At 44.4% G+C, this 251,947-nt stretch overlaps 1 protein-coding gene and 1 pseudogene across 1 annotated transcript in view; both read left to right on the top strand.

Annotated features, from left to right (window-relative positions):
* Positions 1-4,999, top strand: part of LOC124044244 (tensin-1-like) — a 329,213-nt gene extending 324,214 nt beyond the window's left edge. Inside the window, 4 exon segments of the mRNA XM_046363851.1 lie at positions 675-843; positions 2,278-2,346; positions 2,658-2,687; positions 4,337-4,999. Coding sequence (XP_046219807.1) covers positions 675-843; positions 2,278-2,346; positions 2,658-2,687; positions 4,337-4,478 — 410 coding nt within the window. The 3' untranslated portion in view covers positions 4,479-4,999.
* A 22,652-nt stretch (positions 5,000-27,651) lies between these two features.
* LOC124044469 lies at positions 27,652-211,088 on the top strand (annotated as a pseudogene).
* Positions 211,089-251,947: the final 40,859 nt, after the last annotated feature.

Raw genomic sequence — 251,947 nt, 5'->3', positions numbered from 1 at the left:
TCCAGGGGAAAGCTATGATCCACTTCAATCAGTGTAGAATGTTAAATAATTATTTTTGAGCTTTCAGACAATTGAGACATGGATTGTGTATGTGTGCCATTCAGAGGGTGACGATTTAAGTGCCTCCGAACGGGGTTTGGTAGTAGGTGCCAGGCGCACCGGTTTGAGTGTGTCAAGAACTGCAATGTTGCTGGGGTTTTCACGCTCAACAGTTTCCAGTGTGTATCAAGAATGCTCCACCACCCAAAGGACATCTAGCCAATTTGACACAACTGTAGGAAACATTGGAGTCAATATGGGCCAATATCTCTGTGGAACGCTTTCGACACCTTGTAGTGTCCATGCGCCCCGGCGAATTGAGGCTGTTCTGAGGGGCAAAAGGGGTTGCAGCTCAATATTAGGAAGGTGTTCTTAATGTTTTGTCCACTCAGTGTGCGACAAATAGCATTTTGTAATAGATTACTCCATGTTACTCTGATCTTAAGCATACATAATACATCCTATAAATTAAACGAAAGTAAACTGTTGGTCACAACAGAAAGCACTACAACCAAACCAATACATGTTGTAGCATTGAAAAGCCCATGACATCATCTCTCTCCTTTTTGACCTCTCACCTCTTTCCAGTGGGAAATGCACTGTGCTGATTAGCTACACCTCACTTTTTTCCCCAGCATGCAATGTGCTGTACATCAACTCGGTGGACATGGAGTCTCTGACAGGACCTCAGGCCATCGCCAAGGCGATCTCGGAGACGATGGCCGCCGCGTCCCCGCCCACCGCCACCGTTGTGCACTTCAAGGTGTCGCCCCAAGGCATCACCCTGACGGATAACCAGAGGAAGTGAGTAGGGAGTAGGGAATAGGACAAACAAGCGATTATAATGGAGTAGCGGTGTAGTGGAGTAGTGGAGTCGGGGTGTAGTGGTGGAGTAGGGGTGTAGTGGTGGATTATGTGTGCAGTTGAGTAGTGGAGTAGGAGAGTAGCGGTGGAGTAATGGAGTAGGGGTGTTGTGGTGGAGTAGTGGTGGAGAAGTGAAGTAGGGATGTAGTGGAGTAGTGGGATAAGGGTCTGGTAGAGTAGGGATGGAGTGGTGGAGTAGTGGAGTAGGGGTGTAGTGGTGGAGTAGTGAAGTAGGGGTGGAGTAGTGGAATAGTGAAGTAGGGGTGTAGTGGTGTGGGGTGTAGTGGTGGAATAGTGAAGTAGGGGTGTAGTAGTGGAGTAGTTGTGAAGTAGGGTGTAATGGTGGAGTAGTGAAGTAGGGGTGTAGTGGTGGAGTAGTGGAGTAGGGGTGTGGGGTGTAGTGGTGGAGTAGTGACATAGTGGAGTAGGGGTGTGGGGTGTAGTGGTGGAGTAGTGACATAGTGGAGTATGGGTTAAGTAGTGGTGTAGTAGGGGTGGAATGGTGGAGTAGGGATGCAGTAGGGGTGTAGGGGGTAGTGAATGAGTACTGGAGTAGGGGTGGAGTAGAGGTGTAGTTGTGGAGTAGAGATGTAGTAGTGGAGTAGTGGTATAGTATTGGAGTAGGGGTGTAGAGTGTAGGGTTATAGTGGAGTAGGGGTGGAGTAGGGGTGTAGAGTATATGGTTATAGTGGAGTATGGGTGTAGAGTGTAGAGTTGTAGTTTAGGGGAGACACAAGTAAATACATTCACCCACCTTTTTAAGGGACAGTTTACTCTCCTTTTTAAGGGACAGTTTACTCACCTTGTTTCAAGGGACAGTTTACTCACCTTTTTTCAATGGACAGTTTACTCACCTTTTTTCAAGGGACAGTTTACTCACCTTGTTTCAAGGGAAAGTTTACTCACCTTTTTTCAAGGGACAGTTTACTCACCTTTTTTCAAGGAACAGTTTACCCACCACCTTTTTTTAAGGGACAGTTTACTCACCTTTTTTCAAGGGACAGTTTACTCACCTTTTGCGGAAAAATGCATGAAAAGTATAGGTAGTGTTACTTTTTTCATCGCGATGAGAGTTCACTCTACAAGACTCTATATTGCATTTTTTTTAACTGATCAACAATATTTGAACCATAATGACAATATTTCAAATGGCTCACTCTGACTGAGGGCTCTTAATATAATAATAATAATATATGCCATTTAGCAGACGCTTTTATCCAAAGCGACTTACAGTCATGTGTGCATACATTCTACGTATGGGTTGTCCCGGGAATCGAACCCACTACCCTGGCGTTACAAGCGCCATGCTCTACCAACTGAGCTACAGAAGCAATTGCTATAGGCAGTGTGTTAAACCTTGTTTTTACATAACAGGCGTTTCTTCCGGCGCCACTACCCTATCAACACTGTCACGTTTTGTGATGTCGACCCTCAGGAGAGAAAGTGAGTGTCCACACTGAGCTACAACACACACACACACACACACACACACACACACACACACACACACACACACACACACACACACACACACACACACACACACACACACACACACACACACACACACACACACACACACACACACACACACACACACACACACACACACACACACACACACACACACACACTTTCGGGGACAGTAAACGAAAGGCAGTAATCTCTGCTGTTTGAAATGAATGGGGCCTATGACCTGAATGTATCATACATAATGTTACATGAAATAATACTGTTTATTTATCTCTCTATAGGTGGAATAAACCTGATGGGGACACAGCCAAGTAAGTATACAGTATATGCATTTGAGTACCAAATCTAATTATATTTGTCACATGCGCCGATTACAACAGGTGTAGTAGACCTTACAGTGAAATGCTTACTTACAAGCCCTTAACCAACAGTGCATTTTTAAGAAAATACATTTTAAAAAGTCAAAGTAACAAATAATTCAAGAGCAGCAGTAAAATAACAATAGCGAGGCTATATACAGGGGGTACCGGTACAGATTCAATGTGAGGGGGAACCGGTGTCGAGGTAATTGAGGTAAGATGTACATATAGGTAGAGTTATTAAAGTGACTATGCATAGATAATAACAGAGATTAGCTGAAGCGTAGAAGAGAGGGGTTAGTCCTCGTGTATTTTTGTCTGTACTGTTTATAGATTGCCCAACCTTACTTTGACTGACAGTTGCAGAACCACTGAAGAAAGTGAAGCAACTTAGCTTGATACTTTCAGCAACTGGTCCAAGGATGGTTTTGATGTTAAACACCTAACGACACCGGTTAGAACTAAGGTTAGTTAGATCTGATTTCAAATCAGTTGTTTAGCTTGACCACAATGGTTCTTTGGGGGGGGGACTATTCACTTAGACAGACTTATCATCAGTTCCTGACCTGCCTCTAATACATTGGCCAATGTGATTTCAATTAGTACTCTCCTCCATCCTAAATCAAATAAAAGGCGATATTTAGTAGCTCAGACATCAAACCAGGGGAGAGAAGAAGGGATGAAAGCTCCCCACCAATGATTCAGAGAGGAAGAATAGATGGATGGAGAGATGACTGGGCTGAAGATAAAAGAGTGTCCCTTTAGCCAACAAAACCCAGTGTTGGCAGTCACGAGTTTAGAATTTACAGCATGTCATGGTTTGGGGTTTTAAACTCAGGGATCAAAGTGCCTATGAATTTACCGTTATGAGACTTAGGGCTCAATTATATAAACTCATATGGTCTAACAGGCAAAAGAGTAAATCAAGTAGACAAAATATCATTATAATTACTGTGAAATATTTATCATTAGAGCCAGGGCAAATTTTTTAAAATTTTAAATGCTCCAACCGAATGCTAATAAATAGTGTGAACGTTTTCCCCAAAGTTAGTTTCAGGCACTGGTTACAGAATGAAAAAAAGGCTTCTATTAAATCCATATCCTTAATGTTCAGTGATATAGCGCGATTGAAATCTAAATTCAATATTCACCTGTTCTCGGAAATTGCATTCTCTGTAAACGCTGCAGTCAGAGATGTAGCCGAACTTCGCCGATTTGAATTGAATTGAACCTTAAATATTTCCAAATGTTAACAGTGGCATGGAGCGCCCCCTAGAGACTAAACATGGAACTACAGAGATGGAACACAAACAGTTTAGCAGAACAATATCTCTTAATGGATACAGTAAAGCATCAATGATAATGGATGTGTTTGGGTGAACCAGCTCAAGTGATGAGTAACCTTGCCTAAGACCTGAAGTAATATGCTTTAGCTCAGCGGGCTAAAACAGTCTTGAAGCATGAAAACAACCATGGTTCAAACCTCCCATTTGGTCACACGCACACTTTTCATCTCTGATTCATATGATTTCCTACAGATGAATTTGACCAGTTAGAACAAGCCTACAAGCGACATTGACAGCATCCCTTCCCTTTTCCAGGTTTTTTGGGTTTGTGGCTCGGAAGCAAGGAAGCACAACTGACAACGTCAGTCACCTCTTTGCCGAGATGGACCCCGATCAGCCCGCCAGCGCCATCGTCAACTTTGTCTCCAAGGTGATGAGCGGCTCGCAGAAACGATGAGCTGACCTTTTGGCGACCCTTGGCTGTTGGTTTTTTGGGGTTGTTGTTCTTTTAACTACGGAGGGAATATATTTCCTTTTTTTTGTTTGTATTCTAAGTTTAATCTTAGGTTTCACCTCTTTCCTTCTGATCTCGTCTTTTACGTGTGTGTGTGTGTGTGTGTGTGTGTGTGTGTGTGTGTGTGTGTGTGTGTGTGTGTGTGTGTGTGTGTGTGTGTGTGTGTGTGTGTGTGTGTGTGTGTGTGTGTGTGTGTGTGTGTGTGTGTGTGTGTGTGTGTGTGTGTGTGTGTGTGTGTGTGTGTGTGTGTGTGTGTGTGTGTGTTTCTTCTTGGAAGGACTCCTTCGTGGCGTGAAGTAGGGGGGATAGAGGAAGTGCAGTTTGTGGGGTGTGGCTGTGTAAGCTGTTGAATGTTGGCTATGGGAGGCCATTGTGATCTCTCTAGCAGGGCAGCACAAGAACAGGAAGAGGAAATCATGTCAGTGATGATGTCAGTGAGGTGTGATGCATGAAAAAGAGAAGAAGTAGTAAAGTTGTGTGATGTAAAGAAGGATGTGAAGCTGTCTGGTTTTGGACTGTTCAACCAAAGATTTTAAAAAAGGAGCAATGTCACTGAAGGTATGTTTGAGACAATATTTGGTTAAAAAAAAAAATGGCTACTTTATCAAAACATTTACATTTTATGTTCTTTCTATATACAAGTAAATACTGTATTTATTTTATTCCTAAAAAGTTTGCATCTTTGCTTTCTTCGCAAACCGTATTCAAGTACGTTTTTGCATGCTGGCGAGTTTAATCAATGTAAATATCACAGAGTGCTCTCTTGGTAGGGCGTGGGTGACTTGGATGACTTGGGGCCTAAAAATGTTGTTGGAAAAAAAAAATTGAGCTTACTGTAGAAAAATAAAATAAAGAAAAAAGCACAGTTGTTCTCTTCAGAACAACAGAAAACATCTGACTTCAGAACATCTGTATTGGTCTCCTCCGACATCCACTGTTCCCTTCAGAACAACAGCACACATCTGACTTCCACTGTTCCCTTCAGAACAACAGCACACATCTGACTTCCACTGTTCTCTTCAGAACAACAGAACACATCTGACTTCCACTGTTCTCTTCAGAACAACAGAACACATCTGACTTCCACTGTTCTCTTCAGAACAACAGAACACATCTGACTTCCACTGTTCTCTTCAGAACAACAGAACACATCTGACTTCCACTGTTCTCTTCAGAACAACAGAACACATCTGACTTCCACTGTTCAGAACAACAGAACACATCAGCTGTTCTCTTCAGAACAACATAACACATCAGCTGTTCTCTTCAGAACAACAGAACACATCTGACTTCCACTGTTCTCTTCAGAACAACAGAACACATCTGACTTCCACTGTTCTCTTCAGAACCACAGAACACATCTGACTTCCACTGTTTTCTTCAGAACAACATAACACATCAGCTGTTCTCTTCAGATCAACAGAACACATCAGCTGTTCTCTTCAGAACAACAGAACACATCAGCTGTTCTCTTCAGAACAACATAACACATCAGCTGTTCTCTTCAGAACAACAGAACACATCAGCTGTTCTCTTCAGATCAACAGAACACATCAGCTGTTCTCTTCAGAACAACAGAACACATCAGCTGTTCTCTTCAGAACAACATAACACATCAGCTGTTCTCTTCAGATCAACAGAACACATCAGCTGTTCTCTTCAGAACAACAGAACACATCAGCTGTTCTCTTCAGATCAACATAACACATCAGCTGTTCTCTTCAGAACAACAGAACACATCAGTTGTTCTCTTCAGATCAACAGAACACATCAGCTGTTCTCTTCAGATCAACAGAACACATCAGCTGTTCTCTTCAGAACAACAGAACACATCAGCTGTTCTCTTCAGAACAACATAACACATCAGCTGTTCTCTTCAGATCAACAGAACACATCAGCTGTTCTCTTCAGAACAACATAACACATCAGCTGTTCTCTTCAGATCAACATAACACATCAGCTGTTCTCTTCAGATCAACAGAACACATCAGCTGTTCTCTTCAGATCAACATAACACATCAGCTGTTCTCTTCAGAACAACAGAACACATCTGTATTGGTCTCCTCTTCTTTTGAATGGTTGAAGGATGGAGGATAGATAGAAGCTTGTCCAGTTTGGTCCAACTATTCACCTACACAGGGGTATTAGAACCCTGTAATGACGCTGGGAGCTGGCGTCTGCTGTTATCCTTCTAGACCAGCCTGCAATGCACCCCTCTATGGATACATTTGGTTTTGGCTGATTGGTTCCCCTTTGTGTGTCTACCATTGTCTATCACATGTGCCACTCCTCTCCGCTGTGCATGTATAAGCATCATGGAAGGTCAGAGTTCACTGCTGATTTTTGAAGAGCAGACGGGCAACGAGAGTCCAGGTTGCTACGACTAAAGCATCAAGCTCTCTCTCTTCTCCTTCGGCACATTAAAATGATTCTACCCCTGCAACCGTTCCAGTAAAGATTGATAGAGGCCACTATCTTTACAGATCAGTCTGTCAAACGTGTAACACCCACATCATACCCATAAGTAAGCTATATACATATACATATACATATATAGATATATATATATATAAAAAACATGTTTATTTTTTTGCTCTGTCACTCTTTTAATTAACTCATATAATAAATTGACATATATAGTCCAACCATAAAGATTACTGAGTGGAGAAAAAAACAAATTCTGTACTTTGGCTAAGATTTATAAATCATGAGACTGAACTACATCAAAATAAATGGTGTGAAGTGTATGTATTTTACAGCTTTACTTTAAAACAATTCACTGCATTACTTTGTTTATGTTATGAGTCTTTGTATAAAGCATCCTTTGGTATGGGGGAGAAAGAGCGTCTAGCAAAGTTCTTTGTTGCAAAATTGTGCCAACATTTTTTTTAAATGTCAAAATAAACCTGCCTAAAATGGAATGGCCAGAGTTAAGTACTTACACATCATATGAAATATCAATGAACCTATGTGTAGCTGTGTGTTCACTGCATGTTTGGAGGCCAGATATTCTTTCCCTGATTACTTCCTCTATCTAACATCGCAGGTTTAGTGAAGCACCACTGTATTACAATCTAAAGCAATTATTCATGTTGTTATGTAGGGCCTACTGCCCTCATGTGGTGAACCAACGTATGACCACCCATTGTGTTTTTACTCCAGCGTTTTAACTGTGATTTCAATAATGACCTTCAATGGACCAGCGAAACTCAAATGGCTCAGTATATTATTTTCAGAATATGGAAGACAAGTATTATGTCACTTTTTTGGCCATTATAATTTTGTGAATGTCCTCCTTCTTCTTCTTCTTCTTCTCCTCCTTCTCCACCTCCTCTTCCTCTCCTCCACCACCAACACACCCTTCTCCACCTCCTCTTCCTCTCCTCCCCCACCAACACCCCCTCCTCCTTCTCCACCTCCTCTTCCTCCTCCTCCTCCTCCTCCTCCTCCTCCTCCTCCTCCTCCACCACCACCACCAACACCTTCTACTCCTCCTTCTTCTCCTCTTAATAACTCAATTGGATTCTGTTTGGAGCAGATTAGTCATACCTCGATGGTCCAATCTACTCCAGTGAAAAAAGAACAAGCATTTACATATGGCATTCTGTCATGTCAAAATGCACACTAAATATTTGCTTGTCCACTTCTGTTACCGCTTAATGTTTGGTTTTTAAGCTCCACTGGGTCTTCTTCCATGACGTCTGTACTCGTTCCATTCTGTTCCAACCGTTCATTCCTCTTCAATGAGAATCCCTCCATTTTAAATGAATTGTATTTATTATTTTGAAGAGTCTCCACTACTGTATAACTATATGTGTCGAAAGCATGGTTGATTCTGCATTTTTCTATGAGAAACGTGTGAGAAATGCTTGTCGGGTCAATCCCCCTCTACCACAAATTGAATGTCAGTCTCACGTTATTTGGCGTGTAAGAAGTCTCTTCCGATGTACATGTGGCCACTTTGAGGAAATAGCCTTAGAATGTGTGCATGAATGCGGTGCGATGCCTGTACAGAAGTGTATGTATTTTCATGTGCTTTATTGTATGGCTTTTGTTTCTGAGAAGAAAAAAAACATATTAAAAGTAATTTGTGTTTTTTGTTGTTGGAAAACTTTGTTTATTCAGTTTTTACATACAATCACAAACACAATATTTACAATATAAATAATGTACTCAACAACAACAAAAACGAACAAAAATAACACAACTATAAAGATACCATACTTTAGACAAGTTAAACCACACTGGGCAGAAGGTTAGGTGGCGGTTAGGTGGCGGTTAAAGGAGCAATCTGTAGTTAATACAGGACAAAGTGGACACACCGCCATTGTTCCTGTAAACAGCCAAGGGATGAGGGTGGAGAAATGCAATGACTGTCTGTGCACATTCACAGACAGTCATGGCCACAAAGACCATCCACTGGACCAAAGTACAAGTTTACTATGTTGTTTATTACATTTACTTTGTTAACAAACAGAGAAAAACACATTTCTGATTTGGCAAGAGGCATAAGGCATACATTCTTATTTATTTTAAGTACAGTGCATTTGGGAATTACCCAGACCCCTCTCCACGTTCTGTTACGTTACAGCCTTATTCTAAAATGTATTGCATATTTTTTTCCGCTCTCCAATCTACATACAATACCTCATAATGAAAAGCAAAAACAGATGTAAAAAATGTTGGCAAATTTATTTAATAAAAACAACAACTTTGAGACTCGAAATTGAGCTGAGGTGCATCCTGTTTCCGTTGATCATCCTTGAGATGTTTGTACAACTTTATTGGAGTCCACCTGGGTTAAATTCAATTGATTGGACATTATTTGGAAAGGCACACACCTGTCTACATAAGGTAGAGTGGCCAGACAGAAGTCCTCTCCTGGGAAAATAGGCAGATGACAGCCCGTTTTGGAGTTTGCCATATGGCACCTAAAGGACTTTTAGGCCATGATAACAACATTCTCTGCTCTGATGAAACTGAGATTGAATGCCAAGGTCAATGCAGGAGTGAAAGACAATGCAGGAGAGTCTGGACTTGAACCCGATCGAACATCTCTGGAGAGTCCTGAAAATAGCTGTGCTGCGACACTCACCATCCAACCTGACAGAGGTTGAGAGCATCTGTAGAGAAGAATGAGAGAAACTCCCCAAATGTAGGAGTGCCAAGCTTGTAGCGTCATACCCAAGAAGACTCAAGACAGTAATGACTGCCAAAGGTGCGTCAACAAAGTGCTTACTAAAGGGTCTGAATACTTATGTAAATGTGATATTTCAGTTTGTTTTTAATACATTTGCAAACATTTCTAAAAACTTGTTTTTGCTTTGTTATTATGGGATATTATGTGTAGATTGATGAGGGGAAAAAACTAATGAATCCATTTTAGAAAAAGGCTGTGACATAACAAAATGTGGAATAGTCATGGGGTCTGAATAATTTCCGAATGCACTGTGTACAATACATTTTGCCTGTCTGATGTCTGTTCATATTGAATATGTTTGTTCACATGAAAGATGAAAGTGCAAAATCGAATTATGACCTTTGTTCGCACACGCACACACACACACACACACACACACACACACACACACACACACACACACACACACACACACACACACACACACACACACACACACACACACACACACACACACACACACACACACACACACACAGTTTGTTTCAAGATTTGTCAGTCGTATGTACTGGATACACATGGTATACACCGCCCAAACATTCAAGCACCGAGATTGGGAAACACTGTCTTAATAGGAACATGGTACTGTACACATGCCACTTACTCATACCAGCTGATTCCTGGATGGTAGTGACCATCTCATTCCTGGATGGTAGTTACAATCTGATTCCTGGATGGTAGTTACAATCTGATTCCTGGATGGTAGTGACCATCTCATTCCTGGATGGTAGTATCCATCTGATTCCTGGATGGTAGTGACCATCTCATTCCAGGATGGTAGTGACCATCTGTTTCCTGGATGGTAGTACCATCTGATTCCTGGATGGTAGTATCCATCTGATTCCTGAATGGCAGTTAACCACTGAATCCAGGATGGTAGATACATTCTGATTCCTGGATGGTAGTTACAATCTGATTCCTGGATGCTAGTTACCATCTGATTCCTGGATGCTAGTTACTATCTGATTCCTGGATGGTGGTTACGCACTGATTCCTGGATGCTAGTTACCATCTGATTCCTGGATGCTAGTTACCATCTGATTCCTGGATGCTAGTTACCATCTGATTCCTGGATGCTAGTTACCATCTGATTCCTGGATTGTAATTACCGGCTGATTCAATGGATGGTAGTTACCATCTGATTCCTGGATTGTAATTACCGGCTGATTCAATGGATGCTAGTTACCATCTGATTCCTGGATGCTAGTTACTATCTGATTCCTGGATGGTGGTTACGCACTGATTCCTGGATGCTAGTTACCATCTGATTCCTGGATGCTAGTTACCATCTGATTCCTGGATGCTAGTTACCATCTGATTCCTGGATTGTAATTACCGGCTGATTCAATGGATGGTAGTTACCATCTGATTCCTGGATTGTAGTTACCAGCTGATTCAATGGATGGTAGTTACCATCTGATTCCTGGATTGTAATTACCGGCTGATTCAATGGATGCTAGTTACCATCTGATTCCTGGATGCTAGTTACTATCTGATTCCTGGATGGTGGTTACGCACTGATTCCTGGATGCTAGTTACCATCTGATTCCTGGATGCTAGTTACCATCTGATTCCTGGATGCTAGTTACCATCTGATTCCTGGATTGTAATTACCGGCTGATTCAATGGATGGTAGTTACCATCTGATTCCTGGATTGTAGTTACCAGCTGATTACTGGATGGAAGTTACCAGCTGATTTCTGGATGGCAGTTACCCTCTCTGGGGTAGGCGGGACGCTTGCATCCCACATGGCCATTAGTCAGGGAAAATGCAGAGTGCCAAATTCAAATACATTTCTGTAAAAATCAAACTTTCATTAAATTACACATGCAACATAACAAATTAAAGCTACACTCGTTGTGAATCCAGCCATGATGTCAGATTTCAAAAAGGATTTTTGGCGAAAGCATAAGATGCTATTATCTGATGATAGCACAATAGTAAACAATGAGAGTAGCATAATATTTCAACTCTGCAGGTGCGACACAAAACGCAGGAATAAAATATAAATCATGCCTTACCTTTGACGAGCTTCTTTTGTTGGCACTCCTATATGTCCCATAAACATCACAAATGGTTCTTTTGTTTGATTAATTCCGTCGATATATATATCCAAAATGTCCATTTATTTGGCGCATTTGATCCAGAAAAACACTGCCTCCAACTTACGCAACGTCGCTACAAAATATCTCAAAAGTTACCTGTAAACTTTGCCAAAACATTTCAAACTACTTTTGCAATACAACTTTAGGTACTTCTAAACGTATATAATCGATCAAATTAAAGAAGGGATGATCTGTGTTCAATATAGGAGCAAAACAAACAGACGCTACTTTTCTGGTTACGCGCCTCTATCAAAAGGTACACATGAAGTGACGTTCGTTCTGAGCTAGTTCATTACACAAAGGAAAAACCTCAACCAATTTCTACAAACTGGTGACATCCAGTGGAAGCGGTAGGAACTGCAGGAAAGTTGATTAGAATTCTGGATTCCGCATGAAAACATATTGAAAAGACAGTGACTTAAAAAAAAGACATCTGAATGGTTTGTCCTCAGGGTTTCACCTGCTAAATAAGTTCTGTTATACTGACAGATATGATTCAAACAGTTTTAAAAACTTCAGAGTGTTTTCTATCCAATAATAATAATAATATGCATTTATTGGGATCTGGGACAGAGTAGGAGGCAGTTCAATTTGGGCACGCTATTTATCCAAAAGTGAAAATGCTGCCCCCTACCCCAAACAGGTTAACCAGATGATTCCTGGATGGTAGCTACCATCTGATTCCTGGATGGTAGTTACCATATGATTCCTTGATGGTAGATACCGGCTGATTCCTGGATAGTAGTGACCATCTCATTCCTGGATGGTAGTTACAATCTGATTCCTGGATGGTAGTTACCAGCTGATTACTGGATGGCAGTTAAGCAATGATTCCTCGATTGCACTTACCATTTGATTCCTGAATGGTAGGGTTATGTAAGCCTCTAGGAAGAGGGAACACAACACCCAACACAACTCAACTCCCCGTGGAGTGAAAGATACATGGTTTTGTAGGTGTGGGTAAGGATGACAAAGGCAGGAAATGTACCATTTATTGGGAATTTATTTATTCCTTCACACGGTAATTTGGGGGAAAAGGGGCTGGACGGAACCAAAGCAAAGAAAGTAAAGGTTAAAGAGCCCTCTCTCCTACCTTACCTGCCTACCCACTACTTACCTAATCATTTAGCACCACCTGGTGCGCCAGCGTAGCCTAGTGGTTAGAGCGTTGGACTAGCAACCAGAAGGTTGTGAGTTCAAACCCCCGAGCTGACAAGGTACAAATCTGTCGTTCTGCCCCTGAACAGGCAGTTAACCCACTGTTCCCAGGCTGTCATTGAAAATAAGAATGTGTTCTTAACTGACTTGCCTGGTTAAATAAAGGTAAAAAATAAAAAAATAAAAAATAACAAAAATACAGGGGGTGGTCCGCCCAGGTCTTACCTAGTGTGCATAGACAGTAAATACTATGGATATTGTTTGAGCACTCCCTAGGTGCCTTCCTCTCCCCCCTGGGAACAAATGAAAGAAAATAATCCAAACATAAGTAAACAATTTCAAGATTCAAAAACACTGCATCATATTGGCACACACATACTTCAGATCAACAACTACAACAATACTTAACAAAAACCTGCCTCTGAGCAACAACCAACACAGGACATCACCATCAACTCTCTCTGAGCAACAACCAACACAGGACATATCAATCAGCCTTCTTCTCCTACAAAGGAACACTGACTTTTAAAGCTGGAGAAGGAGTCTGTAATTACAGACAGCTGTATCCTTTGACGAGAGGGCAGGGTCAACTCCAATCTGCCATGGGCCGACCAATCAGCTGCTTGGGGGAATCCAGGAAGCAATTTCCTGAAATACATACACACAAATCCACAACACAGAAACTGGGGAATGTAACACACCCACCCAAAAACATGCAAACTTACAGTTTGGAATAACAAAACCCAACACGTATCCCCAGTTACCAAATCCATGATAGAGAGTCGGCAACCACATTCGTCGAACCCTTCACATAGTTTATCTTTAGATTGTATCCTTGTACAATCAGAGCTCACGGCATAAGGCGGCGGTTTTTGCTACAAAAGCCCCAAATAATTATGGTCCCTGAAGACCAGTATAGGCAAGGCACTGGAGCCCACATATACCTCAAAAAACTTTAGCAATGAAGTCAGCGTCTCTTGTTCAATGGTGGAGTACCTTGCCTGACATGAGTTGAACTTACGGGAGAAGAAACTGACGGGCCGATCCACTCCATCTTCATCTTCCTGCAAGAGAACCCCCACTATACTAGAATCTACCTGATATTTAAAGGGTTTGTCAAAGTTGGAGGCGGCAAGCACTGGGGCACCACCAAAGTAGCGCTTTGGCGGACTCTAAAGCATAGTTGCAATTCTGGGACCACTTATATGGTACTTTGGGACTAAGTGGAGGTGTTAGGGGAGCTACTACGGTCAAAAAAATGTTCAGACTTTGTAACTGCATTTATGCAACGATACTTAGGAACAAGAATACACGGAGAACTCCAGGAGCTGTTACTGGGTTTTGCCATGTCATTCTGTAATAATAAGCTACCTCACTTCTCATTACTTCCCTTCTCTTAGCATTAACCCGGTACGGATGCTGACGTATAGGAGCAGCGTTCCCCACATCCACATCATGTTCTAAGATGGACGTGCGACTTGGAACGTCCTGAAACACATTGAGAAAACTATCAATAGGATAAAATCATTAGTTTGATCGTTATCCAAATGTTCCATTTGAGAGGGTAACTTTTCCAGCATCTCCGAATTGCATAAGTGTTTACACTGCTGTAACGTATGGCGTAACTCCAACCAATCCTCCTTATCCTCTTCTAGGTCCCAGCCAGGCTTCAGCACCAACGCAACCACACTAGAGATGGCAGGCTGGACCTGCTTACATGAGGAGCTGTCTGGAGAGTCACGTATATATACATTACATGACAAACATGGGAAGAACACCTACGATCTGGGGTCTTTACCACATAATTGGTGTCACTGAGTTTATTGTCCACAAAATATGTCTCAGAAAAACGTGCCAACAGAGATTAGCCAGGGATTGGCAACAAAACTAAAACTTGATCCCTGGTGTTTTTGAGATGAGGAGAGACTTTTGGGCTCACGCACATGCAGCGTGCAGTCTCTCCTGCATCTTACTGACATAATCCAACACATTTTTAAGGGCGCTACTGGGTGTAGGAGATAGGATAAGCGCCTTCAAAATCTTTAACGGACCCCGTTGGGTGTGTCCAAACACAAGATCAGCAGGCCTGAATCCTAAGGACTCTTGTATTGTTTCCCTGATAGCAAATAGGACAAAGGGCACCACCTCATCCCAATGCAATACTTGCGTAGCATCACTTTTAGTGTCTGATGCCAGCCCCTTGACTCTCCGGATGATACAGACTGGAGACATGATGGGAAATACACAGCATCTTTAACACATTTGAGAACAGTTTTGACATAAAGTTGGTTCCCTGATCAGTTTGGATTACTTTAGGGAGTCCAAACGTAGAGAAGAACTTCACTAGTGCCTTCACCACAGTCTTAGCCGTTATAGTCCAGAGAGGAATAGCCTCTGGGTACCGAGTCTCACTGCACATTATTGTTAGTAAGAACTGGTTACCTGACCTGGTTTTGGGCAACAGACCTACACAATCGATTATCACTCGTTCAAACGGTTCCCGCACCACAGGAATCAGGCATAGCGGTGCACGAGGAACTGTTTGATTCAATTTCCCAGTGAGTTGACATACATTACATGTTTTACAAAATTGGACAACGTCAGACTTGAAACCTGTCCAGAAAAAATGATGAAGGACACGGTTATAAGTCTTTGTGATCCCAAAATGTCCGGACCACGCCTGGTCATGGGCGAGTGACAGCACCTGCTGTCGGAACGGTGTAGGAACAACCACTTGACACACTTTACTCCAGTCATTAATTGTGTCATGAGATCCCCATTTCCACATCAAAACTCCTGCTTCCATAAAGTAAGCGGTCTCCTTAGTTTTAGCTTCCTCAGTGGAAATTACCGAAGCAAAACAATTGTGAAGACTGGTGTCTCCTTTTTGATATTCAATCACCTTCTCAGGAGTGACAGACAAAATAATGTAATTGGGGCGTGATTTCGCTTTCCCCTGCCTTAGTTTTTATGGGGGTAAAAACTGTCGGCCTTGCAGAAGGAACACTCAGTGCATTGTCTCCTACCTCAACATTCTCAAAAATTGAACTAGCCAAGTCCACCACATCTCCCAGCTTGCGAGATTGTGCCCTCGTTAAAACACAAGCAGGAAAAACATGGGGAAATGCTTGAACCAATTTATCATCTGCAGTTTTGATTTCTGGATTGTCTACTACTTCTGACGGTACCACCAGCGGTATTGTTCCCTGATAGCAATGTGACTCCTTTTACTGGCAGGGTAGATACTACACCAACACGGAAATGTCCTGATACCAAGTCTGACACTAAGTGGACCCAGTGTAATGGTAAAGGTACGGTTTTTGTCTCTATACCCTGTAATATGACATGCAAGCCACAATACGTTTCAGGAGACCAGGGTAAAGCATCAGTAACGATTACTGACTGCGCCGCCCCGGTGTCTCATAAGATTTGTATGGGCTTTTGATCAGCTTGTTCTCCAGTTAAGGAAACACAACCGGCAGAGATAAATGGAGCACAGACAGGATCCATTTTCCCAAATGCTGAACCAATAACTTGGTCCAACGGATGAGCCAAAGACTGGACTAAACCCACACATTTTAATTTAGGGGATGGTGGCAGGGACTGTTTCGGTTTATTTTTCAATACCGGGCAGTCCGCAATCACGTGATCCTTTTGGTGACAGTAAAAACATTCACGGATCTCGTGCGAAGGCTTAGGGTCGTTAGAGGAAAAGCGACCCGAACAAGGCACTGATGACGTAATCGTTCGACCTTCAATACAAGGAGCACCAAAGACAGTCTTGTGTGTCAAAGCTTTCTCATCTGCCAACACTGCTGCCTGGACTAAAGTCACCACTTTTTGTTTATTTAAATGAACTACAATTCTATCAGGGAGGTTCTGTCTCCTAGAGATGAACGTACTATGGTGCGGAAAGTGCAAATCAATCTCAGAACAAAAGCAAAAAGACCTTGTGAAGATGCTGGAGGAAACAGGCACAGTAAAACGAGTCCTATATCGACATAACCTGAAAGGCCGCTCAGCAAGGAAGAAGTCACTGCTCCAAAATCGGTTGCTTTCAAAATCCTCCAACAGCATTAACTCCCGAATATCAGCAAAGGTGTTAACTTTGCTGACTGAACACCAGCGAACAAACAGAGACTCCTTGTCCCTTGCAAACTCAACACAAGTACAGTGAGAGGGTTTTTTGTGGTTCCTGAAGCACTGCCTATAAGCTTCAGGCACCAACTAATAAGCCCGCAATACAGTTTTAACTATATTGTACCGCAAACTGTCTTCCAGGGAGAGAGCACTTCCTGGCCTTTCCCAGACAATTTACATTGTAACAGGAGTGGCCAAACCTCGAGTGGCCAATGCAGCAAAGCGGCCACACACTCAAACGCTGAGAAATAGGAATCAACTTCCGACTCCCGGAATGGAGAGACTAAAGCAATATTTTTACTCACGTCAAAGTAGGCTTGCTGACGGGCAGGTTGTGGCATCGCACTGGAGCCAGCGTCTAGCTCCAGTTGTCGGATCTTCACCTTGTCTATTTCCATTTTCCTAATTTCTAAATTAAACTTCATCTGTCTATCTCTCACTTTATATTTTTGCTCCAGTTCCAAATGGGCCAGCCTCACATTTAGCCTTGCGATCCCGTCTGAATGACCTGAAGCAGAAGATAAAGGGTCATATCGGGGTAATGTAAAGGGTGTACGAGCAACCCCTTCCTCTGCATCGTCCTCCGACTTGGCATCAGAAGGTCTACCCGTCTCCCTCTCATATTTCAATGAGAAAATGTGTTTTCTCATTAAACCCTCACTGACTAGCACCAAAAGCTCAGCCTTTAGGGCTTTCTCAGGGACGAAGAGTCCCTAATGGGCAGCTATAGCGCAAAGGTCTATTTTACGCAACCCCATCAAACGTTCAACAGAGGGCGCTTCAATAAACTTGGAGATGGCTGAGGCTGCCATTTTGTACACGGCAGCCTAATGAACACACGAAAACTAAACAAGTCATCCAAACTCACAACCTACCACCACACCTCAATCACCAATCACAGGGAGCTCAGAGCAGCAGGGTCCGGTGGGTTTAATGGATCCCGGATGAGCCCCCGTTATATTAGTAAGCCTCTAGGAAGAGAGAATGCAACACCCTGCTACAACTCAACTCCCCATGGAATGAAAGATGAAAGGGACTGTAGGTGCGGGTAAGGATGACAAAGGCAGAAAATATACTGTTTACGGGGAAATGATTTGCTCCTTCACACGGGAAAAGGTTCTTGACAGAACCAAAGCAAATGAAAGTAAAAGTTAAAAAGCCCCCTCTCCTACCTTACCTGCCTACCCACTACTTACTTCATCTTTTAGCACCACCTGGTGCCCTAACCAAAATACAGGGGGTGTTCCGCCCAGGTCTTATCTAGTGTGCATAGACAGTAAATACTACGGATGTTGTATGCCCGTAGGCCTCTTGCTTGAGCACTCCCTAGGTGCCTTCCCCTTCCCCCCTGGGAACACATGAAACAGAATAATACAAACGTAAGTAAACAACTTCAAGATTCAAAAACACTACGTCATATTGGCACACACATACCTCAGAGCAGCAGCTACAAGAATACTTAATGCTCATAACCATTTTTGAACTTGTAACACACTCTCCTAGCCTCTTGATGTCAGTATTTCTCTTCTAGACAGAGATAGAGAGAGAGAGCTGATGGGTAGTAAGGCTGTGCATCCATGCTTAGAGCCAGTAGTCATCACGTGTATGTGTGTAAGTGCGTGTGTGTGCGTGCACGTGCATCCACGTCCATGCACTTGTAGGTATACGCACACACACATATATTATACGCTTGAGGGGTGGGAATGAGTTTTTCGTGTAAGGGACAAAGCTTATTTTCCCCCATCCTCCGGGTGCAAGATCAAGCTCAAGTCCCTCCGGGTGCATAAGTTCCCCCGGGTGCAAAAGTGTGCGTGTGCATGTGTTCATTTCTGAATTAATTAATTTCTAAGCTCTTGAGAATAACAACACTCAAGCACCACCCTATGTTTGGATGGGAAAACTACAAGAACACCATTTAGCACAAGGTTACGCATGTGGTTTCCCGCCTCACGTATAAAAAAATAAAATTGCCTCTGGATATCATTGTGACTGGAGGAAAATGGCAATTTGCTGAAAAGAAAATTACAACCAAGGAGTATTTGGAGGCCTGTATGGTGGCATGGGCAGGGGTGGGAGATAGCCCCATGTAATCTAAGTGGGCTTTGTGGATCAAGGACGAAAATCGGAAAATCAATATTTTGTCTGGTTGCTGAGCGCAGTAATCTGGGTTTGGGGGGGGGGGGGGGGGTACGGCAACAGGTGTCCAGTTTCCTGGTAAAGTAATGCCTTTTTTGTCGGTCTCCACACATGAAAACATGACACGTGTCGAAGCAGAGGAGTATCTGCTTCTGAAACCAGTGTTGTGGAACAACACAGACTAAATGGAGCTTGAGAAGTGCTACAAAAATAAAGGACACTATGTAACTCACAGTGTAGGTGTCATTAAAGCAAAACTCCACCCCCCCAAAACAAGCTTTTGGTATTTGTTTCTTTAGTCCATTGTTGAAAATTGACCCAAAATGTTTTGCATGTCAGCTATCAAGTTTTCAAGATATATAACATTCTACATACAGAATACAGCCGGTATGATGCATTTAACCCTCAAACTTGATACAGTCATCTCACCAGACTCCTTCAAAAACATAAACTGAGCTGCTATCTGATCAATGTACCTGCTGGTTACTAAGTATGCTGTGTTCCCAACCCACTGGGAATATTTTTTATAGTTGTATATTTACTTCCTCTGTATCGTGTGCTTTATTTATTTTTAGTGGTATTGTGTGTTGTCCTGTTTGTTCACTGTTTTAATGTTATGCCTCTTGGCCAGGTCATTATTGTAAATTAGAAAAAAAATTCTCAATTGACTTATCTGGTAAAAATAAAGGTGAAATAAATCAGTTAAATAATGCAGAATCATACCGGTGTTATATTTAAGCAATAAGGCAGGAGGAAGTGGGGTATATGGACAATTATACCTTGGCTAAGGACTGTTCATAACCACGATGCAACGCAGAGTGCCTGGACACAGCCATTAACGGTGGTATATTGGCAAAATACCACCAACACAGAGGTTCCTTATTGCTATTATGTACTGGTTACCAACGTAATTAGAGAAGTAAAAATACATGTTTTCTCATACCCACGATATACGGTCTCATATACCACTGCTGTCAGCCAATCAGCATTCAGGGCTCGGACCACCCAGTTTATAATTAAAGTTATATATCTTTAAAACTTGATTGCTGACATGCAAAACATGTTGGGGCTATATCAACAATGGAATAATGAAACAAATACCAGCTGATAATTTTGTATGAAGTCTGTGTATGGTGTGTGTCACCTGCTGCCGCTTTCCCCCCCCAGGTTGCCCTGCACCATGCACTCCTGCCATCTATTACGCACACCTGCCTTCCCTCGTCACACACATCACTGATATTAGAGTCACCTGGACTCAGTCACCACCTGTTTATTTCCTCCCCTATATTTGTCAGTTCCCCAGTTCTGTTCACTGCTTCTGCATTCATTGTTTTTTGTTTGTGTTACTCGTTTGCTGACGCTGTTCCTGTATCGTTCCATGTCCGTTCCTTATTAAATGTTTGACTACCCGTACCTGCTTCGTCTCTCCAGCGTCTATGTGACAGGGTGGAGTTTTTCTTTAAGGTCAAGTGATAGCTGCAAGTTAAGACATTGAACGTGCATACAAGTCATGCCACATTATTACATAATGCGTGGGTGGCTAGGAGCATGTGTGTGTGTGTGTGTGTGCGTGCATGTGTGTGTGTGTATTCTTCTGAAGGTGTGCATGTGCACTCTCCTCCCAGCAGTGTGTGTGTTCCGGAGGTGTGAGTGTGACACTGTTCCCCTCACTGTCCATCCTAAGAGACTGGCATGTCTGAGTCACTCCATGTCCAAACTTTCCATCCAACGCTCCCAAAACCGTTGGTCCGGACAGCAAGGCCCTCCCGAGTGGGCTCTAGTGCTTCCTGAATAAAAATACATCCTTCAGGATGTTATTGAAAAGCCTCACATGCGTGTCTGGCTTGCATCTCTCTGCCTTTGGGATGTTTATTTTTTCTACCTTCCTTCCATAAATAAGAGAGGTGGAATTACTGAGAAACACAACATTGTCATAGTTTAATAGTGCTACCCAATGAGCTTCCTGCAATTGATGTCAGTTCCCGGTAAGGAACGTTTGGGATTTGTGGGCTGTTTGATTTGCTTGAAATACTTGGTCGCCTTTGATCTGTGGAAATGTGCAAGAGTGTTAGATAATATTGGATAGTTTCTTTGTTGTTGTCCCATCATTATTATGTAAAGAAAGTATTGCTGATTTCCAGTCCAAGTAATTTCAACACACCTGATTTAAATACAGTGTGTATGGGTTTTTGTTCCAGCCAAGCGTTAACTCAACACACCTGATTTAAATACAGTTGACCATTGATAGCTATACCAGTTTTTCAATCCCAATTCAACATATTATTTTTTACTCTGGATTTCTATTAGCAAGCTTCAGTTTATAACACGCATAGCAGTGCCAGTTCTAAACCATTGCAATTATCTGAATCGGGTGTGTTTGAATCAGAGCTGGCCTAGGACGAAAGCCTGCATAAACTGTGGTGGCTCTCCACTGACTCTGTCCTCCCTTCTGACCTTCTCCCCCAACAGGCAGGTCCAATACTCCAGGCCCATATAAATATCCCCGGAATGAGAGTTCAAAGGTGAGGGTGAATTGAATGGGGAATGGGGAATGAGAGTGGAGTGTACTCCCACCACCACTCGAGAGGACAGAGAGGACACTGGATCCGTCAAGTCACACACACTCAACACCCTAAATGCATTTGACACACACCATACACAGACTTCACACACCATACACAGACTTCACACACCAAACACAGACTTCACACACCAAACACAGACTTCACACACCATACACATACTTCACACACCATACACAGACTTCACACAACATACACAGACTTCACAGACCATACACAGACTTCACACACCATACACAGACTTCACACACCATACACAGACTTCACACACCATACAGACTTCACACACCATACACAGACTTCACACACCATACAGACTTCACACACCATACAGACTTCACACACCATACACAGACTTCACACACCATACACAGACTTCACACACCATACACAGACTTCACACACCATACAGACTTCACACACCATACACAGACTTCACACACCATACACAGACTTCACACACCATACACAGACTTCACACACCATACACAGACTTCACACACCATACACAGACTTCACACACCATACAGACTTCACACACCATACAGACTTCACACACCATACAGACTTCACACACCATACAGACTTCACACACCATACACAGACTTCACACACCATACACAGACTTCACACACCATACAGACTTCACACACCATACAGACTTCACACACCATACAGACTTCACACACCATACAGACTTCACACACCATACACAGACTTCACACACCATACAGACTTCACACACCATACAGACTTCACTTCACACACCATACAGACTTCACACACCATACAGACTTCACACACCATACAGACTTCACACACCATACACAGACTTCACACACCATACAGACTTCACACACCATACACAGACTTCACACACCATACAGACTTCACACACCATACAGACTTCACACACCATACACAGACTTCACACACCATACACAGACTTCACACACCATACACAGACTTCACACACCATACACAGACTTCACACACCATACACAGACTTCACACACCATACACAGACTTCACACACCATACACAGACTTCACACACCATACAGACTTCACACACCATACACAGACTTCACACACCATACACAGACTTCACACACCATACACAGACTTCACACACCATACAGACTTCACACACCATACACAGACTTCACACACCATACACAGACTTCACACACCATACAGACTTCACACACCATACAGACTTCACACACCATACAGATACACAGACTTACACAGACTTCACACACCATACAGACTTCACACACCACACACCACAGACTTCACACACCATACACACACACCATACAGACTTCACACACCATACACAGACTTCACACACCATACACAGACTTCACACACCATACAGACTTCACACACCATACAGACACACCATACAGACTTTCAGACTTCACACACCATACAGACTTCACACACCATACAGACTTCACACACCATACACAGACTTCACACACCATACACAGACTTTACACAGACTTCACACACCATACACAGACTTCACACACCATACAGACTTCACACACCATACAGACTTCACACACCATACAGACTTCACACACCATACACAGACTTCACACACCATACACAGACTTCACACACCATACAGACTTCACACACCATACACAGACTTCACACACCACCAGATACAGACTTCAGACACACCATACAGACTTCACACACCATACACAGACTTCACACACCATACAGACTTCACACACCATCACAGACTTCACACCATACACAGACTTCACACACCATACAGACTTCACACACCATACAGACTTCACACACCATACACAGACTTCACACACCATACACAGACTTCACACACCATACACAGACTTCACACACCATACACAGACTTCACACACCACAGACTTCACACACCATCACACACCATACAGACTTCACACACCATACACAGACTTCACACACCATACACAGACTTCACACACCATACAGACTTCACACACCATCACACACCACACAGACTTCACACACCATCAGACTTCACACACCATACACAGACTTCACACACCATACACAGACTTCACACACCATACAGACTTCACACACCATACACAGACTTCACACACCATACACAGACTTCACACCATACACAGACTTCACACACCATACAGACTTTCACAGACTTCACACCATACACAGACTTCACACACCATACACAGACTTCACACACCATACACAGACTTCACACACCATACAGACTTTACACAGACTTCACACACCATACAGACTTCACACACCATACACAGACTTCACACACCATACAGACTTCACACACCATACACAGACTTCACACATACACACTTCACACACCACAGACTTCAGACACACCATACAGACTTCACACACCATACAGACTTCACACACCATACAGACTTCACACACCATACACAGACTTCACACACCATACACAGACTTCACACACCATACAGACTTCACACACCATACAGATACAGACTTCACACACCATACAGACTTCAGACACACCATACAGACTTCACACACCATACACAGACTTCACACACCATACAGACTTCACACACCATACACAGACTTCACACCACCAGATACAGACTACAGACTTCACACACCATACAGACTTCACACACCATACACAGACTTCACACACCATACACAGACTTCACACACCATACACAGACTTCACACACCCAGACTTCACACACCACAGACTTCACACACCATACACAGACTTCACACACCATACACAGACTTCACACACCATACACAGACTTCACACACCATACACAGACTTCACACACCATACAGACACACACCATACAGACACACCATACACAGACTTCACACACCATACACAGACTTCACACACCATACACAGACTTCACACACACACCAGACTTCACACACCATACACAGACTTCACACACCAGATACACAGACTTCACACACCATACACAGACTTCACACACCATACACAGACTTCACACACCATACAGACTTCACACACCATACAGACTTCACACACCATACACAGACTTCACACACCATACACAGACTTCACACACCATACACAGACTTCACACACCATACACAGACTTCACACACCATACAGACTTCACACACCATACAGACTTCACACACCATACAGACTTCACACACCATACAGACTTCACACACCATACACAGACTTCACACACCATACACAGACTTACACAGACACACACCATACACAGACTTCACACACCATACACAGACTTCACACACCATACAGACTTTCAGACTTCACACACCATACAGACTTCAGACACACCATACAGACTTCACACACCATACAGACTTCACACACCATCACACACCACAGACTTCACACACCATACAGACTTCACACACCATACAGACTTCACACACCATACAGACTTCACACACCATACAGACTTCACACACCACTTACACAGACTTCACACACCATACAGACTTCACACACCATACACAGACTTCACACACCATACAGACTTCAGACTTCACACCATACAGACTTCACACACCATACACAGACTTCACTTCACCATACACAGACTTCACACACCAACACAGACTTCACACACCATACACAGACTTCACACACCATACACAGACTTCACACACCATACACAGACTTACACAGACTTCACACACCATACACAGACTTCACACACCATACAGACTTCACACACCACCAGACTTCACACACACAGACTTCACACACCATACACAGACTTCACACACCATACACAGACTTCACACACCATACAGACTTCACACACCATACACAGACTTCACACACCATACACAGACTTCACACACCATACACACTTCACACACCATACAGACTTCACACACCATACAGATTTCACACACCATACACAGACTTCACACACCATACACAGACTTCACACACCATACAGACTTCACACACCATACAGACTTCACACACATCATACAGACTTCACACACCATACAGACTTCACACACCATACACAGACTTCACACACCATACAGACTTCACACACCATACAGACTTCACACACCATACACAGACTTCACACACCATACACAGACTTCACACACCAGACTTCACACACCACAGACTTCACACACCAGACTTCACACACATACAGACTTCACACACCATACACAGACTTCACACACCATACACAGACTTCACACACCATACAGACTTCACACACCATACACAGACTTCACACACCATACACAGACTTCACACACCATACACAGACTTCACACACCATACAGACTTCACACACCATACAGACTTCACACATCATACAGACTTCACACACCATACACAGACTTCTCTCAAAAAAGAGAGATCCATATCCATATCATTTTTTAAATTAATTCAAATAGAGAAAGTTCAGTTGGTGAATTATCTGCCTCCTGGCTTTTGCACTATTCCCCTAGTAGTGCAAGAACTGCAATCCCCATCCATAACCACACCCATCTCACACCACTCCACCTCACCCAATCAAAACAGTCCCCCAACCCCCCCACGTAACAGATGGCCAGATGGCCATAGGGGTCGCATAGGGTTTAGTGGGGTCTCGAAGGGGGTCGTAAGGGGTTAGGCTGAGTCAGGGTGTTTGTAATTGTTGTGACATGGCTGGTGCCTGTCAGCGTGCAGGTGGAGGGCTAGCATGTTACCTTCAAGGCCCTCTATTGCCACTCCAATCACTCAAATGGTCAGGCTTTGGACAATGTTGGGGGCTGTCAGCTGGCCATCTCCAACGAGCCCCCAACAAGTGGATTACAGATTTTCTTTACTCAGCATTCACACACACCTGTTTGAGAAAGCCCTGTTGAGAGCTTGCGACTATACGGTTCTAACTGCAAAAATATGATTCTGAGATCATTGGCTCTAAAGTTCTGAACCCTCATTGGTTTGAATGGTGACAGCTATTTTTTAGCTTCTATTCTTTTGAACTTAACAATCAACATCCTCACCCTCCTCAACCCCTCACTCCTCACCCGATCACCCTCCTCAAACCCCTCACACCTAACCCCATCACCCTCCTTACCTCCTCACCCCCACCCCTCCCTCACCCAACTTACCCCTCAACATCCTCACCCTTCTCACCCCCTCACCAAACTATCCCTCCTCAACCCCTCTCTCCCCTCTCTCTTCACTCCCTCTCCTTCCTCACCTTCTCCCCAACCTCACCCCGTCTCCCTCCTCACCCACCTTTTATAAAACTGGCCAAACTTTTGCTATTTTGGCCATGGTTCAAGACTGTATACACCCAGCAACAGGGGGCAGTCAACAGTCCCACGTGCTTTGGAAATACCAGGAGCTCCCTCCTCTCAGTCATCCCATCCCAGTGACACCGTGTCGGGTAGCAGGTTGGCCTCCTCCTGGCCAATCAACTGTGCCGGCTGGGAATTTCGAATGTCTGTCTAAGGTGTTGAAAGCGCTTGGATGGGAGACCGGCACATACTGCTACGGACAACAGAAACTGATCAGGCCATGACAGACTATAGGATAGCTTATACTGCCATGTGTGGAGTGCTGTAACGGGTACTCAGGCTAAGACATTGAAGGTTGTTGTGTCTGCTGCTCTTTCATCTCCCCTCCCACCCCTCGATCCCTAATGGATTTATTCATATTTTTCATTAATTTGGGCTTGCCCATATTTAGCTGGATCTACTAAAACCAATGGCCTGGGATGTGGATTCATCTTGACTTCCTGAAATTAAATATGGAAGTGACCCTGACCCGAGTGTCAGTTTCCTACCGTATTACCTGCATTGGTCAGGTCAGGGAGCACGGACAGACTGTTCCTTCTGTTACCGGTGCTGTACTGCACCGCTGTAGCTCTGACGAAGCGGACTTCGGAGGTTAGGCCGTTTTAACGTATCAGAGTTCTCTGCATGCAAAAGAAAAGACAAAACATTTGTTGAGCACATATATGTTCTGCCAATTGTCAGCTCTCTCTACAACATAGACTCTCACTACACAGGACTTGGATCTGTGGAGGATCTAGCCATCATTCACACATACAGAACCTTAGCTAGCTAGTAGCCACATGTTGAATTCAGAACGTTAATATCATTACAGTACACACTCCCCTATTCCCCAGGATGCAGGGCAGTACACACTCCCCTATCTCCCAGGACGCAGGGCAGTACACACTCCCCTATCTCCCAGGACGCAGGCCAGTACACACTCCCCTATTCCCCAGGATGCAGGGCAGTACACACTCCCCTATCTCCCAGGACGCAGGCCAGTACACACTCCCCTATTCCCCAGGATGCAGGGCAGTACACACTCCCCTATTCCCCAGGATGAAGGGCAGTACCCACTCCCCTATTCGCCAGGATGCATGGCAGTACCCACTCCCCTATTCCCCAGGATGCATGGCAGTACACACTCCCATATTCCCCAGGATGCAGGACAGTAAACATTCCCCTATTCCCCAGGATGCAGGGCAGTACACACTCCTCCATTCCCCAGGTTGCAGGGCAGTGCAAGCTCCCCTATTCCCCAGGATGCAGGGCAGTACACACTCCCCTGTTTCATAGGTTGCAGGGCAGGGGGGTGTGGTATATAGCCAATATACCACCGCTAAGGGCGGTTCTCAAGCAAGACGCAGAGTTCTGGGATGCAGCCCTTAATGGTATATTGGCCATGTACCACAGACGCCCGAGGTGCCTTATTGCTATTATAAACTGCTTACCAATTTAATTAGAGCAGTAAAAATCAATGTTTTGTCATACCCTTGGCATACGGTCTGATATACTATGGCTTTCAGCCAATCAGCATTCAGGGCTTGAACCATCCAGTTTATGATTCATTTATGAACCTGGTGAAATTCACAAAGTATTTTAACAACTGTTACACTTCCCTGATGCTGATACAACCCCGCTGGCATATGTCCTTGTCTGTAGGGTAAGGAAGAAGGTTGCCAGCACCGAATAGCTGGGCAGATGAAGGCACAGGGCAGCTGGTTGCCACTGTAGAGGTACTCCACCTGGCGATGCCTGTCAGGCCGGGTGACACTCTCATACTTGGGGTTTACGGTACATTCTAGCACCGCCACCCTAACCATGGCTTCATCACCACCATAACCAGGTCTTCCTCTCTCCGCCACCCTAACTTTGGCTTCCTCTTTCTGCCACCCTAACTTTGGCATCCTCTCTCTGCTAACCTAACCAGGTCTTCCTCTCTCTGCCACCCTAAACATGTCTTCCTCTCTGCCACCCTAACCATGTATTCCTCTCTCTGCCACCCTAAACATGTCTTCCTCTCTGCCACCCTAACCATGTCTTCCTCTCTCTGCCAACCTAACCATGTCTTCCTCTCTGCCACCCTAACCATGTCTTCCTCTCTCTGCCAACCTAACCATGTCTTCTTCTCTCTGCCACCCTAACCATGTCTTCCTCTCTCTGTGAACCTTCCTCTCTCTGCCACCCTAACCATGTCTTCCTCTCTCTGCCACCCTAACCATGTCTTCCTCTCTCTGTGAACCTTCCTCTCTCTGCCACCCTAACCATGTCTTCCTCTCTCTGCCAACCTTCCTCTCTCTGCCACCCTAACCAGGTCTTCCTCTCTCTGCCAACCTAAGCATGTCTTCCTCACCTCCATAACCTTGTCTTCCTCTCTCTGTCAACCTAAGCATGTCTTCCTCACCTCCATAACCATGTCTTCCTCTCTACTATGTCAAATATGAAATATCCTGTTTCCACAGTATTAGCTTTCCCCTGTCCCATCTCTGTGCCCCTCTGGGCCATCTCTGGGCCCCTCTGGGCTTTTCACAATCAACTGTGTGACGAAGATAAGTATCCCACCTCCTCCTCCTCCTCCACCTCCTCTTCCTCCCTCTCCTCCACCACCTCTTCTTCCCTCTCCTCCACCTCCTCCTCTTCCTCCCTCTCCTCCACCACCTCCTCTTCTTCCCTCTCCTCCACCTCATCCTCTTCCTCCCTCTCCTCCACCTCATCCTCTTCCTCCCTCTCCTCCACCACCTCCTCTTCCTCCCTCTCCTCCACCACCTCCTCTTCTTCCCTCTCCTCCACCACCTCCTCTTCCTCCCTCTCCTCCACCACCTCCTCCTCTTCCCTCTCCTCCACCACCTCCTCTTCCTCCCTCTCCTCCACCACCTCCTCCTCTTCCCTCTCCTCCACCTCCTCCTCCTCTTCCCTCTCTCCCACCATCTCCTCTTCTTCCCTCTCCTCCACCACCTCCTCTTCCTCCCTCTCCTCCACCTCCTCCTCCTCCTCCACCTCCTCTTCTTCCCTCTCCTCCACCACCTCCTCTTCTTCCCTCTCCTCCACCACCTCCTCTTCCTCCCTCTCCTCCACCACCTCCTCCTATTCCCTCTCCTCCACCACCTCCTCTTCCTCCCTCTCCTCCACCACCTCCTCCTCTTCCCTCTCCTCCACCACCTCCTCTTCCTCCCTCTCCTCCACCACCACCTCCTCTTCCCTCTCCTCCACCTCCTCCTCCTCTTCCCTCTCCTCCACCATCTCATCTTCTTCCCTCTCCTCCACCACCTCCTCTTCCTCCCTCTCCTCCAACTCCTCCTCCTCCTCCACCTCCTCTTCTTCCCTCTCCTCCACCACCTCCTCTTCTTCCCTCTCCTCCACCACTTCCTCTTCCTCCCTCTCCTCCACCACCTCCTCTTCTTCCTCCTCCACCACCTCCTCTTCTTCCCTCTCCTCCACCACCTCCTCCTCTTCCCTGTCCTCCTCCTCCTCCATCTCCTCTTCCTCCCTCTCCTCCACCACCCTCTCTTCTTCCCTGTCCTCCACCACCTCCTCTTCTTCCCTGTCCTCCTCCTCCTCCTCCACCTCCTCTTCTTCCCTCTCCTCCACCACCGCCTCTTCCTCCCTCTCCTCCTCCACCTCCTCTTCCTCCCTCTCCTCCACCACCTCCTCTTCCTCCCTCTCCTCCACCACCTCCTCTTCTTCCCTCTCCTCCTCCTCCTCCTCCCTCTCCTCCACCACCTCCTCTTCCTCCCTCTCCTCCACCTACTCCTCCTCTTCCATGGTTTGTTTTTATTGGGACAGGTTGGAAAAATTCACAAGTCAGCACATTTGGGAAAGTCATTAGCTTAAAGGCTGGCCTCAACCTTGACAGTTCTCTCCACAGCCTTGGATTGTGAAACACAGCCACTGTAGCGCAGGATCTTGGTGTCACTCAATACCCCATGTTGGGGGATTTGTTTGGTCTTGGAAGCACTCTGGCTTTTGGTTGAGGGGAGGGAGAGAGAGAGAAAGAGAGAGAGAGAGAGGGCTTGTTAAGTTAATGAAACACTTGGTGATCAGCTGGGTTTTATTGCAATGGGAGCTGGAGGAGTCCGGCCTGTTCCAATCAGGTTGGGGTCAGAGACAGGGTTTTCCCCAACGGTTACCACTGGCCTAGGTGCAAATGTGACAATGACGCCCACTTCTACCAGGGGTCATTGCCATTTGAGCCTCTTGGCATAAAGCTGACTTTATGCTGCCATAAGAATGGCAAGTGATAAGAGGCCTTGTGCAGGACTGGTGCAGGAATGGTGCAGGAATGGTGCAGGAATGGTGCAGGACTGGTGCAGGAATGGTGCAGGAATGGTGCAGGAATGGTGCAGGAATGGTGCAGGACTGGTGCAGGAATGGTGCAGGAATGGTGCAGGAATGGTGCAGGACTGGTGCAGGAATGGTGCAGGAATGGTGCAGGAATGGTGCAGGACTGGTGCAGGAATGGTGCAGGAATGGTGCAGGAATGGTGCAGGACACAACAGAAAATAATTAATATCAAATCAAAATCAAATCAAATCAAATGTATTTATATAGCCCTTCGTACATCAGCTGATATCTTAAAGTGCTGTACAGAAACTCAGCCTAAAACCCCAAACAGCAAGCAATGCAGGTGTAGAAGCACGGTGGCTAGGAAAAACTCCCTAGAAAGGCCAAAACCTAGGAAGAAACCTAGAGAGGAACCAGGCTATGTACACATAGAGGGAGACACAAACAGAAAAACTGATGGGAAAGGTACACTCACACGCACACACACACACACACACACACACACACACACACACACACACACACACACACACACACACACACACACACACACACACACACACACACACACACACACACACACACACACACACACACACACACACACACACACACACACACACACACACAGGCATTCACACTTCCACAGGCGCGTACACAGGCGCCTGTGACGTGCACAGGGCCCTGACAGGCCAGGAAATACACTGCCGGAGCGAAGAACGCTTTCCCAGAGATATCAGTGACCCACACAAACACACACACACACACACTTCATCCCTCACGCACCATCAGTCACTACCATTTATTGCTGTGTTTCTGTTTATTTTGTAAATGAGTTTAGGGGATAGTTTTAGCAGAACCAGAAGACAGGGGCCCTGGTCATATTATATTATATCCTACCACACAGCATTTACATCCTACCACACAGCATTTACATCCTACCACACAGCATTTACATCATACCACACAGTATTTACATCCTACCACACAGCATTTACATCCTACCACACAGCATGTACATCATACCACACAGCATTTACATCATACCACACAGCATTTACATCCTACCACACAGCATGTGCATCCTACCACACAGCATTTACATCCTAACACATATCATTTACATCCTACCACACAGCATGTGCATCCTACCACACAGCATTTACATCCTACCACACAGCATTTACATCCTACCACACAGCATGTGCATCCTACCACACATCATTTACATCCTACCACACAGCATTTACATCCTACCACACATCATTTACATCCTACCACACAGCATTTACATCCTACCACACAGTATTTACATCCTACCACACAGCATGTGCATCCTACCACATAGCATTTACATCATACCACACATCATGTGCATCCCACCACACAGCATGTGCATCCTACCACACAGCATTTACACCCTACCACACAACATTTACATCTTAACACACAGCATTACATCCTACCACCCAGCATTTACACCTTACCACACAGCATTTACATCCTACCACACAGCATTTACATCCTAACACATAGCATTTACATCCTACCACACAGCATTTACATCCTACCACACAGCATGTGCATCCTACCACACAGCATTTACATCATACCACACATCATGTGCATCCTACCACACAGCATGTGCATCCTACCACACAGCATTTACACCCTACCACACAACATTTACATCCTACCACACAGCATTTACATCCTACCACCCAGCATTTACACCTTACCACACAGCATTTACATCCTACCACACAGCATTTACATCCTAACACATAGCATTTACATCCTACCACACAGCATTTACATCCTACCACACAGCATGTGCATCCTACCACACAGCATTTACATCATACCACACATCATGTGCATCCTACCACACAGCATTTACATCCTACCACACAGCATTTATATCCTACCACACAGCATGTACACCCTACCACACAACATTTACATCCTACCACACAGCATTTACATCATACCACACATCATGTGCATCCTACCACACAGCATTTACATCCTACCACACAGCATTTATATCTTACCACACAAAACACTGGTCATCCACCTATCATGTATTATGGTTACATGATTAGAGAAATCACTTTGTTCGACACTCTGGAGTCTGGTTGTATAAGCAAGACTGTACCACATGTGTGTGCATGAATGTGTGAGTGTTCATGTGCTCTATAGGGGATCGTGGGCCTGGACACACACTGCAGAGATCTGATCTGGTTCTGGTGTCAGGGAGTTCCCTGCTCCGGCTAAGAGACTTGAGGCAGGTCTCAGACTGCAGCAGTAATAGTATCACCCATCTCATTCCTGGCATTGCAAATGCTGGAAAGAATGTAGCGATGAAAGTTGTGATTGGCGTAAGCGCCGTGAGTGGCATTCTGGGTTTGGTGGTGGTGGGGAGCACAGCACCCAAGGGGTGATGGGCGTTCCAGCGATCTGGGCGGAGACATGCACAGGCGATGATTTCCGTCTATATGCTTCGTAGGCAGGATAGTCAGGGTACAACATGTGCTTTCCAAATCCCCAAATATATTTGTCCTGGCTCTCATTTACACACTTTTTCACCTCAATAGTTTTTTGTTTTTGTTTTTTTACGATCACGGTCCAGTGTAATCGAGGAACAGGCATTATAGCCTGCTAAATATGGGCCCGGAGAGAACACTGAGTTCTTACATCTAGTTTTATGTTCGACTCGTGTTACCATGCAGGCTGGTAGCTGCTCTAAAAGAAGACTGGTACAGTTATATAGTGTTGGCAGATGGAGGCAGGTGCGTTATGAAAACACAAACACAAGCCAATAGATTTCCATTGGGAAAGGCTATACTGCTGTACCGTTTATAGCATGACCTGAATCTATAGTCCATAGAAAACTACATACGAGAGAGGGTTGTGTTTGTTTAGAAACTTTATCAGACACTTTTATGGACACAGAAGCCTATAGTCCTGAAGCACGTTCAATGGAGATTCAAAGGCACAATCAAAGTCCTTTTTAGTAGAGGACTAGGCTATACATGTCAGCTGTGCATTGTTTGCATGGGTTAACAAGGAAGTTGATTGCTTTTCAATATTCCATCTGAAATGTCTCCCCATCTGTCTGACTGATAGCCTTAAGATAAAGGAGAGATAATGTCTCCCCATCTGTCTAACTGATAGCCTTAAGATAAAGGAGAGATAATGTCTCCCCATCTGTCTGACTGATAGCCTTAAGATGGAGGAGAGATAATGTCTCCCCATCTGTCAAACTGATAGGCTTAAGATAGAGGAGAGATAATGTCTCCCCATCTGTCTAACTGATAGGCTTAAGATAGAGGAGAGATAATGTCTCCCCATCTGTCTAACTGATAGCATAAGATAGAGCAGAGATATGTAACTGACTGTGTAACTGACTGGGGAGGAGGAAGAGGACAAGGTGGAAGAGAGGTGGAGGAAGAGGAGGGTGAAGAGGTGCAGGAGGAGGTGGATGAGGAAGATGAGTAAGGGAGGTGGAGGAAGAGGTGGACGAGGAGGAGAGAAGGAAGAGGTGGAGGAGGGTGATGGGCGGTGGAGGAAGAAGTTAGAGGAGGGTGAGGGGAGGGGGAGGAAGAAGTGGACGAGGAGGAGGAGGAGAAGGTGGAAGATGAGGGGAGGTGGAGGAAGAGGAGGATGAAGAGGAGGATGAAGATGTGGAGGAGGTTGAGTTGTAACAGGAGGAGGACGAGAAGAGTTAGTTACAATGAACTCTGAAATGATAGACTAAGATTATACCTGTATGTATAATACCACAAGCAGTCCTCTTCTTATCTCTCCCATGCAAATGTTACATTGGCCAATGACATCCTGTGTATTTGCGTTAAAGAACCTGTAGGAGTGCTGAATGACCAATATTTCAACAGCAATGCAGCTATCCCCCACCCTCCACCTCCCATTCCCCACCCCCACGGGGCTCAATGGGACACCCAGGGAAGGGGGTTGTGGAGGTGGTATGGATGGTTGACCCCTTGGCCTTCTCCATTCCTGTTGACTCAGTGTCATGGGGCCAGCAGGTGGATCAATTCGATGATGAATGCAATGGGGACAGGTGATGTTTTCCTCAGGCAAAACTATGTGTGTGTTTGTGATTCAACATGTATTTAACTAGGCAAGTCAATTAAGACCAAATTCTTATTTACATTGACAACCTACTGGGGACCGGTGGGTTAACTACCTTGCAGTTACTGTCCCAATGCTCTAACCACTAAGCTACCTCACAGCTGTGTGTTAAAAGACTAAAGTTAATTGAAGTTGCGATTTCTCTGTGTCTAATTCCAAAACAATTTAAAATCTCGCTTCAGTGAAATTGAGCCAGTGAGTTTGAACACTCCCATAAATGACAGCACACACAACACAGAGCTCTCATGGTGAACAGGCCCAATTGGTTCAACCGGACATGTATAAATACAATTATATTGGAAAACTAAACAAAGTGAGATAAAAAGTTATAGATTTTGCACTCTCCGGGAATTGAAATTGGGTTGTGCCTTGGCGGAGATCTTTGTGGGCTATACTCAGCCTTGTCTCAGGATGGTAAGTTGGTGGTTGAAGATATCCCTCTAGTGGTGTGGGGGCTGTGCTTTGGCAAAGTTGGTGGGGTTATATCCTTCCTTTTTGGCCCTGTCCGGGGGTGTCCTCGGATGGGCCACAGTGTCTCCTGACCCCTTCTGTCTCAGCCTCCAGTATTTATGCTGCAGTAGTTTATGTGTCGGGGGGCTTGGGTCAGTTTGTTATATCTGGAGTACTTCTCCTGTCCTATTTGGTGTCCTGTGTGAATTTAAGTGTGCTCTCTCTAATTCTCTCTTTCTCTCTTTCTTTCTCTCTCGGAGGACCTGATCCCTAGGACCATGCCTCAGGACTACCTGACATGATGACTCTTTGCTGTCCCCAGTCCACCTGGCAGTGCTGCTGCTCCAGTTTCAACTGTTCTGCCTTATTATTATTGGACCATGCTGGTCATTTATGAACAATTGAACATCTTGGCCGTGTTCTGTTATAATCTCCACCCGGCACAGCCAGAAGAGGACTGGCCACTCCACATAGCCTGGTTCCTCTCTAGGTTTCTTCCTAGGTTTTGGCCTTTCTAGGGAGTTTTTCCTAGCCACCGTGCTTCTACACCTGCATTGCTTGCTGTTTGGGGTTTTAGGCTGGGTTTCTGTACAGCACTTTGAGATATCAGCTCATGTACGAAGGGCTATATAAATACATTTTATTTTATTTTATTTTGATTTGATTTAAACATATTTGGCTTCTCACTGTGAGAATTACCCGGCACCTGGAGCCCAGGAAAGAATCTAGCATCAGATACAGTCATTAAAAATATTACTCACATTGATGCACTGGAGCATTCACTGTGAATACTCTGTTGGTAATCACACACTAGCCTGCTCTGGCTGCCATGTGGGAGCTGAAGTGTGTGTGTGTGAGTCTGCACTTATGTCTCCCTTTGAATGTGGAGCTACAGTTCTTCATCTGTGTGTGAGCATGTGCTTTGCTCTGAATTCACCATCCTGCTTGTCTGTTGCGTGGTAACAGACAGACAAATAGACAGATAGACAGACAGACAGACAGACAGACAGACAGACAGACAGACAGACAGACAGACAGACAGACAGACAGACAGACAGACAGACAGACAGACAGACAGACAGACAGACAGACAGACAGACAGACAGACAGACAGACAGACAGACAGACAGACAGACAGACAGACAGACAGACAGACAGACAGACAGACAGACAGACAGGCAGCAGGCAGATGGGTATTATGTGTGTGTGCCAGGTCTTGCGGGGTGGCCAGAGGCATGGCACTGAGGCAGAACTAGCTCTTGGCTGACCCCGAGTCCACCAGGGCTTGTTCACTCACTCACCTCATTAGTTTGACAGGAGCTACCAAACAAATGGAGGGCATCATTGGTTTAAAAAAAAGAAGCTAATTTTGAGCCCTCCCTGTCAAGCACACTCTGTACACAAACACAAACCCACACATAAACATTCACACACACACAGAAACACGCACAGAGGCACAGAGGCCTGTTGATTGTCAAACACACTCTGAACACAAACACAAACCCACACATAAACATTCACACACACAGAGAGACAGATACACAGAAACACGCACAGAGGCACAGAGGCCTGTTGATTGTCAAACACACTCTGTACACAAACACAAATCCACACATAAACATTCACACACACAGAGAGACAGAGACACAGAAAACACGCACAGAGGCCTGTTGATTGTCAAACACACTCTGTACACAAACACAAATCCACACATAAACATTCACACATACAGAGAGACAGAGACACAGAAACACGCACAGAGGCACAGAGGCCTGTTGATTGTCAAACACACTCTGTACACAAACCCACACATAAACATTCACACAGGGAGACAGAGACACAGAAACACACACAGAGCCATGCATGAGTACACAGACAAACACACAGACACAGACAAACAAACATGGTGATCCAATGCTTCGCTCACATTACTGGACTGACAGTCTAGGGTCAGAGGTGACATCATCACACTGTAGGTTTAAACTTCCTCAAAGCGCTTCATTTCATGATACACTTGCATTTTACAGAGTCGAAGCAGACATTTTACATGACATCAACCTTTCACGCAGTACATGGTTTATTTAGCTTGAGCACACTGCTAATTTCAATGAACGCATAGCTGCCACTGAAATATTTATATGGAAGTGAACTAACCCAATAAATGAATGATGAGGAGTTGGTTCTTTTCCCTCTCTTTACTTTCTGTGTTTCTGTCTGGTCATGCTTTCTACCTAATGGAAAAATAGATTCTTCCTTAAACAAGATCTTATTGTGACTACGTGCTATACCCTAACTGTAAACGTGGAGTTACCATGGTATGGACTCTAGCAGATTTGGGTTAAAATAGTATTTTAAATCTTTCTAGTTTGATTAAGACTGCCTGAAGTGCAAGATGGCAGTTTTGAGACTATTCTATTGGTTTCATTATGCCAGGCAAGCTCAATCAAGCCCAGATAAAGCCCAGATAAGTATAAATGATTTCCATGATGACTTGAATTCAGCGCTGTTGTGTGTATTCTCATTAAACTGATTGAACTGTTCATGTCTGTAGGGGCAGAAAAAAACACGGTGGTGATTAATTTGGTGCAACACCCTGTTTGTAATTCTTGGTGGATTGTGAACCTATTGTGTAATGCAAGTCAAGTTAAAAAGCAATTGTTTGAGAACATGTTATCATTCCAATGTTCCCATCCAAACATGTCTTTAATATATCAAGTGATATTAATCATCTAATCAATCAAATACCAAGATGGCGTAGCAGTCAGACGTCTTTCTCTTTGTCTTGTCTCGTCCCATGTATATATCTTTTTATATATTTTTCTACGCACTCTTTTTAATATTTTTCCTAAACCTCAACTTCTAAATACTCTCCTGCAACCCGGCTCACCCAATGTGGTGTGGATCTTTTTTTTTTCCTAAAGTATTTCTATTTACCTCCAAACTGGAATACCTCAACTGAAGCTAGCTAGCTACCAGCTATCAGTCAGCTAGTGGTCATCAGCTAACCTTTAGGTCGGAAAGCTCTCGCCAGTTTGTACAACGTGTTTCAAACCAGAGCATACCGGACCTATTTTTCTCTCCATATCGCCGGATTCCTACCTCAAACTCTGAACCATTTCATCTGGATCATGGGAGCTAGCTAACCGCAACCCGGGATGACTACTCCTGGCTAACGTTTCGGTCCAGGAGCAAGCACCCACTAGCCTGGGGATAGCCCAACGTCCCCATCGTGACGTCCCTCTAAGGCCCTTATGCTAGCTTGCTAGCCCCGGCCAGCTAACTGCTAGCTTGCTAGCCCCGGCCTGCTAACTGTCTGAATCGCCATGTCCACAGCCAGCCCAACCACTCACTGGACCCATACGATCACTTGGCTATGCATGCCTCTCCCTAATATCAATATGCCTTGTTCATTACTGTCCTGGTTAGTGATTACTGTCTTATTTCACTGTAGAGCCTCTAGCCCTGCTCAATATGCCTTAACCAACCATGTTGTTCCACCTCCCACATATGTGATGACATCACCTGGTTTAAACATCTCTAGAGACTATATCTCTCTCATTATTACTCAATGCCTAGGTTTGCCTCCAATGTACTCTCTTCCTACCATACCTTTGTCTGTACATTATGCCTTGAAACTATGCTATCATGCCCAGAAACCTGCTCCCTTTGCTCTCTGTTCCCAACGTGCTAGACGGCCAGTTTTTATAGCCTTTAGCCGTACCCTTATCCTACTTCTCCTCTGTTCCTCTGGTGATGTAGAGGTTAATCCAGGACCTGCAGTGCCTAGCTCCACATCTTACTCCCCAGGTGCTCTCATTTGTTGACTTCTGTAACCGTAAAAACCTTGGTTTCATGCATGTTAACATTAGAAGCCTACTTTATTCACTGCTTTAGCACATTCTGCCAACCGTCTTAGCCGTGTCTGAATCCTGGCTTAGGAAAATCCTGAAATTTCCATCCCTAACTATAACATGTTCCGCCAAGATAGAACTGCCAAAGGGGGGGGGGGGGGTTGCAATCTACTGCAGAGATAGCCTGCAGAGTTCTATCTTACTATCTAAGTCTGTACCAAAACAATTCAAGCTTCTACTAAAAATTCACCTTTCCAGAAACAAGTATCTCACCTTTGCTATAGACCACCCTGTGCCCCCAGCTGTGCCCTGGACACCATATGTGAATTGATTGTCCCCCATCTATCTTCTGAGCTTGTGTTGCTAGGTTACCTAAACACCCCGGACATCCTACAATCTAAGCTTGATGTTCTCAATCTCACACAAATTATCAGTGAACCTACCAGATACAACCACAAATCCGTAAACACGGGCACCCTCATAGATATCCTCCGAACTAACTCACCCTCCAAATACACCTCTGCTGTTTTCAACCAAGATCTCAGCGATCACTGCCTCATTGCCTGCATCCGTAATTGGTCTGCGGTCAAACGACCACACCTCATCACTGTCAAATGCTCCCTAAAACACTTCTGCGAACAGGCCTTTCCAATTGACCTTGTCAGGGTATCCTGGAATGACATTGACTTTATCCCATCAGTAGAGGATGTCTGGTTACTCTTTAAAAGTACCTTCCTCACCATCTTAAATAAGTATGCTCCATTTAAAAAATGTAGAACTAGGAATAGATGTAGCCCTTGGTTCACTCCAGACCTGTCTGCCCTTGACCAGCACAAAAACATCCTGTGGCGTTTTGCATTAGCATCGAATAGCTCCCCTGATATGGAACTTTTCAGGGTAGTTAGGAACCAATATACACAGGCAGTTAGGAAAGCTAAGGCTAGCTTTTTCAAACAGAAATGTGCATCCTGTAGTACAAATTTGAAAAAGTTCTGTGACACTGTAAAGTCCATAGAGAATAAGAGCACCTCCTTTCAGCTGCCCACTGCACTGAGGCTAGGAAACATTGTCACTACCGATAAATCCACAATAATTGATCATTTCAATTAGCATTTTTCTATCGCTGGCCATGAAATCCACCTGGCTACCCCTACCCCGGTCAACAGCCCTGCGCTCGCCACAGCAACTCGCCCAAACCTCCCCAACTTCTCCTTCACCCAAATCCAAATAGCTGATGTTCTGAAAGAGCTGCTAAATCTGGACCCCTACAAATCAGCCGGGCTAGACTATCTGGACCCTCTCTTTCTAAAATGATCTGCCGAAATTATTGCAACCTATTACTAGCCTATTCAACCTGTATTTCGTATAGTCTGAGATTCCCATAGATTGGAAAGTTGCCGTGGTCATCCCCTCTTCAAAGGGGGAGGCACTCTAGACCCAAACTGCTACAGACCTACGTATATCTATTCTACCCTGCCTTTCGAAGGTCTTTGACAGCCAAGTTAACAAACAGATTACTGACATTTTCGAATCTCGCTGTACCTTATCCGCTATGCAATCTGGTTTCAGAGCTGGGTGCACCTCAGCCACGCTCAAGGTCCTAAACGATATCATAACCGGCATCGATAAGAGACATTACTATGCAGCCGTATTCATCGACCTGGCTAAGGCTTTCGACTCAGTCAATCACAACATTCTTATTGGCAGACTCAACAGCCTTGGTTTCTCAAATGATTGCCTCGCTTGGTTCACCAACTATTTCTCCGATAGAGTTCAGTATGTCAAATCGGAGGGCCTGTTGTCTGGATCTCTGGCAGTCTCTATGGGGGTACCACAGGGTTCAATTCTCGGGATGACTCTCTTCTCTGTAAACAACAATGATGTCGCTCTCACTGCTGGGGATTCTTTGATCCACCTCTACGCAGACAACACCGTTCTGTATACCTCTGGCCCTTCGTTGGACACTGTGTTAACTAACCTCCAGATGATCTTCAATGCCATACAACTCTCCTTCCGTGGCCTCCAATTGCTCTTAAAAGCAAGTAAAACTAAATGCATGCTCTTCAACCGATCGCTGCCTGCCCCTGCCCGCCCGTCCAGCATCACTACTCTGGACGGTTCTGACCTAGAATATGTGGACAACTACAAATACCTAGGTGTCTGGTTAGACTGTAAAATCTCCTTCCAGACTCACATTAAACATCTCCAATACAAAATTGAATCTAGAATCGGCTTCCTATTTCACAACAAAGCATCCTTCACTCATGCTGTCAAACGTACCCTCATTAAACTGACCATCCTACCGATCCACGACTTCGGCGATGTCATTTACAAAATAGCCTTCAACACTCTACTCAGCAAATTGGATGCAGTCTATCACAGTGCCATCCGTTTTGTCACCAAAGCCTCATATACTACCCTCCACTACGACCTGTATGCTCTCTTTGGCTGACACTCACTTCATACTCGGCACCAAACCCACTGGCTCCAGGTCAAATCAAATCAAATCAAATTTATTTATATAGCCCTTCGTACATCAGCTGATATCTCAAAGTGCTGTACAGAAACCCAGCCTAAAACCCCAAACAGCAAACAATGCAGGTGTAAAAGCACGGTGGCTAGGAAAAACTCCCTAGAAAGGCCAAAAAACCTAGGAAGAAACCTAGAGAGGAACCGGGCTATGTGGGGTGGCCAGTCCTCTTCTGGCTGTGCCGGGTAGAGATTATAACAGAACATGACCAAGATGTTCAAATGTTCATAAATGACCAGCATGGTCAAATAATAATAAGGCAGAACAGTTGAAACTGGAGCAGCAGCACAGTCAGGTGGACTGGGGACAGCAAGGAGCCATCATGTCAGGTAGTCCTGGGGCACGGTCCTAGGGCTCAGGTCCTCCGAGAGAGAAAGAAAGAAAGAGAGAATTAGAGAGAGCATATGTGGGGTGGCCAGTCCTCTTCTGGCTGTGCCGGGTGGAGATTATAACAGAACGTGGCCAAGATGTTCAAATGTAAATGTTCATAAATGACCAGCATGGTTGAATAATAGTAATAAGGTAATAATAGTAAGGTCATCTACAAGTCTCTGCTAGGTAAAGCCCCACCTTATCTCAGCTCACTGGTCACCATAGCAGCACCCACCCGTAGCATGTGCTCCAGAAGGTATATCTCACTGGCCATCCCAAAGCTAGTTCTTCCTTTGGCCGCCTCTCCTTCCAGTTCTCTGCTGCAAATGACTGGAACAAACTACAAAAAACTCTGAAGCTGGAGACTCTTACCTCCCTCACTAGCTTTAAGAGCAGCTCACAGGTCACTGCACCTGTACATAGCTCATCTGTAAATAGCCCATCCAATCTACCTCATCCCCATACTGTATTTAAAAAAAAATCTTGTTCCTTTGCACACCAGTGTCTCAACTTGCACATTCATCTTCTGCACATCCTACCATTCCAGTGTTTAATTGCTATTTTAGCAGTTTTCTTCCGTCAATGGAGAGGAGGACCAAAATGCAGCGTGGTTAGAGTTCATGGTTTTTAATATGAGACACTAAACATGAACACAATTACAAAACGTTGCAAAACCCGAAACAGTCCTATCTGGTGCAGCGAACACAAAGACAGGAAACAACCACCCACATTCCCCAACACAAAACAAGCTACCTAAATATGGTTCCCAATCAGAGACAATGACTAACACCTGCCTCTGATTGAGAACCATATCAGGCCATACATAGAAACGGACAAACTAGACACACAACATAGAATGCCCACCCAGCTCACGTCCTGACCAACACTAAAACAAGGAAAACACAAAAGAACTATGGTCAGAACGTGACAGCTATATTGTAATTACTTTCCCACCATGGCCTATTTATTGCCTTACCTCCCTTATCCTACCTCATTTACAGATGCTGTATTTCGATGTTCTACTGTATTATTGACTGTATGTTTGTTTATTCCATGTGTAACTGTGTTGTTGTTGTATGTGTCTTGCTTTATCTTGGCCAGGTAGCAGTTGCAAATGAGAACTTTTTCACAACTAGCCTACTTGGTTAAATAAAGGTTAAATATATATATTTTTCTCTAACATCCTGACAATGTATTACTCATTGAAGAAATATCCATTGGAACAGCCCCTTAGAAAATTCCATGTTTCCACATAGAAAAACACAAACAGTGATTTATCTTCTTTCTTACTTGGGGCTTTTTGTTGGTTCTTCATCTGTAAAAACCTGGACTTTTCATGCAATAAGAGTGTAAATGTTTATACCTTTTGAGAACTGAATCCCATTATTGTCTCAATACAAACAGACTTACATACGAACAATGGAATATGTCAATCATTCACTTTGAAGAGTCTCTGGTCTGGAGTATATTTTGGTTTGTTTGGTACTTATTTGGTTTCTGCATGATTCCATATGTGTTGTTTCGTGGTTTTGATGTCTTCGCTGTTATTCTACAGTGTGGAAGGTAGTGGAAGTGAAGGGAAACCCTGGAATGAATGGGCGTGTCCAAGCCTTTGACAAGTGCTGTATGTATGTCAAAAGCTTGGACACACAAATTTCTATCAGCATGGTAAATGTGTAACCAGAGGGAAAATAACTCTGGACCACCTATACTCCACACACAGAGACACATCAAAGCTCTCCCTCACCCTCTATTTGGCAAATCTGACCATAATTCCATCCTCCTGATTCCTTCTTACAAGCTCAAATTAAAACAGAAAGCACCAGTGACTAGATAAACAAAAACGTGGTCAGATGAAGCTGTTGCTAAGCTACAAGACTGTTTTTCTAGCACAGACTGAAATATGTTCTGGGATTCCTCCGATGGCATTGAGCAGTACACCACTGTCTTTGGCTTCAAAATAAGTGCACCGAGGACGTCATCCCCACAGTGACAGTATGTACATATCCCAACCAGAAGCCACAGCAGCATTACAGGCAGCACCCGCACTGAGCTAAAGGCTAGAGCTGCCACTTTCAAGGAGTGGGACTCGAACCCGGAAGCTTATAAGAAATCCCGCTATAACCTCCAACGAACCATCAAACAGGTAAAGCATCAATACAGGACTTAGATTGAGTTGTTGTACACTGGCTCTGATATTCGTCGGATGTGTCAGGACTTGCAAACTATTACAGGCTACAAAGGGAAGCACAGCCGAGAGCTGCCCAGTGACACGCGACTACCAGACGAGCTAAACTTCTTCTTTGCTCGCTTCAAGGCAAATAACACTGAAACATGCACGAGAGCTCCAGCTGTACTGGAAGATTTTGTGATCACGCTCTACACAGTCGATGTGAGTAAGACCTTAAGACAGATCAACATTCACAAAGCCGCAGGGCCAGATGGAGTACCAGGACGTGTACTGGGCGCATGCGCTGACAAACTGGCAAGTGTCTTCAATGACACTTTCAACCTCTCCCTGTCAGAGTCTGTAATATCAACATGTTTTAAGCAGACCACCATAGTGCCTGTTCCCAAGAGCACTAAGGTAACCTGACAAATGACTACCGACCCGTAGCACTCATGTCTGTAGCCATGAAGTGCTTTGAAAGGCTGGTCATGGCTCACATCCATACCATCACTCCAGAAACCCTAGACCCACTCCAAGTTGCATACCGCCCCAACAGATCCACAGATGATGCAATCTCTATTGCACTCCACACTGCCCTTTCCCAACTGGAGAAAAGGAACACCTATGTGAGAATGCTATTCATTGACTACAGCTCAGCATACCATAGTACCGTCAAAGCTCATCAATAAGCTAAGGACCCTGGGAATAAACACCTAACTCTGCAACTGGATCCTGGACTTCCTGATGGGCCGCCACCAGGTGGTAAGGGTAGGTGGCAACACATCCGCCGCGTTGATCCTCAACACAGGGGGCCCTCAGGGGTGCGTGCTCAGCCGCCTCCTGTACTCCCTGTTCACTCAGGACTGCATGGCCAGGCAAGACTCCAACACCAGCATTAAACAATGTGCCTGATCACCGACAACAACTAGACAGCCTATATAGAGGTGGTCAGAGACCTGGTCGTAAGGTGCCAGGACAACAACCTCTTCCTCAACGTGATCAAGACAAAGGAGTGGACTACATGAAAAAGAGGACCGAGCACACCCCCATTCTTATCCACGGTGCTGCAGTGGAGCAGGTTGAGAGCTTTTGGGGTCCACATCACCAACAAACTAGAATGGTCCAAGCACACCTAAAGACTGTTATGAAGCGGGCACGACAAAACCTATACCCCCTCAGGAGACTGAAAAGATTTGGCATGAGTCCTGAGATCCTCAAAAGGTTTTACAGCTTCACCATCAAGAGCATCTGGTTGCATCACTGCCTGGTTTGGCAACTGCTCGGACTCTGACCACAAGGCACTACAGAGTGTAGATGCGAACGGCCCAGTGCATCACTGGTGCCAAGCTTCCTGCCATCTAGGACCTCTATTCCAAGCGGTGTAAGAGCACCAGCATGAGAGCACTAGCTGTTCCGGAAGACTGTGTGATCACGATCTCCGCAGCCGATCAACATTCACAAGGCCGTGGATTACCTGGAAGTGTACTGCGGTGTCAGAGGAAGGGCCCTAGAAATTGTCAAAGACTCCATCCACCCTAGTCATAGACTGTTCTCTCTGCTACCGCAGGGCAAGTGGTACCGGCATGCCAAGTCTAGGTCCAAGAGGCTTCTAAACAGCTTCTACCCCCAAGCCATAAGACTCCTGAACATCTCATCAAATGGCTACCCGGACTATTTGCATTACCACCCCACCCTCACCACACCACTGCCACTCTCTGTTGTCATCTATGCATAGTCACTTTAATAACTCTACCTACATGTACATACTACCTCAACTAACCGGTGCCCCTGCACATTGATTCTTTACTGACACCCCCCTGTATATAGCTGCACATTGACTCTGTACCGGCACCCCCCTGTATATATCCTCCACATTGACTCTGTACCGGCACCCCCCTGTATATAGCCTGCACATCGACTCTGTACCTGTCATGTTTTGTCATTAATTATCATGTCTTGTCCCTGTGCTTCCCCTTCTATTCGTTTCCCTCTGCTGGTCTTATTAGGTTCTTTCCCTCTTTCTATCCCTCTCTCTCCCCCTCCCTCTCTCACTCTCTCGCTCTCTCTTCTCTCTATCGTTCCGTTCCTGCTCCCAGCTGTTCCTATTCCCCTAATCATCATTTAGTCTTCCCACACCTGTTCCCGATCCTTTTCCCTGATTAGAGTCCCTATTTCTCTCCTTGTTTTCCGTACCTGCCCTGTCGGATCCTCATCTATAATTCACCGTGCTGTGTCTATGTTTTGCCCTGTCGTGTCGTGTTTCCCTCAGATGCTGCGTGGTGAGCAGGTGTCTGAGTCTGCTAGGTTCAAGTGCCTTCCCGAGGCAACCTGCAGTTCTCGATCAAGTCTCCAGTCTGTTCTCGTCTTTACGAGTAGTATTATGCTTTTTGTTTTGTAAAGTTTATTACTGGATTAAATACTCTGTTTTCGCCAAGTCGCTTTTGGGTCCTCATTCACCTGCATGACAGAAGGATCCGACCGAGGAATGGACCCAGCGACTACAGACGCTCGTAACACTGCCATCGAGATCCAAGGAGCCATGCTCGGCAGACACGAGCAGGAATTGTCTGCTGCTCGCCATGCCGTGGAGAACCTGGCCGCTCAGGTTTCCGACCTCTCTGGACAGTTCCAGAGTCTTCGTCTCGTGCCACCTGTTACTTCCTGGCCTGCCGAGCCTCCAGAACCTAGGGTTAATAACCCACCTTGCTACTCCGGGCAGCCCACTGAGTGCCGCTCCTTTCTCACCCAGTGTGATATAGTGTTCTCTCTCCAACCCAACACATACTCTAGAGAGAGAGCTCGGGTTCTACGTCATTTCCTCCTTACTGGCCAGGCCCGAGAGTGGGGCACAGCTATCTGGGAGGCAAGGGCTGATTGTTCTAACAATTACCAGAACTTTAAAGAGGAGATGATTCGGGTTTTTGACCGTTCAGTTTTTGGTGGGGAGGCTTCTAGGGTCCTGGCTTCCCTATGCCAAGGTGATCGATCCATAACGGATTACTCTATAGAGTTTCGTACTCTTGCTGCCTCTAGTGACTGGAACGAGCCGGCGCTGCTCGCTCGTTTTCTGGAGGGACTCCACACAGTGGTCAAAGATGAGATTCTCTCTCGGGAGGTTCCTTCCAGTGTGGACTCTTTGATTGCTCTCGCCATCCGCATAGAACGACGGGTAGATCTTCGTCACCAGGCTCGTGGAAGAGAGCTCGCATCAACGGTGTTTCCCTGCTCCGCATCGCAACCATCTCCCTCCTCTGGCTCTGAGACTGAGCCCATGCAGCTGGGAGGGATTCGCATCTCGACTAAGGAGAGGGAACGGAGGATCACCAACCGCCTGTGCCTCTATTGCGGATTTGATGGACATTTTGTTAATTCATGTCCAGTAAGAGGCCAGAGCCCATCAGTAAGCGGAGGGCTACTGGTGAGCGCTACTACTCAGGTCTCTTCATCTAGATCCTGTACTACTATGTCGGTCCATCTACGCTGGACCGGTTCGGGTGCTACATGCAGTGCCTTGATTGACTCTGGGGCTGAGGGTTGTTTCATGGACGAAGCATGGGTTCGGAAACATAACATTCCTTTCAGACAGTTAGACAAGCCTACGCCCATGTTTGCCTTAGATGGTAGTCATCTTCCCAGTATCAGATTTGAGACACTACCTTTAACTCTCACAGTATCTGGTAACCACAGTGAGACTATTTATTTTTTGATTTTTCGTTCACCTTTCACACCTGTTGTTTTGGGTCATCCCTGGCTAGTATGTCATAATCCTTCTATTAATTGGTCTAGTAATTCTATCCTATCCTGGAAAGTATCTTGTCATGTGAAGTGCTTAATGTCTGCCATCCCTCCCATTTCTTCTGTCCCCACTTCTCAGGAGGAACCTGGCGATTTGACAGGAGTGCCGGAGGAATATCATGATCTGCGCACGGTCTTCAGTCGGTCCCAGCCAACTCCCTTCCTCCTCACCGGTCGTATGATTGTAGTATTGATCTCCTTCCGGGGACCACTCCTCCTCGGGGTAGACTATACTCTCTGTCGGCTCCCGAACGTAAGGCTCTCGAGGATTATTTATCTGTGTCTCTTGACGCCGGTACCATAGTGCCTTCTTCCTCTCCGGCCGGGCGGGGTTCTTTTTTGTTAAGAAGAAGGACGGTATATCGAGGGCTGAATGACATAACGGTTAAGAATCGTTATCCGCTTCCCCTTATGTCATCAGCCTTCGAGATTCTGCAGGGAGCCAGGTGCTTTACTAAGTTGGACCTTACGCTTACCATCTCGTGCGCATCAGAGAGGGGGACAGTGGAAAATGGCGTTTAACACTCCGTTAGGGCATTTTGAGTACCGGGTTCTGCCGTTTGGTCTCGCCAATGCGCCAGCTGTTTTTCAGGCATTAGTTAATGATGTTCTGAGAGACATGCTGAACATCTTTGTTTTTGTCTATCTTGACGATATCCTGATTTTTTCACCGTCACTCGAGATTCATGTTCAGCACCGTGTTCTACAGCGCCTTTTAGAGAATTGTCTCTACGTAAAGGCTGAGAAGTGCTCTTTTCATGTCTCCTCCGTTACTTTTCTCGGTTCCGTTATTTCCGCTGAAGGCATTCAGATGGATTCCGCTAAGGTCCAAGCTGTCAGTGATTGGCCCGTTCCAAGGTCACGTGTCGAGTTGCAGCGCAGGTTTCGCTAATTTCTATCGGCGTTTCATTCGTAATTTCGGTCAAGTTGCTGCCCCTCTCACAGCTCTTACTTCTGTCAAGACGTGTGTTAAGTGGTCCGGTTCCAGCTTTTGATCTTCTAAAGAACGTTTTCGTCCGCTCCTATCCTCGTTACTCCACGTCACTAGACAATTCATTGTCGAGGTTGACGCTTCAGATAGGCGTGGGAGCCATTCTATCCCAGCGCTTCCAGTCTGACGATAAGGTTCATCCTTGCGCTTATTTTTCTCATCGCCTGTCGCCATCTGAGCGCAACTATGATGTGGGTAACCGTGAACTGCTCGCCATCCGCTTAGCCCTAGGCGAATGGCGACAGTGGTTGGAGGGCGACCGTTCCTTTTGTCGTTTGGACAGACCATAAGAACCTTGAGTACATCCGTTCTGCCAAACGACTTAATGCCCGTCAAGCTCGTTGGGCGTTGTTTTTCGCTCGTTTCGAGTTTGTGATTTCTTACCGTCCGGGTAGCAAGAACACCAAGCCTGATGCCTTATCCCGTCTGTTTAGTTCTTCTGTGGCTTCTACTGATCCCGAGGGGATTCTTCCTTATGGGCGTGTTGTCGGGTTGACAGTCTGGGGAATTGAAAGACATCACTGCGTCCGCGCTTGTCCTAGTAACCTCCTTTTCGTTCCTGTTTCCACTCGTCTGGCTGTTCTTCAGTGGGCTCACTCTGCCAAGTTAGCTGGTCATCCCGGTGTTCGAGGCACTCTTGCGTCTATTCGCCAGCGCTTTTGGTGGCCGACTCAGGAGCGTGACACGCGCCGTTTCGTGGCTGCTTGTTCGGACTGCGCGCAGACTAAGTCGGGTAACTCTCCTCCTGCCGGTCGTCTCAGACCGCTCCCCATTCCTTCTCGACCATGGTCTCACATCGCCCTAGACTTCATTACCGGTCTGCCTTTGTCTGCGGGGAAGACTGTGATTCTTACGGTTGTCGATAGGTTCTCTAAGGCGGCACATTTCATTCCCCTCGCTAAACTTCCTTCCGCTATCCAAATCATTATCGAGAATGTGTTCAGAATTCATGGCCTCCCGTTAGACGCCGTTTCAGACAGAGGCCCGCAATTCACGTCACAGTTTTGGAGGGAGTTCTGTCGTTTGATTGGTGCGTCCGTCAGTCTCTCTTCCGGGTTTCATCCCCAGTCTAACGGTCAAGCAGAGGGCCAATCAGACGATTGGTCGCATACTGCCTTTCTTTCAGAAACCCTGCGTCTTGGGCAGAACAGCTCCCCTGGGCAGAATACGCTCACAACTCGCTTCCTTCGTCTGCTACCGGGTTATCTCCGTTTCAGAGTAGTCTGGGTTACCAGCCTCCTCTATTCTCTTCCCAGCTTGCCGAGTCCAGCGTTCCCTCCGCTCAAGCGTTTGTCCAACGTTGTGAGCGCACCTGGAGGAGGGTGAGGTCTGCACTTTGCCGCTACAGGGCACAGACTGTGAGAGCCGCCAATAAACGCAGGATTAAGAGTCCAAGGTATTGTTGCGGCCAGAGAGTGTGGCTTTCCACTCGCAACCTTCCTCTTACGACAGCTTCTCGTAAGTTGACTCCGCAGTTCATTGGTCCGTTCCGTGTCTCCCAGGTCGTCAATCCTGTCGCTATATTCGACATCTTCGTCGCGTCCATCCTGTCTTCCATGTCTCCTGTGTCAAGCCCTTTCTTCGCACCCCCGTTCGTCTTCCCTCCCCCCCTCCCATCCTTGTCGAGAGCGCACCTATTTACAAGGTACATAAGATCATGGACATGCGTTCTCGGGGACGGGGTCACCAATACTTAGTGGATTGGGAGGGTTACGGTCCTGAGGAGAGGAGTTGGGTTCCGTCTCGGGACGTGCTGGACCGTTCACTCATTGATGATTTCCTCCGTTGCCGCCAGGATTCCTCCTCGAGTGCGCCAGGAGGCGCTCGGTGAGTGGGGGGGTACTGTCATGTTTTGTCATTAATTATCATGTCTTGTCCCTGTGCTTCCCCTTCTATTCGTTTCCCTCTGCTGGTCTTATTAGGTTCTTTCCCTCTTTCTATCCCTCTCTCTCCCCCTCCCTCTCTCACTCTCTCGCTCTCTCTTCTCTCTATCGTTCCGTTCCTGCTCCCAGCTGTTCCTATTCCCCTAATCATCATTTAGTCTTCCCACACCTGTTCCCGATCCTTTTCCCTGATTAGAGTCCCTATTTCTCTCCTTGTTTTCCGTACCTGCCCTGTCGGATCCTCATCTATAATTCACCGTGCTGTGTCTATGTTTTGCCCTGTCGTGTCGTGTTTCCCTCAGATGCTGCGTGGTGAGCAGGTGTCTGAGTCTGCTAGGTTCAAGTGCCTTCCCGAGGCAACCTGCAGTTCTCGATCAAGTCTCCAGTCTGTTCTCGTCTTTACGAGTAGTATTATGCTTTTTGTTTTGTAAAGTTTATTACTGGATTAAATACTCTGTTTTCGCCAAGTCGCTTTTGGGTCCTCATTCACCTGCATGACAGTACCGGCACCCCCTGTATATATCCTCCACATTGACTCTGTACCGGCACCCCCCTGTATATAGCCTGCACATTGACTCTGTACCGGCACCCCCCTGTATATATCCTCCACATTGACTCTGTACCGGCACCCCCCTGTATATATCCTCCACATTGACACTGTACCGGCACCCCCTGTATATATCCTCCACATTGACTCTGTACCGGCACCCCCTGTATATATCCTCCACATTGACTCTGTACCGGCACCCCCCTGTATATATCCTCCACATTGACTCTGTACCGGCACCCCCTGTATATATCCTCCACATTGACTCTGTACCGGCACCCCCTGTATATATCCTCCACATTGACTCTGTACCGGCACCCCTGTATATATCCTCCACATTGACTCTGTACCGGCACCCCTGTATATATCCTCCACATTGACTCTGTACCGGCACTGTATATATCCTCCACATTGACTCTGCACCGGCACCCCTGTATATATCCTCCACATTGACTCTGTACCGGCACCTGTATATATCCTCCACATTGACTCTGTACCGGCACCCCCTGTATATATCCTCCACATTGACTCTGTACCGGCACCCCCTGTATATATCCTCCACATTGACTCTGTACCGGCACCCCCTGTATATATCCTCCACACCCCCTGTATATATCCTCCACATTGACTCTGTACCGGCACCCCCTGTATATATCCTCCACATTGACTCTGTACCGGCACCCCCTGTATATATCCTCCACATTGACTCTGTACCGGCACCCCCTGTATATATTGTTATTTTTTTTACTGCTGCTGTGCTTGTTACTTTCATCTCTTATTCGTATCCGTATATATATTTTTTAAAACTGCACTGTTGGTTAGGGGCTCCTAAATCAGCATTTCACTGTAAGGTCTACACCTGTTTTATCCGGTGCATGTGACTAGTAAAATTTGATTTGATTCTCCAGATCCTTAACTAGTCTAAATCAGAACAACAATTTTCAGCTGTGCTAACATAATTGCAAAAGGATTTTCTAATGATCAATTAGGCTTTTAAAATGATAAACTTGGATTAGCTAACACAACGTGCCATTGGAACACAGGAGTGATGGTTGCTGATAATGGGCCTCTGTAAGCCTATGTAGATATTCCATAAAAAATCTGCCGTTTCCAGCTACAATAGTCATTTACAACATTAACAATGTCTACAAAGTATTATTTTAATGGACAAAAATGTGCTTTTCTTTCAAAAACAAGGAAAGCTCTAAGTGACCACAAACATTTGAACGTTAGAATATACATATATATATATATATATATATACACTACCGTTCAAATGTTTGCCGAAGAATATATGGGGGATTGGAAGTGATGCAAAAATGACATTGATGGAAGCTACAATCTACCTGCAATATTAATATTGATCTACCCCCTAAAAAATGGAAAATAAATCAAATAAAAAATCATTCAACACGTTGACAGATTATCACAGGTGTCACGCCTTGGTCATTGTATTTTGTGTTTTTGGTATATGTTTGGGTAGGCCAGGGTGTGACATGGGTTTATATGTTGTGTTTCGTATTGGGGTTTGTATTAATTGGGATTGTGTATGATTAGGGATGTGTCTAGTTAGGCTTGGCTGCCTGAGGCGATTCTCAATTGGAGTCAGGTCATTCTCGTTGTCTCGGATTGGGAACCGTATTTAGGTAGCCTGAGTTCGCGTTGTATTTTGTGGGTGTTTGTTCCTGTCTCTGTGTTGTTGTCACCAGATAGGCTGTAATTAGTTCACGTTTCGTTTGTTGTTTTCGTAATTCAGTTATTTCATGTACCGTTGTCATTCATTAAAGTCATGAGTAACCTACACACTGCATTTCGGTCTGACTCTCTTCATTCAACAGACGAACGACGTTACAGAAACACCCACCACTCACAGACCGAGCAGTGTGTAAACTGGCAGGAGCTAAAGGAGGACGTTATGGACAGCAGAAGCATGGATTATACGACGTGGGAAGAAATCAACAGGTGGGCGGCCGACCCAGAGAGAGTGCAGGCGCCCGCCTGGGATTCGCTTCAGCAGTGCGAAGAGGGCTACAGGCGAATCGAGTCAAAGAAAAAGACACGCCGGGAAAAACGGAGAGGCGTTGGTTTAAACAGGCAGCGACAGCTGGAGCAGCAAAGGGAGGATGAATTATTTGGAGAATGGACATGGGAAGACGTGTTGGATGGTAAAGGTTGTTACACTTGGGAGGAGATATTGGCCGGAAGAGATCGCCTCCCATGGAAACAGGTGGAGACACTAAGGAGAGCAGAGGCAGCGGGAGATAGGAGCCGACGATACGAGGGAACACGGTTGGCAAGGAAACCGGAAAAGCAGCCCCAAAAAATTATTGGGGGGGGGCTAGAAGGGAGAATAGTTATGCCAGGTAGGAGACCTGCGCATACTCCCTGTGCTCACCGTTGGGCTAGAGAGACCGGGCAGGCACCGTGTTATGCTATGGAGCGCACAGTGTTTTCAGTGCGGGAGCATAGCCCGGTGCGGCACATACCAGCTCTTCCTATTGGCCGGGCTAGAGTGGGCATCGAGCCAGGTAAGCTTGGGCAGGCTCGGTGCTCAAGAGCTCCAGTGCGCCTGCACGGTCCTGTCTATCCAGAGCCACCTCTACACACCAGTCCTCCGGTAGCAGCTCCCCGCACCAGGCTTCCTGTGCGTGTCCTCGAGCCAGTACCACCAGTTCCAGCTCCACGCACCAGGCCTCCAGTGCGCCTCGCCTGTTCAGCGCAGCCAGCGCTTTTCTCCTCTCCTGCGCTATCGGAGTCTCCCGCCTGTTTAGCGCAGCCAGAGCCTTTCTCCTCTCCTGTGCTGCCGGAGTCTCCAGTCTTCCCAGCGCCGCCAGTGCTCCCAGTCGGCCCAGCGCGGCCAGTGCTCCCAGTCTGCCCAACGCGGCCAGTGCTCCCAGTCTGCCCAGCGCGGCCAGTGCTCCCAGTCTGCCCAGTGCTCCCAGTCTGCCCAGCGCGGCCAGTGCTCCCAGTCTGCCCAGCGCCGCCAGTCTGCCCAGCTCCGCCAGTGCCGCCAGTCTGCCCAGCGCCGCCAGTGCCGCCAGTCAGCCCAGCGCTGCCCGACAACCAGTCTCTTCCAGATCTGCCCGACAACCAGTCTCTTCCAGATCTGCCCGACAACCAGTCTCTTCTAGATCTGCCAGCCAGCCAGGATTTACCGGAGCCTACTACCTGCCTGAGCTTCATCTCAGTACTGGGCTTCCTCTCAGTATTGGGCTTCCTCTCAGTATTGGGCTTCCCCTCAGTCCCGGGCTGCTTCGGTCCCGAGCTGCCCCTCTGTCCCGAGCTGCCCCTCTGTCCCGAGCTGCCCCTCTGTCCCGAGCTGCCCCTCAGTCCCGGGCTGCCCCTCTGTCCCGGGCTGCCCCTCTGTCCCGAGATGCCCCTCTGTCCCGAGATGCCCCTCTGTCCCGAGCTGCCCCTCTGTCCCGAGCTGCCCCTCAGTTATGTGGGGATCTGGGTGAGGACTATTAGGCCGTGGTCGGCGGAGAAGGTGAATGATCCCAGGACGAGAAGGGGAGGAACTAGGACATTTATGGAGTGGGGTCCACGTCCCGAGCCAGAACCGCCACCATGGACAGATGCCCACCCGGACCCTCCCTATGCTCTTGAGGTGCGTCCGGGAGTCCGCACCTTAGGGGGGAGGTTCTGTCACGCCTTGGTCATTGTATTTTGTGTTTTTGGTATATGTTTGGGTAGGCCAGGGTGTGACATGGGTTTATATGTTGTATTTCGTATTGGGGTTTGTATTAATTGGGAGTGTGTATTATTAGGGGTGTGTCTAGTTAGGCTTGGCTGCCTGAGGCGATTCTCAATTGGAGTCAGGTGATTCTCGTTGTCTCGAATTGGGAACCGTATTTAGGTAGCCTGAGTTCGCGTTGTATTTTGTGGGTGTTTGTTTCTGTCTCTGTGTTGTTGTCACCAGATAGGCTGTAATTAGTTCACGTTTCGTTTGTTGTTTTCGTAATTAAGTTATTTCATGTACCGTTGTCATTCATTAAAGTCATAAGTAACCTACACGCTGCATTTCGGTCTGACTCTCTTCATTCAACAGACGAACGGCGTTACAACAGGAGCTACAGTGGGGTGTTGAGAGAACAGCTGTTTTTTTACCTGCTATACTGGGGTGTTGAGAGAACAGCTGTTTTTTTACCTGCTATAATGGGGTGTTGGGAGAACAGCTGTTTTTCACCTGCTATATTGGGGTGTTGGGAGAACAACTGTTTTTCACCTGCTATATTGGGGTGTTGGGAGAACAGCTGTTTTTCACCGGCTATATTGGGGTGTTGGGAGAACAGCTGTTTTTTACCTGCTATACTGGGGTGTTGGGAGTACAGCTGTTTTTCACCTGCTATATTGGGGTGTTGGGAGAACAGCTGTTCCTTGTTCATCACTAACCTTAGCTACGGATCCACGTCCTGGTTCATCCCTGATCCTAGCTACGGATCCACGTCCTGGTTCATCCCTGATCCTAGCTACGGATCCACGTCCTGGTTCATCCCTGATCCTAGCTACGGATCCACGTCCTGGTTCATCCCTGATCCTAGCCTCACACCACCAGCAGATGTTCTGTGTTATTGTACGGCACAGGTTAGCCAGCTAGCTGAGGTGTTTTGGGCAGAGATGGTACTATATTTCTGGCCTGTTTCAGGCCTTTGCAGTGGGTTATGAAATGTGCCAGAAGGGCTGTTAAAGAGGTGCCAGCCAGGCAGGAGAGTAGGAGGGCAGGGGTAGAGTGGGAGGTGGTGATGGTGGTTTGTTGTGTGTGTGTGTGTGTGTGTGTGTGTGTGTGTGTGTGTGTGTGTGTGTGTGTGTGTGTGTGTGTGTGTGTGTGTGTGTGTGTGTGTGTGTGTGTGTGTGTGTGTGTGTGTGTGTGTGTGTGTGTGTGTGTGTGTGTGTGTGTGTGTGTGAGAGGTGGTTTAGGGGTTGGACTAGGGGTGTTAAAGAGGTGCCAGCCAGGCAGGGGAGTAGGAGGGCAGGGGTAGAGTGGGAGGTGGTGATGGTGGTTTGTGTGTGTGTGTGTGTGTGTGTGTGTGTGTGTGTGTGTGTGTGTGTGTGTGTGTGTGTGTGTGTGTGTGTGTGTGTGTGTGTGTGTGTGTGTGTGTGTGTGTGTGTGTGTGTGTGTGTGTGTGTGTGAGAGAGAGAGAGAGAGAGAGAGAGAGAGAGAGAGAGAGAGAGAGAGGTGGTGTAGGGGTTGGACTAGGGGTGTGGTGAAGTGCAGGTTTGAAATGTTTTTCAGGGGCTTGGCCCGAGGCTGCATGTCTGGCGGATTTGGCCAGGTGAGCATCTAGAATGTGTGGGCGGGCGTGCTGGGAGCCAGAGGGTCGATGGAGCGCGGAGGAAAACAAACGGTGTCATGGAACAGGCAGAGGGCTCTTGAAAGGCTGGTGAGAGAGATGGGGGGGAGAGAGAAAGAGAGAGAGAGACACAGAGAGAGAGATATATAGAGAGAGATTCAGAGAGAGAGAGAACATTAGCCAGATGCAGTCCTGCAGGCCCCTTGCAGTCGAAGACTTTAAACATGTTCTCTCTGTGTGTAAATGAGCCAGCTTAAAGTAATAATGTGAATGTGAGATAGGTCATCTTGACAGAATTTAATCATTTCATAATTAAAAAATGTCATATAGTTTGGAGGAAGTTGGGCTCTCCCCCAAGTGTAACAGTTATCAGATAACCAGATGCTGATAAAACACAAGCCCAAACAGTCCGCAACACACACACACACACACACACACACACACACACACACACACACACACACACACACACACACACACACACACACACACACACACACACACACACACACACACACACACACACACACACACACACACACACACACACACACACACACACACACACACACACACACAACTGTCATTTCCATTCTCCCTGCCCCAGATATACCGCACATGCTTCCAGTGTTGACCGGCTACACGGTAGGGTTATTTAACACATGGCCATGTCAAGAAACTCTTATTTTTTCAGCTGATGACGTTGATCCATGCTAAATCATTTCAAAGCATGCAATGGGCGTACCGCGGTCTCGACTGGTGCATATTAATGTATTTTTAGCTTGTGGGAGCCTGCGGTTAAAAAAAACTGAGGCGGCTCCGGCCATCCTCTTGATATAAATACATGAAATATGATGTGTCCCTAATGCAAAACATACAGGCTGTCCCTCTGTACACTCTCTTCCAGGGGAGAGAGAGTAAAAAAATATCTTCAGTCTTTAAAACACAAACCCCTATTGATGCCTTCAACTTGGATCTCCAGTGAACTGCATTGAATATAACCTGGGGTTCAATCTGCAGGCCACAGAGTATTTATTGAGTCACATCTGCAATTGTCATCAATGCTGAGTCGGCCCGGCGGAGCGAGAGAGGGAGACGGAATGGGAAAATTACTTGTGGATGTGTAATGAGGGTTCAAATCAAATCAAATCAAATCAAATTTATTTATATAGCCCTTCGTACATCAGCTGATATCTCAAAGTGCTGTACAGAAACCCAGCCTAAAACCCCAAACAGCAAACAATGCAGGTGTAAAAGCACGGTGGCTAGGAAAAACTCCCTAGAAAGGCCAAAACCTAGGAAGAAACCTAGAGAGGAACCGGGCTATGTGGGGTGGCCAGTCCTCTTCTGGCTGTGCCGGGTAGAGATTATAACAGAAAATGACCAAGATGTTCAAATGTTCATAAATGACCAGCATGGTCAAATAATAATAAGGCAGAACAGTTGAAACTGGAGCAGCAGCACAGTCAGGTGGACTGGGGACAGCAAGGAGCCATCATGTCAGGTAGTCCTGGGGCACGGTCCTAGGGCTCAGGTCCTCCGAGAGAGAGAAAGAAAGAGAGAATTAGAGAGAGCATATGTGGGGTGGCCAGTCCTCTTCTGGCTGTGCCGGGTGGAGATTATAACAGAACGTGGCCAAGATGTTCAAATGTTCATAAATGACCAGCATGGTTGAATAATAGTAAGGCAGAACAGTTGAAACTGGAGCAGGAGCATGGCCAGGTGGACTGGGGACAGCAAGGAGTCCTCATGTCAGGTAGTCCTGGGACATGGTCCTAGGGCCCAGGCCAGTTGAAACTGGAGCAGCAGCATGGCCAGGTGGACTGGGGACAGCAAGGAGTCATCATGTCAGGTAGTCCTGGGGCATGGTTCTAGGGCTCAGGTCCTCCGAGAGAGAGAAAGAAGGAGAGAAGGAGAGAATTAGAGAACGCACACTTAGATTTACACAGGACACCGAATAGGACAGGAGAAGTACTCCAGATAAACAAACTGACCCTAGCCCCCGACACATAAACTACTGCAGCATAAATACTGGAGGCTGAGACAGGAGGGGTCAGGAGACACTGTGGCCCCATCCGAGGACACCCCGGACAGGGCCAAACAGGAAGGATATAACCCCACCCACTTTGCCAAAGCACAGCCCCCACACCACTAGAGGGAAATCTACAACCACCAACTTACCATCCTGAGACAAGGCCGAGTATAGCCCACAAAGATCTCCGACACGGTACAACCCAAAGGGGGGGGGGAACCCAGACAGGCCGACCACAACAGTGAATCAACCCACCCAGGTGACGCACCCCCCCCAGGGACGGCACGAGAGAGCCCCAGCAAGCCAGTGACTCAGCCCCGTAACAGGGTTAGAGGCAGAGAATCCCAGTGGAAAAAGGGGAACCGGCCAGGCAGAGACAGCAAGGGCGGTTCGTTGCTCCAGAGCCTTTCCGTTCACCTTCCCACTCCTGGGCCAGACTACACTCAATCATATGACCCACTGAAGAGATGAGTCTTCAGTAAAGACTTAAAGGTTGAGACCGAGTTTGCGTCTCTGACATGGGTAGGCAGACCGTTCCATAAAAATGGAGCTCTATAGGAGAAAGCCCTGCCTCCAGCTGTTTGCTTAGAAATTCTAGGGACAATTAGGAGGCCTGCGTCTTGTGACCGTAGCGTACGTATAGGTATGTACGGCAGGACCAAATCAGAGAGGTAGGTAGGAGCAAGCCCATGTAATGCTTTGTAGGTTAGCAGTAAAACCTTGAAATCAGCCCTTGCTTTGACAGGAAGCCAGTGTAGAGAGGCTAGCACTGGAGTAATATGATCAAATTTTTTGGTTCTAGTCAGGATTCTAGCAGCCGTATTTAGCACTAACTGAAGTTTATTTAGTGCTTTATCCGGGTAGCCGGAAAATAGAGCATTGCAGTAGTCTAACCTAGAAGTGACAAAAGCATGGATTAATTTTTCTGCATCATTTTTGGACAGAAAGTTTCTGATTTTTGCAATGTTACGTAGATGGAAAAAAGCTGTCCTCGAAATGGTCTTGATATGTTCTTCAAAAGAGAGATCAGGGTCCAGAGTAACGCCGAGGTCCTTCACAGTTTTATTTGAGACGACTGTACAACCATTAAGATTAATTGTCAGATTCAACAGAAGATCTCTTTGTTTCTTGGGACCTAGAACAAGCATCTCTGTTTTGTCCGAGTTTAATAGTAGAAAGTTTGCAGCCATCCACTTCCTTATGTCTGAAACACATGCTTCTAGCGAGGGCAATTTTGGTGCTTCACCGTGTTTCATTGAAATGTACAGCTGTGTGTCATCCGCATAGCAGTGAAAGTTTACATTATGTTTTCGAATAACATCCCCAAGAGGTAAAATATATAGTGAAAACAATAGTGGTCCTAAAACAGAACCTTGAGGAACACCGAAATGTACAGTTGATTTGTCAGAGGACAAACCATTCACAGAGACAAACTGATATCTTTCCGACAGATAAGACCTAAACCAGGCCAGAACATGTCCGTGTAGACCAATTTGGGTTTCCAATCTCTCCAAAAGAATGTGGTGATCGATGGTATCAAAAGCAGCACTAAGGTCTAGGAGCACGAGGACAGATGCAGAGCCTCGGTCCGATGCCATCAAAATGTCATTTACCACCTTCACAAGTGCCGTCTCAGTGCTATGATGGGGTCTAAAACCAGACTGAAGCATTTCGTATACATTGTTTGTCTTCAGGAAGGCAGTGAGTTGCTGCGCAACAGCCTTCTCTAAAATCTTTAAGAGGAAGAGTGGAGTTCGGGGACTGGGGATAGGAAAGATGGATCTGTCTAGGTCAGACCTTTGCAGTACTGCCATGTGACAGAGAAACAGAGAGGACCCATCTGAATTCAGCGCTCTTATAAGGCACAATTTGATGATACTTTACTCAGAAGGTACAAATTGTTGTTGATTTGTTCCCATATTAACACACCTGGTTAAACTAATCAGCTAATTAACCTGGCCCCATAATAACACACCTAGTTCAACTAATCATCTAATTAACCTGGCCCCATAATAACACACCTAGTTCAACTAATCATCTAATTAACCTGGCCCCATAATAACACACCTGGTTCAACTAATCATCTAATTAACCTGGCCCCATAATAACACACCTAGTTCAACTAATCATCTAATTAACCTGGCCCCATAATAACACACCTAGTTCAACTAATCAGCTAATTAACCTGGCCCCATAATAACACACCTAGTTCAACTAATCATCTAATTAACCTGGCCCCATAATAACACACCTGGTTCAACTAATCATCTAATTAACCTGGCCCCAACATAACACACCTAGTTCAACTAATCATCTAATTAACCTGGCCCCATAATAACACACCTGGTTCAACTAATCATCTAATTAACCTGGCCCCATAATAACACACCTGGTTCAAGATAAAGCAAAGCAGTTCGACAGATACAACGACACAGAGTTACACATGGAGTAAAACAAACATACAGTCAATAATACAGTATAAACAAGTCTATATACAATGTGAGCAAATGAGGTGAGAAGGGAGGTAAAGGCAAAAAAGGCCATGGTGGCAAAGTAAATACAATATAGCAAGTAAAACACTGGAATGGTAGTTTTGCAATGGAAGAATGTGCAAAGTAGACATAAAAATAATGGGGTGCAAAGGAGCAAAATAAATAAATAAATAAAATACAGTTGGGAAAGAGGTAGTTGTTTGGGCTAAATTATAGGTGGGCTATGTACAGGTGCAGTAATCTGTAAGATGCTCTGACAGTTGGTGCTTAAAGCTAGTGAGGGAGATAAGTGTTTCCAGTTTCAGAGATTTTTGTAGTTCGTTCCAGTCACTGGCAGCAGAGAACTGGAAGGAGAGGCGGCCAAAGAAATAATTGGTTTTGGGGGTGACCAGAGAGATATACCTGCTGGAGCGTGTGCTACAGGTGGGAGATGCTATGGTGACCAGCGAGCTGAGATAATGGGGGACTTTACCTAGCAGGGTCTTGTAGATGACATGGAGCCAGTGGGTTTGGCGACGAGTATGAAGCGAGGGCCAGCCAACGAGAGCGTACAGGTCGCAATGGTGGGTAGTATATGGGGCTTTGGTGACAAAACGGATTGCACTGTGATAGACTGCATCCAATTTGTTGAGTAGGGTATTGGAGGCTATTTTGTAAATGACATCGCCAAAGTCGAGGATTGGTAGGATGGTCAGTTTTACAAGGGTATGTTTGGCAGCATGAATGAAGGATGCTTTGTTGCGAAATAGGAAGCCAATTCTAGATTTAACTTTGGATTGGAGATGTTTGATATGGGTCTGGAAGGAGAGTTTACAGTCTAACCAGACACCTAAGTATTTGTAGTTGTCCACGTATTCTAAGTCAGAGCCGTCCAGAGTAGTGATGTTGGACAGGCGGGTAGGTGCAGGTAGCGATCGGTTGAAGAGCATGGATTTAGTTTTACTTGTATTTAAGAGCAATTGAAGGCCACGGAATGAGAGTTGTATGGCATTGAAGCTTGCCTGGAGGGTTGTTAACACAGTGTCCAAAGAAGGGCCGGAAGTATACAGAATGGTGTCGTCTGCGTAGAGGTGGATCAGGGACTCACCAACAGCAAGAGCGACCTCATTGATGTATACAGAGAAGAGAGTCGGTCCAAGAATTGAACCCTGTGGAACCCCCATAGAGACTGCCAGAGGTCCGGACAGCAGACCCTCCGATTTGACACACTGAACTCTATCAGAGAAGTAGTTGGTGAACCAGGCGAGGCAATCATTTGAGAAACCAAGGCTGTCGAGTCTGCCGATGAGGATGTGGTGGTTGACAAAATCGAAAGCCTTGGCCAGATCAATGAATACGGCTGCACAGTAATGTTTCTTATCGATGGCGGTTAAGATATCGTTTAGGACCTTGAGCGTGGCTGAGGTGCACCCATGACCAGCTCTGAAACCAGATTGCATAGCAGAGAAGGTATGGTTAGATTCGAAATGGTCGGTAATCTGTTTGTTGATCTAATTAACCTGGCCCCATTATAACACACCTGGTTCAACTAATCATCTAATTAACCTGGCCCCATAATAACACACCTGGTTCAACTAATCATATAATTAACCTGGCCGCATAATAACACACCTGGTTCAACTAATCATCTAATTAACCTGGCCCCATAATAACACACCTGGTTCAACTAATCATCTAATTAACCTGGCCCCATAATAACACACCTGGTTCAACTAATCATCTAATTAACCTGGCCCCATAATAACACACCTGGTTCAACTAATCATATAATTAACCTGGTTCAACTAATCATATAATTAACCTGGCCGCATAATAACACACCTGGTTCAACTAATCATCTAATTAACCTGGCCCCATAATAACACACCTGGTTCAACTAATCAGCTAATAACATGGCCCCATAATAACACACCTGGCTCAACTAATCATCTAATTAACCTGGCCCCATAATAACACAACTAGTTCAACTAATCATCTAATTAACCCTGGTTCAACTAATCATCTAATTAACCTGGCCCCATAATAACACACCTGGTTCAACTAATCATAATAACACACCTGGCTCAACTAATCATCTAATTAACCTGGCCCCATAATAACACAACTAGTTCAACTAATCATCTAATTAACCTGGCCCCATAATAACACACCTGGTTCAACTAATCATCTAATTAACCTGGCCCCATAATAACACACCTAGTTCAACTAATCATCTAATTAACCTGGCCCCATAATAACACACCTGGCTCAACTAATCATCTAATTAACCTGGCCCCATAATAACACACCTAGTTCAACTAATCATCTAATTAACCTGGCCCCATAATAACACACCTGGTTCAACTAAGCATCTAATTAACCTGGCCCCATAATAACACACCTAGTTCAACTAATCATCTAATTAACCTGGCCCCATAATAACACACCTAGTTCAACTAATCAGCTAATTAACCTGGCCCCATAAAAACACACCTGGTTCAACTAATCATCTAATTAACCTGGCCCCATAATAACACACCTGGTTCAACTAATCATCTAATTAACCTGGCCCCATAATAACACACCTAGTTCAACTAATCATCTAATTAACCTGGCCCCATAATAACACACCTGGTTCAACTAATCATATAATTAACCTGGCCGCATAATAACACACCTGGTTCAACTAATCATCTAATTAACCTGGCCCCATAATAACACACCTGGTTCAACTAATCATCTAATTAACCTGGCCCCATAATAACACACCTGGTTCAACTAATCATCTAATTAACCTGGCCCCATAATAACACACCTGGTTCAACTAATCATATAATTAACCTGGCCGCATAATAACACACCTGGTTCAACTAATCATCTAATTAACCTGGCCCCATAATAACACACCTGGTTCAACTAATCATCTAATTAACCTGGCCCCATAATAACACACCTGGTTCAACTAATCATCTAATTAACCTGGCCCCATAATAACACACCTGGTTCAACTAATCATCTAATTAACCTGGCCCCATAATAACACACCTGGTTCAACTAATCATATAATTAACCTGGCCGCATAATAACACACCTGGTTCAACTAATCATCTAATTAACCTGGCCCCATAATAACACACCTGGTTCAACTAATCATCTAATTAACCTGGCCCCAACATAACACACCTGGGTCAACTAATCATCTAATTAACCTGGCCCCAACATAACACACCTAGTTCAACTAATCATCTAATTAACCTGGCCCCATAATAACACACCTGCTTCAACTAATCAGCTAATAACATGGCCCCATAATAACACACCTGGCTCAACTAATCATCTAATTAACCTGGCCCCATAATAACACACCTGGTGCAACTAATCATCTAATTAACCTGGCCCCATAATAACACACCTGGTTCAAGTAATAATCTAATTAACCTGGCCCCATAATAACACACCTGGTTCAACTAATCATCTAATTAACCTGGCCCCATAATAACACACCTAGTTCAACTAATCATCTAATTAACCTGGCCCCATAATAACACACCTGGTTAAACTAATCATCTAAATAACCTGGCCCCATAATAACACACCTGGTTCATCTAATCATCTAATTAACCTGGCCCCATAATAACACACCTAGTTCAACTAATCATCTAATTAACCTGGCCCCATAATAACACACCTAGTTCAACTAATCATCTAATTAACCTGGCCCCATAATAACACACCTAGTTCAACTAATCATCTAATTAACCTGGCCCCATAATAACACACCTGGTTCATCTAATCATCTAATTAACCTGGCCCCATAATAACACACCTAGTTCAACTAATCATCTAATTAACCTGGCCCCATAATAACACACCTAGTTCAACTAATCAGCTAATTAACCTGGCCCCATAAAAACACACCTGGTTCAACTAATCATCTAATTAACCTGGCCCCATAATAACACACCTGGTTCAACTAATCATCTAATTAACCTGGCCCCATAATAACACACCTAGTTCAACTAATCATCTAATTAACCTGGCCCCATAATAACACACCTGGTCCAACTAATCATCTAATTAACCTGGCCCCATAATAACACACCTGGCTCAACTAATCAGCTAATTAACCTGGCCCCATAATAACACACCTGGTTCAACTAATCATATAATTAACCTGGCCGCATAATAACACACCTGGTTCAACTAATCATCTAATTAACCTGGCCCCATAGTAACACACCTGGTTCAACTAATCATCTAAGTAACCTGGCCCCATAATAACACACCTGGTTCAACTAATCATCTAGTTAACCTGGCCCCATAATAACACACCTGGTTCAACTAATCATATAATTAACCTGGCCGCATAATAACACACCTGGTTCAACTAATCATCTAATTAACCTGGCCCTATAATAACACACCTGGTTCAACTAATCATCTAATTAACCTGGCCCCAACATAACACACCTGGGTCAACTAATCATCTAATTAACCTGGCCCCAACATAACACACCTAGTTCAACTAATCATCTAATTAACCTGGCCCCATAATAACACACCTGCTTCAACTAATCAGCTAATAACATGGCCCCATAATAACACACCTAGTTCAACTAATCAGCTAATTAACCTGGCCCCATAAAAACACACCTGGTTCAACTAATCATCTAATTAACCTGGCCCCATAATAACACACCTAGTTCAACTAATCATCTAATTAACCTGGCCCCATAATAACACACCTGGTTCAACTAATCATCTAATTAACCTGGCCCCATAATAACACACCTGGCTCAACTAATCAGCTAATTAACCTGGCCCCATAATAACACACCTGGTTCAACGAATCATATAATTAACCTGGCCCCAAAATAACACACCTGCTTCAACTAATCAGCTAATTAACCTGGCCCCATAATAACACACCTGGCTCAACTAATCATCTAATTAATGTGGCCCCATAATAACACACCTGGCTCAACTAATCATCTAATTAACCTGAACCCATAATAACACACCTGGTTCAACTAATCATCTAATTAACCTGGCCCCAACATAACACACCTGGGTCAACTAATCATCTAATTAACCTGGCCCCAACATAACACACCTAGTTCAACTAATCATCTAATTAACCTGGCCCCAACATAACACACCTGGGTCAACTAATCATCTAATTAACCTGGCCCCAACATAACACACCTGGGTCAACTAATCATCTAATTAACCTGGCCCCATAATAACACACCTGGTTCAACTAATCATCTAATTAACCTGGCCCCATAATAACACACCTGGTTCCACTAATCATCTAATTAACCTGGCCCCATAATAACACACCTGGTTCAACTAATCATCTAATTAACCTGGCCCCATAATAACACACCTGGTTCAACTAATCATCTAATTAACCTGGCCCCATAATAACACACCTGGTTCCACTAATCATCTAAATAACCTGGCCCCATAATAACACACCTGGTTCAACTAATCATCTAATTAACCTGGCCCCATAATAACACACCTGGTTCAACTAATCATCTAATTAACCTGGCCCCATAATAACACACCTGGTTCCACTAATCATCTAAATAACCTGGCCCCATAATAACACACCTGGTTCAACTAATCATCTAATTAACCTGGCCCCATAATAACACACCTGGTTCAACTAATCATCTAATTAACCTGGCCGCATAATAACACACCTGGTTCAACTAATCATCTAATTAACCTGGCCCCATAATAACACACCAGGTTCAACTAATCATCTAATTAACCTGGTCCCAACATAACACACCTGGGTCAACTAATCATCTAATTAACCTGGCCCCAACATAACACACCTAGTTCAACTAATAATCTAATTAACCTGGCCCCATAATAACACACCTGGTTCAACTAATAATCTAATTAACCTGGCCCCATAATAACACACCTGGTTAAACTAATCATCTAATTAACCTGGCCCCATAATAACACACCTAGTTCAACTAATCATCTAATTAACCTGGCCCCATAATAACACACCTGGTTCAACTAATCATCTAATTAACCTGAACCCATAATAACACACCTGGTTAAACTAATCATCTAATTAACCTGGCCCCATAATAACACACCTGGTTAAACTAATCATCTAATTAACCTGAACCCATAATAACACACCTGGTTAAACTAATCATCTAATTAACCTGAACCCATAATAACACACCTGGTTAAACTAATCATCTAATTAACCTGGCCCCATAATAACACACCTGGTTCAACTAATCATCTAATTAATCTGAACCCATAATAACACACCTGGTTAAACTAATCATCTAATTAACCTGGCCCCATAATAACACACCTGGTTAAACTAATCATCTAATTAACCTGGCCCCATAATAACACACCTGGTTAAACTAATCATCTAATTAACCTGGCCCCATAATAACACACCTGGTTCAACTAATCATCTAATTAACCTGGCCCCATAATAACATACCTAGTTCAACTAATCATCTAATTAACCTGGCCCCATAATAACACACCTAGTTCAACTAATCATCTAATTAACCTGGCCCCATAATAACACACCTTGTTCAACTAATCATCTAATTAACCTGGCCCCATAATAACACACCTGGCTCAACTAATCAGCTAATTAACCTGGCCCCATAATAACACACCTGGTTCAACTAATCATCTAATTAACCTGGCCCCATAATAACACACCTGGTTCAACTAATCAGCTAATAACATGGCCCCATAATAACACACCTGGCTCAACTAATCATCTAATTAACCTGGCCCCATAATAACACACCTAGTTCAACTAATCATCTAATTAACCTGGCCCCATAATAACACACCTGGTTCAACTAATCATCTAATTAACCTGGCCCCATAATAACACACCTGGTTCAACTAATCATATAATTAACCTGGCCGCATAATAACACACCTGGTTCAACTAATCATCTAATTAACCTGGCCCCATAATAACACACCTGGTTCAACTAATCATCTAATTAACCTGGCCCCATAATAACACACCTGGTTCAACTAATCATCTAATTAACCTGGCCCCATAATAACACACCTGGTTCAACTAATCATATAATTAACCTGGCCGCATAATAACACACCTGGTTCAACTAATCATCTAATTAACCTGGCCCCATAATAACACACCTGGTTCAATTAATCATCTAATTAACCTGGCCCCAACATAACACACCTGGGTCAACTAATCATCTAATTAACCTGGCCCCAACATAACACACCTAGTTCAACTAATCATCTAATTAACCTGGCCCCATAATAACACACCTGCTTCAACTAATCAGCTAATAACATGGCCCCATAATAACACACCTGGCTCAACTAATCATCTAATTAACCTGGCCCCATAATAACACACCTGGTGCAACTAATCATCTAATTAACCTGGCCCCATAATAACACACCTGGTTCAAGTAATAATCTAATTAACCTGGCCCCATAATAACACACCTGGTTCAACTAATCATCTAATTAACCTGGCCCCATAATAACACACCTAGTTCAACTAATCATCTAATTAACCTGGCCCCATAATAACACACCTGGTTAAACTAATCATCTAATTAACCTGGCCCCATAATAACACACCTGGTTCATCTAATCATCTAATTAACCTGGCCCCATAATAACACACCTAGTTCAACTAATCATCTAATTAACCTGGCCCCATAATAACACACCTAGTTCAACTAATCATCTAATTAACCTGGCCCCATAATAACACACCTGGTTCATCTAATCATCTAATTAACCTGGCCCCATAATAACACACCTGGTTAAACTAATCATCTAATTAACCTGGCCCCATAATAACACACCTAGTTCAAATAATCATCTAATTAACCTGGCCCCATAATAACACACCTAGTTCAACTAATCAGCTAATTAACCTGGCCCCATAAAAACACACCTGGTTCAACTAATCATCTAATTAACCTGGCCCCATAATAACACACCTGGTTCAACTAATCATCTAATTAACCTGGCCCCATAATAACACACCTGGCTCAACTAATCAGCTAATTAACCTGGCCCCATAATAACACACCTGGTTCAACGAATCATTTAATTAACCTATTTAAAAAATAACACACCTGCTTCAACTAATCATCTAAATAACCTGGCCCCATAATAACACACCTGGTTCAACTAATCATCTAATTAACCTGGCCCCATAATAACACACCTGGTTCAACTAATCATCTAATTAACCTGGCCGCATAATAACACACCTGGTTAAACTAATCATCTAATTAACCTGGCCCCATAATAACACACCTGGTTCAACTAATCATCTAATTAACCTGGTCCCAACATAACACACCTGGGTCAACTAATCATCTAATTAACCTGGCCCCAACATAACACACCTAGTTCAACTAATAATCTAATTAACCTGGCCCCATAATAACACACCTGGTTCAACTAATAATCTAATTAACCTGGCCCCATAATAACACACCTGGTTAAACTAATCATCTAATTAACCTGGCCCCATAATAACACACCTAGTTCAACTAATCATCTAATTAACCTGGCCCCATAATAACACACCTGGTTCAACTAATCATCTAATTAACCTGAACCCATAATAACACACCTGGTTAAACTAATCATCTAATTAACCTGGCCCCATAATAACACACCTGGTTAAACTAATCATCTAATTAACCTGAACCCATAATAACACACCTGGTTAAACTAATCATCTAATTAACCTGAACCCATAATAACACACCTGGTTAAACTAATCATCTAATTAACCTGGCCCCATAATAACACACCTGGTTCAACTAATCATCTAATTAACCTGAACCCATAATAACACACCTGGTTAAACTAATCATCTAATTAACCTGGCCCCATAATAACACACCTGGTTAAACTAATCATCTAATTAACCTGGCCCCATAATAACACACCTGGTTAAACTAATCATCTAATTAACCTGGCCCCATAATAACACACCTGGTTCAACTAATCATCTAATTAACCTGGCCCCATAATAACATACCTAGTTCAACTAATCATCTAATTAACCTGGCCCCATAATAACACACCTAGTTCAACTAATCATCTAATTAACCTGGCCCCATAATAACACACCTTGTTCAACTAATCATCTAATTAACCTGGCCCCATAATAACACACCTGGCTCAACTAATCAGCTAATTAACCTGGCCCCATAATAACACACCTGGTTCAACTAATCATCTAATTAACCTGGCCCCAAAATAACACACCTGCTTCAACTAATCAGCTAATAAACCTGGCCCCATAATAACACACCTGGCTCAACTAATCATCTAATTAACCTGAACCCATAATAACACACCTGGTTCAACTAATCATCTAATTAACCTGGCCCCATAATAACACACCTGGTTCAACTAATCATCTAATTAACCTGAACCCATAATAACACACCTGGTTAAACTAATCATCTAATTAACCTGGCACCATAATAACACACCTGGTTAAACTAATCATCTAATTAACCTGAACCCATAATAACACACCTGGTTCAACTAATCATCTAATTAACCTGGCCCCATAATAACACACCTGGTTCAACTAATCATCTAATTAACCTGAACCCATAATAACACACCTGGTTAAACTAATCATCTAATTAACCTGGCCCCATAATAACACACCTTTTTAAACTAATCATCTAATTAACCTGGCCCCATAATAACACACCTGGTTCAACTAATCATCTAATTAACCTGGCCCCATAATAACACACCTGGTTCAACTAATCATCTAATTAACCTGGCCCCATAATAACATACCTAGTTCAACTAATCATCTAATTAACCTGGCCCCATAATAACACACCTAGTTCAACTAATCATCTAATTAACCTGGCCCCATAATAACACACCTTGTTCAACTAATCATCTAATTAACCTGGCCCCATAATAACACACCTGGCTCAACTAATCAGCTAATTAACCTGGCCCCATAATAACACACCTGGTTCAACGAATCATATAATTAACCTGGCCCCAAAATAACACACCTGCTTCAACTAATCAGCTAATTAACCTGGCCCCATAATAACACACCTGGCTCAACTAATCATATAATTAACCTGGCCGCATAATAACACACCTGGTTCAACTAATCATCTAATTAACCTGGCCCCATAATAACACACCTGGTTCAACTAATCATCTAATTAACCTGGCCCCATAATAACACACCTGGTTCAACTAATCATCTAATTAACCTGGCCCCATAATAACACACCTGGTTCAACTAATCATATAATTAACCTGGCCGCATAATAACACACCTGGTTCAACTAATCATCTAATTAACCTGGCCCCATAATAACACACCTGGTTCAACTAATCATCTAATTAACCTGGCCCCAACATAACACACCTGGGTCAACTAATCATCTAATTAACCTGGCCCCAACATAACACACCTAGTTCAACTAATCATCTAATTAACCTGGCCCCATAATAACACACCTGCTTCAACTAATCAGCTAATAACATGGCCCCATAATAACACACCTGGCTCAACTAATCATCTAATTAACCTGGCCCCATAATAACACACCTGGTGCAACTAATCATCTAATTAACCTGGCCCCATAATAACACACCTGGTTCAAGTAATAATCTAATTAACCTGGCCCCATAATAACACACCTGGTTCAACTAATCATCTAATTAACCTGGCCCCATAATAACACACCTAGTTCAACTAATCATCTAATTAACCTGGCCCCATAATAACACACCTGGTTAAACTAATCATCTAATTAACCTGGCCCCATAATAACACACCTGGTTCATCTAATCATCTAATTAACCTGGCCCCATAATAACACACCTAGTTCAACTAATCATCTAATTAACCTGGCCCCATAATAACACACCTAGTTCAACTAATCATCTAATTAACCTGGCCCCATAATAACACACCTGGTTCATCTAATCATCTAATTAACCTGGCCCCATAATAACACACCTGGTTAAACTAATCATCTAATTAACCTGGCCCCATAATAACACACCTAGTTCAACTAATCATCTAATTAACCTGGCCCCATAATAACACACCTAGTTCAACTAATCAGCTAATTAACCTGGCCCCATAAAAACACACCTGGTTCAACTAATCATCTAATTAACCTGGCCCCATAATAACACACCTGGTTCAACTAATCATCTAATTAACCTGGCCCCATAATAACACACCTGGCTCAACTAATCAGCTAATTAACCTGGCCCCATAATAACACACCTGGTTCAACGAATCATATAATTAACCTGGCCCCAAAATAACACACCTGCTTCAACTAATCATCTAAATAACCTGGCCCCATAATAACACACCTGGTTCAACTAATCATCTAATTAACCTGGCCCCATAATAACACACCTGGTTCAACTAATCATCTAATTAACCTGGCCGCATAATAACACACCTGGTTAAACTAATCATCTAATTAACCTGGCCCCATAATAACACACCTGGTTCAACTAATCATCTAATTAACCTGGTCCCAACATAACACACCTGGGTCAACTAATCATCTAATTAACCTGGCCCCAACATAACACACCTAGTTCAACTAATAATCTAATTAACCTGGCCCCATAATAACACACCTGGTTCAACTAATAATCTAATTAACCTGGCCCCATAATAACACACCTGGTTAAACTAATCATCTAATTAACCTGGCCCCATAATAACACACCTGGTTCAACTAATCATCTAATTAACCTGGCCCCATAATAACATACCTAGTTCAACTAATCATCTAATTAACCTGGCCCCATAATAACACACCTAGTTCAACTAATCATCTAATTAACCTGGCCCCATAATAACACACCTTGTTCAACTAATCATCTAATTAACCTGGCCCCATAATAACACACCTGGCTCAACTAATCAGCTAATTAACCTGGCCCCATAATAACACACCTGGTTCAACTAATCATCTAATTAACCTGGCCCCAAAATAACACACCTGCTTCAACTAATCAGCTAATTAACCTGGCCCCATAATAACACACCTGGTTCAACTAATCATCTAATTAACCTGGCCCCATAATAACACACCTGGTTAAACTAATCATCTAATTAACCTGGCCCCATAATAACACACCTAGTTCAACTAATCATCTAATTAACCTGGCCCCATAATAACACACCTAGTTCAACTAATCATCTAATTAACCTGTCCCCATAATAACACACCTAGTTCAACTAATCATCTAATTAACCTGGCCCCATAATAACACACCTGGCTCAACTAATCATCTAATTAACCTGAACCCATAATAACACACCTAGTTCAACTAATCATCTAATTAACCTGGCACCATAATAACACACCTAGTTCAACTAATCGTCTAATTAACCTGAACCCATAATAACACACCTAGTTCAACTAATCATCTAATTAACCTGGCCCCATAATAACACACCTAGTTCAACTAATCATCTAATTAACCTGGCCCCATAATAACACACCTGGTTAAACTAATCATCTAATTAACCTGGCACTATAATAACACACCTAGTTCAACTAATCATCTAATTAACCTGAACCCATAATAACACACCTAGTTCAACTAATCATCTAATTAACCTGGCCCCATAATAACACACCTGGTTCAACTAATCATCTAATTAACCTGAACCCATAATAACACACCTAGTTCAACTAATCATCTAATTAACCTGGCCCCATAATAACACACCTAGTTCAACCAATCATCTAATTAACCTGGCCCCATAATAACACACCTGGTTCAACTAATAATCTAATTAACCTGGCCCCATAATAACACACCTAGTTCAACTAATCATCTAATTAACCTGTCCCCATAATAACACACCTGGTTCATCTAATCATCTAATTAACCTGGCCCCATAATAACACACCTAGTTCAACTAATCATCTAATTAACCTGGCCCCATAATAACACACCAAGTTCAACTAATCATCTAATTAACCTGGCCCCATAATAACACACCTGGTTCAACTAATCATCTAATTAACCTGGCCCGATAATAACACACCTGGTTCAACTAATCATCTAATTAACCTGGCCCCATAATAACACACCTAGTTCAACTAATCATCTAATTAACCTGGCCCCATAATAACACACCTGGTTAAACTAATCATCTAATTAACCTGGCCCCATAATAACACACCTAGTTCAACTAATCATCTAATTAACCTGGCCCCATAATAACACACCTAGTTCAACTAATCAGCTAATTAACCTGGCCCCATAAAAACACACCTGGTTCAACTAATCATCTAATTAACCTGGCCCCATAATAACACACCTGGTTCAACTAATCATCTAATTAACCTGGCCCCATAATAACACACCTGGCTCAACTAATCAGCTAATTAACCTGGCCCCATAATAACACACCTGGTTCAACGAATCATATAATTAACCTGGCCCCAAAATAACACACCTGCTTCAACTAATCAGCTAATTAACCTGGCCCCATAATAACACACCTGGCTCAACTAATCATCGAATTAACGTGGCCCCATAATAACACACCTGGCTCAACTAATCATCTAATTAACCTGAACCCATAATAACACACCTGGTTCAACTAATCATCTAATTAACCTGTCCCCATAATAACACACCTGGTTCATCTAATCATCTAATTAACCTGGCCCCATAATAACACACCTAGTTCAACTAATCATCTAATTAACCTGGCCCCATAATAACACACCAAGTTCAACTAATCATCTAATTAACCTGGCCCCATAATAACACACCTGGTTCAACTAATCATCTAATTAACCTGGCCCGATAATAACACACCTGGTTCAACTAATCATCTAATTAACCTGGCCCCATAATAACACACCTAGTTCAACTAATCATCTAATTAACCTGGCCCCATAATAACACACCTGGTTAAACTAATCATCTAATTAACCTGGCCCCATAATAACACACCTAGTTCAACTAATCATCTAATTAACCTGGCCCCATAATAACACACCTAGTTCAACTAATCAGCTAATTAACCTGGCCCCATAAAAACACACCTGGTTCAACTAATCATCTAATTAACCTGGCCCCATAATAACACACCTGGTTCAACTAATCATCTAATTAACCTGGCCCCATAATAACACACCTGGCTCAACTAATCAGCTAATTAACCTGGCCCCATAATAACACACCTGGTTCAACGAATCATATAATTAACCTGGCCCCAAAATAACACACCTGCTTCAACTAATCAGCTAATTAACCTGGCCCCATAATAACACACCTGGCTCAACTAATCATCGAATTAACGTGGCCCCATAATAACACACCTGGCTCAACTAATCATCTAATTAACCTGAACCCATAATAACACACCTGGTTCAACTAATCATCTAATTAACCTGGCCCCAACATAACACACCTGGGTCAACTAATCATCTAATTAACCTGGCCCCATAATAACACACCTAGTTCAACTAATCATCTAATTAACCTGGCCCCATAATAACACACCTGGTTCAACTAATCATCTAATTAACCTGGCCCCATAATAACACACCTGGTTCAACTAATCATATAATTAACCTGGCCGCATAATAACACACCTGGTTCAACTAATCATCTAATTAACCTGGCCCCATAATAACACACCTGGTTCAACTAATCATCTAATTAACCTGGCCCCATAATAACTCACCTGGTTCAACTAATCATCTAATTAACCTGGCCCCATAATAACACACCTGGTTCAACTAATCATATAATTAACCTGGCCGCATAATAACACACCTGGTTCAACTAATCATCTAATTAACCTGGCCCCATAATAACACACCTGGTTCAACTAATCATCTAATTAACCTGGCCCCAACATAACACACCTGGGTCAACTAATCATCTAATTAACCTGGCCCCAACATAACACACCTAGTTCAACTAATCATCTAATTAACCTGGCCCCATAATAACACACCTGCTTCAACTAATCAGCTAATAACATGGCCCCATAATAACACACCTGGCTCAACTAATCATCTAATTAACCTGGCCCCATAATAACACACCTGGTGCAACTAATCATCTAATTAACCTGGCCCCATAATAACACACCTGGTTCAAGTAATAATCTAATTAACCTGGCCCCATAATAACACACCTGGTTCAACTAATCATCTAATTAACCTGGCCCCATAATAACACACCTAGTTCAACTAATCATCTAATTAACCTGGCCCCATAATAACACACCTGGTTAAACTAATCATCTAATTAACCTGGCCCCATAATAACACACCTGGTTCATCTAATCATCTAATTAACCTGGCCCCATAATAACACACCTAGTTCAACTAATCATCTAATTAACCTGGCCCCATAATAACACACCTAGTTCAACTAATCATCTAATTAACCTGGCCCCATAATAACACACCTGGTTCATCTAATCATCTAATTAACCTGGCCCCATAATAACACACCTGGTTAAACTAATCATCTAATTAACCTGGCCCCATAATAACACACCTAGTTCAACTAATCATCTAATTAACCTGGCCCCATAATAACACACCTAGTTCAACTAATCAGCTAATTAACCTGGCCCCATAAAAACACACCTGGTTCAACTAATCATCTAATTAACCTGGCCCCATAATAACACACCTGGTTCAACTAATCATCTAATTAACCTGGCCCCATAATAACACACCTGGCTCAACTAATCAGCTAATTAACCTGGCCCCATAATAACACACCTGGTTCAACGAATCATATAATTAACCTGGCCCTAAAATAACACACCTGCTTCAACTAATCATCTAAATAACCTGGCCCCATAATAACACACCTGGTTCAACTAATCATCTAATTAACCTGGCCCCATAATAACACACCTGGTTCAACTAATCATCTAATTAACCTGGCCGCATAATAACACACCTGGTTAAACTAATCATCTAATTAACCTGGCCCCATAATAACACACCTGGTTCAACTAATCATCTAATTAACCTGGTCCCAACATAACACACCTGGGTCAACTAATCATCTAATTAACCTGGCCCCAACATAACACACCTAGTTCAACTAATCATCTAATTAACCTGGCCCCATAATAACACACCTGGTTAAACTAATCATCTAATTAACCTGAACCCATAATAACACACCTGGTTAAACTAATCATCTAATTAACCTGAACCCATAATAACACACCTGGTTAAACTAATCATCTAATTAACCTGGCCCCATAATAACACACCTGGTTCAACTAATCATCTAATTAACCTGAACCCATAATAACACACCTGGTTAAACTAATCATCTAATTAACCTGGCCCCATAATAACACACCTGGTTAAACTAATCATCTAATTAACCTGGCCCCATAATAACACACCTGGTTAAACTAATCATCTAATTAACCTGGCCCCATAATAACACACCTGGTTCAACTAATCATCTAATTAACCTGGCCCCATAATAACATACCTAGTTCAACTAATCATCTAATTAACCTGGCCCCATAATAACACACCTAGTTCAACTAATCATCTAATTAACCTGGCCCCATAATAACACACCTTGTTCAACTAATCATCTAATTAACCTGGCCCCATAATAACACACCTGGCTCAACTAATCAGCTAATTAACCTGGCCCCATAATAACACACCTGGTTCAACTAATCATCTAATTAACCTGGCCCCAAAATAACACACCTGCTTCAACTAATCAGCTAATAAACCTGGCCCCATAATAACACACCTGGCTCAACTAATCATCTAATTAACCTGAACCCATAATAACACACCTGGTTCAACTAATCATCTAATTAACCTGGCCCCATAATAACACACCTGGTTCAACTAATCATCTAATTAACCTGAACCCATAATAACACACCTGGTTAAACTAATCATCTAATTAACCTGGCACCATAATAACACACCTGGTTAAACTAATCATCTAATTAACCTGAACCCATAATAACACACCTGGTTCAACTAATCATCTAATTAACCTGGCCCCATAATAACACACCTGGTTCAACTAATCATCTAATTAACCTGAACCCATAATAACACACCTGGTTAAACTAATCATCTAATTAACCTGGCCCCATAATAACACACCTTTTTAAACTAATCATCTAATTAACCTGGCCCCATAATAACACACCTGGTTCAACTAATCATCTAATTAACCTGGCCCCATAATAACACACCTGGTTCAACTAATCATCTAATTAACCTGGCCCCATAATAACATACCTAGTTCAACTAATCATCTAATTAACCTGGCCCCATAATAACACACCTAGTTCAACTAATCATCTAATTAACCTGGCCCCATAATAACACACCTTGTTCAACTAATCATCTAATTAACCTGGCCCCATAATAACACACCTGGCTCAACTAATCAGCTAATTAACCTGGCCCCATAATAACACACCTGGTTCAACGAATCATATAATTAACCTGGCCCCAAAATAACACACCTGCTTCAACTAATCAGCTAATTAACCTGGCCCCATAATAACACACCTGGCTCAACTAATCATCTAATTAACCTGGCCCCATAATAACACACCTGGTTCAACTAATCATCTAATTAACCTGGCCCCATAATAACACACCTGGTTCAACTAATCATCTAATTAACCTGGCCGCATAATAACACACCTGGTTAAACTAATCATCTAATTAACCTGGCCCCATAATAACACACCTGGTTCAACTAATCATCTAATTAACCTGGTCCCAACATAACACACCTGGGTCAACTAATCATCTAATTAACCTGGCCCCAACATAACACACCTAGTTCAACTAATAATCTAATTAACCTGGCCCCATAATAACACACCTGGTTCAACTAATAATCTAATTAACCTGGCCCCATAATAACACACCTGGTTAAACTAATCATCTAATTAACCTGGCCCCATAATAACACACCTAGTTCAACTAATCATCTAATTAACCTGGCCCCATAATAACACACCTGGTTCAACTAATCATCTAATTAACCTGAACCCATAATAACACACCTGGTTAAACTAATCATCTAATTAACCTGGCCCCATAATAACACACCTGGTTAAACTAATCATCTAATTAACCTGAACCCATAATAACACACCTGGTTAAACTAATCATCTAATTAACCTGAACCCATAATAACACACCTGGTTAAACTAATCATCTAATTAACCTGGCCCCATAATAACACACCTGGTTCAACTAATCATCTAATTAACCTGAACCCATAATAACACACCTGGTTAAACTAATCATCTAATTAACCTGGCCCCATAATAACACACCTGGTTAAACTAATCATCTAATTAACCTGGCCCCATAATAACACACCTGGTTAAACTAATCATCTAATTAACCTGGCCCCAAAATAACACACCTGCTTCAACTAATCATCTAAATAACCTGGCCCCATAATAACACACCTGGTTCAACTAATCATCTAATTAACCTGGCCCCATAATAACACACCTGGTTAAACTAATCATCTAATTAACCTGGCCCCATAATAACACACCTGGTTCAACTAATCATCTAATTAACCTGGTCCCAACATAACACACCTGGGTCAACTAATCATCTAATTAACCTGGCCCCAACATAACACACCTAGTTCAACTAATCATCTAATTAACCTGGCCCCATAATAACACACCTGGTTAAACTAATCATCTAATTAACCTGAACCCATAATAACACACCTGGTTAAACTAATCATCTAATTAACCTGAACCCATAATAACACACCTGGTTAAACTAATCATCTAATTAACCTGGCCCCATAATAACACACCTGGTTCAACTAATCATCTAATTAACCTGAACCCATAATAACACACCTGGTTAAACTAATCATCTAATTAACCTGAACCCATAATAACACACCTGGTTAAACTAATCATCTAATTAACCTGGCCCCATAATAACACACCTGGTTCAACTAATCATCTAATTAACCTGGCCGCATAATAACACACCTGGTTCAACTAATCATCTAATTAACCTGGCCCCATAATAACACACCTGGTTCAACTAATCATCTAATTAACCTGGCCCCAACATAACACACCTGGGTCAACTAATCATCTAATTAACCTGGCCCCAACATAACACACCTAGTTCAACTAATCATCTAATTAACCTGGCCCCATAATAACACACCTGGTTCAACTAATAATCTAATTAACCTGGCCCCATAATAACACACCTGGTTAAACTAATCATCTAATTAACCTGGCCGCATAATAACACACCTGCTTCAACTAATCAGCTAATAACATGGCCCCATAATAACACACCTGGTTCAACTAATCATCTAATTAACCTGGCCCCATAATAACACACCTGGCTCAACTAATCAGCTAATTAACCTGGCCCCATAATAACACACCTGGTTCAACGAATCATATAATTAACCTGGCCCCAAAATAACACACCTGCTTCAACTAATCAGCTAATTAACCTGGCCCCATAATAACACACCTGGCTCAACTAATCATCGAATTAACGTGGCCCCATAATAACACACCTGGCTCAACTAATCATCTAATTAACCTGAACCCATAATAACACACCTGGTTCAACTAATCATCTAATTAACCTGGCCCCAACATAACACACCTGGGTCAACTAATCATCTAATTAACCTGGCCCCAACATAACACACCTAGTTCAACTAATCATCTAATTAACCTGGCCCCAACATAACACACCTGGGTCAACTAATCATCTAATTAACCTGGCCCCAACATAACACACCTGGGTCAACTAATCATCTAATTAACCTGGCCCCATAATAACACACCTGGTTCAACTAATCATCTAATTAACCTGGCCCCATAATAACACACCTGGTTCAACTAATCATCTAATTAACCTGGCCCCATAATAACACACCTGGTTCAACTAATCATCTAATTAACCTGGCCCCATAATAACACACCTGGTTCAACTAATCATCTAATTAACCTGGCCGCATAATAACACACCTGGTTCAACTAATCATCTAATTAACCTGGCCCCATAATAACACACCTGGTTCAACTAATCATCTAATTAACCTGGCCCCAACATAACACACCTGGGTCAACTAATCATCTAATTAACCTGGCCCCAACATAACACACCTAGTTCAACTAATCATCTAATTAACCTGGCCCCATAATAACACACCTGGTTCAACTAATAATCTAATTAACCTGGCCCCATAATAACACACCTGGTTAAACTAATCATCTAATTAACCTGGCCCCATAATAACACACCTGGTTCAACTAATCATCTAATTAACCTGGCCCCATAATAACACACCTGGTTCAACTAATCATATAATTAACCTGGCCGCATAATAACACACCTGGTTCAACTAATCATCTAATTAACCTGGCCCCATAATAACACACCTGGTTCAACTAATCATCTAATTAACCTGGCCCCAACATAACACACCTGGGTCAACTAATCATCTAATTAACCTGGCCCCAACATAACACACCTAGTTCAACTAATCTTCTAATTAACCTGGCCCCATAATAACACACCTGCTTCAACTAATCAGCTAATAACATGGCCCCATAATAACACACCTGGCTCAACTAATCATCTAATTAACCTGGCCCCATAATAACACACCTGGTGCAACTAATCATCTAATTAACCTGGCCCCATAATAACACACCTGGTTCAAGTAATCATCTAATTAACCTGGCCCCATAATAACACACCTGGTTAAACTAATCATCTAATTAACCTGGCCCCATAATAACACACCTGGTTCAACTAATCATCTAATTAACCTGAACCCATAATAACACACCTGGTTAAACTAATCATCTAATTAACCTGGCCCCATAATAACACACCTGGTTCAACTAATCATCTAATTAACCTGGCCCCATAATAACACACCTGGTTCAACTAATCATCTAATTAACCTGGCCCCATAATAACACACCTGGTTCAACTAATCATCTAATTAACCTGGCCGCATAATAACACACCTGGTTCAACTAATCATCTAACTAACCTGGCCCCATAATAACACACCTGGTTCAACTAATCATCTAATTAACCTGGCCCCAACATAACACACCTGGGTCAACTAATCATCTAATTAACCTGGCCCCAACATAACACACCTAGTTCATCTAATCATCTAATTAACCTGGCCCCATAATAACACACCTGGTTCAACTAATAATCTAATTAACCTGGCCCCATAATAACACACCTGGTTAAACTAATCATCTAATTAACCTGGCCCCATAATAACACACCTGGTTCAACTAATCATCTAATTAACCTGGTCCCATAATAACATACCTAGTTCAACTAATCATCTAATTAACCTGGCCCCATAATAACACACCTAGTTCAACTAATCATCTAATTAACCTGGCCCCATAATAACACACCTTGTTCAACTAATCATCTAATTAACCTGAACCCATAATAACACACCTAGTTCAACTAATCATCTAATTAACCTGGCCCCATAATAGCACACCTTGTTCAACTAATCATCTAATAATCCTGGCCCCATAATAACACACCTGGCTCAACTAATCAGCTAATTAACCTGGCCCCATAATAACACACCTGGTTCAACTAATCATCTAATTAACCTGGCCCCATAATAACACACCTAGTTCAACTAATCATCTAATTAACCTGGCCCCATAATAACACACCTGGTTCAACTAATCATCTAATTAACCTGAACCCATAATAACACACCTGGTTCAACTAATCATCTAATTAACCTGAACCCATAATAACATACCTAGTTCAACTAATCATCTAATTAACCTGAACCCATAATAACACACCTAGTTCAACTAATCATCTAATTAACCTGGCCCCATAATAGCACACCTTGTTCAACTAATCATCTAATTAACCTGGCCCCATAATAACACACCTGGCTCAACTAATCAGCTAATTAACCTGGCCCCATAATAACACACCTGGTTCAACTAATCATCTAATTAACCTGGCCCCATAATAACACACCTAGTTCAACTAATCATCTAATTAACCTGAACCCATAATAACACACCTAGTTCAACTAATCATCTAATTAACCTGGCCCCATAATAACACACCTAGTTCAACTAATCATCTAATTAACCTGGCCCCATAATAACACACCTTGTTCAACTAATCATCTAATTAACCTGGCCCCATAATAACACACCTGGTTCAACTAATCATCTAATTAACCTGAACCCATAATAACATACCTAGTTCAACTAATCATCTAATTAACCTGAACCCATAATAACACACCTAGTTCAACTAATCATCTAATTAACCTGGCCCCATAATAACACACCTGGTTCAACTAATCATCTAATTAACCTGGCCCCATAATAACACACCTGGTTCAACTAATCATCTAATTAACCTGGCCCCATAATAACACACCTGGCTCAACTAATCAGCTAATTAACCTGGCCCCATAATAACACACCTGGTTCAACTAATCATCTAATTAACCTGGCCCCATAATAACACACCTGGTTCAACTAATCATCTAATTAACCTGAACCCATAATAACACACCTAGTTCAACTAATCATCTAATTAACCTGGCCCCATAATAACACACCTAGTTCAACTAATCATCTAATTAACCTGGCCCCATAATAACACACCTTGTTCAACTAATCATCTAATTAACCTGGCCCCATAATAACACACCTGGTTCAACTAATCATCTAATTAACCTGAACCCATAATAACATACCTAGTTCAACTAATCATCTAATTAACCTGAACCCATAATAACACACCTAGTTCAACTAATCATCTACTTAACCTGGCCCCATAATAACACACCTTGTTCAACTAAACAACCAAATAACCTGGCCCCATAATAACACACCTGGTTCAACTAATCATCTAATTAACCTGGCCCCATAATAACACACCTGGTTCAACTAATCATCTAATTAACCTGGCCCCATAATAACACACCTGGTTCAACTAATCATCTAATTAACCTGAACCCATAATAACACACCTAGTTCAACTAATCATCTAATTAACCTGGCCCCATAATAACACACCTAGTTCAACTAATCATCTAATTTACCTGGCCCCATAATAACACACCTGGTTCAACTAATAATCTAATTAACCTGGCCCCATAATAACACACCTAGTTCAACTAATCATCTAATTAACCTGGCCCCATAATAACACACCTGGTTCATCTAATCATCTAATTAACCTGGCCCCATAATAACACACCTAGTTCAACTAATCATCTAATTAACCTGGCCCCATAATAACACACCTAGTTCAACTAATCATCTAATTAACCTGGCCCCATAATAACACACCTGGTTCAACTAATCATCTAATTAACCTGGCCCCATAATAACACACCTGGTTCAACTAATCATCTAATTAACCTGGCCCCATAATAACACACCTGGTTAAACTAATCATCTAATTAACCTGGCCCCATAATAACACACCTCGTTCAACTAATCAGCTAATTAACCTGGCCCCATAAAAACACACCTGGTTCAACTAATCATCTAATTAACCTGGCCGCATAATAACACACCTGGTTCAACTAATCATCTAATTAACCTGGCCCCATAATAACACACCTGGTTCAACTAATCATCTAATTAACCTGGCCCCATAATAACACACCTGGTTCAACTAATCATCTAATTAACCTGGCCCCATAATAACATACCTAGTTCAACTAATCATCTAATTAACCTGGCCCCATAATAACACACCTGGTTCAACTAATCATCTAATTAACCTGAACCCATAATAACACACCTGGTTCAACTAATCATCTAATTAACCTGAACCCATAATAACATACCTAGTTCAACTAATCATCTAATTAACCTGAACCCATAATAACACACCTAGTTCAACTAATCATCTAATTAACCTGGCCCCATAATAGCACACCTTGTTCAACTAATCATCTAATTAACCTGGCCCCATAATAACACACCTGGCTCAACTAATCAGCTAATTAACCTGGCCCCATAATAACACACCTGGTTCAACTAATCATCTAATTAACCTGGCCCCATAATAACACACCTAGTTCAACTAATCATCTAATTAACCTGGCCCCATAATAACACACCTGGTTCAACTAATCATCTAATTAACCTGAACCCATAATAACACACCTGGTTCAACTAATCATCTAATTAACCTGAACCCATAATAACATACCTAGTTCAACTAATCATCTAATTAACCTGAACCCATAATAACACACCTAGTTCAACTAATCATCTAATTAACCTGGCCCCATAATAGCACACCTTGTTCAACTAATCATCTAATTAACCTGGCCCCATAATAACACACCTGGCTCAACTAATCAGCTAATTAACCTGGCCCCATAATAACACACCTGGTTCAACTAATCATCTAATTAACCTGGCCCCATAATAACACACCTAGTTCAACTAATCATCTAATTAACCTGAACCCATAATAACACACCTAGTTCAACTAATCATCTAATTAACCTGGCCCCATAATAACACACCTAGTTCAACTAATCATCTAATTAACCTGGCCCCATAATAACACACCTTGTTCAACTAATCATCTAATTAACCTGGCCCCATAATAACACACCTGGTTCAACTAATCATCTAATTAACCTGAACCCATAATAACATACCTAGTTCAACTAATCATCTAATTAACCTGAACCCATAATAACACACCTAGTTCAACTAATCATCTAATTAACCTGGCCCCATAATAACACACCTGGTTCAACTAATCATCTAATTAACCTGGCCCCATAATAACACACCTGGTTCAACTAATCATCTAATTAACCTGGCCCCATAATAACACACCTGGCTCAACTAATCAGCTAATTAACCTGGCCCCATAATAACACACCTGGTTCAACTAATCATCTAATTAACCTGGCCCCATAATAACACACCTAGTTCAACTAATCATCTAATTAACCTGGCCCCATAATAACACACCTAGTTCAACTAATCATCTAATTAACCTGGCCCCATAATAACACACCTAGTTCAACTAATCATCTAATTAACCTGGCCCCATAATAACACACCTTGTTCAACTAATCATCTAATTAACCTGGCCCCATAATAACACACCTGGTTCATCTAATCATCTAATTAACCTGGCCCCATAATAACACACCTAGTTCAACTAATCATCTAATTAACCTGGCCCCATAATAACACACCTAGTTCAACTAATCATCTAATTAACCTGGCCCCATAATAACACACCTAGTTCAACTAATCATCTAATTAACCTGGCCCCATAATAACACACCTGGTTCATCTAATCATCTAATTAACCTGGCCCCATAATAACACACCTGGTTCATCTAATCATCTAATTAACCTGGCCCCATAATAACACACCTAGTTCAACTAATCATCTAATTAACCTGGCCCCATAATAACACACCTGGTTCAACTAATCATCTAATTAACCTGGCCCCATAATAACACACCTGGCTCAACTAATCAGCTATTTAACCTGGCCCCATAATAACATACCTGGCTCAACTAATCAGCTATTTAACCTGGCCCCATACCAATACACCTGCTTCAACTAATCAGCTAATTAACAAGCCGTTAATCAGTTTATTCAGGTGTATTGGTGCGTGTCAATAAAAATGTGCAGTCTTATCCCACAGTGAACGATGTCTTTAAGTCTTAGTAATATATTTGCTTTTTCCTCTGTGGTTCCCTTCCTGAAACATCCCAGGTCCTAGGAGTTGGCCCAAATCTGGAAGCGTCTCTCATGTCCACTGGTCATGTGATTCCAGGCTACAGAGAATAAACAGGGTACACAAACATGCTGAAAGTGGCTCAGAGTACAAACCTCTTTGTTTATATTTGCCGGGTACATTGTCAGACATTTCCGATTGTTATTAACATTATTTTATTTATTTTTTATTTATTTGATCATGAACTTGTGATTGGAATTTCCCAAAGAAGAGCATCGAAAAGCAAGATTATGAAGTAGTAGAGGGAAGGAAGATCATGCTGTTACACAACCAGATCACACCACTGGAATGAATAGACATAATGACGGTCCTTGTTAAACATATTTGTCATTTCACTGAAGACATCCATAAGTAACCGTTGTCCAGAACTGTATGACTGCTTTCAGGACTCAGGAGACAAACTAGAAGCCAGGCAAACAGAGCTTAACCGCACTCCAATATCAGTTTGACAGCAAGCCTGAGGGAATCCCCTCCTGGATCTTCGGATGGGACAGACGAGCTACAGTAGCTTTCTAAACAAGCAGGCAGGCGTGGCCCTGGCTGGTTTTGACCTTGTTAACGACAGCCCTGGACTCTTCGGAGATGTGTCACGTCGAGCTCCAGCAGAGGCTCCAGCCTTACTGGGCCAACTTTCTGTCAGCAGGAGCCAGGTTATGAGGACTGAGTCCGGAACCCTCTGGTCACCTCTCTGAGCCTCGCCTGGGACTCCCGGGACCTCCCTGGACAGTCAAGTGTGTGTGTTTGTGTGTGTGTGTGTGTGTGTGTGTGTGTGTGTGTGTGTGTGTGTGTGTGTGTGTGTGTGTGTGTGTGTGTGTGTGTGTGTGTGTGTGTGTGTGTGTGTGTGTGTGTGTGTGTGTGTGTGTGTGTGTGTGTGTGTAGGTAGGTAGGTAGGTAGGTAGGTAGGTAGGTAGGTAGGTAGGTAGGTAGGTAGGTAGGTAGGTAGGTAGGTAGGTAGGTAAGTAGTCCAAGCAGAAACACACGTATATTGGTTTATCACACGCTATACAGTATTGCGTTCATGTGCTGTTGATGAACCATATGTGTCATGTTGTACATTGGGTTTCCCTGACTGTGAAGGGGATCAGTGGTTAACTGTGAGGGGAAGATAGACAACTCTTGGGTGTTATCAACTCAGGGAATGTTTCCATCATTCTGTCAGATGCTTCTCAGCCAAGTCCACTGCTATTCCTTCCAACGTAATAATCCTTTAAGCATGAAAAAGAGAAAACTTGCGCTCTCATTACAGAAAGTGTTATGGTTCCAATTACGTAAAACAGCAACATTGAATCATCTGCGGCGGTGGCGTCAGCAGCATTGGAGTCTCTGGAGACATTAGATTTCCTCGTGCCTTTGGGGTTAGGTCTTAACGTCCAATCCACGAGAGACAGATTTGGCCAGCCTGGCTGTGGTGGATGTTACAGCGGTGTCCTGTTGTTCTTTCTTCTTCGCTCTCTTTGCGTCACGGGGGTGAGCCAGGGGTATCGCTTATCAGCAGCCCGCTGCAAAGTGCCCGCTGCCAGTGGAGATTGTCGTTCGGGATGTGTCCGTCATCCACGCCACAGACATGACCCAGCCAGTGGAGAAGTCGCTGCCTCAGGACACAATACATACTGGGTAGCTGTGCTCTCTATATTTGCCTAAGCCAACACATCTTAACAAACATCTACGATTAAATTGTTCATTATGAAATGTTGCTCTCACATAGTTGGAATGAAGACAGTTGGAACCAGAACATATGTATTCTAAAACAGTTGACAGACAACAAATGCAAAAAGATCACAGTCAAGCTCCTTCTGTCAATGTCTGTTGGACGTTTGTTCATGTTCAGGATGCATGTATACATGTGCCTCCTCTCAAATGTATATATGTGTCTTTGCGAGGATGACAAGAAGTATGTTTCTCCTCAAGCATCGCATGGTTCAGTACATACCACTGTATTAGGTTTCTATACAGTAGTGGGTTTTGGTTTTTGCTCCGCGGCCATGTTCGTATGATCATATACTAAAATATCAAAAGTAAATGTAATTGCTCAAATATACTTAAAGTATCAAAAGTAACAGTAAAATAATAAATAATTTATAATTACGTATATTAAGCAAACAAGACAGCATGTATATATATTTATATATATTTCTACATTTACAGATAGCCAACACTCAGACATAATTTACAAATGAAGCATGTGTGTTTATTGAGTCTGTCAGATCAGAGGCAGTAGCGATGACCAGGGATGTTCGCTTGATAACTGCGGGAATTGGACGATTTTCCTGTCATGCTAAGCATTCAAAATGTAACAAGTACTTCACCGTATCAGGGAAAATATATGGAGTAAAACATACATTATTTTCTTTACTAATGTAGTGAAGTAAAAGTTGTCAAAAATATAAATAGCCAAGTAAAGTACAGATACCCAAAGACCACTGGGTGTAATGCAATTTTCATGCATCTGTCAATCTAGTTACCAAGTTATCAAAGAATGCAATGAAGGGAGCTTGGGGAAGGGACACATTTACTACAGCCAATGAAGGGAACTTGGGGAAGGGACACATTTACTATAGCCAATGAAGGGAACTTGGGGAAGGGACACATTTACTACAGCCAATGAAGGGAACTTGGGGAAGGGACACATTTACTACAGCCAATGAAGGGAACTTGGGGAAGGGACACATTTACTACAGCCAATGAAGGGAACTTGGGGAAGGGACACATTTACTACAGCCAATGAAGGGAACTTGGGGAAGGGACACATTTACTACAGCCAATGAAGGGAACTTGGGGAAGGGACACATTTACTACAGCCAATGAAGGGAACTTGGGGAAGGGACACATTTACTACAGCCAATGAAGGGAACTTGGGGAAGGGACACATTTACTACAGCCAATGAAGGGAACTTGGGGAAGGGACACATTTACTACAGCCAATGAAGGGAACTTGGGGAAGGGACACATTTACTACAGCCAATGAAGGGAACTTGGGGAAGGGACACATTTACTACAGCCAATGAAGGGAACTTGGGGAAGGGACACATTTACTACAGCCAATGAAGGGAACTTGGGGAAGGGACACATTTACTACAGCCAATGAAGGGAACTTGGGGAAGGGACACATTTACTACAGCCAATGAAGGGAACTTGGGGAAGGGACACATTTACTACAGCCAATGAAGGGAACTTGGGGAAGGGACACATTTACTACAACCAATGAAGGGAACTTGGGGAAGGGACACATTTACTTCAGCCAATGAAGGGAACTTGGGGAAGGGACACATTTACTACAGCCAATGAAGGGAACTTGGGGAAGGGACACATTTACTACAGCCAATGAAGGGAACTTGGGGAAGGGACACATTTACTACAGCCAATGAAGGGAACTTGGGGAAGGGACACATTTACTACAGCCAATGAAGGGAACTTGAAGGGAAGGGACACATTTACTACAGCCAATGAAGGGAACTTGGGGAAGGGACACATTTACTACAGCCAATGAAGGGAACTTGGGGACACATTTACTACAACCAATGGGAACACATTTACTTCAGCCAATGAAGGGAACTTGGGGAAGGGACACATTTACTACAACCAATGAAGGGAACTTGGGGAAGGGACACATTTACTTCAGCCAATGAAGGGAACTTGGGGAAGGGACACATTTACTTCAGCCAATGAAGGGAACTTGGGGAAGGGACACATTTACTACAGCCAATGAAGGGAACTTGGGGAAGGGACACATTTACTACAGCCAATGAGTAATGTTCTGAATTGAATGAAGGGAACTTGGGGAAGGGACACATTTACTACAGCCAATGAGTAATGTGCTGAATTGTAAAAGCACATCGCTCTTATGATTTTTATTATTACCATGTATCTGCACTTAATTTTAACCACATAAAATGGTTATTTATGTACAGCCAAACCCCACAAAAATGCACATTTTAATATATTACATGTGTTTTCATAGAAAAGTTGAGAGAATGATTTTGGAAGGTGTTCATCTTTTCGTGAGGTGTCAAAGTGCCTTACATTGTTGCTCATTGAACTCATTTTATTCAACACCAATGTAACACCCACCAGAGTTTCTTCAAAACCCTTTCTGGCAGCAACTAGATACTCTGAGGGGGCCAACTTCCCATCTGGCCCAATACTGCTTTATTTCAGACAAAACCTAGCAGATAAATGGAAGGTGGTGAGACTTCTGGCAGAAGAGAGAAACTTTTCAAATTTGAGTTTAGAGGAATAGATACCGACTGGAATGAGGTTTTAATCAATCAGCTTTCTGGATAAGACCCACCCGTTGTATAATATATGATAAACTATTATCACTGGAAACATCAACCATTTACATCATGTTTCCATTGCTTGTACTGAGCAGATTCCATCTGTTGCGACATACTTTGATCAGTGAAATACTTTACTGAGGTGAGATGAAATAAATATTTTCATCAAGCTTCAATGAAATTGAATGTGGAAATAAAATATGAATGTAGGGATATACAGTTGAAGTCAGAAGTTTGCATACACTTAGGTTGGAATCATTAAAACTCATTTTTCAAACACTCCACAAATTTCTTGTTAACAAACTATAGTTTTGGCAAGTCGGTTAGAACATCTACTTTGTACATGACACAAGTAATTTATCCAATAATTGTTTAGACAGATTATTTCACTGTATCACAATTCCAGTGGGTCAGAAGTTTACATACACTAAGTTGACTGTGCCTTTAAACAGCTTGGAAAATTCCAGAAAATGATGTCATGGCTTTAGAAGATTCTAATTGGCTTATGGACATCATTTGAGTCAATTGGAGGTGTACCTGTAGATGTATTTCAAGGCCTACCTTCAAACTCAGTGCCTCTTTGCTTGACATCATGGGAAAATCAAAAGAAATTGAAAAATTTGTAGACCTCCACCTCCAAGTCTGGTTCATCCTTGTGAGCAAATTCCAAACACCTGAAGGTACCAAGTTCATCTGTACAAGCAATAGTACGCAAGTATAAACACCGTGGGACCACACAGCCGTGATACCGCTCAGGAAGGAGATGCATTCTGTCTCCTAGAGATTAACGTATTTTGGTGCGAAAAGTGCAAATCAATCCCAGAACAACTGCAAAGGACCTTGTAAAGATGTTGGAGGAAACAGGTATAAAAGAATCCATATCCACAGTAAAACGAGTCCTATATCGACATAACCTGAAAGGCCGCTCAGCAAGGAATAAGCTACTGCTCCAAAACCACCATAAAAAAGCCAGACTACACTTTGTAACTGCACATAGGGACAAAGATCATACTTTTTGGATAAATGTCTACTGGTCTGATGAAATAAAAATAGAACTGTTCGTCCATAATGACCATTGTTATGTTTAGAGGAAAAAGGTGGAGGCTTGCAAGCTGAAGAACACCATCCCAACCATGAAGAACGGGGGTGGAAGCATCATGTTCTGGGGGTGCTTTGCTGGAGGAGGGACTGGTGCACTTCACAAAATAGATGGCATCATGAGGGGGGAAAATGCTGTGGATGTATTGAAGCAGTTAGGAAAATAAAGTTTGGTCGCACATGGGTCTTCCAAATGGACAATGACCCCAAGCATACTTCCAGAGTTGTGGCAAAATGGCTTAAGGACAACAAAGTCAAGGTATTGGAGTGGCCATCACAAAGCCCTGACCTCAATCCAATCGAAAATGTGTGGGCAGAACTGAAAAAGCGTGTGCAATCAAGGAGGCCTACAAACCCGACTCAGTTACACTAGCTCTGTCAGGAAGAATGGGCCACAATTCACGGAACTTATTGTGGGAAGCTTGTGGAACGTTTGACCCAAGTTAAATAATTTTAAGGCAAAGCTACCAAATACTTATTGAGTGTATGTAAACTTCTGACACACTGGAATTGTGATGAAAGAAAAAAAACTGAAATAAATAATTATCTCTACTATTATTCTGACATTTCACATTCTTAAAATAAACTGGTGATCCTAACTGACCTAAGACAGGGAATGTTTACTAGGATTAAATGTCAGGAATTGTGAATGTATGACTAAGGTGTATGTAAACTTCCAACTTCAACTTTAAACACAGCATCCCATTGAATATTATGTAAACAGGAGAGTTTGAACATTCTGTAAACTGGAGAGTTTGAACATTCTGTAAACTGGAGAGTTTGAACATTCTGTAAACTGGAGAGTTTGAACATTCTGTAAACTGGAGAGTTTGAACATTCTGTAAACTGGAGAGTTTGAACATTCTGTAAACTGGAGAGAGTGCGGTCACCATTATTATATTTTTTGAGGACAGTTTTGTGTGAGCTGTGTTTTGTGTGAGCTGATTCCCACATGGTTTGCCATTCCATGGCAGCCCACGGGATCTGGTCTACGACCGGAGGGAACCTTTCCATGGCAGCCCACGGGTTCTGGTCTATGACTGGAGGGAACCTTTCCATGGCAGCCCACGGGTTCTGGTCTACAACTGGAGGGAACCGTTCTCATGGCAGCCCACGGGTTCTGGTCTACGACTGGAGGGAACCTTTCCATGGCAGCCCACGGGTTCTGGTCTACAACTGGAGGGAACCGTTCTCATGGCAGCCCACGGGTTCTGGTCTACGACTGGAGGGAACCTTTCCATGGCAGCCACGGGTTCTGGTCTACAACTGGAGGGAACCTTTCTCATGGCAGCCCACGGGTTCTGTTCATGACAGGAGGGATCCTGTGCTTTAGCCCCCCGTACGGTGTGAAATATGTGTGGCCTATGCTTCAGCTCTACTCCATCTCCAGTTCAAATTCACTGCTATCGCATATGCATTGTACACACAATAGACAGACGCACCTTATCTACAGCACCTGTAACCTGCTAGTTTTACCTCTACCTCCCCATCTCCTCCTCTCTCCCCTTTCGCTCCACTTCATGCCATCCTGGATCCAAAATAGGGGCTTTGCTCTGCTCCAAAAATAACTCATTCAAATTTATAGGCATTGTTTATTGCATACGTTCTGTTCTATATGAGCTGAGTTCAACATAGTGAGTTGTTTTAGAAAGTTGGCTACCCAGGAGCCAAGGTGAAATTTGCTAATTCTTTACAACTCAGTACATATCCATGGATGCACTTAAATTCACCCCAAAACACATTTGTTTTTATATAAATTCATCGTCTTCCCAAATCCCCAAATTGGGGAAGCTATTAACAAGGTGAGAAAACTGGACGCGGAGCTGACTCAACACATATCTCAGAATGAATAAAGACAGCCTTCTCTTTTTAATAACTTGTTAACATTTATATGAAGGACGGGGACAACGGGAGCAGTAAAAGGAAATTGAAAGATTTTTTGGCTTGGCAATTTTGGAGGTATTTGGCACAAACTATTACATGGAGGCAAGGGCATAAACACACTGGAAGCGCTACAAAAATAAAACTCCAACTTTCTCCTTGCCCTGATATAATGAGAAATTGATTAGATTTTGAAATCTGTCTGTCTGTTGCCATGGTACCATATCTGAAAACCACAAAAAATAAAGACTTTGAAACCTTATGAACAGTTTTACAACGTTCTATACCTGAGCTCCATTCACACCTGTCTTAATCCAAAACAAAGACTGCATTTCTACAAAACATAGGATCAGACAAAAACTCCTAACTTCTTTTTTTCAGAAAACAATAAAGGGGATAGGAGGACCTGCCTCCAATGGAGAAGGTCCCGGACATGCAGCCATTGATGATGCCAGCAGCACTGTAGTCAATGGAGCCAGAGCTGTCCCCACACATTCCTGTCACCTCTGCATTCGGACCTGCCCTTGGACCTTAAAAGTGAAGCCTCTTCCCTAGTCATTGGAACCCTGTGCTGCAACTTGTACTCAACACTTTTACTTGTATTATACATAATTGTATTGCTGTTTTAGCCTAGTGGTTAGAGCATTGGGTCAGAAAACAAAAGGTTGCTAGATCAAATCGGCGAGCTGAAAAGGTAAAAATCTGTCATTCTGCCCCTGAACAAGGCAGTTAACCCACTGTTCCTAGGCCGTCATTGTAAATAAGAATTTGTTCTGAACGGACTTTCCTAGTTAAAAAAAGGTTAAATAAATAAATATTATTAGGCTATTCAGATTTTAACACAGTTAGTTGCCAAATGATGAAGGGAATAGTTGACTGCAACCTTAGGGCTTGATTCAATCCGTAGTGCTGAAGATCCGCTGTAAAGCACAATTGAAATTTAAAGCAAAGTTCCACCATTCGCGGACACTGCATTTACGGTAAACGGTTCATATGTTGGCTCAATTACTTTTACATTTCAATTGTGTTGATCTTCAGCTCTATGGGTTGAACCGAGCCCTTAGATTAAAGTCGGGCAGGATTGAATCCTGGTCATACCCTCCTCACAGACTTCAGACTGTGGTATGTTTTGCACCGCTGACCCTGACTCTCCTGGTTCTCTCACAAGCAGTGCTTATTTACATTTCAGTCCAACCCACAACGGTACTGGCACTGTGCACTTCTTGTGCCCCTGTTGTTCCTCCCTCCCTCCCCTCCTCTTCCTTCCCTCTCCTCTTCCTCGATCCCCCATCCGCTGTCCTCGCTCTGCCTTGCCAGCAGTGTCTATCTTCATTAGCTATGTCCTGGGAACCTGTAACACACAGTTGGCTTTGGCCCTCCAACGTCCCATGTCTAGACCCAGAACACCCCTCTCTCCCTCTTCCCCTGCCCACCTTTACCCTACCCTGGCTGGGACCCCGGCGGCGACTGTCTCCCTACGAGTCTGAAAGGCTGGTAGGGAGGAACCACGCCCGAACCGTGATTTACGGCTCTTTCTCTGCACTCCTGACAAGCCATCAGAGGGATCTCGGCTAGGGCTGAGCTGAGGCCACCGGGCCCATTTGGTTTTGGTTTCCTCCCGCTGCCACACGGGCCACACCTATAGCATGTTGGAGTCAATGAGAACAGTGTGGCTCTGGGGCTTGGGAAAAGGCAGACACGCAATGCAGGCAGGCAAGCAGACACACAGGCAAGCAGGAGGCCCTAGTCCCACTTTCTGTCTGTCAATTTGACTTTTAACCAGTCCTACACCCTTTCCTTTCCACCTTCTTTATAATAAGTGGTTCTAAAACCTTTATTGTTACATGATACATAGGCAGGTACCCCCATCCAAAACATGTTTAAGGCTACTTCGTCTAAAGCCTTCCCTCTTCGTCTTCGGCTTGCCTCCTCGGAGCACGCTATCCTATCTCATTTCACTCATTTCACTCATTTCACTCGGATTAACAAGCCATTGCCCAGGTTGTCGCTCAGTGACCTTTGACCTCTTTGTGAAGATGGGGGTCACCCTGCATGTGCACTCCAATGCGGGTTGATCTGTGTGCAAATCCACATTCCACGGTAGATCTCTACCCTACCCTACGCTCTCCTCTTTAACCCTTAACTTATCACATGCACAGGAAGTAGCCTTGAACTCTGCTTAGATCTCCTTCCCAACTGCTGTCTGTGCTTGACACCACACCACCCCCTCACTCCAAACAACATTAGCATCAACAACAATCACTCTCTCTCTCAAAGTAATTTTTGCTTGTAAGCAGGAATCAGGAGGATAGAGTTGTGGTCGGATTTACCAAATGGAGGGCGAGGGAGAGCTTTGTACGCGTCTCTGTGTGGAGTGTACAGGTGAGCTATATATTTTTTTCCATCTGGTTGCACATTTAACATGTTGATAGAAATTTGGGAGAACTGATTTACGTTTCCCTGCATTAAACTCTCCAGCCACTAGGAGTGCCGCCTTTCGGTGAGTGGTTTCCTGTTTGCTTATTTCCTTATACAGCTGACTGAGTGCGGTCTTAGTGCCAGCATCTGTCTGTGGTGGTAAATAAACATCCACGAAAAGTAAGGCTGAAAACTCTCTAGGCAAGTAGTGTGGCCTGCAATTTATCACAATATTCTCTACTTCAGGCGAGCAAAATCTAGAGACTTCCTTAGATTTCATGCACCAGCTGATGTTTACAAATAAGCACAGACTGACCCCTCTCGACTTGCCGGAATGTGCTGTTCTATCTTGCCGGTGCAGCGTATATCCTGCTAGCTGAATATCCATGTTGTCATTCAGCCACTATTCTGTGAAACATTGGATATTAAAGTTTTGAATGTCCCGTTGGTAGGATATTCATGATCGTACCTCGTCTAATTCATTGTCCAATGATTACACGTTGTCGAGTAATATTGACGGTAATGGAAGCTTTCCCACTCGCCTTCTGCGGGTCCTCATGAGGCATCCGGCTCTGTGTCCTCTGTATCTGCGCCTCTTCCTCTTGAAAATAATGGGAATTCGGCCCTGTCGGGTGTTTGGAGAATGTCTTGTTTGTCCTGCTTGTTGTAGAAAATAATCTTTGTCTAATCCCAGTTGAGTGATCTTTGTCCTTATACCCAGAAGCTCTTTTTTTGCCGTAAGATACGGTTGCGGACACATTCCGTTTAAAAAAATGCGAGAAAACCCCCCCCACACAATTGGTTGGGCGCCCGTAAAACTGCTGCCATTTCTTCCCTTTGCCATTTTCACTAACAACTCATGCCAGTTGTGTTTGGGCAGGAGCATCCTCCTTGTCTGATTAGCTCAACACACATCAACACTCCACTGGAGATGGTCAGGCTCATATTATGTCTCACCTGGGGCTCACAGAAAACATTATCAGTATTTTTATCTCCTTCATGTTCTTTCAGTTGCCCCTCAGGCTTCGTAATTCTGCAGAAACTGCTGATTTCCCCTTGAAATGTTGTATGCAAATACAATGTGTATGTGCGTGCATGTATGTGTGTGGCTTCCGCCACTGGCTGTCGGCATGGATTTGCTTGACAGAAGGTAAAACTTGACCCTGCCCCTCCGACATACAGTATGTATACAAAAGCAAGTGGACACCCCTTCAAATTAGTGGATTCGGCTATTTCAGCCACACCCGTTGCTGACAGGTGTATACAATGAAGCACACAGTCATTTGATGTCCATAGACAAACATTTTTTTGGAAAAGAACTTGACTGGCCTGCACCGAGTCCTGACCTCAACCCAATCGATCATCTTTGGGATGAACTGGAACGCCGACTGCGAGCCAGGCCTAATCAGCCAATATCAGTGCCCAACCTCACTAATGCTCTTGTGACTGAATGGAAGTCCCCGCAGCAATGTTCCAACATCTAGTGGAAAGCCTTCCCAGGAGAGTGGAGGCTGTTGTAGCAGCAATGTTCCAACATCTAGTGGAAAGCCTTCCCAGGAGAGTGGAGGCTGTTGTAGCAGCAATGTCCCAACATCTAGTGGAAAGCCTTCCCAGGAGAGTAGAGGCTGTTGTAGCAGCAATGTTCCAACATCTAGTGGAAAGCCTTCCCAGGAGAGTGGGGGCTGTTATAGCAGCAATGTTCCAACATCTAGTGGAAAGCCTTCCCAGGAGAGTGGAGGCTGTTGTAGCAGCAATGTTCCAACATCTAGTGGAAAGCCTTCCCAGGAGAGTGGAGGCTGTTATAGCAACAATGTTCCAACATCTAGTGGAAAGCCTTCCCAGGAGAGTGGAGGCTGTTGTAGCAGCAATGTTCCAACATCTAGTGGAAAGCCTTCCCAGGAGAGTGGAGGCTGTTGTAGCAGCAATGTTCCAACATCTAGTGGAAAGCCTTCCCAGGAGAGTGGAGGCTGTTGTAGCAGCAATGTTCCAACATCTAGTGGAAAGCCTTCCCAGGAGAGTGGAGGCTGTTATAGCAGCAATGTTCCAACATCTAGTGGAAAGCCTTCCCAGGAGAGTGGAGGCTGTTGTAGCAGCAATGTTCCAACATCTAGTGGAAAGCCTTCCCAGGAGAGTGGAGGCTGTTGTAGCAGCAATGTTCCAACATCTAGTGGAAAGCCTTTCCAGGAGAGTGGAGGCTGTTGTAGCAGCAATGTTCCAACATCTAGTGGAAAGCCTTCCCAGGAGAGTGGAGGCTGTTGTAGCAGCAATGTTCCAACATCTAGTGGAAAGCCTTCCCAGGAGAGTAGAGGCTGTTGTAGCAGCAATGTTCCAACATCTAGTGGAAAGCCTTCCCAGGAGAGTGGGGGCTGTTATAGAAGCAATGTTCCAACATCTAGTGGAAAGCCTTCCCAGGAGAGTGGAGGCTGTTGTAGCAGCAATGTTCCAACATCTAGTGGAAAGCCGTCCCAGAAGAGTGGAGGCTGTTATAGCAGCAATGTTCCAACATCTAGTGGAAAGCCTTCCCAGGAGAGTGGAGGCTGTTGTAGCAGCAATGTTCCAACATCTAGTGGAAAGCCTTCCCAGGAGAGTGGAGGCTGTTGTAGAAGCAAAGGGGGACCAACTCCATATTAAACGCAATGATTTTAGAATGAGATGTTTAGAATGAGGTGTCCACATACCTTTGGTCATGTAGTGTATTAAATAATTTTCTCTGAGGGTCCATCCCCACAAGGTGGAGTGGTGGTGCTACGGATGTCCCGGAGGTCGAGATAATACTCCCCAAAAGGCCCCAGCATCACCCCAAATTAAAATATACAGTCATGAACCGGAAGACCGGCTCGGGATAGAGCTTGATCTCAGGCACAGATCTAGAATCAGCTCACCTTCTGGGAATCTGACGTTCTGTGAGACGTTGTATATATACATCAATTTGTATGTGTAGACTTGACAGAAAAAGTAACAAAAATTGAATGTTGTACGTTGTTGGACACATATCCACAAAAAAAGTTTGCCTTCAGAATTCATTACATAGCATCTTAATTCTATCATTCTTTTGTGGTCCTTCTGTAGCTCAGTTGGTAGAGCATGGCGCTTGTAACGCCAGGGTAGTGGGTTCGATCCCCGGGACCACCCATACGTAGAATGTATGCACACATGACTGTAAGTCGCTTTGGATAAAAGCGTCTGCTAAATGGCATATATTATTATATTTATTATTATATTTTGTTTCGGAGAATTTTCCTGCACTGTAGGAAATGCAGATGAGCTTAACTGAAAACCAACACTACAACACGATCATATTAACAGGACTACACTTTTTATGTAGCCTGTATTTGACAAACTAACAGCCTAACCACCAATCAAACAACATTATGGACTAAATGTTCTTATCCCAGTTCTGCAGGATTGTTTTGCTATGACAATACTGGTCAAATGAAGATCATACAGCTGTACTTCTCGAAGACTTAACCAGGCTGTTGGCTTGACGTGATTGGTAGTCCTCGGAGCATTACCTCTCACTTTGAGACATTTGATTGGCAGTCCTCGGAGCATTATCTCTCACTTTGAGACATTTGATTGGTTGTCCTCGGAGCATTACCTCTCACTTTGAGACATTTGATTGGCAGTCCTCAGAGCATTACCTCTCACTTTGAGACTTTTGATTGGCAGTCCTCGGAGCATTACCTCTCACTTTGAGACATTTGATTGGCAGTCCTCGGAGCATTACCTCTCACTTTGAGACATTTGATTGGCAGTCCTCGGAGCATTACCTCTCACTTTGAGACATTTGATTGGCAGTCCTCGGAGCATTACCTCTCACTTTGAGACTTTTGTCTGTCGCAATTTAAACAGAGCAGAAAATTCCTCAATGACAATACAATTAGGCCACTGTTTTAATTCAGAACCTGAAGCGAAGTATCAACTTTGCATTTATTTGAAACAGCTTACCCCTGTCTAGAAGAATACATGTCCTTATTATAGGTTTGTTCTGTCATGGATAATAAACATTGTCTATAGGTTTGTTCTGTCATGGAAAAAATGGAGAAGGTTGCTTTTATATTGTGTGTGTGTTTCGTCTCTGCTCTGTGTGGGTGTGTATGTGTAGGTCGGTATGTTTACAGCAGGGTTGAGTCTTCATCCACGGGGCACACTTAGAAGGAGTTCTTAGTGTTCTGGAATGTCAGTAATCCTGTCTGGCATGTGTGTTGTGGATGAGACTGTGAAAGAGTATGACCCAGAAGAGTGCTTGTGAGAGTGAGACAGTTAGCGTGTGTTTGTGTGTGTGTGTGTGTGTGTGTATGCAGGTATGTATACATACAGACTGTCTGGGGCTGAGCTGTATGTCTGTAGTTGTGGGAGTGGTGGGGGTTGTGCTGGGTTGGTTTGGGAGGGGGGTAAGCACTGTACTGACACAACTTGTTTCGGGATGATTCCCAGTTAATCTCCTGCCTGACAGCTCCTGTCATCTCCCAGTCCACATCGCTTCGGCACCTCAGAGACAGGTTTAGTGATGCCCAAGGCTGGGCCTGGATTACCATTAGTCAGGCTTTTCACTTAGGAAAAACCTTCAACCACACAAACAGGCACGTCAAGTGTACTTCCATATGTTTCTCTGTGTGTGTGTGTGTGTATGTGTGTGTATATGTGTGCATGTGCGTGTGTGTGTGTGTGTGTGTGTGTGTGTGTGTGTGTGTGTGTGTGTGTGTGTGTGTGTGTGTGTGTGTGTGTGTGTGTGTGTGTGTGTGTGTGTGTGTATATGTGTGTGTGTGTGTATATGTGTGTGTATATGTGTGCGTGTGTGTGTGTGTGTGTGTGTGTATATATGTGTGTGTGTGTATATGTGTGTGTATATGTGTGCGTGTGTGTGTGTGTGTGTGTGTGTGTGTGTGTGTGTATATATGTGTGTGTGTGTGTATATGTGTGTGTATATGTGTGCGTGTGTGTGCAGTGGTGATCTTGGTAGGGCAACAAAAACAACAACAAAAAATCTGTGGGATGCATGACAGCAAAGCCATTGCACAACACAAAACTAAACAATACATTAATTACACCATAACGGTGACAAATGATGCCCACAAACTGGCAGGGCCTACATAAAGCCATCCCAACATCTTACCACTACTACACCTGGCTATTAGCGGAGCCTTGTCTGGCAGCGAAACAGTTAATTCAGCCTCATTTGCTGCTTTAAAAAAACATAGCGGATATGGCTGACTTGCTCAAACAAATATGGTTTCTAATGACAGTTGAGATGTACAAACTATGGCATAAGGGAACGACAAACTATGGCATAAGGGAACGACAATCGGATAAGAGACATTCATGTGCGAATGTGGTTATGTTTTTTTAAAGGCAGTAAATGAGACTGAATTAACTGTTTCTTTACCAGACGATGCTTCGCTGATAGCCAGGTGTAGGCCCTTACAGCTTGTGGTCAACTTTTGTCACCGTTATGGTGCAATTAATGGCTTGTGTTGTGTAGTGGCTTTGCTGTCACGGGTCTCACTTATTTTTTTGGGTCAATATAACTATTTGCTGAGCACTTCTGAAATGTACAGCGACAGAATTCATGACATGGGCCGATCTTACAGTGTTCTCTCTGTACACCAAGTCAGGTTCCGGACCGTGGACCGTCTCAGGACGTTCCATTTACATTACATTTAAGTCATTTAGAAGACGCTCTTATCCAGAGCGACTTACAAATTGGTGCATTCACCTTATGACATCCAGTGGGACAGTCACTTAACAATAGTGCATCTAAAACTTAGGGGGGGTGGGGTGAGAGGGATTACTTAACCTATCCTAGGTATTCCTTAAAGAGGTGGGGTTTCAGGTGTCTCCGGAAGGTGGTGATTGACTCCGCTGTCCTGGCGTCGTGAGGGAGTTTGTTCCACCATTGGGGGGCCAGGGCAGCGAACAGTTTTGACTGGGCTGAGCGGGAGCTGTACTTCCTCAGTGGTAGGGAGGCGAGCAGGCCAGAGGTGGATGAACGCAGTGCCCTTGTTTGGGTGTAGGGCCTGATCAGAGCCTGGAGGTACTGAGGTGCCGTTCCCCTCACAGCTCCGTAGGCAAGCACCATGGTCTTGTAGCGGATGCGAGCTTCAACTGGAAGCCAGTGGAGAGAACGGAGGAGCGGGGTGACGTGAGAGAACTTGGGAAGGTTGAACACCAGACGGGCTGCGGCGTTCTGGATGAGTTGAAGGGGTTTAATGGCACAGGCAGGGAGCCCAGCCAACAGCGAGTTGCAGTAATCCAGACGGGAGATGACAAGTGCCTGGATTAGGACCTGCGCCACTTCCTGTGTGAGGCAGGGTCGTACTCTGCGGATGTTGTAGAGCATGAACCTACAGGAACGGGCCACCGCCTTGATGTTAGTTGAGAACGACAGGGTGTTGTCCAGGATCACGCCAAGGTTCTTGGCGCTCTGGGAGGAGGACACAATGGAGTTGTCAACCGTGATGGCGAGATCATGGAACGGGCAGTCCTTCCCCGGGAGGAAGAGCAGCTCCGTCTTGCCGAGGTTCAGCTTGAGGTGGTGATCCGTCATCCACACTGATATGTCTGCCAGACATGCAGAGATGCGATTCGCCACCTGGTCATCAGAAGGGGGAAAGGAGAAGATTAATTGTGTGTCGTCTGCATAGCAATGATAAGAGAGACCATGTGAGGTTATGACAGAGCCAAGTGACTTGGTGTATAGCGAGAATAGGAGAGGGCCAAGAACAGAGCCCTGGGGACACCAGTGGTGAGAGCGCGTGGTGAGGAGACAGATTCTCGCCACGCCACCTGGTAGGAGCGACCTGTCAGGTAGGACGCAATCCAAGCGTGGGCCGTGCCGGAGATGCCCAACTCGGAGAGGGTGGAGAGGAGGATCTGATGGTTCACAGTATCGAAGGCAGCCGATAGATCTAGAAGGATGAGAGCAGAGGAGAGAGAGTTAGCTTTAGCAGTGCGGAGCGCCTCCGTGATACAGAGGAGAGCAGTCTCAGTTGAATGACTAGTCTTGAAACCTGACTGATTTGGATCAAGAAGGTCATTCAGAGAGAGATAGCGGGAGAGCTGGCCAAGGACGGCACGTTCAAGAGTTTTGGAGAGAAAAGAAAGAAGGGATACTGGTCTGTAATTGTTGTCATCGGAGGGATCGAGTGTAGGTTTTTTCAGAAGGGGTGCAACTCTCGCTCTCTTGAAGACGGAAGGGACGTAGCCAACGGTCAGGGATGAGTTGATGAGCGAGGTGAGGTAAGGGAGAAGGTCTCCGGAAATGGTCTGGAGAAGAGAGGAGGGGATAGGGTCAAGCGGGCAGGTTGTTGGGCGGCCGGCCGTCACAAGACGCGAGATTTCATCTGGAGAGAGAGGGGAGAAAGAGGTCAGAGCACAGGGTAGGGCAGTGTGAGCAGAACCAGCGGTGTCGTTTGACTTAGCAAACGAGGATCGGATGTCGTCGACCTTCTTTTCAAAATGGTTGACGAAGTCATCTGCAGAGAGGGAGGAGGGGGAGGGGGCGGAGGATTCAGGAGGGAGGAGAAGGTGGCAAAGAGCTTCCTAGGGTTAGAGGCAGATGCTTGGAATTTAGCGTGGTAGAAAGTGGCTTTAGCAGCAGAGACAGAGGAGGAAAATGTAGAGAGGAGGGAGTGAAAGGATGCCAGGTCCGCAGGGAGGCGAGTTTTCCTCCATTTCCGCTCGGCTGCCCGGAGCCCTGTTCTGTGAGCTCGCAATGAGTCATCGAGCCACGGAGCGGGAGGGGAGGACCGAGCCGGCCTGGAGGATAGGGGGCATAGAGAGTCAAGGGATGCAGAGAGGGAGGAGAGGAGGGTTGAGGAGGCAGAATCAGGAGATAGGTGGGAGAAGGTTTGAGCGGAGGGAAGAGATGATAGGATGGAAGAGGAGAGAGTAGCGGGGGGAGAGAGAGCGAAGGTTGGGACGGCGCGATACCATCCGAGTAGGGGCAGTGTGGGAGGTGTTGGATGAGAGCGAGAGGGAAAAGGATACAAGGCAGTGGTCGGAGACTTGGAGGGGAGTTGCAATGAGGTTAGTGGAAGAACAGCATCTAGTAAAGATGAGGTCGAGCGTATTGCCTGCCTTGTGAGTAGGGGGAAGGTGAGAGGGTGAGGTCAAAAGAGGAGAGGAGTGGAAAGAAGGAGGCAGAGAGGAAAGAGTCAAAGGTAGACGTGGGGAGGTTAAAGTCGCCCAGAACTGTGAGCGGTGAGCCGTCCTCAGGAAAGGAGCTTATCAAGGCATCAAGCTCATTGATGAACTCTCCGAGGGAACCTGGAGGGCGATAAATGATAAGGATGTTAAGCTTGAAAGGGCTAGTAACTGTGACAGCATGGAATTCAAAGGAGGCGATAGACAGATGGGTAAGGGGAGAAAGAGAGAATGACCACTTGGGAGAGATGAGGATCCCGGTGCCACCACCCCGCTGACCAGACGCTCTCGGGGTGTGCGAGAACACGTGGGCGGACGAAGAGAGAGCAGTAGGAGTAGCAGTGTTGTCTGTGGTGATCCATGTTTCCGTCAGTGCCAAGAAGTCGAGGGACTGGAGGGAGGCATAGGCTGAGATGAACTCTGCCTTGTTGACCGCAGATTGGCAGTTCCAGAGGCTACCGGAGACCTGGAACTCCACGTGGGTCGTGCGCGCTGGGACCACCAGAGTAGGGTGGCCGCGGCCACGCGGTGAGGAGCGTTTGTATGGTCTGTGCAGAGAGGAGAGAACAGGGATAAACAGACACATAGTTGACAGGCTACAGAAGAGGCTACGCTAATGCAAAGGAGATTGGAATGACAAGTGGACTACACGTCTCGAATGTTCAGAAAGTTAAGCTACGTAGCAAGAATCTTATTGACTAAAATGATTAAAATGATACAGTACTGCTGAAGTAGGCCAGCTGGCAGTGGGTGCGTTGTTGACACTACACTAATCAAGTCGTTCCGTTGAGTGTAATAGTTTCTGCAGTGTTGCTATTCGGGGGCTAGCAGGCTAGCTAGCAGTGTTGTTTACGTTACGTTGCGTTAAAAGAACGACAATAGATGGCTAGCGAACCTAGAAAATCGCTCTAGACTACACAATTATCTTTGATACAAAGACGGCTATGTAGCTAGCTAAGTAGCTAGCTACGATCAAACAAATCAAACCGTTGTACTGTAATGAAATGAAGTGAAAATGTGATACAACCTGTGAATGCGACCGGGTAGTTGAGTTCTATACAGAAGACGTTGGCTAGCGTTGGCTAGCTGTTGGCTAGCTAGCAGAGTCACCTACGTTAAGGACGACAAATAGCTGGCTAGCTAACCTCGGTAAATTAAGATAATCACTCTAAGACTACACACTCTAAACCTAAACAACACAATTATCTTGGATACGATGATACGATGATACGAAGACAGCAAAGACAGCTATGTAGCTAGCTAACACTAAACTAATCAAGTCGTTCAGTTGAGTGTAATAGTTTCTCCAGTGCAGCTAATCAGTGGACGTTAGCTAGCTGGCTAGTGAAGACTACGTTAGGACGGCGAAATACGATAATTACGCAATTATCTTTGATACAAAGACGGCTATGTAGCTAGCTGAGAAGAAATTGCTAAGATAAGACAAATCAAACCGTTGTGATATAATGAACTGTGGACTGTCTCAGGAGGCTCCGGACTGTGGACTGTCGTTGGAGGTTCCGGACTGTGGCCGTTGTTGAAGGTACCGGACTGTGGCCGTTGTTGGAGATTCCGGACTGGGAACTGTCGCCGGAAAATCTGGACTGGGAACGGTCGCCGGAAAATCAGGACTGGCAACCGTCGCCGGAAGCTCTGGACTGGGAACCGTCGCCGCAAGCTCTGGACTGGGAACCATCGCCGGAAGCTCTGGACTGGGAACCGTCGCCAGAAGCTCTGGACTGGGAACCGTCGCCAGAAGCTCTGGACTGGGAACCGTCGCCGGAAGCTCTGGACTGGGAACCGTCGCCAGAAGCTCTGGACTGGGAACCGTCGCAGGAAGCTCTGGACTGGGGATCGTCGCAGGAAGCCAGGTGCGTGGGGCTGGCACTGGTGGAATTAACTGGTGACACGCACCTCAGGGTGAGCGCGAGGATCAGGCACAGGACCTACCGGACAGGGGAGGCGCACTGGAGACCTGATGCGTGGGACCGGCACAGATTGCACCGGACTGGTAGCATGCTCCTCCTCCGCATACTCCTCGCCAACTCCATTCACTGGTATCTCTCCTCGCACTGTTCCATTGACTCCCATGCGGATTCTGGCACTCTCCCTGGGTCGACCGCCCACCTCTCTACCTCCTCCCATGTTGTCACTGGTTCACACCTCGGCTCTCCCGACCACCCCATGTACCCCCTCCAAAAAATCTGTGGGCTTTCTTTTGGGCTTTCCTTGTGGCAGCGAACCCAGGCGTTGTCGCTGTCCTCCCTTCTCTCCTTGCATCTCCCGCCAAGGAAGGCGATCCTGTCCTCCTAGGATTTCTTCTCAAGTCCAGGATACACTCTCCTCCTGGGCACGCTGCTTGGTCCTGTTGTGGTGGGATATTCTGTCACGATCGTTTCTAGAAACGGACCACGGCGCAGGGGATGTTGAGTTCCACATCCTTTATTAATGAACAAAAACAATAAACAATAAACAAACAACGAACCGTGACTACAGAGGTGCTACATACACTTACTCAAAATACAAAATACAATATCCCACAAACACAGGTGGGAACAAACACTACTTAAATATGATCCCCAATTAGATACAACGATTACCAGCTGCCTCTAATTGGGAATCATACAAATCACCAACATAGAAACATGACAAACTAGAACACCCACATAGAAAAAAAAACCGACTAACCCCCCCAGTCACACCCTGACCTACTCCACCATAGAAAATAAGGACTCTCTATGGTCAGAACGTGACAACCACTTTGAAGATGCAAAATATTTTTATTGTGTGTGCATAACCATTCCCACCCCCAAAGTCATACTTTGTAGAGCCACCTTTTGCAGCAATTACAGGTGCAAGTCTCTTGGGGTATATCTCTATAAGCTTGGCACATCTAGACACTGGGATTTTTGACCATTCTTCAAGGCAAAACAGCTCCAGCTCCTTCAAGTTGGATGGGTTCCGCTGGTGTACAGCAATATTTATGTCATACCACAGATTCTCAATTGGATTGAGGTCTGGGCTTTGACTAGGCCATTCCAAGACATGTAAATGTTTCCCCTTAAACCATTCGATTGTTACTTTAGCAGTATGCTTGGGTCATTGACCTGCCTAAAGGTGAACCTCCGTCCCAGTCTCAAATCTCTGGAAGACTGAAACAGGTTTCCCTCAAGAATATCCCTGTATTTAGTGCAATTCATCATTCTTTCAATTCTGACTAGTTTCTCATCCCCTGCCGATGAAAAAAAATGGTGAAATGGATGGTGTTCTCGGATGATGGGAGGTGTTGGGTTTGCGCCAGACATAGTGTTTTCTTTGATGGCCAAAAAGCTCAATTTTAGTCTCATCTGACCAGAGTGGTCCTGTGTAGCTCAGTTGGTAGAGCATGGCGCTTGTAACGCCAGGGTAGTGGGTTCGATCCCCGGGACCACCCATACGTAGAATGTATGCACACATGACTGTAAGTCGCTTTGGATAAAAGCGTCTGCTAAATGGCATATATTATTATTATATATATTACTTTCTTCCATATGTTTGGGGAGTCTCCCAGATGCCTTTTGGTGAACACCAAACATGTTTGCTTATTTTTCTCTGGCCACTCTTCCATAAAGCCCAGCTCTGTGGAGTGTACGGTTTAAAGTGGTCCTATGGGCAGATACTCCAATCTCCGATGTGAGGCTTTGCAGCTCCTTCGGGGTTATCTTTGTTACCTCTGTGATTAATGCCCTCTTTGCCTGGTCTGTGAGTTTTGATGGGCATCCCTCTCTTGGCAGGTTTTTTGTGGTACCATATTCTTTCCATTTTATTTACAATGGATAAATGGTGCTCTGTGGGATGTTTTTTTTAAACAAGTAATGTTTTTCATTTCAATTCACCAATTTGGACTATTTTAGTATGTCCATTGAATGAAATCCAAATAAAATCCCATTTACATTACCGTTTGTAATGCAACAAAATAGGAAAAAACACAAAGGGGGGTGAATACTTTGGCAAGGCACTGTATAAGCAGACAATGAAAGCTCTTACAATATTCCATTATTGCATTTCTCTAAAACAGGTTAAATGCTACATGTGCACCACCAAGTCAGAACAGTATGCAAAATTAAGAGGGGTAAATAGACAAAATAATTAGGGATAGACACATGGGCTACAGTTTACTACACAACATACACTGAGTATTACTTTCTCAGCTACAGTAACATATCTCCCTGTCATATTACATCATTTAAGCAGCAGCATACAATACATTTTTGGACTCACCTTGTTGTGCTGTGCTCACTTGAACAGGAAAGGTGGTGCGGCAGTCCTTCGTGGGAAAATGTTGTCATCAAAGTCTGGCATTCTCTGGATTTATGGTGCTTTCAAAACAACTGTAGGCCGGATTTCCAATTCCGAGTTAGATGACAGTTCAAAATGTATTTTCCCAGTCGGAGCTCATTTATTCCCGACTTCCCAGTTGTCTTGAACTCTATGAAGTCAAGTTTTCGCAGTTCCGAGTTAACAGTTGTTTTGAGCGCGGTACAAATCATGCTGCATTGCCAGCATGACCAATGTCTAATGTTTATCATTCTAAACTTGGAAAAGAGCCCCTTATTCCCAGATTTGGGACCACACAGCCACAGTCACTGATTCCTTCCAAACCACTCATTGTTCAATTTGAGATTTCCAACTTGTGGTGTAATGTTTAAGTCTAATGGCCGAGGAGCACCGATACGTTTTATCTATAATGTCTCTTCATTATTTGTCTTCATATGACTAGGATTGAAAAGGATTTGCCAGTAGATTGTCGATTTGATTCATAAGGATGACTGCTAGCTATTATTTTGAAAGTATGATGTTGACATGATCAGTCCAATCAACGCTACTGTACATAAAACGTGACATCATTTTATCTGTGGCCAATTACCTTGAGCCTTTTTGGATGCACCTGTAATGTAACTCTATGGTAGCACCCAAGGGGCTAGAATTTTAGATGTCTAACCTTAGACTTGGCGGTGACGTAGTGTCCCCATGAGTGACAAAACACTGAGCCAATCACGGCGCAGCGCTCTGTATTTTCTGCTGGCTTGTCCCACCAACACAGAAAGCACTGAGCTAGGCTGGAATAGGGCTGCAGTGGAGCAGTTTGAGAGCTTCAAGTTCCTTGGCGTCCACATCACCAACAAACTATCATGGTCCAAACACACTAAGACCGTCGTGAAAAGGGCACGACAAAATCTATTCCCCCTCAGGAGACTGAAAAGTTTTGGCACGGGTCCTCAGATCCTCAAAAGGTTCTATAGCTGCACCATCGAGAGCATACTGCCTTGTATGGCAACTGCTCAGCATATATAGCCCTGCTATTGTTATTTACTGCTGCTCTTAAATAATTTGTTTTTCTTATCTCTTACTTTTTTGGGGGTATTTTATTAAAACTAGAATGTTAGTTAAGGGCTTGTCAGTAAGCATTTCAATGTAAGGTTGTATTCGACACATGTGACAAACAACTGATTTGATTTGATAAGTAGAACTTAACTACTACTTTCGAATACATTCACATTTTGTTTTGTTTTAGTTTGAAGGGTAAGTTCCCATCTGATACAGAAAGAATTGATGCTCTGTTTTTTTCAGGTCAGCAAAAGCAGGGCTATAAAAAGCAGCAATTCAGTGACCCTTAGTGTAGCCACAGGTCTGGCAGTCATCCCAATGCACAAAACATGAAGGGAAAGTACTTGTCTTTAGGAGGAAAGGACAACATAGGAGGCATGTTGTGCTTGAACGCCGTGCCAATGGAACAGAGGAGTTGAAATCTAAAAATACCACCGCAACACACTTTCGTTCCCAACACACCAGTGCCCTTTGCCATGAAAGATCTGAAACCTTGACTGCAATTACACAAAATGACTATATATTTTTGTATTTTTCATAATTTCCAGTTGTAATTCCTCTGTTTGTGTGTGTCAGCATCAAGCACGGCAGAAAGGGAAACGGGTAACGCCTTGTGCTATTTAAAGCCGAAGGTATTCCAGGTATACTTCCAGACTTTGCTTACTCTACCATGCCAAACATTTACCAAAAGCCTCAGTGCTTGACACCTGTGACCAAGTCACGCCATCCCATTAGTTTAAACCAAACATAGACCATAACAGTTACTCAATGGTACTAGTAAGGAGTAAAAACATTACATGACAATTAGAAAACTCTCCGAAAGAAAACATAATCAGTTTTTCCATAAACCTACTTAATGTGTGTGGAAAGATCTGTTCCAGTTATGTAAGGTTTTTTATGGTTTGAATTGGTTGTAATTTTAAAGTGAACACAAAAATCAGTGTACTGAAAAGCAGGCAGTTGTTTTGTGTCCAGAGAAACAGAGCAATTGATCAATGGTTATAAGGACATAAATATATATGGACCCCACTGACCCCAATGTGGTTGTGTCTGAAACGACTTCAATGTGCTTAAAAACGTGAGCACAGGAATTGTGCAGGCTAATGCCAAAATGCTGACAAGGCCAATATGTAGCAAAATTCGAAATCCAAAATACACCATGGTGAAATTCCATGTCTGAAGTGGACGCTCCCAAGCTTTGAAAGCAGATACAAGAGTTAAGAAGAAATAACAGCACTTTAAAATATGGGATGGATTTACAACCATCTGGATGGGAATCAGACGTGGTTCACGAGACAATCCAGCTGACGACAAAAGCACCCTGCAATGAAATTTAATCTAATTCAAAATTCTTGAAAAGTGTTTCTGGTCAGCAGATCTATTAACTTTTCTCTCGTTCTTTCACTCTCTCAGACTCCTTGTCTTCCTCTGAGGGCAAACACCAAACGGCTGACAGAGGGATCACTTTTGATTGTGGTGGACCAAAACCCAGACTGTCTACCGACACATATTATGAACACTGACTAGAAGGCTCAGAGGTAAAGAGATGTTGAAGAATGGAAGTAGGCAGAGCCGTGTGGGTTGAGCTGGCAGCCACAAGGTTGTGAAACACTTCCACAGGGGTAGAGCCAACTGAACTGGCTTCCGTCTACAATTCCATGGATCAAAACGAACCAGTTCGCCAAGTCTCCAAAAAAACATGTAGCTGGAGGTGTACATATTTAGATACTCTAACCCTATTTAAAGGTGTCTATAAACAAATGTGAATATATATTCAATGTCACAGCATACATATTGTTTGTGTTAATAAGACAAAGCAGTGTGGTTTCATATCTTTAATTAATGGTTCATGGTGAAATCTGTAAGTGGGCACCATTAGAGGTAATAGATAATAGACAGTCCTTTTGTATATATTTTTTTATTTCACCTTTATTTTGCCAGGTAGGCTAGTTGAGAACAAGTTCTCATTTACAACTGCGACCTGGCCTAGATAAAGCATAGCAGTGTGAACAGACAACAACACAGAGGTACACATGGAGTAAACAATAAACAAGTCAATAACACAGTAGAAAAAAAAGAGTCTATATACATTGTGTGCAAAAGGCATGAGGAGGTAGGTGAATAATTACAATTTAGCAGATTAACACTGGAGTGATAACTGATCAGATGATCATGTGCAAGTGGAGAACAGTATGGGGATGAGGTAGGTAAATTGGGTGGGATATTTACAGATGGACTATGCACAGCTGCAGCGATCGGTTAGCTGCTCAGATAGCAGATGTTTAAAGTTGGTGTTGGTGAGGGAAATAAAAGTGTCTAACTTGAGCGAATTTTTCAATTCGTTCCAGTCACAGCTAGCAGAGAACTGGAAGGAAAGACGGCCAAATGAGGTGTTGGCTTTAGGGATGATCAGTGAGATACACCTGCTGGAGAGCATGCTACGGGTAGGTGTTGCTATCATGACCAGTGAACTGAGATAAGGCGGAGCTTTACCTAGCATGGACTTGTATATGAGCTGGAGCACGTGGGTCTGGCAACGAATATGTAGCGAGGGCCAGCCGACTAGAGCATACAGGTCGCAGTGGTGGGTGGTATAAGGTGCTTTAGTAACACTGTGATAAACTGCATCTAGTTTGCTGAGTATAGTATTGGAAGCTATTTTGTAGATGACATCGCTGAAGTCGAGCATCAGTAGGATAGTCAGTTTTACTAGGGTAAGTTTGGTGGCATGAGTGAAGGAGGCTTTGTTGCAAAATAGAAAGCCGACTCTAGATTTGATTTTGGAATGGAGATGTTTGATATGAGTCTGGAAGGAGGGTTTACAGTCTAGCCAGACACCTAGGTACTTTTTGATGTCCACATATTCTGGGTCGGCACAATCCAGGGTGGTGATGCTAGTCGGGCATGCGGGTGCAGGCAGCAAACGATTGAAAAGCATGCATTTGGTTTTACTAGCGTTTAAGAGCAGTTGGAGGCCACGGAAGGAGTGTTGTATTGCATTGAAGCTCATTTGAAGGTTAGATAGCTCAGTGTCCAAGGAAGGGCCAGAAGTATACAGAATGGTGTCGTCTGCGTAGAGGTGGATCAGGGAATCGCCCGCAGCAAGAGGAACATCATTGATATATGCAGAGATAAGAGTCGGCCCGAGAATTGAACCCTGTGGTACCCCCATAGAGACTGCCAGAGGACCGGGCAACATGCCCTCCGATTTTACACACTGATCTCTGTCTGCAAAGTAGTTGGTGAACCAGGCAAGGCAGTCATTAGAAAAAACCGAGGCTACTGAGTCTGCCGATAAGAATATGGTGATTGACAGAGTCGAAAGCCTTGGCCAGGTCGATGAAGACGGCTGCTCAGTACTGTCTTTTATCGATGGCAGTTATGATATCGTTTACATTTACATTTACATTTAAGTCATTTAGCAGACGCTCTTATCCAGAGCGACTTACAAATTGGTGCATTCACCTTATGACATCCAGTGGGACAGTCACTTAACAATAGTGCATCTAAAACTTAGGGGGGGTGGGGTGAGAGGGATTACTTAACCTATCCTAGGTATTCCTTAAAGAGGTGGGGTTTCAGGTGTCTCCGGAAGGTGGTGATTGACTCCGCTGTCCTGGCGTCGTGAGGGAGTTTGTTCCACCATTGGGGGGCCAGGGCAGCGAACAGTTTTGACTGGGCTGAGCGGGAGCTGTACTTCCTCAGTGGTAGGGAGGCGAGCAGGCCAGAGGTGGATGAACGCAGTGCCCTTGTTTGGGTGTAGGGCCTGATCAGAGCCTGGAGGTACTGAGGTGCCGTTCCCCTCACAGCTCCGTAGGCAAGCACCATGGTCTTGTAGCGGATGCGAGCTTCAACTGGAAGCCAGTGGAGAGAACGGAGCAGCGGGGTGACGTGTGAGAGAACTTGGGAAGGTTGAACACCAGACGGGCTGCGGCGTTCTGGATGAGTTGAAGGGGTTTAATGGCACAGGCAGGGAGCCCAGCCAACAGCGAGTTGCAGTAATCCAGACGGGAGATGACAAGTGCCTGGATTAGGACCTGCGCCGCTTCCTGTGTGAGGCAGGGTCGTACTCTGCGGATGTTGTAGAGCATGAACCTACAGGAACGGGCCACCGCCTTGATGTTAGTTGAGAACGACAGGGTGTTGTCCAGGATCACACCAAGGTTCTTGGCGCTCTGGGAGGAGGACACAGTGGAGTTGTCAACCGTGATGGCGAGATCATGGAACGGGCAGTCCTTCCCCGGGAGGAAGAGCAGCTCCGTCTTGCCGAGGTTCAGCTTGAGGTGGTGATCCGTCATCCACACTGATATGTCTGCCAGACATGCAGAGATGCGATTCGCCACCTGGTCATCAGAAGGGGGAAAGGAGAAGATTAATTGTGTGTCGTCTGCATAGCAATGATAAGAGAGACCATGTGAGGTTATGACAGAGCCAAGTGACTTGGTGTATAGCGAGAATAGGAGAGGGCCAAGAACAGAGCCCTGGGGGACACCAGTGGTGAGAGCGCGTGGTGAGGAGACAGATTCTCGCCACGCCACCTGGTAGGAGCGACCTGTCAGGTAGGACGCAATCCAAGCGTGGGCCGCGCCGGAGATGCCCAACTCGGAGAGGGTGGAGAGGAGGATCTGATGGTTCACAGTATCGAAGGCAGCCGATAGATCTAGAAGGATGAGAGCAGAGGAGAGAGAGTTAGCTTTAGCAGTGCGGAGCGCCTCCGTGATACAGAGGAGAGCAGTCTCAGTTGAATGACTAGTCTTGAAACCTGACTGATTTGGATCAAGAAGGTCATTCAGAGAGAGATAGCGGGAGAGCTGGCCAAGGACGGCACGTTCAAGAGTTTTGGAGAGAAAAGAAAGAAGGGATACTGGTCTGTAATTGTTGACATCGGAGGGATCGAGTGTAGGTTTTTTCAGAAGGGGTGCAACTCTCGCTCTCTTGAAGACGGAAGGGACGTAGCCAACGGTCAGGGATGAGTTGATGAGCGAGGTGAGGTAAGGGAGAAGGTCTCCGGAAATGGTCTGGAGAAGAGAGGAGGGGATAGGGTCAAGCGGGCAGGTTGTTGGGCGGCCGGCCGTCACAAGACGCGAGATTTCATCTGGAGAGAGAGGGGAGAAAGAGGTCAGAGCATAGGGTAGGGCAGTGTGAGCAGAACCAGCGGTGTCGTTTGACTTAGCAAACGAGGATCGGATGTCGTCGACCTTCTTTTCAAAATGGTTGACGAAGTCATCTGCAGAGAGGGAGGGGGGGGAGGGGGCGGAGGATTCAGGAGGGAGGAGAAGGTGGCAAAGAGCTTCCTAGGGTTAGAGGCAGAAGCTTGGAATTTAGCGTGGTAGAAAGTGGCTTTAGCAGCAGAGACAGAGGAGGAAAATGTAGAGAGGAGGGAGTGAAAGGATGCCAGGTCCGCAGGGAGGCGAGTTTTCCTCCATTTCCGCTCGGCTGCCCGGAGCCCTGTTCTGTGAGCTCGCAATGAGTCATCGAGCCACGGAGCGGGAGGGGAGGACCGAGCCGGCCTGGAGGATAGGGGACATAGAGAGTCAAGGGATGCAGAGAGGGAGGAGAGGAGGGTTGAGGAGGCAGAATCAGGAGATAGGTGGGAGAAGGTTTGAGCGGAGGGAAGAGATGATAGGATGGAAGAGGAGAGAGTAGCGGGGGAGAGAGAGCGAAGGTTGGGACGGCGCGATACCATCCGAGTAGGGGCAGTGTGGGAGGTGTTGGATGAGAGCGAGAGGGAAAAGGATACAAGGCAGTGGTCGGAGACTTGGAGGGGAGTTGCAATGAGGTTAGTGGAAGAACAGCATCTAGTAAAGATGAGGTCGAGCGTATTGCCTGCCTTGTGAGTAGGGGGGGAAGGTGAGAGGGTGAGGTCAAAAGAGGAGAGGAGTGGAAAGAAGGAGGCAGAGAGGAAAGAGTCAAAGGTAGACGTGGGGAGGTTAAGGTCGCCCAGAACTGTGAGAGGTGAGCCGTCCTCAGGAAAGGAGCTTATCAAGGCATCAAGCTCATTGATGAACTCTCCGAGGGAACCTGGAGGGCGATAAATGATAAGGATGTTAAGCTTGAAAGGGCTAGTGACTGTGACAGCATGGAATTCAAAGGAGGCGATAGACAGATGGGTAAGGGGAGAAAGAGAGAATGACCACTTGGGAGAGATGAGGATCCCGGTGCCACCACCCCGCTGACCAGACGCTCTCGGGGTGTGCGAGAACACGTGGGCGGACGAAGAGAGAGCAGTAGGAGTAGCAGTGTTGTCTGTGGTGATCCATGTTTCCGTCAGGGCCAAGAAGTCGAGGGACTGGAGGGAGGCATGGGCTGAGATGAACTCTGCCTTGTTGACCGCAGATTGGCAGTTCCAGAGGCTACCGGAGACCTGGAACTCCACGTGGGTCGTGCGCGCTGGGACCACCAGAGTAGGGTGGCCGCGGCCACGCGGTGAGGAGCGTTTGTATGGTCTGTGCAGAGAGGAGAGAACAGGGATAAACCGACACATAGTTGACAGGCTACAGAAGAGGCTACGCTAATGCAAAGGAGATTGGAATGACAAGTGGACTACACGTCTCGAATGTTCAGAAAGTTAAGCTACGTAGCAAGAATCTTATTGACTAAAATGATTAAAATGATACAGTACTGCTGAAGTAGGCCAGCTGGCAGTGGGTGCGTTGTTGACACTACACTAATCAAGTCGTTCCGTTGAGTGTAATAGTTTCTGCAGTGTTGCTATTCGGGGGCTAGCAGGCTAGCTAGCAGTGTTGTTTACGTTACGTTGCGTTAAAAGAACGACAATAGATGGCTAGCGAACCTAGAAAATCGCTCTAGACTACACAATTATCTTTGATACAAAGACGGCTAAGTAGCTAGCTACGATCAAACAAATCAAACCGTTGTACTGTAATGAAAATGAAGTGAAAATGTGATACAACCTGTGAATGCGACCGGGTAGTTGAGTTCTATACAGAAGACGTTGGCTAGCGTTGGCTAGCTGTTGGCTAGCTAGCAGAGTTGGCTAGCTAGCAGAGTCACCTACGTTAAGGACGACAAATAGCTGGCTAGCTAACCTCGGTAAATTAAGATAATCACTCTAAGACTACACACTCTAAACCTAAACAACACAATTATCTTGGATACGATGATACGATGATACGAAGACAGCAAAGACAGCTATGTAGCTAGCTGACACTAAACTAATCAAGTCGTTCAGTTGAGTGTAACAGTTTCTCCAGTGCAGCTAATCAGTGGACGTTAGCTGGCTAGTGAAGACTAGTGAAGACTACGTTAGGACGGCGAAATACGATAATTACGCAATTATCTTTTGATACAAAGACGGCTATGTAGCTAGCTGAGAAGAAATTGCTAAGATAAGACAAATCAAACCGTTGTGATATAATGAAATATAATGAAAAAGTTATACTACCCGTTGGAGCGACGTGCAGATGCGACCACTCGCTCCAACCGGAACCGGAAACAGATTAGAGCGTGGCTGAGGTGCACCCGTGACTGGCTCGGAAACCAGATTGCACAGCGGAGAATGTACGGTGGGATTCGAGATGGTCCGTGATCTGTTTGTTGACTTGGCTTTCGAAGACCTTAGATAGGGAGGGCAGGATGGATATAGGTCTGTAACAGTTTGGGTCCAGGGTGTCTCCCCCTTTGAAGAGGGGGATGACCGCGGCAGCTTTCCAATCCTTGGGGATCTCAGACGATACGAAAGAGAGGTTGAACAGGCTGGTAATAGGGGTTGCGACAATGGTGGCGGATAGTTTCAGAAATAGAGGGTCCAGATTGTCAAGCACAGCTGATTTGTATGGGTCCAGGTTTTGCAGCTCTTTCAGCACATCTGCTATGTGGATTTGGGTAAAGGAGAAGCTGGGGAGGCTTGGGCGAGTAGCTGCGGGGGGGATGGAGCTGTTGGCCGGGGTTGGAGGAGCCAGGAGGAAGACATGGCCAGCCGTTGAGAAATGCTTGTTGAAATTTTCAATTAACATGGATTTATCGGTGCTGACCGTGTTACCTAGCCTCAGTGAAGTGGGAAGCTGGGAGGAGGTGCTCTTGTTCTCCATGGACTTTACAGTGTCCCAGAACTTTTTGGAGTTAGAGCTACAGGATGCAAATTTCTGCTTGAAAAAGCTGGCCTTTGCTTTCCTGACTGACTGTGTGTATTGGTTCCTGACTTCCCTGAATAGTTGCATATCGCGGGGACTATTCGATGCTATTGCCGTCCGCTACAGGATGTTTTTGTGCTGGTCGAGGGCAGTCAGGTCTGGAGTGAACCAAGGGCTATATCTGTTCATTACCTATTAAAAATAAGTATCACATTTACTAAAGTTTTCAGACTCTTTACTCAATACTATTTTGAAGCACCTTTGGCAGCAATTATAGCCTCTTGGGTATGAAATTTGGCCCACCTGTATTTGGGGAGTTTCTCCCATTCTTCTCTGAGGATCCTCTCAAGCTCTGTCAGGTTGAATGGGGAGCGTCGCTGCACTGTCACGCCTTGGTCATTGTATTTTGTGTTTTCGTTATATATTTGGTCAGGCCAGGGTGTGACATGGGTTTATATATTGTATTTTCGTATTGGGGTTTGTAGTATTTGAAATTGCGGCTGAGTAGGGGTGTTGTATAGGCTTGGCTGCCTGAGGCGGTTCTCAATCAGAGTCAGATGATTCTCGTTGTCTCTGATTGTGAACCGTATTTAGGTAGCCGGGGTTTCTCTGTGTATTTCGTGGGTGGTTGTTCCTGTCTCTGTGTAGTGTTCACCAGATAGGCTGTAATAGGTTTCACGTTCCGTTTTTTTTGTTTTTGTATTTATTAGTTATTTCATGTATCGTTCCGCTTTTCTTCATTAAAGACATGAGTAACCACCACGCTGCATTTCGGTCCGACTCTCTTTCCACAAACGAAGAACGTCGTTACATGCACAGCTATTTTCCGGTTCATGTCCGGGATCTGGCTGGGCCACACAAGGACATTCAGAGACTTGTCCCGAAGCAACTCCTGTGTTGTCTTGGCTGTGTGCTTGGGGTTGTGGTCCTGTTGGAAGGTGAACCTTCGCCCCAGTCTGAGGCCTTGAGCGCTCTGGAGCAGGTTTTCATCAAGGATCTCTCTGTACATTGCTCCGTTCATCTTTCCTTTGATCCTAACTAGACCTCCAGTCCCTGTCACTGAAAAACATCCCCACAGCATTATAAATGCCACCCCCATGCTTCACCGTAGCGATGGTGCCATGTTTCCCCTAGAAGTGACGCTTGGCATTCAGACCAAAGAGTCCAATCTTGGTTTCATCAGATCAGGGAGTCAGTAAAATGTAACATTTATTTAACAAGGAAAGTCAGTTAACCTCATAGTCCGCCCCATCCCGCATGCGGTCGCATTACTACAGCCTCAAGCTCATTACCATAACGCAACGTTAGCGATTTCAAAAAATCGCAAATGAAATGAAATAAATATGCCTGCTCTCACTCAAGCTTATCTTTTTCTTAACAATCCTGTCGTCTCAGATTTTCAAAATATGCTTTAGAACCAGAGAAAATCAATAATTTGTGTAAGAGTGGTGATAGCTAGCTTAGCATTTAGCGTTAGCATTTAGCACGCAACATATTCACAAAAACCAGCAAAGGGATCAAATAAAATAATTTACCTTTGAAGAACTTCAGATGTTTCAATGAGGAGACTCTCAGTTACATAGCAGATGTCCAGTTTTTCCTGAAAGATTCTTGTGTAGGACACAACGTTCCGTTTTGTTACTATGCATTTGGCTACCGAAACTAACTGAAAATTCAGTCACCTACACGTCGAACATTTTTCCGAATTAACTCCATAATATCGACTGAAACATGGAAAACGTTGTTTGAATCAATCCTCAAGGTGTTTTGTCATATATCTCTTCATTGAAATGGCAGTCCTAGAAGCCTTCTTTGTTCTCTGATTCGGATGGAAAAATACTGGTAGCTGACTTTTGCGCACCAATTTCCACGCAGACACCGTGCGGGACACTTGGCAATTGTAGTCTCTTATGGTCAATCTTCCAATGATATGCCTACAAATACGTCACAATGCTGCATGCAGACACCTTGGGGAAACGCTAGAAAGTGTCCGTTCATTCCTGTCGCATTCACAGCCATATAAGGCGATCATGGAAAACGTACCTTCAGGATTCCTGTTAATTTCCTGGTCGCTCAAACATCTTGGTTTTGCCTGTAGCTTTTGTTCTAAGGCACTCACAGTGAAAATCTTTGCAGTTCTGGAAACGTCAGAGTGTCTTCTTTCCAAAACTATCAAGCATAGTCGAGCATCTTTTCGTGACAAAATATTGCGCTTAAAACGGGCACGTCTTTTTATCCAAAAATGAAATACTGCCCCTAGAGTCTTAAGAGGTTAAGGACAAATTCTTATTTACAATGGCCGAACCCGGATAACGCTGGGCCAATTGTGCGCTCCCCTATGGGACTCCAAATCATGGCTGGTTGTGATACAGCCTGGAATCACACCAGAGTGTCTGTATTGATGCCTCACACACTGAGATGCAATAATAATAATAATAATAATAATAATAATAATAATAATAATACCTTAGACCTTAGACTGCTGCAACACTCAGGAGCCTGAGACCTTTAGGTGCCTTTTGGCAAACTCCAAGAGGGCTGTCATGTGCCTTGTACTGAGGAGTGGCTTCCGTCTGGCCACTCTACCATAAAGGCCTGATTGGTGGAGTGCTTCAGAGATGGTTGTCCTTCTGGAAGGTTCTCACATCTCCACGGAGGAACTCTGGAGTTCTGTCAGAGTGATCATCAGGTTCTTGGTCACCTCCCTGACCAAGGCCCTTCTCCCCTGATTGCTCTGACTCTAGGAAGAGTCTTGATGGTTCCAAATTGATGAAGGCCACTGTGTTCTTGAGGACCTTCAATGCTGCAGAAATGTTTTGGTACCCTTCCCCAGAACTCTGCCTCGACACAATCCTGTTTTTGAGCTCTTCAGACAATTCCTCCGACCTCATGGCTTGGTTTTTGCTATGACACACACTGTCAACTGTGAGAAGTTATGTAGACAGGTGTGTGACTTTCCAAATCATGTCCAATTAATTGAATTTACCACGGATGGACACCAATAAAGTTGTAGAAGCATCTCAAGTATCATCAATGGAAACAGGATGCACCTGAGCTCAATTTCGAGTCAGGTAGCAAAGGGTCTGAAAACATACAGTTGAAGTCGGAAGTTTACATACACTTAGGTTGGAGACATTAAAACTCGTTTTTCAACAACTCCACACATTTCTTGTTAACAACCTATAGTTTTGGGAAGAGGATTAGGACATCTACTTTGTGCATGACACAAGTAATTTTTCCAACAATTGTTTACAGACAGATTATTTCACTTATAATTCACTGTATCACAATTTCAGTGGGATAGAAGTTTACATACACTAAGTTGACTGTGCCTTTAAATAGCTTGGAAAATTCCAGAATATTATGTAATGGCTTTAGATGCTTCTGATAGGCTAATTGATATTATTTGAGTCATTTGGAGGTACCTGCAATTTAAGGCCTATCTTCAAACTCAGTGCCTCTTTCCTTGACATCATGCGGAAATCAAAAGAAAAAAAATTGTAGACGTCCACAAGTCTGGTTCATCCTTGGCGGCAATTTCCAAACGCCCGAAGCTACCACGTTCATCTGTACAAACAATAGGACGCAAGTATAAACACCATGGGACCACGCATCCGTCATACCACTCAAGGGGAGACGCATTCTGTCTCCTAGAGATGAACATACTTTCGTGCAAAAAGTGAAAATCAATCCCAGAACAACAGCAAAGGACCTTGTGAAGATGCTGGAGGAAACAGGTACAAAAGTATCTATATCCACAGTAACATAACTGTGAAAGGCCGCTCAGCAAGGAAGAAGCCACTGCTCCAAAACCACCATAAAAAAAGCCAGACTACGGTTTGCAACTGCACATGGAGACAGAGATCATACTTTTTGGAGAAATGTCCTCTGGTCTGATTAAACAAAAATATAACTTTTTGGCCATAATGACCATCATTATGTTTGGAGGTAAAAGGGTGATGCTTGCAAGTCGAAGAACACCATCCCAACCGTGAAGCACAGGGGGTGGCAGCATCATGTTGTGGGGGTGCTTTGCTGCAGGAGGGACTGGTGCACTTCACAAAATAGATGGCTTCATGAGGGAGGAAGATTATGTGGATATTTTGAAGCAACATCTCAAGATATCAGTCAGGAAGTTAAAGCTTGGTTGTGAATGGCTCTTCCAAATGGACAATGACCTCAAGCACACTTCCAAAGCTGTTGCAAAATGGCTTAAGGACAACAAAGTCAAGGTATTGGAGAGGCCATCACAAAGCCCCGACCTCAATCCTATAGAACATTTGTGGGCAGAACTGAAAAAGTGTATGTGAGCAAGGAGGCCTACAAACCTGACTCAGTTCCACCAGCTCTGTCAGGGGGAATGGGCCAAAATTCTCCCAACTTATTGTGGGAAGCTTGTGGAAGGCTACCCGAAACGTTTGACCCAAGTTAAACAATTTAAAGGCAATGCTACCAAATAATTATTGAGTGTATGTAAACTTCTGACTCACTGGAAATGTGATGAAATATAAGCTTAAATAAATAATTCTTGTAACGTCGTTCGTCTGTTGAATGAAGAGAGTCAGACCGAAATGCAGCGTGTAGGTTACTCAAGACTTTAATGAATGACAACGGTACATGAAATAACTGAATTACGAAAACAACAAACGAAACGAGAACTAATTACAGCCTATCTGGTGACAAACACAGAGACAGGAACAAACACCCACAAAATACAACGCAAACTCAGGCTACCTAAATACGGTTCCCAATCCGAGACAACGAGAATCACCTGACTCCAATTGAGAATCGCCTCAGGCAGCCAAGCCTAACTAGACACACCCCTAATCATACACAATCCCAATTAATACAAACCCCAATACGAAACACAACATATAAACCCATGTCACACCCTGGCCTACCCAAACATATACCAAAAACACAAAATACAATGACCAAGGAGTGACAATTCTCTCTACTATTATTCTGACATTTCACATTCTTAAAATAAAGTGGTGATACTAACTGACCTAAGATGGACTTTTTACTTGGATTAAATGTCAGGAATAGTGCAAAACTGAGTTTAAATCTATTTGGCTAAGGAGTATGTAAACTTTCCACTTCAACTGTATGTACGTACTTTGTCATTATGGGGTATTGTGTGTAGATTGATGATTGGAAAACAATATAGAGGTCTGAATACTTTCCAACTGGACTGTATATACTGGTATTTGTGGCCAAGGCATTATTGGAGAAAAACATTGGACTGTATATACTGGTATTTGTGGCCAAGGCATTATTGGAGAAAAACATTGGACTGTATATACTGGTATTTGTGGCCAAGGCATTATTGGAGAAAAACATTGGACTGTATATACTGGTATTTGTGGCCAAGGCATTATTGGAGAAAAACACTGGACTGTATATACTGGTATTTGTGGCCAAGGCATTATTGGAGAAAAACATTGGACTGTATATACTGGTATTTGTGGCCAAGGCATTATTGGAGAAAAACATTGGACTGTATATACTGGTATTTGTGGCCAAGGCATTATTGGAGAAAAACATTGGACTGTATATACTGGTATTTGTGGCCAAGGCATTATTGGAGAAAAACATTGGACTGTATATACTGGTATTTGTGGCCAAGGCATTATTGGAGAAAAACATTGGACTGTATATACTGGTATTTGTGGCCAAAGCATTATTGGAGAAAAACATTGCATACAGACCTTTTCATAACGATTTCCTTATAGAGAATAATGTTATCTTCCTCAGCTGGCCAATCAGCGGTCTACTCACATTGTTATTTTTAATGACCTGTAGACGCCCACACCATTCTATTGTTGGTATAGGAAATTGTCGAAAGGAAATTGTCAGTTTTTGTGCCCAAAGTTATTCAAGCTAATTTCCTGCTATTCTACACATTTTGCCATTGCTGATGACATGCTCTTATGCCATCTGGGGGGTGTTAGCTGACATATTTATGAACAAAAAAAGAAAGCAGTTGTCACATGCAAATTATTTTCCATCACTTGTTTAGATAACTGGGAACATGATCCTGTTGCTGTAGCACGTGTGCTAAGCTATGGGTGTGCATCATTTTACATTTGAGTAATTTAACGACTTACTGGAGCAATTAGGATTGAGTGCCTTGCTCAAGTGCACTTGAACACATTTTTTCATCTAGTCGGACCGGAGATTCGATCCAGCAACAGTTCAGTTACTGGTCCAACGCTAGGCTACCTCCTAACTGTGAATTAGCTTTGCACATACAGTATGGCAAAATCCTGTGTTGTCAGAAAATGGATATGCCTTCAAAATATATTATTTTCTAGAAAATGCTGGTACATTCTAATACCTGGATCAATATTGAGACCCAATTGCACAATATATGCATTAATTAGCATTCAAACCATACACTTATAACAGCAAGGCACATATTCCTCTACTATAAGTATAAAAAAAATCAATGCCTAGAAACCTTTGCACATGGCGAATGCTGTCCACCGAACATTTAGACAGCACTGCTTGCATGATTTACACCCAGATAATGTGATCCACCTTGCCTAATACAGTGGATTGAGTCAGTAATATTTTGACTTAAGCTTTTAAAAAGGTTGAAACGCTGTATCTCAAGGTGACCTCAATGAATGTCTACACAACAATATACAGTAACTACAGAAAGTAGTCATGCCCCTTGACTTATTCCACTATTTCTTTGTGTTACTGCCTGAATTCAAAATCGATTATGCATTTTTTTTCTCTCACCGATCTACACATACTATGACAAAGTAAAAACATGTTTTAATTTTCAAATGTATTTAGATATCTAATTTACATCAGTATTCACAACCCTGAGTCAATATTTTGTAGAAGCACCATTGCCAGCGAATACAGCTGTGAGTCTTTCTGGGTAAGTCTCTAAGAGCGATTACAGCTGTGAGTCTTTCTGGGTAAGTCTCTAAGAGCGATTACAGCTATGAGTCTTTCTGGGTAAGTCTCTAAGAGTGATTACAGCTGTGAGTCTTTCTGGGTAAGTCTCTAAGAGCGAATACAGCTGTGAGTCTTTCTGGGTAAGTCTCTAAGAGCGATTACAGCTGTGAGTCTTTCTGGGTAAGTCTCTAAGAGCGATTACAGCTGTGAGTCTTTCTACGTAAGTCTCTAAGCGTGATTACAGCTGTGAGTCTTTCTGGGTAAGTCTCTAAGAGCGATTACAGCTGTGAGTCTTTCTGGGTAAGTCTCTAAGAGCGATTACAGCTGTGAGTCTTTCTGGGTAAGTCTCTAAGAGCGATTACAGCTGTGAGTCTTTCTGGGTAAGTCTCTAAGAGCGAATACAGCTGTGAGTCTTTCTGGGTAAGCCTCTAAGAGTGATTACAGCTGTGAGTCTTTCTGGGTAAGTCTCTAAGAGCTTTGCACACCTGGATTGTGCCATATTTGCCCAGTATCCTTTTCAAAATTGCTGGACAACCATTTTCAGTTCTTGCCATTGATTTTCATTGTCATTGATTTTAAGTCAAAACATTAACTCGGCCATTCACGAATATTCAATGTCTCATGGTAAGCGACTCCAATGTACATTTGGCCTTGTGTTTTAGGTTATTGTCCTGCTGAAAGGTGAACTCATCTCCTAGTGTCTGGTGGAAAGCAAACTGAACCAGGTTTTCCTCTAGGGTTTGCCTATGATCACCTCCATTACGTAATTGTTTTTATCCTGAAAAACTCCCCAGTCATTAACGATCATAAGCATACCCATAAAATGATGCAGCCACCACTATGCTTGAAAATATGGAGAGTGGTACTCAGTAATATGTTGTATTGGATTTGCCTAAACCAAACACTTGGTATTCTGGACAAAAAGTCAATTGCTTTGCCACATTTTTTGCAGTATTACATTAGTGCCTTGTTGTAAACAGGATGCTTGTTTTGGAATATTTTGTATTCTTTAAAGGCTTCCTTCTTTTGACTCTTGTCAATTAGGTTTGCATTATGGAGTAACTACAATGCTGCTGATCCATCCTCAGTTTTCTCCTATCACAGCCATGAAACTCTGTAACTGTTTTAATGTCACCATTGGCCTCATGGTGAAATTCCTGAGCGGTTTCCTTTCTCTCCAGCAACTGAGTTAGGAAGAACGTCTGTATCTTTGTAGTGACTGGGTGTATTGATACACCATCCAACGTGTAATTAATAACTTCACCATGATGAAAGGGATATTTAATGTCTGCCTTTTTACCCATCTACCAATAGGTGCCCTTCTTTGTGAGGCATTGGAAAACCTCCCTGGTTTTTGTGGTTGGGATCTGCGGTTGAAATTCCCTGTTCGAATGAGGGACCTTACAGATAATTGTATGTGTGGGGTACAGAGATGAGTTAGTCATACAAAAATCATGTTAAACATTATTATTGCACAGATAGTCCATTGCAAATGATTATGTTACTTATTATGTTATTACGTTATACGATAGATACCTTCCCCTACCGCGGCTGGGATTGAATTAAGAGTGGCTCTGCGATGATGTCCATGTTTTATGTACACAGGGACATGTTAGGAAGCAGTGTGGGAGGTGTGTCGGACATAACATCTCAAATACGAAATAAACATTGAATTCCAGGCTTTGTTGTTCTAGTCCCCCACATGGTCAGAAAGATCTTTAGTTATGACCTTTTCAGTCGTTCAATTGTTTCATTCTCCCCAATTCTTAGATTGGAATAGTGGGGTAATGATGAAACGTTTGCTAATATGTTGTGCACAGTCGCACCCAATATCTAATGGTGTTCCAACGATGTGTAATGAAACGATGTGCTTAAATTCATACAAATGTTTCCAAAGGCGATCAAATTCTGCATGACAGAATAGATGCATTTTCTAAGCTTCTTCTTGGGAGACCAGTTTATATATTTTCACCCTTGACGGGTGGGAGTGGTGCTCTTAACCCGAATAGTGAGCACACCCATGTAGAAACCAAATTGACACGTGGATCGACGCAGTACATCTGAAATCTCTTTCACTTCATCAGCTTGGTTGAAACGCGTGGAGTTGTATTGCATAACCCAGTTGTCTGTAAAGCCTGATTGAAGACAGATGCAGGCAAGATGGCATCAGCTTGTCTTAAAATGTCACCCTGGAAGACATCCCAGTGCGAGGAGTAGAGTACCAGTCTCTTTGATCATTGGCATTTGCACCATAATTATTATTCCTCTCAGGGTCCAGGGCACCCATTATTATATGTCAAAGTTGGACAGAATTGTGTTGTGTTGATTTGGTCACACTATAACAAAATGTTTCACAACAGAACACACACATTATGTAGATCAGATAGCTTCTCCCTGTTTTAGTCTGTTTCTGGACATTGTTTTCTTTAGTTTTGTGCCTACTGAACATGATACAAGACTTGATACAAGACACAAATGACCCCTGCTCTAACCGTTGACCAACGACACGACCCAGTGTTGGTAAGACAGAAACTGTGACCAATGTGAAGGAAATTGGTTAGGAGAGGAGAAGTGGTTGGATTCGTTCATTTGGCTGGCAGAGAAAGTGTGAAGAGTAATCAAGAAAAAGACACATCCTTTTTTTTGGCGTTCCATTTCTATGTTCCGCATGATCTACATTTATAATTAAAACACAGAATAAAAAATTGTGCCAAAAGCAATATCCATTTGTGGGAAAACATTATGACTACTTAACATGCAAGCATGGAAAGGGAAAAACGTTTTGTCAGACAATCACATAACTGATCATTTTTTTGGACTGTCTTTAGAATAAATCTTGTTTACTGCATTTTTGTATTCCCTGGGGTAAGAGGGCTGTGTCCTCGTGCTGTCATCTAACTACAGCTGAGATAAAGTCATATAATATAGAAATTAAAGCTCTATACTCTTGTTAGCTTATGAGTAGGGTACTACAGCCATAGATCTAATGGAAGTACTGCAAGTTCAACAAAGTCCCATTGTACCTCTGGAGGAGTGACATGATTAAAAGAGGAACCACTGTATGTGCATTATGAGTCACGAGTGTTGGTTCTACTGTCATGTAGCATGCTGTGGTTAAAGTGTGGGATGGAGTAGGTTGAAGTGTAATATGGTTTAGACTGTTAAGTCTGCTGTGGTGTAGAGGTTTACCAATGCGTGACAATGGGACTGGCTAAGGTACATGATGAATACATCCATGGTCTAGTCAGATGTCAAGTCACAGGACCGAATTGGAGTTTCACAGTACCTTGAATTTGGAGAGAATGTAGTCATAAAAATGAAGCCTCCCAGTTAGAGGCAGCAACCAGGCTGCTGGTTCCAATCCTGGGACTGATTGGATGTCAACTGGTAACCTGAGTGACCTTGAGCAAGGCATTTAACCCCTAAAACTGAGAAAGCTTCAGAACTCATGGTACTGACAGACTAGACTATAAATAGCTACAGTATCATAGCAGTCCATTTTATTAGTACGCTAGACAACTTTGGCTAGATGATCCGCATACCAACTAGCCAACCTCAATGACTGTGCTGTGACCGCGTGGTACGATTATTCCTCACTAACTTAGATCACTTGTTATGTCTGCTCTGTGCTTGTGACGTGTTGTGCCAATCCCTATGGCAGCATAAACAAGCTTGTGTGCTGTGTTAACGGAATATCCACGTGCTGTGTCACTGCGTTTCTCTGCTTTAGTAGCTGACAGCAACTGGAGGGCCCTCATACAACAGACACGCTCTTGTTTTGAGTAGCTACGTCGCCCTCCTCCGCCTCACCTCCAGTCGTCTGGTCGCTAGTGACCAGGATGTTTATGGGGACACGGCACAATGTTTGGCCCCGACCAGGTGTTTACAAACCGAGGATATCACAGACAATATTTAGCTCTGACCTTTCATTGGTTCCCACGGTTACGAGGGGTAGGGGAAAGATCTGGATAGATTGGTTCCTGGTAGAACCTGTCTGTATAATGACTCTGCAACAACTCCAGTGGATTTGTCTCTTGATACTCCAGGGCTTGGACAAGCATTTTGTCAAATGCTCCAAATGACTGTTTGAAGACCCTGCATGGTATGATGTGGGTGGCCTTACCACACAGTGACCCTGACTTCCACTGAAAATACGGTAGTCACTCTGGAAACTGCACCCTTGGGGCTCTTGTCAAACTGGACACGTGCAGGCGTCCGCGTGCACAATCGTGCGCAAATTGATTTTATCCCCCCCACATGAAACACGATCATCACACACAGGTTGAAATAGCAAACCAAACTCTGAACCAATTATGTTAATTTGGGTACAAGTTGAAAAGCACTAAACATTTATGGCAATTTAGTTAGCTATCTAGCTTGCTGTTGCTAGCTAATTTGTCTTGGGATATAAACATTGAGTTGTTATTTTACCTGAAATGCACAAGGTCCTCTACTCCGACAATTAATCGTTTCTAGTCATCTCTCCTCCTTCCAAGCCTTTTCTTCTTTTGATTTTATATGGCAATTGGCAACTAACTTTCATAATAAAGTGTATTACTACAACCGACCTCAGTTCAACTTTCAATCACCCACGTGGGTATAACCAGTGAGGAGATGGCATGTGGGTATATGCTTCTAAAAGCCAATGAGGAGATGGGAGATGCAGGACTTGCGTTGCGTTCTGCATCACAAAATGAAGCAACTTATATTTTAGGGCTTGGTGAACGCGAGCAAGTTTGGGTGCAATGATTGAATAACATGTATGTGTACATTTATTTTGCAATGCTCCAGCAGGTGACACACCCGGTTCGGGCAGCGCGTAAGGTGCAGGGTTGCGTAACCGGTGGAAGCCGGCTAGTGATGGCAATTTAACAGTCTGATGGCCTTGAGATAGAAACTGTTTTTCAGTCTCTCGGTCCCAGGTTTGATGCACCTTACCTTCTGGATGGTAGGGTGAACAGGCGGTGGCTTGGGTGGTTGATGTCCTTGATGATCTTTTTGGCCTTCCTGTGACACCAGGAGCTGTAGGTGTCCTGGAGGGCAGGTAGTTTCCCCCGGTAATGTGTTGTGCAGACCCACCACCCTCTGGAGAGCCCTGCAGTTGCGGGCAGTGCAGTTGCCATACCAGGTGGGGATACAGCCCGACAGGATACTCTCAATTGTGCATCTTTAAAAGTTTGTGAGGGTTCGTACCTCATTCAGTTATGGTTAAAGCTTCTCCAGTTGCCATTTTGTCAACTGGTCCAATTGGCTGTTTACTGTACAGAAGAAGACCCTGCATGGCATGATGTGGGTGGCCTTGCCACACAGTGACCCTGACTTCCACTGAAAATACTGTAGTCACTCTGGAAACTGCACCTTTGGGGCTCTTGAAATCTTCAAGTTCCTTCGCGTCCACATCACCAACAAACTAACATGGTCCAAGCATCAAGACGGCCGTGAAGAGGGCACGACAAAACCTATTCCCCCTCAGGAGACTGAAATGATTTGGCATGAGTCCTGAGATCCTCAAAAGGTTGTACAGCTGCACCATCGAGAGCATCCTGACTGGTTGCATCACTGCCTGGTATGGCAACTGCTCACCCTCCCACCGCAAGGCACTACAGAGGGTAATGCATATGGCCCAGTACATCACCGTGGCCAAGCTTCCTGCCATCCAGGACCTCTACACCAGGCAGTGTCAGAGGAAGGCCCTAAAAATTGTCAAAATATTCAGCCACCCAGTCATAGACTGTTCTCTCTGCTACCGCATTGCAAGCGTTACTGGAGCACCAAATCTAGGTCCAAGAGGCTTCTATACAGCTTATACCGCCAAGTGATAAGTCTACTGAACAGCTAATCAAATGGCTACCCAGACTATTTTCACAACACCCCCCTCACACCCCCCCCACGCTGCTGCTACTCTCTGTTATTATCTATGAATAACCACTTTAATAACCATACCTGCACCTAGATAATTACCTCAATTACCTCGACACCTGTGCCCCCACACATTGACACATTGACCCATTGACTCTGTACCGGTACCCACTGTATATAGTCTCCACATTGACTCGGTACCGTAATACCCTGTATATAGCCTCCACACTGACTCTGTACCGTAATACCCTGTATATAGCCTCCACACTGACTCTGTACCGTAATACCCTGTATATAGCCTCCACACTGACTCTGTACCGTAATACCCTGTATATAGCCTCCACACTGACTCTGTACCGTAATACCCTGTATATAGCCTACACACTGACTCTGTACCGGTACCCCCTGTATATAGCCTCCACACTGATTCTGTACCGGTACCCACTGTATATAGCCTCCACACTGACTCTGTACCGTAATACCCTGTATATAGCCTCCACACTGACTCTGTACCAGTACCCACTGTGTATAGCCTCCACACTGACTCTGTACCGTAATACCCTGTATATAGCCTCCACACTGACTCTGTACCGTAATACCCTGTATATAGCCTCCACACTGACTCTGTACCGGTACCCACTGTATATAGCCTCCACACTGACTCTGTACCGGTACCCACTGTATATAGCCTCCACACTGACTCTGTACCGTAATACCCTGTATATAGCCTCCACACTGACTCTGTACCGTAATACACTGTATATAGCCTCCACACTGACTCTGTACCGTAATACCCTGTATATAGCCTCCACACTGACTCTGTACCGTAATACACTGTATATAGCCATGCTATTGTTATTTATTGCTGCTCCTTAATTATTTGTTATTCTTATCTCTTACTTTTTTAAATGTATTTTCTTAAAACTGCATTGTTGGTTAAGGGCTTGTAAGTAAGCATTTCACTGTAAGGTTTGCACATGTTGTATTCGGCGCATGTGACAAATAACATTTGATTTGATTTGATCTTATCTTACGCGCACCATTAGGCTCTTGTCTTACCCAGTCTCAGAGGTGAAACATCCTACCATGCTCTCAATATTTACCCCAAACAGTTAAAGTTAGAGCTTCTCCAGTTGTCAAACTCACAGAATACGTTTATTTAATTTGCACATCAGCTTGTCCCTGATTGAGGGAGTTACACACATGCCAAGGTTCTGCTGATTTTTAAATCAGCAAACAAAGCACTCTGCTGTGCAAATTAAAGGATATTGTGACATGTTGGCAATTTAGCTAACAATTTTGTTCTAGACTTCCAGTCACTGCCCTAAGTTACAGTGCCTTGCAAAAGTATTCACCCCCTTGGCGTTTTTCAATTTTTTTTTGCATTACAACCTGTAAGGTAAATTGATTTTATTTGGATTTCATGTAATGGACATACACCTCTCTAACCTCTCCGGCGCTGCCGGAGCCTTCCTCCTCTACAGCACTGCTGGAGTCTCCCGCCGGTTCAGCGCAGCCAGAGCTGCCAGCCTGCATGGAGCAGCCAGAGCTGTCAGCCTGCATGGAGCAGCCAGAGCTGTCAGTCTGCATGAAGCAGCCAGAGCTGCCAGCCTGCATGGAGCAGTCAGAGCTGTCGGTCTGCATGGAGCAGTCAGAGCTGTCGGTCTGCATGGAGCAGCCAGAGCTGTCAGTCTACATGGAGCAGCCAGAGCTGTCAGTCTGCATGGAGCAGCCAGAGCTGTCAGTCTGTATGAAGCAGCCAGAGCTGCCAGTCTGCAAGGAGCTGCCAGTCTGCAAGGAGCTGTCAGTCTGCAAGGAGCTGCCAGTCTGCAAGGAGCTGTCAGTCTGCACGGAGCCGCCAGTCTGCACGGAGCCGCCAGAGCTGCCAGTCTGTAAGAAGCCGCTAGAGCTGTCAGCCTACATAGAGCAGCCAGAGCCGCCAGTCAGCGTGAAGCAGCCAGAGCCGCCAGTCAGCATGGAGCAGCCAGATATTTCAGTCTGACAGGATCCGCCAGTCAGCCAGACTCTTCCAGATCTGCCAGTCAGCCAGACTCTTCCAGATCCGCCAGTCAGCTAGACTCTTCCAGATCCGCCAGTCAACCAGACTCTTCCAGATCTGCCAGTCAACCAGACTCTTCCGGATCTGCCAGTCAACCAGACTCTTCTAGATCTGCCAGTCAACCAGACTCTTCCAGATCTGCCAGTCAACCAGGCTCTTCCAGATCTGCCAGTCAACCAGACTCTTCCAGATCCGCCAGTCAGCCGTGATCTGCCAGATCTGCCAGTCGGCCAGGATCTGCCAGTCGGCCAGGATCCGCCAGTCAGCCAGGATCCGCCAGTCAGCCAGGATCTGCCAGTCAGCCAGGATCTGCTGAAACCACCAGCCAGCCAGGATCTGGTAGATCTATCTACCTGCCTGGGCTTCCTCTCACTCCTGAGCTTCCTCTCACTCCGGAGCATCCTCTCACTCCTGAGCTTCCTCTCACTCCTGAGCTTCCTCTCACTCCGGAGCTTCCTCTCACTCCTGAGCTTCCTCTCACTCCTGAGCTTTCTCTCACTCCCAAGCTTCCCCTCAGTCCAGAGCTGCCTCAGTCCCGAGCTGCCCTTCAGTCCCGATCTGCTCCTCAGTCCAGTGGGGTTCTGGGTGAGGACTACTGGGCCATGGTCGGCAGCGAGGGTGGACTATCCAGGGACGCGAGGAGAGGGGACAAAGACATTGACTGAGTGGGGTCCACGACCCGCGCCGGAGCCGCCACCATGGACAGACGCTCACCCGGACCCTCCCTGTTGTTTTGAGGTGCGTTCGGGAGTCCGAACCTTAGGGGGGGGGGATTCTGTCACGCCCTGGTCAAAGTATTTTGTGTTTATCTTCATGTTTGGGGCAGGCCAGGGTGTGGCATGGGGTTTTTGTATTGTGGTGTGTTTTGTCTTGGGGTTTTGGTATGTATTGGGATTGTAGCTAGTGGGGTGATCTAGCAAAGTCTATGGCTGTCTGGAGTGGTTCTCAATCAGAGGCAGGTGTTTATCGTTGTCTCTGATTGGGAACCATATTTAGGCAGCCATATTCTTTGAGTGTTTTGTGGGTGATTGTCCTTAGTGTCTTGATGTCCTTGTTCTGTGTGTATGTGCACCAGTATTAGGCTGTTTCGGTTTTAGTTACGTTTATTGTTTTGTAGTGTTTGTATTTAGGTTCGTGTTACGTTAGTTGAATAAACATGGATCGCAATCTACACGCTGCATTTTGGTCCGACTCTCCATCACACCTAGAAAACCGTTACAGTCCCTAAGTAAGATCTAGTGCAACCAATTACTTCCAGAAGTCACATAATTAATAAATAAAGTCCACCTGTGTGCAATCTAAGTGTCACATGATCTGTCCCATGATCTCAGTATATATACACCCGTTTTGAAAGGCCCCAATGTCTGCATCACCACTAAGCAAGGGGCACCACCAATAAAGCGGCACTATGAAGACCAAGGAGCTCTCCAAACAGGTCAGGGACAAAGTTGTGGAGAAGTACAGATCAGGGTTGGGTTATAAAAAATATCCCACAGAGCACCATTAAATCCATTATTTAAAAAAGTGAAAGAATATGGCACCACATCAAACCTGCCAAGAGAGGGCCACCCACCAAAACTCACGGACCAGGCAAAGAAGGCATTAATCAGAAAGGCAACAAAGAGACCAAAGAGAACCCTGAAGGAGCTGCATAACTCCACAGCGGAAATTGGAGTATCTGTTATGCAGGTGAATGAGGACCCAAAAGCGACTTGGCGAAAACAGAGTCTTTAATCCAGTAAAGTAACTTTACAATCAAAAGGCATAATACTACTCGTAATGACGAGAACAGACTGGAGACTTGATCAAGAACTGCAGGTTGCCTCGGGAAGGCACTTGAACGTAGCAGACTCAGACACCTGCTCACCACGCAGCATCTGAGGGAAACACGACACGACAGGGCAATACATAGACACAGCACGGTGAACAATAGACAAGGATCCGACAGGGCAGGAACGGAAAACAAGGAGAGAAATAGGGACTCTAATCAGGGAAAAGGATCGGGAACAGGTGTGGGAAGACTAAATGATTGATTAGGGGAATAGGAACAGCTGGGAGCAGGAACGGAACGATAGAGAGAAGAGAAAGAGGAAGGGAGAGAGAAAAAGGGGAACGAACCTAAAAAGACCAGCAGGGGGAAAATGAACAGAGGGAAAAGCAAAATGACAAGACAATCTAAGACAAAACATGACAGTACCCCCACTCACCGAGCGCCTCCTGGCGCACTCGAGGAGGAATCCTGGCGGCAACGGAGAAAATCATCAATAAGTGAACGGTCCAGCACGTCCCGAGACGGAACCCAACTCCTCTCCTCAGGACCGTAACCCTCCCAATCCACTAAGTATTGGTGACCCCGTCCCCGAGAACGCATGTCCATGATCCTACGTACCTTGTAAATAGGTGCGCTCTCGACAAGGACGGGAGGGGGGAGGGAAGACGAACGGGGGTGCGAAGAAAGGGCTTGACACAGGAGACATGGAAGACAGGATGGACGCGACGAAGATGTCGCGGAAGAAGCAGTCGCACAGCGACAGGATTGACGACCTGGGAGACACGGAACGGACCAATGAACCGCGGAGTCAACTTACGAGAAGCTGTCGTAAGAGGAAGGTTGCGAGTGGAAAGCCACACTCTCTGGCCGCAACAATACCTTGGACTCTTAATCCTGCGTTTATTGGCGGCTCTCACAGTCTGTGCCCTGTAACGGCAAAGTGCAGACCTCACCCTCCTCCAGGTGCGCTCACAACGTTGGACAAACGCTTGAGCGGAGGGAACGCTGGACTCGGCAAGCTGGGATGAGAACAGAGGAGGCTGGTAACCCAGACTACTCTGAAACGGAGATAACCCGGTAGCAGACGAAGGAAGCGAGTTGTGAGCGTATTCTGCCCAGGGAGCTGTTCTGCCCAAGACGCAGGGTTTCTGAAAGAAAGGCTGCGTAGTATGCGACCAATCGTCTGATTGGCCCTCTCTGCTTGACCGTTAGACTGGGGATGAAACCCGGAAGAGAGACTGACGGACGCACCAATCAAACGACAGAACTCCCTCCAAAACTGTGACGTGAATTGCGGGCCTCTGTCTGAAACGGCGTCTAACGGGAGGCCATGAATTCTGAACACATTCTCGATGATGATTTGTGCCGTCTCCTTAGCGGAAGGAAGTTTAGCGAGGGGAATGAAATGTGCCGCCTTAGAGAACCTATCGACAACCGTAAGAATCACAGTCTTCCCCGCAGACAAAGGCAGACCGGTAATGAAGTCTAGGGCGATGTGAGACCATGGTCGAGAAGGAATGGGGAGCGGTCTGAGACGACCGGCAGGAGGAGAGTTACCCGACTTAGTCTGCGCGCAGTCCGAACAAGCAGCCACGAAACGGCGCGTGTCACGCTCCTGAGTCGGCCACCAAAAGCGCTGGCGAATAGACGCAAGAGTGCCTCGAACACCGGGATGACCAGCTAACTTGGCAGAGTGAGCCCACTGAAGAACAGCCAGACGAGTGGAAACAGGAACGAAAAGGAGGTTACTAGGACAAGCGCGGCGACGCAGTGTGCGTGAGTGCTTGCTTAACCTGTCTTTCAATTCCCCAGACTGTCAACCCGACAACACGCCCATAAGGAAGAATCCCCTCGGGATCAGTAGAAGCCACAGAAGAACTAAACAGACGGGATAAGGCATCAGGCTTGGTGTTTTTGCTACCCGGACGGTAAGAAATCACAAACTCGAAACGAGCGAAAATCAACGCCCAACGAGCTTGACGGGCATTAAGTCGTTTGGCAGAACGGATGTACTCAAGGTTCTTATGGTCTGTCCAAACGACAAAAGGAACGGTCGCCCCCTCCAACCACTGTCGCCATTCGCCTAGGGCTAAGCGGATGGCGAGCAGTTCGCGGTTACCCACATCATAGTTGCGCTCAGATGGCGACAGGCGATGAGAAAAATAAGCGCAAGGATGAACCTTATCGTCAGACTGGAAGCGCTGGGATAGAATGGCTCCCACGCCTACCTCTGAAGCGTCAACCTCGACAATGAATTGTCTAGTGACGTCAGGAGTAACGAGGATAGGAGCGGACGTAAAACGTTCTTTTAGAAGATCAAAAGCTCCCTGGGCGGAACCGGACCACTTAAAACACGTCTTGACAGAAGTAAGAGCTGTGAGAGGGGCAGCAACTTGACCGAAATTATGAATGAAACGCCGATAGAAATTAGCGAAACCTAAAAAGCGCTGCAACTCGACACGTGACCTTGGAACGGGCCAATCACTGACAGCTTGGACCTTAGCGGAATCCATCTGAATGCCTTCAGCGGAAATAACGGAACCGAGAAAAGTAACGGAGGAGACATGAAAAGAGCACTTCTCAGCCTTCACGTAGAGACAATTCTCTAAAAGGCGCTGTAGAACATGTCGAACGTGCTGAACATGAATCTCGAGTGACGGTGAAAAAATCAGGATATCGTCAAGATAGACAAAAACAAAGATGTTCAGCATGTCTCTCAGAACATCATTAACTAATGCCTGAAAAACAGCTGGCGCATTGGCGAGACCAAACGGCAGAACCCGGTACTCAAAATGCCCTAACGGAGTGTTAAACCCCGTTTTCCACTCGTCCCCCTCTCTGATGCGCACGAGATGGTAAGCGTTACGAAGGTCCAACTTAGTAAAGCACCTGGCTCCCTGCAGAATCTCGAAGGCTGATGACATAAGGGGAAGCGGATAACGATTCTTAACCGTTATGTCATTCAGCCCTCGATAATCCACGCAGGGGCGCAGAGTACCGTCCTTCTTCTTAACAAAAAGAACCCCGCCCCGGCCGGAGAGGAAGAAGGCACTATGGTACCGGCGTCAAGAGACACAGATAAATAATCCTCGAGAGCCTTACGTTCGGGAGCCGACAGAGAGTATAGTCTACCCCGAGGAGGAGTGGTCCCCGGAAGGAGATCAATACTACAATCATACGACCGGTGAGGAGGAAGGGAGTTGGCTCGGGACCGACTGAAGACCGTGCGCAGATCATGATATTCCTCCGGCACTCCTGTCAAATCGCCAGGTTCCTCCTGAGAAGTGGGGACAGAAGAAATGGGAGGGATGGCAGACATTAAACACTTCACATGACAAGAAACGTTCCAGGATAGGATAGAATTACTAGACCAATTAATAGAAGGATTATGACATACTAGCCAGGGATGACCCAAAACAACAGGTGTAAAAGGTGAACGAAAAATCAAAAAAGAAATAGTCTCACTGTGGTTACCAGATACTGTGAGAGTTAAAGGTAGTGTCTCAAATCTGATACTGGGAAGATGACTACCATCTAAGGCAAACATGGGCGTAGGCTTGTCTAACTGTCTGAAAGGAATGTCATGTTTCCGAGCCCATGCTTCGTCCATGAAACAACCCTCAGCCCCAGAGTCAATCAAGGCACTGCATGTAGCACCGAACCGGTCCAGCGTAGATGGACCGACATAGTAGTACAGGATCTAGATGAAGAGACCTGAGTAGTAGCGCTCACCAGTAGCCCTCCGCTTACTGATGAGCTCTGGCCTTTACTGGACATGAATTGACAAAATGTCCATCAAATCCGCAATAGAGGCACAGGCGGTTGGTGATCCTCCGTTCCCTCTCCTTGGTCGAGATGCGAATACCTCCCAGCTGCATGGGCTCAGTCTCTGAGCCAGAGGAGGGAGATGGTTGCGATGCGGAGCAGGGAAACACCGTTGACGCGAGCTCTCTTCCACGAGCTTGGTGACGAAGATCTACCCGTCGTTCTATGCGGATGGCGAGAGCAATCAAAGAGTCCACACTGGAAGGAACCTCCCGAGAGAGAATCTCATCTTTGACCACTGCGTGGAGTCCCTCCAGAAAACGAGCGAGCAGCGCCGGCTCGTTCCAGTCACTAGAGGCAGCAAGAGTGCGAAACTCTATAGAGTAATCCGTTATGGATCGATCACCTTGGCATAGGGAAGCCAGGGCCCTAGAAGCCTCCCTACCAAAAACTGAACGGTCAAAAACCCGAATCATCTCCTCTTTAAAGTTCTGGTAATTGTTAGAACAATCAGACCTTGCCTCCCAGATAGCTGTGCCCCACTCTCGAGCCCGGCCAGTAAGGAGTGAAATGACGTAAGCAACCCGCGCTCTCTCGCTAGAGTATGTTTTGGGTTGGAGAGAGAACACAATATCACACTGGGTGAGAAAGGAGCGGCACTCCGTGGGCTGCCCGGAGTAGCAAGGTGGGTTATTAACCCTAGGTTCCGGAGGCTCGGCAGGCCAGGAAGTAACAGGTGGCACGAGACGAAGACTCTGGAACTGTCCAGAGAGGTCGGAAACCTGAGCGGCCAGGTTCTCCACGGCATGGCGAGCAGCAGACAATTCCTGCTCGTGTCTGCCGAGCATGGCTCCTTGGATCTCGACGGCAGTGTTACGAGCATCTGTAGTCGCTGGGTCCATTCCTTGGTCGGATCCTTCTGTTATGCAGGTGAATGAGGACCCAAAAGCGACTTGGCGAAAACAGAGTCTTTAATCCAGTAAAGTAACTTTACAATCAAAAGGCATAATACTACTCGTAATGACGAGAACAGACTGGAGACTTGATCAAGAACTGCAGGTTGCCTCGGGAAGGCACTTGAACGTAGCAGACTCAGACACCTGCTCACCACGCAGCATCTGAGGGAAACACGACACGACAGGGCAATACATAGACACAGCACGGTGAACAATAGACAAGGATCCGACAGGGCAGGAACGGAAAACAAGGAGAGAAATAGGGACTCTAATCAGGGAAAAGGATCGGGAACAGGTGTGGGAAGACTAAATGATTGATTAGGGGAATAGGAACAGCTGGGAGCAGGAACGGAACGATAGAGAGAAGAGAAAGAGGAAGGGAGAGAGAAAAAGGGGAACGAACCTAAAAAGACCAGCAGGAGGAAAATGAACAGAGGGAAAAGCAAAATGACAAGACAATCTAAGACAAAACATGACAGTATCTGTCTATAGGACCACTTTAAGCTGTACACTCCACACAGCTGAGCTTTATGGATGAGTGTCCATAAAAAAATAAGCATGTTTGGTTTTCACCAAAGGTTATGTGGGAGACTCCCCAAACATGTGGAAGAAGGTACTCTGGTCAGATGAGACTAAAATTGAGCTTTTTGGGCATCAAGGAAAATGCAATGTCTTGTGCAAACCCAACACCTCTCATCACCCAGAGAACACCTTCCCCACGGTGAAGCATGGTGGTGGCAGCATCAAGCTGTGGGGATGTTTTTCATCGGCAGGGACTGGAAAACTGTTCAGAATTGAAGGAATGATGGATGGCAGTAAATAAAGGGACATTTTTGAGGGAAACCTGTTTCAGTCATACATAGATTTGAGACTGGGACGGAGGTTCACCTTCCATCAGGACAATGACCAAAGCATACAGCTAATGCAACACTCGAGTGGTTTAAGGGGAAACCTTTAAATGTCTTGGAATTACCTAGTCAAAGCCCAGACCTCAATCCAATTGAGAATCTGTGGTATGACTTAAAGATTGCTGTAAGTAACAGGGTTATATTGGTGATTCCCCTTGCCACTTTATTGTTAAGCCAATGGGTTTTTGGTTTGAGTTTGTCTTGCCTTCACCTACTCAACATGGCATCTTATTGTCTGGTTTGCGTAGCTTGCTTACGAGGGGGGATGTTCCAGTTAGAATCATCCCAGTGAACAAGCACCAAACCAGCTGTAAGTTGTTGGTTGCCAAGCACTGTACATCAAAAGTGATTTTTATACTCTCAAGTGATGATTTAAATGTACAATTTATATCAAATTGTTTGTAAATGTTATTTGAACATCACACATAAGATGCAGCGGTTTTTGGAGAATATTTGTTGTGCATTTTGTTGTAAAGAATTCCTTCCAGTACTAGCTAGCAACTTACTGTGTCTGGTGGGGGGGGAGGTCATATGTTTTGTACAGTGCGTGAGTGCAGAGTTGGATGGTGAGACGTGCATTGCATGACGTGCAATTTTGTGTCGTTCCTATCAGGTACATTGTTAAAGATATTATATTGTATATTGTAATTGTATTATTTTGGTAACTAGCCCAGTGAACAAGCACCAAACCAGCGTGCGTGAGTGCAGAGTTGATGGTGAGACGTGCATTGCATGACGTGCAATTTTGTGTCGTTCCTATCAGAATAAATCTACATGACTGGTGCTACATTGGAGTTACGTTGGAGTTCCGTGTCGATGACTGATTGTACACAACGCAAAAAGAGTACTGTTACATGTACATGAGCGGAACCCATCCAACTTGAAGGAGCTGGAGCAGTTTTGCCTTGAAGAATGGGCAAAAATCACAGTGGCTAGATGTACCAAGCTTAGAGACTTGCCAAGAGACTTCCAGCTGTAATTGCTGCAAAAGGTGGGCTCTACAAAGTATTGACTTCGTTGGGGTGAATAGTTATGCACACTCAAGTTTTCAGTTTTTTTGTTTAATTTCTTGTTTGTTTCACAATAAATAATATTTTGCACCTTCAGAGTGGTTGGCATGTTGTGTAAATCAAATGATCAAACCCCCTAAAAATACATTTTAATTCCACGTCGTAAGGCAACAAAATAGGGAAAATGCCGAGGGGGGTGAATACTTTCGCAAGCCACTGTATATTTTGATGTGTGTATTCTCTGTAATTTATGCATATCAGGGCTCATCTGTAAAAGAGACCTTAGTCTCAGTTTGATTCCCTGATAAAATAAAGGTTAAATAAATAAAATAAAAATTGCTCGTCATTCTATCTTCAACCTTCTTCCAACTGCACGCAGAGAAACAAAAATGGTACCCATTAAGTAATTTCACACTATCCCATTAAACACACTTCTGAAAATGCATTTCAGGTACATTGAATGTGGCTCCATTGAATTACAGCTCAAGTATCAATGTCTCAGTGTTATCTGTACTTTGCTGCTGGCTAATATGATTCTGAGGTATGTCTTAATAGGTGTTCTGCAGTCATGCAGACCCCAGCATTAAGGCCTTAGAGCAACATTGTCATTTTGCAACAGACAAGCAAAAGAACCTGTAGCATCAAACTATCGTCACAGTACTTTCTAGTGGTCCTGTGTAGCTCAGTTGGTAGAGCATGGCGCTTGTAACGCCAGGGTAGTGGGTTTGATCCCCGGGACCACCCATACGTAGAATGTATGCACACATGACTGTAAGTCACTTTGGATAAAAGCGTCTGCTAAATGGCATATATTATTATTAGATTATTATTATTCTTGACAGACTCATGTCAATGTGTGTAAGGACATAATGGAATCAACTGATGAAACTATTTACACAGTTTTTACTGTGACAGTTATATTTTTTAAATATTATGTCAGGCAGATGTTGGTCAACTGTCAGGTCAGTTGGTTTGATCTGTACATCAGTGCACTTGGCTTTACATTTGAAGTACAACTAACTATTCTTGTCTGCTGGTTGGCTCCTTGGCCATTTTCTTCCATTTCGTACCTACTGAACAGGACCCATGGATTGCGTGATGTATCACATGATCCTTGTCTACCAAGGCCAAGGTGTTCTGTTACCCAAGACACCCTCATATAATAACCTTTTACACAAAAGGTAGACCCCTAAGCATTGGTGTCAATGTCAATTAACATTGAACTGTCTCACCCATGCATTACAGGCCTTCAATGACCACAGACCTGAACAAAACAATATGTCATAGGTGCTGTGCTATGTTTCTATGGGCTGTGCTATGTTTCTATGGGCTGTGCTATGTTTCTATGGGCTGTGCTATGTTTCTATGGGCTGTGCTATGTTTCTATGGGCTGTGCTATGTTTCTATGGGCTGTGCTATGTTTCTATGGGCTGTGCTATGTTTCTATGGTCTGCGCTATGTTTCTATGGGCTGTGCTATGTTTCTATGGGCTGTGCTATGTTTCTATGGGCTGTGCTATGTTTCTATGGGCTGTGCTATGTTTCTATGGTCTGCGCCTTGTTTCTATGGGCTGTGCTATGTTTCTATGGGCTGTGCTATGTTTCTATGGGCTGTGCTATGTTTCTATGGGCTGTGCTATGTTTCTATGGGCTGTGCTATGTTTCTATGGGCTGTGCTATGTTTCTATGGGCTGTGCTATGTTTCTATGGGCTGTGCTATGTTTCTATGGGCTGTGCTATGTTTCTATGGGCTGTGCTATGTTTCTATGGGCTGTGCTATGTTTCTATGGGCTGTGTTATGTTTCTATGGGCTGTGCTATGTTTCTATGGGCTGTGCTATGTTTCTATGGGCTGCCATGCATTTTGAATGGGCAGCCAGGAAAAATGTCCATTATGGATGAGACATGTTATACCCTGCGGGGCACAGTAAAGCTTACACCCTGGTTCCTTCCTTGTGATGTCTATGTGGCGCTGTGTACTGGCAAAGCATGATGTTTTGAGATGTTTGCCTCAACATCTGTGTCCACCATCAGCTTACACAACCACCTTCATCTCTGTACTCTGTTCCATGAACCAATGTGGTATTTCACAATGTGGCAAATTTATTTAGGTGGCCTGAATTGGTCATATAAATACCTAATAAAGTTCCAAACTGAGGAACAATTATCCCTGCTCTTTCTCACCGAGGTCTCAGCCAGTTACCTTACTGCTGAATTACAAAGCATCATTGCATGTGTCCCAGTCCCTGCAATTCATTCATGTGTACTCTTAGTGACGGTCGGCATTAGCGCTGCTTTCCTAAGATGCTGTAACAACTGTCAGAGAAGAGTAATTAGGCAGGGGAGTGACACGAGGGGGTGCATGCATGCACACCCTTTCCCATTCCCAAAATCCAATATCCCCTCCACATCCCTCGCTACAGAAGTCCTGTTTGTGAATCATTATATTTAGATTTTAGTCATTTAGCACACACTGTTATCCAGAGTCACTTACAGGAGCAATTAGGGTTAAGCGCCTTGCTCAAGGGCACATTGACATATTTTTCACCTAGTTGGCTCAGGGATTAGAACCAGCAACCTTTCGGTTACTAGCTCAATGCCCTTAATAGCTAGGCTACCTGCTGCCCATCATCACAACCTGTTAGCTGTTTGATGTGGTGTTGCATCTGCTCAGGCAGCCATGCTGCCTCTTTACCCAATCAGTCTTCTTCACTTCCTGTATGGGCTTAGCTTGGAGAGGTACATAGGCCTCTGTGGATAAACTGTTGCCTGGGAAAGGGTTTGGGGCGGCAGTGGGATACATGCATCTCAATCCCCACATGTATAGACGGGTAGTCTGCCTTCCAGTCTCGCTGTACCCATTAGCGCTAATCTGGAGCTTCCGATGCTTTCTTCTAAAGATCTGTGGGATGAGCTTGGTGATAAACTGCAAAGCAGTCTGCCTCTTGAGGGACATGGTGGTTTAACAGACATACCATTTCCCATCGCACCATATCATGACACATTCCACACAGGGAATTACTCATACCAAGGGTACAATTGATTTATTAGCATACTCTATTACTCAAATCACAGACAAAGTGAAGCTTGTGTAAGGAGTGATAATAGTGCCAAAATAAATTGTATTTATTGGCATTTAAATCACTTCATACTTGTCATAGTGGAAGTCTAACAGTGATCTTGTGGAAAACACATGGAGAGAGATTTCACTTGGAAAATTCACAAATAGCTCCGCTTACATCAGCATCTAGCTATGGCAATGCTAACAACCTACTCCCTACCTCTGTTTGTTTATGTAGAAGACACCCTGATAATGTTCTGCCCGACTCATTATATGAAATATGCAGGGAGAAAAATGCCTGGAATTAAATTCACATGACAGAACGTGGCAGTCAGTCAGGTCTACTTCAGGCATCTAGGAGACAGTGGCTCTCTGTGTTAAATGGGTAAGTATAAACATGAAATACATGGCAAAATGAATGATTGTAATGATAAGAAGGAATGTTGGAGGGGGTAGTCAAAGTTGGAGTTGCCATTTTTCATTTCTAAAAGAGTCCGGTTATGTGAGTGTGTTTCACTGAACGATTAGAAGGATACTGGTGGTTGCAGAAATAACAATGCCCCCCCCAAAAAATGTTTAGTGCTTGTCTGGCCTAAGAATCAGAGAATACTCATTGCTTAATAAAGACTGAAATGCTAAAAACAGACAAGGCAAAGTTGTTGAAAGGAACATCAACTGACACTTTTCAAGAGCTCTTTTTCCCAGTATAATGGGTTTTTTAATTGTTAGGTAAACTAGATACAGGTGTGTGTTGCGTGGAGGATTTGCTTTCTCCTGACTCCACTCAACCTTCTTAAACTTATAGAGAGGTCAGGGGTTAAAGGTTAGGAATGCCACCTTGACATTCTACCTGCTGCTTAACTACACCAGGAACGTTGTGTTCGCGTTTCATTAGAATAGGTTTTTCTACTGCTACACCAGGAACGTTGTGTTCACGTTCCATTAGAATAGGTTTTTCTACTGCTACACCAGGAACGTTGTGTTCACGTTCCATTAGAATAGGTTTTTCTACTGCTACACCAGAGTTGTAGCGAGGAACTCAGAAGCTTGAACGACATTCATTTGTGTATTAAGAAATGATAGTCTCTTCATAGGACGGAGACTCAAAGCAGAGAATCACACTAATGATTTACAGTAACTATAATGGGAGTGTATCATTTGTGTCTCCCGTCAGTCAACAGATACAGTATGCAGCTGATGTAGCATCCCGATAAATATCGTCAGGCATAGTACACTGAAGGCTGTCATACCCATCAGTATTAGGTCATATCATTCTCTAATATGAAGCCTCATTTAACATTCTATCCTTCATATTTACTCCATCTATATAGAGATCAGGTCAGTTTCATTGCGATTCTTTAGCTTGTTTCCTCGTGATATATCATGTGAGACAGTGGGATCTGACAGGGAATGTAATATCATGGATAAAGTTCACCAGAAAAAAAAAACACAATCTTTGTCCACCAGCTGTTGGACGATTTTCAAAAGTTCTGGAGGGGAAAGAAAATCCAGCCGTGGTGCGGCTTTGACAACGTGCCGTATGACAGCAGCCGTATGTCCATCCATTCCTTGGTGTTTCATGACAGTCCAGGCTAACGACACCTCTATAGGCTTGTCTGTATACATGGCAGGAACACAACCTACTCAATTCCAACCTTAACAGCACAGGGGTGGACCGAGGGGAAATATGACATTTTAATATGGTCATTACTTATCATTTTTATAATATTGTTAATTTACAAAGTATTTGGAAGGTGCTTTTAAGAGTGGGAATCTATGTGCGGGTTGCGTCAGCGATGGCTCAATCTGCAGGGCGTGGGGGACCCCGATTCTAATCTGTAGGGCGTGTGAGACCCCGATTCCAACTCCCTGTGTCATCCGAGGGATGTCTTCAAATGTGCTCACTACACGGCTTGGCTTTGCTGCAATGATGATTCATAATTATTATCATGTAATTTCTACTCAAACTGGACTCAGGGGAAGATGTAAAATGGTTAACGTAAATCTGAGAAAATGAGTGTGATGTGTTACATTGCATATGGTATATTTTATTTTGTGGAAGTCCATCATCCATTTCATATGATATTTTACAGGGACCCTCAAAACAGCATGGTTCTTGACTTTTCATTAAAGACCCACCTCAGGGGAAGTTGCCGAACCAATTTTGTGTACCTCCCTCCTGTCATAGAGTGGAAATGTTAGTTTAGGTTCCGCCTCAAAGAATGGGCTGTTAATAAATATTCAGGAACTGGGGGTGGGATTTCGACATGTAGCAGAGAAATAACAACAGATATGCCCCTTACTAAGCCACTCTCTGTTGCCAAGAGAGTTTTTATCTATATTTTTAGTAGCTGTCTATTTACCACTACAAACCGATGCTGGCACAAAGAATGCACTCAATGAGCTGCGTAAGACCATAAGAAAACAAGAACATGCTCATCCATCTGCGGCGCTCCTAGTGGCCGGAAACTTTAATGCAGGGAAACGTCCGTTTTACCTCATGTTACATATGCAACAAGAGGGGAAACAAACTCTAGACCACCTTTACTCCACAAACAGAGACGCACACAAAGCTCTCCCTCGCCATCCATTTTGCAAATCTGACCATTACTCTATTCTCCCGATTTCTGCTTACAAGCCAAAACTAATGCAGGAAGGACAAGTGACTCGTTCATGGCCAAACACGATAACAACATGGTAACAACTCTTTACTCCCGAGAGTTGTTACACTGGATGTGCATACAAGATAATAATATGCAGTTTTGAAGGTAATTGGTTGGTAATAGACTGTTTTAACACAGTTCCACCATGGACAACAAGCTGCTAGTGCTTAACAACGCTATGTCCCATATTAAGAGTATTTACCAGATTCCCATGGATGGATTAAAGACAACAAGTTACAGGGCTTTTCACTCCTTTGCCAAGCAGCACCAGTATGCCAAAAGCACAAATATGATTTCACAGATAAACCAGACTCTTGGGACGGACAGATGACAGGAAATCCAATGCAAATACCAATGTTTTTCTGCAATCCCCCATGTGAATACAACCACATGATTTATTCAGAGGAAGAGGATAGATCTCAAACACATGATGTATTCAGAGGAAGAGGATAGATCTCGACATTGAGATCTCTTTAATGGTACGCTTCTGGCGTGGATATATGCCATGCATTTCTACCCAAAGCCAATGCCAATAGGCCTGGGACTGAATCCAAGTCTCAAGCACTTCCTTTTCCCGTTTAAGTGGCTTTGATTCTAGGGTACATACAGTACATACTGTACAATCCATATCCTCCTTCATTCCTGCTCTCTCTATAATCACAGACTTGTATTTTGTCTGGCCGAAGCCTTAGCATTTCACCCAAGGTTGGGTCCCAGTCAATCCCAAGGTCTTGGGTTGTTCTTTACAAGAACCTTAAGGTTCTATTACCTCTACAGACAGGCAGTACTATTGGTCCCTTGATGTCTGCAGACTCAGCCATGTGCACACGGTCCATGTAGCCTGCCCTACACCCTTCCTCTGCTCTCAATTCCGTCCATACCACCCCCTCCTTTCATTGATATATTTAGGTTGGTAATTAAAGAAATGAGACGCAAAACAGTGTCTAAGATGAATGTTCTGATTTTGGTGTGTTAGGCTGTCATGAGCCAAGTCCATTTGCGTGAGAGCCTTGAGAAACTGGCATTGGAGGTAGAGAGGAAAGTAAAAGACCAGAGAAGTTCCCAACAGCAAGACAGACATTTTGGGCCCAGATGGAGGTGCACGTGCATTTTATTCCGTGCTGGGAACATGTAATCATTTGAAAGGAGATCGCGTTGAAGTGGGTACTTGAATGGAACCACACCTTATCTAAACAAAGTACCCCATTTAGAAATTGGCATTTAAACACATTCCTAGCTGGAGAAAAAAAAGGGGGAGTCTTGAAGTTTGAAGAGCCCCATCGTAAGAGCGCTTCGATGAAGCAGAAGAAAAGCTGAAGAAGCAAAATGAAAAGATCTGGAAAATATGATGAACGTCACACTATCTGTGAATAATAAATAACGAGTGATTGAGACAGAAGCGAGACAAGTACACAGGACTATAGGGCTACAGAGTGCAGGGTCTGGCACATTTCAAAGGAATACGGAGGGAGGAAGGTATGTCCTGTATGACTTGTTAAAACCAACACTCTGCAACTGTTTTTCTGTGTAGAGCATAAACAGAGAGATATGTCCATAATCGCCAACGCCATTTGCATTTCAGCTTTGTCCGAACACTTTTTCCCCTCTCTCCGACTTCTGGAAAGATCCACAATGAAACATGCAGTGTAGCAATAGGTTCTTGTGGCAGTTGTTTCTCTCTACATGCCGGATCTACTAACAGAACAATACTGCATTAATTAGCTAGTATTTCCCATTTAAATATACAGTATTATAACATTTATATTGGGGACAGGGAGTACATCAGAGAAAAAAACAAAGGATAGGACTATATCAGCAATGGAGTGTGCCTCAACGTTTGGTTGGTTTATGAGGGTGTAGCAGGTGTCACATTAACGAGCTATCAGAGCGAACATGGCAACACTCAGAGAATGAATACTGTGGGCTACGGGCTAAAATGTATAGTGTTGTCAGACATAGATCACATTCTGAGGAGATATGTTAATTTCAATCATGTGTTTTGTATCCAAGATGGGTGATACTATTTAATTTATTTGGGCATTTGACTCGTTTGACTCATCTTTCTCAACTGTTGTTATTTACTATTCTATCTCTTTCAGATAGTTGGCTTATACATGTATAGATACTTCCCCTGTGAGTAGTGTGATCTTTTTATATAACAGAGGAAAAAAGAGAGGAAAAATGGAGGTGAAATGCAAAGTGGGAGATGTGAAAAGACCCACACAGTTGAGCGTGACAGGCCCGAATATAATTGGCAAAATGTCAGCCATCGGCAAGAAGCAGACAAGTAATAAAACCACAGTGTATCTGAATGGAAATCGGCACGGAGCCGTTGTTAACATTGCCTCGTCAGTAATTTAATGACTTTCTACCCTCAGGATGATCCAACCTTGGCACTCTCCACCTCTCTATCCATCTGCACAGCATTATTTGAGGAGCAACATGCACACAAAGACACAAACAATCACTTGTTAGTTTCTCAGGGTCAAATAAACATGGATAGAATTTCATCAGAGCAAGCAGATTTCTTGGAGATGGAGGAAGAGGTGGGAGGGTTGGAAGTCAACAAACAATGGGAGAGCTGAAAGACAACAAGAGATGGGAGGGTTGGAAGACAACAAGAGATGGAAGGGTTGGCAGACAACAAGAGATGGGAGGGTTGTAAAAAAGAAGAGGTGGGAGGGTTGGAAGACACATGGTAGTAGAGTTGGAAGATGACAGGTGGGAGGGTTGGAAGAAAACAATAGATGGGAGGGTTGGAAGCCTACAAGAGATGGGAGGTTTGGAAGCCAACAAGAGATGGGAGGTTTGGAAGACAACAATATATGGAAGGGTTGGAAGCCTACAAGAGATGGGAGGTTTGGAAGACAACAAGAGATGGGAGGGTTGGAATACAACAAGAAGTGGGATGGTTGGAAGACAACGGCAAGAAGGGTTGGAAGACAATAAGAGATGGGAGGGTTGGAAGAGAACAATAGATGGGAGGGTTGGAAGACAACAATATATGGAAGGGTTGGAAGCCTACAAGAGATGGGAGGTTTGGAAGACAACAAGAGATGGGAGGTTTGGAAGACAACAAGAGATGGGAGGGTTGGAATACAACAAGAAGTGGGATGGTTGGAAGAGAGCAATATTTTGGGGGGTTGGAAGACAACAAGAGAATGCAGGGTTGGAAGACAACAAGAGATGGGAAGGTTGGAAGACTACAATAGATGGGAGGGTTGGAAGACAACTAGAGATGGGAGGGTTGGAAGACTACAAGAGATGGGAGGTTTGGAAGACAACAAGAGAATGCAGGGTTGGAAGAAAACAAGAGATGGGAGGGTTGGAAGACAATAAGGTATGGGAGAGTTGGAAGTCAACAGGTGGGAGGGTTGGAAAACAACAAGAGATGGGAGGGTTGGAAGGTGACAGGTGGGAGGGTTGCAAGACAACAAGAGATGGGAGGGTTGGAAACAACAAGAGATGGGATGGTTGGAAGACAACAAGAGATGGGAGGGTTGGAAACAACAAGAGATGGGATGGTTGGAAGACAACAAGAGATGGGTAGGTTGGAAGACAACAAGAAGTTGGACGGTTGGAGACAACAAGAGATGGGAGGGTTGGAAGCCTACAAGAGATGGGAGGGTTGTAAGACAATAAGAGATGGGAGGGTTGGAGACAACAATAGATGGGAGGGTTGTAAGACAATAAGAGATGGGAGGGTTGGAAGACAACAATAGATGGGAGGGTTGGAAGACAACAATAGATAGGAGGGTTGGAAGACAACAAGATATTGGAGGGTTGGAATACAACAAGAAGTGGGAGGGTTGGAAGACAACTAGAGATGGGAGGGTTGGAATACAACAAGAAGTGGGAGGGTTGGAAGACAACAAGAGATGGGAGGGTTGGAAGATGACAGGTGGGAGGGTTGGAAGACAACTAGAAGTGGGATGGTTGGAAGACAACAAGAGATGGGATGGTTGGAAGACAGCAAGAAGTTGGACGGTTGGAGACAACAAGAGATTGGAGGGTTGGAAGACAACAGATGGGAGGGTTGGAAACAACTAGAGATGGGAGGGTTGGAAGACAAATGGTGGGAGGGTTGGAAGACAAACGGTGGGAGGGTTGGAAGACAAACAATGTGAGGGTTGGAAGACAACAAGAGATTTGATGATTGGAAGACAACGAGAGATTTGAGGTTTGGAAGACAACAGCAGATGGGAGGGTTGGAAGACAACAGATGGGATGGTTGGAAGACAACAAGAGATGGGAGTGTTGGAAGACAACAGGTGAGAGGGTTGGAAGACATCAAGAGATCGGAGGGTTGGAAGACAACAAGAGATGGGAGGGTTGGAAGACAACAAGAGATGGGAGGGTTGGAAGATGACAGGTGGGAAGATTGGAAGACAAGAGATGGGAGGTTTGGAAGACAAAAACATTTGAGAGGGTTGGAAGACGACAGGTGGGAAGGTTGGAAGACAACAAGAGATGGGAGGATTGGAAGAACGTTTTGATGGTGAACATGCTTGGTTTTTAGTGGAGCACCACTCCATATGGCCAATGCAATCAGTTTATTCCTGGCTTTGCCATGGTGATTATTTTAAAAAGGCAGTGAAAATGACGACACCACAGCTTTGATCCTCCATTTTCATGTTTCTATTATCTGTCATCAGGCGGCTATTGTATCGACCGATTAGAATTAAAGCCACCATCCATAATTTATTTTCACAAAAACAGCAGCCCCGGTACTTAGTTTTCAGTCAAGTTGAAAATCAAAAATCAAATAACATTTTATTGGTCACATACACATGGTTAGCAGATGTTATTGTGAGTGTAGCTAAATGCGTGTAAAGTTGAGGGATGCGAATGTAACTATGGAGTGGTAAAGGTTGTTCTCAGTTATATTCTTGAAAAAGAAATGGGTTATATGATTAAGCTAAATTACCACTGAACAACAGTAACTTTCAGATAGCACCTTAACATGCTTAGGGGCCTAACAGTTCGGTTTCACTCTCTCTTCATTATTAGTCTTTGTGGCCTGCCAGTCACCGGATACTTCCATACGCCACACGACACAGTGATTCACCTCAAAGATAAAAATAAATCTGATATTTCATTCGCTGGGCTTTGAAGTAAACTGGCTTTTATTCCTTATAGTTAATCCATACATGGGTCTGATGGAAGCGGACAGTAAAAACTGTCATATTGATTTAGAGTATTATCTCTGATGAGCTCTGGAAGAGGAGTCCGGAGGAGCTCCATGCCTGGGCCCATTTTCTCCACATCCCGGAGGGAGGGGGAGGGGGAGAAGCGGGGTGACGGGGTAGGGCCTGGATGTGATAGGCGGCTGGCTCAGGGTGAAGTGGTAACCAGTGTTGTGGAGTCCAAACAGAGAAGCAGCAGCAGGAGGTGAGTATCTGTTTTCATAATGGGATCACTATAAAGACCAAGTGTACATAATTTTGAGAAACATTAGTGCAGCTTTCCAGTAGTGCAAGAGTGATTGAATGTGGCCCACAGTCATAATAGCCCTGTGTAGAAAACCTTGTTGGCAGTGAGGGCCAGAGGGTGCACCTGTTTTTAATCTCTTTATGGAGTATGAAACAGGCTGAAAAAACAGATTGGCGTTTTAACTGTGGATACGCCCGCACTCTCCTTTAATGTCTGCCAAGGAGTGGGCAGGGTGTGTTAACCGGGTCTGGCTCTTTACATCTCACCCTCTGTCCCTGATGCCTGTCATAATATGGTTGGCAGACACGACTTTTCTAATGTGAGCCTAAGACTAACCTGTCCTGAAGCATTTACCCAAAGAAAGAGATCAAGGGTTTGTGAGAAATTGAAGAATATCTGTTCTATAAAAATCCATATAACAATCACTTTCATTTATAACATTTTGTCTAGTCAAGACCCCTGACTTTAGAGCATCAATACTTATCCAGTCACCTCTGCTGTCCTTTAGGTAAATACAAGTCTAGATGGACCTTTGGGTAAGTTTCATGTTCTCTCTGCTACCGCATGGCAAGCGGTACCAGTGTGCCAAGTCTAGGACAAAACGGCTTCTCAACAGTTTTTACCCCCACGCCATAAGACTTCTGCCAGTCAGGTAATCAAATGGCTACCTGGACTATTTGCATTGTGTGTACCTCCCCAACCCCCCCAACCCCTCTTTTATGCTGCTGCTACTCTCTGTTTACCATATATGCATAGTCACTTTAACTATACATTCATGTACATACTACCTCAACTGGGCCGACCAACCAGTGCTCCCGCACATTGGCTAACCGGGCTATATGCATTGTGTCCCGCCACCCGCCACCCGCCACCCACCACCCGCCAACCCCTCTTTTACGCTACTGCTACTCTCTGTTCATCATATGCATAGTCACTTTAACCATATCTACATGTACATACTACCTCAATCAGCCTGACTATCAGGTGTCTGTATGTAGCCTCGCTGCTTTTATAGCCTCACTACAGTATATAGCCTGTCTTTTTACTGTTGTTTTATTTCTTTACCAACCTATTGCTCACCTAATAACTTTTTTCACTATTGGTTAGAGCTTGTAAGTAAGCATTTCACTGTTGTATTTGGCGCACGTGACAAATACACTTTGATTTGATTTGATTTGATGATGTCTCCTTCCTCCCCACATTTTAAGATGCTGGCAGTGATACACATCTATTCTGAACTGCTGTACTGGGTTCAGGCCATAAGAAGGCTTTCAGCCAAGATATGTCTGCGAGCAAAAAAGCTGTTAAAAGCTTGTTAAAAAACACATTTTACAAAGTACTCTCTGAACTGACGTTACTCTCCCACCATTAGAATACTGATCTAATGTATGACTTTTGTTTTGGAAACTTTTGCATGCCCACACAAAGTGCATTTATGACTAAGGAAAATTGCACAACAATAGATTATCACTTTTTTTTTTTGCCTGTGAGACCGAGTGTCTTCAAACTCAGTTCCCTTGCTTGCTAAGAATCTGTGTTAACCACTGAGCTAAACTCTAGGGTAGCTGCAGATGTAGGATCTTAATTTGATCACCATGTTGCAGAACTTTTCTGCAATGCAGGAAATCATTGGAAATGTGTGGTAGTGTATTTGAGGTTTAAAAAGGCTTTTGAACTTTGTAATTTACATTTTAAAATGTCAGACTTAAGTTTCCCTTACGATAAATGTATCAAACCCCTAAAAACATTTTCATTAATTATAATTCAGCGTAATAATTCACATCTCATGTTGCTGCAGGATTATTTTCCTGCTGTATCAAACTGGCTCAAATGAAGATCCTACATCTGTAGTGAAAGTGTACAGGTTATTTATCATGTAGTAACATAAACGCTAACAGTGCTAGGTTAGTGCTGTTGTGTCTTTGGCTATGCCGGATTAAGTGATATGACATGCTATTCTATAAAATAATTTCTCAGTAATTAATATCACCTGATTGAGTTAAACATGTAAATGTAATTAACTAGAGAGTCGGGGCACCACAAAATAATATTTATAGAGCTGTTATCTTACGAATAAACTGCAGTCAATATTAATCGTCACCTTAATTCAGTCTCATCTGAAAGTTGTACATTCTTGGTTATCTTCACGAACCCTGGCTAACAAGTTAAATCAGCAATGCAAAATTGGGTTTAATTATTTATTTACTAAATACCTAACTAATCACACAGAATTACACATACACATAATTAATCATAACTTGATTACAAATTACGTCATAAAGGAAAACGTCCCTAGCGGGCGGAACAGATATGACAGCTTGTTACCCAAAAGAAAAGGGGCTAGGTTTGAGTGAAAGAGCAGGAAGACTGAGGAACAAAGGGCGAAGCTGTGCTATCGTAAATACAGTATCTTATGCATTCTAAATTACCGCCCATTTGGAAAAGGAAAATGCAGTAAATATTTACTCTGAGCTGCGCTTCGGTAGGTTCGTGGTAGATGGAAGGCTGTGTTGCCAAACCAAGTCCTTTGTCCTTTGAAGAATTTCTCCGGTGGTCAATTGGATACATTGCAGTAACGTCATTGTGTGGTAGACGGGATACTCTGTCTGTTCCTTCCTAACCTGCGTTTGTAGCTGCTGTTGCTAATTCAACGGCTAGGAGGTATCACTTCTGTAGTGAATAAGAGTTCAAAGTTTATACCATTCGCAACCAAAGCTCACGCTGATGTTGGCTTCTTACTGTAGTTATTATCTGAACCATTCTGACATCGGACCGTCATCCTCACATCCTCGGAACAGGAGGTTATATTGTCGTCAAGGCTTTATATAGGAAGGGAGAAATGGGGTGTGTTTCATAGTTTACAACCTATGTCTCTTCACGTGGGCCTAATTTACAACCTATGTCTCTCCACTGAGTCGGGCCTAATTCACTCATGAAAACCCAAATCTCTAAAGTCACATTTCATCTCGTCACGAATAATTTCATATTCAAACATTTAAATTGAACAACAATTCCATGTGAATCTAATAACTCTGATGTGTAGACTTTCCACTGTAGCGTTTATGTCATCTTATCATTGATGAGAATGTCTCAGATGACAACCGAACTGACATCATATTCATTGAGTACCACCGCATATGTTCAATTGGTCGGATTACCAGAATATAGTTCCCCCCACCTTCTGATGTTCTATGTTAACCAAGGTGTTTGCAAATGTAAAATCAGTAGGGTAGAGAGAGGAAAAAGGGGGGAAGAGGTATTTATGACTCTCATAAACCTACCCCCAGGCCAACGTCATAACAGTGCCATAAGTACAAATGGCGTTCATCATCACAAAAAGGTATGGAGGCCCTACTGGCCCAAATGTAGAAAACCTGACAAATTATTTTGGGAAAAGGTTTTAAACATGTGTGCTGCTTTTCCATGGAGCAGTGTACAACATTGATCATGTACTGTACACCCTTAATCCCTATGGTGTTTCAGAGATGTACAGAGAACAACATAAGCTGTGGCAGGGAAACACTGGAGTGGATGAGAGCTGGGACTGTACATCAAAGGGAAACTGGCATGGGTGCAGAGTGGACCTCTGATTGGTAATTGTTTGCACATGCCTAAATGGGTCCACTGGGCAGGAACTGAGGATGGAGGAGAACTTTGATCGGACAGTGAAAAAAACTCCACTGCAAAAACCAGCAATGACAAGAGCATAGCCACAGAACATTAAGAAATGTGTGGTAGCACTTTGATTAAGGTTTGACTGGTAAATAACGTGAAGTAAAGGCTATGTGATCTATCATGTAGCCGAACATCAACGCAGCGGTGGTGTTTAGTATATAGTAGATTCAAGTTTGGCCATTTTTGAAAAATCAAAAACATATCTTTCCCATTATGTTCATGGATTTAATAAGTAACAAAACAGGACTAAAGACAACATATTGTACAGGATATCTGCCTGAAATACTATGAAATAACTTTCAATATCAGATAACTTTGACAGTGGAGACATCTGTTTTATCTAACTCAATGGACATGAAAGCCATTGGGTGTGATTCCATAAGCTTTAAACTTTGTTCTAGAACCATAGAGATCCATGTGATGCATTAGAACAAATATCTACATATGGACTAACAGTCGGACATCAAGCATTCCTTTTGAGAATTGCCTAAGATCTCTTGGCTCTGTTCAGATCCCAGACACACACACACACACACACACACACACACACACACACACACACACACACACACACACACACACACACACACACACACACACACACACACACACACACACACACACACACACACACACACACACACACACACACACACACACACACACACACACACACACACACACACACACACACACATCGTCATGGCAACTAACCTTAATCCTCCATCCCGTTCAACAGTTCCATGCCATGCTCTCTCCGGCCCTACTTGTGTGATTCTGGGAGGGGGAAGGGGAGGGGGAACTGTCAACTTTCCCTTCCGACTCTCCACTCCATTCCCAGTTCGCATTAGGACGATGCTGTGGCCGTGATCCAACCAGACACCTGCGTCTGACAGCTGAACACTGTGTGCAGCAGTGGAGCGATACGGAGAGGATGGGAAGGATGCTACCAACTTACGTGGAGTAGAACTGAACAGAGAGAGAGAGAGAGAGAGAGAGAGAGAGAGAGAGAGAGAGAGAGAGAGAGAGAGAGAGAGAGAGAGAGAGACAGAGAGACAGAGAGACAGAGAGATCCTGTGTTAGTCAAGCCCATATTTAAATATGTTATTATTCCTCAAATGTCTGCCATCATGTGGCACTCCATAATCTGTTTTGTAGGTACCGTCCATCACGCTTTGCCACGCTGAGGCATTTCTTTACTATAAACCCAATCAGTGAGGTGACTCAGTAAAAAGTGAGGAACCCTCAACATGAAACACATGCATTAGCCTTTTGGTGTAATTAGTTTTTGCTACAGTTAATAAAAGTAAGTGCTTAGGTAGTACCCAACAAAAATTATTTTATATAAACAGGACTGTATTTATAACTAAATAACTAATAACTAAAATAACTAATTTTGTCTATTTGTCCTGTGAGCCTTTATGTGGCAATGGTACATAAACAGGACTGTATTTGAAAAGGGGTAATGGTGTTCCTCATGTATTGGTGAATTTTCAATATAAAACGCCTGAACTCTGGTTAGCCTTGGAGCAGCTAATCGTTTCTACCATCGACAAACCCTTTCTCTTCTTTCCTCCACCAAGTTCAAGTGATTGGAGGATCCTGCTTTACAGTGCATTACCATCTCAGTTCATAACCGTAACACGATGACACACCTTCCATAGATCAAGCAAACAGTCCATTCTGCCACTCCTCAGTGGCATTGATATCTCATGCCTTGCTTTGATTAAAATTTCTCCTGGCAGCTCACAAATCTTATATGGTTTCTCATATATTCCGAAGCCTGTTGCAATACTGTGGTTTCACAATATCATTGAAGTCTTGTTGGTGAATTTAAAGAGCACTGTCAGTGTAAGTGTTGTGTAAGTTTAGAATTTAAAGTTGAAATATGATGAAGCATTTTATGAATTAATATATTTTTAATATGGTATATGGCTACAGCACGTGACTATTAAAGGATTTGCGTCTTCCACTGTATATTGCATCTAATGTATCCTACACACTTTTATTATCTTAGACATAGTAGAGAATTGTACTGCTACAAGGGAACGTTAAAATGAATTGGCATGTTAAGGGTTAAAGATCGAATGCAGCTCTTTTTATCTCAATATCAAATCATTTCTGGGAAACCATTAAGTACCTTACTGTGATTGCTGTCAATTAAATTGTAAAAAATAAACAAAATAGCTTCTTAGCAAAGACCAATTTCTCAAGCAAGAATTTTACAATGACTATCTTGGCTTCATGATGTCATAGGAAAATGTCATCATGGTATATTTTTGCAAAAAGGTACAAATGTCACAGTAGAAGCTCTGCCCTCCCTCCTCTCTCCCTGATTCCTCCCTCCCTACACTCTCCCTGCTCTCTCCCTCCTCTCTTACGCTTCCCGTATCTGCCCCTATCTGTCTCTCTCCTTCGCTCCTCTACATCCTCCCTCCCTCCTTTCTCCCTCCCTCATCTATACCTCATCCGTCCCTCCTCTCTCCCTCCTCCCACTGTCCTCTCTCCCTAATCCATCACTCCTCTCTCCCTCCTCTCTGCCTCCCTCCCTCCTCTTTCACTCCTCATCCTCTCCCTCCTCCCTCTGTCCCTCCGTGCTCCATCCTCTCTCCCTCCTCCCTCTCTCCTCTCCCTTCTCTCTCTCCTCTCTCCCTCCCTCCCTCCTCCCTTTCGCCTCTCTCACTTAACCCTCCTCTCTCCACCCTCTCTCCCTCCATCTCTCCTCTCCTCTCTACCTCCATCTCTACTCCCAATATTTCCCTCTTCTCTCTCTGCTCCTCCCTCCCTCCCTTGCCCTGTGTAGGGTGCTGTCTTTCGGTGTCCTGACTCTCTGTGGTAACTAGAGATCCAATGGCAGAATGACAGGTCTGTAACTTCCATTTCTATGTGAATTTCATCAGGTCACCCAAAAAGTTACATATCGCAGCTTTAAGTAAGCTGTGTAATTGAGGTCTTAAGAAATAACCAGAAAATAAATAACACCTCAACTCAAATGAGAAAGTTTCAAATGGTGAGTGCTTAGTTGGTAATTAACTTCAGCTCAATTGGTAATTAATTTCAGCTTAGTTGGTAATTATCTTCAGCTTAGTTGGTAATTATCTTCAGCTTAGTTTGGTAATTATCTTCAGCTTATTTGGTAATTATCTTCAGCTTAGTTTGGTAATTAACTTCAGCTTAGTTGGTAATCATCTTCAGCACACACACATCTTCTTCACACACACACACACACACACACACACACACACACACACACACACACACACACACACACACACACACACACACACACACACACACACACACACACACACACACACACACACACACACACACACACACACACACACACACACACACACACACACACACACACACACACACACACACACACACACACACACACACACACACACACACACAGACATCGAAATCACACAAATAACATTCCAGAAAAACGTATATCTTTTTTATGATGGTTGTCATAGACAGGGGCATTTTGTGGTTATGTTAAATCATTGATTCGTGAAAGTAGAGGATACCACTTGCGTCAACCCTGAGATGTTTTCAGATGAGCCTTGGGTGTCACTGGAACTGACCTGCATCACCACACTGGTTAGCAGTGGTCTAAAGTACCTATGTAATGATGCTGCATCACCACACTGGTTAGCAGTGATCTAAAGTACCTAATGTAAAAACTAAGTTGTTTTTTCTACTTTACTTTACGATTGATATTTTTTGCCAACTTTCACTTCTACTTCACTACATTCCCAAAGAAAATAATGTACTCACACCCAAAAGTACAGGTTACATTTTGACAGGAAAACTGTCCAATTCACACACTTGGTCATCCCTACTGCCTCTGATCTGACTCACTAAACACAAATGCTTTGTTTATAAATTAACGTCTTAGTGTTGGAGTGTGCCCATGGCTATCCATAAATAAAACTCTTATTTTTTTTAAATTGTGCCGTCAGCTTTGCTTAATATAAGGAATTTGAAATGTTGATAATTAAGTATATTTTAGCAATTCCATTTACCTTTGATACTTGAGTATATTTAAAAGAAAATACTTTCAATTTTACTCAAGTAGTATTTTACTGGGTGTTTTCTATTAAAGTGTCTTAATAGATACCAACAAATTGATTGACAATTTTTTGGCAAAGACTCCAGTCACCCAAGTCATAGACTTTTCTCTCTGCTATCGCACAGCAAGCGATCTAGGTCCAAAAGGCTCCTTAACAGCTTCTACCCTCAAGCCATGAGACTGTTGAACAATTAATCAAATGGCCACACAGACTATTTACATTGTCCCCACTGCCCTGCCACTTTGTTTTGACATTGCTGCTATTCACTGTTTATTATCTATGCATAGTCACTTTACCCAACCCTACATGTACAAATTACCTCACTTAACCTGTACCCCCGCACATTGACTCGGTACCGGTACGTAGCCTCATTATTGGTAGATTAGTATTTTTTTTACTTTAGTTAATTTGGTACACATCTTAACTCTATTTTCTTAATTAAAATGGCGTTGTTGGTTAAGGGCTCATAAGTAACCATTTCACGATAAGGTCTACAACTGTTTTATTCGCTGCATTAGACAAATACAATTCAATTTGATCTTTACTTTTACTCAAGTATGACAACTGAGTACTTTTTCCACCACTGCTGGTAATTGAGTGTTTTGGTTAGGATGTGGTGCCTACCACAATGGGAGGAGCTGTAGGAGAGGCCTGGGTGTGTGGTGTTTGGCTGAGTCAGGCTTCGTGGGCCAAGGAGCGGAGAGAACGATGGGGTTCAGGCCCAGCCAGTCCCAGGTGTGCAGCCTATCAAATAATCCAGCTGGACCCCAGGTGCAGCCTATTAAAGGATCCAGCTGAACCCCAGGTGCAGCCTATTAAAGGATCCAGCTGGACCCCAGGTGCAGCCTATTAAAGGATCCAGCTGAACCCCAGGTGCAGCCTATTAAAGGATCCAGCTGAACCCCAGGTGCAGCCTATTAAAGGATCCAGCTGAACCCCAGGTGCAGCCTATTAAAGGATCCAGCTGAACCCCAGGTGCAGCCTATTAAAGGATACAGCTGAACCCCAGGTGCAGCCTATTAAAGGATCCAGCTGAACCCCAGGTGCAGCCTATTAAAGGATCTAGCGGGACCCCAAACCCACAGTGTCCCCTCCCCATAAATTAGCTTTGCAATGTAAGTCGCTCTGGATAAGAGCGTCTGCTAAATGACTTAAATGTTAAAATGTTAAATGTTAAAATCATGGCCCCCTGTCGCAACCATGACATCAATTAAGTGTCACATAATTCCCTCCCTGTTCTCTTTCCTGGTCGCACATGGACCAGCTTAGCAAAGTTAGTATCAAACAGCTGCCTGTTCAGTCATGTTTGGGAGGTACAATAGTGTTTTTTATTTAGCGGTTTCCCAGGCCCTTACAGTATGTGCCATCTTTGGTTAAACAAATATTTGTTTTCATTTGGAGTGAATATCATCTACCTGCTGTTTTAGTTAACATCCTGAATAAGATGCATGAACCAATCAAATCTCAGGCCGGTATTTATTAATTTGCATATATGGGAGTTTCCGGGCTTTCAGAATTGCATTTGATTTTTACAGCAGCACGTCTCACAAGGAGTAAGATAATACATGTAAAAGTTGTTTATGTTGTTGCGTGCGCTGGGTGAATTCTCAGCCAGGCTTGCCATAAGAACTGAGTGGACCATGCCACCGCACTGCCAGTTTCTAAAACTGTTTTACTGCAAATAAATAAAAGATAGTGTCAGTAGAAACTAATAGGGAACACATATTATTTGATTTATTTAATTTGAAAGTTATTTCTTATTAGTATCTGTCACACCCTGACCATAGTTTGCTTTGTATGTTTCTATGTTTTGTTTGGTCAACCTGTGATCTGAGTGGGCATTCTATGTTGGATGTCTAGTTTGTTTCTGTGTTTGGCCTGATATGGTTCTCAATCAGAGGCAGGTGTTAGTCATTGTCTCTGATTGGGAGCCATATTTAGGTAGCCTGTTTTGTCATTGTGTGTTGTGGGTGATTGTCTATGTCTAGTTGCATGTTAGCGCTATGTTTCATTAGCGGTCACGGTCTTTTGTTAGCTTGTTCAGTTTACGTTGTGTTTTTCATCATTGAATAAAATAATACCACACTGTGCTTTGGTCCGCTTCATACGACAAACGTGACAGTATCAAACACAAGGTCAGGTACCGCCAGCCATTGTTCTGTCCTGTGGGTGTCTTAAAGTGGTGTATTCCCTAGTTGCCATAGATATTAACATTATTCATCATTGGAAAAGAAAGGGGGATACCTTGTCAGTTGGACAACTGAATGCATTCAACTGAAATGTGTCTTCCGTATTTAAGCCAACCCCTCTAAATCCGAGAGGGGCGGGGGGCTGCCTTAATCGGAAATAAACGGCGCCGAAGGAACAGTGGGTTAACTGCCTTGCTCAGGGGCAGAACAACAGATTTTTACCTTGGCAGTTAACCCACTGGCCAGCAACCTTTCGCTTACTGGCCCAATGCACTAACCACTAGGCTATCTGCTGCCCCATTGGACAACACTTTGAGTTTGAATGGAGCTGTGGATTTTCAAAGAGTCCCAGAGAGACAGAAACTATTTCCGGAAGCCATGGCATCTAAATGTCGAACCATCATGATGTTCTTGGGAGCAGGCAAATTGTAACAGGATCTTTCAACGAGACACAAACATGTAACCTGGGTGTCTGATGTCAATCAGTATTTTGTTCTTGTAGCTTTTTCATGGTATGCACACACTCTCACACTCTTACTCTTACAATAAGTACCATTCGATACACATACACACCTCTTCCAGATCATTGCCATTTAGTTATTTACCAGTCTAGACTGTATGAACACAGGAAATGCTAATCACAGCTTAAATGTGTCGTCAAAGCTAAAACAATAGGTGTGTATAAGGGATAAGGATCAAGACAAGTTCCTGCATTAGCTTTTTGTTTTCATATTGTTGGAGGAGTTGTGTTTAGACATGGTCACCAAGTCTGAACTGTAGAACATACATATTATAATGGTGAGATCGCTTCCAATTGAGAAATAGACACCCATCAAGACTACACTAAATACACCTGACTGCCTCGACAAGTGAGGCGAAATGAATGCAATCATGTGTAGCATATAGCCTGCAGCTCAACACAAGCAAATAAAATGTAACATTTCTCACACTTGGTAAATTCAAAGAGTAATTAGTGTGTGTAAAGTAAGCAAATATTGAGGGGTATCATCAATCGCCATGCCTCTTTCACACCCAAGGCCAACCTTACATGAATGAGGTGCATGCTGGTACTGGATGACTAAATGACTACTGTGCACAACGTGGACACGAATACAAAGAGTTAGGTGGGTGATGTAATGATCGTAATCTTGATTATATCCGCTGTTGATGCACGTGTGATTGATTTTGTGAGGGATTTATCTCCTCAATCTATGAATGGATTATCAGAGTGTTTACATTCAAATGTGAGTACACATAACAAAAGTATGGGCTTATTTTCACACTTTACAAATGCTAATGTGTAAATAAACGTGGCGATGTGAACGAGGTCAAAAGATGAATCTATATTCAAAGCCTTTAATGCTGCTTCGCCGATGCAGACTGCAGATGATCTCTGCGGGTTTATAATGTAAGGGATGCACAAGTCCGTCATGACTGCCAACACTTTTCCATTGATAACGTATGTTTTGACAGTGTGTTTATACCGTATGGGATCAAATTCTGCACGGCCCCTGAGTTAGACCAAGCAGACATTAGACATATTTTGCTGTATGTAAACAATCAGCAGCACTGTATTCTGTAAAGGCCTAGGATTTACACCTTCACCTCAAACCTCATCATCTGCAGTAATAATATATTATCTTGAAGTACACATGTGCCGAGTTATATCTGCTGCCTAACAGTAAGTAAAACCATAAAACCATACACTCAGAAATGAGTACTTCCCAAACCCTGACTGTTAGAGCAAGTAAAACCATATGGAAGTGGAGATACATAAATATTTGTAGCTTTACAGTTTGTATTACTCCGCATGGTATCAAAGCAACTAAGGACACCACTCCAGTTTATGCCACTTCATGTCTTCTTCAATTGAAGCTAACAAAAGAGTATTTAATTATACTGAATGTTTTTCTACTGCAAACTTTTTCCAGGATATTTTAAGGTGATTAACGTTTTGCTTGTACTTGCTTGTAGTTGCGAAATACTATCATTGCTTTGACGTTCTGTCTAACAAAAGCCTAACATGATCAAACTGTCGGCAGTTTCCTCCCTTTCCATTACAACCTTGAATAAATGAACAAGAAATAAACAACCAAACATCAAGTCAACAACAGTCATAAACAGCTTCAATTCATTGGGAATTGACTCTACAAGGTGTCGAAAGCGTTCCGTAGGGATGCTGGCCCATGTTGACTCTACAAGGTGTCGAAAGCGTTCCGTAGGGATGCTGGCCCATGTTGACTCTACAAGGTGTCGAAAGCGTTCCGTAGGGATGCTGGCCCATGTTGACTCTACAAGGTGTCGAAAGCGTTCCGTAGGGATGCTGGCCCATGTTGACTCTACAAGGTGTCGAAAGCGTTCCGTAGGGATGCTGGCCCATGTTGACTCTACAAGGTGTCGAAAGCGTTCCGTAGGGATGCTGGCCCATGTTGACTCTACAAGGTGTCGAAAGCGTTCCGTAGGGATGCTGGCCCATGTTGACTCTACAAGGTGTCGAAAGCGTTCCGTAGGGATGCTGGCCCATGTTGACTCTACAAGGTGTCGAAAGCGTTCCGTAGGGATGCTGGCCCATGTTGACTCTACAAGGTGTCGAAAGCGTTCCGTAGGGATGCTGGCCCATGTTGACTCTACAAGGTGTCGAAAGCGTTCCGTAGGGATGCTGGCCCATGTTGACTCTACAAGGTGTCGAAAGCGTTCCGTAGGGATGCTGGCCCATGTTGACTCTACAAGGTGTCGAAAGCGTTCCGTAGGGATGCTGGCCCATGTTGACTCTACAAGGTGTCGAAAGCGTTCCGTAGGGATGCTGGCCCATGTTGACTCTACAAGGTGTCGAAAGCGTTCCGTAGGGATGCTGGCCCATGTTGACTCTACAAGGTGTCGAAAGCGTTCCGTATGGATGCTGGCCCATGTTGACTCTACAAGGTGTCGAAAGCGTTCCGTAGGGATGCTGGCCCATGTTGACTCTACAAGGTGTCGAAAGCGTTCCGTAGGGATGCTGGCCCATGTTGACTCTACAAGGTGTCGAAAGCGTTCCGTAGGGATGCTGGCCCATGTTGACTCTACAAGGTGTCGAAAGCGTTCCGTAGGGATGCTGGCCCATGTTGACTCTACAAGGTGTCGAAAGCGTTCCGTAGGGATGCTGGCCCATGTTGACTCTACAAGGTGTCGAAAGCATTCCGTAGGGATGCTGGCCCATGTTGACTCTACAAGGTGTCGAAAGCGTTCCGTAGGGATGCTGGCCCATGTTGACTCTACAAGGTGTCGAAAGCGTTCCGTAGGGATGCTGGCCCATGTTGACTCTACAAGGTGTCGAAAGCGTTCCGTAGGGATGCTGGCCCATGTTGACTCTACAAGGTGTCGAAAGCGTTCCGTAGGGATGCTGGCCCATGTTGACTCTACAAGGTGTCGAAAGCGTTCCGTAGGGATGCTGGCCCATGTTGACTCTACAAGGTGTCGAAAGCGTTCCGTAGGGATGCTGGCCCATGTTGACTCTACAAGGTGTCGAAAGCGTTCCGTAGGGATGCTGGCCCATGTTGACTCTACAAGGTGTCGAAAGCGTTCCGTAGGGATGCTGGCCCATGTTGACTCTACAAGGTGTCGAAAGCGTTCCGTAGGGATGCTGGCCCATGTTGACTCTACAAGGTGTCGAAAGCGTTCCGTATGGATGCTGGCCCATGTTGACTCTACAAGGTGTCGAAAGCGTTCCGTAGGGATGCTGGCCCATGTTGACTCTACAAGGTGTCGAAAGCGTTCCGTAGGGATGCTGGCCCATGTTGACTCTACAAGGTGTCGAAAGCGTTCCGTAGGGATGCTGGCCCATGTTGACTCTACAAGGTGTCGAAAGCGTTCCGTAGGGATGCTGGCCCATGTTGACTCTACAAGGTGTCGAAAGCGTTCCACAGGGATGCTGGTCCATGTTGACTCTACAAGGTGTCGAAAGCGTTCCGTAGGGATGCTGGCCCATGTTGACTCCAGTGCTTTCCCCAGTTGTGTCAAATTGGCTGTATGTCCTTTGGGTGGTGGACCATTCTTGATACACACGGGAAACTGTTCAGTGTGTAAAACCCAGAAACATTTGTCTTGCCCATTCACCCTCTGAATGGCACTCATACACAATCCATGTGTCATTTTTCTCTAGGTTTAAAAATCATTGTTTAACCTGTCTACTACACTCCTATTTAACAAGTGACATCAATAATGGATCATATCTTTCACCTGGATTCACCTGGTCAGTTTATGTCATGGAAAGAGCAGGTGTTCTTAATGTTTTGAAACACTCAGTAGTTTGGTATATGGTATTTTATTATTATTATAGGATTGAGATATAGGCCAATATATTGTAGCAAAGTGGTTGACGTTGAGAAACGCCAGTATATTGTAGCAATCAGCAAGGCAGTGCAGCTGTCTGCAAAGAGAGCAGCCTTTTCACGTGACCTCTGTTACGCATACTTCACACACACACCTGAAAGCGCTTAGCCTTATCAGGGGGTAGACTACTGACGGCTCCTCCATGTACACACACACACACACACACACACACACACACACACACACACACACACACACACACACACACACACACACACACACACACACACACACACACACACACACACACACACACACACACACACACACACACACACACACACACACACACACACACACACACACACACACACACACACACATAGGAAGGGCCATGAAGGCTTTCTCCCCCTCCTCTCAGCAATCCATCTTTGCTCGGTAAACAGCCCTTTTAACAGAGTGAGGGATGGTGTAAGAAGGTGTTAATCATGAGGTCTCTACCCCTCAGGCCTCTTGTTAACACCAGGTCTTCGACTACCTCCTTATCATGGTCATTCGTCCCTTCAGTGGTAGTGGTTATGGTTGGGATGTGGTGGATGGACTGGACACATACTGTACAGCTGTAGTTCGCCAACTGACTACCGTGTGACAGGGGCACTACTTAGACCGGACACACAGAATGCAGTCGAAGTGGAAGATGTATCTGTCCTTTCATCTGTGGGTGTTGGCGTTCTACCTAAACCATATGTCTTCTGTAGTCAGCCACTTTATCTGCAAATCAATCACATTTCTTAATGTTGCAGCATTTTAGAAAGATCTGGGCCTGGACCCCAGGTGGATTGTGTGAATACACTGGGTATTCCAATTGGACATAGTGAATCCATTTGTCTTGAAAGCATTAGCTACACAATCGTAGGCTGAAATTGAAATTGGCCACAGCGAATTGTATTTTATTTGCAATGACTGCTGTTGAGTCCGATAGGCTCTCAGTTAAAATGAACCAAGCAGTGAAAATGACAGATCTCACTTAAAAACAAAAGCCAATAAATGTTGGGGTAAACTCATTTTCGGACAATTCTGCTCAAAGGAAGCATCGGCAAAGCTTTCACATGGGAGCACGACATGAATGTGACTGTTGTGCAAATTCTTCAGGATAACAACGGAATACATTAAACACCTGTAGACTACATGCAGAATGAGGTTGTTCCTTTTACAACCCAATTGTCTTCTCAGAATGTTCCAGCTTTTGGTCAATGTTTTCTCTGTAGCCCCAGTCCTTCGCTAAGTAATTCAAATGTACTGTTCAGGGATGAAAGAAACCTGAGGCAGTGTGACATAAATCCGACTGTTCCTCTGATGCGACTAAAACCCCCCTCAACCTTTATTGAAAGTTTGACTTCAAAGAAGTGTCTCTGGTTGGTGATTCATATGCTGTCATGATACGATAGACACTCATGGAACTCATTCTGGCTGGCTTTTTGACGAGGAATAGGCACTATGGTTTCTCTCACATAAAAGAGCCCGAGCACGTGTGTCACCCCTGAGAATGGAGCCACTCGTTAGGTAGACACTGTTACTCGGACATAACTTCAACCGTATTGGTTTTACTCTTTGTATGAAGACAAGTGTCTCTGAGACTGCTGGACTGCACTATGGCCGCTCATTGTTTGAGTTGGTCTTCTTTCACTTTAGCAAATGCAACCTGTCAGGATTTGGCCAGGGTTGTTCCGGTTCTTGGTCACTAGATGCCCCCATTGTGCCTTTTGTGCCTTTTTCAAAGGATGCAGAGAGGGAGGAGAGGAGGGTTGAGGAGGCAGAATCAGGAGATAGGTTGGAGAAGGTTTGAGCGGAGGGAAGAGATGATAGGATGGAAGAGGAGAGAGTAGCGGGGGAGAGAGAGCGAAGGTTGGGACGGCGCGATACCATCCGAGTAGGGGCAGTGTGGGAGGTGTTGGATGAGAGTGAGAGGGAATAGGATACAAGGTAGTGGTCGGAGACTTGGAGGGGAGTTGCAATGAGGTTAGTGGAAGAACAGCATCTAGTAAAGATGAGGTCGAGCGTATTGCCTGCCTTGTGAGTATGGGGGGAAGGTGAGAGGGTGAGGTCAAAAGAGGAGAGGAGTGGAAAGAAGGAGGCAGAGAGGAAAGAGTCAAAGGTAGACGTGGGGAGGTTAAAGTCGCCCAGAACTGTGAGAGGTGAGCCGTCCTCAGGAAAGGAGCTTATCAAGGCATCAAGCTCATTGATGAACTCTCCGAGGGAACCTGGAGGGCGATAAATGATAAGGATGTTAAGGATGATAAGCTTGAACTGCGGAACGCATACCATCTTGTGCGGATCAGACCTGGTGACGAGTGGAAGACCGCTTTCAACACGCCTACTGGTAACTATGAATACTTGGTGATGCCCTTCGGCCTGACCAACGCCCCAGCGGTGTTCCAAGCGCTCATAAATGATGTGCTTAGGGATATGCTTAACATATTTGTGTTCGTTTACTTGGATGACATGCTCATCTTTTCGAGCTCTCTTCAAGAACACACTAAGCATGTCAGACAAGTACTCAAACGCCTCCTAGACAGCCATCTGTACGTTAAGCCGGAAAAATGTGAATTCCATTCATCCCGAGTACAATTCCTGGGATTTGTAGTGGAACCCGGTCGAGTACAAATGGACCCCAGGAAGGAAGGGGCGGTAGCGGATTGGTCCACCCCCAAATCCGTTAAGGAAGTTCACTAACTTTTACCGCAAGTTCATCAAGAACTTCAGCTTGGTGGCAGCCCCTCTCTCAGCTTTAACCAAGGGTGGCAATGCAAGGTTTTTGTGGGGAAGAGAAGCTGAGACGGCCTTCCAAGGACTCAAGCAGCGCGTCCTCTCTGCTCCCATCCTGATACTACCGACTACGGATGAACCGTTTGTGGTGGAGGTAGACGCCTCAGAGGTTGGTGTTGGAGCTGTCCTGTCTGAGAGGGGTGAAGACAAGAAGCTTCATCCATGCGCTTTCTTCTCACACCGGCTTACCCCGGCTGAGAGGAACTAAGATGTGGGGGATCGTGAACTCCTAGCGGTTAAGAGTTAAGGAATGGAGACACTGGCTCGAGGGGGCTTCTCACCCGTTTCAAGTGCTTACGGACCACAAAAATCTGGAGTATATCCAGCAGGCGAAGCGGTTGAACTCTAGACAAGCTAGATGGTCTCTTTTCTTCAATCGATTCCAGTTTATCCTCACCTATCGGCCCGGGTCGAAGAATCTCAAACCGGATGCCCTGTCCCGAGTCTACGCTCCTGCCATTCGAGATGACACGGACATGCCTGTCCTTCCTGCTGCTAAGATCGTGGCTCCGATCTCGTTGCAAGTTGAGGATACCGTGAGACGAGCTCAAGCTATTGAACCGGACCCGAAAGGAGGTCCTGCCAATCGGTTGTTTGTCCCCAAGGCAGTGAGGACTCAGGTCCTTCTGTGGGGGCACTCCTCTCGCCTCACCTGTTACCCGGGCGTAGGTCGCACCTTGGAGTTCATCCAGCGTAAGTTCTGGTGGCCTACCATAAGAGAAGACGTTGCCACTTTCGTCAATGCCTGCCCCGTGTGCTGCCAGGGCAAATCTTCTCACCTCCGCCCGCAAGGACTCCTTCACCCTTTACCTGTTCCCCACAGACCCTGGTCCCATATCTCATTGGACTTTATTACTGGCCTTCCTCCATCCCATGGAAATACTACTATCCTAGTCATTATCGACAGGTTTTCAAAGGCGGCCAGGTTCGTCCCTCTGACTAAGTTACCTTCTGCCAAGGAAACGGCTGAGTTGGTAATTAATCATGTGTTCCGAGTCTTCGGCATTCCTCAAGATATGGTTTCTGACAGAGGTCCCCAGTTCGCCTCTAGGTTTTGGAAGGCCTTCTGCCAACTCATGGGGGCTTCTGCCAGTCTATCTTCAGGGTACCATCCGGAGTCCAACGGCCAAACTGAGAGGATGAATTAAGAGCTGGAAACCACCCTCCGATGTATGACTCGTAACAACCCGTCCACATGGTCGTCCTTCATTGTTTGGGCCGAATACGCCTTGCGCTCCTCCTCCACTGGTATGTCCCCGCACGAGTGTCAGTTTGGCTATGCCCCTCCATTGTTCCCGGACCAGGAGGCAGAAGTCAGAGTGCCTTCAGCCTTGAAGTTCGTCAGACGCTGTCGGCTTATGTGGAGGAAGACCCGTCTTAATCTTATGCGTTCCTCACAGAGGTACCAACAACAAGCCAACAGACGTCGCCGTCCCGGGCCTACCCTGTGCCCGGGCCAGAGAGTCTGGTTCTCCACAAGAGACTTACCACTACGGGTGGAGTCTCGCAAGCTGTCCCAAAAATACATCGGTCCCTTTAAGGTTGCCAGGAGAGTTAACCCAGTTTCTTATCGCCTACACTTACCCAGATCCCTTAAAATTAATCCCACGTTCCGCATTTCCTTATTAAAACCTGTTGTTTTTTCTCCCCTTGTCCCGGCAGACAGACCTCCCCCTCCGCCTCGTGTCATTGGAGGCCAGCCGGCTTATACCGTCCATCGGATACTGGATTCCCGCCGGGTGCAGCGGTCCTGGCAGTATCTGGTGGACTGGGAAGGCTACGGTCCCGAGGAGCGCTCCTGGGTTCCTGCCAAAGACATACTGGACCCTGACCTCATTCGTCAGTTCAGGGCCCTCCACCCTGAGAGAGCTGGTAGGAACGTCAGGAGCCGTTCCTAGGGGGGGGGGATTCTGTCAGGATTTGGCCAGGGTTGTTCCGGTTTTTGGTCACTAGATGCCCCCATTGTGCCTTTTGACCTTTTGTTTTCCCTTGATCCCCATTATTATTTGCACCTGTGCCTCGTTTCCCCTGATTGTATTTAAACCCGTTGTTTTCCTCAGTTCTTTGCTCTGTGTTTGTATGTTAGCACCCAGCCCTAGTACTCTGTGAACTCTTGTTGATCCCGGTGGACTCTCTTGTGGAATTCTGTTTTTTGTTCTTGTTTGTTTGTTTTTGAGTATCTTTTGAGGCTTTTTGTGCTATACCTTCCACCTTGTGGATTTACCTTTTTTGTCTTGGAGGATTACCTTTGTTCTTGTGGAATTCCTTTTGAGGTTGTGGAGTTACATGTTTTCCTGAAGAACTTCACTTTTTACTTCATTAAATACACCATCTCAAGTACTGCTGTGTCTGCCTCATCTTCTGGGTTCTGCCGACTATTCGTGGCTCTCTTGGTTAAGTGACTGTTTCTCACTCCGGAGACCCGGGTTCGTACCGGGTCCTGACAGCAACCAGTCAATGTGGTAGCTGAATCTCAACATTTTTTCCTGACTGATTAACAGAAGAGTTTTGGAAATATAGAACATATTTTCTTTGATAATGGTTTGACGTGCAATTCATACAGCGTCTCATTCCATCTAGTTGATTTGAAATAAAACTTTTTTTTTAATAGATTGTCCACATAATCAAACAAAAGTATGTGCGTTTGAGGCCTGGATGCAGCACTTATTCCACACGGACCAGAGCCTCTGTGTCCGTGCTCCGTGTTACAATGCAGTACATGCTCTCACGTATGAATCATTACGCTGGGTGTTTAGAGTCAAGTCTCAGTGCTGATGGGTGGAAGAAGTCTCTCTCTCTCTCACACACACACACACACACACACACACACACACACACACACACACACACACACACACACACACACACACACACACACACACACACACACACACACACACACACACACACACACACACACACACACACACACACACACACACACACACACACACACACACACACACACACACACACACACACACACACACACACAGCATCCATCTGGTCTGACGTGTAGATGAGGAGCTGGCCCTGACTGGCCCCAATGGGGTGTGTTTTGGGTTACGCACTCTACACTCTTCTGAGTCATAGGTCATAACCCCTGGGAGGAGGTAGAAGGGAGTGCTTCCTTTGTCTAACGTTTGTCTTGGATGCACCAGGCTGTAGTCCAGCCGTCAGACACTAGCAGGACAGCTGGTGGAGACTGACCAGCGCAGTTCCTGGAGAAAAGAGTGAGAACCGGCTTTAAATGTTCGGGGCGGATAGTTTGTCACCTCCCCTGTGTGTGGTGGAGGTCCTCCAAGAGGTTGTTACAGTAGACTTTTCCTCTGTGAAACAGAATCCCTTCGTTTATTTCAGAGTGCACATTTAATTAGTATGACACAATGACAGGGTGCCGAGGACGGAGCCAAGTGGCGCGCCCATACATGGATTCCGGACATACCAGTGGTGTCGGGCGATAATATTTGACGGACCCAGGAAAATCCTGGAGGCTAAGCTGTCAGTTTAGACACCACAAACAGGTTTCCAACCAACTAAGGAACAGAGGAACTCCCATTGGATCAGATTCTTTCCTGAGTGGTTTTCCCAAATCAATGTTATACCAGCTAATGAGGCCCAGACTTTTAAAATGTATATAACAAATAACAAAATACCAAGCCCATTTACTAAAGGCCCTACGATCAACAACATAATAATGTCAATCTTAACGAAAATAACTCGTTGGAATTGCTGGACCCTTTTCTTCCCATGGATTAGTAGGGTGAGAAACAAGAAAAACTCTCTCCCACTTTCCCAGGCCTGTGAACCATGTGGACAGACAGACAAACACTGTGTTCATACCGACAGACTGAGAGCACGTGTGAAAATGACACTTCCCCTGAGCAGCCATCACATAGCAAGTCTCTCAAAGCCTGCGCCAAGATCAATTTCCATCAAAGGTCCAGTGGGACCAGTATCCCGCCATTTCTTGGAGACGAGTCAAGTCTTCCTTGAAGTGAAGGGAGCCAGGCTGTAAATGTATTATCTATAACAGAAGACATTACAGAGTTTTGTCATGTTTGTGCAGAGGTTCTCAAGGTCTTGTCACCATGGGCGAAATACAAAATGAAGCTTTCGTTGTCTTGCGATCCAAAATACACAAATGTAATTATTTCAACCCCTGACATCCATGTACTGTGACTACCTCCCTGGCATTTATAAACGTTTCATATTAAATTGAGGCCCACAGTTCCTTTGGAGGGGATGTAAGACCACAATTATTAGCTGACTCAGTGAATTATTTTTTAATGTCTATCAGACTTTCAACAGACTTTAACGACGCGGGGTATGACACTGTCAGTAAACCTTTTTTTTCCGGGTGTGTGTACCGTTAGTGCAGTCAAGCATATCAAACCGGACCCCCACCTATAATGCTCTGTAAATTACTTATGATCAAAACATACAGTATGTTGATGTCATGTCCCGAAATGAAACATATCTGTCAATAAAGTTATTGGTGTAAGGTACCTTCCACACACTAAAACATGTAACTTCAAGTATTACATCAAAGAGATTGCAAGCGTACAAATAGCCCCCTGGCTTTATATCCTACAGACTTCACCTGGGCATGGTGTTAGACAAGCAGGTCTATCCCAGTCTTTCACACCTCTTCAACCTGATTGAGAGAGCAAGAGACAGAGGGAGGGAGGGAGAGAGAGAGAGAGAGAGAGAGAGAGAGAGAGAGAGAGAGAAGGAGGGGGGGAGGGAGAGAGAGAGAGAGAGAGAGGCAGAGAGAGCGCAATAAAGCCCCTTAAATTGAAAAATTGAAATTGAAATTGAAAATTGAGAAAGCGAGAAACACCCATTATAATGATGACATCTTACACTGGCCCTCCATGGCCTCGAACCCTGGGAGTAGGCGGCTTCACTTCCCCTCGCAGCATGCACATCCCTGTCTTTTCCCATCATGATGTCATCACAATGTCACCCGCCAGGAGCCTGCTCCTTTCAGCTTTCAGGAGGTCAGCAGGCAAACAATTGAAAAGAAAAACAGCATGGAAAGAGGGGGGGGGGGAGAGAGAGAGAGAGAGAGAGAGAGAGAGAGAGAGAGAGAGAGAGAGAGAGAGAGAGAGAGAGAGAGAGAGAGAGAGAGAGAGAGAGAGAGAGAGAGAGAGAGAGGGAGACAGAGAGAGAGGAGACAGAGAGAGGAGACAGAGAGAGAGAGAGAGAGAGAGAGAGAGAGAGAGAGAGAGAGAGAGAAAGGGGGGCCTGAAAACACAAACAGACAGTGCAGGAAGGGAGGGAGAAAAAAAGTGGGAGAGTGGGTTATTTCCTCTAGGGTTTGTTTAAGAGAATAGGACACTCCTCTGGATGCTTTGATATGCCTGGGACTTTCTTGTTGGGGATTTGATGAGAGTCCATCTCATGTCTCTCTTTGGTAGGGTGCTGTTGGGGTTTTGATGAGAGTCCAGCCCATGTCTCTCATTGGTCAGGTTCTGTTGGGGTTTTGATGATAGTCCAGCCCATATCTCTCATTGGTCGGTTTCTGTGGACTTTAAGATTACATATACAGTTTGAGTTGCTATAAGGGGATGTCCTGAAAAGGAAAGCAAAGGGAATATTGGATTTCGGCCGGCCGTATTCAGATTAAAGACAACTGCAAATTTCAACTGGCCCTTCCTTTTCTCAACCTAAAGAACTACTGTTTTCTTTAAAGTTGTATTGCCTGAAATTACGAATTATCCTGTTAAACATTTATCTAAAGTGATAATTTTGTATGCCGATTTCATTTTTTAAAATGTTATATTTCGAATGTAATGGGAAAAGTATATTTCCGCAACTATGACTATTGAATAGAATGGCTCATTCAAGTTTTACTCTGTTAAATTGATAGGTTCATAACATGTACTATATAGCTTGGAGTTACATGACTTGTACCCAAATGTACGCCATTGTCTGCCCAGACTGTATTATATGGAATCACAGGATGTCTAACGCTGTCTTATGTTGTTGCAAGTCAAAGGCATTAAAGATCCTTCAGTAAATGTTCTTTGCTCCCATAAGACAAGTGAATATACTCCTGCGTGACTGCACAGGGGAGATAACTTATGGGCTTGGACATCAGATCCAGGAAATATATTGTACCCTTTGACCTAGCATACCTAGCAGAGGTTTAACTCTGGATATAACAACGGGCTGATGCCAATTCTGGATGAGACCTGCCTTTACAAGGCTTCCACCAGCACCATCTATATCCCATTGGATACATAGTGTTTTGCAAGTCTACCCATGTTTGCTCTTGATTTAAGACCCAAGGCTTGTTTGAAGCCAAGAGACACGAATGGGATAAAGAGAGAGGTCCCACAATTCAGCCAAGATAAAAAGCAGACAGTGAGGTTGTACTCCAATGCCTGCGAATGTATGAGAAAATTGGTACTGAACCTGGCAGTGAGCCTCATTTACACAGGTATAGTGTGTACCTAACTACCAAACTCAAAGTTAGGTTAAGACAAAATTGGTCTTGCCCTGACTACAACACCTGGGCTAGCATTCTTCAAAAACGTACAAGAAGAGAGTGTACAATCAGGATATTAAATCTGAGCCCTAGATCAGAGAGATGCTGTAGTAGGAGACACAGATATAAACTGGACAAAAGAGAGACAAAGCTGTTTTGAAACTAGCATGACTAGCATGGCTTACGTAGATTCCAGTGGTCAAAAGACAGCATTGTGTTTCTGAGAATTTACATAAACTTTGTCAGGCCACAATCTGTATGATGAATCCAAATATGTGTTCAACAATTAAATTGTACTAAATTGTTGTTCTAAGTTGTTGCGATAGTCTTTTTGAAGATCCTACGTCTCTGATCTTACTCCCGAAAAGAACTGCATGTTCAATACAGTATGTTCGCTGTGGAAACTCACAGGTATTAGTCAGATTACATCACTTGTTTGTAATTGGAGCTAAGTACCTTGCTGCACAAGGTTCTCAGACTATTGATAGAAGCATCATTATCGCCTGTTTATGAGCCCATCTTACCTTGGGATAATGAGAGTTCCTAATCACTCCCAACATCACACGATTAACTGGAATACAACCAACTAATCTGGAGAGAGAAAGTAATGAAAACCCAAATTAGGAAGGGTTTTAATGAGAATAGTAAATGTAGGCTAACTTGGAAACTGCATGTGTGTTGGAGGGTTTGAATTAAGAAACTCTTCTCACCTTAAACCAGAAGTTTACGTTGAGAAATGCAGAGTTGGCGCAATCAGATTGTCTCCCTCTCCTCCGCCTTACCACAAACCACATGCTGCAAGCCTTCAGAAAACACCTGTCCCCTCACCATTCAGCCAACCGAACATTGAGCAATCGCACAAAACCCCATTATGTTGGAGCCAGAGTAATTTACAAGCTGGATCAGATATACCTAGAGCCTCAGCTCTAATCTCTGCCCAGAATCACTCAGGCATTCAAACCCTCATTGCCCCTATTCTTGTCAGCTGCTAAAATAAAATAATGTATATAGTGTTTCACCATTGAGTCTATTCCCAGCTAGAACATTTAGTTCCTTGGAAGTTGTGGAACTGTATGTTTTTGTTTGAAGAAGTTACATTTTGCCTTTCCTGGGAACGTTTATCTTTAGGTTGCAGGGAGATTCTAGGAGCATTTTACTTGGAGGTTTTATTAACCCTAATTACACTTTATTTGGAGGTTTTATTAGCCCTGAGAACAGAAATGACACGTTATTTGGAGGTTTTATTAACCCTGAGAACAGAAATTACAGGTTATTTGGAGGTTTTATTAACCCCGAGAACAGAAATTACAGGTTATTTGGAGGTTTTATTAACCCTGAGAACGGAAATTACAGGTTATTTGGAAGTTTTATTAACCCTGAGAACGGAAATTACACGTTATTTGGAGGTTTTATTAGCCCTGAGAACAGAAATTACACGTTATTTGGAGGTTTTATTAACCCTGAGAACGGAAATTACACGTTATTTGGAGGTTTTATTAACCCTGAGAACGGAAATGACACGTTATTTGGAGGTTTATTAGCCCTGAGAACAGAAATTACAGGTTATTTGGAGGTTTTATTAACCCTGAGAACGGAAATTACAGGTTATTTGGAGGTTTTATTAACCCTGAGAATGGAAATTACTGGTTATTTGGAGGTTTTATTAACCCTGAGAATGGAAATTACAGGTTATTTGGAGGTTTTATTAACCCTGAGAACGGAAATTACAGGTTATTTGGAGGTTTTATTAACCCTGAGAACGGAAATTACAGGTTATTTGGAGGTTTTATTAACCCTGAGAACGGAAATTACAGGTTATTTGGAGGTTTTATTAACCCTGAGAATGGAAATGACAGGTTATTTGGAGGTTTTATTAACCCTGAGAATGGAAATTACAGGTATTTGGAGGTTTTATTAACCCTGAGAATGGAAATTACAGGTTATTTGGAGGTTTTATTAACCCTGAGAACGGAAATTACAGGTTATTTGGAGGTGTTATTAACACCGAGAACAGAAATTACAGGTTATTTGGAGGTTTTTGAATAACCTCCTTAAAACTTTCACGGGATGTTTTGAATAAGACTTTTAATAACACTGCTTATTTTTGGTTAACTTTTTGAACTCCAAGCACAGATAGAAATAAATTCATGGGAACACATATATTTTGTGGCTTCATTGAGATTTTAAGTAGTCCACTGCTCCACCAGGATGTAGCAAGCAGGCCATGTTTTTACGCATACAAAGCTGTTCATTTTAGTCTATTCAAACAGAACCAATTTCAAAGGGAAACAAGCACTCATTATTAAGATCAGGTGTGGCCAAATATTGTTGGCGGCCAACACACCTGAACACACTTAACAAGATAGAAGATAGAGTTCTGTTGATGGTAAGAACGAAATGTATATGTTTCAAATAACATTCTTAGAACGTTCTCTGAAGTTTTTTTTTTCATCGTCCCAGTCAGTATTAGATAGAACGTCGCGTCCTCGCCCACCTGTGGGAAAGGTTATTCCATTGACTTACAGCAAAAACTTGACCTTGTTTTCTTGTTGTCTGCTTCTTTTAATCAAATATAAAACTACATTTAAAAAAAGTACAACATGTATAAAAATTAATTTTCAATATTTCCTGCTACCAAGGGTTCCCACTTCTTAGAAAAGCATAATAATGTATTGTAAACCGCATTGTAACCCGTCGATCAGGAGTTTTCACCTGGTTACATGTACATTGAACAACACAGCAGCTATTTGGTATGTTTTGTTATTTCTGTATAATGAAAAAAATACTACAAAGATGGCTATTTTACAATCGGGCGCAATGGGAAATAATGTTTGTTTTCCCCAAAATGTGGGCGTGGTCAAGGGGAATTCCTTATTATAATGTGAATATGGACTCGGAGTATGGACTGTTTTGAGAATGGAATTTAGAGCTTATTGAAATTAATGTGTACAATTATTATTATTTTTACCAGAATATTCTGGTAACATTGCTTAAGCCTCCCAAAATGTTGACATTAACCCTTAATAGAATTCTACAATGCTGCTGTAGAATAGATAAAGATAAAGTTAATTTTCTCTCAGATTTAAAACAAACAGAAATAGCTCAAAAACGAAGGACAAAAAACAATTACAAGTTAACTTAATTTTATAGAGCACAATCTCTTCTTTAATATGACACCACATCCATATCAATAGGAATAACACACATTTTGTATTCCATTGTGTAAAGACACTCACTATCAAAAAACAACTAACACTCAACACAAAGACTTGAGTATTTATATTGTAGTAAAAATATACCAAGTATATCAAAATATACCAAGTATAATATATTATACTTATAAATATTATTTTCCACATAAATAAATACATTATCCAAAATGTGACCAGAGGTGTCATGCCCTGGCCATAGAGAGGCTTTTATTCTCTATCTTGGTTAGGCCAGGGTGTGACTAGGGTGGGCATTCTAGTTTCTTTATTTCCATGTTGGTGTGGTTCCCAATCAGAGGCAGCTGTCTATCGTTGTCTCTGATTGGGGTTCATATATAAGTTGTTATTTTTCACTTGGGTTTTGGGGTAGTTATTTTCTGTTTAGTTTTCTGCACCTGACAGGACAGTTTCGGTTTTCACTCTTTGTTATTTTGTTCGAGTGTTTTGAGTAATACATTTATGATGAACACTTACCACGCTGCGCTTTGGTCCATGCCTTCTGACGAGAGACGTGACAGAACTACCCACACAAAAAGACCAAGCAGCGTGGTCAGGAGGAATGGACATGGGAGGACATTTTGAATGGGAAAGGATCCTGGATGTGGGAGGAGATCCTGGCTGGGAGGGAACGCCATGGGAGCAGACGGAGGCAGCAAGGAGGGAGCCATTTTACAAATGGTCATGGCTAGCACGGAAGCCCGAGAGGCAGCTCCATAAAAATATTTTGGAAGGGGCACACGTGGATATTGGGGGAGTCAGGGTTTAGATCTGAGCCAACACCCCGTGCTTACCGTGAGGAGCATGTGACTGGTCGGGCACCGTGTTATGCAGTGATGTGCACCATGTCTCCAGTGCGCAGTCACAGCCGGGTGTGCTATATTCCAGCTCCTCACATTGGCCGGGCTAGAGTGGGCATCCAGCAAGGACAGATGGTGCCGGCTCAGCGCTCCTGGCCTACAGTGCGTCTCTTCGGCCCAGGATATCCTTTGCCGGCTCTGTGCACTGTGTCTCCGGTGCATCTTCACAGCCCAGTGTGTCTTGTGCTAGCGCCCCGCATTTGCCGGGTGAAAGTAACCATCCAGCCAGGACGGGTTGTGCCAGCTCTACGCTTGAGACCTCCAGTGCGCCTCCATGGGCCAATGTATCCGGTGCCTGCTCCATGCACCAGGCTTCCAGTGCATCTCCCCAGTTCGGTGAGACCTGTTCCGGTTCCACGTACCAGGCCTCCAGTATGTCTCCCCAGCCTGGTAAGCCCTGTGGCATCTCCAGGCACCAGGCTTGCAGTATGTCTCCTCAGTCCGGTGAGTCCTGTTCCGGCGCCACGTAAGAAGCCTCCAATGATGATCCATGGTCTGAAGCCTCCAGTGATGATCCATGGCCCGAAGCCTGTAGTGATGATCCATGGTCTGAAGCCTCCAGTGATGTTCCATGGCCCGGAGCCTGTAGTGATGATCCATGGCCTGGAGCCTGTAGTGATGATCCATGGCACGAAGCCTCCAGTGATAATCCATGGCCTGGAGCCTCTAGTGATAATCCATGGCCTGGAGCCTCTAGTGATGATCCATGGCCTGGAGCCTGTAGTGATGATCCATGGCCCGGAGCCTGTAGTGATGATCCATGGTCCGGAGCCTGTATTGATGATCCATGGCCTGGAGCCTGTAGTGATGATCCATGGCAAGGAGCATGCAGAGACGGTCTCCAGTTCGGAGTCTGCAGCGACGATCCCCAGTCCGGAGCCTCCAGCGACGGTTCCCAGTTCGGAGACTCCGGCGATGATCGGTGGTCTGGTTTCTCAGTCGATGATCTGCGGCCCGGTTCCTCCAGTGAAGGTCCATGCACTAGGGCCACCACCAAAGCGGACGGATCTGCGGGTGGAGGGGGGTCTACGTCCCGCACCGGAGCCGCCGCAGTGAAGAGATTCCCACCCGGACCCTCCCCTTTAGAGTCAGGTTTTGCGGCCGGAGTCCGCACCTTTGGGGGAGGGGGAACGTGAAAAGAGGACAATATTCAGAAAGTATTTCAAAACCCACACAAAGTAGCCTATTTGATTGACGATGATTCTTACTTCTGTAACAAGGTAAACAACTTTTCAGAGACCTTTTCAAAATGTAGGTAAATCAAGTCACATACACATATTTAGCAGATGTAATTGTGGGTGTAGCAAAATGGTTGTGGAGAGAGGAGTGCTCCAACAGCGCAATGGTATCTAGAAATTCACAATCAAATCAAATTGTATTTGTCACATGCACTGAATACAACAGGTTTAAGGTCTTGATTACTTACAAGCCCTTAACCTACAAGGCAGAAAAAAATAAGATTTAAATAAAAAAATAACAGGAACAAATAATTAAACAGCAGCAGTTAAATCACAATAGCGAGGCTATATTCAGGGGGTACCGATTCAGAGTCAATGTGCGGGGGCACTGGTTAGTCCTGGTAATTGAGGTAATATGTACTGTACATGTAGGTAGAGTTAAAGTTACACACAAATACACAAAATTCTAAAAGTAAAAGAATGGAATTAAGAAAAATATAAATATTATGACGAGCAATGTAGGCATTGCATTGACTAGAATACTGTAGAATACAGTATACAGTATATACATATGAAATTACTAAAACACTATGTAAGCATTATTAAAGTGACCTGTGTTCCATTATTAAAGTGGTCAGTGATTCCATGTCTATGTATATAGGGCAGCAGCCTCTAAGGTGCAGGGTTGAGTAACTGAGTGGTAGACGGCGAGTGACAGTGACTAAGTTCAGGGCAGGGTACTTGGTGGAGGCCAGCTAGTGATGGCTATTTAACAGTCTGATGGCCTTGAAATGGAAGCTGTTTTTCAGTCTCTCTGTCTCAGCTTTAATGCCCCTGTACTGACCTTGCCTTCTGGTTGATGTCCTTGATGATCTTTTTAGCCTTCCTGTGACATCGTGTGCTGTAGGTGTCCTGGAGTGCAGGCAGTGTGCCCCCAGTGATACTTTGGGAAGATGACACCACCTCCCTGTAGTTGCAAGCGGTGCAGTTTCCATACCAGGTGGTGATACAATCCGACAGGATGCTCCCAATAGTGCATCTGTAAAAGTTTGTGAGGGTCTTAGGTCCTTCGTTTTGTTGACATTGAGGGAAAGGTTATTTTCCTGGCACTACCAAATGTCGTATTCACGTCGAATCCTCGGGAGCGGGCCACTTTGGTGGCACTGTGTTACTGTATTCTCAAAGCGGGTGAAGAAGGGGTTTATCTGGTATTCCCTTTGTAATCTGTGATTGTCTGGAGTCCCTGCCACATACGTCTCATACCTGAGCCCTTGAATTGTGAATCCACTTTCTCTCTATTCAACCAAATTCCCAGTCACTTTGCCGTGGTTAAATGCGATAGTTTGCACTTTCAGTTTCGTGCAACTGCTGACATCTATCCACAGTTTTTGTTTTGGGTTGGTTTTAATAGTCACAGTGGAAACAACATCACCTATATACTTCCTGATGAACTCAGTCATCGTGTCAGAGTATACATCAATGTTATTCTCAGTGACAACCTGGGAACATATCCCAGTCTGCCTGATCAAAACAATCTTGAACCATGGATTCCGATTGGTCAGACCAGCATTGAATAGACCTCGTTTGAGTTTGCCTATAGGAAGGGAGGAGCAGAAGGGAGTCGTGATCTGATTTGCAGAAAGGAGGGTGGGGGAGGGCCTTGTAGACATCCCGGAAGGGAGAGTAACAGTGCTCAAGATTTTTTGAAGTGCGAGTACTACATGCAATGTTTTGATAGAACTTCCGTAGCTTTTTCATCAAATGTGCATTTATTGTTGTCCCCAGCTACAATAAATACGGCCTCAGGACATGTAGTTTCCAGTTTTCACAAAGTCCAGTGTAGTTCTTTGAGGGCCGTAGTGGTATCGGCTTGAGGGGGGATATACACAGCTATAACTCAAGAGAATAAGACTATAACCCCATTCAATAAGATATAGTACAGACCAGGCCTCACACAAAATGTAGAAATAGTAGCCTACTTTGACAACAATTCAGTAAATGCAATAAGTATTAGAAAAATACAAATAAAGAGAGAAGATACAAAACACAACAACTGTTCAGAGACAATAAAATATTTGTAGTACAAATTCATATTTCACACTGTCACTTTAGTGTTTTCGTTTAGCCTACAACATGTCATGGAACTTCTGGAAGCATGGCCCCATCCTGCAAAGTGGCACAAATCTCCCACTCTTTGCCCTGCGTCCACTCCGAATGCACACCACATACCCTCTCTTGTGCCCTCCAAACTTCCCTTGCTTCCATATGAGTTACAACTCGGTCCACACGCCCTGGTGCCACACTCCTGGCTCCTCTCTTCCTGTCACTGTAGCCATATCACAAAGTGAAAGCACAAGCTGCATTTTGAATGCCTTTAGGGACCAGTGTCTGCGGATTCTGGGAAAGGGCCTTTGCAGGGTCCCCCACACAATGTCCGCATTTATGATGGCAATATTGAGCATACCCCAAAACACATACTTCCACCATTTTCTGCCTGTGTGTTAAACATTGTAATAGCTCCTCAGTTGGTCAAGCTGGTCAACCTTCACTCTCCTCTTCCTCTCTCTCTCCCTCCACTCTCCTCTTCCTCTCTCTCTCCCTCTACCTCTTCTTCAATCTCTCCCTCTACCTCATCTTCAATCTCTCACTCCACTCTCCTCTTCCTCTTTCCCTCTCCCTCTACCTCATCTACAATCTCTCCCTCCACTCTCCTCTTCCTCTCTCTCTCCCTCTACCTCATCTTCAATCTCTCCCTCCACTCTCCTCTTCCTCTCTCTCTCCCTCTACCTCATCTTCAATCTCTCCCTCTACCTCATCTTCAATCTCTCCCTCTACCTCTTCCTCTCTCTCTCCCTCTACCTCATCTTCAATCTCTCCCTCCACTCTCCTCTTCCTCTCTCTCTCCCTCTACCTCATCTTCAATCTCTCCCTCCACTCTCCTCTTCCTCTCTCTCTCTACCTCATCTTCAATCTCTCCCTCCACTCTCCTCTTCCTCTCTCTCTCCCTCTACCTCATCTACAATCTCTCCCTCCACTCTCCTCTTCCTCTCTCTCTCCCTCTACCTCATCTTCAATCTCTCCCTCCACTCTCCTCTTCCTCTCTCTCTCCCTCTACCTCATCTTCAATCTCTCCCTCATCTTCAATCTCTCCCTCCACTCTCCTCTTCCTCTCTCTCTCCCTCCACTCTCCTCTTCCTCTCTCTCTCCCTCCACTCTCCTACTTTATTGTCTTCTTCCTCTTTCCCTCTCCCTCTACCTCATCTTCAGTCTCTCCCTCTACCTCATATTCAGTCTCTCTCTCCACTCTCCTCTTCCTCTCTCTCTCCCTCCACTCTCCTCTTCCTCTCTCTATCCCTCCACTTTCTTCTACTTTATTGTCTTCTTCCTCTTTCCCTCTCCCTCTACCTCATCTTCAGTCTCTCCCTCTATCTCATCTTCAGTCTCTCCCTCTACCTCATCTTCCTCTCTCTCTCCCTCCACTCTCCTCTTCCTCTCTCTCTCCCTCCACCCTCCTACTTTATTGTCTTCTTCCTCTTTCCCTCTCCCTCTACCTCATCTTCAGTCTCTCCCTCTACCTCATATTCAGTCTCTCTCTCCACTCTCCTCTTCCTCTCTCTCTCCCTCCACTCTCCTCTTCCTCTCTCTATCCCTCCACTTTCTTCTACTTTATTGTCTTCTTCCTCTTTCCCTCTCCCTCTACCTCATCTTCAGTCTCTCCCTCTACCTCATCTTCAGTCTCTCCCTCTACCTCATCTTCCTCTCTCTCTCCCTCCACTCTCCTCTTCCTCTCTCTCTCCCTCCACTCTCCTCTACTTTATTGTCTTCTTCCTCTTTCCCTCTCCCTCTACCTCATCTTCAATCACTCCCTCTACCTCATATTCAGTCTCTCCCTCTACCTCATCTTCAGTCTCTCCCTCTACCTCATCTTCAGTCTCTCCCTCCACTCTCCTCTCGCTCCCCTCCTTCCTCTTCGATCACATCTCTATCCCTCCAATTGTCTCTGACTCCTCTTCCTCCCTGCCTTTTGCTGCTGAGCCTGACTTTCCACATCACTTCCCTCCAATCATCCCTGACTCCTCTTCCTCCCTGCCTTTTGCTGCTGAGCCCTGACTTTCCACATCACTTCACTCACTTTAACTGACCAAGAGGAACAGAGTAACAGAGGAAACGGAGCAACAAATAGGATACAATTGTGGTCAGGAACATAATCTCTCCCTCTCACACTGTCCCTCCCTTCCTTCCTCCTTTTTGTCAACCAATCACATACTTTTTTCCTAATAAGTGGTTTCCATAATAAATTGTGTCATACAGTTACACGCCTCCCATTCCAGACACACATGCTCTCTCTCCTCCAATCAACTCTTGCTTTCTTGCCTGACAGACTAACTACAGAGTTGTCAAATGTTAGCTGATTAGTTACAAAGCTGGAACAGTTTTCAAATAGAAACAGGACAAAACAAGCAACTATGTAAACAAATATCCAATTTAATATCAAATGAGCTCCACTGCACAGGCATCTACCCTAACACGACAGCTAAGCTGTCGAATAATAGGAATACGAGGCAATGTATAGCCAATGAATATCTGCACCTAGCAAACATGAAAAACCATAACCTAAGCCCAATAGCTAAACACAAATGACTCTAACCTTCATTTTGGTGGCTAGTTAGCTGGTTGTCTGTATGGCTAGCTACTGAAAGTGACAGCTGAGGTTGACGCTTCGTGTGTGCAGCCCAAATTTCCTGCTAGTTAGCTAGCTAGCTATATCAAGCAGCTTGGGTCGTATCCATATGAATTGCATCAGTAGAAACAAGAGTAAACAACCACCTAGTTAGCTGACTATATACAGCTATACCCTGGAATTATTTCCATGAAACAGAGAGCTATCATTCGAGCTCTACCGCTGATGTGCTTGCCTATACCATCCAAGTTATCATGACATGACAAGACTTGCTAATCTGAGAGCTATTTCCCAAGTTCCACAGCATCAAACATCGACAACACCAAACGTATATTTGCTGTTTACTTATTTCACCTACCTCAACATCATCACTACCTCATCACTACCTCGATTTGTCCAAATCCGTATCACCTATTTTCCAGTGAAAAGTCGTGTCATTTTGAGTAATGGAGGAAAAAAAAAACTTTCAAAGGTCAAATGACAGCATACCCTGTTTCTGGTTTCTGGTTGATGGCAACAGCTACATGAATGCGACAACAGGTTGTTACCAAGTACATTTTGCGATATTGACACAGATATTATTGTTAGAAAAACAAGGCTGTTCTCTGACACTATTGTCATTGAAAGAAAGGCTGTCGACTGCCGTTATGGGTTCTAAAGAGTTACATAGGAGCACATGGGAATTTGGGTGGAATGTTCTGTGGAATAACTGAAATTCCCACTGAAGAATGCTGTTTCTTAATGTCCACGAAACTATTTGAGAACATGACATTAAATAGAACCACGAGGAACCCTGTAGGAAACGTTATGCTGAAGATACTGAAATTCCAACAGAAGAACATTGTTTCTTAACGTTCTCAGAATAATTTGAGAACGTTACTTTAATTATAACCATGAGTAAACCTGTAATAAACATAATGTACTGAAATTCTTCCTACAGAAGAATGTTGTTTGTCAATATTCTCTCAACATTGCCAATTTCAAACCAGTTTCAGTAACCAATTCAAATTAAATTTACCAAACGTTCTGTTAAAGTAAAGAAAAAAATATGTACCAAGCAACTGTCCTACACTATTCCCAGAAAGTTGTGGGTTGGTTGGGTGCAAAATAACCAGGACAACAATACTCTCACCAAGATCTATGGAACATATGGTTCTCAGAACCTTATGTGCTAGCTGGGATATCTCTGTAGCCCCAGCTCTGAATTAGTAACTGTTCATTTAGTCAATAGCTTAGAAATCAAGGGTTCATCTTAGGGTCAAACCCTTGGGGCCCCCTATGAATTTCACATTTCTCAGTTTAATTGCGAGCCTCTGTCATATTTGTCTCCAATGTTGATCTTTCTTGTCAGAAGGCACAGTGTTTTTTGTTTGACTGCTGTGTTGAGTGATTTGGATTATGAAACTGACTGGGCCATGATGAAAGTTTGACCGGTGTTCCAGGTATGATCAGCATGTGGCTCTAGTCTACGTGGCTCCGGAGAATTCCTGGCCCATTGAGTGTTCTCTTGACCCATCCAACTGAGTTCTCACTAGCATTCTGGAGATATGAGTTTCCTTGGATGTGCTCATGAAGTGTACTGGACAGTGTATGCATAAATCATGGGACCATTCAGCCCAAACAATTCCTTTCGCTCAGACGCCGGGACCTCCAGCACGTTTGACTTTAATGGTTCAGCTGCAATTCTCCCACAGCTGGCAGGGACAACAGCTGAATATGACCCTCTATGGGGCGTTAAATGTAGACAGGTGGATGTTGGGTAAATGAAGAGGGAACATCTCTCCATTGCTGCTCTCATGCATGGAACCAGTGAACTGAACAGCAGTGCTCAGCTGAGTGTTTGTCATTAATATTGATATCAGCATTCAAAAGTGACATAAGACTATAAAAACTAACATATATCCAGGCCAAAGGCTCTGTTGAAAGGGTGTGGTGTAGAGTTTGAAATGCTAGTATGCTAGAAGAATGTGATGTTAGTGTGTTTGGTATGGAAGGCGACATTGGGTGCCTTGGTATGTAGAACCATGGGGTTATTGTTTGCACACAGGCTGATCATCATGTCAGTGCATCAGCTCAGTCTATTTATTTCTCTATCCCCCATCCTTTCTCACCAGAGGAGCTAAGTTCTGAACTTGCCTTGGAATGGAAATGCTTGGGCTTGGAGTTGCTGGAGATCAGAGGACAGCAGCAGCAGAGAACTAAAAGAGAGTCCCAGTCCGGGGAGTGGAGAACTGACACTTGGATGGCTTTCTCCCTCCTTTCTCCTCCAAGCTAAGCATGGGTTAGAGAAGGCAGCAGCACATACTAGAGCAGTGAAAACAGATGACGGATCTTCCCACCGCCTTCCCAACCGCTCGCCTCACCCAGTACTCGCACATTTCTGATCCCAAATCCCATGGACTGGAATAAGCAGGCTTCTCACAGGCTCCTTAAAATACAGTGTTCAAATGTTTTGCTCCACTCCTCGGATCACTTTGCTTTTCCTGTGTCGTAACCATAGAGATTATAGACTGTGAACTTACACCGTTTTGTTGAGTGTTATTCTTCCGACAGGGTGGGCAGCGCTCCAGTTCTTTTCTCTGGGCTGGTGAGAAAGGTGGATTTTTTAGATCATTGCTTGACTTAGCTAATTACAACCCTGTATTTATTAATTCAGAGTATAGCCCTTCTGCCGGCAACGATGCCTTCATCTCAAAGTCAACTGAAGGTTCTGGTACACTATGTGGCACATTATTCTATTTCCTAGAAAATATTGCTGTTCTTTAGATGTAACTCAGCGGTAGTCAAGCATGGTCCTCCACAAACAATAAGAAACAACAGAACAAACAAACTTTTTTTGGCTCAACAGACTAGCTCTTAGCGAAATACATCCAATGAAAACATTGACAGACGCTTTACCGTGCTAAAACAAGGGAATTGCTGTCACAGGACCTCTCTCTTTCTCTCTCTCGCTCTCCCTCTACCCACCACCCCCACTAGAAAGACTCGAGGTAGGGTCCCACAGTCAACAGTCGATTTGTTTTGCATTTCCTGCTTTACTTGTTCTGTTTGGATATGCAGGCCCGTGCTTTGATCTACCCACAGTTTGCAACACTGCTTACCCCTTGCTCATGGAGGGCTTTAGACATTCAAGACACTGCAGCTTCACAAGAGAACGACCTGACTATTTTTCCCATCTTCTCATTGCTTGTCCTCTGCCCGCTACGCTCTCACTGACTCGCTCATCCTCTTGTCTTGTCATCTTCTTGTCTTTCTTTTGTTGATAGTTATCTTCTTTCTTTAATCTGATCTCATCATGCCCCTCTTATTCCCTCTTTCACAACAATTTCTCCATCACCAAATCACACTGTCAATGATCAGACAAGTAAGCAACTCAAGTCTGAGCATGTCTCCTATTTCTAAAGGGGACACCGTGGCCCCCTTCTAAACCAATGAATCATTGGGATGATGTCATCCTATTTCACGCCGCTGAAAAGTACCCTGTCCCCTGATTGGAGGCACTCACCCGTGGTGGACTTGGTACTAAAAAGCAGTGAGGCCTCTTTAACATTTCAGAGTCCTACTTCTTCTCTGCCTAATGGCTTTTGATGTTCACTCAACACTATGCTGCAGCACCCGATGGCCCTGTGGTTTGATTTAGGCGCCATGCTGTGGGGGCAGAGAGAATATTAATATTTCATTAGCACCTTCCCTCCACCGATGAGGCATGTTGCGTACTGAATAGGCTGCCAGGAGTCAACCTTCGACTCGTTGCCTTCCAACAACACCCCTCCTTTCTCCACATGACAGTCTATACCCTGCCATGATAATCCATTTCAAACCTCAGGACAGTACAGTACACTACAGTTTAGTTTAGTAGAGTACATTATAGTAAAGTAGGATGCAATATAGTACATTATGCTGTACTATACTCTACTATACTACTATATCTGTACCAGTCTATGATTGGTTCAGATTTGGTGTGGTTCAGACCAGACCACGTCTGTACCAATCATAGACATCTATGTTTGGTTTAGATTTATTCCAGTCTGGACTGGCCTTGATTTCACCAAACATAGATCTCTCCGATTGGTTCAGAATTGGTTCTGTCCGTGGATGTTGAAATCAAGGCCAGTCCGGACAAAAAAAAGAAATCCACAAGACGTCGGCGTCAGTCTGTGCTTATTGGGTATGTTTCTCACAGGGGCAGGTCCCCACTGGGTCAAACGTTGTTTCACAGAGCCAGCTAATGTTTTGTATGAGCAACATTCCTTGACAGCAGCTGTGTTTACAGCCCGATTAGATCGATTGGGGAAAAGACGGCCAGAATCTTACTAATGACAGCATGTCCTCACCTCTGGCTTTCATCCCACCCCTATGCTGCGGTTTCAGCAGCGGCAACATTTGTCTCTCGTATTAAAGGCCCAGTGCAGACAGAAATGTGATTTCCCTTTATGTATACAGTACCAGTCAAAAGTTATGACACACCTACTCATTCAAGGGTTTTTCTTTATTTTTACTATTTTCTACATTGCACAATAATAGTGAAGACATCAAAACTATGAAATAATGTAGTGTAGTTGTAACCAAATGTAGTAACCAAAAAAGTGTTTAACAAATAAAAATATATTTTATATTTGAGCTTCTTCAAAGTAACCACCTTTTGCCTTGATGACAACTTTACATACTCTTGGCATTCTCTCAACCAGCTTCATGAGGTAATCACCTGGAATGCAGTTCAACGTTGAAAATAGTAAAAACAAAGAAAAACCATGGAATGAGTAAGTGTGTCCAAACTTTTGACGGTACTGTATATATATACTATGAGGTTGCAATAATACCGTGGAATTGGTGAATTATCATAATTGACTTTTCGTGTAAGAGCTGTTTGACAATAAATCTCAGCCTGTTTTGCTGGGATGGAGATGTGGCATACCTGGTGACATCACCAGGCAGTAAATTAGCTAATAGTTAAGAAAGAGAGTTCGACACCTCTCTGCCAATAACAGCTAGTTTTTAGTTTTCCCCTTCCCATTCAGTCCACTCCCAGTCCCTAGCCCTTATCAGCCTGAAAATGTAATCCTGGCACGTTTTGGCAAAAAGGTCAAATGTCCCAGTAGCTGATGTTTCACACAATACTTTGCAGTCAATGGGAAAATATGAGTGGCACAGGGTTGACATTTTATCAATAGATTGCAGTCAATACAGGGTTGACGTTTATCTCTAGTCTCTCCCACCTCCACCTCTCTCCACTTTCCTCCACAGACAGGATATTGACTCATAGACATGCTTTAAGGTTATTGACGCACAACTCAATACATTGCATTTAAGAAAAATGAGAGAGAGAGAGAGAGAGAGAGAGAGAGAGAGAGACGAGCTAAAGCACTTCTATGCTCACTTCGAGGCAAGCAAAACTGAGACATGCATGAGAGCATCAGCTGTTCCGGACAACGTGTTCACGGCCTCCGTAGCCGACGTGAGTAAGACCTTTAAACAGGTCAACATTCACAAGGCCGGGGGGCCAGACGGATTACCAGAACGTGTGCTCCTGGCCATGAGCTGACCAACTGGCAGATGTTTTCACTGACATTTTCAACATGTCCCTGATTGAGTCTGTAATAACAACATGTTTCAAGCAGACCACCATAGTACCTGTGCCCAAGAACACGAAGCCAACCTGCCGATATGACTACAGACCGGTAGCATTCACGTCTGTAGCCATGAAGTTCTTTGAAAGGCTGATAATGGCTCACATCAAAACTATTATCCCAGAACCCCTAGACCCACTCCAATTTGCATACCGCCCAAACAGATCCATAGATGATGCAATCTATATTGCACTGCAAACTCCCCTTTACCACCTGGACAAAAGGTACACCTACGTGAGAATGCACCATGGCACCCTCAAAACTCATCACTAAGCTAAGGATCCTGGAACTAAACACCTCACTCTGCAACTGGATCCTGGACTTCCTGAGGGGCTGCCCCCAGATGGTAAGGGTAGGTAGCAACACATATGCCAAGCTGATCCTCAACACTGGAGCCCCTCAGGGGTGCGTGCTCAGTCCCCTGCTGTACTCCCTGTTCACCCACAACTTCATGGCCAGGCACGACTCCAACACCATCATTAAGTTTGCAGACGACACAACAGTGGTAAGCCTGATCACTGACACCGACAAGACAGAGACCTGGCCGGGTGGTGCCAGAATAACAACCCATGCCTCAACATAACCAAGACTAAGGAGATGATTGTGGACTACAGGAAAAGGAGGACGCGGGCATGCCCCCATTCTCATTGACGGGGCTGTAGTGGAGCAGTTTGAGAGCTTCAAGTTCCTTGGTGTCCACATCACCAACAAACTAGAATGGTACAAACACACGAAGACCATTGTAAAGAGGGCATGACAAATCCTATTCCCCCTCAGGAAACTAAAAAGATTTGGCATGGGTCCTGAGATCCTCAAAAGGTTCTACAGCTGCAACATCGAGAGCATCCTAACTGATTGCATCACTGCCTGGTACGGCAACTGCTCGGCCTCTGACCGCAAGGCACGACAGAGGGTAGTGCGTACGGTCCAGTACATCACTGGGGCCAAGCTGTCTGCCATCCAGGATCTCTTCACCAGGCGGTGTCAGAGGAAGGCCCTAAAAATTGTCAAAGGTCCCAGCCACCCCAGTCATAAACTGTTCTGTCTACTACCACATGGCAAGCGGTACCAGAGTGCCAAGTCTAGGACAAAAGGCTTCTCAACAGTTTTTACCGCCAAGCCATAAGACTCCTGAACAGGTAATCGAATGGCTACCCGGACTATTTGCATTGTGCCCCCCCCAACCCCTCTTTTAAGCTGCTGCTACTCTCTATTTATCTCTCTATTTATCATATAGGTATAGTCACTTTAACTGACCATTCATGTACATACGACCTCAATTAGCCCGACTACACGGTGACCCCGCATATTGGCTACCCGGACTATGTGCATTGTGTCCAACCCACCACCCGCCAACCCTTCTTTTATGCTACAGCTACTCTCTGTTTATCATGTATGCATAGTCACTTTAACCATACCTATATGGGTGGCAGAGTAGCCTAGTGGTTAGAGCGTTGGACTAGTAACCGAAAGGTTGCAAGTTCAAATCCCTGATCTGACAAGGTACAAATCTGTCGTTCTGCACCTGAACAGGCAGTTAACCCACTGTTCCTAGGCCGTCATTGAAAATAAGAATTTGTTCTTAACTGACTTGCCTAGTAAAATTAAATAAAAATCAAATGTACTACCTCAATTAGCCGACTAAATGGTGCCTGTATATAACCTCGCTACTGTATATAGCCTCCCTACTGTATATAGCCTCCCTACTGTATATAGCCTCTCTACTGTATATAGCCTCTCTACTGTATATAGCCTCCCTACTGTATATAGCCTCCCTACTGTATATAGCCTCTCTAATGTATATAGCCTCCCTACTGTATATAGCCTCTCTACTGTATATAGCCTCCCTACTGTATATAGCCTCTTTACTGTATATAGCCTCTCTAATGTATATAGCCTCTCTACTGTATATAGCCTCTCTACTGTATATAGCCTCCCTACTGTATATAGCCTCTCTACTGTATATAGCCTCTCTACTGTATATAGCCTCCCTACTGTATATAGCCTCTCTAATGTATATAGCCTCTCTACTGTATATAGCCTCTCTACTGTATATAGCCTCTCTACTGTATATAGCCTCTCTAATGTATATAGCCTCTCTACTGTATATAGCTTCCCTAGTCTTATTTTTCACTTTCTTTTTGCTGTATTTTTTTTATTTTCTAACTTATCTATTGTTCACCTAATACTTTTTTTAACTTAAGAATTGCACTGTTGGTTAGGGCCTATAAGTAAGCATTATCACTGTAAGGTCTACATCTGTTGTATTCGGTGTACGTGACAAATAAACTTTGATTTGATTTAATTGGATGATGTTTGAGAGGCTTCCATTAAAGAACCCCCTCTGTGTTCCGTTAGACAGGTAACTCTTTATCCACATTAGAGCAGGGGGTGTAAAGCCATAACATTTCCCTTTTTCCAGCAGCAGACTATGATCAAAATTGTCAAAAGCTGCACTGAAGTCTAACAAAACAGCTCCCACAATCATTTTATCAGCAATTTCTCTCAGTCATTTGTGTAAGTGCTGTGTTTTTTGAGTGTCCTTCTCTACATGCTGGCTGAAAATTTGTTGTCAATTTGTTTACTAAGAAATAACAATGTATCTGGTCAAACACCATTTTTTTCCAGAAGTTTACGAAGAGTTGGTAACAGGCTGATTTGAGTCAGTAAAGGTGGCTTTACTATTCTTGGGTAGCGGGATGACTTTAGCTTCCCTCCAGGCCTGAGGGCACATGCTCTCTAGTATGCTTGAATTGAAGATGTGACAAATAGGAGGACAAAATTGTTAACTATTATCCTCAGTAATTTTCCATCCAGATTGTCAGACCCCGGTGACTTGTCATTCTTGTTAGACAACAATCATTTTTCCCACCTCTTCCACACTGACTTTTACGGAATTCAAAAGTACAATTCTTATCTTTCATAATTTGTCCAGAGATACTTGGATGTCTAGTGTCAGCGTTTGTTTCTGGCATGTCATCCCTAAGGTTTGATTATCTTGCCAACTAAAAAGTAATTAAAGTAGTTGACAATATCAGTGGGTTTTGTGATAAAATGAGTCATCTGATTCAATGAATGATGGAGCCGAGTTGGCTTTTAACTATCATTCTTTATACAATTTATCTTTGTTTCATAGTGTAGTTTATTATAGCTTAGTCACATGATTTCTTAATTTGCAGTACGTTTGCCAATCAGTTGGGCTGCCAGACTGTCACGTTCTGACCTTAGTTCTTTTGTTATATCTTTGTATTAGTATGGTCAGGGTGTGAGTTGGGTGGGTTGTCTATGTTCCTTTTTCTATGTTTTGGGATTTCTGTGTTTGTCCTGGTATGGTTCTCAATCAGAGGCAGCTGTCATTCGTTGTCCCTGATTGAGAACCATACTTAGGTAGCCTGGTTTCACTTTTGAGTTGTGAGTGATTGTTTCCTGTGTCTGTACCATACGGGTCTGTTTCGATATTTCGTTTGTTCATTCACATTGTTATTTTGTATTTTTGTAGTGTTCAGTTTTATATATTAAAATGGACACTTACCACGCTGAAAATTGGTCCGCCCTCTCTTACTCCTCGTCAGAAGAAGAGGAGAGTCGTTACACAGACGTATTCATTGGGGGTCATAGGGCCCGTTTCCAAGGGTTAAGAAAGAAAGCAAACCCACAAATGAACTTTTAACAAGGCACACCTGTTAATTGAAATGCATTCCAGGTGACTACAGTACCTCATGGTGCCAGTTGAGAGAATGCCAAGAGTGTGCAAAGCTACATTGAAGAATCTAAAATGTAAAATCTATTTTGATTTGTTTAACACTTTTTGTTACTGCATGATTCCACATGTGTTATTCCATAGTTTTGATGTCTTCACTATAATTCTACAGTGTAGAGAATAGTAAAAAAAGAAAAAAGAACCCCTTGAATGAGCAGGTGTGTCTAAACTTTTGACTGACTGGTACTGTACATATGTTACTTCTAATAATAATAATAATAATAATCCAATTTCACACAAGTGTGTATTTATGTACACGTGTGAATTGGAAATGTTCTTTTGCTAATCCCAACTCCTCCAGAGACACCGTCGGAGAGTGGAGTCACGGCCAGGGTCTGCATACTTATCTCTCGTCTCAGAGTTTTGGGTGGCAAAATTAAAGCCGGTGGGCTGTTTATTGTGTGTGTGTGTGTGTGTGTGTGTGTGTGTGTGTGTGTGTGTGTGTGTGTGTGTGTGTGTGTGTGTGTGTGTGTGTGTGTGTGTGTGTGTGTGTGTGTGTGTGTGTGTGTGTGTGTGTGTGTGTGTGTGTGTGTGTGTGTGTGTGTGTGTGAATTCCACTCCCTCACAGAATGTGCATGGCAGATACTGGCACTCTGTACAGTTCAACGGCCTCTCCCAAATCCCTGTCCCCACTCCCTCCCCAACTTACATGTCCCCTCCCTCCTTTAAAAAATGCCATTGCATCTACGTGGCTCTCCAGTATCCAACATTTTGGCACAGATAGCTTGGCTCAGGTCCGAAACCGGAACATAGGCACACCGTAGGCCGAGAACGAATAGTCTGTTGAAGCCTTGTGGCTTCATAACAGCATACTTTTCAGCATAGAGCTTTTCGGATAGGGCTCCGAGAGTGCATTCCTTGTAATTAATAAGGCAAGTGCGTGTTCCAATTTGTAGTATTCGAAAGGTGGCATGGTAAAAGGGCGGCTCGGTGAAATGGCACCCAAGCATTATGAAGTTCTGTCTTGTTGTTTAATACCGCACCAGTGGAACAGTGAAAGAGCATGAGTGAAATACATGTCGTAGTTATAAACGAGTGAAATTCATCTGGTTTCTTTGATATGTCTCACACTAGTTTAGTATGTTAATATTTCCATGGTATAGTGGGTGCCAGTGTCCACACAAAGGCTAACAAGGTGATCTGGGCTACATGTGAATGCATGTCCGATTTGCTACTCATGGATTCACTGATATGGACCGAGTTGTTTTACATGAGGAAGATATCCCTCATCCTCCCTTTGACAACGTTTAATGACAGGAATATATTGGATGTGCCCACTTTGATAGCTTGTGGCTCAAAGTGATCAACATCACTGAAGACCTAAACTCAGGAAAAAAAAAGAAATGTTCTCTCACTGTCAACTGCGTTTATTTTCAGCAAACTTAACATGTGTAAATATTTGTATGAATATAAGAAGATTCAACAACTGAGACATAAACGGAACAAGTTCCATAGACATGTGACTAACAGAAATGGAATAATGTGTCCCTGACAAAGGGGGGGGGGTCAATATCAAAAGTAACCGTCAGTATCTGGTGTGGCAACCTAATGTGTCCCTGACAAAGGGGGGGGGGGGGGTCAATATCAAAAGTAACCGTCAGTAATATCAAAAATAACCGTCAACCAGCTGCACTAAGTTTTCATAACTGTGACCTTAATTGCCTACCGTCTGTAAGCTGTTAGTGTCTTAACGACCGTTCCACAGGTGCATATTCATTCCATTGTTTATGATTCATTGAACAAGCATGGGGAACTGTGTTTAATCCCTTTACACTGAAGATCTGTGAAGTAATTTGCTATTTTACCAATTATCTTTAAAATACAGGGTCCTTAAAAAGGGGCGTTTCTTTTTTTGCTGAGTTTTGTTTGTCTAGTCTATACATTTTTTTTAAAGAAACTGAAAGGCAATCCTCCAAATGTCATGAATATATCATGGGATCATAATATTATGCATTTGATCTTGGTTGAAGCATGTGGTTTCATAGTAAGACATTTGGTTGAATTCATCTTGGTTTCATCCTCAACCAAGGTTACAGCAAATCTGAAGCGGAAACAGAATCAAACACACCACAGATACATTTTGATCTGGATGAAACGATAGCATGCAACATATTCTGCAATTATTCACACTTCATAAACCTTGTTGGTTGAAGGTTGTCATTTTCTGTTTCACAATTATGACTAGTCTCTTTTAATCCTTCTCCAGTTTAAAATAAGTTTCTGTTGCATAACGTTATGACATTGTTATTTCTTATAAAGGCCTCATGTTTGTGGTTAAAAGACATGTCCTTCATTAAAAATGCATTGCTCAGCACATAAGTGCCTCCACTACCCAGTGCTGTCTGGATGGATTTGTTTGTCCATAGTCCATAAACAGAATGACAGAAAAAAGGCTTTCATGTATGCCACACCTTGTTAAATTCACCAGAACCCTCATCTTTTAATTAAGAGCAGACTTTGTTACATTCACCAGAACCCTAATCTTTTAATTAACAGCGGACTTTGAGTTGAACCTTTGCTTAACTTTACATTTATGGGAACAGGAGTGTTTGAGTTCCAGCCCATATCAGGCTTGGTGCTGGTTGACAGCTTGGGGTCTGGTACCACACACACACACACACACACACACACACACACACACACACACACACACACACACACACACACACACACACACACACACACACACACACACACACACACACACACACACACACACACACACACACACACATGCCGTCATCCCTATTACACGCTGGGGTTTTGCTGTGGCCAAGGCATGGCTGATTTGAGTAATGACACAGTGGTGGTATCTGCAGCTTGCCAAGTGTCCACAAAAACACTGCTCTAGAAGTTATAAGGGATGCACACATATACGCACTGAAGATGACAGTATGTACAGGCCAACATCGAGTACACCATTTAGTATTGTACTAGGATCCACTGTTGTGAATGCAGCCGCTACTCCAAACAGGAACAAAACAACACTTCACAAGCAAACAAAAGTCTACATCATAAACTAAACAACGCATCAAAAACAACACTTCACAACAAAACAATAGTCTACATCATAAACAAAACATCATAAACAAAACAACAAAACAATATTCTACACCTAAACAAAACATCACAACAAAACAACACATCATAAACAACACTTCACAAGAAAACAATAGTCTACATCATAAACAAAACAACATCTCACAACAAAACAACAACAAAAAAAGTCTAAATCATAAACAAAACAACACATCACAACAAAACAACGGATCACAGCAAAACAACACATCATAAACAACACATAACAACGAAACATCACATCAAACGAATAGTCTACATCATAAACAAAACATGACAACAAAACTACACATCATAAACAAACACATCACAACACACAACACATCATAAACAAAACATATCACAACAAAACAATAGTCTACATCATAAACAAAACAACACATCACAACAAAACATCACAACAAAACAAAACAAAACTCTCAAGAAGTTAAAGAGAAATGTTATGTACAACCTATCAAAAAGCAGGAGATATGTGTAGAGGTAAGATCAGGGATAATGCCCCCGCGCATTAAAAAAAGATGGCATTGTACCAATCGGAAGTTTACATACACCTTAGTCAATTACATTTAAACTCAGTTTTTCACAATTCCTGACATTTAATCCTAGTAAAAATGTCCTGTCTTAGGTCAGTTAGTATCACCACTTTATTTTAAGAATGTGAAATGTTAGAATAACAGCAGAGAAAATAATTTATTTCAACTTTAAATGATTTTATCACATTCGCAGTGGGTCAGAAGTTTACATACACTCAATTAGTATTTGGTAGCATTGCCTTTGAATTGTTAATCTTCGGTCAAACATTTCTTGTAGCCTTCCACAAGCTTCCCACAATAAGTTGGGTGAATTTTGTCCCATTACTCCTGACAGAGCTGGTGTAACTGAATCAGGGTTGAAAGGACTCCTTGGACGCACACACTTTTCCAGTTCTGCACACACATTTTCTATTGGATTGTGGTCAGGGCTTTGTGATTGCCAATGCAATACATTGACTTTGTTGTCCTTAAGCCATTTTGCCACAAGAATGCTTGGGGTTATTGTCCATTTGGAAGACCCATTTGCGACCAAGCTTTAACTTCCGGACTGATGTCTTGACATGTTGCATCAATATAGCCACAAAAATTTTCCAGCCTCATGATCCCATCTATTTTGTGAAGTGCACCAGTCCCTCCTGCAGCAAAGCACCCCCACAACATGATGCTTCCACCTCCGTGCTTTATGTTTGGGATGGTGTCCTTTGGCTTGCAAGCCTCCCCCTTTTTCCTCCAATCATAATGATGTTCATTATGGCCAAACAGTTATATTTTTGTTTCATCAGAACAGAGGATGTTTCTCGAAAAAGTATGATCTTTGTCCCCATGTGTAGTTGCAATCTGTAGTCTGGCTTTTTTTATGGCGGTTTTGGAGCAGTGGCTTCTTCCTTGCTGAGCGGCCTTTCAGGTTATGCCGATTTTGGACTCGTTTTACTGTGGTTATAGATACTTGTGTGCCTGTTTCCTCCAGCATCTTCACAAGGTCCTTTGCTGTTGCTCTTGGATTGAGGTGAACTTTTTGCACCAAAGTATGTTCGTCTCTAGGAGACAGAACGGGTTTCCTTCCTGAGCGGTATGGGTGGTCTCATGGTGTTTATACTTGCCTACTATGGTTTGTACAGATGAACGTTGTACCTTCAGGCGTTTGGAAATTGCTCCCAAGGATGAACCAGACTTGATGTCTCCATTTTTTTCTGAGGTCTTGACTGATTTCTTTTGATTTTCCCATGATGTCAAGCAAAGAGGCACTGAATTTGAAGGTAGGCCTTGAAAAACATCCACAGGTCCACCTCCAATTGACTCAGATGATGTCAATTAGCCTCTCTTAAGCTTCTAAATCCATGACATCATTGAACAGTTTTCCAAGCTGTTTAAAATCACAGTCAACTTCTGACCCACTGGAATTGTGATGCAGTGAATTATAAGTGAAGTAATCTGTCTGTAAACAATTGTTGGAAAAATTACTTGTGTCATACAGGAAAAAGATGTCCTAACCTAACCGACTTGCCAAAACTATGTTTTTTTAACAAGACATTTGTGGAGTGGTTGAAAAACATATTTCAATGGCTCCAACCTAAGTGTATATAAACTTCCGACATCAACTGTATATATAGATTGATAGATGTGACTAGTTTCAGGAAAATAGGCGTATGTCGTGGGCCACTACTTCACAGAAGCATCATTTGAACGTCATAATTGTTTTATCAAAATGACCTTTTTGAAACATGTATAACAAATAACAAACTTGTTAGACATCTGTAAAGATGAATACAATTGTTAAATTACGATCCAAGTTGGTTGAGCCATGGAAAAAAGCCATCAACCTTCCCGCTAGCCGTGTTTGGCTGAGATAATGAGTGGGCTGGACATGCCGAGAGATGAGTTCTGATTGGACTGACATGTAACCTGCTTTTGTTTATAATATGAGCTGGACAGTATGTGTTGTTAATCTTTTCTAACATGGCTTTTTTCAATAATATCAGTAGAAATGCTTAAGTTTTGCTCTCCACTTTCTGGAGGTCCGAGTTTTATAATCAGTGGAATTAGAGTATGATAGCTAAGGAGATGGAGAAAAGTCTGGTGTTTGATGGCAATTGTGCAGACGGAGTTGAAAAGAGAATACACAGATGGCGCCGGATTACCCAAACCAAGGGCAACCATGGTATCAATGACCAAAAGGGAGAAGTGTCCATCCATGTATATGGGTAAGCGAGTCCAGCTAGCCTCATTTCAAGTTAAAGTTGCTACCTAGCTAATTAACATTACATGTATGATCTGCGTGGTAATATTATTCGTATCTCAGAGCCATTTGCATTGCTAGTTATAGCCTAACGTTAGCTAGCTAACATTGAACCTGGTTGGTTAGTAAGTGTCAATGATTGCTTTAGCAGTATCCTTAGGGTCATTGTTCTGCTGGAAGGTGAACCTCCGTCCCAGTCTCAAATCTCTGTAAGACTGAAACAGGTATCCCTCAAAAACGTCCTTGTATTTAGCACCATCCATCATTCCTTCAATTCTGACCAGTTTTCCAGTCCCTGCCGATGAAAAACATCCCCACAGCATGATGCTGCCACCTCGATGCTTCACTGGGGATGGTGATCTCAGGGTGATGAGAGGTGTTGGGTTTGCGCCAGACATAGCATTTTCCTTGAAGACCAAAAAGCTCCATTTTAGTCTCATCTGACCAGAGTACCTTCTTCCAGATGTTTGAGTCTCCCACATGCCTTTTGGCGAACACCAAACGTGCTTGCTTATTTTTTTCTTCAAGCAATAGATTTTTTTCCTGGCTATTATTCTGTAAAGCCCAGCTCTGTGGAGTGTACGGCTTAAAGTGGTCCTATGGACAGATACTCCAATCTCCGCTGTGGAACTTTGCAGCTCCTTCTGGATTATCTTTGGTCTCTTTGTTGTCTCTCTGATTAATGCCCTCCTTGCCTGGTCTGTGAGTTTTGGTGGACAGCCCTCTCTTGGCAGGTTTGTTGTGGCGCCATATTCTTTAATTTTTTTAATAATGGATTTAATGGTGCTCCGTGGGATGTTCAAAGTTTTAGATATTTTTTTGAACCCAACCCTGATCTGCACTTCTCCCCAACTTTGTCCATGACCTGTTTGGAGAGCTCCTTGGTCTTCATGGTGATGCTTGCTTAGTGGCGCCCCTTGCTTAGTGGTGCTGCAGACTCTGGGGATTTCAGAACAGTTTTATATATACTGAGATCATGTGACAGGTCATTTGACACTTATATTGCACACATGTGGACTTTATTTAACTAATTATGTGACTTCTGAAGGTATTTCTGTGCACCAGATCTTACTTAGGGGCTTTGTAGCAAGGGGGGTGAATACGTATGCATGCACCAGTTTTCCGTTTATTTTTATTTTTTGAAACAAGTATTTTTTTTTTCATTTCACTTCACCAATTTGGACTACTTTGTGTATGTATATTACATTAAATAAAATACATTTAAATTAAACATTGCAATGCAACAAAAATTGAATAACGCCAAGGGGGATGAATACTTTTGCAAGGCACTGTACCTGCAGATTCATGAAGGTTAGTATCATTATGAGGTGTGATTATGGGTTGTTGTTTAACTAGCTAGCTACATGTCAAAACAAAAACTCCACTATGCAAGTAACTATTTCAATAGAATGTTTTGTTATGCAGGTGAATGAGGACCCAAAAGCGACTTGGCGAAAACAGAGTTTTTAATCCAGTAAAGTTACTTTACAAACAAAAGGCATAATACTACTCGTAATGACGAGAACAGACTGGAGACTTGATCAAGAACTGCAGGTTGCCTCGGGAAGGCACTTGAACGTAGCAGACTCAGACACCTGCTCACCACGCAGCATCTGAGGGAAACACGACACGACAGGGCAATACATAGACACAGCACGGTGAATAATAGACAAGGATCCGACAGGACAGGAACGGAAAACAAGGGAAGAAATAGGGACTCTAATCAGGGGAAAAGATAAGGAACAGGTGTGGGAAGACTAAATGATGATTAGGGGAATAGGAACAGCTGGGAGCAGGAACGGAACGATAGAGAGAGGAGAGAGAGGGAGGGGGGAGAGAGAGGGATAGAAAAAGGGAACGAACCTAATAAGACCAGCAGGGGGAAACGAACAGAAGGGAAAGCATAATGACAAGACAATCTAAGACAAAACATGACATGTTTATGATGTCATTGCGACAACTGTTGATAAACATAGCCAGAGCAAACTAACTACCAGCTATCTCCTCCGATTTCAGAGCACTCTCGTCTGAGTGTGCCAGAGCGAAGAATAACTGACACATTTACGAACGCTCAACACCCGTTTAATATGGTTGATGGCATTTAACGTTGTCAAAAAAGTGCAATTAAATTGTTGCCAGCAGCACAGTTTCAGTCACCAATGCTCTGGATAACATAAAAAAGAGCATAACCAGCTCTGCTAGGTTGAGTAAAATGGTCAGAATCATCTGTTCTCTCATTTATGTCTGGAAGTAGCAAGCAAACTAGCCAACATTAGCCAGTTAGATTTGGTTGCTTGACTGCTCTTTTTAGATCAGAATGCTCGGATCAATCCTACTTTTTGGCCAGAGTGTCCAGTTTGCGCTGCGAGAGCAAAATGCTCTGAATTTACATACGGCCAATCTGACAACGTTGTGAGTTTACAACGCCCAAAGCAGATTAAACCAGATTAAATTTACGAACACACCCGTAGTATAAACCAGCCTTTAGTCTTGAAATATTTGTTTGTTTAGTAAATAGCCTCACATGTGAATCCTTAAAGAGATGGGTGGGGCTAAAGGTTAATAGGGGGTGAATGGGTCAAAGAAGAGCTCTCCAGTAGGTTCCAAACATTCAAGGGCCATTTTCTCAAAAGTGAGGTTACAAGTTCATCAACTTTCAAAGCAGAAATACTTTCCAATTTTTCCTGAACTGTAGCACATGATATCCACTTTTCTAACTCTGAGTCATTTACTTTTATCCAATGTAAAAAAACACCATTTCAAATTTTGCTACATCATCCGGTCGGTCCCATATGTCTTACAAACCTACATTCTTTCTTGGGGCCCGACCTCGTTGAAATGCCTTTTCTTTCCCATTTCATTTATTTGTATTTATTCAACTGTATTTTTTTATTTTTTATTTTGCTGCTTGAAGGTTATTGTTATTTCTTGGATAACATATATTATAATGTTGATATTTATAATTCTTTGTATGTTGTGTGCACTGCACAGTACACTGGAGGAATAATTGTAATTTTCATTAAATGTGTCAATTGGTCCCTGAGGGATCAGTCGTCAAATGGCGATGTGACACAAGCATTCATACAGTGATATTTGAGCATGAACTAACACACATCTATGGCTATGTCACGCCCTGGTCATTGTATTTTGTGTTTTTGTTATATGTTTGGGTAGGCCAGGGTGTGACATGGGTTTATATGATGTTTTTCGTATTGGGGTTTGTAGTATTTGGGATCGCGGCTAATTAGGGGTGTTGTTAGGCTTGGCTGCCTGAGGCGATTCTCAATTGGAGTCAGGTGCTTTTCGTTGTCTCTGATTGGGAACCGTATTTAGGTAGACTGAGTTTGCTTTGTATTTTGTGGGTGTTTGTTCCTGTCTCTGTGTTGTATTCACCAGATAGGCTGTAATTAGTTTCTCGTTTCGTTTGTTGTTTTCGTATTTCAGTTATTTCATGTACCGTCTTATCATTCATTAAAGTCATGAGTAACCTACACGCTGCATTTCTGTCTGACTCTCTTCTTACAACAGACGAACGTCGTTACATAAACACCCACCACTCACAGACCGAGCAGCGTGTGAACTGGCAGGAGCTAAAGGACGACGTTATGGACAGCAGAAGCATGGAGTATACGACGTGGGAGGAAATCGACAGGTGGGCGGCTGACCCAGAGGGAGTGCAGGCGCCGGCCTGGGATTCGCTTCAGCAGTGCGAAGAGGGCTACAGGCTAATGGAGTCAAAAAGGAAAACACGGCGACGCAGAGCGAAAACCGAAAGTAATGGGGGAGAGTGCAGAGAGAGAGTGGCTGAGTCAGGAGTCAGTCCTGAGCCTACTCTCCCTGTTAATCGTGAAGAGCACTTGCAGTGGGAGAGGCTGCACCACTTGGAGATTTGGACATGGGAGGAGGAATTAGACGGAAAAGGACCTTGGGCGCAGCCGGGAGAATATCGCCGTCCCAAGGATGAAATAGACACAGCTAAAGCGGAGAGGCGCAGGTATGAGGAGGCAGCACGGCTGGGGGGGGCTAGAAGGGAGAATAGTTATGCCAGGGCGGAGACCTGCGCAAACTCCCTGTGCTCACCGTTGGGCTAGAGAGACCGGGCAGGCACCGTGTTATGCTATGGAGTGCACGGTGTTTCCAGTGCGGGTGCAGAGCCAGGTGCGGCACATACCAGCCCTTCCTATTGGCCGGGCTAGAGTGGGCATCGAGCCAGGTAAGCTTGGGCAGGCTCGGTGCTCAAGAGCTCCAGTGCGCCTGCACGGTCCGGTCTATCCAGAGCCACCTCTACACACCAGTCCTCCGGTAGCAGCTCCCCGCACCAGGCTTCCTGTGCGTGTCCTCGATCCAGTACCACCAGTTCCAGCACCACGCACCAGGCCTCCAGTGCGCCTCGCCTGTTTAGCACAGCCAGAGCCTTTCTCCTCTCCTGCGCTGCCAGAGTCTCCAGTCTGCCCAGCGCCGCCAGTGCTCCCAGTCGGCCCAGCGCGGCCAGTGCTCCCAGTCGGCCCAGGGCGGCCAGTGCTCCCAGTCGGCCCAGCGCGGCCAGTGCTCCCAGTCTGCCCAGCGCGGCCAGTGCTCCCAGTCTGCCCAGCGCGGCCAGTGCTCCCAGTCTGCCCAGAGCGGCCAGTGCTCCCAGTCTGCCCAGCGCGGCCAGTGCTCCCAGTCTGCCCAGCATGGCCAGTGCTCCCAGTCTGCCCAGCGCCGCCAGTGCTCCCAGTCTGCCCAGCGTCGCCAGTGCTCCCAGTCTGCCCAGAGCGGCCAGTGCTCCCAGTCTGTCCAGCGCGGCCAGTGCTCCCAGTCTGCCCAGCATGGCCAGTGCTCCCAGTCTGCCCAGCGCCGCCAGTGCTCCCAGTCTGCCCAGCGCCGCCAGTGCTCCCAGTCTGCCCAGCGTCGCCAGTGCTCCCAGTCTGCCCAGCGCCGCCAGTCTGCCCAGCGCCGCCAGTGCCGCCAGTCAGCCCAGCGCTGCCCGACAACCAGTCTCTTCCAGATCTGCCCGACAACCAGTCTCTTCCAGATCTGCCCGACAACCGGTCTCTTCCAGATCTGCTCAACAACCAGTCTCTTCCAGATCTGCCAGCCAGCCAGGATTTACCGGAGCCTACTACCTGTCTGAGCTTCATCTCAGTACTGGGCTTCCTCTCAGTACTGGGCTTCCCCTCAGTACTGGGCTTCCCCTCAGTACCGGGCTTCCCCTCAGTCCCGGGCTGCTTCGGTCCCGAGCTGCCCCTCTGTCCCGGGCTGTCCCTCTGTCCCGAGATGCCCCTCTGTCCTGAGATGCCCCTCTGTCCCGAGCTGCCCCTCTGTCACGAGCTGCTCCTCAGTTATGTGGGGATCAGGGTGAGGACTATTAGGCCATGGTCGGCGGAGAAGGTGGATTATCCCAGGACGCGAAGGGGAGGAAATAGGACATTTATGGAGTGGGGTCCACGTCCCGAGCCAGAACCGCCACCATGGACAGACGCTCACCCGGACCCTCCCTATGCTCTTGAGGTGCGTCCGGGAGTCCGCACCTTAGGGGGGGGGTTCTGTCACGCCCTGGTCATTGTATTTTGTGTTTTTGTTATATGTTTGGGTAGGCCAGGTTGTGACATGGGTTTATATGTTGTTTTTCGTATTGGGGTTTGTAGTATTTGGGATCGCGGCTAATTAGGGGTGTTGTTAGGCTTGGCTGACTGAGGCGATTCTCAATTGCAGTCAGGTGCTTTTCGTTGTCTCTGATTGGGAACCGTATTTAGGTAGCCTGAGTTCGCTTTGTATTTTGTGGGTGTTTATTCCTGTCTCTGTGTTGTATTCACCAGATAGGCTGTAATTAGTTTCTCGTTTCGTTTGTTGTTTTCGTACTTCAGTTATTTCATGTACCGTCTTATCATTCATTAAAGTCATGAGTAACCTACACGCTGCATTTCGGTCTGACTCTCTTCTTACAACAGACGAACGTCGTTACAGTCTACTGTTAAATACTACTATTAATAGTACTATTAAATGCTGGAATGTTCTACGTCTACTGATGCTACTATTAATCACATTTCAGGGAAGACCCAGATGCAGACAATATCAAAGTAACAAAAGTTTTTTACTAGAACAGGGGTCAGGCAAAATGACAGGTCAGACCTTGATGACAGGTCAAGGTCAGTAATCCAGGAGGTTTTATTGATTTATTTTACCAGGCAAGTCAGTTATTATTACAACAAATTATTATTTTCAATGAGTGGGTTAACTGCCTGTACAGGGGCAGAATGACAGATTTGTACCTTGTCAAATCGGGGGTTTGAACTTGCAACCTTCTCAGTTACTAGTCCAACGCTCTAACCACTAGGCTACCCTGCCGGCCCAAAGGTACAGAACGGCAGGCAGTCTTGGGGTCAGGGTAGGCAGAGGTCAATAAACCAGGGTGGTGTGACAAGGTACAGAACGACAGGCTCATGGTCAGGGCAGGCAGAATGGCCAAAACCGGGAAAACTAAAAAACAGGAACTAGAACAAGACAGCAGCAAAGGGAAAAACGTGGTAGACAAACTAAACAAAATGGCAACAGATAAACAGAGAACACAGGTATAAATACACTGGGGATAATGGGGAAGATGGGCGACACCTGGAAGGGGGTGGAGACAAGCACGAAGACCGGTGAAACAGATCAGGGTGTGACACTATTAAATGATGGAATGTTCCATGTCTACTGTTGCTCCGTGATACATCAGGTGAAACTGCAATTGAGGTACGTATGTTAGGTAGTTGACACCTGGCCAACGTGCGGCTACATGTGTGCACACACACACACACACACACACACACACACACACACACACACACACACACACACACACACACACACACACACACACACACACACACACACACACACACACACACACACACACACACACACACACACACACACACACACACACACACACACACGGGACCTGGCTAGCCTCCATAGCAGCAGCAGCCTACTGATTTTAAAGAAACCACACACTCAATGACAAAAGCTTACGCTGACATGTTTTGGTTCGGGCAGAAGTTACCTTTAGTTGTTAAATAAATATATTTTTATTGTATATATTTTTTACATCTGGTCTTTCAATGCCGTTGATTTTATTGGACTATGAATGGAGGTGGAGATAGGCACCATTTAGGTTTCAACACAAAAGGTTGAAATCATTGGACTCTCGAGACATACAGCTAATATGACCCATATTCTGTGAAATGGAATTAGGATGTTATTACTGTTCTCTATAAATACACTTCACGGGAATGTTGGCGGGTTCTGGGGAAAATATACTTGTTTGGTTTCTCAGTATCGCCTAATTTAGAGTCATGAATGCTTAAACTAAGTTTCACTGAAGGCCTCAAATGTTCATTTCTGAACACACTGTATTATTTAAATGTTTGTGCGAAGACAAGTATTGCTCAAAAGGAACTACCATTCTGAGAACTAAGAATGGCATAATTTTCAACACCGTTCTTTTGAAATACTATTGTTGAAATGCAAAATATTTCAGATCAGTGACACATCAATCATACATTGAGAAATATTGCTTTCATGAGTGAATGATATCTTCTGATATCTGTGAAAAATAAACTAATACACGAATACACTGACACACACACCACCCCACACCACCCCACACCACCCCACACCACCCCACACCACCCCACACCACCCCCACCACCCCACACCCCACACCACCCCACACCACCCCACACCACCCCACACCCCACACCACCCCACCCCCCACACCACCCCCACCACCCCACACCACCCCACACCCCCCCCCCACCACCCCACACCACCCCACACCACCCCACACCACCCCACCCCACCCCCCCACACCACCCCCCACCACCACCCCCACACCACCCCCACCACCCCACCACCCCCACACCCCCCACCACCACCACACCACCCCACCCACCCCACACCACCCCACACCACACCACCCCACCACCCCACACCACCCACCCCACACCACCCCCACCCCACACCCCCACACCACCCCACACCCCACACCACCCCACACCCACACCACCCCCACCACCCCACACCCCACACCACCCCACACCCCACACCACCCACACCCCACACCACCCCACCACCCCACACCACCCCACCACCCCACCCCACACCACCCCCACCACCCCACACCACACACCCCCACCCCACACCACCCCCCACCACCCCACCCCACACCACCCCACACCCCACACCACCCACACCACCCCCACCCCACACCACCCCACACCCCACCCCACACCACCCCCACCCCACACCACCCCACACCCCACACCCACCCCCACCCCACCACCCCACCACCCACCCCACACCACCCCACCACCCCACCACCCCACCCCCACCACCCACACCCACCCACCCACACCACCCCACCACCCACCCCACCACCCCACACCACCCCCCCACCCCACACCCCCACCCCCACACCACCCCACACCACCCACACCACCCCCACCCCCACCCCACCACCCCACCACCCCACCCCCACCACCCACCCCACACCACCCCACACCACACCCCCACCCCACACCACCCACCCCCCCACCCACCCCCACCCCCACACCCCACACCCCACCCCCACCACCCCACCCCACACCCCCACCCCACACCCCACACCACCCCACACCCCCACCCCACCACCCCACACCCCCACCACCCCACCCCCCACCCCACACCACCCCACACACCCCACCACCCCCACCCCCCACCACCCCACACCCCCACCACCCACCACCCCACCCCACCCACACCCCACACCACCCCCACCACCACCCCACACCCCCACACCACCCCACCCCACCACCCACACCACCCCACACCCCCACCCCACACCACCCACACCACCCCACCACCCCCCACACCCACCACCCACACCCCCCACCACCCCACACCACCCCACACCACCCCACACCACCCCACACCCCACCCACCCCACCCCACCACCACCCCACACCACCCCCACCACCCCCACCCCACCCCACCACCCCACACCACCCCACCACCCCCACCCCACACCCCCCCCCACCCACCCCACACCACCCCCCCACACCCCACACCACCCCCACCCCCACACCCCACACCCCCACCACCCCACCCCACCACCACCCCACACCCACACCCCCACCACCCCACCACACCCCACACCACCCACACCACCCTACCCCACACCACCCCACACCACCCCCACCCCACACCCCCACACCACCCACACCCCACACCACCCCACACCACCCACCCCACACCACCCCACCCCACACCACCCCACACCCCACCACCCACCCCACCCCACACCACCCCCACCCCACACCACCCCACCCCACACCACCCACCCCCACCCCACCCCCACACCACCACCCCACCCCACACCCCACACCACCCCACCCCACACCCCACACCCCCCACCCACCCCCACCACCCCCCACCACCCACCCCACCCCACACCCCACCCCACACCCCACCCCACCCACCCACCCTACCCCACACCACCCTACCCCCCACCCCACACCACCCTACCCCACCCACCCCACACCACCCTACCCCACACCACCCCACACCCCACACCACCCCACACCCCACACCCCACACCACCCTACCCCACACCACCCCACACCACCCTACCCCACACCACCCCACACCCCACACCACCCCACACCCCACACCCCACCACCCACCCCACCACCCCACACCACCCTACCCCACACCACCCCACACCCCACACCACCCCACACCCCACACCCCCACCACCCTACCCCACACCACCCCACCACCCCACACCACCCTACCCCACACCACCCTACCCTACCCACACCACCCCACACCACCCTACCCCACACCCCACACCACACCACACCACCCTACCCCACACCACCCTACCCCACACCACCCTACCCCACACCACCCTACCCCACACCCTACCCCACACCACCCTACCCCACACCACCCTACCCCACACCACCCTACCCCACACGCACTGAAAAACTCAAGTTCACGTTTGATATTGTTTTAAAATGTTACATTCCACAGCTGTTGTAAAAATATGTTAATGTATCTACACTCATGTGCTTAAATGAATAGGACCCACCGGGGTATATTTGAGTTCAGTGTCTTTGCTAATGTTTCAAATGTGCTGTTGATACTTCTCTTGGACATAAAACATATTTTGTTTCCGGTCAAAATCACCAAGTATGTTTGTACTGTCAATATAAACAGCTGTGCAGTTATGGCCCGATTCAGACTTAGGAAAGTTACGCCTTTCCTACACACGCCTTTCCTTTGCACTTCTCAGCAGATGACATTCAGACTAATCTTCTGGGCTTGGAAGGTGTGCTTCCCTTGAGTGTGCTGAATAAATTGAATTAATCGGCTGAAAACAATCCCACTTTCTGGCAAACAGATTTGCTTGAGGCATTTTTTATTCAATAGGGTTTTCAGTGCATTTATCCCATCTCTTTAAATTTGGTGTACCTTTAAATTCGATTTTTTTTTTTACAGACTCACTAGAATATATGGAGAGAATGGTTCAGAATGCTGGAAGTCAATGGAAGAAAGCCATGTAAATACTGATACACTGAACTTTAAAAAAATATATTTAAGCAAGTAAAGTGTTCGTCCCATGTTTCTTGAGCTGAAATAAAATATCCCAGACATTTTCCATATGCAAAGAAAGCTTAATTCTCAAAAATGTTGTGCACAAATTTGTTTATATCCCTGTTAGTGAGCATTTATCATTTGTCAAGATAATCAATCCACCTGACAGGTGTGACATATCAAGAAGTGATACTGTGAAATGTGTTGTGCTGCATGAGGCAAATGGTAGTCACACCAGATACTGACTGGATTTCCGATCCACACCCCTACTTTTTTTAAAGGCATCTGTGACCAACAGGTGCATATCTGTGAAGTCCATAGATTAGGGCCCAATTAATTAATTTAAATTGACTGATTCCCTTATATGAACTGTAACTCATGAAAATCTTTTAAATTGCTGCATGTTGTGTGTATATTTTGTTCAGTGTATATTTGTCCCTTTTCCAGCACCATTCAGTAGATTTAAAACTACACTAATCTTGTATATTATTTATTTAGGGTTAGGAAATGATTCATTAATAATAATAATAAAAAAGTTAATGTACAAAATATATTGATGAATAAAAAATTAAGTGGTTTGATTCACCCTGAAAGTTATCATATTTAATTGTTCAATCCATGAAAAATTGGAAATTCACAAAGTGGTTGAAAAGTTGTCCTATAAATCTACCCTAATAATCCTTACTAATCATGGAACTGTGATGACAATGTTTCAGTCGTTGTGAACCATGCGGCAGGCTCCAAGCTTAAACGGTCAGTTATGGTCTGCGTTCCATACAGGCAATGGAATTCTCCGGTTGGAACATTATTGAACTTTTATGATAAAAACATCCTATAGATTGATTCTATACTTAGTTTTACAAGTTTCTTCGACCTGTAATATAACTTTTTGAACGTTTCGTCCGAATGGACCAGATCACGCTTTTGGATTTGTTTACCAAACGCCCTAACAAAAGAAGCTATTGGACATAAATTGACATAAATGATGGACATTATCAAACAAAACAAGCATTTATTGTGGAACTGCGATTCCTGAGAGTGCATTCTGGTGAAGATCATCAAAGGTAAGTGAATATTTATAATGCTATTTATGAATAATGTTGACTGCCCAATATGGCGGATATTTCTCTGGCTGGTTTGCGCTTTGAGCGCTGTTCTCAAATTATGCTTTTTCCATAAACTTTTTTTGAAATCTGACACAGCGGAAGTGTATCTAAACTTTCATGTATAATAGTTGTATTTACATCAACATTTATTATGAGTATTTCTGTGAATACTCATAATTCAGGCTCTCTGCAATATCACTGCATGTTTTGGAACTACTGAACGTAACACGGCAAATAAGATTTTTGGATATAAATATGAACTTTACCTAACAACACATGCATGTAGTGTGTAACATGAAGACCTATGAGTGTCATCTGATGAAGATCAAAGGTTAGTGATTAATGTTATCTCTATTTGTGCTTTTTGTGACTCCTCTCTTTTTTGTGAGTTGGTTCTAACCTAACAATCGTTTGTGGAGCTTTCCCTGTCAAGCATTTTTTAAATCAGATACGGTGGCTGGATTAATGAGAATTCTATCTTTAAAATGGTGCCTACTACTTGTATGTTCGAGAAATTTGATTTATGAGATTTCTGTTGATTTGTATTTGGTGCCCTGCAATTTCATTGGCTGTTGACGAGGTGTTCCTCTAGCAGAACCCCAGTCCTAGACAGGTTTAACAAGCATAACTACCACAGCATTCGGCTGTGATACGCCATCCCATCTGGTTTGCGCTTATTGGGACTATATGTTTTAAGAGCTAATTGACCAAGAAGGAGAGTGATGGAGTGCTGCATCCGATGTCCTGGCCTCCACAATCACCTGACCTCAAACCAATTGAGATCGTTTGGGATGAGTTGGACCGCAGAGTGAAGGAAAAGCAGCAAACAAGGACCCAGCATATGTAGGAACTCCTTCAAGACTATTGGAAAAGCATTCCAGGTGTAGCTGGCTGAGAGAATGCCAAGACTGTGCAACTCTGCCTAGAAGGCCAGCATTCCGGGGCACGTGTATATACAGTAACTGACGGTGGCTACGAATAGCGGCTAATATTTAACATAATACTAATTGTAAAAAAAATACAGTGAAAAATGTGTGCATATAATTAAAACATTCTAGAATTCATAAATCAACCCGATAGGTTTGGCCTAATACTGTAATAATTCAATCAATCAGATGTATTTATAAAACCGTTTTTACCTCAGCAGTTGTCACTAAGTGCTTTTCCAGAAATCCAGTCTTAAACCCCAACGGCCCCAAAGAGCAAGCAATGCAGATGTAGAAGCACAGTAGCTAGGAAAACAATCTATAGAAAGGCAGGAACCTAGGAAGAAACTTAAAGAGGAACCAGGCTCTGTGTGGTGGCCAGTGATTTAGTGAGTGAGTTTTGTGAGTGAGTGAGTTATGAGTGAGTGCGTGAGTGAGTGAGTGAGTGAGTGAGTGAGTACTTAAGATCCCACTGGACAGTAGATAAGACAGGATAATTATACCAGATAGGACAGACTGACCCTAGCCCCCCGCACATAGACTATTGCAGCATAGATACTGGGGACTGAGACAGAGGGGGTAGTGGGACACTTTGCCCCTGTCCAAAGTTACCCCCAGACAGGGCCAACCAGGTAGGGTATAACCCCACCCACTTCGCCAAAGCACAACCCCGACACAACAACAAAGGGATATCAACAGACCACTAACTTACTACACAAGGCTGAGTATAGCCCACAAAGATCTCCCCCACCTCACGAGCCAGAGGGGGTGCAAAACCGAACAGGAAGATATTGTCAGTGACTCAACCCACTCACATCGAGTATACCGAAATAAGCCAGGCATGACATGATGCACCTCTCCTGGGGACGGAAAGGTAGATTGCGAGCAAGCCAGTGACTCAGTCTCCGTAATATGGTCAGAGGCAGAGAATCCCAGTGGAGAGAGGGGAGCCGGCCAGGCAGATACAGCAAGGGTGGTTTGTCACACTTGTCCCTTGCCATTCACTTTCACACCCTTGGGCCAGACTACACTCAATCATAGGATCTACAGAAGAGATGAATCTTCAGTATAGATTTAAAGGTCGAGATCAAGTCTGCATCCCTCACACGGATCGGCAGACCATTCCATAAAAATATATCTCTGTAGGAGAAAGACCTGCCTCCAGCTGTTTACAAAGAAGTTCTAGGAACAATAAGAAGGCCTGCGTCTTGTGACCGTAGCGTACATGTAGGTGTGTATAGCAGGACCAAATCAGAGAGATAAGTAGGAGCAAGTCCATGTAATGCTTTGTAGGTCAGCAGTAAAACCTTGAAATCAGCACATGCCAGTGTATTGAGGCTAGCACTGAAGTAATATGATACATTTTTTGGTTCTAGTTAAGATTCTTGCATCTGTATTTAGCACTAGCTGAAGTTTATTTAGTGCCTTATCCCGGTATCCGGAAAGTAGAGCATTGCAGTAGTCAAATATTGACGTGACAAAAACATGGATTAGCTTTTCTGCATAATGTTTGGACAAAACTTTTTAGATTTCTGCAATATTACAAAGATGGGGAAAAAAGCTGGTCTAGAAATATATATTTCTTCATTTGCACATGGCTGCAGAAGCCAATGGATTGAAATTTGGAAAACCATCAACAAATAGCTGCAGAATAGCATTCTCATGCTTAAATTCTAGGTGTAGAGAGAAAAGTGGATAAAAAGAGAATTAGGTTCCATTTACGCCTGCTTAACTTGGGTCGGAGTTTCCCCCTTAGTGACCAACTTAAAACAGTTTTCCTGGAAAGCAAAGGTGAATCATAATTTCCTCAGACTGGATCCTGTAGAGAGCACACCCCAGTAGCATGGGCACCTAGACGCCTTACATCAGTCTAAGTGAGGCCAAACAACCCAAATATTTCATGAGGTTCCCCCGCAACATTAGACTGATGCTATGAAACAGGCATAAATTATTGAACAGAGGTGGCTTTGGAGCTCATAACCTACTTCAGGAACGATGACATCACAGTGGCTCAGTTTATTTTAAACTTCTTGCAACAACCCCAAATGTCATAGAAGTGTCTGGTGGTGCAAATCCAGGGAATGGACAGAGCTTCCAATTGAATGTTTGTATCCTCTGAACCCCACTAGAAGCTTCCCACAAAGCCTCGTAAAAGACTACGGACAGAAAATGAATTCCGCTCACCACCAACTTGAGGGCCACATTGAGTTTCACTTGAAGAAGAATGGTAGGAGTGTGGTTGTGAGGGACACAGTGATTCATTTTCATGGACTCTTGGTGTTTTGTGTTATCTCTCTGACAGATGGCCCTACCATCCAGACTCAAGTAGACTTATGTAGTAGACTGCTGCTCAGATCTTCTGGAAACATGGGGCCCACCAAACTGAAGGTCCATTACACTTCAGGAACACTTCTTCCATCAAAATCCTGGTTACTTCTTCTCCATAATCGAAATAGAGGTGGAAAAGAGAATGTACAGGAAGGCAGCAAGGGGTTTCCCAATGTTTTATTGATAGCAGGTGACTTTCAATGTAAGTTAGACGGTCCATAGGAGACACGTCCTCCTAACCCTACTGTAATGTAAATATGTTAGGTTTTTATGCATCATAGACTCTGCAGAATTAAACAAATTAACATTCCACAGTTTGCTTTTTGCCAATGCAGTTTAAAATACCCAAATCAACCAACCAAACAGAAAGGGCCACAAGAAGTGGTGCAGCCCAGGGGGCAGGTGTCCATTTTGTCAAGTTCTCCACAGCTCAGGAGGTCCATTATCCATGTGCTCTCAACAAATGCCGCCATTAGCTTTCGGCACACAAGGAACCACCACTTCCTGTGGGTGGCCACCTAGAACACAGAAAGAGGGAAGTTTAAATACACACATTAAAGTCACAAGATCAGTTCAATTGTCTAATGAATACAATTGCTGCATTTTATGATTCTTCTGGGCTAGTCCAGCACCAGGTAATTTCATTGCACCATTACATCCTGCAAGGCTGAAAATATATTACTGCTATAATGGCCTCTTCTAAGTCACACCAGATATTACTCCTATAATGGCATCTTCTAAGTCACGGTATTAGCATGGCTAGTGGGCTAGCTACAGACCCCATGGACTCTATAGGATGCTGCATATTGTCAAACGCCCCTGTAACACGTCCTGACATGTAGTCTATATAATATTTATTTTATTTAACTAATAAAAGTCAGTTACAATGACGGCCTACACCTTCCAAACCCAGATGACGCTGGTCCAATTGTGTGCCGCCCTATGGGAGTCCCAATCACAGCCAGTTGTGATACAGCCTGAACTCAAACCAGGGTGTATGCAGTGACGCCTCTAGCACGGAGATGCAGTGCCTTAGACCGCTGCACCACTCGGGAGACCAGTCATAACAATGAATGGTACTACACTATATCAAATTACATAGCTAATTCCATGACAAGGTAAACAACCAAGACAAAATATAAAAGTTTAGGTATTCACATAAATTCATATTGACCATTTCTTGTCTCAAACATTTATGTCAATTCACCTTTGGCAAAGGTTGTTTGCTTTAAACAACTCCTTATATAAATTCAATAACATTTCAAAGACACATTTTTCCATTCTTACTGCAGAGTTCTGTTAGATTTGACAGAAGGCCTTACATGAGGTGTTTCACTCAGCTCTGCACTCTACCCTGGAAACAGAGTCAACTCTGGTGCGGACTCATGGTCCCTTTCATCTCACACGTGGAAGAACAGGCCCTGCCGAACGGCTCCTCCCATCGGCCCTGCTCTCATCGACAGGAAGACCCAGAGACGGCTGGGAGGGAAAAAAGCATCGCTGGAGACGCCACAGCCTCACCCCGATGTGACCACACAGTTGGAAGAGAAGAGAGGGCCGGAGAGTATTAGACAATGAACAAAAAGAAGCCAACTAACCGCAGTCTGGCTCCCAGAGTAACACCACCAGCACCAGTCCTCTGTGTAACACCATCTCCCCATAAAAGAGAGAGAGCCACTCTGGATGGCCTTTTCGCAGATGCAACAGCTTGCCACTGCCTCAGAGAGCTGTTCCCAAGTTGCTCTCTGGACTGTAAGTGGGCTGAACTACATGGCGGACCGCCTGCCTCAGATTGTGCTGGAGTCGGACACACACGCATGCAAACACGCACACACACACGCACACAATGATACAGTTGATGTCAGCGGCTTGAACAGGACCGAAGGAAGTCCCAATGTGACGGAATATTTAACAATATGGTGTCTGTGTAATGCTCTGATGTTGAGGCCACAGTATAACAGAGACAGAAGGAGGGAAGGAGTGAGGGAGAAAAACACATGAGCATTCCTCTTTTCATCCTCGTCAGTAAAGCAGGCCTGAAGCATTCCTCTTTTCATCCTCGTCAGTAAAGCAGGCCTGAAGCATTCCTCTTTTCATCCTCGTCAGTAAAGCAGGCCTGAAGCATTCCTCTTTTCATCCTCGTCAGTAAAGCAGGCCTGAAGCATTCCTCTTTTCATCCTCGTCAGTAAAGCAGGCCTGAAGCATTCCTCTTTTCATCCTCGTCAGTAAAGCAGGCCTGAAGCATTCCTCTTTTCATCCTCGTCAGTAAAGCAGGCCTGAAGCATTCCTCTTTTCATCCTCGTCAGTAAAGCAGGCCTGAAGCATTCTTTTCTCTTTTCATCCTCGTCAGTAAAGCAGGCCTGAAGCATTCCTCTTTTCATCCTCGTCAGTAAAGCAGGCCTGAAGCATTCCTCTTTTCATCCTCGTCAGTAAAGCAGGCCTGAAGCATTCCTCTTTTCGTCCTCGTCAGTAAAGCAGGCCTGAAGCATTCTTCTTTTCATCCTCGTCAGTAAAGCAGGCCTGAAGCATTCCTCTTTTCATCCTCGTCAGTAAAGCAGGCCTGAAGCATTCCTCTTTTCATCCTCGTCAGTAAAGCAGGCCTGAAGCGTGGCCTGCAATTCTCATCCTTTTAACAGATTGGAATAATGGCTGGGACAAATTGTTCCCAGACACTCCAGCTCTGCCGACGGACGACAGAGATCCAACATGGATCTGGGGAAGTAAATAATCCGATTTTTCTTGCCTTTATCTCCACGGAGAAGCGAGGGGGCTTTGAAATGTTTTCTTGTCACAGCATCTTTGTTTACGCCCTCCTTTCTGCAGACCTGGTCTTTAGAAGCCTTCCCCTTCCCAAGTGGATGGCTGGCTGGCACCGCCTGAAATAAAGCTGCTTGAAATGCCAGCCCTGTTATTTCTTTTCCTCTCTTTTTTCCCTTCTTCTTTCCAAAATTTTATCAGCTGTTGGATTCTCCCGAAATGAGGAGTCCCTTATGTGTAGGAGTTCACATAGAGGTTGGTGGAAATTCACCAGGTCTTTAACAAAATATGTGATGAAAACAACATAACAATTCTCAAGGTTGATCAATTGGGTACCTGTGGCTGTGGCGGCCATGACATTTTGTCAGCTGGTTATTGTCATGCGAAACACTGCTGGTCTCACGGCAATTGACTGTTAATTAGCATAAACCTGTTCAGCTTCAAGTATGTCAGAAAAACAGAATATGAGTTGGCCTACTGTATCTGGCTATGTGCCATGCCATAGTCTGTAGGCTTGTTCATTTAGCTGACAAGATTTAATCAGATCTTGTGCCATTATTTTATATTATATGATTTTATAGTATGAAGAATATAATTGAACTTGGCTGAATAAAATATAAATGATATTTTTCCCAATCCGGAATGGGAGTGCGCATAAGAAGATGCTAAATTGAGTTTCAATGTAATCATTTCAAAAACAGGTCCTAAATGCTAGATTTAGAGTTATTTGGTAACTTTAGTTGTGAATGATACAAACCTTAGAATGTCTTGGAAATAAAAACATGTATGGGCTGCACGATGAGACTATAGGCTATTGATGATTTAAGAAAGTTGTAAAAAAAGCTTGCGCTCTGTTCCTTGCCTCAGGCTGCACAGCTGTTCTCTCATCAAGTGATCATATTTTCACCCACCAGACTGTCAATCCAATCTAGTCTCAACTAATATGTAAAAAAATCAATTTAGGAAGGTCCATTATGAAATGGCCAGGAACAGATCAGGGGAAACAAGATATGTCAGTATGGACTCCTATAGTGAATGGAGGCCGCTTTCGCGCCGGTTTGTATTTAATGATGCCAGGTAGGCTATTTCGTTTTTACAGGGGAGCATGTGATTAATATGTGCAGCTGAGAAGTAAATACAACACTTATTTCACTCCATGCATCAACCAGTTTGAGGAGCATGCTCTCGCTGGGCAACAGGTGATATTCCGCCCAAACTCTGTATGCAATGTGCTCTCCAACCCTGTTGCTGCAACTACCCTGTGCTTCATTTAGGAAACCAAGTGAAATCTGTTCGGGAACATATTTAATTAAACTCTATGCATTCGAGAAAGGAATGAAAGAGATAGAGGAGGAAATGGAAACGTACGGTGGTGAGAGATTCTGTAGCCAAAGATAAAATCAGCTTATTAATTATGAAGATATTAAAAATGCCCTATTACCAGGCAATTCAAAATCAAATACAACTCCCAGCGCAATCAATGAACCAACAGCATCGTCTGGGGGTGTAACATAAGGTAACCAGTCCATCGAGAATACATTGTAATACAGTCCAGACTAAAAGGTGATTACTAGATTTTGTTTTGGCAAAGACATCTGAAATCAGTTTTGTTCATTGTTGTTATGTAGGCTATAATGCCACAATCATTATTTTAGTTCTGTTTTTTGAGAGGGCTCTCACCTATGCATAAGGGTGTTTTTAATTAATTATCCCCTTAGAAAGAGCTGTCCATTTCGTGTGTTAGGCTTTCAAACACCCACCACGACCATGTTTTACACTCAGTTTCAACCTGCTTTTGAACTTCTTTCTTTAAATTGATCATCACAGTGAGGTGAGTTTTATAAGCATGATACTGTTATGATGATAAGTGCTTGATGTGATTTTTTGATTCAATTTGCGTTGGTTGGAGGGAGAATAGAGCGCTGAGTACGAGGCCATTAGCGACCTGATTAATGGTCATTAGCGAGTTGGGTACTACCAGCACATGTCCGGAGTGCATGAAAGGAGATTACTGTGACTCAACCGTCACGTGGGATATTTGAATTTTACTACGGTCATGACTGCCGGTGGTCGCTGCAATAGCCCTAGGCTCAGCCGTGGGAATGAGTATACCCACGTAGTAAGCATTTCTAGTGCCTGCATGCTATTGGGTCTCATCATGACATCTCCCGGGCAAGGGCCTTGCCAGTTTTCTCTACAAAGACAAATTGTGCATGGTAGAATTTCCTGGAGAGTATTCCAAAGTCCAGAATGCTCACATTGTTTGCCTGTGCTCTGTGGGGACATGAATTTGTTTAGTTTTTTTGTTTAACTTTTATCTAGTCAGAGGAGCCCTTTGAGACCAGAAGACAACAATTTCAACAAATTCACCACAAACATTCCAATAAAAGATCAATAAAAACTACAGGTTACAACTTCAAAAACTAAGATTTCAACACCACAGTAAATGTTTAACGTTAACTTCTTCGAGATAGGGGCGCTCTTTTAATTTTTGGATAAAAACCGTTCCCGTTTTAAACAAGATATTTTGTCACGAAAAGATGCTGGACTATGCATGTAAACAGCTTTGGAAAGAAAAAACTCTGATGTTTCCAAAACTGCAAAGATATTATCTGTGAGTGCCCCAGAACTAATGCTACAGTCGAAACCAACATGAAATTTCATACAGGAAATGGTCCAGAGTTTGAATGCCCTGTGTTCCAATGTCTCCTTATATGGCTGTGAATGCGCCAGGAATGAGCCTGCACTTTCTGTCATTTCCCCAAGGTGTCTGCAGCATTGTGACGTATTTGTAGGCATATCATTGGAAGATTGACCATAAGAGACTACATTTACCAGGTGTCCGCCCGGTGTCCTCCGTCAAAATTATTGCGTAATCTCCAGGTCCATGCGCGTTCCATTTTCGTCCGAAGAGAAACCAAACTGCCACGAATGATTTATCGTCGATAGATATGTGAAAAACACCTTGAGGATTGATTCTAAACAACGTTTGCCATGTTTCTGTCGATATTATGGAGTTAATTTAGAAAAAAGTTTGCGTTGTAATGACTTAATTTTCGGGGGTTTTCTTATCCAAACGTGATGAACAAAACGGAGTGATTTGTCCTACACAAATAATATTTTTGGAAAAACTGAACATTTGCTATCTAACTGAGAGTCTCCTCATTGAAAACATCTGAAGTTCTTCAAAGGTAAATTATTTTATTTGAATGCGTTTTCTTGTTTTTGTGAAAATGTTGCATGCTGAATGCTAGGCTTAATGCTATGCTAGGCTATCAATTCTCTTACACAAATGCTTGTTTAGCTATGGTTCAAAAGCATATTTTGAAAATCTGAGATGACAGTGTTGTTAACAAAAGCCTAAGCTTGAGAGCAAATATATTTATTTGATTTAATTTGCGATTTTGATGAATAGTTAACGTTGCGTTATGGTAATGAGCTTGAGGCTATAAATAGGATCCCGGATACGGGATTGCTCGTAATCAAAACAAATGCAAATCTCATTTAACACACTTTACATTAGACTCCTAATATGCCCTAGCGGCACCAGGGTGTCACGACTTCCGCCGAAGTCGGTCCCTCTCCTTGTTTGGGCAGCGTTCGGTGGTCGACGTCACCGGCCTTCTACCCATCACCGATCCACTTTTAATTTTCCATTTGTTTTGTCTTTGTTTCCTACACACCTGGTTTCAATTATCCCCGTTACATGTTCATTATTTAACCCTCTGGTTTCCCCCATGTTAGTGTGCGTGTTTGTTTTATTGTTAGGCTGTATCTGACGGCTGGTATTATTGTCGCCGGGTTTTGTTGTTACGCCGTTTACTTTGTGGTACCGGTATTTTTCCAGCACCATAGTATTGTGTTTATACTGGTGTTTTCTTCAATTAAATACCTTGGCCACGCATCTCAGCTCTCCTGCGCCTGACTCCATTCACCAGTTACCCACAGCCTTGACAAAAACACGCATCCCTTCGGAATGGAGTCAGTAGGAGCATGTGCCCCTGTAGTAGGGGTTGAGGAGCGAGTCCAGCAGCACGCTTCCATGCTGCAACATCTCGGCAGCGCCATGGATCGCGTCCTACAAACCATGGAGTGCTGGGAGAGAAGAGGAGTCCCTCCAGTGTCTCCACCAGCAGTCTCACCATCACTCACCCCTCCTTCACCGGGTCCCAGTGGGATTCGGCTCGCCCTCCCGAGGGAGTATGATGGAATGACGACGGGTTGTCAGGGGTTCTTGCTCCAGCTAGAGCTCTACCTGGCAACAGTCCACCCGGCTCCTTTCGGACCGAGAGAGCATGGCCACCCTTGTCTCCTGCCTCTCAGGAAAGCCCTGGAGTGGGCCAACGCCTTATGGGGGAAATAAGAAGCGGTGTTGGACCATTGAGGATTTCACCTGAGGCAGGGGACGAGGAGCGCACAGGAGTTTGCGTTGAAATTACGGAACCTGGCTGCCGGCGCGGGATGGAACGACAGGGCCCTGATTGATCACTACCAGTGCAGTCTGTGTGAGGACGTCTGTCAGGATTTGGCCTTTAGGGATACCACTCTCACATTCGACCAGCTGGTGGATCTGTCCACCTGGCTGGAAAGCCTGCTGGCTACCAACGGACGTCCAGATCGGGATCTGTCGGATCCATCCCCCAGCACCACCGCTATGACGCCCATGGAGCTGGGAGGTGCTGCCCTTAGGGCGACCGGAGGAGGGGCCGTTCCATGCACCATCTGTGGCCGCAGAGGGCACACTGCTGGTCGGTGCTGGTGAGGTTCCTCTGGGAGTCGATTTCGTGGCAACGGAGGGCTCTCACAGGGTGGTCACGAGAGTGCTCGGGGAGGTGTTTAGGGGTTTCCTTCGGTGCTACTACGGTGGAAAGTCCAGATCAGGTCTCCACTGCGCATCCCCTCTGAATATGTCAATTTGGCTCTCTTCTTCTGTAAAAAGAAGGCGACTCAATTACCACCCCATCAACGGGGGGATTGTGCGATAGAACTCCTGGTAGACGCAGCACTTCCCAGGAGTCGTGTGTATCCCATGTCGCAAGAGGAGACGGAGGCTATGGAAACATATGTCTCCGAATCTCTGGGGCAGGGGTACATTTGGCCCTCCACTTCACCTGCCTCCTCGAGTTAATTTTTTTTGTGAAGAAAAAGGATGGAGATTTGCGCCCGTGTATTGACTATTGAGGCATCAACCAAATCACTGTGAGGTAGTTACTCGCTGCCTCTCATCAACAGTGCGATAGAGTCAATGCACTGGGCACGCGCTTCTTCACAAAATTGGATCTCAGGAGTGCATACATCCTGGTGCGTATCCGGGAGGGGGACGAGTGGAAGACGGCATTTAGTATCACCTCAGGGCACTATGAGTACCTCGTCATGACGTACGGGTTGATGAATGCTCAATCAGTCTTCCAGGCATTTGTAGATGAGATTTTCCGGGACCTGCACGGGCAGGGTGTAGTGGTGTATATCGACAACATTCTGATATACTCCACTACATGCGCCTAGCATGTGTCCCTGGTGCGCAAGGTGCTTGGTCGACTGTTGGAGCATGACCGGTACGTCAAGGCTGAGAAATGCCTGTTTTTCCAACAGTCCATCTCCTTCCTAGGGTACCGCATTTCCACTTCAGGCGTGGGGATGGAGAGTGACCGCATTTCAGCTGTGCGTAATTGGCCGACTCCCACCATGGTAAAGGAAGTGCAGTAGTTTTTAGGGTTTGCCAAATACTACCGGAGGTTTATCCGGGGCATTGGTCAGGTAGCGGCTCCCATTACCTCACTTCTGAAGGATGGACTGGTGCGTTTGAAGTGATAGGCTGAGGCGGACAGGGCTTTTGGTCACCTGAAGGCTCTGTTTACCTCGGCTCCGGTGCTGGCTCATCCGGATCCCTCTTTGGCATTCATTATGGAGGTTGACGCGTCCGAGGCTGGGATAGGAGGCTTGCTCTCTCAGCACTCGGGTACGCCACCAAAGCTCCGCCCCTATGCCTTCTTTTCGAAGAGGCTTAGCCCGGTGGAGCGAAACTATGACGTGTGGGACCGGGAGCTATTGGCTGTTGTCAAAGCCTTGAAGGCGTGGAGACATTGGCTTGAGGGGGCTAAACACCCTTTTCTCATCTGGACTGACCACCGCAATCTGGAGTACATCCGGGCGGCGAGGAGACTGAACCCTCGCCAGGCATGGTGACTCCTTTCACCAGTTACCCACAGCCTTGACACAGGGAATTAAGAGCCAGAGAGTTCCGCAGGTTTAAAATAAAATGGGGGCATACTTGAGTCCTTCTCCAGGGAACAAGTGAAATTCAGTGACCGCCCTTCCGTCATGGAACATTTTTTGGGGGTTGTTCGAAAAAGTTTCTTGTTTAGCAGGAGGGATGGGGCAACTTCTTAACGTAGTTTATAACCAGCAATACCAGGAGTCCTAAGGCAGTGGTTTCCAACCAGGGGTACCAGGAGCCCTATGGCAGTGGTTCCCAACCAGGGGTACTAGGAACCCTAAGGCAGTGGTTTCCAACCAGGGGTACTAGGAGCCCTACCAGGGGTACTAGGAGCCCTATGGCAGTGGTTTCCAAACAGGTGTACCATGAGCCCTAAGGCAGTGGTTTCCAACCAGGAGTACTAGGAACCCTAAGGCAGTGGTTTCCAACCAGGAGTACTAGGAACCCTAAGGCAGTGGTTTCCAACCAGGGGTTATAGGAGCCCTACCAGGGGTACTAGGAGCCCTATGGCAGTGGTTTCCAACCAGGGGTACTAGGAGCCCTACCAGGGGTACTAGGAGCCCTATGGCAGTGGTTTCCAACCAGGGGTACTAGGAGCCCTGGGGGTACTTGACCTGTCCACAGGGGGTACTTGAGAAGACTCATGAGCCCATTGGTCTACTGGTAATATGCACGAGGGGTACTTCAGGGGTACTCTGGGCAGAGCAAAATTAAGTTGGTGGTACAGTAACCGAAAAAGGTTGAGAACCACTGCTTTAAGGGGTTTGTGACCTGGTATGTGATGTATTAACCAGGGGTTGGAACCGGTTCAGGGAACAGTACCGAAAAAGAAATACATTTTTTGAGAAATGGAAACTGAATCGGGAACCAAAGTTATTTTCAAATATTGAGAGCTGGTTAATCATGTATTATTATTCCTTAAATCTGTGGCTGTCTGAAGATTGGAATTGATGAGAGTTGGAATAAATGTATACGCAAATATACAGTATAAATGTATAAATGTGAGCGGTGTGTCTGCTGGTCCGGGTAGGTGTGGGTAGGTATGGGTAGGTATGGGTAGTTATGGGTAGGTATGGGTAGTTATGGGTAGGTATGGGTAGTTATGGGTAGGTATGGGTAGGTATGGGTAGTTATGGGTAGTTATGGGTAGGTATGGGTAGTTATGGGTAGGTATGGGTAGTTATGGGTAGGTATGGGTAGTTATGGGTAGGTATGGGTAGGTATGGGTAGGTATGGGTAGGTATGGGTAGGTATGGGTAGTTTATGCGGTAATTATGGGTAGTTCTGGTAGGTATGGGTAGTGTGGGTAGGTATGGGTAGTTATGGGTAGGTATGGGTAGTTATGGGTAGGTATGGGTAGGTATGGGTAGTTATGGGTAGGTATGGGTAGGTATGGGTAGTTATGGGTAGGTATGGGTAGGTATGGGTAGGTATGGGTAGGTATGGGTAGTTATGGGTAGGTATGGGTAGTTATGGGTAGTTATGGGTAGGTATGGGTAGGTATGGGTAGGTATGGGTAGTTATGGGTAGTTATGGGTAGGTATGGGTAGTTATGGGTAGGTATGGGTAGTTATGGGTAGTTATGGGTAGTTATGGGTAGGTATGGGTAGGTATGGGTAGGTATGGGTAGTTATGGGTAGTTATGGGTAGGTATGGGTAGGTATGGGTAGTTATGGGTAGGTATGGGTAGGTATGGGTAGTTTCATGCGGTGAGCGGTGTGTCTGCTGGTTCGGGTAGGTATGGGTAGGTATGGGTAGGTGTGGGTAGTTATGGGTAGTTATGGGTAGGTATGGGTAGGTATGGGTAGTTATGGGTAGGTATGGGTAGGTATGGGTAGGTATGGGTAGGTATGGGTAGGTATGGGTAGTTTATGGGTAGGTATGGGTAGGTATGGGTAGGTATGGGTAGGTATGGGTAGTTATGGGTAGGTATGGGTAGGTTTAGGTAGGTATGGGTAGGTATGGGTAGGTATGGGTAGGTTTGGGTAGGTATGGGTAGGTTTGGGTAGGTATGGGTAGGTATGGGTAGGTATGGGTAGGTTTGGGTAGGTATGGGTAGGTTTGGGTAGGTATGGGTAGTTATGGGTAGGTATGGGTAGGTATGGGTAGGTATGGGTAGTTATGGGTAGGTATGGGTAGGTTTGGGTAGGTATGGGTAGGTATGGGTGTGCCTGGGCATCGGGTTTAGTTCTTCCCGCCCTCGGAAAGTTCTTAATGTCTAGTATATATTTTGGGACTCCCAAGTGGCACAGTGGTCTAAGGCACTGCATCTCAGTGCAATAGGTGTCACTGCAGTCCCTGGTTTGAATCCAGGCTGTATCACATCCAGCTGTGATTGGGAGTCCCATAGGGCGGAGCACCATTGGTCCAGCATCGTCTGGGTTTGGCCGGGGCAGGCCATCATTGTAAATAAGAATTTGTTCTTAACCGACTTGCCAAGTAAAATAAAGGTTAAATGTAAAAAATGTACTTAGAATTCTGTAATTTGCTAGTCATAGCATAAACACATTCCAACTAACAGTCATGTTATGATGATGTTCAGCGCTTTGAGCCAAGCCCCCTCCATTTATATAGAACTCTGTCATTTGGGGAAGTTATAATGCTAGTCATAGCCTAAACACATTCCAGCTAACGTCATGTCATAATGTTCAGCGCTTCGAGCCAAGCCCCTCCATGTCCACCCATCTTTCACTCTCTCCCCACCGGTGAAATTCCAGTCTCATCTCGCACCTGTACAACTAGTTTACACGTTCCATAGCAAGCTTCCCTATCCATGCTCATGGGGTCAAGTAAATGAATGAGCAATTTTGTAAAAAAATATGTTGATTTCACAGGATAAAACAAATTATGAAAAGGTCGGTAAGAACTTTATTTTTTAGTCGGGAAACACTGGAACGGAATGAAAAACAATATAAGGGGTTCTGTTTGTAACAGAACAATTGGAAAATAATTTTGGTTCCAACCCCTTGTGGTTAACGTTATGTTAAACCCATTTGTTGATGGTTGGGTGTTGTGGGAGTCTCTCAGTATCTTCTACTCACACTGCACCTGCCTGCCAACTTCACATTCCCTCCCTTGGCTCTAGTCCTTATTTCTTCATTACGTTCCTCAACAATCAATGGCTATACTGTAAATCATGCGTAAAAATGACCTTTTGAACAGCAGGAAATATGTCACATTATTAACCATCATGGGGTGAAAGTTAGATAGTAATGTAAGGTCCATTTTAAGTCATTAGATGATCAACTTGTCCCATAGTCTCAAAGTTTGGTATTTGACAAAAAGGAGAAAAGAGAAACTCACAGCCCAGATAATAAAAGCCCAGGTGAATTCCAGCCCATAATGTGATGAAAGATGAATGTGTTTCTGGTTAATCTGATGGTTTGAGCCAAGCTTTAAAGCATCCATTTGGTTCAAATAAAGTAAATTCTGTGTCCAAGATGATACCTAATGTTGTTTGGCAGATGAGGGGAAAGAAATGGGATTGTCTTGCAATAGAGGCAAAAACAATCTTGAGCGACATTTCCAGCACGGCTGTACGATGACCGAAGAACCCATGACTCGGCTCACAAGGCTCATACTCTCACGCAGGATACATTTGATGCATCCCGCTGGTCTTCAAAGTGAGTTAGACCACATCACAGGCATTGGAGGATGACTCAGGGAGTTGAGCAAATGGTCCATGAATCAAGTATTCCAAATAGACCATCCAGTCTGGATCCACCTCGGGTTCCAGAAATGAGAGCAGTACTTTTCTGTTTATGAGTAAAGAGGCCTCAGGTCGCTCGAATGAGTCTTTTGTAGTATACTGTCTAGTGTATGTCATTCTGAACAATATGCATTAGGTCATACACAGGTAACTTTCACGTGTCCACCCTGTATTACAGAGTGCGCCTGGAACTCATAACCTTTTGCACAACGTCACACGCCACTCAAAGCCAGCCATCTTAGATGCTATAGTCTTTCACCTCAGTTGGCTTTCAGATCTCAGGGAAGGTGACCTTCAGGGAAGGTGACGTCACCTATGTACTCCAGCCAACATGCGTTTCACATCCATTGCACACACCTGAATGCAATATGTTTCATCTGACTCCATTGGGAATGGTTCATTGAGCCAGAGGAGCAGGGTAACATGTTGTAAAGCTAGGGTATAATGGGTGTCATGGTGGTGTGAGCTATTCATCCCTCCTCATAGCTGCAGTGGGTGGTTCTTATCGCCCTGATGTTTGACCTTCTCTTGTGACCTTCAACCCAATGTGCTGTTCTATTGTATTTTACCTCTTTCTCCTCCTTCTCGCTGTTTATCCCTCTCTACTGTCTCTTCTCCCCCCTCTCTGTACATTATTTACCCCTCTTGTATGTATGATTTTGGCCAGGCATTGACCAGGACACTACCACCCCTTACCTCCCTCTTTTCTCTTTCGTACCTCTCTCCCTCCTTCATGCCTTTTGGCAGCCTCAATCCCACAGCAAACCAATCATCTTGGTCTCTCTTGAGCATCGTGACCTGCTATTGGAAACAGATATCCAAACAAAGCACAAGATATCGTCTTTACATCAGGCTAATGGGAGCATCAGAGGGGTGTTTCCAACAACAGCGCCACGACACCGGGCAGCCACATGGTTCAGCCCTGGGTCTGATAGACCGCAGACAGAGAGAGAAATAGAGAGTGAGAGAAACTGCCTGAATAGAGGAAGCAAAGGGGAGAGTGAGAGACACTGAGATCCACAGAGAGCTGGAGGCAGACAACACTGTCTGCTCCTCCCTAACCTGACCTGTACAAACCCTTAACTTGAGGGAATGATAGTGCACAGACCTCTGTGCTAATGACTGGAGCTTATGGAGAGGTGCCACAGAAGTTTGATAATGTTGAGTGGGATAAATAAACTTCCTAAGACCACTGGAAAAACGACTGTGTTCAGGAAAACAGCCTACACCATGAATCAAAGGGATGAGGGCTTTAATCATACCAATTAAAATGCATTTGTTATGCAGGTGAATGAGGACCCAAAAGCGACTTAGCGAAAACAGAGTCTTTATTCCAGTAAAACTCAAGACGAAAACAAAACAGGAAAAAAACTTAAATCCACTCGTAGTAACGAGGACAGACTGGAGACTCGAGCATTGACTGCAGGTTGCTTCGGGAAGGCACCGACCATAGCAGACTTAGACACCTGCTCACACGCAGCATCTGAAGGAGACAAGACACGACAGGGCGAGACAAGGACACAGCACAGCGAACATCATACAAGGATCCGACAAGGACAGAAGCGGAAAACAAGGGGAGAAATAGGGACTCTAATCAGAGGACAAAATAGGGGACAGGTGTGAAAAGACTAAATGAGTGAGTTAGGAGAATGAGGAACAGCTGGGAGCAGGAACAGAACGATAGAGAGAGGAGAGAGAGGGAGGGGGAGATAGAGGGATAGAAAAAGGGAACGAACCTAATAAGACCAGCAGGGGGAAACAAACAGAAGGGAAAGCATAATGACAAGACAATATAAGACAACACATGACAGCATTATTGACTCCAGGTAACTGCTTGCTTTGGTTAAGTGTACGTATGGTTGACATACTTTTTTTTCACCTTTATTTAACCAGGTAGGCCAGTTGAGAACAAGTTCTCATTTACAACTGTGACCTGGCCAAGATAAAGCAAAGCATTGCAAAAAAACTACACAGAGTTATACATAAACAAACGTAAGGTCAATAACACAATATAAAAATAATCTATGTACAGTATGTGCAAATGTAGAAGAGTAGGGAGATAAGGCAATAAATAGGCCATAGAGGCGAAATAATTACAATTAAGCATTAACACTGGAGTGATAGATGCGCAAGTAGAGACACTGGAGTGCAAATTAGCAAGAGGATAAATAACATTATGGGGATGAGGTAGTTGGGTGTGCTATTTACAGATTGGCTGTGTACAGGTACAGTGATCGGTAAGCTACTCTGACAGCTGATGCTTAAAGTTAGAGATAAGTCTCCAGCTTTAGTGATTTTTGCAATTCGCTCCAGTCAGTCATTGGCAGCAGAGAACTGGAAGGAAAGGCGGCCAACCAGTGTTGGTTTTGGGGATGACCAGTGAAATAGAACTGCTGGAGTGAGTGCTACGGGTGGGTGCTGGTATGCTGACCAGTGAGCTGAGGTAAGGCGGGACTTTTACCTAGCATAGACTTATAGATGACCTGGAGCCAGTCGGTTTGGCGATGAATATGTAACGAGGGCCAGCCAATGAGAGCATACAGGTGGCAGTGGTGGGTATTATGTGGGGCTTTGGTGACAAAATGTATGGCACTATGATAGACTGCATCCAATTTGCTGAGTAGAGTGTTGGAGGCTATTTTGTAAATGACATTGCCGAAGTCAAGAATCGGTAGGACAGTCAGTTTTGGATTGGAGATGCAGCATCCACCAGTAGCACGCACTCCAGGAGGTAAATTTCACTGGTCACCCCCAAAGCCAATTCCTCCTTTGGTCGCCTTTCCTCCCAGTTCTCTGCTGCCAATGATTGGAACGAATTGCAAAAATCACTGAAGTTGGAGACCTATACAGTGGGGCAAAAAAGTATTTAGTCAGCAACCAATTGTGCAAGTTCTCCCACTTAAAAAGACGAGAGATGCCTGTAATTTTCATCATAGGTACTTGCACAATTGGTAGCTGACTAAATACTTTTTTGCCCCACTGTATCTCCCTCACTAACTTCACGCATCAGCTGTCAGAGCAGCTCACAGATCATTGCACCTGTACATATCCCATCTGCAAATAGCCTATTGAACTACCTCATCCCCATATTGTTATTACTTTTTTGCTCCTTTGCTCCCCAGTATCTCTACTTGCACATTCAACTTCTGCATATCTATCACTCCAGTGTTTAATTGCTAAATTGTAATTACTTTGTCACTACAGCCTATTTATTGCCTTACCTCCCTAATCTTACCCCATTTGCACACACTGTATATACAGTGGGGGGGGGAGTATTTAGTCAGCCACTAATTGTGCAAGTTCTCCCACTTAATTAAAGGTACACTTCAACTATGACAGACAAAATGAGAAGAAAAAACATCCAGAAAATCACATTGTAGGATTTTTAATGAATATATTTGCAAATTATGGTGGAAAATAAGTATTTGGTCACCTACAAACAAGCAAGATTTCTGGCTCTCACAGACCTGATACTTCTTCTTTAAGAGGCTCCGCTGTCCTCCACTCGTTACCTGTATTAATGGCACCTGTTTGAACTTGTTATCAGTATAAAAGACACCAGTACAAAGACACTTGTGTGTGACATTTCCTATTTGAGAAAGAGAAACAAAACAGCATGATTCCATCCAGTATAACCTACCATCTGGAGATGTGTGCTAGTCATGGGAGAAACATTGCCATTACGTCAATGGATATAGTGTTTCTCTCTACTTACCCTCTCTCCCTCCTTCCTCACCACAAAATGTGTGGGCTGGATTGGCACTTCTTTGGTTTTCCTCCATGCCTGTGAAGGGCGGTGACAGTTTGGGTTTCTTGAGTGCTTGCCCCTATGATCTCTCTCTTTACTGATGCAGGTCGTATTCACCGGAAGTAGATACACTTACAGAGGACTCAACTTTTCACATGGTGAACGAGAAAGACAGAGGGAAGGGGGAGAGAAAGAAGGATAAATTCACCCAGCTGGAGGTAAGGCAAGTGGAGCTGGAACAGGAGGTGAACACTAGTCAGCACAAATAAATAGTCCATCTTAAAAACACCCGGAGAGCAAGAGACATACAGTGGATTGCAAAAGTATTCACCCCCTTGGCATTTTTCTTATTTTGTTGCCTTACAACATGGAATTAAAATATATTTTTGGGGGGTTTGCATCATTTGATTTACACAACATGCCTACCTCTTTAAAAATGGTACATATTTTTGGGGGGTGAAACAAACAAGAAATTAGACAAAAGAACTGAACTTGAGTGTGCATAACTATTCACCCCCTCAATGTCAATACTTTGTAGAGCCACCTTTTGCAGCAATTAACACTGCACGTCTCTTGGGGTATGCCACATCTAGCCACTGGGCCAAAATCCCATTCTTCAAGGCAAGACTGCTCCAGCTCCTTCAAGTTGGATGGGTTCTGCTGGTGTACAGCAATATTTAAAAGTCATTCCACAGATTCTCAATTGGATTAATGTCTGAGCTTTGACTAGGCCATTCCAAGACATTTAAACGTTTCCCCTTAAACCACTCGAGTGTTGCTTTAGCAGTATACTTAGGGACATTGTCCCGCTGGAAGGTGAACCTCCATCCCAGTCTCAAATCTCTGGAAGACTGAAACAGGTTTCCCTCAATAATTTCTCTGTATTTAGCGCTGTCTATCCCTCCTTCAATTCTGACCAGTTTTCCAGTCCCTGCCGCTGAAAGAAATCCCCACAGCATGATGCTGCCACCACCATGCATCACTGTGGGTATGGTGTTCAGGGTGATGAGAGGAGTTGGGTTTGCGCCAAACATAGTGTTTTTCTTGATGGCCAAAAATATACATTTTAGTCTCATCTGACCAGAGTACCTTCTTCCATATATTTGGAAAGTCTCACACATGCTTTTTGGCAATCATCAAACACAACGAGTTGAGTTTTTACCAAAAAGTTATATTTTGGTTTCATCTGACCATGTGACATTCTCCCAATCTTCTTCTGGATCATCCAAATGCTCTCTAGCAAACTTCAGACAGGCCTGGATGTGTACTGGCTTAAGCAGGGGGACACGTCTGGCACTGCAGGATTTGAGTCCCTGCAGGTGCAGTGTGTTACTGATGGTATGCTTTTTTAATTTGGTCCCAGCTCTCTACAGGTCATTCGCTAGGTCCTCCCGTGTGGTTCTGGTATTTTCGCTCACCGTTCTTATGATCATTTTGACCCCATGGGGTGAGATCTTGCGTGGTCTTGTATGTCTTCCATTTCCTAATATTTGCTCCCACAGTTGATTTCTTCAAACCAAACTGCTTACCTATTGCAGATTCAGTCTTCCCAGCCTGGTGCAGTTCTACAATTTTGTTTCTGGTGTCCTTTGAAAGCTCTTTGTTCTTGGCCATAGTGGAGTTTGGAGTGTGACTGTTTGAGGTTGTGGACAGGTGTCTTTTATACTGATAACAAGTTCAAACAGGTGCCATTAATACAGGTAAGGAGTGGAGGACAGATGAGCCTCTTTAAAGAAGAAGTTACAGGTCTGTGAGAGCCAAAAATCTTGCTTGTTTGTAGGTGACCAAATACTTATTTTCCACCATAATTTGCAAATAAATTCATAAAAAATCCTACAATGTGATTTTCTGGATTTTTTTTTCTCATTTTGTCTGTTATAGTTGAAGTGTACCTTGTCGTGGAAATTTCCTGTATTTACCAAATCATGAGAGCAAACGACACACAAGTCAGAGTTATCACAAAGTCCATCTTTAATTATATGAGCTCCATCACAACCCTGTGACTCTCAGATTAATTCAGTGTCTATAAATGAATTATCTGAGAGTCCCTTACACATTGCAACTGAGATGCTTTATAGCAAAGACACACATAGCCAGACAGCATTGGCCATAATTTATCGTTCAGCTTTGTCTCCTAAACTATGGTCTTTTCTCAAACTCAGAACAAATCCTCATATCAACAGGCATATATCACATCCACCCTATCTTGACAAGATCACAGAGACACATTGATTGGCACACAGACATTGTGGAGCCAAGAGATACACGCTTGACCTCTCCCCTCTCTCCGGCCCAAGTAACTTGGTCCTGACAGAGAACAGATGACGGCAAACCCGGCCACAGTATTATACAAAAAAAACATTCTGATGAGAAGTAATTTACAAACATATGATGTATATAAAACATCTTACCTATGTTACCAACTAATTCTGATTATTCCCCAACAACCTATGATGAAAATTACAGGCCTCTCATCTTTTTGAGTGGGAGAACTTGCACAATATGTGGCTGACTAAATACTTTTTTGCCCAACTGTATATATACTGAGATCATGTGACACTTAGATTGCACACAGGTGGACTTTACTTTACTAATTTTGGGACTTCTGAAGGTAATTGATTGCACCAGATCTTATTTAGGGGCTTCATAAGAAAGTGTGTGAATACATACAGTGGGGAGAACAAGTATTTGATACACTGCCGATTTTGCAGGTTTTCCTACTTACAAAGCATGTAGAGGTTTGTAATTTTTATCATAGGAACACTTCAACTGTGAGAGACGGAATCTAAAGCACAAATCCAGAAAATCACATTGTATTATTTTTAAGTAATTAATTTGCATTTTATTGCATGACATAAGTATTTGATCACTTACCAACCAGTAAGAATTCCGGCTCTCACAGACCTGTTCGTTTTTCTTTAAGAAGCCTCCCTGCTCTCCACTCATTACCTGTATAAAAGACACCTGTCCACACACTCAATCAAACAGACTCCAACCTCTCCACAATGGCCAAGAACAGAGAGCTGTGTAAGGACATCAGGGATTAAGGGTAGACCTGCACAAGTCTGGGATGGGCTACAGGACAATAGGCAAGCAGCTTGGTGAGAAGGCAACAACTGGCGCAATTATTAGAAAATGGAGGAAGTTCAATCACCCTTGGCCTGGGGCTCCATGCAAGATCTCACCTCGTGGGGCATCAATGATCATGAGAAAGGTGAGGGATCAGCCCATACCTACATGGCAGGACCTAGTCAAGACCTGAAGAGGGCTGTGACCACAGTCTCAAAGAAAACTATTAGTAACACACTACGCCATCATGGAATAAAATCCTGCAGCGCATGCAAGGTCCCCCTGCTCAAGGCAGCACATGTACAGGCCCGTCTGAAGTTTGCCAATGACCATCTGGATGATCCAGGGGAGAAATGGGAGAAGGTCATATGCTCTGATGAGACAAAAATAGAGCTTTTTGGTCTAAACTCCACTCGCCGTGTTTGGAGGAAGAAGAAGGATGAGTACAACCCCAAGAACACCATCCCAACCGTGAAGCATGGAGATGGAAACATCATTCTTTGGAGATGCTTTTCTGCAAAGGGGACAGGACAACTGCACCATATTGAGGGGGGATGGATGGGGCCATGTATCGTGAGTTCTTGGCCAACAACCTCTTTCCCTCAGTGAGAGCATTGAAGGTGGGTCGTGGCTGGGTCTTCCAGCATGACAACGACCCGAAACACACAGCCAGGGCAACTAAGGAGTGGCTCCGTAAGAAGCAAATCAAATCAAATTTTATTTGTCACATACACATGGTTAGCAGATGTTAATGCGAGTGTAGCGAAATGCTTGTGCTTCTAGTTCCGACAATGCAGTGATAACCAACAAGTAATCTAACTAACAATTCCAAAAAAAACTACTGTCTTATACACAGTGTAAGGGGATAAGGAACATGTACATAAGGATATATGAATGAGTGATGGTACAGAGCAGCATACAGTAGATGGTATCGAGTACAGTATATACATATGAGATGAATGTGTAGACAAAGTAAACAAAGTGGCATAGTTAAAGTGGCTAGTGATACGATGGATGCAGTCGATGTAGAGTACAGTATATACATATGCATATGAGATTAATAATGTAGGGTAAGTAACATTATATAAGGTAGCATTGTTTAAAGTGGCTAGTGATATATTTACATCATTTCCCATCAATTCCCATTATTAAAATGGCTGGAGTTGGGTCAGTGTCAATGACAGTGTGTTGGCAGCAGCCACTCAATGTTAGTGGTGGCTGTTTAACAGTCTGATGGCCTTGAGATAGAAGCTGTTTTTCAGTCTCTCGGTCCCAGCTTTGATGCACCTGTACTGACCTCGCCTTCTGGATGATAGCGGGGTGAACAGGCAGTGGTTCGGGTGGTTGATGTCCTTGATGATCTTTATGGCCTTCCTGTAACAACGGGTGGTGTAGGTGTCCTGGAGGGCAGGTAGTTTGCCCCCGGTGATGCGTTGTGCAGTCCTCACTACCCTCTGGAGAGCCTTACGGTTGAGGGCGGAGCAGTTGCCGTACCAGGCGGTGATACAGCCCGCCAGGATGCTCTCGATTGTGCATTTGTAGAAGTTTGTGAGTGCTTTTGGTGACAAGCCAAATTTCTTCAGCCTCCTGAGGTTGAATAGGCGCTGCTGCGCCTTCTTCACGACGCTGTCAGTGTGAGTGGACCAATTCAGTTTGTCTGTGATGTGTATGCCGAGGAACTTAAAACTAGCTACCCTCTCCACTACTGTTCCATCGATGTGGATAGGGGGTGTTCCCTCTGCTGTTTCCTGAAGTCCACAATCATCTCCTTAGTTTTGTTGACGTTGAGTGTGAGGTTATTTTCCTGACACCACACTCCGAGGGCCCTCACCTCCTCCCTGTAGGCCGTCTCGTCGTTGTTGGTAATCAAGCCTACCACTGTTGTGTCGTCCGCAAACTTGATGATTGAGTTGGAGGCGTGCGTGGCCACGCAGTCGTGGGTGAACAGGGAGTACAGGAGAGGGCTCAGAACGCACCCTTGTGGGGCCCCCGTGTTGAGGATCAGCGGGGAGGAGATGTTGTTGCCTACCCTCACCACCTGGGGGCGGCCCGTCAGAAAGTCCAGTACCCAGTTGCACAGGGCGGGGTCGAGACCCAGGGTCTCGAGCTTGATGACGAGCTTGGAGGGTACTATGGTGTTGAATGCCGAGCTGTAGTCGATGAACAGCATTCTCACATAGGTATTCCTCTTGTCCAGGTGGGTTAGGGCAGTGTGCAGTGTGGTTGAGATTGCATCGTCTGTGGACCTATTTGGGCGGTAAGCAAATTGGAGTGGGTCTAGGGTGTCAGGTAGGGTGGAGGTGATATGGTCCTTGACTAGTCTCTGGAGTGGCCTAGCCAGTCTCCAGACCTGAACCCAATAGAAAATCTTTGGAGGGAGCTGAAAGTCCATATTGCCCAGCGACAGCCCCGAAACCCGAAGGATCTGGAGAAGGTCTGTATGGAGGAGTGGGCCAAAATCCCTACTGCAGTGTGTGCAAACCTGGCCAAGAACTACAGGTAACATATGATCTCTGTCATTGCAAACAAAGGTTTCTGTACCAAATATTAAGTTCTGCTTTTCTGATGTATCAAATAATTATATCATGCAATAAAATGCAAATGAATAACTTAAAAATCATACAATGTGATTTTCTGGATTTTTGTTTTAGATTCTGTCTCTCACAGTTGAAGTGTACCTGTGGTAAAAATTACAGACCTCTACATGCTTTGTAAGTAGGAAAACCTGCAAAATCGGCAGTGTATCAAATACTTGTTCTCCCCACTGTATGCACGCCCCACTTTAAAAATTAAACATGTAAACATGTTTTTTTTTTCATCAATTTGGACTATTTTGTGTTTGTCCATTACATGAAATCCAAATAAAAATAAATTTATACTACAGTTTGTAATCCAACACAATAGAAAAAATGCCAATTGGAATGAATACTTTTGCAAAGCACTGTGTCTGCACTCTGGACTGTGGTGAGACAACATCAACAGGAGAAAGAGCAGGATCAGGAGAAGAGCAGAGCACTAGTGGAGAGTATCAGAGTGCTGGAGGAGAGGGTGAGGGGGATGATGTGTGACCTATTAGAGAGCTGGCAACCCACGCAGAGAAGCCAGCAGAACAGCCACCCTGATAGCCCTCCTGACACCCACTGAGGACATACAAAAGCCACAGATTGTACTCCTTATGGACTAAAACGGGAAATATATATAAGAAAATAAACTTTTTCCCAAACACAGTGTCTAAACTCTGGTGTCCAAACACCCAGCGCACCCTAGACCTTCTGTCTGAGGACCAACTGGGGTCACCCAGCCACATAATAATATACACAGGCACAAACCACCTGAGAGCACAGCAGTAAAGTGTGGCCACAGCACTCAAGGGAGTGATTGAAAAAGCTTCTTCTACTTTCCCCAACACACATGTGGTTATCGCCACCTTGCTACCATGAAAATCCTTCCATCATTATTTTATCAGTTAAATTGACTGAGAACACATTGTCATTTACAGCAACATCCTGGGGAATAGTTACAGGGGATGATGAATGAGCCAATTGTAAGCTGGGGATGATTAGGTGACTGTGATGGTGTGAGGAACAGATTGGGAATTTAGCCAGGATGCCAGGGTAAACACCCCTACTCTTACAGTAAGTGCCATGGGATATTTAGTGGCCACAGAGAGTTAGGAAACCTGCTTAACATCCCATACAAAAGAGAACACCCTACACTGGGCAATGTCCTCAATCACTGCCCTAGGGAATTGGGATATTTTTTTAGACCAGGGGAAAGGGTCTCCCATCTAGTTATCAACCAGGACCAACCTTGCTTAGCTTCAGAAGCAAGCTAGCATTGGGACACAGGGTGGTATACTGCTGGCTTACAGCAGGTAAATGCAAGTATTTCCCAAGACTGTGCCTCAAAACCAAATGTTTACCTGGCCCACAATTCCACCCTGAACTGAACTTGAACAGTCTTTACGATCAGGTCCACCTATACAAGGCAGCGCCCATCTTTCCCCGGACCCAAAAGGACATCACCATCAAACGCAGCCTCAATACTTCACACAGAAGCAACAGATCAATAGAAACCCTGCCCAGACCAGGAAGACACCCCCCCCCTGACCTAAATGTTGAGGACCTACATCCAGACCACAGCACCACATCAACCCCCCTCCCAAGTCATCCATGCCCACACCCCATTCAGACCCCACCCCAGTCATCCATGCCCACACCCCATTCAGACCCCCCAGTCATCCATGCCCACACCCCATTCAGACCCCCCCAGTCATCCATGCCCACACCCCATTCAGACCCCCCAGTCATCCATGCCCACACCCCATTCCAGACCCCATTCCCCCAGTCATCCATGCCCACACCCCCAGATCATCAGACCCCATTCAGACCCCCCAGTCATCCATGCCCACACCCCATTCAGACCCCCCCCAGTCATCCATGCCCACACCCCATTCAGACCCCCCAGTCATCCATGCCCACACCCCATTCAGAACCCCCCCCAGTCATCCATGCCCACACCCCATTCAGACCCCCCAGATGCCCACACCCCCAGACCCCCCAGTCATCATGCCCACACCCCATGCCCACACACCCCATTCACCCCATTCAGACCCCCAGTCATCCATGCCCACCCCCATTCAGACCCCCCAGTCATCCATGCCCAGCACCCCAGTCATCCAGACCCCCCCCCAGTCATCCATGCCCACACCCCATTCAGACCCCCCCCCAGTCATCCATGCCCACACCCCATTCAGACCCCCCCCCAGTCATCCATGCCCACAGATCAGAGTCATTGAATTGACCCCCCAGATCAGATCTTGAATTGAACATTTATACTAGACAAGTCAGTTAAGAACAAATTCTTATTTACGATGACGGCTTACACCGGGCAAACCCAGACAACGCTAGGCCAGTTGTGATACAGACTGGAATCAAACCAGGGTGTCTGTAGTGATACCTCAAGCACTGAGATGTAGTGCCCTAGACCGCTGTGCCACTCCTGCCCACCCCATGCCCCCCACTCCCACAAAGAGGGCCTCAGAGAGATTAACCTTGAAAAGAGTCCCTTAAGCAAGCTGGTCCTGGGGCTTTGTTCACAAACACACCCCACAGAACCCTAGGACAGCAACACAATTAGATCCAACAAAATCATGAGAAAACAAAAATAGAATTACTTGACATGTTGGAAAGAATTAACATAAAAACAGAGCAAACAAGAATGCTATTTTGCCCTAAATAGAGAGTACAAAGTGGCAGAATACCTGACCACTATGACTGACCCAAACGTAAGGAAAGCTTTGACTATGTACAGACTCAGTGGGCATAGCCTTGCTGTTGAGAAAGGCCACCGTAGGCAGTCCTGGCTCTCAAGAGAAGACAGTCTATGTGCACACTGCCCACAACATGAGGTGGGAACTGCGCTGCACTTCCTAACCTCCTGCCAAATGTTTGACCATATTAGACACACATTTCCCTCAGATGACTCATATCCACAAAGAATTTGAAAATAAACCAAATTTTGATCAACTCTACTGGGTGAAACATCAGTGTGCCATCACAGCAGCAATATTTGTGACCTTTTGCCACAAGAAACTTTTTCTTTTTTCCACTTTTGTACATCATTACAACACTGATATGACGTTTGAAATGTCTTTATAGAGGGAGGGGGGAGCGGGAGAGAAAGATAGAGAGGGGAAAGGGGGAAGAGAGAAAACGGGGAAGAGAGAGAAAGGGGGAAAAGAGAGAAAGGGGGAAAGAGAGAAAGGGGGAAAGAGAGAGAAAGGGGGGAAGAGAGAGAAAGGGGGAAAGAGAGAGAAAGGGGGAAGAGAGAGAAAGGGGGAAGAGAGAGAAAGGGGGGAAAGAGAGAGAAAGGGACGGAAGAGAGAGAAAGGGGGAAGAGAGAGAAAGGGACGGAAAGAGAGAAAGGGGGGAAGAGAGAGAAAGGGGGAAGAGAGAGAAAGGGACGGAAGAGAGAGAAAGGGGGAAGAGAGAGAAAGGGGGGAAGAGAGAGAAAGGGGGGAAGAGAGAGAAAGGGGGGAAGAGAGAGAAAGGGGGAAGAGAGAGAAAGGGGGAAGAGAGAAAGGGGGAAGAGAGAAAGGGGGGAAAAGAGAAAGGGGGGGGGGTAAAAGAGAGAAAGGGGGTAAAAGAGAGAAAGGGGGGAAAAGAGAGAAAGGGGGGAAGAGAGAGAAAGGGGGGAAAGTGAGAAAGGTAAAGGAGAAAAAAAAGAGGGCAGGGGCAAGAAAAGCATTGATTTCAATCGCACCCTGTGTTGCAACCAGCACTGACTCCTGCTACCTCAGCTTGAGGTGCAATGAAATGGCTAGTGTCGTAAAGGCCTGTACAAAACCAACAAAAATGGGCCCATTCACCCCATAGGAGTCTTTGTCAGGGCCGGGTATGATACTTCTGATTGTTGTAGAAAAGAGATACATGTAGATAGTATTCAGTAAATCTATGGTATCCAGTATATACTGTACAATGTATCCAGTATATAGATAGTATCTGTAACATGTGTGCTGAGAGTCGTGAAGCAAGTTCAGGGAGTGATTCAATAAATAAATTAAAACATAATGCAAACCAAGAAACACGAACAACGCACAGACATGAAACAGAAACAGAAACAATAACGCCTGGGGAAGGAACCAAATGGAGTGACATATATAGGGAAGGAATCAAAGGGAGTGACATGTATAGGGAAGGAACCAAAGGGAGTGACATATATAGGGAAGGAATCAAAGGGAGTGACATATATAGGGAAGGAATCAAAGGGAGTGACATATATAGGGAAGGAATCAAAGGGAGTGACATGTATAGGGAAGGAACCAAAGGGAGTGACATATATAGGGAAGGAACCAAAGGGAGTGACATGTATAGGGAAGGAACCAAAGGGAGTGACATATATAGGGAAGGAACCAAAGGGAGTGACATATATAGGGAAGGAACCAAAGGGAGTGACATATATAGGGTAGGAACCAAAGGGAGTGAGTGACATATATAGGGTAGGAACCAAAGGGAGTGAGTGACATATATAGGGAAGGAATCAAAGGGAGTGAGTGACATATATAGGGTAGGAATCAAAGGGAGTGAGTGACATATATAGGGAAGGAAACAAAGGGAGTGACATATATATAGGGAAGGAAACAAAGGGAGTGACATATATAGGGTAGGAACCAAAGGGAGTGACATATATAGGGAAGGAACCAAAGGGAGTGACATATATAGGGAAGGAACCAAAGGGAGTGACATATATAGGGAAGGAACCAAAGGGAGTGACAGATATAGGGTAGGAACCAAAGGGAGTGACATATATGGGGCAGGTAATCAAGGAGGTGATGGAGTCCAGTTGAGTCTAATGACGTGCAGGCGCGCATAACGATGGTGACAGCTGTGTGCCATAACAAGCAGCCTGGTGACCTAAAGGTCAGAGAGGGAGCACACATGACAGTACCCCACCCCAACGCGCAGCTCCAGAGGCAGGAAGCCGAACAAAATAACGATCCCGGGGATGAGGTGCGGACCGGTCACCTCTGCCGAGGCACGGGAAACCTGACAAACTTGTTGAGCGGGCTGAGACCTCGAGGCACGGGAAGCTGTTCACCAGCTGAGACATTGGAAACTATCGATCCCGCTGAGGCATGGCAGCCTGTCGAGCCAGCTGAGGCATGGCAGCCTAAAGATCCCACTGAGGCATGTAAACACGCTGAGACAGCTAAGGCAGGGGAACCCGTCAAACCCGCCGAGGCATGGGAATCCAACAAACCGTCTGAGGCCTCCCCGGTAGACCCGACATCACCTCAAACACGAAAAGAAAAGAAAAAAACTCCCTGATTCTTCCCTTTGGTGAGGCGACATTCTGTAATGTGCACTGCGAGTCGGGATGCAAGTTCAGGGAGTTAATCATTTAATAAATAAATGAAAACGTAATACAAACAACTCACATACATGAAACAGAAACATTGACACCTGGGGAAGGAACCAAAGGTTGTGAAATATTTAGGGAAGTTAATCAGGGAGGTGATGGAGACCAGGTGAGTCTAATGACGTGCAGGTGCACGTAACGATGGTGACAGGTGTGCGCCATAACGAGCAGCCTGGTGACCTAGAGGCTGGAGAGGGAGCACACATGACAGTACCCAGCATATAGATAGTGTCCAGTATATAAATACTATCCAGTATTTAGAAAGTGTCCAGTATATAAATACTATCCAGTATTTAGAAAGTGTCCAGTATATAAATACTATCCAGCATATAGATAGTGTCCAGTATATAAATACTATCCAGTATATAGATAGTGTCCAGTATATAAATACTATCCAGTATTTAGAAAGTATTCAGAATATAGATAGTATCCAGTATATAGATTATATCCAGTATATCGATAGTATCTAGTATTTAGCATGTATCCAGTAAATACATGTAGATAGTATCTAGTATATACATACTATCCAGAATATAGATAGTTTCCAGTATATAGATAGTGACCTGAATATAGATAGTATCCAGTATTCAGACAGTATCTAGTACATTGATAGTATCCAGAATACAGATAGTGTCCAGAATACAGATAGTGTCCCGTATATAGATAGTATCCAGTATACAGATAGTATTCAGTATATAGATTGTATTCAGTATATAGATTGTATCCAGTATATAGATTGTATTCAGTATATAGATTGTATTCAGTATATAGATTGTATTCAGTATATAGATTGTATTCAGTATATAGATTGTATTCAGTATATAGATTGTATTCAGTATATAGATCGTATCCAGTATATAGATTGTATTCAGTATATAGATTGTATTCAGTATATAGATTGTATTCAGTATATAGATTGTATTCAGTATATAGATTGTATTCAGTATATAGATTGTATTCAGTATATAGATTGTATTCAGTATATAGATCGTATCCAGTATATAGATTGTATTCAGTATATAGATTGTATTCAGTATATAGATTGTATTCAGTATATAGATTGTATCCAGTATATAGATAGTGACCTGAATATAGATTGTCTCCACTATACAGATATTATCCATTATATAGATAGTATCCAATGTACAGATAGTATACAGTATACATATAGTATCCAGTATATGCATTGTATCCAGTATATAGTGTCCTGTATATAGATAGTATCTAGTATATAAATTGTATCCAGTATATAGGTAGTATCCAGTATATAGATAGTATCTAGTATATAGAAAGTATCCAGTATACAGATAGATTCCAGTATATAGATAGTATCTAGTATATAGAAAGTATCCAGTATACAGATAGAATCCAGTGTATAGATAGTATCCAGTATATAGTGTATAGATAGTATCCAGTATATATAGATCCAGTATAGATTGTCAGTATATAGATAGTATAGTATAGATAGTATAGATAGTATCCAGTATATAGATAGTATCTAGTATGTAGATAGTATCCAGTATGTAGATATTATCCAGTATGTAGATAGTGACTTAAATATATATAGTATCCAGTATTTAGACAGTATCCTATATATTGATAGTGTCCAGTATATAGAAAGTATCCAGTATATAGATTGTATCCAGTATATAGATAGTATCTAGTATATATTTAGTATCCAGTATATCTAGTCTGTTTTTCTTTGTGACGGGCATATTTAACATTGCATGAGTTCAAAAGTCTTCTACTTTGGAAACATGTGTTGTGATCCCCCCTCCTCCTCCCACCAACCGTTGCACCATGTGGATATTTGCTTGAGATGCTTTCTCCACTTACTCAATCCTCTTGAGCAAGCACACTCCTTCAGCATAACAATTAAATAGCATGGGAGCAACAATAATCAAAGAAAGAGCATGTTACATTTTAGTAAGACACTCCAAGCGAGGTAATGCAAAGAAAGAGCATGTTACATTTTAGTAAGACACTCCAAGCGAGGTAATGCAAAGAAAGAACAAGACTAAGCAGCCAGTAGATAGCAATAAACTTTAGTGAATTATATTTACAGAATATAATTATAAAATAATACATATGGGAGCAGTCAGCAAAGTACATCAGGACGAACAACTGCAACACGTTTCGACTACCAGAGAATTCCTCAGGCAGCAGGGTAAAATAACTAATTCTCTGTCCCTCTCCCTCTATCTGCCCCATCACCTTTGACAGCTACGACAGCAACCTGTTTTCCACTCCCAACCTCTGAACAAGCCCCCAGATGGATCTTCATACATTTCTTTCTTCCTTTTGGATATGATCGTTTCTTTTTCAGTTTCCGACGTAAATTTGCAGCGCCCTAGGAAATGGATGTAGCATGTGTGAAATGGATGTAGAATGTGTGAAATGGATGTAGCATGTGTGAAATGGATGTAGCATGTGTGAAATGGATGTAGAATGTGTGAAATGGATGTAGCATGTGTGAAATGGATGTAGCATGTGTGAGGGATTGGTGCTGCAGTCACCAGCCGCTGATAATTGGTCCGGAGCGAGGAATCCATCCAATATCAGGCCCAGGAGAGTCCCGCTCACATCTGCAGTCAAGCTCCCCTCCTTCAGCTCCTCCCTCTCACCTGTGTCATCAATACTTGGGGTGTGTTAAAAAACGCTTTAAATGTTGAATGAGCACTCTAAAAACAGTCAATGTTGAAATGAACAGCAAAGTTGCAGAGTGTTGTTAGTGGCAGCTGAAAGTGTATTTGAGTGTACTTGAATCTCACTGATAACTTTACACATTTCTTAGAATTTCATTTCCAGAATGTTTGAAGTCCTCCATTCAGAATGAACTAGTCAAGTGTTTTACAGCATTACACACTGAATGCACCCCTGACCACAAATACATAGTACCCCCAGGCCTGACCTTTGACCTTCACATATCAACCAGAGGACATCAGGTTGTTTAAAATTCGAACAAAGCGTGAAGGTCAGTCAATGCAAAAACAAATCCATGAAGGCAGATCTGCTATTTTTAGTTATTATATATTTTTTAGTATTTTACCCCCCCCCTTTGTCTGCCCAATTTCGATGTTGTCCCATCACTGCAACAGGTTCGGGAAAGGCGAAGGTGGAGTCATGCGTCCTCCAAAACGTGCCCCACCTAACCAGCAGCAGCATATCACCAGCAGCATACCACTGCTAGCTTGCTTCTCTAGCTGAGCAGGATTGGTCCTGGATGGGAGACCAGATGCAGCTGGAACTGCCTGATTAAATAATGGTTTTAAAAAATGACCATGCTCCTTAACATCCTGAAGCCAGCCACACCAATGTGTTGGAGGAAACACTGGTGACTGGAGTCAGCCTGTAGGAACTTGGCCTGCCAGGAGTTGCTAGGGTGTAATGAGCCAAGTAAAGCCCCAATGGTCAAACCCTTCCCTAGCCCAGATGACGCCAATTGTGTGCTGTCCTATGGGACTCTTGGTCACAGCTGGTTGTGGTACAGCCTGGGGATGAACCTGGGTCTGTAGTAATACCTCTAGCACTGTGATGTAGTGCCTTAGACCACTACGCCATTTAGGAGGCCTGAGGGTGGATCTGCATTTTGACAGTTTATTGTCCAACTGTGGCCTGTGGCTTGAAGCACTCAAGTTAGTCCTTAAGTTTCACCAACAATGGTTCAATTCATTATCATAGTTCATAATTCTCTGAGGTCCAAACGAAGGCATTGGGCAACAGACAAATCCCTACATTGGTGTAAAGAGTAGCTTTGGAGGTCAAGGCTTGAACAATGAGAAAAACAGAAGCCTGGAGCCAATGAGCACTAAACCATATCAGCTGGAAGCCCCGTCGCTCCTTGTGGCTCACTGTCCAAACCCCTAGATCTCAAATGGCAGCCTGGTCCTTGCCAACATGGGCTGTAGGCTACTCAAAACCCTTCAATTACCCACCAGACCACAGTGGCTCTCTGGAACACACTCTCACTGCATGTTGTTTGGACTTTTTGTCAGACTTTGTCAGACGGCCATGACATGAATGGTCGTCCACTGGGGCTCAAATTAAACACTGGTTGTGTTGCACCCTACTCCAGTAAACATGTTGGATTGTGCCAAACTCATAGGAACTGGAACAAACAGTGGGTTGCTACTGTAGTGCACTGTACTGCACATCAGTGCTTAATTTTGGCTGCTTATATCTATTATATCTATTCACAATAGACAGGGGAACTATTTTCAGTCTCCCTTTGTACAGAATGAGAATTCAGTAATTGTGCCTACATTGAATAATGTATGGCTTTTTACAGGTAGAATAGTTGCATTGAACGTCTAACTAGGAATATGTCTAACTAGGAATATGTAATTATGAATGTTATTTTTTCACTCTTACGCTGTGAACAGTACTGGATATATAATGCCTCTGTCATATGGCTGTGAGAAAAAAACTAAAAGCTATTTCTAATCTGTATGTCAATGTCTTCTTTGTATTATTTCTGCAGTTGGTGTAATTTAAATTCCATCCTACGGTAGTTAGATTTATCAGGGTTACACACATAGCAGCAAAGATACTGAAGAACTTGATACCGCATTGAACGTGGGAGTGAGATCAACTTTACCTGTCATGGACAGGGGTTGACCAACCTCCCACCCAGACCCCAGCCCCCCTCCCAACCCCCTCCCCAACTCTCCTCCCTGAACCCTCCTCCCCGACCTGCACCTATCTGGGCTCTATACAGCTTCAACAAACGTTAGCTAAAGTTCACCGAACAGCTTTGTTTACAGACGCTTGCATTGCTCGAAATAAGTACTTCAAGACCTGTCAAGTCGAAGCAAACAAAAGTCAATATTCTTTCTGGTGCCCAATCGCCCAACCCATTACTTTCCTGTAAAATGGATTGGGACCAACCAAATGAACAAATTGGTTTTGATGCCACAGCTCCCAACTCGTTGAATTCTTTAGGGCTTGGTATTTTTTCTCCCCCCGAACCCAATCACAGGAAATTAAACATGAAACCCACAGTACTTTTTATTGGGACCAGGTTCAGCTCCAAATCCTTGGTCAACTCCTGGAGATGATCACCTTAAATCTAATAGCAGAAGTCCCAGAATAACTAAAAGGCCATTTAAGTAACAGGCCACCACATATCCCGCTGCAAGTACCCCTTTCCAGGGCTAGTAAATGTCAGGTTAATCCATTTCCTGTTTCTGCTCTTTTACAGGAGGTTATTAAAAATTGATTTGGTCTTTCTCCATTGGTTATGTCCTGCTGAAAGGATCAACTGTGTCTCTTCCAAAAAGACAGAGAGAAAGAAGTGACAGAGAAAGGAAAAGGTACATTACCTACCTTGCCTGATCTCCATGCCCTATTAGTGACACTTGATCACCTGACCTTCTACCAGGTGTATCAGAACTCCATATCATTACTTTGAGTGAATGATATCTGGGTGAGTACAGGGTTGGGTAGGTTGCTTTCAAAATGTAATCCATTACAGTTACTAGTTACCTGTCCAAAATTGTAATCTGTAATGTAACTTCTGGATAACCCAAACTCAGTAATGTAAACCGATTACATTCAGTTTATTTAGATTACTTTCCCCTTAAGAGGCATTGGAAGAAGACACAGATGTATGTTACCAATTGAAACACATCTATTGCAGGATACATCCATGTGAAGGTTCACATGGCTGGCCATATATGAATGTTACATTTTACTTTATGGGTTGGTTATGTAGGCTTCTTCTAACCCATCACTTTCTACTACATCTAATAATATGATTCAATTACATTTTTACGTTAAAAACCAAAGTCTATCAGAACTCCATTCATTCCAATAAATTAAATACTTCTTGATCTTCATCAATAGGACTAGTAAATATGGAAGCATAGATTAGCCAAAGTGTTTTTTATCTGAGCATGACCACAAAACTAAGGATTTATTAGCCAGCCCAATGCTGTTGTTTATGATTTTGATGTCGTGGAGGACTGATTGGGCTCATTGACTTTGAGTTGAAAAATAAATGCTGTGCTCATGGAGTTTGTGAAAAATGAATGCCTTTGGCTGCATTTGCTATAGGCTTATTGTTTAACTTTTTGTTGGTGACACTTTGATATCTTGATAACATGTAGGTGTTGTGGGCAAATCTACAGATGAAAAAATAACAAAATGGTTGCCTCACCTCTGTTTTGGTAAAAAGCTGAGGGATGAGCCTGGATAAATGTAACCACTCTCAGATTAATAGACAGAGCCATGGATGCAAGGACTAACCATCCATGATATCAAAATGATTGTTTTAGCCATGTTATGTGGCTATACAGTGTTTGTTAACATTTACAATGTGCAATCAGTGCTCAGACTGTCCACAATAGACTGTGAGAGGCTTGAATGAGGGCTTGTAGGCCTGTTGTCCTCACCAGACATCACCGGCAACAACGTTGTCTATGGGCACAAACCCACTGTCGCTGGACCAGACAGGACTGGCAAAATTGCTCTTCACTGACGAGTCGTTGTTTTGTTTCACCAGGGGTGATGGTCGGATTTGCGTTTATCGTCAAAGGAATGAGCAATACACCGAGGCCTGTACTCTGGAGTGGGATCGATTTGGAGGTGGAGGGTCCGTCACAGTCTGGGCGGTGTGTCACAGCATCATTGGACTGAACTTATTGTCATTGCAGGCAATCTCAACACTGTGCATTACAGCGAAGACATCCTCTTCTTCCCTCATGTGGTACGCTTCCTGCAGGCTCATCCTGACATGACGCTCCAGCATGACAATGCCACCAGCCATACTGCTCATTCTGTGCGTGATTTCCTGCAAGACAGGAATGTCAGTATTCTGCCTTGGCCAGCGAAGAGCCCGTATCCGAATCCCATTGATCACGTCTGGGACTTAGTGTTGGATCAGAGGACGAGGGCTCTGGCCATTCTCCCCAGAAATGTCCGGGAAGTTGCAAGTGCCTTGGTGGAAGAATGGGGTAACAATCTCACAGCAAGAACATGCAAATCTGGTGCAATCTCTGAGGAGGAAATGCACAGCAGTACTTAATGCAGCCGGTTGTCACCCCAGATACTGACTGTTACTTTATATTTTGACCCCTCCTTTGTTCAGGGACACATTATTACATTTTTGTCATTCATGTCTGGTGAACTTGTTCAGTTTGTCTCAGATGTTGAATCTTTTTATGGTCATTAATTAAGGGAACACTAAAATAACACATCCTAGATCTGAATGAATGAAATATTCTCATTAAATACTTTTTTTCTGTACATAGTTGAATGTGC

The sequence above is a fragment of the Oncorhynchus gorbuscha genome, linkage group LG09 (genome assembly GCF_021184085.1).
Source record: "Oncorhynchus gorbuscha isolate QuinsamMale2020 ecotype Even-year linkage group LG09, OgorEven_v1.0, whole genome shotgun sequence".
NCBI classification, from domain to species: Eukaryota; Metazoa; Chordata; class Actinopteri; order Salmoniformes; family Salmonidae; genus Oncorhynchus; species Oncorhynchus gorbuscha.
Note: the sequence above shows the minus strand (reverse complement) of the source record. Positions and strands in the feature narration are given on the sequence as shown.